Genomic DNA, 243,793 nt, shown 5'->3' with positions numbered 1-243,793 from the left:
AAGGCTTTTAACTTTAATTAGGTCCCATTTGTTTATTTTTGCTTTTATTTCCATGACTCTAGGGGACAGATCCCCAAAGATATTGCTGCAATGTATGTTGAAGCGTTTTCTGCCTACGCTTTCCTTTAGGAGTTCTGTGGTCTCTGGGCTTGCATTTGGAGTTTATTTTTGTGTATGATATTGGAGAGTGTTCTAATTTCACTCTTTCACACGTAGCCGTCCAGTTTCCAGCACCACTTATTGAAGAGACTGTCTTTTTCTCCCTTGCGTATTCTTGCCTCCTTTGTCTGAGATTAATTGACCGTAGGCGTGTGTGCTGATTTCTGGTCTGTCCTGTTCAGTTGATCTGTTTCTGTTTTTGTGCCAGTACCATACTGTTTTGATGACTATAGCTTTTTAAAAAGGGTCTAACTGGAGCTGCAGCTGCCGGCCCACGCCACAGCCACGGCCACGCCAGATCCAAGCCTCATCTGCGACCTACACCACCGCTCATGGTTAAGGATCCTTAACCCACTGAGTGAGGCCAGGGATCAAACCCGCATCCTCATGGATGCTACTCGGGTTCTTAACCTGCTGAGCCACAACGGGAACTCCTTGATAACTAGGTTCGTGGTATAGCCTGAGGTCAGGGAGCCTGATTCCTCCAGCTCTGCATTTCTTTCTCAAGATTGTTTTGGCTATTTGAGTTCTTTTGTGTTTCCATATAAATTCGAAAATTATGTGTTCTAGTTCTGCGAAAAATGCCATTTAATAGGGATTGCATTGAATCTGTAAATTGTCTCGGATAGCGCGGTCATCTTTAAATATTGATTCTTTCCATCCAAGAGCACGGCGAATCTTTCCATCTGTTTGTCCTCTTAGATTTCTTTCGTCAGCTTCTTAGAAGTTTTTGGAGCACAGGTAGGTCTTTTGCCTCCTTAGGTAGGTTTATTCCTGGGTATCTTCTTCTTTTCCATGCGATGGTAAATGGGATTGTTTCCCGAATTTCTCTGATATTTCACTGGTAGTGCATAGAAATGCAACAGATTTCTCGCTGTTAACTGGGTAGCCTGCAGCTTTACCCGATTCCGTGATGAGCCCTCGTAGTTTTGTTGGGGGCATCGTCAGGATTTCCCGTGTGTAGTATCGTGTCATCTGCACGCCGTGACATGTGTGCTTCTTGCTTTCCGACTTTGATTCCTTTCTTTTCTTTTTCCTCTCTAATTACTGTGGCCAGGACTTCCAGTGCCGTGCGGAATAGAACTGGTGGGAGCAGGCATCCTTGTCTTGTTCCTGTTCTTGGAGGAAATGCTTTCAGCTCTTCACCGTTGAGTGTGATGTTGGCTGTGAGTCTGTCACGTAGGCCTTTATTGTGTTGAGGTAGGTTCCCTCTCTGCCCACAAACACACTACTCCTGGCTTATGGGGCACACGACCAGCAGGGACCTTGGACGTGGTGACGCTTTGGGCCACGGGTAAAGCTGAATCCTCAAACAAAACGGAAATGCGTACGAGCCACTTGTGTGGAGTAACTGAATCATCTCCAGGTTATTTTTCTTCTGTTAAAGTGAGGAGGTCTGGCTCTGTTATTGTAGCCTAAGCCCACTTCAGCCCGTCTCTGTCACTGTTACAACTGAAACTCAAGTTCGTCTGTTTGTTGTTTTAAAAGCAGCTCCTAAGGCGTTCCCATCGTGGCTCAGTGGTTAACGAACTAGCATCCATGAGGTTGCAGGTTTGATCCCTGGCCTTGCTCAGTGGGTTAAGGATCCAGCCTTGCCGTGAGCTGTGGTGTAGGTCACAGACACAGCTCAGATCCTGCATTGCTGTGGCCGTGGTGTAGGCCGGCAGCTGTAGCTGCAAGTGGACCCCTAGCCTGGGAGCCTCCATATGCTGCTAGTGCATCCCTAAAAAGACCAAAAAAAAAAAAGAGAAAAGTAGCTCCTAAGGACTCTGCAAAGTGAACCGAAGCAGGTGGGTGTGGACGTGAGCCTAGACTTGCTGCTGTGACCCTCGTGGGGAGGCGTTCCCATTCTCGTTCCTCTTTGCCCTGAGTGGCCTCCACTGCAGGACCACACAGCAACACCAAACCAAAACGCTGGCAGAAGTCTTCTTTCTGGCAAGAAGACGGGCAGTATGGGCAGTGCAGGGGCCTAGAGTGCAGCCAGCTGGAGAAAGCACCCTGAACCCCGCCAAAGACGCAGCTCCGTCCTGGGCCCACCTCCGAGTTCCACGTTTGCAGGACAGACCCGAGCAGCACAGAAAGCCTTGACAGCTGAACTTGGACTGGAACCACCGGCCACGGGAGGCACGCGGGGCTAGTGGTCTGACCGAAACGGGTAGCTGGGCTGCTGAGACGGAAGGGCACGCTCCACAGGACTGTGACCCCCAGAGTCCACACGGCACAGCCCTCAAAAGGTTGAATTTACAACCCCACGTCATGCAGGGAGAGAGGCAACCAAGAGATGCCAGGTCGGAGATGACTGGGGCGGTGGAAAACACAGCATCCTGGAAGCAGCTCTTGTAACCGCGTCCCGTAAGGTCCAGCGCACCTGTAACAGGTGGAAAGCCGGAGCATCTCGGCTGGGGAGTAGGAACTGTCAACGAACCAGATGGAAACTTGAGAACCGGAAAAATAAAACGCCGCAATCGAAAAAAGGACCGAACAGGTCCAAGAGCAGAAAGGAGAGGAGTGAGGAATGACGCGGTGGCCGAGAAGACAGAGCAACGCAAAGGACCCACTTGGGAGCAGAGAGAGGAAACAGCGGCGGGGCTGAGCCTCAGGCGCTGGTGCCATGCTAGCAAAGTACTCGGGTGTCCCTAAAATCCTGGGAAAAGAAGAGAAGGAGATGACAGCAGAAAGAAAGCTTTTGCAGGAATATTGGGCGAAAACTTCCCTCCTTGGTGCAGAACCTCAATTTACAGATTCAGAAAGCTCGGCAGTCCTCACAGGGTAAACTCCAAGAAGGAACCTGCCTGGACACATCATCACTAAACGGCTGAAAATCAAAGGCGGAGCGGCCCACTGTAGCCGGCGGACGGTCCCGGGCCAGGGATCAGACCCTCGCTACAGCAGCCGCCTCTGCCACCGCTTTAGGGTCCTGAACCTACTGTGCGGCAGGGGAAAGCCACGAGGAAGAACCCTTGAAAGCTGCCAGATAAAAAAGAAACATTAGGGAGGTCCCGTCGTGGCGCAGTGGTTCACGAATCCGACTAGGAACCATGGGGCTGCGGGTTCGATCCCTGGCCTTGCTCAGCGGGTTAAGGATCCGGTGTTGCCGTGAGCTGTGGTGTAGGTCGCAGACGTGGCTCGGATCTGGCGTGGCTGTGACTGTGGCTGTGGCGTAGGCTGGCGGCTGCAGCTCCGATTTGACTCCTGGCCTGGGAACTTCCATATGCTGTGGGAGGGGCCCTAGAAATGGCAAAAAGACAAAAAAAAAAAAAAAAAAAAAAAAAAGAAAGAAAGAAACATGACCTGCAGAGGGACAACAATGGTAGTGACCACAGGTTTCTAGCTGGAAGCTGAGGAGCTTAGAAGATAGTGAAGCAGTGTCTTTAAAGTGGGAAAAATGGAACCGTTGACCCAGAGTTCAGTATGTGGCAAAAATATGCTTCCAGATTGAGGGGGAAATACATTCCTAGCTGAAGAAGAACTAAGAGAATTCACTGTGCAGACCTGTTTTAAAAGAAAGAATAAAAGAAAGTTTTCAGGAGTTCCCAAGGCAGTTCATTGGTAATGAAGCCAACTAGCATCCATGAGGATGTGGGTTCGACCCCTGGCCTCGCTCAGTGGGTTAAGGATCTGGCGTTGCTGTGAGCTGTGGTGTAGGTCGCAGACGTGGCTCAGAACTGGCGGTGTGGCTGTGGTGGAGGCCGGCGGCTACAGCTCTGCTTCGACCCCTAGCCTGGGAACCTCCATATGCCGCAGGAGCGGCCCTAAAATTAAAAAGATAGGAAGACTTAATAGCAATTCTGCACCAGCTCTTAGAGAGAGATGAGAAGGGACCCCTTCTCTACTTGTTCTGTGAGGCCAGCGTTATTACCCTGATGCCCAAATCACAAGAAGCTGGAGACCAGCTTCCTTCACGAACGTAGAGGCAGACTCCTCAACAAAGTATTAGCCAGTTGAATCCAGCAATACATAAAAAGAGGTCTTTGGGGCTCCTGCTGTGGCATAATGGGATTGGTGGCTTCTCTGCAGCCCTGGGACACAGGTTCGATCCCTGGCCCAGAAATTCCATATGCCACAGGGTGGCCAAAAAAAGTTGGGGGGAGTTCCCATCGTGGTGCAGTGGTTAATGAACTCAACTAGGAACCATGAAGTTGTGGGTTCGATCCCTGGCCTTGCTCAGTGGGTGAAGGATCCAGTGTTGCCATGAGCTGTGGTGTAGGTCACAGATGCGGCTGGGATCCCGCATTGCTGTGGCTGTGGTGTAGGCCGGTGGCTACAGCTCCGATTAAACCCCTAGCCTGGGAACCTCCATATGGCGCGGGAGCAGCCCTAGAAAAGGCAAAAAAAGACAAAAGGGGGGGGCTTTATCCCAGCATAAATCACATGGGGTTATCCTGGAAATGCAACCTTGGCCCAACCTTCATGTATTAGTCAATACATTTCACCATAGCAACAGACTAAAGAAAAAAACCTATGATATCAATAAATGCAGGAAAAGCATTTTTAAAACTCTTAGCAAACTAGGAATAAGAAGGAACTTCTCTAACTTTACAAAAGGCATTTACAAAGACCATGTGGCTAACACCACACTTCATGGTGAAAGGCTGAGTGCTTTTCCCCATAAGATTGGGAACAAGGGAGCTCCCCAGTGGCCTAGCAGGTTAAGGATACAGCATTGTCACTACTGCGATGCAGGTCTGATCCCTGGCCTGGGAACTTCCATATGCTGTGGGTGTGGCCAAAAAAAAAAAGATTGGAAGGAAGGACGAGGATTCCTGCCACTTCTCGGCAACATCACCCTGCCGTCCTAGTCAGTGTAATAAGCAAGAAAAAGAAACAGGAGTTCCCACCGTGGCTCAGTGGTTAACGAGTCTGACGAGCATCCATGAGGACGCAGGTTCCATCCCTGGCCTCGCTCAGTGGGGTTAAGGATCCAGCATTGCCGTGAGCTGTGGTGTAGGTCACAGACGGGGCTCGGATCCCCCATTGCTGTGGCTGTGGCGCAGGCCGGCGGCCACAGCTCGGATTTGACCCCTTGCCTGGGAACCTCCATATGCCGCGGGAGCAGCTCTAAAAAGCAAAAAAGGAAAAGGAAAGAAAATGCACACGTGTTGCTGAGGAAGAAACAAAACTCGCTTGTGAATGACAAGGCTACGTGTGCACAAAATCTCAAATGAATCCATTAGAAATCTGGGACTAGTCAGCGTATTTAGCAAGGTCACAGAATACTAGGTCATTGTAAAAATTCAGCATGTAATTCTGTTTACTAGCAATGAAGAACTGAAAACAAGTTAAAATTTTACTACTTTCAGGAGTTCCCATTGTGGCTCAGCAGTAACAAATCCAACTAGTATCCATGAGGATAAGGGTTCGATCCCTGACCTTGCTCAGTGTGTTAAGGATCTGGTGTTGCTGTGAGCTGTGGTGTAGGTCACCAATGAGGCTCGGATCTGGTATGGCTGTGGCTGTGTGTAGGCAGGCAGCTGAGCTCCGATTCAACCCCTAGCCTGGGAACCTCCATATGCCACAGATGCAGCCCTAAAAAGACAAAAAAAAAAAAAAATACTGCTTTTTTTTTTTTTTGGCCATTCCTGCAGCATGGGCAGTTCCCAGGCCAGGGATCAAACCCCAGCCACAGCAGTGACAACACCAGATCCCTACCCCGCTGAGCCACAAGGGAACTCCTGCAATTAAAATGTTCAACACGGGAAACAGACTCGCACCCCAAGCAGGTTGGAGTGGCGTGTGGCAGACAGGTGCTTCAGCCAAGAACTAGAGAAGCTGGAAAAACATAGAAGTCATCTCTTTAAAGGTACCAGAGTCCTGCAGAAGCACTGAAAACGAATGGGTTTAAGATCCCACAGGGCGCAGAAAGGTGAGCTGACTGTCTGCAGGCGGTGCCTGCCAAGCGTTGGGTTCTTGCTGAGTTTAGCGGCAAAACTGGAGATTTGAGGGCGTCTAATCATGATGAGAAGAGCGACTTGAGGGCAGATCTTTCCCTCAAGACTCTGACCAAGCACGGCGTGTGGATGCTGGTTAAAGAGCTGGGGTGGGGACCTCTGGAGGGTGGGAGTGTCCACTGTCCTTCGATGCTGAGGTCACAGGGACTCAGCAAGGGGGCTCCAGTGTTCGCCCCCGGTTTTCTGGTCTATATCCCGGAGGATCAGCTGCTGGAAAGAGAAGATGGACTTAAAAAACCTCAAGCCACCCCAAGTTCAGCTCCATCTGGTTGGGTTACGGTGGTCAGTCTCCTTACCATCTTCTGGAGGAGAAGGCACCAAACTTTTCCTTAAAGAGCCAGGTAGTAAATGCCTCCGGGGGTGTGGTCTCTGACTACTGACTCTGCTGCTGTAGGATGCCGTCTCCATGGAGATGCTATGTGGACAAACGGGCTTGGGTGCGTTACAATAAAACTTTATTTACAAAAAACACTTATCTGGCCCTCGGGTGTAGTGAACTGACCCCTGATCTGGCTCCCACCGTCTTTGGTACAGGACAGCAGCATACAATGAGAAGCCCAGATGACTGAAAACCAAGAGGAAAAACCCATCAGTGGCAACAGGTCCACAGATGCTCTGGGCATTGGGGTAGCAGGCAAGAACTCTGAAAGATTTATAACCAGGACATTTTTCTAAATATAGGAAACAGGAGTTCCCGTCGAGGCACAGCGGAAACAAATCTGACTAGGAACCATGAGGATGCAGGTTTGATCCCTGGCCCTGCTGAGTGGGTTAAGGATCCGGCACTGCCATGAGCTGTGGTGTAGGTGGCAGATGCGGCTCGGATCGCAAGTTGCTATGGCTGTGGTGTAGGCTGGCAGCGACAGCTCCAATTCGACCCCCAGCCTGGGAACCTCCATGTGCCACGGGTGTGGCCCTACAAAGACTAAATAAATATAGGAAACAGCAGAGAAGGGGGATTGAAAGATGGAGAATTGGAAGCTATGTAAACAAACATTTAAGAATCGGCAAAGCCAAGCTTCCCCCGCAGACAGGTCTGAGCACAGTCACCTGGTCCTGGGTGAGTTGGGCTGCGTCTCGATAGTCCAGCTAACAAGTGAAGCTGCTTTTCTGGCCACAAGTGACCAGGGGACATGGTGCAGGAGTGACGGAGGCCCTGGAACTTGCAGGGGGTGGGGCAGCCTGTTGGGGCTGAGCCTGCCCTGCACAGGTCCCAGGCCCCTTCCTCGCCCCCTCCTGTGTGCTTGCTTGGCGGGTGATCTTGCGAGCAGTCTGGCGTGTGGGGGTCAAGGACAGGACCCCGCAGGTGTCCAGAATCACCCTCGTGGCCCTGAGGGAAGGGGGGCGCAAGGGTCTGGCCTTGGACGGGTTGGGTGGCACTGCAGCACCACAGGGGCCAGGTTGGGGCTGAGAGCCTCGTAGGGGCTGCAGTGTAGGGACCAGTTTGTGGGCCAGAGGGACATGGGGGTCAGGGGAGGGACTGTTGCTGGGGTCTGGGGGGAGGGGCAGGGAGAAGTGGAGAGACTGGAGAATTAGGAGCATAAGGCTGAAGGGGGAGGGAGGGGGCACAGGTGAAGGTGAGAAACTCACCCCAGGCCCTGATAGTGCAGGCAGAGAAGCCATGGGACGGGCCCTGGGACTGGGTCCCAAAGGGAGCCTGGAGGGGGGACCCTGGGTAGGAGCTTGGGTCCAAGGAGGGGGTCAGGGCAGGAGACACAAACTGGGGCTCCTGAGATTGGGGGGCTGAGCTGGGCAGGAGACACGAACTGACGACCCCTGAGATTAGGGGGGCTGAGCCAGGGGTGAACGATGGGTGGGCCTGCAGGCTCTGTGGTCCCGGGGAGGGGGGAGCAGGGGAGGCCAGCCTCTAGCCCCAGCCCCCCAGCCCTTCCAGAGTCTTGGTCGCCCCTTCCCCCTGGGAAATTCCCTCTGGGGCCTCAGTTTCCAAATCAGCAAGCCCAGGTCCCAGTCTAATCAGCCTGTGAGCCGCGGAGAGCCACCCAGCGGGCACCTGTTCCTGCTGCTCTGGGGCCCTCTGCTGGGCCTCTCCTTGTGCTGTTTTGAAACTTTCACCGGCCGCTCGGGCCTTTCGTGGTTGGCCGCACTCCGTGGGCAAGTCAGACTCCAGCCCCTCAGATGAGCCGCCTGAGGCGGACCAGGGCTTTCCAGAGTTTCAAACGTCAGCCTGGAGGCCCAAGTGTGACCTGGGCCTTACGGTGCAGAGTCAGAGGGCAGAGGAGGGAGGTGTCGGGAGCCAGTAATTAGCGAGGGGTTGTTCAGATCCCCTTCCGCGGCCGGGGCACCTCAGTCAGGGGGGCTTTGCGAGACCACCAGAGAGTGGGAGGGGCTGGTGGGAAGACGTGGTGGTGACAGTAGCAGCCCGGGGGCAGGGTGGCAGGGCCGGGGGGCTCCGTTTGATGGACCAGGTGGTCCTCGGGCCAGGCCTGGCTCAGGTGGCTCTGCAGGTTTCCAATACCCGCCTGCCTTTCAACAGAGCCCACCTCTGCTGGGGTCTCTCCCGAGCGCAGGGACCGGCCCGCCCGTGGGGCGTGGCCCCGGGAAGCCCCGCCCAGCCACGTGCTCGGCGCGAGGAGGCTGCGGTCCCGGCCCCTGGGCGGGTGGTCAGAGGCCTCGGGAGGTCGCCGAGCCGGCTCCTGGGCTCCGGGCCGCCAGCTGGCTGCACAGTCCCGCCGGGACCACGCAGGGTCTGGGCTCCCGCCCAAGACGTCTGCACGCAGCGGGTCGGGACTTCCGCTCCCTCGCACGGCCAAGGGTGTGGCCGCGGGGCCTTCCCAGATCCCGGCTTCATCTTAAGGGCACAGGACTCGCTCAACTCCTAGGAGTAGTTTTGCGTTCTCGCAGCTTCCGGAACCCCGCCCGGCTGGAAGGGGCGGCTGAACGGGGTCCAGGGAGCCCCTCGTTCCTCTCGGAGCCGAGTTTTGGTCAGAAGCCTCTGAGCCCCAGGTGCCAGCGGTTAGGCCTCCACCGAGTCTCCCGTGCTCTCTGCCCCAGTGGAGTTCGGAGCCAAAGGTGTGGAACTCCACGGAAGTCTGGGTGCTTCTAAAAAGGGTGCTGTGTCTGTGAAAAGAGATTCAGTTAGGCTTTGGGGAATCCAAATGGAAACTGCAATGAGATGCCACATTGTACCCACTAAGGTACATCTTTTTTTTTTTTTTTTTTTTTTTTCAACTTAAACAACTGGAATTTACTGTCTCAATTCTGGAGGCTGAGTCCATAGTCAGGGGCCAGCATGGTCTGGCTCTGGCAAGGGCCATCTTCCTAGCCTGCAGACGGCTGTCTTCTTGCTGTGTGCTCACTCGGCCTCTCCTTGGTGTGTCTTTGCAGAAAGAGAAAATTTTCTTTTATGGCCGCACCTGCAGCACGTGAAAGTTCCCTGGGCCACACCTGTGGCAACATCAGATCCTTTAACCCACTGCACTGGGCCTGGGATCAAACCCGACCTTCCACTGCAACCCCAGCCACTGCAGTCCGATCCTTAACCCACGGCACCACGATAGGAACTCTTAGTGGGTCTTTTTTTGTTTTTGTCTTTGTTTTGCTTTTTAGGGCCGCACCTGCAGCGTATGGAGGTTCCCAGGCTGCAAATCGGAGCTACAGCTGCCGGCCTCCACCACAGCCACAGCAACGTGGGATCTGAGCTGCATCTGCGAGCTACACCACAGCTCACGGTCATGCTGGATCCCTGACCCACTGAGTGGGGCCAGGGATCGAACCTGTGTCCTCACAGATACTAGTCGGGTTCGTTTCTACTGCGCCGCAACGGGAACGCCTAGAAATTTTTTTAAGGTAGCAGATAATAAGGATGTGGAGGAGTGGGAACCATCGTGTGCTGCAGGCAGAAATCGAAATGAAGGAGCTGCTAGGAAAGACAGCTTGGTGGCTCCTCGAAAACACAACCTAAAACTGCCACGCGACCCCAGATTCTACTCCTGGGGTGAAGTGAAGAGGGGTGTGCAGACCCCAGCCTGTACCTGAGTGTTCCCAGCAGCACCACGCACAGTCACCAGGTAGCACCACTGGGAACACGTGAACAAAACCTGGGCATCCTGACGCTGGAAGGGGGCTCGGCCCTGAGAAGGATGAAAGCACCGGCCCCGACCACCCTGCAGACGCACTTCAGATGCTGCGCGAAGGGCGCTGGGCACAGAAGGTCACGCTCACGTGAGACGGCCACGGGGACAGAAAGCAGGTGGGTAGTTGCCAGGGGCTGGGGAGGGGGTGGGGCCCGTGTCCCTTCCGGTAGGGAGAGTTTCACAACTGGACTCAGTGGTCACGCAACTTGCGAGCATCCAGGTGCCCCTAAGGTGGACTGGGTTGGGCACTTGAAAATGGTTTGATGTGGGGGAGTTACTGTTGTGGCTCAGAAGGTTAAGAACCCAAGGAGTGGAGTTCCCACTGTGGCGCAGTGGGGTTGGCGGTGTCTCTGCAGCCCCGAGACACAGGTTCAATCCCCATCCAGGACAGTGGGTTAAAGGATCTGGAGTTGCCGCAGCTGTGGCGTAGGTCACAGATGCGGCTCACGTCCTGCGTGGCTGCGGCTGTGGTGGAGGCTGGCGGCTGCAGGTCCCTAGCCTGGGAACCTCCATATGCTGCAGGTGTGGCCCTAAAAAGAGAAAAAGCTGACTTTTGTTATGTGAATTTTATCTCGAGTCTTTAAAAAAAGATGGCATGTGTCCTTTGAAAATACACAAGGAGCAGTTTTCTCCTAGTGACCCCGGGGTGGAGGGAGGGTGGCCTCACGGCCCTGTCCGCGTCCCCGAAGGCTGACAATGGCTCTCGCTTTTCTTCCTCACTGCGCCCTGGCTGGCTGGGGTGCTGCTCTTCCTGTGTCTCTGAGAGCTCTGGTCCCCCAGAGCAGGTGCCCCAGAGCCTGCTGATGGTCCAGACTCAGGGGCAGGCACAAGACTTCCACCCTAGCCGGGGAAGCCTGGCCCTATCACCACCCGCTCTGTTCCTGCAGCCCAGTCCCGCGGCCTGTCCACCCTGCCCCCTCCCAGACCCTCTGCACGTGCCAAGTAGCCCACCTTCTCTGCGCCCAGGCCGCCCCTCTGCGCCTGCCACACGGCCCCGGCGCCTTCCTGGGCTGTCCACCAGGTGGCAGTGGAGGTCCCCCGATGTGGCGTCCCTGCCCACCCGCCCGCCGGCGCCCCGCGTCCTCCTTCTCCGCAGCCCAGGGGCCGGGATGCTGGGTCACTTGTCCGGGGCAGGGCCCCTGGTCAGCCCGGGCCGGCTGCATCCTCCGTCCTCTCCGCCCACTGGGATGCTGGGCTGGGAGCCCGAGGCTGGAGTCTGACAGCAAAGCACTGGGGGCCGTGGTCCTGCAGCCGCCGCCCCTTAGACCTGCCGCCCAAAGCCACCTCCTGGGCTTCCTGGGGCTGCAGGGCAGGGCCACCGGCTTCCCGGCAGGCGCCTGTGCCCAGCAGGCAGCTGGGCTCTGACTTTCCTGCAAGGCCTCCGGGGTTCTCCTGGTGGGAAACCTATAAGCCAAGGAATGAAGGAAGATCACAACGGAATCCAACACCACCCGCCCCGCCTGGGGCTCTGAAAACCGAGGCCTGAGTTGGCACCGCTGTTGGCGCCCACGGCGGCAGAGAAAGTCTGAAATTGGGGTGAGAATCAACAGCAGATTTCAGGGCCTGAGCTGCCAGATCCCGCAGGGGCCTCGTTTCTGCTGGCGACAGAGCACCGCTGCAAAGGTCACTTGGAGCCCGCGTCTGGCTGGGCTGGGGTTAAAGGTCACCTCCGGCCAGTTAAGTTGTGTTCCCTGGCGGAGGGAATCTCCTTTTTGTTTCGACAGCTGGGTAATAGCTACAGTTTTCCATAAGCTGCATCTCTACAAGGATGTCTCTTTCTTCAACTTTTGAGGGAAAAAACAAGAGCCTGTCGGGGGAGTGACATTCTCAAGCTTGACCTAAATTAATATCTCTCAAAATCCTATTACTTTCTGACGGGACGTGCCAGTGAAGAAACTTCCGACGGCTCCACACTGCCTGAGGACGGGAAGGCCCAGGCTGCAGTTTTCAATACCATCCAGACAACTGCCTGGTTCTGGACATGCTTGGTTCCCACCCCTGGCCTGCATCCCTGCAGCCGCCGTCAGTCCAGCCCAGTCTTCGCTGGGCCACTGCGGGGCCTCCTGGGGGGCCGGCCCAGCTGTCTAGGCGGTTCTGTGCTGGCTCAGGGGCTGCGTTCACTACAGACCTGGACGTGAGGCACCGCGTTCTCCAAAGACCCCAGCCCCTCTGCTCACAGGCTTCCTGCCACGTGCTGCAGGAGCTCGCGGGTGGGGACAGCTGGGGGACATGGCGTGGCCCCTCGGCCGGCTTGCCTTCTCACTGTCCAGGGACCTCACCGTTCTCCGGCATGGCCTGCGGTGAGCCGCAGGGGCAGGTGGGGGCTTGTTACGTGCGCTCAGAGGGCCAGGACTCACGTCTCCAGAGCGCCCGCCGCCACTCGGTGGGGTCCGTGGGTCACACTGTCTGTGGGACAGAGCCCCCTGCTGTCCAGCATCGGCCATCTGAAGGTGGCTGTCCCGCAGTGGCCTGGTGCCTGTCACCTAGTACACAGAGAGCCCCTCCGGGTGTCCTCGTTCCAAATACAAGAGAAACAGGAAGCCCTGAGGGTCAGGAAGCACAGAGGCGGGAGAGGAACCCCACTTGCCAGGTGAGAACTGTCTGTCCGGCCTCTTCCCCGGCCCTGGGCACATGTCTGGGCCCCCCTCTCCTGTGGACACCTGGCATGCTGGGCGGGGGATGCTCTCCTCTCCCTCCGAGAGCCGTGTGCCACCTCTCAGCCTTTGGGAGCCGAGAACACACAGGGGCTCTCCGGGTTCTGACCGTGTGGTCACTACACGACACTGCTCTGACTGAAAACCTCTGCCCGGCATCCAAATGTCACCGTGCCAGGCAGGGCTCTGTCCCATTGGCAAGGTGACCCACAAACCCACCCGAGTTGGCTTCAGAGCTCCCCCTTTGGAGACCAGGGGATCCTAGGTGGGGCTTTAGGATCTGCAGCAAGAAGACAAAGTCAAGATTTCAGGCCTGAAGACAAGATTTTAAAATCCGGCTTTAAATAAACACGGAATAAAAAAAGCGAGCGTGGAGCCTCCAGCAGCCGAAATTAGAAGCCGGCAGCCTGGGCAGGGGAGCCATCTGCACGCGCGGCAGGCGTCGGGGGCGCCTGGCACCAGCAGGCACCGCACGGAGGGGCTGCCCGCCTCCCGCCCCCCGGGAAGGACCTGCAAGGACACACCCAGGCTTGGGTTCCGAGGGTCCTCCAGGTGCAGCTTCCAGACAACGGGCTCCCTCCTCTCTGCTCCCGACACACGTTTCCGGTGACTTCCAGGGCCCCTGGCGCCACTGAAGAGGCAGAGTGAGGGGTAGACAGAGTCAAGGTTTCGGGGGTAAATGAAGAACCCTGTCTCCTCGGGGGCGAGTGACCACGGGCGCTGGCCTGGGGCAGCGCGGGGCCCGCTGCGCGTCGCCCATCCCTGGCCTCCACACCGAAGCGCCGACTTCTTTTGACAGAGGGCTGGCAGGAGGGCCGGCCCTGGCTTCCTTAACTTCCCCCTCCTGCACGAGAGCCCCTGCGGCGGCCCCTGAGACGGCGACGGTGCCCCAGACAGGTGGGTGGCTGGGTGCCCGCCGCTGGCCTTCGGCCCCTCCCGCCCCCGCCTGGCCCGGACCTGCCTCTGAGCTCGGGCCCCAGCCTAGGCCGCCCCTTCCGACCCGGACCCCGCGCCTCACCTGGGCGGGTGCCGGGGGGCCTCATCACCTGCCCGAGTTATTTAAATCTGCATTTCCAGTTAATGTATTCCAACCAGCAAGTGGGTGACCGAGCTGGCAGACGCAAGATGACGCTGAGATGTAAGGAGAGGGAGAGACACCCGCATGCAGCTTGGAGACTCTTCTCGCCCCTGCGCTCCCCCCACGCTGCCTCCCACCGGCACCTGGAGTCACGCCGATGCCGCCTTATGTAAGAGGCCGGTTGCCGGGGAACCTCGCCCCGCCCAGCCCAGCCCCTCCACACCCCCTGGAAGCCCCTCCGGCCCCTCCCGGCCCGGCCGGCAGGGAAGCTTCAGGACCATCCTAGGCAGCCTCGCTAAGAGGGTTGAGCTGGACCAGGAAGGGCCCGTGGGAGGACACCCCTGCCCACACTCCACCGCCTCCTAGGACGGGGCCCCTCTCCAGCAGACCGCTCCTGCAGACAGACAGACGGATGGACAGAAGTCCCTTCCTCCAGGGGAGGGCCTGGGTCAGAGGTCCCTCTGAGGGCAGAGCGGTGCAGGGTGCAACCTGGCCGGTCTGAGGCTAATGTCTTCGTTGGGAGGAGAAAGCCCTTGAACCCTTGTTTGAGAGAAGAGCAAGTCTGAGTCTGGGGAAGAGAGAGGAGCGAGCCACACCCGGGCGGTGGGAGCATGGCCCGCGGCCAGGCCCACGCCCCCCACACCCCCACGCCCGCCTCCTGCATGGGAGCCATGTGGCAGGTGGCAGAGGGGTCAGGACAGTCTGTGGGGACAGGGCAACTGCCCCACCTGCCGAACCCAGCGACCCCAGACCCCGGGGCGAGGCACAGGTCATCGGAAAGGCTTGTGCCAAGGTCAGGAGTGCCCCCCCTTGACAGACTTAAATTTTAGGACTATTTATTTACTTAAAATGTTTTTTCGGCCACACTCATGGCATATGGAGGCTCCAGGACCAGGGATCAAATCCAAGCCAGAGCGGCGACCTACGCCACAGCTGCAGCGCCGCCAGGTCCTTTACCCTCTGTGCCACAGCAGGAGCTCCACGGGACTGTTTGGATTTGCAGTTAGTGCAGCGTCAGGCTGCACCCAGCCCCCATCACTGATGCGCTCGCTGCAAGCGGCCCACCGGGGCGGACCCTCTGGTTGACTGAGTCCACACTTGATCCAGGCCTCCTTAGTCTTCACCTAGTGTCCCTGGACTGCCCCAGGACCCGCCCCAGACCCAAGTGGCATTGAGTCGGCACGTGTCCTCGGGCTCCTCTTGGCTGGAACGCCGACGTCCCCGGTCTGGGTGACCCTGACGGTGTCCCCGTGTGCCGGGCAGGGAAGTGCAGCCTGTCCCTCTGCTGGGATTCCTGACCTTTCTCCCACGATAAGCCCGGGGCGATGGGCACAGCATGGGGGCTACATACGGTCACCACAGCTCGCCTTGCTGAGGTGTGCCTGTCAGTGTGTCGCCTTTCCCCGTCACCTGTGGTCTCTGCCAGTCGCCGTGTGCAGCCCCCACAGCGAAGGACAGCTTCCCACAAGCTTCTCCGGGGGCGCCGGGCGTGCGCCAGACGGTCCCTTCTGGCCTCGGCACACAGACCCCAGGGCTCGCCACACGCCGTACGGGTTTTGGTGCTTTTCCCACCGTTTACACCTCGGCCTCCCATGACACCTGCACAGGTGACCTGCCCTGGGCCCACGGCTGCGCTGCTGGTGTCCCAGCGACGGGCCCCTGCGAGCGGCTCCCTGTGTGCCCACTCCCCTGGCAGCAGCAGGGCAGATGCAGGTCCGGACGGCCACCTCCCCTGCCTGCCGCGCCCCAGGCTTCCGGCCCAGGCACCCCCACGCGTTGCTGCTGACAAGGCTGACGGCGTGAAGCATGTGGGCTGAAGGCCCAAGCCCAGTACCCTGGGCAATCTGAATAGTTCTGCCCAGTGACGCTGCCCGGGCCGGTGGCCCAGAGCACCTGGCCTGGAGGGAGGAGACAGGGAGGGCCAGAGAGGGTGGGGAAGATGAGACGGCATCCCCGCCTCCGCGCTCCCCTGCTCTGGAACTTTCTGGTGACCGATTCCAAGAGCTTTAATCCAGGAAGGAGGAAAGAGAGGCAGTTCTGATTGGGCGGTTCCTCAGCGAGACGGGGAGGCTGCGGGGCGGGGGGGGGGGGGGAGACGGCGCCCGTGAGGGCACAGAATTTCCCTGTGATCTGACACACACGGCCACCGCCCCCAGGCCAGGCCCAGCAGACCCCAGGGGGCGCTGGTCAGAGAGAGAGAGGGTGACCGTCCCGCGAAGGTGTGCGGTCACCTCAGAAGGGGCTCCTCCCGTTAGCAAAGATTCACAAATCCTTGTGGCTGCCTTGCCAGGAGAACAGCTTGCTTGAAAGCAGAGGCTGTCATCCTGTAATTAAATCTGAGACCCCCCCTCCCTACGTGACGTTGAGATGAAGCCACTTACATAACGCGACTAAAAATAAGCTGATGAAGAGATGCTCGATTCTCTGTGCTTCCAGCCTTTTCCTCCGGCCCCCAGGCGGGGGGTCAGCGTCAGCAGCACCGCGCGGTCAGATGCTCGGCTCCGACCCCGCACGCGACAGGCCCCGTCGCTGGTGCGCGGGGCAGAGGGGCCTCGGCCTCAGAGCTGGGGCGCTGGGAGCACCACGGCTACACGCCACCCTGGTCGCTCCGTCCGTGGAGGTGAGGACGGGCAGTCAGAGGTGACTCCAGGCCTCTGCTTTTTCTGTGACGCCTGACAGCTGCACCCCGCCACCCAAGTAATGCAGGAGGAATGCCCTGGTCTGGGCGAGGGCAGCGGGCCTGGGGTGCTGAGGACTGAGGGTCCTGGCCGGTGCCAGTCCTCCTGCTCGTCCCTGCAGAGGAGCGGGGAAGAGCCACTGCTCAAGGGGACTGTGGCTTCTCTCGCTGGTTTTGGAGGAGGCGCCCAACCCAAGTCCAGGCGACAGTTTCCCAGCTGAACTGACGGCCAGCCTCCAGGAAGATCACTCGACTCCGAGGCCCCGGGCAGACTCTCGGAGCCCAGGGGAGGAGGAAGGCGCTGGTGCTGGTAATGGTGCCGGGACAGGTGGGCCTCCTGACCCCGGGAGCGGGCGCCAGGGCCACCTCGGCATCCGGTCCGCCTGGCCCTGGGCGCTGCTCAGGTCCTAGGTCCTCGCTCGTGGGATTCGGCCCTGCCCAAACGCTGCTGCCATCCGAAGGGGCCCCCACCTAAGTAGGAAAGGCCTCAGAGGAGCCGGTGGCCGGCCCACGGTTCAGACCGCATCCTGGAAGCTGAAGGGCTGAGCATTTGGGCAGGCGGGCGGGCGGCTGAGGGGGGCCACGGGGCAGGGCTGGGACTTCCTCGCTGCAGGTCTCCAGGCCCAGGCGGTCTCTTCGCCAATCCCGCTCTGTACCTGCCATCAGCGCCGTGCGTTTTTCCAGGCTACTTGGCTCCATGAGCTCATTTTCACCTGCCACAGGTGCCCTGCGGAGGCTCTTCTGACCGCTGGCTTCCCCCCAGCTGTTCCCCTCCGGCCTAGCTGCCAGCTGGAGGGCACAGGCCGAGATGAGGCCGCAGAGCGATCAGCCCACCTGGATGGCGGTCTGGGCTGTGAGGTGTCTCCCGCCTCAGCGGCTACCAAACGTGAGCATCCCACTGGGCAGGAGGGGCGGTCACGGGCAGGATCTTGCGGGGCGGGGGCTCAGGGCCCCGCAGCTCTCATGGAGAGGCCCCTCCCCTCTCTGCTGTGTCCCGGCCGAGGCAGCGGACAGCCCAGCCCCGAGACCGCTGACTCCCCCACAGTGACGACGCCCACGTCGCCAGCCTCCACCTCCCTCTGGTAAGCAGCAGCTCTTCCCTGGTCCCACCCAGCTCCACGCTGGCCCCTGACCCCATTCAGGCCAGTGGACCTCAGTCCCAGGGCTGGAGGGACGAAGCGTGTGCTGCCGCTGGCTGGCCTGAAAAAGGCGCTGAAGAAGGAAGACTGGTCTGACTTCCGTCATGTGAGCCAACCACGCCCTCGTTGTAAGAGCCAGTTTGAGCTGACTCTCCATCCCTTGCAACCAAAAGAATCTCGGAAATTACATACCCTGGGATCTACCTTAAAACACCGACAGCAACAGGGTGGAGGAAGCCGGGCTGACGGTGGAAAGAAAGTTAAAATGAGAGCGTCTGTAGAAACAAAAGCTCGAGGTTAAGGGAGACAACCGCTTCTAGAACACTGCTTCCATTTTTTTCGAATCCTTGTGAGGTAGCGTGTGGCCGGTTCAGGTCGACAGCCCTGCGGAGCAAACTGTCAGCCCCCAACTATCTGTGGGGTCCTCCGGCCGTGTTGGGTGTCCGAAGCTGAAGGCATGACGGTCCAGGGATGGGATGCTGGTGATGCTGGCGAAGAAGGTCAGATTCAACGAAAAGGAAACACTTAGAATGGATGGTTCACAATGTAAAGGAAAGAATCCCTCTAAATTAGTCTAATTCACGTAAATATTCCTCCAAGGGAGTTGTGCTGGGAACCCTGTGTGCCAACTTGGTCAGCTTCCTCAACAGAACCCTCCATGACTCGCCTCCAAAAACCTGGTACCTCTGATTTCTTCATCCATCTAGAGCGGCTCTCTCCCCCCCAGATTTTCCCACGCCACGGGGTCCTCCCTCTCCACGGAAACTCCCCCCAATGAGGGTCTTCTGCCCCCACGAGGGCCCTCTCTTTGCTTAACTGTCGGCCCTCAAACCTCTCCTCCTCATCCCCTCCCCTCCTCATCCGCCCCCTCCAGAATCTGCCCCCCCCACCTCCCCAGAGTCCTCTTCCGCAACCCAGGTCCCTCCCCTTCCCTCTCCAGCTCCAACCCCTCCCCAAGATGCACCCCTCCAGGGTCGTCCCCCCAGGGTCCACCCCTCTTCTGGGTTCGCCCCAGGATCCTTCCTTCTCCGGAGCCCGTCCTCCTCCCTCCTCAGAAGGGCTGGCCTGGGGGTCGCCGCTGCCCGGTGAACTTACCTCCAAAAGTGCCGGGACCCCGCCGGGTCCCCCGGGCAGCGCGCCGGCCTCTCACCATCCTTCGCCAAGCCCGCGCAGCAGGCGGCCAAACACCCAGGGACCCTACTCTCCTCAGCGCGAGCCCCCGACCCCTGCGCCTTCGGCCGCCTTCGGGGCAGCGACGCCCAAGAGCCCGCCGCGGGCACTCGGCACTTTGCGAAGTGCAGCCCCCACTCGCGTTTGCCATCGGCGTCCCCCCACCCAACGCCTTCTGCTGCCTTCTTCCTGCGCTACCCCGCCCCCGCCTCCCCGCCCCCAGCCCGGCTGTCGCCGGGGCCCCCCAGGCTGTTCCCAGGGCCCCAGCCCGCGGTGCGCCTCCGCCTCCTCCCCCGCGATCGACGGCGCCACGAGCCAATTACTGCCTGGCTCCGGCCCACAAGCTCCGCCCTTGTGTCCGCCCCCTTCCCCCGTCTCCGGAACGCACCAATGGAAAAAGCGTCGCGGGGGCGGGGCCTGCAGGTTGCCTAGCAGCAGCGGCTGGGCGGGGGCGGGTGGCCGGGGGCGGTGATCCGGGTGCGGCGGGGGCGGGCGCACGGGGGCGGGGCCTATAGGGGGCGGGGCCTGGACGGCTATAAAAGTAGCCGCCGGCGAGCAGCCGCGCTCTTGGTCCGGCTCCGCGCGTCTTTTACCCGCAGTCTTTGCTGCGTCCGCAGTCGCCGCCGCTCACGCTCCCGTTCCGGTCTGTGGTGCAGCCGGACCAGCACCATGTCGCTGTCTCGCTCGGAGGAGATGCACCGGCTCACGGAAAATGTCTACAAGGTGAGCCCCGCGCCCGCCCGGGGCGGACCCTGGGCCCACGGGGGTCTTCCCCGCACAGCCGCCGGGACCCGCCGCCGTTCCGGCATAGGATGGCGCGGGCGTCCTCGCCCCGAGAGCCCCGCGCGCCCCTCCGTGCGTTCTTCGCGCGCCCGGGGCCGGAGCCCTCGGACCTGAGTGGGGTGGGGGCGCAGGCGCCCGGCTGCGGCGTCCAGAGGCTCCTGGGGTCCCGGGCCGCGCGGCTGCTGGTCGCCTGGCGCGGTGGTGGCCCTGCCCGGCGCGGTTACGCAAGCCTTGGGCACTTTTTTTCTCAACAGGCTTTGCTTTTTCCCAACTCCTTTTCGGAGTCAGTGGACGTGGCCGGGTGGGAGGTCGCGCGCGGGCAGGTTGGATGGGTGGACAGATAATCCGTCATCTTATGTAACCGCGGAGGGAGAAGACTAATTGTGTAGGAGGCTGGCGCGCCTGCCTCTGCTACTGATGTGCGAGGAGTCGGCTCGCATCCCCTGGTGCGGAACGCGCGGGTGTGGGTCTGAGCTCCGCGCAGCCCGCAGGACCCCTCGCCGCCCCCGCCCGGCCGGTTTTGCGCCTTGGGGGCACGTTGGCAGGCACGCGGGCTGCCGTTTTTAGCATCCATTTTCTCGGTTTGGACCCCCGCCCCCACCCGCGCAGACCCAGGCTCTGGTGGCTCCGGGCTGTTCTGGGCGGCTTTTTCTTGCGGGAGATGCGTGCCCTGGCGGCCCACGCGGTCCCCTTACCGAGCTGTGCTCGATGCCAAAACTGTCTGGGGGTGAAGTGGCGGGCCCGGAGGCTCCGAGGTGGTGTTTACGCGGCGGCGTTGCTGGTTCATGGCGGCGGACTGGGGTTGCAGCGCGCTGGCCGAGCAACAGTTTCTAATTGTGTTAAACAACTACGGCTGTGCCGCCTTAGCCCGCGGCCTGCCAAGCCCTCTTGGCTTGCGCGGAGGGAGGCCTCTGGGGGGCCCATAGCTTTCAGCTGGAGTCCGGGGCGGCTGCAGTCAATCGCGGCTTCTAAGAAAGGTTTTAAAGTTGTTGCCGGGTCACCTGGAAGGCTCCTGAAGCCGGGTCGGGGTTGACCAAGTCAGTTCCGAAGCCGTGTTAGAGCTGCTGGTAAAGGGAGTGGAGACTGGCGAGGAAGCGGCGCCTGTAAGAGGAACAGCCTTTGGGGTTTTCATGTTTGTGTCACGTCGAGGTGGAGGCATGCGTTTTTGCTCGTGTTGCTCTGTAAGTGCTGTCAGGGGAGGGCGGTTTATTAAATTATTAGTCATTAGTTCCATTACCACTTGCTCATTTGTGCAGGGGGTGGAAGAGAAGTGCTGGTCTTGGTGTTTTTTCCCGTTTTTCCTGCTTCTGCACTGAAACCATTAAACAGGAACTTTTGTGGGGAGAATGAGGAGGGGGTGCGTGGCACGCTTTGCGGTGGGGAACCCCATGACTGGCCCTAATAAAACGCTCCTGAACGGGGCAGTCCGGCGCGCCGTTCCAGCTGAGCGGCTTCTGGATGGAGCCGGGATTTGTTTGCAGGCCTGAAGTTGAAATCTTGGCAGGGCGGTGGCAGCAACCTGATGGGATCTGCGTGCCTGGGGCCTTTCAGCCCCTCTGGAAGCAGAACAGAGGCTTCGGGCGTGCATTCAACAGGCTGGTCTGCGGTCTGTGCTGGCAGGTCAGCTGATGCCTGAGCTCCCATGGGAAGGCGTGGCACACACCGAGGACTTTCGGGTTGGACGTGTCGGGAAGTAGGTGCTGGGCGCCTGCACAGACCAGGCAGCTGGGGGTTGTGGGCGGTGCTCTTCTGCCTGATGTGGCCTGACGGAGGGCCTTCGGGCGCAGCGCTATACCTACCGTGGCTGGTCACTGGGGAGCTCAGGGTCCCCAGCAGGAAAAGAGCTGGTACTGGTTGGGGGACTTTGGCACAGCGATTGGGCAGGGACCAGCTGACAGCAGGCGCCGCAGGACACAGCTGAAGCCTCTGTGTGTAGACCCAGGCTAGTCTGGCCAGTCCTCTGTTCTGTCCAGGGGTGTTGCTGCCTCTGTGTCCAGATTGGTGACTTGTGGGAGAGTGGCTGGGATCTAGCCCTGCTCGGTGTCATTCTGAGCTGCAGCTCAGCTGTTTGCTTTGGCCCTGTGTCGCCTCAACTGCAGTCCTGAGTGGTGTTTGCCTTGGCAGAGAAGGCAGAGGCGGGGATGCTCGTCCTTGGCCTTGCTGATTAAAAACGCGAGAATAAAATGTCCAGTTTGAGTCCCTTCCCTGGAAGACTCTCCAGTGTAGGATTTAATTTCTCTTCCTGTGGCCTGGTTCCCATGGGAGCTGTGTCCTCGGGGAATTTTGTGGAAGACGAAGGGCCGAGAAATAGAATGGCTTTGAAACAGCCACTGAGAGGTCACCCTCGGACCCTGGGCAGGGGGATAGCAACCAACGCCCTCTGGGGGTGGCAGTGTGGGCAGCGTGGCCTGGAGGCCCTGAACCGTGGGCAGCCCTGGATAGTTGCTTGAGGCGAGGGACACAGTTGTGGGGGGAGGGTTCTGCTGCTCGAAATTAAACCCAAGTTGCAGCTCTCTTGGGGGTGGACGCCCAGTGTCCCCGTGTGCCGGGGAGGGGTTTTTCGCAGCTGACCTTAGCTCCCAGCTGCTGGGGAGGTGGGTGCTTTTCTCACAGTCGTGTATCCCAAGAGAAGCCCTGGCTTCAGGCCGCCCCATGACCTTGGAGGGTGGTGGCTCTGGCTCCTTTCTTAGGAACCGTGCCACAGGCCTCCATCCTGCCCCGAGGGTGCAGGAGAGGGGGGACAGCCTGAGGAGGAAGATGTCCTTAGGAAGACGGCAGGCACGGCTGCTCGGGGCGTTGTGGGCCCTGGGCCTTGGTCGGCACAGCCGGGCTCGTCACCAGAGGCCATCTGGCCGTCCTCACTCTGTGGCTGTCGGGAAGCTGGCCTGGCCATGCCGCAGCCACCCTGCGAAGGTGGCTGGTGTCAGCGGGTTTCTGCACTTGGGGTCTGTCAAGGTTGCCACGGCTGGTGTGAGGTGGTGGGCACCTGGGGAGGCCTTGCCTGCCCCCCCACCGCAGGTAGGTGTTGGGAGGAGCAGAGGGAAGCAAGAGGCCCCAAGTCCTCTGCCGCTGACCCCAGACCCCCTTCGCCCTCATCCTCTGCTGGGCAGTCCCACCAAACTCTTGGCCGCCTGAAGCCTGGCGCGTGGAGTGGACCGAGCTCCTCGGCTCCCAGCTGGGGCCGGGGAAGTGGGTGTTCTGCGGGGGCTTCCTGGGCAGGAGCTGCTTGCTGGGGGGCTCCCGGTGCTCTGCGTGTGTGTGTGTGTGTGTGCGTGCACTTATGCATGTGGGAGCATGAATGTGCACACGTGTGAGCGTGTGCAGGAGCCTGCTTGTGTGGACATGCGTGTGCGTGCTGGCGGTGCTTCATTCTGCCTGAGAGGTAATCTCGGGGTGCCCTGTTGGGGTAGCATCTGGGGATAAAGCATGGGGGCCGCTGTCTCCGCGGGGATTCGGAGTTTCCTGCCCCAGCTCGCGCTGCCTGAGGCTGTCCCTCCACCCCCGTGTGCCAGTGCTGCGTCTCCCCTGCCCTGGAGTAGCCAGGGCAGCCAGGGGAGGTTTTTGTCATGCTGATCTCTGAAGGACGGTCTCTGGTGCCCAGGTCACATCCCAGAGGTTGTGGGCTCCTCCGCCTGGGATTCCTGCTGCCGGCGGTGGCTTGGGGCCTCGGGGGTTCTGCAGAGTTCCTTGCTGGGCCGGGAGTGGTTTGCCTGCACTGCTGTCCCCGTGGGGCCAGCCTTGAGAATGTGTCCTTTGTTGGGGAGGCTGCTGGGCTCGTGGGCAGACTGTGTACTCGGGCCTCCAGGTGCTGGCATCAGGGCAAAGGGCTTGGGGGCAGCCTCCGGAGCCCGGCTCTTGTCGCCGCTTCATCTTTCACCCGAAGCTCCCAAGGGCCAGCGGGTCTGTCTCCCCTCGCACAGGTGATTCCTGCTGCTGGAGGTGGCGGGGGCTTCGGGGGAGGCCTGGCCACTGACCCCGTCCCCTCCTGAGCGTAGGCAGGTGGGCAGGGAGTCTGAGGCACGGCCAGCATTCCCCTCAGTTTACAGGTCTAGGTCCTGCTCAGGGGAGACCCACATAAGACCCGGGGTCGGGGGGGGTTCTCTCCCTGCTCAGCCTTGTGCGGCCCCCTTGGATAGGCGCTGTCAGGGCTGCTTTCCGCAGGCAGGCTCCTCTGCGCAGTGATTCTGTGGGGGTGTCCTGGACCGCTGGCACCCAGCCCCTTTCCCTGGCCCTCCGGTGCACGGGGCCAGGGCCCAGCCCACAAGGCACCCCTGGCCACTGCATCCCGGGGGTTGCCCATGAGGTCTCAGGTTGGGGAGGCTGTTTTCATTACAGTGTGGGCCTGTGCCCTCTGGACACAGGGCACAGGGATGGGGGGTGCCGTGGTGCTGCCTGCGGCTGTGGTAATTATAGGTGGTGTGGGCTGGGGGCCCCCTCTCCCCCGCAGCTCTGATTCATCCCCTGTCTGTGCGCGCTGCACAGCTGCGAGATAACCTGCGGGGTGCCACGCGAGGAGTGCACGCGTGTCCCTACCACATACCCAGCGGCTCCCATCAGTGGGTTTGGGAGAAGGTTGAGACCCAGGCTCCTTATTGGAGAACACTCTTCTGTCCCCACCTGACGTCCTTTGTCACCAGGGGTGGTGATTTGGGTCCCACGTGGCCCCCGAGGTGGGGACCCCAGCCTGGCACTGTCGCGGGCACGAGGGTGCCTGTGCTCAGGAGTGGATGGGCCTCGCTTCTGGTTCTCGGGCTCCGGAGTGTGCACTGCCACGGCCGTCTCTGCCCTGGGTCTGGTCTCTTCGCTGTCGGCTCCACAAGCAGAGGCCCAGGACCCCCACGGTTCCGACGGCGGTGGCAGCCTCGTGTCCCCACGCAGAGTTCCTGGGCCAGGGTGTTAGCCCGAAGCCCCTGGTGCTGCCCTGTCCTGGGGGCCCAGGGGACGGCTGGTGGTGCGGGGGCAGGACGGAAGGGAGACCGCCCCGTCCCAAAGAGGTGGCTTTGGAAACTTCGTGGGCAGACGGGGACCCGCCCAGTGTGTGAGCGTCCGGTGGGCAGGCAGCGGCATCAGCAGGACGCCTTTCTGTCTGGGGGGGTGGGGGGCGTAGTCGCTGCTGGGCCCTGCGCTGCCCGGGCAGTCCTGTCTGGTCCTCCGCTTCAGGGGCACCATCTCGCTGTTTCTCCCCAGCCGTGGCCGTGCGGAGCCTTGCGCCCGTGCATGGCCAGGACCGATGGCCAGGACCAAGGGATGGCCCGGGCTCCCTGTAGGCTCCCCTTGTGGCTCTGGTGCCTATCTGGACCTGGCGGCCGGTCTCGGTGTCCTGGCTGTGACGTGAGCGTCCCCAGGGCCCTTCTGCAGCCCCTGGAGCCCCGAGCGTGATCTCGCGCCCTGAGCGCAGGCGCCAGGGAGGCTGTGGACGATGAGGTGATCGGCCCCCGGTCGGAACAGAGCTGATCTTTCGCAATTGGGGTGTTTTCTAGGCACGGGAACAGTTCTCTTAGAATTATTTGAACAGGTGTTTTAAAAGTCGTGTATCAAGGGAGTTGCCTTCGTGGCTCAGTGGTTAACGAACCCGGCTAGGACTCACGAGGGTGTGGGTCCGATCCCCGGCCTCGCTCACTGGGCGGGGGATCTGCCCCTGCCGTGAGCTGTGGTGTAGGTTGCAGTTGAGGCCCGGATCGGGAGTGGCTGTGGTGTAGGCCGGCGGCTACAGCTCTGGTTCACCCCCTAGCCTGGGAACCTCCATGTGCCGTGGGTGCGGTCCTGAAAAGCGAAAAAAAAGACATTCATCCGTAGAGTTCTCCTGAAACCTTTTTGGGATCAGAGTTCGGCTCTTTGGAGCTTTGCTGCAGAGGCAGTCGTTGGGACTGGGCCGTCCCCGGCCCCACCTCTGGCTGTCCTGAGTATGGCTGTGGGTTTCCTTCCACACAGCCGGGGTCCCTGGTTTTTCTTAGTCACTCTGTGGTCTGTGGATGTGATGTGCCTGCTTGCTCCTGCCCAGCTGTGCCAGGGACAGTCACCAGGCAGGCCCGTGCCAGGTGGCAAGACACATCCTGGCTTCGGAAAGGGGCTGGGGATTTGCAGGTGTCTGTGCTCTGAAACAAACTGACGTCCTGAGGTGGAACGTTGGGTGCCGGGTCGGGGAGGGGCGTGTGCCCCCCCCCCCCCAACCGGGAGCTAGAATCCCATCCGCTCCTTCCTTCCGGGGCCAGGCGTGTGCAGCGCTGACCTGCTGAGACGGAGCGGCCTTGCTGCTTCCACAGAGGTTGCTAGAAGGAGGGGGTGTGGTGAGGGCAGACCAGGGTTCCCTCTGCACCCACGGCCCCTGTGGGCCACCATCGGGCCAGTGGAGCCCCTCTGCTCTAGCTGACACCCTGGCAGCGGTGCTCTGCTGTCCACCCCTCCATTCACCCCTTCCCGCCCCCTCCCACAGAAGGCTTGTTCTTCGCAGCCCAGAGACCTTTGGCGTTCAGGCCACAGCCCGTCCTCGGGGATCCCGGACCCTGCTGGCCACAGGCCGGGGGGTGGCTGGGGTGACAGGTCACCAGGCAAGGAGGCCTGATTCTGGGGCGGGGGTCCTGAAGTCGGGGGCCAGAGCCCGGATGGTCTCAGATGCCTTCATTCCGGCTCTGCTCGGGCGAGGTGCGTGGCCACCTGGGCTTTGCAGGTGGCTAGTGGTGCGACTCGTGCGGAGCCTTCGACGACGTGCTCGGTCCAGGCCCCGCGCTGAGGGTGATGCGCGTGACTTCGCTGATCACTCAACCTGCTTCACGAGGGGCCTTGGGTGTCCCATTGTGGTGGGGGAGCTTCCGAGATAGGGAGCAGCCTGGCCGCCCCGTCATGGCTCCCGCGGAACCGGGCCCGCCTGAGCCCAGCCCATAGCTTCAAACCCGCTCTTCTGTTTGTCCATGCGGGAGTCCTGCGGGCAGCGGAGCCTTCTTAGCTTCTCTGCCCCTGTTTTGTCGTCGCTATTAGCTGGGACCGCACAGCTCCTCCTGGCCACAGGAGCACTGGGTAGGTGGTGGCCATGGGTGTTGCTATCAGGATGGAGAGTTCTTTGGGGAGCAGGCGGTGCGGGAAGCAGGAGGTGCGTGGCCAGGGCGAGGAGGCCCAGCGAGGCCCTGTTGCTGCCGTCCGATTCCCGGGCGCCGAGTGGCCCTGCTCCCGCCAGCGTGCCAGTCTCTTGGGCCGGCTTGTGCCGCCTGATGGAGGGCCGCGGGAGGAGGCCACTGCAGAGAGTCCGTGGCCAGGTCCCTGCTTGCTCGTCGTGGTTTCTTGTCCAATGGGGAGCCCAGCCCTGTGAAAGGCGGGTCAGGACTCTCCCGGGGACGAGGACTGGTCAGCGGCCTGGGCACATTCTAGCCAGCCAGCGTCTCTAGACCATGAAGGAGCTGACGGCTGGGCCTTCACCGGCCACCCGGGGATTGGCCCAGTGACTGGGTCCGCTCGGCTGCCAGACAGCGCCCCAGGCCAGGGGCTTGAAAAACGGCCCTGCTGGGGGGCGGGCTCGGCGTCTGGGGTGGTTCCTGGAGGGTTCCCCTGGTGTGTCCTCACGGGGTTGTCCCAGTCTCAGAAGGACAGCGTCCCGTGGGCTTAGGTCCCGCCCGTGTGACGTCCCCCTTGCTTGTCACTGTGAAGGCCTCTCCCCGTAGCCACCTCTGTGGCGCCGCGGTTCCCTTTGGCACGGGAAGGTTTGGGGGCGAACTCAGGCCCCACCCCAAGGTGCGGTGGCCCAGAACGTGGGGGGTGGGGTTCCTGGGCGCAGCCGTCCGAGTTGCAGGAGCCCATGTGTTTCCAGGCCTGCGAGGGTTTCCTGGGAGCGCCGGGGTTCCACCGCGAGAGCTGCCCGGGGTGCCGGGCACCGGCCTGGGCTGACCCCAGACAGAAGGCAGCTGGCACGCACATGCCCTGGCAGGGCTGAGCCGTCGGGCGGGCCTGGCCGGGCCTGGCCCCTGAAGCGCCCGCTGCAGTGGGGATGGCCGGATGTGCCTCTGGAAAGGAAGGAAGTGGCCAGGCCGGTGGGGCCTGTGTCTGGCCCCTGCTGTCGCTCCTGGCGGAGCGGTTCATCCGGTTCCTGCAGGGGCGGCTCTCCCAGCAGGATAGACCTTGCCCCAGCCTGAACCCACTTGGGGCTGCCTGCCCCCAGACCCACTCGGGAGAGGTCAGTGGGGCTCGGGGCGCTAGAAGACTCGGGTCCCGGGGTAGAGCTGGGGTGGGAGGCGGGCGCCCAGTGCCCAAGGAATCGGAGGCATGGGGGGTCCTGGGAGCTTGGCTGCTCCTTCCCCACTGTGCGTGGTTTGTGTCCGAGCCTTGCGGTCCCAGGAGGCCCCCACTCATGGACCAGGGCTGGGAGCGTTGGCCAGAATTTGGACCTGCTGCTGGTGTCACCCAGCCTGTGGCTCAGAGCCCGCAGGGGTGATGGCAAGGGGCACCCCCCCCCCGAGTCCCTCCTCCTGGAGGCCACTGTGCTCGGGTGTCACTCTGGGCGCTGTGCCAAAGACATGAGTTGTCACTTTATTTGAACCTGGACGGCTTCTTGGCCCTTCCCACCAGCTGGAACCCCCACTGGCTGCCCTCCAGGTCTCCTGGCTCCCAGAAGAGCCAATAGTACCCTTGCTGCCCACCCCACTCGGGGGCAGGGGCTCCTGGAGCAGCATGGGTGCCTTGGCTCCTGGTATTTGGTTTTGCTGTGCGTGCCCTCAGGCCAGCCTGGCCTCCCCAGGCCCTGCCAGGGTCCTGACCCTCTGTCCCCTGAAGGCTGTGGGGCTGAGAAGGGCACGCCTGGGGGCGGGGGCCCCCTGGGGGACATGGGGAGGGGAGCTGACTGCCGTGCTGAGCTCTGCCTTTCCTGCAGCCCCTGCCGGCCTTCATTCTCCCAGTCTCACCTCTCAGGCCATTTCGTTCCGGAAGCTCTTGCGGCCACTTTCTCAAGTGTGAGCCCACTGTCGTCTCTGTGGCTCCAACCGGGAGAGCTCCATCCAGCTCAGGATCATCCGTCCCGGAAGCCCCCCCAGCCTGGACTCCCGGAGTTGGTTTTCTTCCTTTGAGAGTGGTCCCGGGACGGACGTCCCAGTCATTTTAGGGGGCAGAGGCGGGAGTCGTGTAAAGCTGCTCTGAGAAGCCGGACTTCCTGGCTCGGGAGTGTGGTCCCTCCTACCCTCCCTCTGCCCTGTCCCTCTTGTGGTGGGAGCGGGGCCCTCTGCCCGGGGCCGTGAGTAGGCTGTGCTCCTTGGAGGACCTGCCACCTTCCCCTGGCGGTGCCTGGACGTGGCGCCACGTTGGATGTGGGCTGCTGGCCCTGGAGCTGGTGCCTGCTCACCCTGTGCAGAGGTGGGCGTGTGGGCAGTTGGATGGGGGCCCTGGGGAGGCGGGAGGCTGTGTGTCTGGGGAGAGCGGATGAGGCAGGCGCCGGGCCATCCCTCCAATGGGTGGCTACCCTGACCTTGGCACTCACTGTTGCTCTGATGGAGTGTGGCCCCTGAGTTGCCCTGTGGCACTGGGACCTGTCCTGCCGGCCTTGACAGCCCATCCAGACAGAGGGACAAGCTGTGCTCTGCATTCGGAGCCGAGACTGGCTCCACCTGGACCCAGAGGGCAGCTCTCAGCTTCCCAGAGCCTCTCTTTGTCCATCTGTAAAGTGGACAGTGACGCGCACTCTCTGTCTGGTGGGGAGTTGGGGTGGTGTGGGGTGGGGGTGCAAGCACCCCTCCCAGGATGGCAGGTAGAGCCCGTGTGGGTGTCTTCCGAGTTTGTTCTTCTGGGGTTGAGTGTGTACAGAGGATGCAGGCTGGCCTGGCTATGCGTGCACGCGCACACACACACACACACACACACACGTGTGCACAGACACCCCACCCCGCCTTCGCTGGCGTGCATGAGGGTGTTGGAGGGGCAGGAGAAGGCACGTCACTTCCCTGTGCCAGCTCTGTTTGTGGCACCCTTGCCAGGAAAGTGCCGGAGGGGGGCTGTCGCCAGGAGCCAGGGCCCAGGGAGCGGCAGGGGTCCCAGGCGGGGCACAGCCAAGGCAGCCCCTTGGCAGAGCTTCTCCCAGAAACGTGTTGGTCTCTCGCCTCGTGACCCAAGTGGAAATGTCCTCTGTCCTCACCAGCCAGACAGGGTCTCGCCACGCAGGCTGCCGGGGTGCCCCAAGCCCGCCGGGCAGGAAGACTGTGGAAAATGCAGGACACGGGGCCAGGGCAGAGGTTTGGCTTGAGGCCTGGATTCCTGGGACTGCAGGGGTGGCAGGGACGTCCAGCTTTGTGACATCTGGGCAAGAGGGCCACCGAGAACCGTGCCTGCCAGCATCTCTGGCAGAGACCCTTCCTGTCCCCGAGCCTCCTGGGCACGGGCGTGGGGGGAGCCCTCGCGGGCCCCTTGCTCCCCCAGCACCTCTTAAATCCTGAGCAGACCGAGGAACGAGTGAGCGCACGAGCTGGTGCTCGTGTGGGCCTTGGCCCGGGGCTCCTGCAGGGGGGCAGACACTGTCGCTGGGGGCACCAGCTGCCGCGTTCGGAGGGATTTGGGTGTCGTCTGCATAGCACAGGGGTTGACGTTTGGAAGAGGTGCTGGCTGTCGTCGGCGTCTGGTCTGTGTTCTGGCCGCAGGAAAGTGGTCTCGGGGTGCGGGGCTCCTCTGGGGCCCCTGAGTTTCAAGGCAGGTGTGAGGATGTCGCCGGGGTGCCAGTAGCACAGAGGGGTGCCAGCAGGAGGCCTCCCTCCCGGCCTTCGGCCTTCGCTGCTCGCCCTCCCATCAGGCTGGAAACGCGCTCCCTTCCCCTTGCAGAGTAAACGGGCCGCCTTCTTCTGTCCCCGCGTGTGCCGCAGGGGGACATCTGGGGGTTTGCCTCTAGGCTCCCTCCCAAGAACCCCATGGAAGTCGCCCCATCACGACTGTAACATACCGCGGGGCAGGTAGCGGCGTGCTGCCGACACGGTCGTCTTGGACATGGCTGGTCTCTGGGGGCCGTGTTCTGGGAGATCAGTGACCTACAGGTGTGTGGGGGACAGGAGCCCAGAGCTGGAGGGAAGGGCCCCCGGGACACCAGCCCCGCACCCAGCTTTTGCGCTTCTGCGCCACCTCAGGCAGGCCAGGCAGCACCTGGGTGACCGGGCCACGCCCTGCGCAGGTGGCCCGCCAGCACCCCAGCACCCTGCCCCCTCACTCCCACATTCCTCGCATGTGAGCTCAGCCGCTGCACTGAGGAAGCGAAACCTGGCGTCTGTCCCCGTGTGTCCTTGGGCGGGTGTGGGCGGGCTGCCGCCGTGACCCGCCCCCCATTGGCCTGGGTGGCTGTCTGCCTGTTTCCTGCTGTCACTCAGGATGTTCGGGGCTGGAGGGAGGGAGCCGGGGAGCCTCCTCTTCTGCCGGGTGGGGGGCAGTCCTCAAGCTCGGCCCCCCAGTTCTGCTGTCACCGCCCCCTCCCCCCGCCAGGCCCTGACTCAGCCCTGTGCCCACGCTGCCGCGAGAGGCACACGGTAGACAGAAATCCTGTGCACACCGCGAGCGCACGCGCGCACACGCCTGGAGCGCCAGAGTCGGCCGAACCCGCCCTTCCTCCGTCTGCACCCGGCTTCGGTTCCCTTCCTTTGCACAGACACACGCACCCTCCGGTGGACGCCGGTCTGGGTGGCGTAGAGCCGCGCGGCTGAGAGCCCCCCTGCGCAGCCAGCCCCATGCTGGGTCTCCCCTGCGGCCCCCTCCCAACACCAGCCCCCCGCCTGCTGCCTGTAGTGACACCGGCAGCCTGATTCCTGGGCGCTGCTCGGGTTGCATCCAGAGCTGGGTTCCTGGACCGCTGACCTCTGCCCGCTCGGTCCAGCGTCGCAGTGGGGCCCTCGGCTCTGCCTTCACCTCTTCGGTTTCCCACCTTGGGCTCCTTGGGGCCTCCGGAGCAGCCAGGGGGATGTTCCTTTTGAAACCCAGTCGGGCTGCCCTCGGCGTCCTGTCCTCCTGTCCTTGGCTCCTGGCTCCTGCCCCTGATGGCGGCGGGCCCTGGCCTCGGGCCTCCGCACGCTGCTGCCTACAGCCCTCCGCTCTCGACGACAGGCCTCTCTTCCCCGTGTCCCCGTGTGCTGTCAGCTCCCCCGCCCTGAGGGAGCGGCGTCCTGCTGTCTTGTTCTCTGGGCGATGTGGGGCTGCCTTTCCTCTCAGGGCGGGACTTGGTCCCTCGGGGTCACTGCTGCGTCCCCGTGGGCCGCGGCCCTGGCGCAGCACGAGGCAGAGGAGCTCAGACACAGGTCACGGCAGCGGGCCCGGGGACGGATTTCCTTAGTGGTTCCCCGGTTCCCGCCACCGGCCGGGGTTGGCAGCCGCCCGTCGGGCCACGTTACCCGGTCGAGCTCATATTTGGCTCTTGCGTGTGTGCCTGTTGTATGCCTTGTAATTAAAACATTGATCTGGCCTTCGCAGCGAAAATCTAATTTCTTCAGTCTAAGAACTGGTGCTGTTGGCACCGAGGCTCGAGTCCGTCGGACGAGCAGTTCCAGGCTGCTGGCTTATCCGTCGCGTGGTGTGTGCAGTCAGGCTGTGCGCGGCTCTCATCGGAGCTGCTGCTTGGTAATGGATGTGAGTGCGGATCGAGGTGGGGGGGCTCCAGGCGTGTTGAGCCTTTTGTGTGTAGCAGCGGGAGGGCCCCCTCGCCGACTCAGCCCCGCCAGCCGGTGGCGGTCGTCTGAGCGAGTGTGCCCAGCCGCCCCTGTTCTGCGCGTGCTCACTCGTTTGCTCTGCGAGGCTCCCGGGCAGCAGGTTCTGCTCTTAGCCCCATTGTGCAGATGCGAACGTTGCGGCTCAGGAAGGTTCTTCCTCGGGGACGGAGCTGGGGTTTGGACCCGGGGCCTGACCGTGGCGCCGTGGCCTGGACCCCGTGGGACGCCCGCGTGGTCTCCCCTCGCCGCCACACCTCACGCTGTGCTCTGCTCTCTCGCAGACCATCATGGAGCAGTTCAACCCCAGCCTGCGGAACTTCATTGCCATGGGGAAGAACTACGAGAAGGCGCTGGCAGGTGAGGCTGGCGGTCCTGGCCGCGGGCACTGAGGGTGTCGGGGGGGGCCCTGCTGGGGGGTCTCCAGAAGCCCAGCCTTGGCAGTGAGGGTACGGCTGCCGCAGCCCGAGGCCCGTGTCGCTGGGCGCGTCCCATCCCCTGGGCCGGGGTGGGGCTGCGCAGCTCAGCCCTGGTGGTCCCTTCCCTGAAGCATCGTCCTGGCCGCGGGCTTTCCCTGGGTGATGTAGTTTCTTTCCCAGCTGTGCATCCGTCAGGGCCCGGGCCTTGGACAGGAGGCTTAGATTTCCTTTCACCACCCTCCGCCCCCACCTGGACTCCCCAGGTTCTAGGGGCACCGAGGAGCCTGGGGTGTCTTGGCTCAACCCACAGGAGACATCACGCTGTCCCCAGGGTGCCCTTGGGCTCCCCAAGGCCAGACCCACGCCCACTGGGCTTTGCGTTCCTCTGCCTCGGGTTGGGGGCGGGGGGCCACCCGGCCCAGCGGCAGGTGCACACCAGCTGCTGGCCTCGGAGCACGTGGGTGCCTGATTGAAAACTACCTAAATAAAATTTGATAACGAGCCCAGTTTTAAGCCCCTAACTGGGTTCTGGAAAGAAACGGATGAGAAATTGTAATCCCGCCTCTGGCAGGCACTCTGGCGGCCCTGCCCGAGACACACTTGTTCCCCCCCCAGGCAGGGGAGGCGGCGCGTGTGCTGGGTGTGCGTGATGGCTGCGGGGGGCTGCGGGCCTTGCTGTCTCCTGGTGGGAGGTGTAACCCCCTTGCTCTCCTGCCCCAGGTGTGACGTATGCGGCCAAAGGCTATTTCGACGCCCTCGTGAAGATGGGCGAGCTGGCGAGCGAGAGCCAGGGCTCCAAAGAACTGGGTAAGGCCCCAGCGCAGCAGAGGGCCCCAAGGTCCTGGGGGTGTCACTGTCCCCAGGCAGATCTGGGACCCCCGTCCTGCGTCTCGTCCTTCTTTGGGGTCCAGTTTTCTCCGTCCAGGAAGGAGAGACTCCCCCAGATGAGTTGCCCTCAGGGCCGGGGGGGCTGTGGGGTGCACGGGTGCTGAAGCGGGGTGCGCCGCGTCCCCGGAGGAGTGCCGTCAGGGGTGAGGAGACCGGCGGGCCCACGATCACAGGCGTTGGTGGCAAAGCTTGAACGGCTGGCACGGGGGCGTGTCCCTGCTGTGGGCACCCGTGGGACAGGATGGGAACCCAGAGCTCGTGCGACCCGGTGCTGAGAGTGCGCTGGGGGCACACTTATCGCACGAGAGGGGGAGCCCCCAGGAGGGAGCGGGGGAGCTCCTGGGATGGGTGACCTGATGCGTTTTCTGTGTCTCGAGCGTCTCCAGTAGGAGCTCCCGTTATTTGTATAGTCGGCGCTCTCGGTGCGAAGGTGGGGAGGGCGGCCCAGGTTGTCGGCAGGTTTGGGGGCCTTCAGTTTCTCTGCCAGTTCTGGCTCCCAGAGGGCCCGTCTCAGTCGCTGCCTGTCCATCACGGGGCTTGTTTGGGGACACAGGGGCCCAGCTGGCCCTGCTGCCCTGGTCCCGGTCCCTGCCAGGGGTGTGCTGTGTTGGGACTGCTGCCCTGGCAGAGCAGTGGGGATGTTGCCGTGAGACCCATGTTAAAACGCGGCTGCCGTGCTGCCAGGTTCTGGAAGCTTCCTGGGCTGGGAGGGGAGCAGGGGCCAGCCTCCTCCCACAGCCTGCGTTCCACCCGCCTGGACCAGGCCTTTCCTCTGTGGCTCTGGAAGGAGCCCTCTGTCCTCTTGGACGCCGAGCTGACTGGTTCTGGGCAGCCTGTGAGGACGGGGAGGCTGGGTGCCCAGTGGTCAGGCCTGCAGGCTCAACCTGGCTGGAGACGTGTGGGCGGATGGAGCCTGGACTCTGTGATCAGCAGTGGCCGTGGCCCCGATGGCTCTGAGCTCAGAGGCCGTGCGTGTGGTCCTGGTCAGGGACAGTGGCCATTGTGTGACCCTGCGTATCTGCCCACAGCCCCTGTCTGGGAAAGGGGCACTTTCTTACTGTGGCGGCCGTGGGGGGATGTGTGCCTTCTCCCTGGGGTCACGCACACGTGTGGAAGGGGAGAGTCTGCCCACGGGAGATGGGGTCCCGTGCGGCCCCTCGTGCGTGTGCAACTCCGCGGTGGGATTCCAGAACTTCCCGGAGGTCGTGGCTCCTAGAAAGGCCATGGGTGCACAGGGCGCCGTGGGAGAGACACCTGCCCCTGCTGGGCGCTGTCAGGGCATGGCCTGAATCCGGGAGCCCCTGGCTTACTGGCGCGTCTTGAGGTCTCTCCAGGAGCTCCTGCCCACGGGCTCCGTCCCCCACTGGGAGCTCCTGCCCCGCGGGGTCTGTCCCCACTAGGGGCTCCTGCCGCGCGGGCCTGCGGAGGGAGCCCCTGTCTCCTGCGCTCACAGCGGGTCTGACCGTGGACCTGGCTTCTGCAGCCCAGCCCGCCTGCCCGTTTCTGAGGCCCCCAGCCGGGCCTTCTACAGTTCGGTCACCCTGACACTGCCCACCAGGGTCAGTGCGGCCCATGAGGTCCCCGGTTCCCCTCACTCTGTCCTCCTTGGCTGCAACTGGGTCTTCCACCGCTCGGACCAGCGATGTGCTGCAGCGGCCATCGGAACTCAGGACGCTGCCTCCGGTTCCCCGGTTTACCCGGGTGTAGGGAAGGACGCTGGGGGCCTGCCGGAGGAAGGGGTGTGCGCACGGGCGACGTCTGGGCGCGTGCGGGTGCTGGAGCTTCCATCCACCGGCCAGAAGCTCCCCCAACCCCGTGGTTCAGGGATTCCCGGGATTGACCAGCTCTTAACTCCCCCCAGCCCCCTCCCCTCCCTGGAGGATGGGGTGGGCCAAGGCCTTCACCTCTGACCCCACCTGTCTGTCTGGTGACCAGCCCCCCCAGAACAAAGGCTGCTTCCGTCACCGGGCGATAACGAGGGGCTTAGGAGCTCTGGCCAGGACCTGGGGACACAGTCCGGTGTGCCTTTGTCACGTCGTCATCACAGGAGCCCCGCTCTGGAGTCGAGCTGTCTCTCTTGGTGACAGCTTTATTGAGACGCACAGGTCACCACTGAGAGTGCATAGTTCAGGGCTCCTCGTGCCTCCAGAGTCGTGCAGTCGTCCCCCCTGCCTGCTTCCCAGCGCCTGAGAGGAGACCCTGTGCCCCTCCCAGCGCCGGGAGGCCCCTGTCTGTTCTGTGTCCGAGTTGGGTTCAGAGGCTGGTTCGTGTCTGGCTTCAGTTGGCGTCGAGTGTCGGAGGTGCATCCAGGGGTGGCGGGTAGCGTGCGTCGGCTCCGTCCTCTTGGTGGCTGCGCGCTGTTCCGTGGTGCGGATTCGGCCCCCAGCTGATGAGCGTGCGGGTTGCGGCCCCACTTCGACTGGTTTCTGTGGTTTGCCTTGGAGGGGAACCAGGGGGGACTGCCAGGGCACACGGCCTGAGTCACATTTGTATCGAAGCAGCAGAGGCCTGATTTAAAAATAAGTCCCCCTGCCGCCACCCCCGTGCCCACCCCCGTGCCCAAGGCCACTTGTCAGCCCTGCAGTGTCTGCCTGTGTTTGCTTCCATACGTTTAAGCAGGTGGGTTTGTGCTGTTTCTTCTTCTTCGTCTTTTTTTAAGTGGCTGTGCCTGTGGCTCGTGGAAGTTCCAGGGCCAGGGATTGAATCTGAGCTGCGGCTGCAGCAACGCCAGATCCTTTAACTCACTGTGCGGGGCCGGGGGTTGAATCCACGCCTGCCCAGCAACCCGAGCTCCAGGGGTTGGATTCTTAACTCACTGTGCCACAGCGGAAACTCCTGTTTCTTCTTTTTGAAGTTATTTAATGCATCTTATTCTCAAAGATCTGGATTTAGCATTTTTATTATGGCCCCTTGTCACACCTAGTAGGATGGTGACAACTTCTGCTTAAGTCGGCGTCGGGGATGTGCGCGTGCGGTGCTGGCGGGAGTCCTCAGCCCTGGGAGCCGTCTGGCCGAAGTGCGGCGGCCTGCACATCTGGCGGGGAAGCGTGACGGGGTGGCTGAGGGCACACCTGCCCAGGTAGCACGCAGCCCCGGGGCCCCTGCCTCTCTCTCCCTCTGGGCCCCCACGTCAGGCAGCCCCTGCCACAGCCTCCGCCTCGAGGGAGGCCCCGTGCCTTCGCCGGAGCTGGCGTAGCACCCTGGGCTGCGCCCTCTCCGCTCCGGTCCCTCTCATCTGGCGGTTGTGCTGAAAGTCATCCCCGCAGCTCCAGCCGCCTGCTTTCGTGCTGAGCGGGTTCTGCTGTGTGGACACTGAGCAGGTTCTGCTGTGTGGACACTGAGCGGGTTCTGCTGTGTGGACACTGAGCGGGTTCTGCTGTGTGGACACGGCCCCGTCTGGACCCTCTTCCGTGGAGGGACTCCGGTTCCTTCCCGTTTGGGGCCTGTCCAGATCCGGGTTTCCCTGAGAGACGAGCGGCGTCGAGCGTTTTGGTGTGCTGGTTGCTGTTTGTCTTCTTCTGGCGAAGCGTCTCTTTGGTCTTCGCTGCCTTCGCGGTTTCTCCGTAACGCCCGGGCCGCGAGAGGCCTCTGCACCCTCGGTAGACGTGCTCGGTCAGGTACATACGTTGCCCAGGTTTCTCCTGGTCTGGTTTGCCTCATATTTTTTAAGTTTTTAAAACAAACATTTGATTTAATTTTATTTATTTTGGCCACACTCTTGGCACACGGAGGTTCTCGGGCCGGGGGTCAAACCCGCACCACCGCGGAGACTGCTGGGTCTTTAACCCACTGCACGGCAGTGGGAACGCCTGTTGAACTTGTTTTTTTGCTGCCTCTCAGCACATGGAGCTCCTGGGCCGGGGATCTGATCTGAAGCTACAGCCACCTACACTGCGGCTGCGGCTGCGGCTTCGCCGGGTCCTTAACCCGCTGTGCCAGTGATCAGCGCTGATCAGAGGCGGTGCCACACTGGTGCCTCCTGTTCAATTATAGTGAAATCAAGTTGATTGACTTTTTTTCTTGAACTGTAGTCCATGGGGTTTTGTGACTGTCCTGACAACTTTGTGTTCCCGAGTCGGTGACGGCCTCACCGCATCACGTGCCTGGTGTTGGTGTGTGTCATCAACTCAGCCCCAAACCTGAGCCTCGTCCAGGACCCCTCCCTGCCCACAGCCGGCCCCTTAATCTGGCGGCTTCTCCCGCTCTTGGAACTCGCCCCCTGCAGCCCCGCCCTGCCCGACCCCCGACCCCTGACCCCACCCCGGGCCGTGCACAGGACCCCTGTTCTCTGGCCTGGGGCCGTGTTTTCAGGGTCCAGGGTCCCATTTCACCCCCTTAGTTGGGGGGGCGTCTTTCCTTGTGGCGGTTCCTCAGCAGATCTCTGAGCCTGCGTCTGTCTGTCTGTCTGTCTGTCCGTCCGTGTGTGTCTCCTCCGTGGACTGGCGGCTTAGGCGGAGAGCCATCTTCCCTCGGGGCTGTAGGCATCACCCTTGTTCTCTGACCCCTGGCCTTGCCTCTTCAGTGCTGTTTGGGCTGATTTTTAAAAAATTTTATGGCCACACATGCAGCACATGGAAGGTTCCAGGCCAGAGATTGAATCTGAGCTACAGCTGCAACAACTCCAGATGCTTTAAACCTCTGCGCAGGGCTGGGGATCGAACCCATGCCTCCGCAGTGACTGGAGCCGCTGCAGTCGGATTCTTAACCCATTGCACCTTAGGAATGTCTGCTGATGGGGTTTTTTCTTAAATGGGTTTTTTTTCCCCCCTCCTCCTCCTCCTGGAAGCTTTCGAGAGCTTTGTCCTTGAGTGGATGTTGTGAAAGAAATTTCCAGACGTGGCTCCTGGGGGTGTGTGGGGGAGGGTCCGAGGAGGCCTGGAGAACAGAGCATCCTGGGTGAGCGTGGGGGGGCCTCCAGGGCCACTGAAGGGGTTAAATGTGACCCAATCCCGATGAGGACTGTGAGGGCACCGGGAGGGGCAGAGGGCAAGGGCCAGGGCCATCCAGAGTGCAAGGTGGACAGAAAGGGGCGGGGGCAGGGCAGGAGTGGGGTTCCAGCGGGGAGGGGGTGGGGGAGGAGGTCGGAGTGGGGTTCCAGGGGGGAGGCCGCAGGGGAGCTGCCTGCTTGTTGAACCTGCACGGCGTTGCCTGTGTCCCCGGGGCTGGGTGCTGCCCTTCTCTGCTGTTGAACTTCGCCCACACGTGAGGAGCACGGGGCATCTCTGTCTGGTTCTCTCGTCCAGCTCTTCGGTTGTTCCCGGGGGCGGGGGTGCGTCCGCGGGGCCTTCCACGGGATGGGCCTCCACTCGGTTCTGGGGCGTTTCCGAGGCTGCCGCCCAGGGGCAGGAGTGGGCGAGTGGGCCCTGGCCCGGCTCCGAGGACTGAGTGAGGCTGGGCACGCCCCCCCCCCTTCCTCTGCGCCCACTCTTGCTCTGTGCCAGGCCGCGTGATCCCCCAGGTGCCCAGGCAGCTGCTCTGGCCCACTTGGCTCTTGGAGGGAGGGAAACCAGAACCAGGACCGCATCTCAGACCCCTGCCGGCCGATTCCGCTTTGTCATCTCCTGGGGTGTCCTGGGTGCCCGCGCCCGAGGGGCGATGCGGTCTGGGGCTCGCTCCCCTCAGTTCGCCTGCCGGGACCTGCTCAGCAAGCCGGGGTCTTCCTTCTGGGTCCTTCTGGGGGGCTGCTCCTGCTCCCAGCTATGAGGCTCTGGGAGAAATGGCAGAAATTGCAGGTTTGGAGCCTTGCTCTTGGCTGGTGAGTAGAGGGTTTGGGGTTTGGTGTTTGGTGGTGCATTTTGGCCACTGTCCTCATGAAACGGTGTCACCGGGTCCCTTTCTAAGGAAACATTTTCTTCTGGGTCCCTCAGTTCCTTGGTCCCTGTAACTCTGCCTGTGGCCCCGGACACCCCCTGATCTTCTCTCCGGGGGCCAGTGGGACCCTGGGCGGGGGGGAGCCTGTGCTGATTCTGACCACTTCTGGGTCTCGTTCACAGACAGGCCGTCGGGTCTGGTCTGCGGCCTGTGATTCTAGGTGTGCTGTGTTTGGAGGACAACGTTCCTTGGCCCCGGCTGCAGGGTTTCCACCCGTGTTCGGGTCCTCAGCAGCCTCACCTCCTTATCACTAAGCGAGCGTGAAGGCCGTCCGTCTCTCTGGGTGGGTCTTGCTTTAGTGTTTCTGGCTGTGCGGCTGAGCAGGTAGACTGCAAGCTACGTGCGGTCGTGTTTTCCTGATGAGCTGAGCTCCAGGAGGGGCCCTTCTCTGTCCCCAGGATCCTGTGTTCAGTCTGTTGTGTTTCATGGAGTTTGGCTTTCTCTGCCCTTCCTGTCTGCAGCCCTGCCGAGTGTTTCGTGGCTGACCGGTTTCTCCAGGGCAGAGAGTGCCCCCAGGGTGGGAGGGAAGAGGTGAGAGGTCCCTGCCGTCCTGGGGCAGACGGGAGGTGGCCCGCAGGGAGCTCAGCTCACACGGGCGGAGTCCTGGGCCCAGGGCCGGGCTCCAGACCAGCCCTCATCCCCAGGCCCTGCACAGAGGGGCTTCCTGCCTGGGCGGGCCCTGTGACTCGGGGTCGGGGTTGTGGGACAGGCAGTGGCAGAGCTGCTGGCCGCTTCCTGTGTGATCCCTGCCTCATTAGGGCTCTTCCTGCCCTTTCTCCCCCACAGAGGGCGGGTGGCTCCTGCTCTGCTCCCTGGGCCGCGGCCTAGAGGACAAGACAGGATTCGGGCCCCCGCCCTCACCTGATTGACTTGTCTGATCGCCGGCGGGGGTGGGTGGGTGGGGGTGTGTGTGTGTGTCCCGTCTCCCTGCCCCCCACATCCGACCTGGAGTGGGGGTCTTGGCAGCCCCCGCCCCCCACGTCGGCCGCACGCTCAGAGCTGGGCCCTAGGTCCCAGAACAGAGGCGTGCGCACCGTCTCCCGTCGGGAGCGCTGCAGCCGTTGCCCCTTTGTCCCCTCCCTGTGGAGAGCAGCGGCTGCTCTGCCTTTGGTCCTGCGGCGGGGAGGCGGCGGCTCCAGACCTCACAGAGGAGACGGGCTCTGATCCTCACTCGGCGTGGCCGCAGGTTGCTTTTGATGGGCGGGCTGCGTGGTCGGGGTGCGGGGCCGCCTGCCTTCCCCGTCTCCTCGCCGCCCTCTCGTCCTGCCAGCAGCCACCCACACTTGTGGGCAACTTGTCTCCCGCCGGCCACCCTCCTGGCTCTGTTGGGCACGCTGGCGCCACCCTAGCAGATGGTCCCAGAGGGCGTCCTGTCTCTCTGATCTGCGTCCTTGGGGCAGCTGCTGGCTTCGCTCAGGGCCCTCTGTGCGTGCAGACCGGTGCCTTCCTGCAGTTAGAGGGTCGAGGTCATGTGCTCCAAGGCCGTGGGCCGGTCCGGGGAGGGGAGGGGGCTTTGCTTCTCGGGCTCCCCCACTTCCTGGCTCAGCCGGAGGCCGAGCGGCGAGTGCCACGCGAGCAGGCAGGGGGCCCCTTTGCTGCCGGCTGGGGCCCATGTGCCCACCGAACGCCGCCCGAGATGCTGCGTGACGGGCACACGGCGGCGCGTGTTTATGCCATGCTCCAGCGCTGGCGCCAGGTCAGGCGCCCTCGTCCTGAGGTGGGGGCACAGTCCAGTCCTGGACACGGTCAGCGGTGCCATGTCATCCCCATCCCCCTCCCATTTCTCCCGCCGCCTTAGGCTTTAAGCCCGCGTCAGGGCAGGGCAGAAGGAGCAGGTGGAGGCTGCTGGTGCCCCGTCACTGCTCCCCGGCTGTCCCCGAGGGCCCCTCCCCTCTACCCCCCCCCAGCCTCCGAGTGCTCAGTGGGCCTGCCCGGCCTTGGCTGTGGGGTGGCATGCATGCTGTCTGGCCAGTGGACAGGCTGGCTGTGGGGTGGCATGCATGCCGTCTGGCCAGTGGACAGGCTGGCTGCTGGGTCCTCCGTTGCGCCGTCACAGCCCCTGGAGAATGGGTCTGGCGCAGGGTCAGCCTGTGTTGTCCTGCTTGCGGATTTTCCCCCAGTGTTGGCTCCTGCGGGGGCCACCCCACACACGGCTCTGGTCTTTGTGCGAGGAGGCCGCGGTCCCGCCCCTCCTCTGAGGGCCGTGCTGCCGTCCGCGGCAGCCCCTGGGGAGCGGCCACCTGAGCCCGTCCTGCGGCTGCAGCCCAGTGCACAGGTACACGGTGCAGACGTGGGCAGGCGACTCAGGCAGTCTGTGCCGGAATCGCTCATGCGTGGTCCTGCCTGCTGCCCTTTGGCTGCGCAGGGGGCTAAGGGCACGTATGCTGTGGGGGCGCCCTAGACCTCCAGACGGCGGCGCTGTCTGACGTGAGGCCGACGTGGCAGGGGTACAAGCCTGCCCTGAGCCCTCTGCTTCCTCCCTGAGTGGCTGCATTTCTCCCTGGGCTTGTCCCCCGGGGCCTCTGGCCAGAGCCTCGCCCTGGCCGTTTTGTCCACTGGCTGCTTTGTTCGGCCCTTGCTGTCCCCTGAGGCCTCTGTTGTGCTCCCCACCTTTGAAGAGCCTGCTTGTTTGTGATCCGGGCGTGTGTGTGCTTGCAGGCGCCCTGGGCCTGTGCTTGGCCACCACCTGCCTGCACCCGCATGCATACCTGCCTGGGCCCTTGGGAGGCAGGAGGCCTGTGCTGGGCGCTGGCTCAGGCGGAGGTGGCCTCCCTGCACCTGAAACTGGCCCGGGCTCGGCTGCTGAGTCACCGGATTTAGGTGTGGCCTGGACACTCTTCTGCCGTTTGGCCGCCATCTGTGCCCGGCTGCCCAGTGGAGAGCAGAGGTGGGCAGTCCCACGGTGCCCATTTGGCTGCTGCAGGCTTTCCCACGTCGGCTTGTGCTCATAGGCACAGGGTGGCATGTCCCCGTGTGCAGCTCACTGAAGTGCAGGCCGTGTGCCCTCAGAGCCTTGGAGACCATTGGGTGGTTCTGAGATGGCACCACGGGCTGCCCCCCAGATTGGGGGCTGCCCATCTGGTTGGGGCTGCCCGCTTGGCTGGCTCCTGTGCTGTCTGTGAGGCCAGGAGGTTGTGGGCTGCATCACGGCCCTTCCTGCGGCAGGCAGAGCTGTCCCCATCTGGCCGGTGAGCCCGAGTGTGACAACAGCCGTCCCTGAAGGGGGGGGACCGTCTGTCTCACGCGCCGCCTGCTGTCAGACCCTGCGAGCAGGACCGGCCTTTCACTGCTAAGCCCGCCTGACAGACAGCGCTTGGCAGCCCTGATTAGACCCACACAGCGGGGGCCGCGTCGACGTCATGCCTCCCAGGGTCCTGACTCTGCCTCCACGTCGCCGACACCGCGGTTCCGTGATGACCACCGGCTTCCACGGCAGCCGGCCCCCCAGGCTGGCCCGGCGCAGGCTCCTTGTCTGCCTCCTGGCTTCCCCTCCCTCCCCAGCTGGTGACCCAGGCCCCCAGTGACAGCACATGGAGCGCAGGCAGGGCCGGGGTCCCGGGGACAGGGCCCACACTCTGCCGGCCCCTTCAGGCCACGTCCACCTTGACAGCGGACGGGTTTTGCAGTCTCTGCTCTCGTGTCCTGCTTTATGTGGACACCAGCAGGCCAAAGCCTTGGGGCTGCACACAGGAGGGCAGGTGTGGGGGTCCCTTCGCAAGCCCCCTGGACTCGCAGGCCTATGTGAAGGGCTGGGGGCTCCGCCGTGTCCACTTCGGCCGCCCTGATGAGAGCTTTACGGGGCTGGCTCGAGCCTCTGTCGGGAGGGATTAAGAAGCACGTTAATTGGATCCGCCCGCTCTGGGGGCTCTGGCAATGGCAGGAGAGACGCCCAGTGTGTCTTCATGCTTCCTCAGCTTCTGAGGGCCACTCGGGGTGGGAACATCCCTGGGGAACGGTGGTGCGTGGCTGGCTCTCACCCGAGGATGGGCAGTGACCCCGAGAGGAGGGGAGGGGCCCGGGTTGTGGTCCCTGAGGCCTGGCTCCTGGCAGCACCTGGCCCAGGAGCGTTCCCGCAGAGAGGGTGTGTGTGGCCTGTCCCAGCACTGCAGCGGGAGGCTCACTGAGGTCTTTTTTTTTTTTTTGCTTTTTAGGGTCACACCCGCAGCACATGGAAGTTCCCAGGCTAGGGTAGGGGTTGAATTTGGAGTTATAGCTGCCGGCCTGCACCACAGGCACAGCCACACGGGATCTGAGCCGTGTGTGTCACCTACACCACAGCTCACAGCAGTGCTGGATCCTTAATTCACTGAGGGAGGCCAGGAATGGAACCCGCATCCTCATGGATCCTGGTCAGGTTCGTTTCTGCTGCGCCGCGACAGGAAGGCCTTACTGAGGCCTTTTAAACCTCGTCCTGCGATGTCTGGCCGGTGAAAGCTCTCCCACTTCGGCCCGTCTGGCCTGGGAGCCTGGACAGCCCGAGGGCCCTGGGTCCAGTCCCATGAGCCCACTGTGTCTCCCCCAAATTCAGGCACCACCGGGAACGTGCTGTGTCCCCCGCCCGCCCAAGTGAGAGGGACACTTCGGGGCCCCTTCGTTTACCGTCCAGCCGGGAGCCGGTGGCCCGGGAGCGTCCCTCACATCATGGGCGTCTGGGGTGGGCACAGATCTCTGCCCGTCCTCAGCACTGGCAGGAGGACAGGTCGTCAGAGCCCCTCTGGACGCTCTGTCCGCAGAGACCTCGTTGTCTGCTGACTGGTCCCTTCCCAACAGCCTGTTCTGTTTGTGTCTCACGACTCAGAGCAAATTGATGCCCGAGAAACGGTCCCCAGAAGAGCCAGTGTCCAGTTGGGGGCACGAATGGGCAGGTTAACAGGGAGCCGCCCCTGTTCTGGGGCTCCCTGTGCCAGGTGAGGACCCGGGCGTGGCCTCATGGGGCTGCCGTGTCCGCCCCCCGCTGCCCAGGCTCAGCCCACGCTCGCCTCGTCCTCCTGTCAGCAAGCTCTCCCGAAGCAGCCCCGAGCCCCCGAGAATGTGTGGCTCGGCCGGCCGCGTCCAGACGCAGGCTTGGCTCCAGGAGGCCCAGGACAGCCTGAGCATCCGAGAGCCCAGCAGGCACGGGAAGGGGCACGGCCCGACTGGCACAGGGCGGGAAGGGGCTCAGGACAGGAAGGAGGCCAGCCTGGGTGGTCGGGCTGGGGGCTGGGGACCTCCTCCTCCTTGTCCCACGACCGGGTGCCCAAGCATCCTGCTGTGGACACTGAGGGGCCATCTGGCCTCACTCTGCTTCAGAGCAGCAGTCAGGGAGGGCGCTGGCCACTGTCACCATGGCAACGGCCATCGGTTTTTCTCCTGATTGCCCCTCTGGCTGCCTGCCATTTTTGCCTTTTTTGTAGGCGGGAGAAGAACCCTGCTTCTCCCCGGGGGAGCTGGCGGCTTCAAGGCCAGCAGGGAGGACGGTGGGCTTGGCTGATCTGGAGGGGTCCCTCGGCGCTGAGCTGCACGTCCTGTCCTGGTGGCTCTCTCAGCATGACGCCCCAGCCCTCGGCTGTCTCTCTTCCTGGATCGAGAGCTCTCAGAGGCGCCTTTCCGCTCTGGAAGCCACCAGAACATCTGAGCAGTGTGGACATTTGCTCCAGGAGGCGACGGGCACTCCTAGCCGAGTTTGAGCAGCTGAGCCCTTGGTCACCAGCAGGAAACGGGGCCTCTGGCTCCTCCTGAAATGACAGATCCTCGAGAAACAACTGTTTGGTGCCTTTGGTGGCTGCTGGTGACCAAGAAGAGACGCTGAGACCCCTGGGCAGAGAGAGTGTGTCCTGCTTGCCAGGTTCAGGTCTGGCTCTGGGAAGACAGCGCTGGAGGCCTGGTCTCCATAGAAGGTCGGATGCCTCTGTGTCCCGAGCACTGTCTGGGGCTGCTGAGGAGTGTCCCGGTGGCGCTGCCTGGAGGAGGAGGAGAAAGGCGACAACTCCTGCCCACCCTGCCCAGCCCTTGCGCCACAGAGAGACACAGGCGTGCGGGTGGACGTGCTGAGGAAGAGACTGGGCCTCGGGGCCCTGCCCGGGCCTGGCTTCGGTTTTTTGTTTTTGCTTTTTGTCTTTTTAGGGCTGCACTTGCGGCATATGGAGGTTCCCAGGCTTAGAGTCAATTCGGAGCTGCAGCCACCAGCCTACGCCAGAGCCACAGCAACTCAGGATCGGAGCTGCGTCTGCGACCTACACCACAGCTCACGGCAATGCTGGATCCTTAACCCACTGAGAGAGGCCAGGGATGGAACCTGTGTCCTCATGGGTACGAGTCAGATCTGTTTCCGCTGCACCAAGACAGGGACTCCCCAGGCCTGACTTTGGATGAAAGGGCGCCAGTGGTGCCCAGCCCTGGATCACAGTGGCTGGCGCCTCCTCAGCCGGGGCCCGGCCCCGCAGGACGACACGTGTGCGCAGGCCGGGGCTTTTCTTGTCTCGTGGGCCGGTTCCCGCAGCCCTCCGCCCGCTATCCTCCTGCGGTCAGGGTGGAGCTGCGCCCTGGTTCCTGGCTGGTACTGTCCCTGTGCTCTTTCTCTGGGGCGGGGACTGTTCTGTGTGCCTCACCAGCCCAGCCCCTAGTCAGGAGACATGTGGTCTTGGCGGTTTAATTCTGGTCTGAGACGCAAACATGAGGTGGTGAGGTTCGCCCAGGCCTGGAGCCCTCACTGTGGGTGCCTGGAAGGTTGGCACCTGTCACCCCCCAGGTGGCCCCCTGTGACGCCTTCCCCCGGCCGGTGGACTGGCGCCAGGGTGAGGGCTGGTCCCCGCCCTGGGCTTGGTCCCTGCTCTGCGACAGTGGGCTCCCCACCCCCGCACTTCCCACCCCTCCCGCAGCAGGGTGCCGCCACCAGTGCGCTCCCGAGCTTGAAACCGCCTTCCGTGCCCTCCCGCGCCCTGGGTCCCCAGCTTCCTCCCGTTTGAGTTAACGGAGTCTTAGAAGCTCCACGGAGTTGCGCTCTGGACGCTTGGTCTCGGAAGCCACGCTTGCTCCTGGGGGTCACGGCGCCCTGGGGGCCGGCCAGCCCTGCGGTCGGGCGTCTGGCCCCTTGCCCCTTCCTCCTGCCGTCGCTCTCCTCCGCTGGGGGTCAGCTCAGGCCGCTGGCCGTCTTCCTGGGAGCCGTGGCCAAGCCGGTCTCCGCGGGCCTGTGTTGCTTTGGCAGAGCTGTGTTCTTTTTTAAGCCTAAGTGAGTGTTAAGTCAAATCCTCCTGAAATGCTTGTCCGCACTCCTTTGGGGTCGGGAGTTCCACGTCTGGCTCAGGAGGGGCCGTCAGGCGGAGGCCGGGCCACCCTCGCCTCCCAGGCCAGGGTTGGGGGGCTGCCCAAATCTGCCAGGTGGGCCAGACCCTGGGGCCGCGTCCCCCGCTGGCCCCGTCCGGTCCCCGGCCCACAGACCCTCTCCGTGCTTGTCGTTTCCAGATTTGTAAGACCATGTGTTTTTTCTGGAAGGATAAAGGAAAGCCAAACAGCACCCCAGATCTTAAAAGTGTCAGCGTCGCGAAAGACGCGGCGCGAGCGAGCCCTTCTGGATTGGAGACCGTAGGCTCCGGCGCCGCGGAGGGGAGAGAACTCTGGTGCCGCTGAACGTTGCTGCCTCGTGACCCAGACTAAGCCTGTTTGTGACGCGCGTTCCAGAGGCTCAGAGAGCGGTTCCCAGGAGCAGAACGCGGACTGCCCAGCGGGAGGGAGGCCTGAGGTCCAGGGCGGGGGAGCTCCCGGACGGCGTGGCAGGACCTCCCAGGGCTGGTGGCTGCTTGTCCGGGTCGGGGTGGCCGGGGGCCGGCGCCCACGAGGCCAAGCTCTCCGGGGCAGATGCCAACATGCTGGCCACGCCGCGACGCCCGCTCCTGTCTCGGTGGCTCAGCTGGAAGGCGTGTGCACGGCACGCGCACGTGTGTCAGCGCTGGGGAGCGTGTGGGTGTTGGCGGCTCTTGTGCAGCTTTCCGGAGGTTTGGGGGGCTGGGCGGGGAGGAGGGTGTTCTGTCTCCCCAGCCTCAGAGAGCAGCCATCAGGGCCCTGTGACCTCGGGGCCCTGTGTTGCTGGACCCCTCCAGCCACTCTAGGTGCCCTGGGGTCTGCTTGGCGCCTCGTTGAGCTCAGGTGGGGGCAGGGCGGCGCCTGTGCTGCAGGGCGGGCCTTCCTGCCGGACGCCTCCCCGGGGTCTCTGTGCCGCTGGCATCCTCTCGTCCCCCTCCTGCCTCTTCACCCGCCGTGGTCTTTCTGCCTGTCCCGGGAGAGCGTTTGGGCGCCACGGTCTCTTGGACCGGCACCTGCGCGGTGCGGGGATGAGGGTGAGCGCGCCCCGGGCTGTGAGCAGGTCGCCTTTATCTCTGTGACAGCTCAGCTCCTGGAGTCTGGGCCTTTTAAAGACCGGTCGCTGCCGTTTTCTCAGTCGTCTGGAATCCTTTATCTCTTCCCAGAGGCCCCAGTTTAGGGAAACGCTTGAGCGTCTTCCTTCTTCTCAGGCCTGGGTCCTGCGTCCCCAAACGTGTGTGCGAAGCGGCCGGAGGGCCGCCGTCTCCTGCTCGTGCCGGCGGCTCTGTTCTGTCCACACAGGATCTTATCCTTCTCCGCGTCTGCTTAGGAGACGTGCCGTCACGGCGGGTGACCCGGCCTTGCCTGGAGCGCTGAGCGAGCCTGGGGGACCTCCGTGGGCCTGGTCCCCGCGTGGGCCCTCCCGACGGTCGAGCGCGTCGCCTCGCTCCCTCTGCCGGCGGCCCCGCGTCTGCCCTTTCCTCCCGTCGGCGGTGCCTTCGGTCCCCCGGTGCTGGTCGGCCCTGGCCCTTGGACGGAGGGTGTCCTGGGGTGGTGCACGTTGCTGACGGTCTGTCGGGAGCGTCTTTGTGTCCGTGGTGAGGCGAAATGCTCGGAGAAGAGAAGCAGGCCCACGGAGCCCTGTCTCTGGCTCACGACCCAAAGCTTTGGCAGAAGCCAGCTCCTGCTGGTGCTCCCTGAGGGGGCCCCCACCCTCCCGGCTCAGCTTGGAGGCGAGAGGGACACTGAGTCACCCAGACGTGCGGGCGAGGCGGCCCTCGTGGGATCCGTTCCCACGGGTGTCTGCGGCCTTGTCTTCCCGAGGATTCAGACGAGCCTGGAGCAGGGCCGGGCCCCTCGGGGGTGGTGCAGGCGCCTGGGGGGGCGCTGACCCGGTCCCCCCCAGCCCCGGGTCTGCTGGCCTGTGGACACCCGGGGATGCCCCGGAAATCACGCTGGGGAGGCGAAAAGCAGAGCAAACAGTTCAGATCTGTCTTCGAATAAGCCTGTCGTCGGGGAGAGCCGGTGGGCCTGGCGCCGCTGTAAGCGCCCGAAGCAGAAACGCCCAATGTCCACTGAGAGATGTCCGTGGACAACCGAAGAGGTCTGTTCCCCGGCCGTCATCCAGCCGTCCAGGGGCCGAAGCGCTGACACACGGCCAGGCCTGGAGCCTCAGACGTGCTTGGCGGGGAAGCCGGACACAGAGGGCCTGTGTCGTGTTAAGGGCCCCGCTGCTATGGAACGCCCCGGACAGGGAGACCCGTGGAGACAGGACGTGGATTCGCGGCCGCCTGGGCTGGAGGGAGAGGGGAGCGACCGCTGATGGGGACGCTTCTCCTGGAATTCAAGGTGGTGGTTGCTTGACCTTGAGAGTGTCCTTGGGGACGGAGTGGCCTCTCGGGGGCACTCACAGGCCTGGGCTCCAGCCCTCCCTGTCCAGCCGCCCAACTCCAGCATTGTCTTGCCACCAGAAGGCGGGGCCAGCTCCTTCTGCCTGTTCCGAAGGCGAGGCCACCGCCCTAGGGGACAGTTCTCTCGAGCCTGGCTCTGGAGGCCCCCTGGCCTCTCCGCGGGGACGCGTGGCCCGTATCCTGGCAGAAGTACAGGGTGTGTGTGTGTGTGAGCAAGCGTGCCGGCCGCCCCAGCCCCTGCCTTCTGCTGGGGGAGGGAGTCGCCAATGGCACTCCCCCCCCCCCCCCCCGTCTTAACCCCAGAGGCGCGGCATCCCCGTCCGAGAGCACCGGGCGTTGAAGGTCCTGAGCTGGGGGTGTGTGGCTGCCCCGTGGGGTGAGGAGGGGGTCGCCTCTTCTCGGCCGCACAGTCCCAGGTGCGCCCGGTCTCCTCCCCTGTCCCTGCCCCCACGGTCTGCCCCCTCCCCGGGGCCCGTGTGGCTGGGCAGCCCTCTCACCTGCTGCCCCTCTGTTGACACTCCTCGCGGGCGGTCCTTGCGGGGGGTGGTCTCTAGCGACTTACCCCACCCGTCTGCTGTTTGCTCTGGCGGGGCTGCTATTTTAAACCTGTGCTGTGGCCCAGCCTAGGCTTCCAGTGAGGCCTCCTCTTCCACGGGTGGGGGTTGGGGGTGGGAAGGTGTCCTGGGGAGGGTGGGGGCCATGGGGGCCTAGGGCAGTGTCGCTACGTCATGCTGTCCTTTGAGCCCAGAGCAGGAGGGAGGCCCAGGGGACCCACAAACCAGAACCTTCTGGAACCCGCCCTGGGGGATCTGGAGGGGCTGAGATAAAGGGACAAGGGAGTGTCGGCCCTGGTGCCTGGTTCTGGGCACAGCCTCGTCCTCTGCAGCTGGCCCAGTGTGCCCCACAGCACCGCTGGGTCCAGTGCCTGGTGGTGGCACACTTACTCGCACCTCTGCTGTGCAGGTGTCATGCGTTGTGGCCTCCTGCACCTGCTTGTAAAATGCAGTTTGAAATCCCCCCCATGCAGCCCAGCTCCCTTGGCCACTGGCTTGCTGCTCAGAGCCCTGCGCCAGCTCCCTGCCATGCATGCCCAGGAGGGGGCACAGATGAGGCTTGAGGCCGGGGCTCCAGCGAGCAGAGCTGGGGTGGGGTCAGTGACCAGAACCCCTCAGAAGCCTCACGCAGTCTTCTTGGCAACAGGACTTCCGTTTCTAAAAGATCTGCTGTGTGCTGTCAGTGTTTTTCAAACATTCTTGAACTAGTTGTCCGAGGCCTTTTGAGGAAGTCCGTCCTTTCAGCTTCGTCTGGGTGTTAACATAATTCTGGGGCCTCGGGCGTGACCAGCAGCGTGAGCTCCTCTGCCGGCATTTGCTCTGAGTCTCATTCACGGACTCGGAGTTCTTGAGGGAACCCTTGGGGCCAGAGGGTGACGTGTGGGTCTGGATTTCCCGCGCACTGTGCCTGACGCGCAAGGCGGGGTGCCCGCCGTGCAGATCAGGTGGGAGCAGTGAGGGGCCGTGGCGGTGTCAGCCTCACCCCGAGTGGGAGTGGGGGCTGCGCCGGGCAGGCTGCTGGCAGCCTGGCCTTGTCGCCTGGGCTGCCTGCTTGTATCTGTCCTGGTGGGTCCCTTTCAGCCGAGGACAGGGACCAGGCTCCTTCATGCCCTGTTCTGTCCCCGTTGTCCTTGGCCGGTTCCCTGACTCAGTGACCCCCCCGCAGTCGGGATGGGTGGGAGTAGGGTCAAGGCCGGCAGAGGATGAGGCAGACCTGTCTTGCTGGGGCTGGTCAGCCTCCGCTCCCTCCTCCGCCACGGCCCCTCCCTGCCCCGCCGTGCCTGGCAGCACCTTCAGGTCCTGAGGTCGGGCTGCTGCTTGGAGCCGGAGTGGATGTGACTCCCAGGGCCTCCGGGCCCCCGATAGACGTGCCCCTCTGCCAGGCCCTGCCCTCGTCCGCAGCCCTTGTAGGCGTCATCACGTTGAACTGGGGGTTGAGCCCAGGAGCTCCGGGGGCTGCTTGTGCGCCTGCCCGTCCTCTCCCTGCAGCTCCTGGGCGGGCGTGGTCCTGGAGGCAGGCCCTGTGTGGCTGGCCCTGGTCCTTGTGGGCTACCTGGTCACAGCCGCGTGTCCACGGGGCACAGCAGCGCCCAGGGCCGCTGGGAGCGGGGGCGACTCGGGCTCACACGCGTCATCACGTGTGTACTCAGCACACCCACACACAGCACGGCCGCACACGCTCACACCCACGCCCTGTGCATCCACGCACCTGCTGCCCCCACCCACCTGCACAGACACTGCACTAGCGCCCACATGTTCACCCACACGCTCCCGCTTGCTCTCTGGCTCAGGCCCTGCTCCCTGCATCTGCCGGGGCCTCAGGCCGGGCCGGGGTGACTTCCCTTCTCCGCTGCGGCTGTGAGCAGCGTGGTGCTTTGGTGCAGGGCTGGGCCGTTTCTTCCCCTCAGCGGGGGTGAGGGCGGGGGGGGGGTGTCTGTGCGCCTCACACAGAGCCTGGGAAGGGTCTTGGCACCATTGGCACGGGGCGGGCTGGACAAAGCCTGGCTACGTGTGTCTGACCCCAAGCCCCAGTGGTCCTGCCAGTGTGCCCCCATCTCCCGATGTGGTGGCGCATCCCAGGTGACCCCCCCCACCCCGCCCCGAAGCACTCTTGTGGTTTCCTCCTCTCTCAACTGAAATCCGCGTGTCTGGACGGGGGCAGGCCTTCGGGAACCCAGCCCAGCAGCGCCCAGAGTGGGAACTCAGAACTCAGGCTGTGGGCGGGGGCGCCCCGTGGCTGGAGAGGCCACCCTCGCCGGGCCCTGCAGGGTGGAGACCAGCCCTGCGGCCGCTTAACAGCCCGCTGACCTTGGCCTGCCCCGAGGATTGGCGATTCCGTCCGTGAGGCACGGGGTCGCCGTCAGTGGTCGTCCCGCCCTGTGGTCATCGGAGGCAGCTGCGCTTCTGGAAGGGAGTGCGACCCTGGGGCCTTGGAGGGCAGGTAGCATCGTCCTCTGAGGCGGGGTCCTTGAGATTGTTCTGCTCTCCAGCTGGTTTCGAGGGGAACAGGGGTGCCTCTCCAAAGGATCCCTGGTCACGTGACCCCCGCGTGGCCTGGACGGGAGCAGAGGAGGCCATCGAGGTGTAGACAGTGCCCTGGGGACAGGGTCCGTCAGCAGGTGGCCGCCCCCGGGGACGGGGATGGGCCCTTCTCTGTGCCCACAGTGTGGGGTCAGCGCCCGCCTCTGGCAACGGCCGCTTAGCAAATATCTGCCTGTGGGACGAATGCAGCCTGGACTGCCCTTTCCAGACCCACCCTCTGCAGAGAAGGAAAATAGCCGTTTGTCTGCAGGGGTCTTTCATGGGCCTTGCGGGTGTGGGCGGCCGCCCTGAGGGTCTTTGGAAGCGGGCACCCTTGAAGGGGGTTCCTTTGCTCTGGCGTCATCTGGGTCTGGGGCGGGTGGGCTGGTGGAGCCTGGCAGCATGAGAGAGGGGAGCGCCTGTGTTCACGGGGGTCACCCGCAGCGAGCCCCCACCGCCACCACGAGCCTGTGCACTTGAGGTCTGGCATCCCCGCCGTTCTGGAATTTTCCATCTTCTCTTGGCCATGTCACCTGGAGGTGCGCCCTTCCCCCTCCACCCGTGCCCCCCTGGCGCCCCCAGCTTGCTGGCCCCCGGACCAGGGTGCCCGTCCGGCCAAGGAGGGGGGTCGGGACAGTGGTTCCGCGCAGCTCACTCCCGCTGCTTTCTCTGCTGCCATCCGCCTCCAGGGGACGTGCTCTTCCAGATGGCCGAGGTCCACAGGCAGATTCAGAACCAGCTGGAGGAAATGGTGAGTGACGGGCCCAGGGCGGTCCCTGGAGGGATGGCAGTGCAGGTGGGCAGCCCCCTCAGAGGACGGGAGGAGCTGGGCGCGGGCTTCGGCCCTGCGTCCTCCGGTCAGACGCAGCAAGGCCGGGCCGTGCCCAGGACAGAGGTCACACACCGGGAAGGTGACCACTGTGGGGGCCGGGGATGTACTGACGGACCCAGGAGGAGAGGGCACGGCCAGATGGGGTCTCGTGGCCTAGCTGGCCAGGGTCTAGGCAGGGACACTGGGGGTGCGGGCCTGGGAAAGCACAGGCATATGCCCCACTTGTAGACCCTCCAGCCCCCCACCCGGCAGGTCAGAGGCTCAGGTCAGCTCGTGTCTGAAGTCACTGTGGTCCATGGGGAGGCAGAGCCTCCGTGCCTGTCGAGGGTCCAGCTTCAGTTTAGCACGTGGTCCTGGGGCTGCCTGGCTCCGTGGGGCCCACTGTCCTGCACGGTCGTGGATCGGAGGGCTTCTCTCTCACGTTGGGGTGCCCAGTGCCAGGTGCCACAGTCATGGTGGCTGCCTGCCTCCCCCGGCGGCCCCCACCCTGGGCCGCAGGTCAGAGCTCACCGCTGCTTTCTCTCCGTGTCCAGCTGAAGTCTTTTCACAACGAGCTGCTCACGCAGCTGGAGCAGAAGGTGGAGCTGGACTCCAGGTACCTGAGCGTAAGTAGCCCCGCCCCCGCCCTCTGGGTTACCTTGGGGGGTTGGGGGCCTGCTGCTGTGCTTGAACCCTCCCTCGGCCCGAAGGGTTTCCGGTTCCTGGGAGCTCCCCGTCCCGAGGGGTCCCTGCTGGCCCTCTCATGCACACGCCTGTGTGCGGCTAAGCGTCGTCAGCGGGCGGACCCTCAGTCTGGTGTCCCGTGACCCTGGTTCCACTGCCCTGGGCTTTCAGCCGCTTTCGATAAAGAGGACGGTGTGAGCGGCCCCCCAGGAGCCTGCCTGACCTCCTCTGACCTGTGCCGTTTCCCTGCCCTGTCGTCTCTGCACCATCCACCACGCGGGATGGGCACGGGGAGGCTGGGCTGGCTTTCCCAGCCTGGTCTTCATCCCTGGGGGGCGGGGCTGAGGTCCTTGGGGTGCCCCCATGGGGTTTGCAGCTGGGTGATTCCTGCTACCCTCCGGGCGAGAGGGATGTGCTGATCCACCCCAACTGCGTTTTGTCGTCTGATTTGCAGGCTGCGCTGAAGAAGTACCAGACGGAGCAAAGGAGCAAAGGGGATGCGCTGGACAAGTGCCAGGCCGAGCTGAAGAAGCTCCGCAAGAAGAGCCAGGGCAGCAAGAACCCGCAGAAGTACTCGGACAAGGAGCTGCAGGTGGGGCTCGGCCGCACCGCCGCGTACAGGACAGGGGTTCTTGCTGGAGGGGCCCGAGGGGGCTGGCAGCTCTGGTCTGGGTGTGGGACAGGAGCCTGCTTGTCTGTCCCCCTGGGCTCAGCGCGCTCAGATTCTCAGCCATTGAAAGCGCACAGTTGAGTGGCTTGAGTGCCACCCCTTCCGATGGCAGTGGGCAGGGCCAGGCTCCGCTCCGCCGTGGGGTGCACTGGGGCGGCAGCCTGCAGCCTGGGCGGGGGCGGAGGCTCTGCCAGAGGAGCAGAAACACGGAGGGGCTCTTCCCGCCTGTCCCCGGGGTCCCCGCCCTAGAGACCCCAGACTGTTGCCCTGACTCCAGGGTGGTTGTCGCTCCAGAGCTGCTGGCAGGCAGACGCTGACTGGCTCAGCACACAGCAGCCCCGTGGTGTGTGGCAGCTGGCGTCGCAGGGTGCGGGAGGCAGCCCTGGTGGCCTGCGTTCTATGCGGAGGGGCGGGCAGGCATTTAGGACAGCGTGGCCCGTGATGGGCACGGCCCCGATGCCCCGATTCCCCAGAACCCTGCAGCCGGTTGACACAGATCAGGCCCGCAGACGCTGCCCTCCAGCCCCACGTCTCAGATACGGAGGGGAAACAGGACGGCCCCCTGGCTGCAGGTGCAGTGGTGCCCTCTAGCTGAGGCCCTGCCTTTCCTGCCAGCTGTCAGGGCGGTGAGCCTGGGGCACCCCACGCCTCCACAACCCGCCACCTGGACGCCGCTGCCCGTGAGCCTCTCTGGAGCATGTGCCCGTGTGCACGCAGTGTAGCCAGGCAGGCCCCCTGCTCCCCGGCCTCTGTGCCCCTGTGTACGCGGGGCTCCTCGCTCAGACGTGGGCCTTAGAGTCACGGCGACGGCTCCTGCCTGACCCGCCCCTCCCCGTGTGGGGTGCGTCTCCTAGGACGCCCATGACCGGCCAGTGCTGCTGCGGGAGCCCCCTGTGTCCTCCTGGGGGCGGGGGCGGGGCTGTGAGGCGGCGGCGGCTGGAAACGCGCCCCCACCTGAGCCCGCGCGTGTCCGCTTTCCTGGTCTGTGGCCTTTGCTCTGAACGCCTTGCTCCCTGCCTGGGAGGGCGGTGGTCTCCGCAGCGGCCCGAGGGAAGCCCAGGGCTGGTTTGCGGCCTGGTGACAGGGACAAGGGGGGGCCGGCTCAGCCAGGGGTTCAGCCTCTTGTTCAGAGTGCTTTTTTTTTTTTTTTTTTGGTAATAGCTTCGCCGAGAGAGAATTCACATGCTATTCAATTCAGCTGTTGAAAGCGCCCAGCTCAGGGGCTTTGAGAGCCTCTGCAGGCTCGTGTGGTTGTCACCACAGTCCGTTCCCAGGGTTTTCACCACCCGCAAAGGAAGCCGGTGCTGTAAGCAGGCCCTCCCGCCGTCACCCCGGCTGCGCGCCTGGGCTCGGGCCACAGGAAAGGCCTTTGGCGGCGGCTGCTTGCGCTCAGTGTGGTGTTTTCGAGGTTCAGCTCCCGTGAGATGCGTGTCGGTGCCTCACTCTGGGTTGTTGGTGCCTGTGTCTTGTCCCCCTTCTCGGCCACGTACTCAGAGGCCCCGTCCTGGGCTGCGGCCTCTGCCGGGACGAGCTGGCCCCGCACCGCCGCTGGTGCTCCTGCGACTGGGAGGCTGGGAGGTGACAGGCCGGCGCGTCGCTGCGTGTAGGTGGCTGTCGACGCCCACGCGGCACGGAGCCACACGGCCTGAGTCATCGTGACTCTGCTGCCTCGGGTTCCCGCCCCCCTCGCCTGCCACCCCCTCCACCCACTGCAGAACTCTCTCCTGGAGGGGGGGGGCCCTGCCCGCTCAACGCCAGCCTGGGCAGGGCCCAGAGGGTGGGCTCGGCGCCCCCTGCCGTGCAGGCCCCGTCTCTCCGGACGGGCGGGTGGGGGCCCTGGCGGTGGGTCCCCCACGCGGTGAGGCCACCACATCCTCCTTGGTGCCCCGGGGCCTTGGAGACAGCGGTGCTGACTTTCCTGCCCAGGGCAAGGGTCAGCCCCCGCCCGAGGCTCCCCTCTGCCCCGTGTCCTCAGCGCGGCCCGGCTGCCCTGGCGGGGCTCCTGGTGGCCTCCTGTTTACCCCACGCGGCCCTGGCTGTCGGGTCGGGTTTGGTCATGGGAGCTCCACATCCGCTCCAAGCCCTGTTTCCCTGTTGGCGAGGCGGGTCCCCGCCTTCCCTGAGCAGGGACAGCACCAGGTCACCACCCCCCCGCCCTCTGTATCCTCTCGGTCCCCGCTTTGCGTCCACAGGCCCACTGTCCTCCTCCCCCATCCTTAGACGCCTGGGAGCTGCGCTGCCGGGCTTGGCCCAGGGCGGCCCGGGGGCTGGGGCTGTGCTCCTCAGTGTCCCTCTCGGTGCCTGGCACAGGCTGGTCCCATGGTGACAGGCGGCACGGGCCGTTACACTGATTATCTTTCCAAGGTGGGAGGCAGAGGGACGGTCCTTGTGTTTCTCGTTCCTGAGGGGCAGGACCCGAGAGGCCAGGCCAGAGCGCCGTGGGCCCTCGCCCCATGTCTGTGCTGGGAGGTGGGTGCCCACTGTGTGCTGAGTCGGCGGAAGGCGCGCCAGCCGCCCCCAGAGGCCGTCTCTGGCCTGCCCGGCTGCCCTGTTGAGGTGTCCTGTGCTTGGGCTGCTTCTGGGTTTTGGCCCCTTTGCAGACCTGGCCGGGAGTCAGGGTCTGACACCTGCTCTGAGGCATGGCTGCTGGGGGCCCTTTGGTGTGGGCCCCCCCCCGCCCCCCAGCAGCAGGCAGGTGAGCTGAGCTGGCCCCGCCCCCTCTGGAGGGGGTTCTGGCTTGGGGCGGGAAGCTCTGGCCGAGGATGCGGCTGGTTTGAGACACTCTTTCCTGAGGAAGAGCAGGACCGATTGTTAGAGCCGCTGACCCCCCAGCCCTCGCACGGGCCACCCAGGTAGCGAACTAGCCGCAGGGGCAGCTCCGTCCTTCCAGCCTCACCTGGACCGGTAGGACGTCTCTGCTGTTGGACCTGCTTGCTCCCAGCAGATGTGCTGCATGCGCAGTCAGCGGGTGGGGTGGGAACCCAGCTCGTTGGGGCCCCGGGGGAGGGGGGCAGTGACCCCAGGAGGCGGCTGAGACCTGAGCCATGAGCTCCGCGCTCTGATGCCCCCCCACTCCCTTGGAGCCTCTCGGAGTCCCCAGGGTCCCTTGCATCCCAGGGGTCTTCACAGGCAGCCAGCCCAGTGGGTAGCACAGCAGGTGGAGGTGGCACTGGGGCTGACAGGGAGCCGCAGCTCCTCTGGGGGTGGTGGGACACAGATGGCTGCCGCCCTGCAGCTCTGGTCTCCAGTGGGTTCAGGTGTGGGTGAGCTCAGAGCTCCCGTGCTGGGCGACCCTGGGGCGGTCAGTGCGCCTTCTGGAGTCCCTGGCCCGCCTGCTCCCCTCCCCAACCTGAGCACGTGTAGGACCCTCGCCTGGGACAGTGGGTTGGGTGCTAGGCAAGGGCGACCCTTGGAGCAGCTGCACGCTTCCCCAAGGCCCCTCTGCTGCTGGCACGGCAGAGGCGCGTCCCCTCGCGCCAGCAGCCAGGCCAGCGGCTCAAGCTGCCGGGAGGATGGGCTGTGCCTGGCGGTCACTGTCCCGGGGTGGTGAGGGGCTCGGGTGGGCAGTGGAGCTGCTCCACCCTGCCCTCGGGAGGAGAGCCAGCATGCCTGTCTGTCCGCCAGTCTGTCGGCGGCCGGCCCCCGAGTGGGACTGGGTCAGAGCCGGCCGTTTTCAGGACCTGCTGATAATTGCGGCTGCTCTGGGATCTCCACCAAGAAAACTGGTTTTGATTATAGGTCAGGAACAGGCACTGAGAGGCCTTTGGGGCGCAAACTAGGACAGAGGGTTCTTTCTAGAAGCAGGGAGTGCGGCAAGTGCCAACCGCAGAGCCAAGGGCGCTCCCCACTCCTCTGGTCATGTTGCCAGGCCAGGTGCTGCCCGCTGTGCCCCTGGGTGCGGAGGGCACTGCAGGGAACAGTCGGTGGGGGGCGTGCCGTAGCCCAGCAGGGTGTGGCCCTAGGCCTCCTCCAGCAACCTGGCTCTTTGGCCCGGGGGCACGCGGCAGTGGCTGCCCCGCAGCCCACCATCAGGGTTCTCAGCAGCGCTCAGGGGGATGGTGCTGGCCGCTGGCCCCCAGGGCTGGGTGTGGCCAGCGCGAGAGCGTCCCGGGTGGGGCTGGGCAGGCTCTGGGAGCCTGACCCCCGCAGACCCTGAGGGACTCTGGCGAGGACGTCTCCCACGCTGCTGGCCTGGGCCCCACCTGCATGCAGCGCAGCTCTGGTAAGGAGATGAGCAGACAGGAGCCCTCGTCCTCCGAGGGTCACGGAGGACACGGGAGGACCCAGCAGCTGCTTGCGCCTTTGGGATGCACAGGGTGTGCGGGAGGCAGGGCGTCCTTCCTGCCCCCGGTGTGGTTCTGAGCGCTGAGGGAGGGCCGCCAGGGCTGAGGCAGAGGTGAGAGCCGAGGAGGAGGAGGAGGCTGGAGGCCAGAGGCCGGTGGCTGGGCCTCGGCAGGGCCGGGGTCACCCACCAGGTGGGCCAAACCTGCTGCCCGGGCGCGGAGGACCAGGGCCCTGGAACATCCCTGCTGCCCAGCGCCTGGAGCTGCCGGGCCGGGCGGGCTCCTCATTGGAGGTCAAAGGCCTGAGGCCCCAGCACCCCCTGCCCAGGGCTGCGGTGACGAGGGGCTCAGAGCAGGGGAGCCCCAGATCTGCCCTGACCCCTTCCCGGGCCCTCTGCGACGCGGTGCGGGCGTCGCCGGGGCCTGGCGCCGACCGAAGGAGGCGGTGCTGGGGCTTGTGCCCCTCACCGGGTCCCCTTGTTCCCGGAGGCGCATCCAGATCACGGTCTGAGGAAGGGGAGAGATGGCTTCTATTTAAAGGGTGTGTAATTAACAAGGCGAAAACCAAATAACGGTAATTTAGACCTTCAGCGAGGCTGACGGCAGAGGCTGGTGCCGTTACTGCCGGAGTTGACGGCCGTGGTTTAAGCCCTTGTGCGGCTGCTGTTCTCATTTTAAGACACTCTGGAGTGAAAGGCCCCTGTGGACACGGCGCCACTGCCTCCTGGCAGTGAGGGGCCTCCTGGAAACACCCGGGAGACGCCGGAGGCCGCTGATCCTCCTAGGGGCTCCATGTCCGGAGACGGTGTGGGGATGCCGGGTCCTCTGGGGGGCGCTCCCCGCTCCGGCCCCTCCCCCAGACAAAGCCGTGGGGCCCGGGCCATCTCCCTGGACAGCACCGTGGGAAGCCGGGGTATCGCCGTCAGGGCTGGGAGGGGAGGGCTTTCAAGGGCACCTCCAGGCACACCGAGAGGTAGCCACGTACAGACGCAGAAAGAAGCAGGCGAAGATGGTTTCAGTGGGTTTCGTTTGGCCCTGGAGTGATTTCACGACGTTGCTAGTGAGAGGCTTTGCCGAGTCTTTGAAAGTGGGAGTGGAGCTCCCGTCGTGGCGCAGTGGTAACGAGCCTGACTGGCATCCATGAAGACAAGGGGTTGATCCTTGGCCTTGCTCAGTGGGTTAAGGGTCCAGGGTTACCGTGAACTGTGGTGTAGGTTGCAGACGCAGCTCGGATCTGGCGTTGCTGTGGCTGTGCTGTAGGCTGGCAGCTACAGCTCCGATTCAACCCCTGGCTGGGAAGAACCTCCATATGCTGCAGATGCGGCCCTAAAACACACAGAAAAAGGAAATGGGATGGGAATCCTGCATTGTAAGAACTGTCGGGGTCCCGGGAGGCAGGCGCTTCTGCGTCGGGTGGCTCTGAGCTGGCTCAACCCCGGCTTCTAGACACGGAGACTGAGAGCAGGGGGTCGAGTTGGCAGGGGTCATCTAGCAAGGTGGGCACGGGCATCCAAGCTCCAACCCCTCCAGGGCCTGGCCAGCAGAGGGGACCACAGATCCGGATGGCACACTCCCTGGTGGCCCCCTGAGGCCTTGGCTCCGTGTGTTCCTGGGTTGGTCTGTGGGCCTCAAGCTTTTGTCAGCACGTCCAGTGGTCTGCTGAACCACGGCCACTGCCCCACTGCCCGTCACCTGTGGACCCCAGGCCAGCCTTCTTGTTCGTGGCCAGGCGGCTGGTCCACCAGACCAGGGAGAGGACACGGGGTGGGTCGGCAGGCTCCAGGGAAGCCCCTCTGCTGCCAGCAGTGCCTGGTGCCTGAATGCGGCTGTGGGCATCTGATTCTGGCCGTTCCTTCCTGGACAACCCAGCGAGTCAGGCCCCCTGCTCGTCTCCTTGGGGTCGTGATTACAGCCAAGGGCCAAGGATTCCACTGTCATTCGCGAGCTGCAGCGGTCTGGGGCGGCGTCGGGGTTTCGTTGGGGTTTTGAGAAACGTGGGAAAGCCACGCCGAGGAGCTGGTGCTTTCTGGAACGCCCCTCCCCCGCTCTGAGTCAGCGGCTCGCTCCCAGGGGAGGGGAGATGTGTGTTCTGATCACTTTTGTCTTCTCGGATTACAGGGCTGTGGAGCCCAGGGTGACTAAGTGGGAGCGCTCTGCGGGTCCTGCGCGCTTTCAGCCGGGTGTTTCTATAGCGCCCGCGTCGCCATGGCAGCGGGAACGGGAGGGGCAGGTGCCTGCCCGCCGCGGGACTGGCTGGGGCCACTTTCTGGGGCCTGTTGCCAGGTCCTCGTGGGGTCAGGCCCTTCCCGGGGAGCACGGACGTGCCTGCACTTTCGGGGGTGTCCCTGCCGCAGGCGGGGCGTGGGGGGCCCAGGCCCGCCCCGCGAAGGGGCGGCCTCTCTCCACAGGGAGGTGGCGTCCCTGGACGGGAGGGAGGTCAGGAGGGCCGGCGGATGCCCAGCGAGGGGCCGTGGAGGGGCATTGGCTTGCCCGGTCCGCCCGGGCCACGTGGTGTCCCTCCTGCCCGCTGCCCCGCCGTGCGCTCCCTGGGAGGTTCCCCACCTGGGACCCAAGTCGCTCCCGTCTGGGGGCCCCTCTGAGTAAATGGGAATCTTAAAATAAAGCTCCACGCTCTCTCCCTGGCCCCGAGGCCGCCAGGCAGCTAATGAGGCCAGCGCCCCGCGCCAGCCCGGCCCGGCTGCCCTGCCTCCCCCGCGGGAGCGGGAGCCTGGAAACCCAGAAAGCGCCTGCAGGACGGCGGGGACCCCGGGGGCCCGCGTCCCGGTTTGTGCCGCTGTCCTGGGGTAACCGCTCACGGAGCCGCCTTTCCTCCTTCGGGTCCCGTGTAGGCAACAGTGCCGACCTCTCCTGGGTCCTCCTTCACGAGCGTCTGTGCAGGAGGGGCTCTCAGCCCCTTAGCTCCTCTCACCCGGCGTGGGGTCTCCAGCAGCCTCCAAGGAGGGCTGGATGCGGTGACACCAGGGCAGAGCTTTTCTGGGAACTTGCAGTGGCTTCTCCTGATGCTGCCCCTTAAGGGGCCCCCTAGGGCCCCAGCTGAGCCCCGGGGTGGGCTCTGTGCCCAGGGGTGGGCCGAGGGAGCAGTCTCTGTCCAGGCTTTGTCGAGGGCCGGCTGAAGCCTGGAGGGGTAGGACCCCCAAGAGCAGAGCAGGCACGGGGCCCTGGCGGTCAGTCTGGATCTGGGTGCTCAGGGGCAGGCGAGGCTGCAGGAAGGTGCATGGCGCGCTCTTCCCAAATGGGATTCTCCAGGTTCTGCCCTGAGGGGGTTCTTGCCCCCAGGCCACCTGTCCTGGGCTTCCGGGTGTGAGCCGGCCCTTCAGCAGGTGACCCAGTGGCGTGGAGGCATCTGAGGGGGCCGTCCCCCCAACGGCATGGCGTCCCCCACTGTGCCCTCCACTGGCCCCCAGAGGCACCCCAAATCTGCAGGCTCGCTCCCCCGCTTCCTGGAGGAGCCACGACGCAGGGAAGGTTCTGCAGGGGCAGGAGGCGCTGGAGGCGCACGCGTTTCATAACCTGAAGAAGCGCGTTTGGTGCTGCTCGTGCCTGGGGGAGCAGAGGAGAGCCTGCCCGGGGCCACCCTGCTCTGGGTTGGGGGGCGGCGGCGGCGGCGGTGAGGCCTGCTGTTTTAGGGCTGGGGTGGAGGGGTGGCCAGGGCGAGGCCCGTGTGGCTGTTCCCCCCGGCCCAGGGATAGGAGATGGGGGTTCGGTGTTGCAGGCACATGGTTCTCAGGGGAAATCGGGCCCAGTCCTGGTGAGGGCGCTGGGCAGACCTGCCGGTGGCGTGCTCCTTCCTGCTGGCAGAGCCAGTGCACTGGTGACAGCGCTGGGGACCGGCCCACACCCGGCAGGCGGGCTGAGCTGCTGTGCGGGAGGCGGCAGGAACAGCCTGCACTGCGCCCACCCCCTCCGCGCCGCCCACCCACGCTGAGTCAGAGCTGGCGGGGGAGGCGGCCCCCTCGCGGCCGGGGCCTGCCCTTGCCCGAGGCCCCGGGCAGCAGAGCGTGGGGGAAGGAACCGCGCACGGATGTGGAGGGGGCGCTGCAGTGCGGTGACCGCCACGGCTGCCCACGGTCTCGCAGGCACTTCTGCTAAGTCAGACTTTCTAAGCTGCTAAGTCAGAGCACGGACCTCAGCACCGAGTGGGGTCTCCTGAGCTCGCCTCCTCAGCACCCCCCCCCGCCCCGGATGAGTCCTGCTGGAGCACATGGTGCCAGCTGAGCTGTCCTGGGCCACTCATGGTTAGGGTGGCTTTAGGTGGTCGGAGTCCTGCTTGCAGGAGGTGTCACGCCCCCGCCAGCCTCCCCAAGCAGTCTGCCAGCATGGTCCCCGTTGGTGGAGGCCAGGGGCCCTGGCACAGCGGGGCAGCCCTGTGGCCAGAGTCACAGGGCCAAGCCCCCTACCCGAGGGGGGCCTGGGGGCGCCTGCCCCTCCCCTGGGCTGCCAGGAGCTGGAGGTGACCTGGCGGTTCGCGGGCGCTGGCTCACCTGCCGCCCCCCCCCTCCCCCGCAGTACATTGATGCCATCAGCAACAAGCAGGGCGAGCTGGAGAGCTACGTGTCCGACGGCTACAAGACAGCTCTCACGGAGGAGAGGAGGAGGTTCTGCTTCCTGGTGGAGAAGCAGTGCGCCGTGGCCAAGAACTCCGCCGCCTACCACTCCAAGGTGGGTGCTGGCTCCGCGTGAGGCCGCGCCCTCGCTTCCCAGGGGCCCCGGGGCGTGTCCAGCCTGGAGCTGCAGGGCAGAACTGCCATGTGCCTGGAACGCCATGCGGTTCCGCTTCCCCAGGGGAGAGCTCTGGTAGCACGGTTACCGGGTCAAGGCTGCAGATGTTTGAAGAGTCCTGGTAGAAACTCCCAGGGGCTCTTGTGAGAGCACTTGCACAGACAGCTCACCTGAGGGCCTTCTCCAGGGCGAGCTCCTTGGGAGGGGGCTGCAGTGCCAAAGAGCCTCTGCAGAGGCCAGCTCAGCTTCTGGGGCCAGTGAGACCCAGAGGACAGGGCCCCCCTGCAGGGACCCCAGCTTCAGTGGGGCTTCAGTTCCCCACGGTCCACAGGCGGGAGCTGGGCGGGGTCCCATCTGTTTACTAGAACATTCCAGAGTCCTGAGAGCTCTGGTGTGGTTAGGCAGCTGAGCCGACCAGGGAGGCCCTGGTTTGCGTTCCTTTTCTGGGAAGGGTTCTTCGGGTCAGCAGGGTACAAGCACCTGGCACACGTCTGATCTGACTCCGCTTCTGGTCCCCAGGCCTGGGCTCCCAAGAGGCAGTTGCCTGCCGCCCGTGGGGAGGTGCCTGCCTGCCCAGACGTGCCCAAGGCCTACTGCCAGAGGTGCACACAGGGACAGGGATGAGACTTGAGTCCTCGGCGGGGGCGGGGCCACCTGGCCCAGTGTGGCTTTGCATGCAGGTCCTGAGCCAGGAGGGCTCATTGGCCAGAGCGCGGGCGCCCTCCACCTGCAGGCAGGCCATGCCTGCTGCAGCCGCTGTGTTCCAGCTGCACCGCCCACACGGCTCCGGCAGCCCTGCAGCGGACGTGGGCGCCCTCTGGCGGCGGCTGGCCCCGTGCCGGCCAAGGAGAGCACAGGCCTGTCTGTGCTGCAGGCTGCCGGAGAGTGGGAAAGCCCTCCTGCCCCAGGACCCAGCACCTCAGTCCCCTGGGGGGCTGATCGTGCTCTGCGAGACGGGACAGAGGACTTCTCAGGAAGCTGGGTGGACCCCAGCCCCCAGTAGGTTTTAAGAGACACGGGGCCTGGGCACCAAGGCGTGACGGCAGGACCCCCAGCTTGTCCCTAGCGCCAGGGCTGCCCCTGTGGGCCCAGGGTCCTGCTGCTCTGCTTCCTCTCCACCAGCCCAGGGCCGTCAGCAGCTCACTCAGCCAGGGCCCGGGCAGTAAACATTTTCGGTTTTGGCCATCGCACAGGGAAGCAGCCACAGGAGTGTGAACCAACAGACGTGGCTGTGTTCCAGCCAAGTCTCATTTACAGATGGGCAGCCTGCCCGCAGGTGGTGGTTTGCTGGCCCGGTCTAATCCAGCAGCAGGGGTGGGGGCCGAGGCCTGCTCCGAAGGGTCGTTTGTCTAGCACCCTTCAGTCTTCACGGGCAGGCGCCCCTCCCTGCCCCAGACCCAGGCCAGAAGGAGCGGGAAGAGACAGTGGGGGCTGGAGAGCCCTCTCCGAGGTCCTGGAGCGTGGTTGCCCCAGCTGGGGCCTGGGGTCTCTAATGGGACGTGAGGTTCCCACCTGCTGCAGGTAGGACAGCCCATTTGTGCCAGAGGGCCAGAAGGGAGCAGAGCACAGCTGCCTCCAGGCCCCAGATGTGCCCCTGCCATGGGCGCAGAGCCCCCAAGTCGGCTGCAGGGCACCTCAGGCTGGTGTCTCGCTTCTGGCTGCACCCCTGTCCTGGGATCCTCATCAGTCCTGTGGCTTCCTGGTCCCCCGCCAGGCCCTGGCGCTCTTCCAGCCAGCTGTGTCCTGGCCAGGCCCTGGTGCACACTGGAGGGACGGCTGGGTGGGGGCTGACGGTAGCTGGGCTGTGGGAGTGCTGTCTCTTCTGCACTGCCCCCTCTCCCTCCCGGCGAGGTTCCTGGCTCTCAGGTCTGCTGGGACAGTGCTTTCCCTACTGTCTCAGGTTTGTCCACAAGGAGCCTGCTGTCCTGAGGCTGACCATGTGGGCACCTGTCCATTTTGGCTCCCCGGGCCCCTGGGGAGGCCCCGCCGCAGTCAGGCTTTAGCTTGATCTGGTTGCTGGTCGTCCTTGGACGGCTGGGCTGGCTGCACTGCACCAGCTCGTCTAGGCCAGGGTCAGGGGCTTACAGGTAGCCTGTCGGGCTCTGCGAAGAGCAGCCCCAGCCAGGTGCGACCCCCGGGGTGGGCCTCCCAGTGCCAGGTGGGACCCAGGGGCTGCATCAATGAGGTTCAGCGGAGGCCCCAGCCTCATCCCGCCCCGTTCTGCTTCCTCCCCTTCAGGGCAAGGAGCTGTTGGCGCAGAAGCTGCCGCTGTGGCAGCAGGCCTGTGCGGACCCCAACAAGATTCCAGACCGCGCCGTGCAGCTGGTGCAGCAGGTGGCCAGCAGCAATGGCTCCATCCTCCCCAGCGGCCTGTCGGCCTCCAAGTCCAACCTGGTCATCTCAGACCCCATCCCGGGGGCCAAGCCCCTGCCAGTGCCCCCCGAGCTGGCCCCGTTTGTGGGGGTAAGTCCTCGCTCTGGAAAGCTTCGTGGAAATGCAGGGGGGGCCCCTTTGGCACCTGGTGGCTGGCAGGCGGGCGCCCCTGCTGGGGCGAGGGGTCCTCCACTGGCCATGCCCGTCTAGGCCCTCCCGCCGCCCCGCGCCCACGCCGCCTCTTCCCGACAGCGGCTGTCTGCCCAGGACAGTGCGCCCGTCCTGAACGGTGCGTCGGGCCCGGACAGCGAGGACTACAGCCCCTGGGCCGAGCGCAAGGCCGCCCAGCCCAAGTCCGCGTCTCCTCCGCAGTCGCAGAGCAAGCTGAGCGACTCCTACTCCAACACGCTTCCCGTGCGCAAGAGCGTGGCCCCCAAGAACAGCTACGCCGCCAGTAAGAGCCGCCCCCACCCGCGGTGCTGACGTCGGCCTGGGAGCGAGGGTCGGGAGGCGCGCGCCCCGCGGGCCCCATGCGCTCTCGTCCTGGCCTGGGGGCTGTGCCCTGTTAAGTGGACATGGTTGGGCCAGGGGTGCAGGGTGATAGGAGCAGGTGGACGGCACTGGGGGAGTGGGGATGGGGGCTTCGCTGGCCAGGGGCCCTTCTCCGCCCCCAGCTCCAGCCTGTCTTCCGTGGATGGCGGTTTGCCTCCCGCTGCCCCGCTGGAGGCCTCGGCCAGGAGGGTGTGCGATGAGCAGATGGGAAAGCTGAGGCTCTGGCCCAGGGAGTTGCCCCAGCCGACAGGGGTCCTGCCAGGGCTCAGGCCACGCGGCCCCGGAGGCCCGGCGATGGTCCAGCAGCCCGCCCGGGGCCGCCGAGCGCCTGGCCATGGGCCGGCCGAGCGGACGGGAGGCCGACCTTGCCCTCGCCGTCTCGGGGCAGGGGCAGCGGTCCCCTGACCCCTGCCCCTGCCCTGTCATCCCCACAGCCGAGAACAAGACCCTGCCCCGCTCGAGCTCCATGGCGGCCGGCCTGGAGCGCAACGGCCGCATGCGGGTGAAGGCCATCTTCTCGCACGCGGCCGGGGACAACAGCACGCTGCTGAGCTTCAAGGAGGGCGACCTCATCACCCTGCTGGTGCCCGAGGCCCGTGACGGCTGGCACTACGGCGAGAGCGAGAAGACCAAGATGTGAGCAGCGGGGCGGCGGGCGCAGGGCCTCCCCGCCTGGTCCCCGGCACCCTGGCCCCCAGGCCATGACCCGCCGCGCGTCTCTCACTCCCACGTCCCTTGCCCTGGCCCTGCTGCTGGGCACGTGGCCTCCCCGTCAGCAGAGGCCGGTCTCCCACCTGAAGCCCGCTGCTCCCGCTCTCTGCGTGGTGTTCAGCCCTCGTGTCGGGCCTGGAAGCCGCGTGGCATCAGATGGGCTGTGCCCTGACCTCGTAACTTACTCCCTGTTGCCAAGAGACGGTGCCAGTGTCTGGCTCCTGCCCTGTCTGGGGGCTGCCACCCCCACCCACCACCACCACCACCACCACCTTGGTTTGCATCTGTTTGTCGGGAGGGAGAGACCCCCCCAGCTGTGGGTAGAGTTGTTGCCACGTGTCTGCTTTCGCCAGGAGGGGAGGCTGGGCTGAGCCTTGCTCTGGTGTCCTGGCAGCTATCACGCTGGGGCGCCAGCGGGACACCCGAGTTCCCTGCCACCCCACACCTACCTCCCTCTGGACAGCGTCTCGCATTGGTGCCGTGGCTCTGTGTGGCTGCGTGGGACCGAGGCCCTGCCCAGCTGGGCCAGGTGGCAGGAAACCAGTCCTGCTGGTGGAGGAAGTGGGAGCCGTCCCCAGGGTCCTGGCACCTGCCCCCACGCCCAGCCTCACTCCTGTCCAGGGCGGGATAGCCAGACCTGGATGTTTGTCCCAAGGGGGCCACCGTGCCCACTTGTGTCCCCTCCACGGATGGGCACAACCAGATCAGGGAACAGGTGGGACTTGGGACCAGATGGCGGTTGGCTGCCAGGCTGTAAGGCAGAGGGCTTGGGGCACCTGACTCTGGGGTCTGTCCTTCCAGGCGGGGCTGGTTTCCCTTCTCCTACACCCGGGTCCTGGACAGCGACGGCAGCGACAGGTTGCACATGAGGTGAGCATGCGGGAGAGGCCGGTGGCCAGAGGTCCTGGGGTGCAGGCGTGAGGAGCTGCTTTGAGGGAGCATCCGAGAGCCGGGGTGGGGGGCGGGGGTGTCACGGCAAGCTGTGGGGCGGGACGTGGCCTTGCGGCCATCTCCTGCAGGTGAGGTGCAGGGGGGACCCATGGGACCCCTCTCCCGGCGAAGCTTCACGGCCCCCTGGGTCCACACGGCCATGCCTGGGCCGCCGAGGGCAGCCTCTCGTTCGGCCCCCTGGTGCAGCCCAGGCTCACCCGCTGCATCGGTGCCCGCAGCCTGCAGCAGGGGAAGAGCAGCAGCACTGGCAACCTCCTGGACAAGGAGGACCTGGCCCTCCCGCCCCCCGACTACGGCTCGGCCTCCCGGGCCTTCCCTGCCCAGACGGCTGGCACCTTCAAGCAGAGGCCCTACAGTGTGGCGGTGCCCGCCTTCTCCCAGGTGAGCGCGGGCCACGGCGGGGCGGTCAGGGTGGGTGTGGGCGCCTGCACAGGGGGTCACCGGAGGGCACAGCCCCGCGTCCTCTGGTCTCAGGGCTCCAGAGAAGGCACCGTGGCCCTCTGTCCGCCCTCCCTCAGCCGGGGTGGCACTGGCCTCTGGACGCCGCCTCTCGGGAGGAGCCCTTTCCCAGAAAGCCGTGGGCTTCCACAGTCACGGGACCGAGTGCACGTGCCCGAGTGCCTTTGGTGCCAGATGGTCAGAGCAGAAGGTCGAGGCGTGGGTCCTTGGTGTGGGTTCCCCGTGGCCCCCTGGCGTGCACGGGAGCCTTGAGGTCAGGGCAGGGCTGGGCAGGGGTTGTGGATGGCGCTGCACAGCTCTGCGTGGAAAGCTCGTGGGGTTGGAGGGCCAGGCTTCTGGGACACTGGTCTGCTGTGGCCGTGTGCTGGGCAGGGCCTGGGGCTGGGGACAGGGCCCCAAGCAGGGGCGAGAGGGAGAGAACGCGTGGAAGAGAGCTCAGGTTTCTTGAGGACTCAGGCACTTGGGAGGGCGCCCGCGTTGGCAGCACGATGTCAGAGGTGAGCGAGGCAGGGCAGGGCAGGGCTCTGGGTGCGCGGTGGCCGATGCGCTCTGTCTGGCCGGCCCTGCCCAGCTGTGCCGAGCGGCCTCACCCACCCCTTCCCGCGCTGTGCCAGGTGCCGTGGGCTGAGGTGAGTGAGCACAGGGTGGGAGGCGCTGTCAGTGAGGGCCAAGGCCGGGCGGCGTGGCCGGGCCTTCGGCTGGAAGCTTGTGGCGAAGAAGAGCTGGAGCTGACAGCCAAGCCAGGCCTTCGGAACGTCGGCCGCAGGGAGGCGCGGGGGTCCCTGCTGAGCAGAGACCTGCGCCCGTTCCTCTGGATGCTGGGCTTTGGGTTTGGTTTTGATGTTGAGAGATTCAAGGGGGTGTCCCCAACACCCGTCGACGGCTCTGGGGCACTGGCTGCTTCAAGGCCAGGAAGCGACAGCTGGGACATAGGGGCTCGGGGGACACTTGGCCTAGGGGCTGGGCCAGGCTTGGTTGAGGCAGGCCTGTGGGTAACCGTGTACTGCAGCTGCCCTCCCCATGCCAGCCTGGGCTCCGCCCACCGGACCATCACCTGCCCCAACCCCCCGACCCTCGCTGGTCTCGGGCCCTGGGTTCCCCGGGAATCCCTGCCTGGCCATGCGACCTGCAGGGTCTAAAGACCGCAGGCATGCGTGTGGGCGGGGTCGTCGCGCTCTGTCTTGCGTGTGCCCAGCCGTGTGAGCTCACGTGATCCACAGTCCGCCCCTGGCTGGACAAGGAGAGTCTCGTGGATTTGGGAGGTCACCCCAAGTGGAGGGGGCTCCTCTTGTCCTTGCTGCGGGCAGCACCCCCCCCCGCCCCTGCGCTGCAGCCCCTGCCTCACCCCTGGGCCCCCACCTGACCTGTTTCTGCCTTTTCTCCCCAGGGTCTGGATGACTACGGGGCGCGGGCCGTGAGCAGGTAAGGGTGTGTCAGGCACGACCTGGGAGCTGTGTGGGCGGTGGGCAGCTGTCCCACAGGAGACTGGAGTGGGGTGCTCCGTGGGCGCCCGGCTGGAGACCGTGGGGCCTCCGCCCCGAGTCAGCGTGAGCAGGGCCCAGGGTGCCTGCTCGCTGTCTCTCCCCCGCCACGCATTTCCCTCAGTCCCCCTGGGCGTTTCCTCAGGGCAGGGACCCTGTCCCCAGGCAACAGCCCAGGTCCCCAGGTATCGCCGAGTGGGAGCGGCCTCTCCAGAGCCGCCTCCGTGCTCCCCGTGGGGGGTGGTGGCCGAGCCTGTGCCCGAGCCTGAGCCGGGGACCCACCGCAGCCACTGCCCCGCTCCCATCCTTTTCTGGTGGGGCCCCCTGGGCGGCCCACAGCCGTGGCAGGGACCCCCCCCCTCGCCCGGTCGTCTCAGGGCCCTGCTCTTTCTTCCTGGGGTCCAGACCGGTCCAGGCCTCGCAGGTGGTCAGGGCTGCTGCCTCCTGTGCCTGTGCCCTGGGCTCGGCTCCGGGGGCGACCCCCCACCCCCAGGGCCGGGCGGCTGCGGCAGGCGTGCGGCCAGCAGCTGTCCTGTCTTTGTTTCGCAGCGGCAGCGGCACGCTGGTGTCCACTGTGTGAGGACCCTGCTCCACGCCGCTGCTCCCGGGCGCTCCCGCCGCCCGCCCCGTCTGTCTCCATCCGTCTCCTCTGCTCGTTGGTCTCCTCCCGGGCCATGTGCTCTCCTCCTGCCCGCTCCCGCCTTTGGGTTGGTGACCCCAGACTCTGCGATCCCCCAGGGTCCATGGTGCTGCCCCCCCGCCTCCCCCCCCCCGTGTTTACATGCCCCCCACCCCTGTGTCCCGCCAGTGGGACCTGCCGCCGGGCAGTGCGGGCCGGGCATCCTCGCCGCTGCTCCCCGCCTGCCGTACTCATGACGCGCTGTCCCTTTGAAGGCTCGTCGCGAGCCAGGTCTACCGTTTGAAGAAAAAGAAAAATCTTAAAAAAACAAACAAAAAACACAAAAAGATGAAAAACAGGAAAAGGACTTTTTTTTTCCTGAAAAACAAAAACAGATCTGCATGGACTCCGGTGTACGTACTGTTATCTCTGCATCTGACCCCCCGCGCTCGCGGGCACCTGCGGGGGCGCCGAGAGGCTCGCGGCCGGGGCCGCGCCCGGGGCCTCCCGAGGAAGCTGGCGGCTCCTGTGAGGGAGGCCGGGCTCCTGGGGCTTCCTTGTCCGCCGGCGCCGTTGGGGGATGTCCAGACCAGGGCGCAGAGGGCACCGTGACCGTGACCGCTCGGCGCACAGGCGGGGCGGGGCCCAGCCGCCCTCGGACCTTCCAAAGACTCCAGAGCCCGCGCCCCGCGTTCTGGAGACTTTCCCCGGGCGGCCTGAGAGGGCGTCGTGGCCGGTCGGGGAAGGCGGCTCCGGCGCTCGGTCCCACGCCGGCCCTGCCCAGGCGCCCTCGTCGCTGTGTGTGTCTTGGTGACCTTCAGAAACAGACCCTCTGGACCGAGGGGCCACTGGTGTGGCCTTTTCACGCCCCGAGCCTGGGACGTGAGCGAGGGCCCTTCCCGCCGAGGAAGCCCGGAGGCTGTGGACGCGCCTTTCTCGGATGTGATTTAGCAAAACCTGCCACCCCTCCCGCGGACCAGGACGGGGCCAGTCGCGTGTGTGGGAGACGCGGCCGGCCCGGGTCTTACAGTCCAGGAAACGACGAAGCCAGAACATGGACCCGTGTAAAAGGACCTTCCGTGTTGTGCTCTGATTTCGCGAAAAGCTCTCAAATCCAGGGGATTCCGTGCTCAGCGGATGGAGGTTGACCCGGAACCGCAGACCTTGTATGAAGACGTGAAGTGCTGACACTACTTTTCCTGTTTCCTTTCCCTTTTTTTTTTTTTAATCTGAATTGTGCCCTGTACTGCAGTTGTTTGAATAAAAGTTTTATTTATTGCATCGAGTCGGGTGTGGTGTCTCCTTTCCGTCCCCTGCGGGCGTCCAGGCCGTGTGCAGAGCCTGGCCACCGAGCTCTGGTCGGGACGGCGCCAGCCCACACGGCTCTCCCTGGGGGCCCCGGGGCAGGCCCCCGCCCCGGGCAAGAGCCGTGTGGGCTGGATCTGGGGACACCCTGCCCGAGCCGACGTGGTCCTTGGCGCCTCCTCCTCGCAGCTGCTATCCTGGGGGCTCCTGGCAGCGTCCCCCGCTCCGTCCGGCCTCTGTGCCGCCAGACCTCACTCCCACCCCCTCTGCCTGCATCAACCAAGCCTTGTGTTTCCTTGCAGCGCCGATGTGGAAGTGGCCAGATTTTGAGCGGCCCTGACTAGAGTTAGTAAGTGACCCTGGTGGTGTTGTGTTGGTCCGTCTGTGCTCCCAGCAGCTCCAGAGACCCTCTGGCCTCGCCGGAGCCGGGTCCAGGGGTCTGCTGCGCCTGCCTCTGCTCTCAGCTCTGGGCCTCTGCTTCTCTGGACCGCTCTTCTGGCTCTGGGATTTCCTGTCTGGAAGCTGGCGGGGCTGGCCCGGCTCTCGGTCTGGGTTCCCTCCTGGCTCTGCCGGGTGCCGCGGCCACGATCGGGTGGAGCTTGGTGAGCTGCTGCGAGGCCGCTTCGGGCTCCTCTGGGTGAGGGCCCTGCAGACCTGTCCCGGGTGGGGCGTGGGTCTGAGCCCGGCCGGCTCCTGGGCTGGTGAGTATCACAGCCCCTCGGGGGCCGGGGAAGCCAGGGTGGGTCTGGGGACAGCACCACAGGCATGCCTCTGCCCTGACGTGGCTCCAAGGGGCTATGGGAGGCTTTTCCCGTCAGGCCCTGGTGACTGTCCCACCCCTACCCCCACCTGGTGATGGTCCCGTCCCTCCGCCCTCAGAAAGCAAGTGCCACCAGCCGGGGGACTGCCACCCCCTGCCCCGCTCCCAGCCTTGCTCGCAGAGACGTCTGCTGTGTGAAGCTGGCACACGGGCGCTTCACAAGGCGTGGGCAGCCGGCCGCTCCAGCAGGTGCTGGCGCCTCCCTCCCGCTGCCTCCCTCGCTCTCGAGCTGTAGAATGTTCTGGAAACTGGAGACTAGTGCTCCTGAAGTTGGGCGACAGGGAGGTGACTGGACCCGGGCTCCGTAGGCCTGGCCTGGGCCCCCCTCCCCCCCGCCACTGGCTCTCTGGAGAGACTGGCACCGCCCCCACCCTGCTGTCCTTGTGGTCCCCTCAGAGCTGGAGGGGCCTGGCGTCCTCACCCCGGGAGGGCCTGAACGGCAGTGCTCAGGCAGGTGAGGGCAGAGCCCCGGGGCACAGTGGGCAGGGTCCGCTCAGCCTGGGGGCCTCCAGGCCGCCACAGGGTCTCGCTGTTCTGATGCCTCTGTGCAGGGGGAGGGTGTCTGGGTGGTGGAGAGGCGCCACTCAGGTTTGAGCTCACAGCCCTGAGACGGGGGCGAGAACACAGGGGACGAGAACACGTCAAGTCCCGAAGGGCTCTGGTCTGAAGCTGTGCGGGACTCAGAAGAGGAGCGTGTTGGGAGAGCTGGAGGCTGGCCGCGCCCCGCTGCTGCTCGGCCCTGCTCCCTGCCGGCCTCGTCCTCAGGACGATTCAGAAGAGGACCGGAGGCGATCCTCCCAGAAGCGTGGGGACAGACGTGTCCTGAGCCTGGACCAGAAGGCGGCTCGGCCGCGGGGTCCCCCTCCCGGGGGTCTGCAGAGGACCGGCGGTGGGACGGCCCTTCTGGCGAGAGGCCCAGCCGGCACCTGCCTTCGCCACGCCAGGGAGTCAGGCCGGCCCCACCCGCGGGGGTGAAGCTGTCCCGAGAGCCACCGCTGGAGTCGCGCAGCAGCGAGGGGACAGAACCCGGTCCTGCCTTCCTCTGCCAGCGTGCCCGCACACCGATGTCTCCAGTCTGGGCCAAGTCAGCTCGTTCTGTGCCGGGGTGGTTCTGTGTGGACGGCCCGGCGTGACCCCTGGGGACGGGACAAACAGCCGTGGTCTCAGGCCGAGCCTCGTCCTGTCGGTCGTTCCAGCGTGGACCTCAGCCCTCCGCCCAGGTAGCTCCTGAGCCTGATCTCGCACCCAGCACTCCTGAGGCGGTGGGCACTTGAGGGGCTGCGCCCTTCCTCTGGTGCCGAGGGGTGGGCGTGCCCCACCCAGGGGGTCTCCGCCGGGCCTGCGGGGGCAGGAGGCAGGGGGGAGGTGGCTCCAGCTTCCTCAGAGCCCGTGGTGTGATGGCATCGGCTTCCCTGGTCACACTGCTTTCCGGGGACAGACGAAGGTGGGGGTCAGGGGTCAGGCACCCCCCGGGGAGAGGCTTCGGTCCAGGCGACAGCAGGGCTTTGCCACCGACCCTGACGGACAAAGCTGCCAGGTTTCTGGCCCCTAAGACCCTCGGCCCTGCGCGTGGCTGACGACAGCCGGGCCAAGGAGTCCGCCTCCAGAGCCGGAGTCCACTCGTGGCCGCCCCACACCCGTGTCCCAGGCGGACAGCGCGGAACCTCAGCTTCAGAAGCTCCCGGAGGCCCTGCCTGCGGCCAGCAGGGCCGAAGCGCATCTGGACAGACTGGAGCCACGAGGCCGAGCGAGGGCCTGAGGCCCCGCCGCCGCCAGGACTTTTGATGGGGCGGCGACGCCCGCGCAGCGGTGGACCGTGTGGGGCCTTGTCCTGGAGGCGCCGGGTTTATCCTGAAGGAAACAGTCCAAAGCCACGTGGCGCCTCCGAGACACCAAGTCCCCAGGCTCCCCCGGGGGCGCCGCCCCTGCTCTCCCCAGGACCTGGAAGGAGCGCCCACCCCCCTGCCCGGTTCTGGGGTCGCCCGGCTGTGCCCAGGTAACAGCTCCAGAGCCAAGCGCTGCACAGGAGCGCCACCCTGTCCGTCGAGCCCTCGTGTCCACATGCCATCTGTGCTGTCACCCAGGGCTGCCCGGCGTCCCCCGGCCTGCTCGCCTTTGCCGTCCGGCCCAGGTGGGGGTCGGGGGGTGGGGGAGGCCAGTGCCGGCCCCCTGCTGTGCTCGTCCTGTTCCATCTCAGCCCCTTGTCTGGCACGTCTTCCTGTCGTCCACTGCAGCGTGTAGGGCGGACAAGGCTCCTCTCCGGGAGCCGGTCGGTCCCCCTCCGGGGGCGGCGTCCACCCCTGCCAGCCTGGTGCTGCCCGCGCGCCTGTGCCTCGTGTCTGTTGTGTCAGCGTGGGGCGGGCCGAGGCCCCTGTGTGCTCCCGGCCACCGTCGGGGCCCCGGGCTGCATGGGCCGGGCTTGTGTGCTCTGCTGAGGGGGCGGTGTGTGTGTGTGTGTTGACAGCCGTGGCCTTGCAGACGCACAGCTGCTGCTCTTGGCAGATGGCGGGCACTTGCTCTCGTGGGCAGCCCGCTGATGTGGAGGGGGCTGTTCGGGGCTGCTTCAGGGCCAAGAGAACCGGCCTCCGAGCAGACATGCAGGCGCGGAGGGCCCCGCAGACGGCGCCCCTCCCCGGCTGTCCCCAGCAGCCTCCGCTGCCCACCGTGCTGAGCTTGGGGGCCGGGTGGGCACCACCTGCAGCCGTGGGCCGGCCTCACAGCGCCTGTTGCTAAAACCACTGAAACCGCCTTCTGTTTTCTCCTCAGAAATCCTTTCGCCAACATCCAACTGAAGCCGACGGTGACCAACGACAGGTCTGCCCCCCTCCTCAGCTGACGGCCACCTCTGCACCTGCTGCCCGTGGGCCCTCCCCCCCCCCCGACTGTACCCTGTTTCGTTACCACCTGCCTGGTCCCGTCTAGGGAATTCTCTCTTTCCAGAGCCTCTGCCCCACAGCGGTCTGGCCTGGGCTGGCCCCCAGCTGCTCCCACAGGGTCAGGAGGTGGCACCCAGGTCGTGGCCGAGGAGAGGGAGGGGGCTGGCCCCCAAGCCCAGCCTTTCCGATAAGGCCCATCAGATTGTGTGGGCCGGGGAGCCCCTGGGTGCAGGAAGGCCAGCCCGTTGGCTTGTAGCTGGAAGGGGAGCCCCCTTCGGGTCAATAAAGAGGCCGTCTGTGCCCAGGTCTGTCGGTCTGCAGGCAGGACACGGGCACAGGGAGGCAGGGCCTGTCCCCTCCTTTGGAGGGTGGGTTTATTACCAACACCTCCGGGCAGACCCTTGACCAGGGCTGCGGGGCCTCCGCCTCCTGCTAGCAGTCCGGGCTGACCCCCGCCCAGGCCCTGCCTCTCCCTAGGACAGCGCTCCTCCCTGTCCCCAGGGAGGCTCTTTGGAACTGTGGCCTCAGTCCCCGAGCTGGGTGCCACGGAGGGGGTTTTGTGCCAGGATTCCTGCCCTTGAAGTTTCCACATTTCAGCTTAAATACAAGATCTTATAAATCCGTGCTGTTTGATATTTGTGGTGGCCATGGTGGTGGCAGCAGCGTCCTTACCCAGCAAGAAGTCCCAGGCAGCACACGCTCCTCCCAGACCCTCCAGGAAGGGGCTCTAGAGCCTGAGCCACCTGCGCGCAGCCCAGGACCCGAAGCAGAGGGGCCGAGGCCCTGGAAGCAGGTCAGGTGGGGAGAGGCGGGGTCGTAGGTTACATTTGGGGTGGGGATGCACAGAAGCCCGAACGCCTCAAAACCCTCCTTGCCCCCCGCTCCCCTAAGCCTGGTGCTGAGGGGCCGGGGCAGCCGCTGGAGATACCTGTGGGTCCCCTGCCCCATCCTTACCTCATCCCTAGGCAGGGCCAACTTCCGGGCCAGCAGAGAGGGGTGCAGGCCTCAGGCCCCCACCCGGGCACACTGGCGGCCCGGATCCCTGTCTCCCTCTGCCGAGGGGAGCCACAGCGGCTGGGGGAGGCGTGGCCTCCCTCCCGCACCCTCCCCTGTGGTCCGAAGGGACCGCTGGGACCCCTACCCCGGGCTTTAGCTGCAGACTCCAAAAGAAAACACACTTATTAGCATGAAGGCTTCTTTTTTTTCCTTAGCTTCGATTTCTCTTAAAAAACAAACAAAAAAGGAACAAGAAACTCATTGCACCAGCATCATAAGCCTCAAACTACTAAACAACAACAAAAAAAACCACCCCAAACAAGTCCCCACCCACACCCCCAAAGCAACAATAAACGTTTACATCTCTTTGGCAACACTAACTTAAAAGCAGCCCGCATCCATTTGCTCCACGATAGCGGTTACAAAAATACCCCTGTGCTGCCCCCCCACCCTTCCCCCTGTCCCCATCCCTGCGCTAGGAAGCCCCTGACACTGACCGTGGGCTACAGCACCCACTTTCCTTGGGCAGCGGGGCCAGGCCGGGCGGTACCCTGCAGAGGACAGCTGCCTGCACCAGCCACCCGCGGGGAACCTCTGGACCAGGGCCGTGGCGGCAGGACTGCAGCCTGAAAGGCCCCCATCTCTGGCCTGCCCACGTTGGCTATTCGCAGGGTTCCAGCGGGACCCAGGCAGGAGCAGGCCCCAACCCCATGGGGAGAGAGAGCTTACAGGTCTAGCTGATTCAGTGAAGGAAAAGCAGCCTCAGACTTGGAGCTGGGGCCCGAGAGCCCAGGTCCTCTTCGTACTCTGAGAAAATCTTGAACTGGCAGAGAGGGGGACGGGGCCAGGGAGAGGCCGTGGCAATGGGCTTGTGCCTGCTCTCATGGGGGAGGACACAGCGGCCAGCAGTACACCTCAGGGACCAGCGGACAGGGCACGTGAGGTCTCCTGGCTTCAGAGGCCCAGCAGTCCGACAGCGGAGGCCAGGGCAGAGGGGCAGCTGCAGGGCGGGCGTGGCCCGGGTCTGGGCCAGAGGGCATCTTGTGGCTAGCAGCAAACCCGAGTGTCCGCAGCGATCCTGCCCCCAGCCCAGCGCTGTGCTGGTGGGCACAGCTGCTCCACCGTCCAGGCCAGCGGCGGGCCACTCTCTCCACCCTGCTCCTCCAGGGTGCTGTGGGGGGCACCGAAGTGCTGGAAGCTGCTGCTGACCGCTGCCAGGCCAAGGTCCCCGCCACTCTCGGTCAGTCCCGCTGCTGCTGGGAACCGGACCGGCAGGGGCTCCGAGTAGGTGCCGCCAGGGCCTCAAGCCTCTTTACAGCTGCCCCCAGCATCTGCTTCTGGGCCTGTCAAACAGGAGGTGCCACATGAGTGGGGAGACGCTGGGGACCCAGGGACTCCTGAGAGGGCCTCCCCCAGGACTCCAGCCTGGCCTCGATCCCTGGCTTAGAGCCCCTGAGCAGCTAGGCCTGCAGCTGGCCTGCCTGCCTGTGGAGGTAGCAGCTGGACCATCAGCCTTGCCACCTATCACCAGGGCTGGGCCCAGGCCCAACGCCCAGCACGCACCCTCTGGGTGCTCCTCTCACCGGGAGAGAGACAGATCTGAGAGGACTGGCTGGCCAGTCACACACGGGTCTCCTGGTGACCTGCTTGTTCAGACACCTGCTGTGAGCACACTGTGACAGGGCGGCAGGCCCTTCCCTGGAGGCCACAGCCACAGGCTGAGGGCACAGGGGCGGGGCTGGGGCCAGAGGATGAGGTGGGCTTTCAGGGAAGCCCCCAGATTGGGGGTGGGCAGCTGGGCAGGGCTGTGTCCTCCTAGTCTGAGGCTGACAGGAGTGGAGGGAGGAGGAGGTGCCCGTCGGGGCCCTGAGCCACCACCCCCTGCTCCTCTGGACAGGAGCCATCAGAGCTGAGAGGTGCTGGGGCAGGGGGCCCGGTCACTGGATGAGACAGACCTGCAGGGGCTGGGAAGGTTCTGGCAGGAGAGGTGGGTGGGGCACTCTGGCCAGCCTGGTGCCTTCTGAGGAGGGAGAAAAGCATGGGACAGGAGAACCAGACTGTCCAGTCTCAGCCCTGGGGCACTGCCTCTCCCCAGGGAGCTGAGGCCACACACCAAGGTGGCTACGACAGACGGGCCTGGCAGGACCTGATGTCTCCAAGCCTTTTTCCCCTTCTGAAAACTGAGTCTGTCCAGAAAACAAGAAATGAGTGCTGAGCCTCGCACCCAGTAGGTGCCCCCTCTGGCTGCCCTTGCCCCCGACGCAGTTCAGGGTCCCCTCCCACCAGCCCCACCGCAGCCTCACCTCCCACGGGCCGGGCGTCCGAGTCTGAGACGTGTGTGATGGAGAAGCGGGACGCAGGCGCTGGTGAGACGGTGAAGCGCGAGAAGGGCCCGGGCGCGGCCGGCGCCGGGGGGGCCGCGGGGACCGGCGGGGTGGGCTCCTGGGCCTGCGTCAGCGGGAGGCCGTGGTCCCACTCGAACCCTCCGCCTGCAAACGCCCGCGGTCAGTGGTCAGTCGCAGCCGCGGCCCCGCCCGGGGCGCGTGGCCCCGCCTCCATCAGGCCCGCCCCCCACCCTGTGGCCCCGCCCCCCGCTCACCTTGCGTGTCGGTGCCCTCGGGAGAGCGGTCTGCCCGCCGTGGCCGGCAGGGGGCGCTGGGGGAGCCCGGGCCGCCCGCCAGGAAGGCGGGGGGCGACTCCTTCGCACCGGGGAACGGCTCCCCGAGCTCCCGGGTAGGGCTTTCCTGGAGGGTCAGAGCAGCACGTGTCTCCCGCGGCTTCCCATCCCGCCGCGGACCCCCGTCCCCCGACGCAGAGCACACGGCGGCAGCCCACCTGGTCGAAGAGGTAGACGGTGACGTCGTCAAAGAAGGACACGGCTTTCTTCTTGCGCTCCAGGTCCTCGCAGAAGGCCTCAGACAGCAGGCTGGGCATCTTCAGCAGGCTGCGCAGGTTGCGCGCGCTCTGGCTTTCCGCCACCACCACTGGCACGGGCGTCGCCTCCTCCTCGCTCTCCTCGCTCGGCTCCTGGATGCTGTAGCAGCGCAGCTCCTCGTCCGACTCGTCGCTGTCCTCGCTCTCCTCCTCTTCCTCCTCCGGCCGGCGCTCCGGAGCCGAGGGGAGTTCCGGCAGGGCCAGGCAGAGTGGGGTTCTGGAGGCACCTGGGCCCCCGGTCCGTTCCTGCAGCCCTGGCCCCGACAGCAGTCCCAGGGCCTCCTGGGGCTCCGGGCCGTGGCTCTCCGAGTTGAGTGAGACCAGAGCCTGCAGGAAAATCTTAGAACGCCCAGGACCGGGCACTGGTGGCACCTGGGCTGGCTCTTGGGGCCAGGGAGGCTCCAGCCTGGGGCCTGTGGGGCAGGCGCTGGGCTCTGGAGACGCGTCCTCAGGCAGTGGCAGTGGCAGTGGGGGCGCCTCCCCGGGGCTGGCACCCTGTGCCCCCTGGGGCACCCCAGACTCAGGGGAGGGCTGCACAGGCTGCAGCCTGGGGCTTTTCGGGTCCTCCAGGTCAGGCCCTGGCCTGCGAGCTGGGCTACTTCCTGGCTTCTCCTCAGGGCCCAGGGTGGGCTCTGGCTCGGGGTCCAGGTCTGAGAAGTAGGCAGAGTCTCGGTAGGGGTTCTTCTCGCTGAGGCCGCCCAGGGAGGCCGGGAGCCGAGTCTCAGGCCCCGGGCTCTCCCCCTCCGAGGCCGGCTCCCCAAAGGCCTCAGGCTCGTGCGCCTCCTTGAGTACAAACTCGGGGGACTCGTAGTTCTCTGTGTCATAACCACTGTCCAGGGCTCGGGGCTGCCCGCCAGGGGTGCCAGCCGCTGACGGGCTGAAGCCCTCGCAGCCGCCATCGCTGGCTGAGGACGGGATGTCCAGGGAGTCCAAGGAGTCCGGGGTTCCCCCCTGCTTCTGCAGGGGGCGGAAGGCTGCTGTCACGTCTGGCTTCTCAGCCTGGGGGCCGTCGCTGGACAAGTCCGTGCAGACACCAGAAGTGGCCTCTGTCGTGTCCTCCTCTTCACTGCCCGGTGCCTCCAGCTCAGGAGAGCCGCTGCCGCTGCCGCTGCCCAGGGTCTGGGCCGGTTCGGGGGCAGGCGCGTGGCTGCCTGTGGGCGTGGGTGAGGCGGGCAGGGTGGGCGGGGTGCTGGCCTCCTCGGCAGGAAGCAGGGCCCCCTCCTGGGATGGGGATGGGAGGGAGGGAAGGGGCAGCTGGACTCTGGCAGGGCCCTCGGCCTCCTCGGCAAGCCTGGGTTCTGCCTGGGGGCTGTCCCCCCACTTACAGCCGCCTCCGTCCAGGGGGGTGTGACCAGGCAGGGGGCAGGTGACAAGCCCTCGGCAGGGTACAGATGGGGAGGCCAAGGCAGCCGCCCAGCTCCTGCCCAGGGGAGGCCCCCTTGGGCCCAGGGAGAGGCTTTCTGGGGTCCTCTGGGGTCAGGGGAGGGCCCAGCTCAGGGACGGCCCGTAGGGTCTGCTTCACGCCAGGGCAGCAGTCCAAGTAGCCGCCTGTGTGGTCCAGGTCCCAGGATTCCGGTGCTCGTCTGCCACTGTTGTTGTTGGCTGACACGTTGGAGCTCCAGTGTCTGTGCTGGGCGGCCCTGGGCACCTCGGCCTCCCCCAGCTCCTCCCCGCCTGGGGACGGTCGGGCCCCAGAGCTCCCCGACGGGGATGTGCCCAGCGGGTCCTCGAAGAAGGGTGGGCAGAAGGCCCCCACGCCCCAGGCGATATCCTCTGCTCCCGGCTCCTCCAGCATCAAGGTCTCCGGCGAGGGTGAGCGCGAGGCGCGGGCCAGGTCGCGGGCATGGCTCCTGCACGGATAGTAGTCACAGTGGCTCCAGGGGCCGTCGGCAGGTGGCACGTGGCCCAGCAGAGGCTCCATGGCCAGCGAGGCGCCTGCGCTGCCATCAGAGTCGTCGTCGTGGTCGCTGCCATCTGGGCGCAGGGCCGCTGCTCGGGTGCTGGGGGCACAGCCGGCGCAGTCGGGGTCGTGGCCCGAGGCAGGTGCTGGGTCTTCCAAGCGGATGAAGTACTCGCTGCCCACAGAGGGGCTGTGAGCGCTGAGCACGGGCACCACGCCGGGGGGCGCGCCTTCCAGGGCGCAGAGCTCCTGCAGGCGCCCGTCGCAGCCGGGACTCAGCGCACCCCCCGGTGGCGGGAAGGCCTCGGCCCCGCGGCCCGCTTCCCACTTGTACTCAAAGTTGAGGCCTCGGCTGGTCTCTGTCACTGTCAGCACGTCGTCGCCCTCCGAGTGGAAGCTCTCCCCGGCGAACTGCTCCAACAGTGGGAAAGAGGAGGCGGCGGCCAGCTCGCCCGGGCCCCCCAGTGCCAGGCCTGCCACCCCCAGCCCCGGGCCTGTGCCGCTCCCGCCGGGCCGCAGCGAGCGCCAGCGCCGCTCGAACTCCTCCTCTGCCTCGGTGGCACCCTTGGCGCACAGGTAGGACAGCAGCAGGTGCACCTCCTCGGCCGTGGGCCGCTGCTCCGGCTGCAGCCAGCAGAACTGCATCACCTCGTACCTGCGGGGACGCGTGCCCTGGGGCTCAGTCCCAGCCCCACAGGTGGTGCCGCCCGCCAGGACCACAGCCCCCCAAGGAGTGAGCCAGGCCGCCCTCTGCTAGCTGAGGGGCTGAGACTCCCCCTCCTCCTCACGCTCGAAATCCCCCGGGGCAGCCGAGGGGCTCCCCGGAGGCGGGCTTGGGTTTGGGAGCCGCCACTGAGCTGGCACCTCTTCCCTACGTCGTCCTTGCCCGGCCAGCAGGTGGGTCTGTGTTTTGAGTGAAGAGGCCATTCCACTGTGGGCACGGGTGGGGCCCAGAGGTCACTGCTGGCCGGGGGGCACCAGGAGGAGCCGCGTATGCTCTGGGGACTCAGAGCAACCCCCCTCCACTTCGGCCTTCCCGCCCGCAGGGTCCTCACCAGCGGTCAGAGAGGGTCAGCTGCAGCTGGGGCTTGGGCAGCTTGAGCTGCTGCTCCCGGACGGCGTAGGCCAGCACCTGCCGGTCAGAGTGGTGGGGGTAGGGCTGCGCTCCCAGCTCAAAGAGCTCCCAGATGGTCACTCCCAGGGACCTGTAGGGGTGACAGCCATCAGAGGGCCGGTGTGGCCAGCCACGGCACAGCGCATGTGGTCTCGCAGCCGTGGGTGCCAAGGGGCAGCTCCCGTGATCACACCAGTGTCCGGGGACAACCCTGCCAAGGACAGCGCCTTCCTCCAGGAAACAGGCAGGACGTGCCACCTGGCCAGGCCCAAGCCTGTGCCCAGGCCGCCTAGACAAATAAAAGCCAGACTGGCCTCCCATGAAGCGAGTCCATGCGTGTGTTCATTCATTCCTCGCCGTGCCAAAGCCCAGACATGGCCAGGTGCAGGAGCTCCTGGTCCTGCCAGGCACCTGCAGAGGCTGCAGGGAAGGATGCGCCAGGGCTGAGGGAGGGGCGATGCTGGGGCGGGGGGGTAAAACTGGGGAGGGCTGAGGCTTGGGGAGGGGGAGGCTGGAGAGGGAGGGCACACTGGAGGGAAGGGGGAGGCTGGGGCTGGGGCAGGGAGGGGGCACCCAGCCAGCATGAATGAACTGGGGGAACAGGCTGGGCGGCCCGTGCACGCGGGACTGGGAGAAGGCAACAGGGTGGTGGCTTCACGAGCTCCTGGGTCCCCAGGCTGTCCTGGGGGACTGGGGGCAGAAGGACCAGAGTCGATTTGGCAACAGAGAAGTCACAGTGGCCTTTCAGAGCCACCTAGGGCAGCCAGCGTGCAGCAGGGTGCATCGGTCAGGTGGGGGGATGAGGGTGGGGAACTGGGGTGTCTGCCACGGGGCACGGTTACCAGCTCTGGAGGCCCCGTGGGCCCTCGGCAGGGGGCTGGGCCATGGAGCCAGGCCTGAGGCGTCATCAGGGGCCGGGGAAGACTGAAGGGGAGCAGGCTCAAGGCCAGGGACAGGGGACCCTCACGGCCAAGCCTCTAGAGGCTGCAGTCACAGAGACCTCTGGCCCCCACAGCCCTGTCATGGGGACGGGTGTCACTTCGAGGCCCCGTGTCCCATCAGCTTGCCCGTGTGCTCTGAGCCTGACGTCCTCAACCGTCGGCCAGTCGGGTCCTAGGAGGCCACGGGCCGCACCTGCCAGTGCAGCTGCCCTGAGCGGTGGCACCAGGCAGTGACAGGTGGCCCCAGAAGCGCCTCATGAGGGGCCGTGTCTGGCCACCTCCTGCTGAGCGACTGGAGCTGGACAGACAAGCATGTGCTCACACGTGTGGCCTTGCTTTGAGTGGCCAGCCCGCATCCCTCCAACACAAGGGAGCCAGCGGGCGGGCCCCGGGCCCTGCGTCCTCAGTGGACACTCCCTCGGGCACCGGCAGGGCGGCCGTGAGGTCTGACGGGCACGGCGGGTTTCTGGGGGCTCACCATACGTTGCTGGCCTTGGTCTGGTCCACCACCAGCAGGTTGCAGTGCACCTCGTCCACCAGCTCGGGCGCGATCCAGCGCAGCGGCACCCACAGCTGGTCAGCGGTCACAAAGTAGTCCTCCTGTCGCAGGCGGGACAGGGTCACCCTGCGGCCCGCGCGGCCGGCCCCGCCCCGCCCCGCCCCGCCCCCTCACCCTGTATTTGCCGTGAGACAGGCCGTAGTCACCAATCTTCACCGTCAGGTCGGCCGTGAGCAGGCAGTTCCTCAGGGCCAGGTCACTGGGGGCGGGAGGGCAGGGTCAGTGGCCGCGCCGGGCAGGGGCGTCTGGGGAAGGGGGGCTGGGCCACCGGTCGCCGCCGAGCGCATCCTGGGCTCGGCCTGGTGGAGGGTGGGTGGAAAGGGGCATCCGAGTGGCTGGCCGCCCTCCCGTGCCCAGAGCCCCGGCCCCGCCCGGCATCAGGCACTTTGAGGGCCCGAGTGGCTGCAAACGTTACAGCCCGAGGCCCGGAGCCAGCTAGAAAGGCCCTGGGAGGAGGAGGCCGGGCTCACAGAAACGCCAGCCACTCCCCTGCATCTCCTCGGACTCGGACACCACTGACCCGTCCCTCAAGGGCAAGGCAGCCCGGGACACCGCAGTGTCTCCTCGCCCACCCCACTGCCACCCCCGGCTCCCCGGGGTCCTGCCCCACCCTGCCCACGCAGGGCCCCCGGCAGGACGGGGCTGTGGAGTGCCTGCCTGCAGCACAGCTGGTCACCCCCCTCCACTGCCTTGGCTGCCGGTTCCCCCTCTGCCTCCCTGGTGGCCCCCAGGGTGTCTGGGGCTCGGGGGTCGGCACGGCCCGGCCACATGCTGCTGCGCCGGGGGCCACAGACGGGCGCTTGGGGCTGGGTGGGCGCGGCAGGCAGGTCGGGCGGCTGGCAGCTGCCCTCTTCAACAAAATCACTGATGCTGGAGTTGCGTGTGTCATCACTCAGCACCAGGATATTGTTGGGGAGGACGGCCCGTGCGCTGTCCGGGGCTGGCGGGGCCACATCCATCACCACCTCTTCCGGCGCGTCCCCCACGCTGGGCCCCAGCCCGGCCTTCTGACTCCAGGGGCCAGGGCGGGAAGCAGGGCAGAGCCCCCCACCCCCCGCCACCCCCGGGGCCTGAGGGAGACAGAAAAGAGCAGGGGCTGGCATAGGGCCACCAGGCAGCACCGACTGCCTTGGGGACTGTGTGCCGCCCACGCCAGCTGGACTGTGGGCGAGGCCTGGCTTGACCATCCTGCAGAAGCAGGCTTCCAACTCCCGTCGGCCTGGTGTCTTTTATTTGACTGACTCCCTTCGTGCAGAGATCCCCAGAGGCTGAATTAGGACTAACCCGGTTAAGTGAGGACCCACCTCCTGCGGCCCCGAAGCAGGTGTAGGCCGTGCAGAGAGCGGGTGGGCCGCCCGCGCGCCCTCACCTGTGCACGTAGTTGTGGCGATGCAGGTGCAGAACGCCGCAGGCCACCTCGCAGGCCATGCGCTGCAGGGTCAGGGGGTCAGGCGCCATGGACTCTGCCACCCGACAGCTCCGCAGGTAGCCCTTGAGGTCCCCCTGCCAAGAAGGGCAGCATGGTCACCTGTCAGCCCACGGTGGGCCCACCAGCAAGGGCAGGTCCCAGCCCCTCGGTCCCCGGCAGAGCCCGCAGAGGTCAGCTCTCAGCGACAGGACCCCACCGGCAGCCCTTCAGGGCCGTGTCCCGAGAGCCCGGCCGCTCACAGCTGATGCGTGGCAGACAGGCCACCCAAGCACGGACGCCAGAGCCCATGACCAGAGGGTCTGTGGCAGCTCCCTGACCTGTGACACTGCTCGGCTCCAGGGAGGGCTCAGCTCACTGGGGACACCCCAGGAGGTCGTGGCGGCCGCCAGGAGCCCGGAAATTTCACAGCGGGGACGCCAAGTCTGCGCCAGGGGCCCCTGTCGGCAAGCGACTCGTTGCTGGAGTTGGGGGGGGTGAAGGACCAAGGGCAGGCAGGTGAGGCCGTGGACACAGACCGGGGGTGGGGGGTGGGCATGAGCCTCCCACGGGGGCCTGGCTGCCTCTCAGGAGAACCGCCACCACGCCGGGCAGCACAGGCCAATGGGGAAGCAGCCGGGCCTCCCCAGGGTGCGGTGGAGCCCAGCACTCTGCCCCCCAGGCCGCCTCTGGGAGGTAGTGGCGCAGGGCCCCCCCAGACCCGGCTCTTTGTGAGGCCCATGCGCTGGGGGGAGGGGGCGGAGTCCCCAGCTCAGCAACAGCCCCTCGTCGGGGAGGCTGGGCCCACCTTGGAGAAGCCCAGGGCAGGGCTGGAGGGCCAGGGCGCGGGCCACTCACCATGGGGCAGAATTCCATCACCAACAGGTAGGGCGTCACCTCGGCGCACTGGGCCAGGCACTGGAGCAGGTTGCTGTGCTGCAGGGCCCTGCGGGAGCAGCAGAAGCCCCTGACTCTCCCCGGGCAGGAGGCCCAGGCGGGCCGGCGGGCGGCGCAGAGGCGCCTGGTGACCTGGGCCCCGTGGCCCAACCTCCCGCCGGCTGCCTGCCCCGCCCTCCGGGAGCCACCCACCTGTAGGGCTGCGCCTCCTCCAGGAACTGCACCTGCTCCTGCACGCTGGCGCTCGCTTTCAGCTCCTTCACCACCACCTGGGTGCTGCTGATCCCCGAGTTCACCTCCCCGAGGAACACCTGCGGGGCGGGTGTGGCCAGTGGGCGGCCTCCGCCTCCCCGCGCTCCACCCCGGCCTCGCTTTCCCCCACCAAAGCCCTTCTCTTTCTGTGCCTCCCTTGCTCATCTGCAAAATGGGTTCTGGACCCTCCCGGGGTGAGACTCTGCCTTGTCTGCCCCTCAGGTGTTCTTAGTCAGTGAGGAAGGTGGTCCTGCTGTCCCACCCAGGCTGCTGGCCCGAGAGAGGCCAGGACCAAGAGGCCGCGGCCCTCCCCTGCCCTCCCCCTCCAGCCCAATCAGAAGCGCCTCCCAGCAGGACCCCCGCATCTGCAGAGAAGGGACTCCAGGACCTGAGGTCCCCAGGGAGGGGCTCGGCAGGTGGGGCCTGGAGAGGGGACCCCAGGGCTGGGGAGGCTCCTAGGAGAAGGGCTCCACCTGCTAGGTGAGAGAGGGGACCATGGTGCCCGCTTCCACCCCACCCCCACCGCCAGCCACTCACCTTCCCGAACCAGCCGTGGCCAATCTCCTCCAGGTACAAGAGGCTGTGCCGGCCCAGGTCCGTGGACTTGAGCAGCTGCACTGTAAGGGCGGAGGGGGGGGGCACTCAGAGACGCCCGCTCAGGCTGCCTCTTTGCCCCCGGCTCCCTCCCCCGGCCCCTTGAGGGGCTGCCTGCCTAGCCCATTCTGGGCGGCCGCCCTGAGCCCCCTGCCCCCTCTCAGCAGGGGCTGCCATCAGGAGCAGGCCTGCTGCCCAGGGGATGTTGCTCAGCGGGCCTGGGAAGCCTGTGCCCCAGGCGACAGGGACAAGCCAGGCAGGAGAAAGCAGAGCCTGGAGCTGGGACTGGCACACAGGCACTGCTGGGCGGGTGGCGTGGCTGGGGCGGAGGCCATGGGGAGGAGGGCAGCGGAGTGGCCCGTCCCCTCACCCCTGCCGCGGGCTGGCATTCCAGCACCAGGCGTGCCAAAGGCCCCTTTGTTGGGGGCTGCTTGGCACAGCCCCGTACGGCACACACTGAGCCCATTCTCCTGCAGGCCGGGCTGGGTGAGGTCAGCGGGGAGGAAGGGCCAGGGCTGCTGAGCCCACTCCCACCCCGTCGGTGCCCCAAGGGATTCCCCGAATTCTGCTCCCACGCCAACTGCCCAGAGGGCTCGGGGGCAGGCTGAGCCTGGCAGCCAGCAGACCCTGAGGGTAAGAGGCTGCTCCCAGGGCCGGAAGCCTGAGTAGAATTTAGGGTAAGGTCTCCCCACGCAGGCTCAGTGGTCCTGACAGTGAACCTGGGGCAGCGATGGAGGTGGAGCACGCAGACGGCCAGCCAAGGGGGAAATCTCCTGGAAGCTGCTGGAGGCCTGGTGGGCCAGCGCCAGGGGTCCTGGGGTCTGTGCCCACGAAGCCAGGCTGCAGGGCCCCAGCCTGGGCCTGGCTGGGCCATCTTCCCCCAGGCTTAGAAGGGTGGCACTTAGCCGCCTTAAGCGCTGGACCTGCTTGCCCAGGTTTTTAATCCTTGACTCCCCCCAGGTGGGCTGCCCTCCGAGCATCACCCCAAATCTCTCCCCCTCCCCTACAGAAGCAGAGTAGCCTACAGAGGACAGACCAGCACTAAAAAATAGAAAAAACGGGCAATCGTGGCTCTGTCCTGGGTCCCCAGCCCCCTTGTCCTCAGGGACAGTCCCTTCAGGGGTGTGGGAAGCTGGGTGGCAAAGATTCTTTGGGGTCCCAGATGCACGCACTGCTGGGACCTGCCTCCTAGGGTCCAGCAGCATCAGCACAGGCTCAGAGACTCCCATGGTCACCTTGGAAAGCCGGGGGGCCGCTTACAGAAGAGACCCCATCTCTTTTGCGGGGTGTTCCTTTGGGCCAGTCAATGGAGGGGCCCTGGGCCCTGCAATTCTTGCCTAACTGGTGAGGTCTCCTCCAGGAGACACTGGCGGACGAAGGCCCCCAAACCGTGACTCCTGGGAAGGCGGCATCCTGGCCAGAGCCCAGCAGAGCCCAGAGGACAAGCAGAGCCCGAACAGGCTCTGACACCGCCCTGGTGCTCCTGGAGGAGGCCCGAGGCCAGGGACCCCCCACCAGCCTCCAGACACAGCAGGGAGTTCTCTCAGGGCTGGCATCAGGCAGACCTGGGTTCAAAGCCCAGCTTGGCCATTGAGCTGTAACCTCCGGAGTTTAGGCCCCGGATCTGCCGCGTGGGTGGTCAGCCTGGTGGAGGCACCCCGGGACGGGGCAAATGGGAGATACGGAAAGGAAGCCACGGGAAGAGGCCCCACCTGTCCCCACCCCGGGGTCCTGGTCCTGAGTGAAAGGCCCATTCACAGCCCCGCCCACGCAGGGAGCCCCTCCCTGGCACGGGGAGGGGCCGCGCCTGGGTCCAGCATCCCGAGGGCAACAGAGAAGCCCCTCCTCCCAGCACATAGATGCCCATCCCAGGACCGGGGCAGCAACCCGTGCCAGCCCAGCAGCAGGCAGGCTCCCAGAGCCCCAGGTCCCTGCAGAAGGGGGCGCACGCCAGCCCCTTGCCTCCCGCCCCGGGAGCACTGACCCCGGGCTGCACCTGCGCCCCCCGGGGGCTCACTCACCTGAGCGCCCAGGCTGCTTGGCCATGGGCAGGGAGACCTCGGTGAGCGGGAGGACATACACGTCAGGCCCGTTGGGAGCCGCTGCCGCCGGGGAGCCCTGTGCCGAGAAGTCGGCCGCAAACTCTTCCCCCTCGGCATTCTCAAACTCCTGGGCCAAGCAGGGGACACGGTGAGCTCCAGGGCTCCCGAGACGGGGAGGGGCGGGGACGAGGGGTGCAGGCTGGCTCTGAAAGGCCCCTTTCTTCCCAGGGCCCAGCTCCCACCAGCACCCCTGCCAGCTGCCCCCTCCACCCGCCTCCTCACTCCTCAGGGCCGAAAACAGACCCCACGCCAAGCCACCCGCCTCCCCAGGGCCACCAGCTGCCCCAGGAAGGCGGGTTTTCCTCCCACAGGCAGAGCCTCAAGGGCGGAGGCCGTGAGCCCCAGAGCAGCTGCGTCTCCCCCACCTCTGCCCACTCGCACCCACGCCCACCAGGCTCAGGTCTGGATGGGCAGCACAGGCCTCAGGTTGGCAGCGGATGCGGTGGGACTGGAAGCCAGCTGCCCCTGCCCATTGAGCCACCCCCCACCAGCAGCCTTCGGCCTGGGGGCCGCCCAGGCTCATCTGCCTGGGGATCATGGCTGGGGTTCCAGGACAGCAGCTTCCTCACAGCACCCCCTCCTGCCTCAGCAGTCAAGCCACTGAGTGCCCACCCCCTGCCCCACCGGGTAAAGCATTCCTGAGCGCCCACCCCGCCTTCAGCCCCAGGCCTGCAGGTCCCCTGGACCTTGACCCAGGTAGCCGGCAGCCGGCCACTCTCTGGGCTCCGTAGAGCTGGCTCAGTTGGTATTTTGAAGGGCGCTGCCACCCTGCCTGTCTCAGGAGGCCCCCTCCCCGATCGAGCACCTCCTGAGCGGAGGGCCAAGTCTCCCAGGAGTCCTGAGCCAGAGGCGGAGCCGCGGTAACCGTGCAGCGGGCCGGCCTGACCCCAACAGCCCACTGCCCAGGGCTCAGCTTCCACGGAGCTGCGGGCGGGCCGCCCCCGTGGGCAGGCAGCTGGAGCGGGAGCCAGGAGGCCTGGGTTCCTCCCCCTGCTGCTGTGATCAGCGGGCCCTGCTTTCTCGGAGCTCAGTTTCTTCAGCTGCAGTCGGGATGCCCCTGAGGGCCGGTCCTGGTCTGTACCCAGAGGGCACAGGGCCACTGGGGACAAGGCCTGCCGCGAGTCCCCTCCGCAGGGCCCAGGAGACCACCCTTGGGCCCCGGGACTGTCAGGACCACCCCCAGCCTGAATGCCAACCCCGCCTTGGGGTCTGCCCTGCCCCAGCCCGTTACCTGACGGTGCCACCCAGAGGCCCGCGGGACGGAGCCAGCAGAGCGGGCGATCAGGTAGGACAGCGTGAGCATTGCGGCCCAGCCCCTGCCCCCCCGACGGCCCCCGGCAGCAGCGGAGCCCAGCACCGGCCCGCCAGAGCCCAGGCGGGAGCCCGCTGTGCAGGCCGCCCTCCCACCCAGGCGAGCTGGTGCTGGAATGTTCCGGGCACCATGTTCCCAGGAGGTGAAGGGGGCAGGGGTAGGAGGGGCCGCGCTGGCCCTTGTGTGGGGCCTTGTTCTCCCACCCCCCGCGGAGGGGCTACTTATACCAGAGCCCAGGGCCCCACCCGGGCTCCCGCCCCCACTGCGCCGCTCCGGCCCCTGGATGCTCCAGGAAGACGCCAGCAGGTCGGGGAGACGGGCCCGGCGCAAGGACACCCAAGCAGGGGCTCGGCGTGGACCCCAGGCTCTCAGCTCCCGGGCCCCCGAGAGGATGGCCCGGCCATGAAAGGCGGCAAAGTCACCTTTGCAAAGACATGCGACAGATGCGCCGGGCAGGAGGGAGGGCACCGCTGCCCTAGAATAGGGTGAGGGCTGGGCTGTGGGTCGCTTGGCATGGCGACAAGGCCCAGGGCTCTGTGCCGGGCGGCCCCTCCCCTCCTGACCCTGCCGGCCCAGGAATCTGACCTCCGGCCCCGAGTGGGCAGCGGACGGCCACGGGCCCCGCTATGTGCTAGGTTGGCAGAACTGCCACGGGGCGGGCGGGGGTGGGGGGGGCTGCGGCTGGGTCCTCAGCTCCAGCTCCTTCTCCGGGTCCTCCATGCTCGGAGCTGCAGCTGAAGGTGGGGGGCAGCCGAGAGCGCTGCCGGCCTGGGGAACGACCCTGGGAGCGGAGCCCCCGAGGCGGGTGGCCTCCATCGTTTCCCCAGGGGGCAGAAGACACCAAAGGGAGGCGACCCCAGCCAGAGAGGATCTCCGATGCCAGGAAGCATATCTGAGCAACCTTGGTTTCCCTTTGCTGATTCCGACGGGCGAGGGTTCGAGGACGCCGTGCGCATGGAGCCCGGGAGCCCCCCGCGTGGGCTCCGGACCCCTGTGGCCCCCTCGAGGCCCCTCCTCACCAGCATGGGGTGCTGGGCCCACAGAGGCCCGACGCCGAGCGTGACAGCGTGAGGCCAGGCCCCCACAGGGGACCCCAAATGGGGGAGGCACTGGCTGGGAGGCCAGTGGGGACCCAGACCCGGGTCTCTGCGGTCCCCAGGGGGCCCGGCCTCTGGGATCGCATCCATAGCCCCCGAGGCCCCCAGCCCTCACCTTGAAGCCGATGCCGCCCTTCTTGCAGCACAGGCAGGCCAGCATGAGGGCAATGACGGTGAAGAGCCCGGAGAAGGACACGGCCACCACGGACAGGGAGGACGACCAGGAGAGCTCGCTGAGCGGGGCGCCGTCTGCAAGGGAGACAGCGCTCAGGGGCAGCCGGGCCGAACCCCGGGCTCCACAGCCCCCAGACTCATGGAGGGCTGAGCCTCTGCACCCTGAGCCTTGCTCTAAGCACCCCCCACCCTGGGAGGCAGCGCTGTTGGCCCAAGCCAGGTGGACACCCAGGGCGGCCACGGGGGCCCAAGCCTGCCATCCACGGCCAGCCCCTGGGTGCTGCACTGACCTCACCAGGGGGCACGGGGCTGGCAGAGCAGCCGATGCCCACTCGGCTCCCACTTCTGGGGGCTCATGGACATCCCTCCGTGAGGTCAGGGTCTCAGGGCTGCGGGGACCCCCTCCCCCATCTCTCTCAGACTGGCTCGCCCCCCTCACCCCTCTGGAGCGTGCCCCAGGGCTGTCATTGTCGCCAAGGCGATGGATGACACCAGTCAAGGCTGTGAGACCCCAGGGGGCTGGGATTGAGGGCTGGCGGCTGTCCCCTGGCCACATGCCAGGCTCCGGGCAGCAGGGGGCCAGGGCCAGGAGATAGAACACCCTCCAGCCTGAGGCTTGGGGACCCTGGCCCGAGAAAGCCAGCAGCAGAGGTCTCCAGCAGCCTGGTGTTCTCCAGTCGCTCTCTTGCAGAATGCCCACTGAGGCCCCCGGCGCTGCTTTTGTCCTGAGGACAGCAGCGCACCTTCCGCAGCACCTGTGGCCCCTGGACGTCTGTCACCCGAACCCTCGCCAGGTGGGGAACCCGTGATGTGAGGGCAGCACGAGGTGGCCCCTCGATGGGTAACATGGCCCCCAAATTAGGGCCCCGAGCTGCCCCACTCCCTGCCTGAGCCAGGGCTTGGGGGAGGCTGGGCCCAGCTGGTGGCTGCAGGATGCTGTGGTGGGGCCAGCCGGGTGTCCCCTACATGGAGGACAAGCTCAGCAGGCTGGCAACCCCACCCGGCCTGCCCTCCTGCCCCACCACTGCTCAGCACACACCCCCTCCCCAAGGACTTTCTGTCTCATTCCTGACACCCCCGCACAGGGTGGAGAGGCTGGCACCCGGCAGCTCAGTCACCCCAGAGGAGACCTCAGAACCTCGGCTGTGTCCCTGGGTCCCATGGGGCTGCGAGCAGCTGCCTCACAGGCCAGATTTCAGGCGTGTGCTTGTGGGCGTGCCTGTGCACACACCCCCACCCACGCGTAAGCCCCCACTGGGCTCTCCCACCCCAACCGCACACAGGCCCTTGGCCCCGGCATGTACTCGGCGGAGGGTGCCGAGCAGGCCTGGCTGCCGCAGCCCCCTGAAGCCAAAGCGCCCTCAAGGATGTGCCGTTGCCATGGTGACCCGTGGGCACTCAGCAGGCGCCCCTCCCGCCAGCCACCTCCCCAAGCAAGTGCTCCCCCAACTCCGTCTCCTGGCCAGTCCCGAAGCTGAAAGAAGGCCAGTCCTCGGGGCTGCACGGGCTGTTTGGGGGCAGGAAACCTCAGGAGGCCCAGCCTCAGCCCCCACCCTGGTCCCGGGGTGTGGCCGTCCCTGGGTCCCCTCCAGGTCCCCCGGCAGGTCCCGGTCAATCAGCATCACGTGCTCCTCTCAGCAGCAGAGGAAGCGGGGCACTGAGTGGGCCTCCCCCACCCCCGACGCCCATGAGGGTGGCTCTGTGGGGGTGGGGAGATGACCAGACAGGTGGGTGGAGCCAGAAAGGGCCTCCCAGAGGCTGCAGACCTGACGTTTCAAACCTCCAAACCCCTCCCATTTCTGGAGCCTCCCCAAGGCTGCAAGTCGAAACCACAGCAGTGCCCCTGAGACTGGAGCAGGTGACAGGACTGTCACCGCAGGAGCTTTGCAGGTGAGGACCCAGGCCCGTGGGAGCCAGGAGGTGCTGTCGGCCACCAGGGGGACCGCGCCCCACCCTCCAGGCCTGGGGAGGGTCCTCCAGCATCGCCCCCAGAGCCCTGAGGCCGCCCAGGGGGCCCGCGCCCCCCACTGCCCACACGTAGGCTTCACTCCTCAGGTCCTGCACCCCGGCCACCCCCAGAGCTGCTGCAGCTCTTCTTGTTTTGTGACCACCTCAGCGAGAGGAGTGACCGCCCAGGACACTCTCTGGGTCGAGGCCCAGGGGACACCCAGAGCCCCACGGAGCCCGTAAGCAACATGCTGGAGCCGGAACACAGTTGGGGAGCAGCAAGGCAGAGGGGTCCCTGGGGGTGGCGGTGCCCCAGGTTGTCCTCAGCACCACCCCGCTGCCCATTGCTCCCACGCCTCCACACAGGGTGGACCTCAGGCTGTGTGCCAAGGCCAGCTGGCCAGGGGTGCCTGACGCCACGTGCCCAGTTTGGCAGGGCCCCCCCTCCCCCGCTCCAGGACTGAGCAAGGCCAGGCCCGGCCACATGCCACCAGCCACCTCACCTCGCGCACCCGGACAGGTGAGCCCCAGGTTGCCCCAGCCTGCCCACTGCACGGGCCCCAGCCACCCCGTCCGCCCGTCCGTCCCCTGGCAGCGCACAGGTGAGCACAGGTAGGCCGGAAACGCGTCTATTGCCACATCTATCCCTGCTCCGTCCACTCAGAGGCCCGGCAGCAGTGACCCCCGAAACCATGCCCGCGGTGCCAGGCCGCTTCCAGAACACTCCCAGGCCCGCTCCAGCACAGCGTCGCGTGTGCCCGGAAGACAAGGTCGCAGACGGCTCTGCTGTTTGTTTCAGAAACTCACTGGAAAACCCACTTAGACAAACCTCACGCCACGCAGCTCTTCATCACGGAGCGCCCAGCCACAGCTCTGCCCCCCGGCCTCGCCACCCACCTTCGCGTGACTATGGGGCCGAAGCGAGCCCAGCACGGAGGCCCCCTTCCAACCAGACCCTGAGCCCAGACACATCCGCCTGGCCCTCGGCCTGGGGTTCGCCCACACCGGCCCTCGGGAGGGCAGGCCGGCTGGGTCTGGGCTCCAGGGAGCCCACTGAGCTGTAACCAGGGCGTCACAAGCGCCGCTCGGCAGTGATGCACCGGTTGGTGGGTCCGCGCTGCCCACCAGGTGGCGCTCTCTGGCCGGCTCCTGTGCGAGGGCTCAGCCGGGAGAGCCTTCGCGAACACACCCGCAGGTGAGCAGAGGAGCAGAAAGGCCCAGCGCACACATCACCCCGCTAGCCCCCTCTGTGACCGCGAGGGGCTCCGGGACTGGGGCCTGGGCGCTGCAGGGTGAGGACCCAGGCACGAGGCTCCCTCCAGGTGGCCATGGAAGACCCTGGATGTGGGGGAGAGACACCCCGCTTATGGGGTGATGGCTGGCTCAGAGGGGCGCATGCAGCTCAGGAGACCGAGCGTGGGGCTGCTGTATCCTACCCCACGGCCTCGGCTGACACCCTGTGTGGCAGGAGGGTCCCCCGAGGGGCTGCCCCGCTGGCTGGCTGTGCCTGGCCCAGGACCCACCCCATGACACGGTCCCGAGACCCCATCCCTGCCCCAGACCCTGCCTGCAAAACAGAAGGGAGCGCGTGCAACCGAGCAGAGCCCTGTGGGGCTCCTGGGCACACAAGCCTCCCTGTGTCCCCCATTTCTTGTTCCTGGAAGTGGGCCTCATCCAGCCTCCAGGGCCATCCCTGCATTCCAAGGGGCAGGCGCAGACAGGTGCTGCTCAGGGAAGGGAGGGGGCAGAGACCCGGGAGGGGCCGTCAAGCAGCAACAGTGCGGCCGTGGGGTGGGATCCTGGTTCCCTCTCAAGGGACACGCGTAATGACACAGGCACCTCACCCAGCTAAGGGAAAAGGTGTAGCCCTCATGCTCCTCTTAGAAACGAAAACTTTAAAAGCGAGCAGCTCAGAGTCCTCCCTGTCCTTCCCCCTGGCTCCATCGCCCTAAACACAATCACCCACAAGCTGACGATCAGGCACCCCAGCACACCTGCCTGGGAGCCAGAGGTGACAAGCTCCTGAAGTCTTGCAGGAACATTCCCGGCCTGTTCTCACCTCTGCCTGATTTGCCCTTTTCTCCAGTCCTGTGACTCGGGGCAGGGACCCAGAAGACCCCTCACCATCAGGCCGAGACCGCCCGACGCCAGCTTTGAGGACTAAGACGCCCCCGAGCAAAGAAGGAGGCACGTCCGCCCTGTGCTGATTCCTGTGTGAAAACTGCCTTCTCCCTTTCCCGTCAGACTCGCTGTAACTCTTCCCAGTGCAGGCACGGTCTTGGAGGCATTAGCTTGCTGAGGCCTCCTCTGCCCGGCAAAGCCGTAAGAGCCAGCTTTTTCTGCCTCCATAACTCGGGCTCCTGGTCTCTATTCGGTACCAGTGGACAGAGGCCAAATTCTGGCAACACACCCACCGCACAAAGCACAGGGGCCGCCTTGGAAGGTCCTGGCAGGGGCAGCGGCTCCCAAGGCAGCGCAGGGTCAAGGTCGCTCCAGGAAGGAGGGTGCCAGGGACAGAGGGGAGGGAGGCTGCTAAGAGAAGAGAGATGCCCCCCTCCACCAAGGAGCCCCCTTGCAGGGCCACTCGCTGCTGAGACCTGGGCCTGCGGTCCTGCCCACAGGAGAGGGGCAACCTCGTGCCAGTATCAGGGGACTCCTGGTCGTGGTGGGAAGAGACCGCCTGCTCACCCTCCTCCCCAGGCTGGGCAGGGCAGGCGGCAGGGGGGCGCACCAGGCCGCCTGGGCTGGAAGCTCTGCCCCTCACCAGCTGTGGGACTCCGAGCCTCAGCTTCCCATTTGAAAATGGGGACACCTCACCCCGAGCATGCAAGAGGGGAACAGCACCCCGAGACGTCAGCCAGGCCTGGCATACACCTCAGGTCCCCCACCGGGCCCCACCCCTGCCCTCCCCCACTTCAGCCCAGCCCTGGGCAGGGGGGAGGGTGGGCTGAGAGGCGCCCCAGGCCTCCCACCGGCTGAGCTGATGGCGGGAGCGGGGGGCGGGGGAGGTACCAGAACAGGGTAGAGGCTGGTCCCCCCACGAGGCCACAGGGTGGCCACTCGCCACCGGCTCCACCCAGAGGAGCAGACACCACGACCATTTCCCGAGTGACTTGGGAGTGGCCGAGGGGGGCCCTGCAGCCCGAGCCCATGGCTGTATCCTGTCAGTGAGCCCCCCGCTCCTGCAACCTGCCTGCGTCGGGGCAGCACGTGGCCCCTAGGGCCCCCGGACCCCAGAGCCCCTTCAGGCCCCACTTGCCCAGTCGCCCTACTCACCCCAGCTGGGATGGGAGGAGGCCTCAGGGCCAGCGGGACCCCGAGTGCTGGAACGCTCTCCCTGAGGATCCACTTCACATCCGGGCGGCCCTGGGCCGTGTGGACCTCGTTGGTCTGCGTCCAAGCCTCCGGCCTGGGCACTCGTGGGGGGCGGCCCTCATGGGGAGAAGCGAGGCCCCCACTCCTTCAGCTCGTGCCCGCCTCCTCCTGAACTGGGGGCCCCGACTTCCAGGGCCTCCAGGGTCTGCTCACGCCTCGTGTGCCCCTGGCGGGGTGAGCGGCTCAGTGCCTAGGGGCTCCAGGCCTCCCCAACCCCCAGCATCCTGCCGCCGCAGGACCGGAGCTGCTCAAGCTTCATCCAAGCCACCATGGCAGGGCCAGGCGGCCCCCATCTGAGCCGCCTTAAGCAGGGGCAGGTGGCCCTTAACTGGGCCGCCTTAAGCAGGGCCAGGCGGCCCTTAACTGGGCCGCCTTAAGCAGGGGCAGGTGGCCCTTAAATGGGCCGCCTTAAGCAGGGGCAGGTGGCCAGAGTGGCCCTTCCCTGGGAGGGGGTGGGTAGCACCTCCAATCTCGGGGCCACTCCAACCCCGCTCGGCCCCATGGGCCAGGTTCCTGCAAAGCAGCCACGGGTTACTTCACGCACCCCCTCCGCCCCCGCTGGGCTTGCTCCCTGCAAGGCACCCCTCTCCCCTTAGCTGGGCACCCACGGCCAGGGTCACCCTGCAGGCACACCACCTGCCTGTCTTCACCCACAGAAGCTCGGCTGAGGAAGCCGCAGACGGGGGCCTAGCGTCCCTGTCCCGAAACCCTCCCTGCCCTCCCCGTGGGCACAGCTGGGGCAGGGAGCCAGGACCCTGGGGACAGGTGGCACCGGCACAGGAAGAAGCAGGGCCTGTGGGTGGCCGAGAGCACAGGGTGACCCTGGGGCCAAACTGGGGGAGCAGGACCAGGCTCCCCGAGAGCAGCGGCCAGCCCACCTCGGACCAGCAGGGGTTGCGGTTCTGGAGGAGAGTCCTTCTGTCCTGCTTAGGCTTCTACCTGCATCAGGTGAATTCACACGGGAGGGGCCTGAGAGCTGGGCTCCCTGTTGGGAAAACAAGTTGGAAAAGCGAATGTGTCCATACAATGAAAACGCCACTACGGTAACAAGGCAGCGTGTGCGGAGCCCAGGGGCAAGGGCCCCATCTTCCCGCCCTGGGTTCAGTGACCCAGCAGGTGACAACCGCCCTCCAGTCCCGCAACACCCCCAACCATCCCAGCAGCAGGGGGACCAGAACCGCCTCCTCCCGCAGAGCGCCCGCCTCTGCAGTGCCCTCCTGTGGGGACCATGAGCAGTGCACCCGTTTTACTCAGACTTTTTTTTTTTGTCTTTTTGTCCTTTTGCCATTTCTTGGGCTGCGCCCATGGCACATGGAGGTTCCCAGGCTAGGGGTCTAATTGGAGCTATAGCCGCCGGCCTACACCACAGCCACAGCAACGCAGGATCCGAGCCCCATCTGTGACCCATACCACAGCAACGCCAGAACCTTAACCCCCTGAGCAAGGCCAGGGATCGAACCCGCAAGGTCGTGGTTCCTAGTCGGATTCGTTAACCCCTGAGCCGCAACGGGAACTCCTACTCAGACTTTTGAGAATAATAATTCCATCCACTGCAGAAGCAACACAGCAAGCGAGACAGGCAAGCTCCCCAAGGAGCCAGCAGGCCCACAGCCTCTGCTGGCTCAATCCTGCAGCCCAAAGGGGGCGTCCTCCTTGCCAGCGCTGTGGCTTGGGCACCCTTAGCATGGCCCAGCCGTCTCCAGGACTCAGCATCCTGTAAGCTGCACGGCCACACTTAGGAAGAGTAACTCGGGCTTCTCGGGCACCCGCCGTGTCCCCAGGGTCTCCTGTGGGTGCTTTCCCTGCCCGGAGGAGCAAGCGGGCCTCAGAGACGCCCCCCGCCAGCCGGGCCTTGCAGCTCAGCTCTTGCCCCCACAGCCAGCTTCCCCCCTGGAAACACCCTTCCCTCCCCACCCCACCTCCTCCGGCCAGGTACGCGTGGGGACAGGGGTCAGACTGCAGGGTGTTTCATGGTGACGGCCCCGCGAGACGCAGCCAGACACTGTCTCCCAGGACAGGGGCAGCAGGTCCGCCAGCGGCCCCCAGCCGTGCACCCTTCCTGTCGTCCTGCTTTGTTTCTGGGTCCCACACGCCCTTTCAGCTCCCCCTCCCGACCTTCTCCACCCCCCACCCCCAGACCACCTCAGGGAACTGCACCCTGGGGTAGGGGCCTCGGGGGAGACAGGTGGGCCTGGGGCCCTCTTTCCAGACCCGCAGGGCTACAGCTGCATGTCCCCAGCCCCTCCATGCCTCCTGGACATCCCCAGCCCCCACAAAACCTGCCAGGTGCTGGCTCTGGGACACTGTGCATGACTGTGCTGCCTGCCATGTGACAGGCCCTCTCCAGTCCTCCAGGACCAGCCCGACCCCGCTGGGGGAGGGGGGTGAGCAGGGTGGGTGGGGTCCCCGGTGGGCAGGGTCCCTCAGCAGGTGGAAGGCTGGGGCAGGAGGCTGCAGGGCCAGCACCTGCTGTCCTTGGGGCGGGGGGACACCGAGCAGAAGGCAGGGCCCCCGAGGCCCACCCTGGAGGCCTCAGGCCCTTCCTCAAGGGGCTCCTGTTGGGGGCCCTGGCCCTGCAGGTGACACAGATTCTGCTCTCCTCAAAGGGATGGGCTTCAGAAGCCACCAGAATCTTCGGCAAACTGCCCTCAATGCTGGTGCTCTGGTCCTGGCCTCGCCCGCCTCCAGAGAGCTCCGAGGGGCTGGAGGGAGGAGGGAACGGAGCAATTGGGGGTGCTGGGGGGGCGTGGCTCCGGACAGAACCAGGTGCCGAGCCCGGCTTCTCGTAAAAGGAATGTGACTTATTCTGCCAGTGGGTGGGGGTGAGGTCAGGTGGGGGTGGCCACGTGACCCCAGTGGCCCCCCAACTCCCCCACCCCCTCCCAGCCACCTGTCAACAAGACCTGTGACCTTAGAGTGGACAAAGCTCTAAACAAGAGAGAAACTTTAAAAAGGGCAGGAAGGAGTTCCCACTGTGACGCAACAGGATCAGCAGCATCTCTGCAGCCTCAGGACGCAGGTTCCAGCCTGATCCCCGGCGTAGTGGCTTAAGGATCCGGGGTTCGGGATTGCTGTGAGCTGTGGTGTAGGTCGCAGACGCAGCTCGGATCCTGCATGGCTGTGGCTGCGGTGGAGGCCGGCGGCTGCAGCTCCGATTCAACCCCTAGCCTGGGAGCCCCATAAGCCACAGGGCAGCCAAAAAAAAGGCGGGCGGCGGGCAGAGGTAGGGTCTTGTCTGCGTAGCTCGTCCTACGATCCCTAAAACCACACGGTGCTGCGGCAGAGATGGGCCAGCAGGCGAGGCGCGGAATGACGGCCCGGATCAGCCTTGGGCTCCGCGGAGGCCCCCACAGAAGCCCCGGGCTGAGGGGGGGGGCGGGGGAGTCGGCTGTCTCCATAAGAGCCCCACGGGGACGGCAAACAGCACACCCCAGAGAGCGTGAGCCGTGATGCTATTACTTTGGGGCCCCGATCAGCAAACAGGTAAAAAGCACTTTGAGACTCAGACAGAAACAAGCACCCGGAACACGGTCAGGCCGCAAACCAGGAAACGCAATTTCTCTAACACACAGGAAGACGCGCAGCCTGCTCCTCATAAACGAAATGAAGTCGCACCCGACGTCGGCGTCTGAGAAGCGGGCGTCCGGCCGAGGCCGGGGCACCGGGACGAGCCGCCCAAGGCGCTCGGGGTGGAATCGCTTCTGGAAAGCGATGCGGAGACAGGCATGCAGGGTCCGGGAGCCCAGCCAGCGCCCTGGCCAAGTCGTTCCCGGTCTGGGAATTTAAACTGCGAACACCCGACGGCACACGGTCCAGAACGAAAACGAGGAGAGGTGAACGTTAGCACCGCAGCCCGGCACCCTTCCACGGAGATGCTGCGTGCAGGGAGGCTTAGGAGGATGAGAAACAGCCCAAACAGTAGCTATAAAAGGACGCAGTAAAAACAACGGCGGATCTGCGAAAGAAGCCATAGAGAGCGAATTTCAGAAGATGTTTTATTTATTTATTTGTCTTTTCAGAGTCGCACCCACGGCACAGGGAGGTTCCCAGGCTAGGGGTCCAATCGGAGCTACGGTCGCCCGCCTACACCACAGCCACAGCCACGCGGGATCCAGGCTGAGTCTTCGACCCACGTGACAGCTCACGGCAGTGGCGGATCCTTAACCCATTGAGTCGGGCCAGGGATTGAACCCGTGTCTTCATGGATACTGAGCTACAGTGGGAACTCCCAGAAGACGTTTTGAGGAAACAAGGAAATATCAACATGATGCCAGTTCTGGGCGCACAAGGAGATGGCTGGGCTCAAGGCAAATGCCTGTTATCTGACCTTGGGCTCAAGGGTTCGTGAGGGCTCTCAAATGTAAATGTTTCATGACCTGGGACGTATCTGTGTGCCCAAAGCCACCAAATCGCACACTTCAGACAGGCACCGTTTAGGAGTTCCCGCTGTGGCGCAACAGGACTGACAGCGCCCCTGCAGCACCAAGACTCGGGTTTGATCCCCGACCCAGCACAGTGGGTTGGGGATCTGGCGTTGCCACAGCTGTGGTGTGGGTCACAACTGCGGCTTAGATCTGATCCTTGGCTTGGGAACTCCATATGCCTCGGAGCGGCCACAAAAGAAAAAAAAAAAAGGCAGTTTAGTCTATTTCTGCTGCACCTGTGGCACATGGAGGTTCCCAGGCTCGGGGTCCAATCGGAGCTACAGCCGCCGGCCTACACCACAGCCACAGCCACGCCAGATCCGAGCCACGTCTTCAACCTACACCACGCTCATGGCAATGCTGGATCCTTAACCCACGGAGCAAGGCCAGGGATCGAACCCGAAACCTCATGATTCCCAGTCGGATTCGTTTCCACTGCGCCACGCCGGGAACCCCCAGTTTAGTCTGTTTCTATTATACCTTAGTAAGGTGGAAAACAAGGGGCAGGACGTAAAACTGTTTATAAATCCGAATCACAACCATGTCCCCAAAACCCCAACCTGGAAGAAACGACCTCAAAACGCGGAAGCGGTTGTCGCGGGTGGGAGAATCCTGGGCGGGTCATACCTTCCCGTTGTCTGCGGTTTCCCTCTTCCTACAGCTAAGTGTGCCCTCCGTCTAGAACCAGACGTGTACAGTTCTATTTAATTATCACCCACACCTAATCCTGGGACTCCCATCTTTTTTTTTTTTTTTTTTTTTTTTTTGTCTTTTTGCCATTTTCTTGGGCCGCTCCCGCGGCATATGGAGGTTCCCAGGCTCGGGGTTGAATCGGAGCTGTAGCCGCCGGCCTACACCACAGCCACAGCAGTGCAGGATTCTTAACCCACTGAGCGAGGCCAGGGATTGAACCCACAACCTCATGGTTCCCAGTCAGATTCGTTCACCACGGAGCCACGACAGGAACGCCGGGACTCCCATCTTTAAAAGACCCCCATGGCTTCACTGTGCACAGAATAGAGCCCAGACCCGGCCCTGGCGTCCCCGGTTCTGGCCTCCCTCTCTGCCGCACCCCCGCCCCCCCCAGCTCAAACCCTCTCCCCACCTCCAGCCCTGCCCAGGCCACTGGGCTCCATCCCACAGTCCGGACCCTGCCCCATCTCCTCGGGGTCTGTGGCTTCCAGCGGGTTCCTCGACAGGCCTGAAGCCATCTTCTAAAAGCACCACCCACAAGCGCCCTCCCAGCCTGCCCCCTGCCCTCCTGCCACCTGCTGGCCCTTCTCCCACCGAGCCTTTCTCCTCACCGTCCCCTCAGCCTGGCCAGGTCCCAAGGTCCCCAGGGATGAGACACAGGGCGCTCAGGAAGGGCTTCCAAGCAGCTCTCCAGCCTGAGTGTGGCCGTACAGCCCGGCCAATGTGCCCGACACCCCTGAACCCTACACCTAAAGTGGTTACTTTCATTCTGTGAGATTTCCACCTCGATTTTTGTTTTATTTATTTAGTTTTAGGGCCGCACCCGTGGCATATGGAGGTTCCCAGGCTGAGGGTCACATCGGAGCTACGGCTGCCTGCCTACAGCACAGCCACAGCAACGCAGGGTCCGAGCCCCGCCTGCGACCTACACCACAGCTCACGGCGAGGCCGGGTCCTTAACCCACTGAGCAAGGGCAGGAATCGAACCCGCAACCTCATGGTTCCCAGTCGGATTCGTTAACCACTGAGCCACGACGGGAACTCCCCACCTCAATTTTTAAAACATGAAGTGAGGGCGGGGGTCGAGACTGAGTCGGGTGTGCCAACGCTGCCTGGCCCCCACGGGTGGCCACCCCCAGTGTCCCCCTGGCTGGCTTGCTGCTTTCCCCCCCAGAGCCCCTTTTCTGCACCAGATGCACAGCCTGGCCCCTCACCCACCCCCTCGGGGAGTTGCCCACACCCCTGGGACAGAGGCCCCATCCACAACAGCCAGGACGCCCACATCACAGCCGGACACCACAGGGAGCTCACTCCTCCACCGGCATCCCCGCCAGGGGCCGTGGGCCCTGGACACCACCCCAGCCGCCATCACACCGGAGAGCCAGGCCGGTCCCGACGGGGGCCCAGCCACGCCCGGTCTGGCACTGGAAACTCACTGGACATCGGAGGTGGAGAGGCTCCATCCCTGCTGCTCAGGACAACACACAGGCCGGGACCCCGCGCACTCAGCACCCGTGCCCACCAGCCGCCAGAGCCACCCCCATCCTGGCCCCTGACTCGGCTCCCTGCCCCTGCAGGAAGGAGGCCTCGGATCCCCGGATGGGGTCATCCGCTCCCAGCACAGCTGAGCCCGCAGTCCTGGGTGTCCAGCCCCCACCCGTCTGCCCCACCTAGTAAGGCTCCGAGCCCAGCGGGCCCTCAGGGGCTGCTCCTGGGCTTCACACGAGCCCACGCGCCGCGGACCACAGAGGACACTGAACCCCCCTGCAGCCCCACTGGCCAGCGGCTCCACTGAGACCCCCAGGTGCCCCGGCCCCCCTGCCCGGTGCCCGCAGAGCCCACGGGGGCTCAGACTTGGGCTCATCAGCAGGCCTGGGGCGGGGCTGTGGCCGGGCATCTGAGGACAGACATCCTGGCTGCCCCCGAGCTCGCCCGGTGATGCAAACTGGATCTTGAGCAGGAGGGAGCTGTGTGAGCCGGGGGAGGGCGCCTCTGAGCGACACGGCCAGCAGGCAGGGGAGGGTCCATGTGCCCAGGCCGCCAGGGGCCTGTCGTCTGTACCTGACACCCCACCTTCCAGCCCCCCGCTGAAGTAAGTAGCCGTCCGAGGGCAGGTCCAGAGCTGAGGGGCCCGTGGGCATTTTCTTGGCAGAGGTTTGCCCAAGGGCTCCTGCGGGGGTGGCAGCCCTCTGGCCAGCGGAGGAGGGGAAGCCTCCCAGACGGAGGGAGGCCCCGCGCATCTGTCTGCTCACTCGTCCCCAGATGCAAGGACCCCCGGCGACTGAAATCTGGCCTCGCTGCTCAGACGCCGCCCCCCCACCTCCCCTGGGAGGGCGAAGGTCACATCTGTGGGACGCCCCACCCCACGAGCTGGCCCTGCATGAGGCAGTCACGGATGGCCCCCAGTCTCTGCTGACCCCCCACCAGGCTCGCCTCTGGCCCTGACCACAGCCAAGCAGGAAACTGAGGCCCACCCTCCCCCCAGAAAGCGGCTCTGGGCAGGGGTGCGGCCAGACCCCAGCTCCGCAGCTGCCCAGGCTCCACCCCCCGCGGGTGAGAGGGGCCCGAGGGGCATCTGGGTTCCAAAGCTCCCCCGCCCCCCGAAGACTGGAGGTCCCAACACAGAGACACGTGCGGCGCCACCTGCCGCGCGGAGGGCGTGGGGGGTGGGGCCAGCAGGGCATCGGGACAGCGCACCCCAAGGACTGAGGGGCTGGAAGGGGAAGGGGGCTGCCTCCTCCGCGGGAGAGAAGTTCAAGTGCCCGACGCTCGGGGGCTGCAGCCATTCTGCGCACTTAAGCGTCAACCCGAAGTGACAGACCAGACCAGGCGGAGTGTCCGCCAGGCGTTCGAACAAGCAGCCGGGAGGTACCAGCCCCACGGCCCCCGGAGCGTCAGGAACTGCAGGTCATCCAGAGCCGAAGAGGGCAGCCCACAGGCAGACGGGGGCCGGGGCCCGGGCACCCCCTGACCCCCGCCAAGGGCAGGGAGGGAGCACGCTCCCCCCACCACAGCCTCACACGGGCTGCCCCTCCCGCACAGGCACCCCTCCTCCCTCCACACCTGCACTCAGACCCCTGCACCCGCACTCACACACGCAGACACAACCACTCTCGCCACACCCACTCACGTGCCCCTCTCTCACCAGGAGACGTGCTGTCTGTCACATGCGCCCCGAAGCCCACGCTGGCAGTTTGGGGCATGGACCCCCAGCCCAGTCCCCCTCGTCCCAGGGCCAGCGCTGGATGTAAACACACCCGCCGAGCAGCACAGCAATAAAAGGAAGTGCCATGGAGGCGTTCCCGCGTGGCGCAGTGGGACCGAATCTGACTCGCATCCATGAGGACACCGGTTCGATCCCTGGCCTCGCTCAGTGGGTTATGGATCCGGTGTTGCCGCGAGCTGTGGTGTAGGCCGGCAGCTGCAGCTCCGATTCGACCCCCAGCCTGGGAACTTCCCCATGCCACAGTGCGGCCCTAAAAAGACCAAAAAAGAAAAGAAAGTGCCACAGCCTCGGCACCAACAAGTGACGTTCCCTCCACTGGCAGGTGACAAGGCCAGCCTGGTCACCACCACCACCAGTGGCTCCTTGACTCTCTCCTGAGCACCCCGGGACCCACCCCCATGGCAGTCCTGGTGCAGGGCAGGGTGGGCACCCAAGTTGTCCTCAGCCCCGACTCCAGCACCAGCTGCTAAGGTGGGAGGGTGGCTCAAGCCCAGAACTTCCTGCCACCGTGGCCTCCCCATGTCTGCCTGGACCCCACTGGGGGGAGAGCCGGGAGGTGAGGTGAGCTGGGCAGTGGGGCAGCAGGGCAGGCCTGGGCCGGGAACAGCTTCTGCCGTGGGCAGGCATGTGTAAGCCCTGGCCCTGCCCATCCCAAGCAGGCCCCACCCGGGGGCTCCTCCAGGGCTGGGTGGCCCCAAGAGGGCGTGGGGCCGGCCCTGTGGGTCATCCATCCCCAGGGGCCAGAAACTGCCCCTTGGGGCTGCCTGCCTCATGCCAAAAGGATCCCAGGCGGCCTCCCGGGAGCAGCGAGAGGCCCTACCCCCCCGCGTGCTGGCGAGTGCTTGCCAACTGGCTCTGGAAAAAGCAAAGGAGGGGTTTCCACGTGGAGCCTTTCCCAGCTCCGGGGGGCAACGTCTCCCACCGCATCCACCTCCAGCTACCAGCCCGACGCCACCGAGCATGAGGGCAGGAAAGACTCACCCCAGCGGCGCCCACACACCCTGAACAGTGAGCCCCAAGCACGCCTCTGACCAAGGGTGGCCCCTGCTGACACGTTCCACTGCTCCAGAACGAATGCGTGTCACGCGCGGCAGGCCAGGGCCTGGCACCCAGGGACGACCCCAGAAGACGGCTCCAAGAGGCCAACCAGCCCCAGACAGGTACCCGCCGTCCCAGGCCCATCAGGCTGCCCCGCGGCGCTCCCAGGACGGCTACCGGGAGCCGGGTAGGATGCTGAGTGCTGGGCACGGCCGCGGCCTCCACGAAAGCAGCCCCAACCCAGGCCCATTCGCGGTGTGCCCACGGCGGAAACCCGACGGCCCTGCAGACAGAGGTAGGGGACCTCTGCAGATGGGATGCAGACAAGGGCTGCCGGCGGGGGGGCTTTCACAGAGAGATCGGAAGTGTTCTGGAATAGACTGGCGACGCTTCCGCGCGGGCACTAAAGCCACTGATTGTGCCTGAAGGTGGATGGGTCATGTGGCCCATGAATCACATCTCAATAGAGCCGTTAGGACGAGTGGGAGAGGTGGTGTCCAAACGCCCGGGGCAGAAGGCCGGGCCGTCGAGCCCACGGGGCGAGGTGGAACGTGTCAGCAGGAGCCACCTCGGACGGACGCAGGCGAGACCAGCCTGACGCGAGTCCTGCGTGTGTGCAGGGCCCCGTGTGTGTGCAGAGCCCCGTAAAAGCGCGACTCCTTCTTCCCAGGGAGGCGTGAGTCCAGGGCGGGCCTCACAGCCCGCGGACCCCAGGCTGCTCCACACAGACGGGAGCCAGTCACCGCATCCTTCTACACGTGACCGCCCCCCTGGCGCCCTCCCAGCCGGACCCAAGGCTGGACGCGCAGCCCCAGGGAGACCAGCGGCAGAGTCTGCGGGGCCCAGGGCAAAGTGGAAGCGTGAGGCCCTGGTCAAAGCATTAAGAACCTTAAGTCGGTGGGACCCTCCTCGAGCCCACGCCCTCCCCAGGAGGACCCCCATGTCACCAGCACCACCCTGCTGTCCAGCCCCGGGCACCTCGGCACGGGGGTGACCTCAGGCTGCGGACGGACAGGCTGTGTGCCAAGACCATCTGGTCAGGGCTGCCTGATGCCACGTGCCCAGGCCAGTGGGTGGGTGGGAGCTGCAGTGACCTCCCTCAGGGGGGCACGGGAACACACCAGGGCCCCACCTCCCCTGCCAGGACTGAGCGAGGCCAGGCCCAGCCACATGCCACCAGCTGCCTCACCTCACACCCCCAGGCTGACAGACAGGTGAGCCCCAGGTTGCCCCAGCCCACTGGCGGCATGGGGCCCGCCCATCCTGTGCCCCACATCCCCTGGCAGAGCCAGAGCAGGGGCCTCACCAGGGAAAGACCTTGGCCACCCACCCCCAGCCCCAGGGCTGGCAGAGGGAGCCCCCGTCCTCCCAGAAACCCCTGCATACCCAGCTCTGAATGCCGTTCCCGCGTGGCCCCGACTGCGGGTCTAACCCCAGAGTCACGCTTAGCAGACCTCTGACCCTGGGGCACCCAAGCCTGGCAGAGGAAGGCAAGGGCCCGGCGTGGACACCTCCCTCCTGCGTCGGCCCAGACAGGCCGCCCGGGAGCTGGCTCCTGCCCGGCGTCGGCTGCCCTCATTTCCTCGGCCCGCTTCCTCTGCGGGGGCGGGAGGCCGCGGGCCTCGGGCCTGCTGGTGCAGGTTCCTCCGTGGGCGCCGGGGAGCGAGGCCCGGGAGCCTCCCTCACTGCGTCCAGTGCGCTCGCGTGTCCCCAGGTGTCTGCACATGTGCTGCTCGCTCTCCTCCGGGCGCACCTCCGGGGGGGCAGGGGTGCCCGTTTGCACAGCAGAGATGGGAGGCTCTTGTGAGGGCAGAGGCAGGCTCGGCCCCAGACAAGTCCCCTGCGGGGCTCGGAGCCACCCTGCAGGAGCGTCCCGAGGCTGCCACAGACTGGGGGCTTAACGCACGGGGGTGTCCGACGTCCTGGGGGGCCTCGCTCCCTCCGGTCCACGACCCTTCTTGCCTCTCCCAGCTTTGAGAGGCCCCAGGCCCTCCTCAGCTTGTGGCCCCATCACCCCAGCTCGGCCCCCATCATCACGTCCAGGGGAACCCCTCCTCTCTCCCGAATCTCCCCTGCTCCCCCGAGGACCTGAGCCGTGCAATGAGGCGGCCCTAAGCCAGGATGACTTCATCTGGTCTCAGCGCCAAACACCTGCCTCCGGACAAGGTCCCGTCCTGAGGCTCCAGGCAGGCACCCGTCTGGGGGATGCGACTCCACCCGGGAGCCCTGGAGCTGGGGAGGGGGCGCGGGGTGCCCATCTCCCGATGGAGAATGGGCGGACAAGCTCAGGGCAGTGACTGCGGGTGGAGGGGCCAGGAGCAGCCCACCCTTGGGAAAAGGTGGCCGGGTGACAGTGGGGCAGGCTTTCAGGGCCAGCTTCCAGGAGGGACGGCTCCAGGCTCCCCAGGCCTCAGGGCACCGTGACTCCATGACTCAGCCCCCCCACTGAAATGAGGTCGGGGCGAGGCCGAAGGTCACGCGGAGGTGGGGGACGCCAGCCAGGAGATCACAGCACCTTCGGCCCAGCCCAGGCTGCTGTGCACATCGTTACACACCGGTGAGGGCGTCTTTGAGCATGCGTGCTTGTGTGTGTGTTCACGTGTGTGGGAGCCTGTGTGCGTGTGTGTGTAAAGCTGCACAGGTGTGTGTGGGAGAAACAGCTCGTCTGAGAGAAGGGCACAGCCTAACTTCCTGGAGAATGTGCCAGAATGCAAAGAAATCGGCCAGGACGGGCAGTGACCTTCCTCCTGCCTGAGCTGGCCCGTGCCCTCCAGACCCGCCCGAGCCCAGCAGCTTCCCCCGGGGCTAGTCTCCCTTGGGCAAAGGCTGGGGAGGGGACACTGGGCAGAAGGCTGGCTCTTGAGCCCCTGGAGCCTGAGCCAGTCTGGGAGGGCCTGGTCCAAGAGCTTGGGGAGCATCTGTCTTCAGCCAGGCCCTGTGGGCAGCAGACCAGGCGGGGCGGGCACCACTGCCAGGGCACATCCATCAGCCAGGGTGCGGGACCCCAGGGCCACACGAGCCCATTCCTGGGTCCCTCCAGCCCTCAGGTGCCTGAATGCACCCATCCACGCAGCCCAGACCATGCCCGGCCAGACGCCCTCCTGTGCTCTGTCCCTACCACAACCTGCGACCTTCAACCCACGGTCCTGGTGTGCCCGGCCCCGAGCCAGTGCCAGTGTGCCCGCTCACAGCCGGGGCCAGACACAGGGCCAGGACGTGCCTGAGAGGCTGGGGCCCTGGTGGGGGCCGCCTTGTCTCCCGCAAGCCTACCCAGCTTCCAGGTCCCTCCAGCTGGTCTGCAGTGACCCCACCCCCGAGTCAGCCTCAACGGCACTGCCTGGGGACCAGCTGCAGCCAGCGCTCCAGTAACCTGCCTGTGACCCTCAGGGTGGGCCCACAGTGATTCCCGCCTACAGACCGAGAAACTGAGTCCCAGAGAGGGTCACGGGACTGAGGGGGTGCTGGCCCACTCTGCCCCAGGCGTCCTCACCAGCTCCCTGCCCCCGGGCTCCGACTGAGGCCTGCGCCTGTTGGCACCGGCTGAGGTCCTGGGCCACAGCTGGCCGCCCGAAGCTGGAGAGGGTGAGAAATAAGAGCGGCCCCCAGCCTCAGAGCACTGCCCTTGAGGCCACACCTCCCCCCTCCCCTGCCCGGCCAGCTGCTCCTGATTCCCACGTGGCATATGCACTGTCCCCCACCCACCACCGTCACTCCTCAGTTACTGGCTTCCATGCCCGGCCCCCCGTCTCTCGTCTCTCCAGAGCGAAGTTTCACCTGCAAAGGGCTGAGTCTCAGAGAGGCTGAGTGACTGGCCCAAGGCCACACAGCGCTGAGGTCACAGGGCTGTGACTGCCCAGAAATCCCCCACGGTCTCCCCCATCCCAGGGAAGAGCTGGAGCCCCGAGGAGGCGGCCCTTCCAAATGCCAGCAGACATCAGCTGTGGCGACCACAGCGCACACTCAGGCCTGGCCCTTGCCAGTGGCCTGCCCTGCCCGTATCTTATGGGTGGTAGGTGACCCAAGCAGCCAGCACTGGGTTTAAACGAGGCCCCCCGGCTGCAACCACGCCCAGAGCAGGCCCGTCTGTCCGCCTGTCGGTGCTGAATGACCACAGAAACGAACTCCCAGTGAGCCAAGAACACAAGCGCATCCTCCTCTGAGTTTGGGGGACCCCAAGCGGGGTCCCTCCCAGATAGACGCAAACCTCAAAAAGAACCGTCTCTCCCCATTTGGGGAGGTAGGAGTCACTACCCCATTTTACGGATGAGAAAACTGAGGATCTGGGAGGCAAGGTTGGACAAGGGGTCTCCAAGGGGTGGGAGCCGGGCTCGGGAGGCTGTGCATTTAGCAGAAGGGCAGAGGACCCCAACTCTCCTCCTCCACCGCAATGCCCACGCGGGGGCCGACAGCCCAACCGGCCCAGGAGGGCCCCTCCCACACGGGGCACACCTCTCCCCTTCACTCCGCCTGCAAAGGGGAGACCCCCCCCGCCCCACCCCACCCCCTCCCCTGATGTCTTCCGCCCTCATGAGTCCTTAAACGGACGCGTTATAATCACACGGATCGCAGCTGTTTACCAAACGCTGGCAAGAGGCGCAGATCCCAGCTGCTCCTCTGAGACAGGGGAAGGGTCTCGGTCGGGCAGGGGCACAGGGGGGTGTGAGGGTACATGAACCCACACAGCATGACTCTGGGCCACGGCGAGTGCAGGAGGGAGGGCATGGGGGAGGGCGTCCCCGGTCCCTGGGTCTGTCCTGGCACACACTCCATCATGCCAGCAGTGCCAAGGCTGGACCCTGGCCCCCCAGCAGCCATGAGGCCTGGAAAACCAGCCCAAAGCTACGTGGACACCCAGCGCTAAAGATTATCCAGGCCTGGGACTGCTCAGCAGGGAACCTCCACCCACCCCACCTGCAACCACCACCCTCAGGGCCCAGCCAGGGTTGTTCACTGCCAGATTCCGGGCCGTCCACTGGTGACACCATGTTCTCCAAGCCCTGGGAGTCGCCTTGGGAAGTCATTTCCGAATGAGTGACACCCATACCCCAAGCCCAGCAGACACACCTGCTGTCAGCTCCCCTCCCCCAGGAGCAAATGCCTTCAGATGGGGCCGTGCCCGGGGGACCTGTGCATCACTGCACGAGCCGGGCCCTGCTCCAGGGAGGGGACCCAGGAGAGCCCGTCACGTGCTCGCTCGGCTTTGTTGTGGCTGCACTGCCCTGTGCCAGAGGCCAGTGACATGTGGGTGGGACTCTGGGAACTCTGGGCCCTACGGTGGCTCCAGCAGGGGTGTCTCTCCCATTCAGGCCCAGGAGGGGGCGGTAGGGGGCTGGTGAAGGCAGAGGGAGGAAAGCCTACCACCTCCAGGGGACAGATGCAGGCTCCAGCTGCCCCAGGCCCCTCCTGCCCACCCCGCTGCCCACTACTGCCAGGAGATCAGGCAGCCTTGGGAAGCAGACTGCCAGGGCCACCAGCTTGGCAGGGTAAGAGGCCTGCCCCCAGGTCCCCTGCAGCCAGCTTGATAGCGCCACCTTGGCATCCCCTGCCGTCCAGGGGGGGCCTGGGAACCCACCCAGACCTATCCCTTCTGAGTCTCTGCTCAGTAGGCTCTGTCTGTGGGCCGACCACTGCTCCCACCACCCCAAGCAGGAGGCTGGGTGGCCTGGCAGGGCTCCCCAGAGCCAGCTCCCAGCCTGGGAAGGAGCCTCCCAGGCTAAGACAGTGGCCCAGCAAGGGGCCATGGTGGCCTGGGCCTGGGGCGGGGGACACTCCCACACCTCCCTGGGGCCCTTAGTCTTGGCCACCTCCTCCCTGGGGCCAGCGCAGGTCCTCCTGCTCCAGTTACCTGAGCCAGAAGCTTCCACAGAGGCACCGGCAGCGCCTCCACTGCCCACCCCCGCTGCTGGAGGCCTCAGCGTGCAGGTGCCAGCCCCAAGGCCTGCCCACCTCCACGGATCTGGGCCTCTAGGGGGTCCTGCTGGAAAGCCGTTCCTTCTGCGGCTCCGTTCAGAGGGGGGAAAGGGTTAATTTTCATGCAAAATGGGAAAGCGGCGCCTGGGGAAGCATCGTGTCCGCAGTCGGGCAGGTTAGGGGCAGCCGCAGCGGGCAGAGGGCTGGCAAGGGGCGCGGCCAGGGGACTCACCCGGGTCGAAGTGCGAGCTGAAGGCGAAGCTGGGGTTGAAGAAGGACGACGACATGGCCAGGGCCAGCAGCGCGGCTTGGCATCCCCGGCAGGCGCTGCGCTCAGGACGCCCGCGGCCCCGGCCCGCGCCGCGCCATCACCCGAGCGGCCGCCGCAGGTGCGAACGCGCCTTGGCCGCCGCGCCCGCCGAGCGCCCACAGCTGCAGCCGCGGGGCCGGCGGGGTGCGGGTGCGGGTGCGGGTGCGGGCGGCGGCGACGGGCGAGGCGCCTCCCCCGGCCGGCCGCGGCGCCGCGGGGCTCCCGGGCTGGTGCAGTCCGAAAACACCGGCGGGAGCGCGCGCGGGGGGGGTGCTCTCTGCCCAGCTTGGGGGGGGGCACGGAGACGCGCGGAGGGGGGACCTGCAGGCTGGGGCGACTCGGAGACGTGGGGGGCACGGAGGCAAGGGGGGACACAGACGCAGGATGGGAGATCCAGAGACGCGGGGGTGGCAGGGAAGGGGGGCACGGAGACTGGGGGGGCGCTGGGAGGCGGAAGGTGCTGGGAGACGCAGGGAGGGGGATACTGAGGCGCGGGTGGGGGCAAAGGGACGCAGGACGGGGGAGCAGAGGGCTGGGAGCACGGAGGATGGGGGAGGGGAGCTCGGAGGCGAAAGGTGCACGGGGCGGGGGCACGGAGACTTGGCGAAGGGGCACCTGGAGGCGCGGGGGTGGGCAGAGAGGCGTGGGGGGAGGAGCGGGAAGGCGGGGGCACGGGCGGCGCGCGCGGGGTGGGCACGGTGGCACGCAGGAGCAATACGAAAGCGCGGGCGGGGTGGCCGGGAAGCTCGGGCCCTGGCGCACTGGGGTCGGGCCCGGCACGCGGCCTGCACACGCCGGCTTCCGAGGCAGCTTGGGTCCAGCCCCGCGCCCTCTGGGCGGCGCCGGCGCAGCCTGGGGTGGGGGGGTGCTATTTTTGCACAAACCGCCCGCGCCTGTGCCACGCTGCGACAACCGTGGAGAAGGAGCGGCCGCCCCCGCCCGGGAGGGAACAGCGCTGGGCGTTTAGGGCGGGCGCGGCGGCGCCGGGCACCGAGGGACCGTCCCCTCCCCGCCGGCCGTGCGCCCTGCCGCGCCATCTTGCACGGACACCGCGGCTGCAGGAGGGCAGGAGGGCAGGCATCGGCCAGGGTGCTGGGGTCCGGGGACCCGCCCCTTCGCACCCCCTGGGAGCCGAGAGAGCGCCACCGTGTAGCCTGGATTTGAGTTTTATGTAACTTGGGTCGCTCACTCTACATGCATCCATTCATTCTCCAGCCAGATGAGCAAAGCGGCTTGGCTGACCCAGCTGGAGGGCAGAGGGTTGTGGAGGCAGAAGGAGAGGCCGGAAAGACTTAGGGGGGAGCAAGGGTCACCTGCAGAGGGCGAGAGATCCCGTGCGGCCCAGCGGGCTAAGAATCCCACTGCAGCGTCTTGGGTCGCTCCCGAGGTTTGCTTAGATCCCCAGCCGTGCGCGGTGGATGAAAAGATCCCGCCTTGCGGCAGCTGCCCTATAGGACACAGCTGTGGCTCAGATGCAGTCCTTGGCTGGGGAACTTCCCCATGCCCTGGATGCGGCCATAAACTTAAAAAAGAAAAAGAAATGTAGAGGGGTGGGCAGAGACAGAAAGTCTGGTGAGGCCCCAGGGGAGGGTGCCAGGACACAGCTTTCTTTTTTTGTTGTTTTTCTTTGTTTGTGTTTTGCTTTTGAGGGCCTCACCTGCGGCATATGGAGGTTCCCAGGCTAGGGGTTGAATCAGAGCTGCAGCTGCCGGCCTACACCACAGCCACAGCAACGCCAGATCCAAACCACATCTGTGACCTACGCCACAGCCACAGCAACGCCGGATCCTTAACCCACTGAGCGAGGCCAGGGATCGAACCCCCAACCTCATGGTTCCTAGTCGGATTTGTTTCTGCTGCGCCACAATGGGTACCCCATGGACACATCTTTCTTTCTTTTTTTTCTTTTCTTTTTTTTCCTTTTCTAGGGCGGCTCCCGCGGCATATGGAGGTTCCTGGGCTAGGGGTCTAATTGGAGCCGTAGCCACCAGCCTATGCCAGAGCCACAGCAACGCGGGATCCGAGCCGAATCTGCAACCTACACCACAGCTCACGGCAACGCCAGATCCTCAACCCACTGAGCGAGGCCAGGGATTGAACCCGCAACCTCATGGTTCCCAGTCGGATTCGTTAACCACTGCGCCACAACGGGAACTCCGTGGACACACCTTTCTTAATCTAGGGTCACCCTCTGTGTAGAAAGTCCCCCAAGGGCAAAGGAAGGGGCCTCTTCCCTGTCAGACCTTCGAGGTCCCCTGCTGTGGGCAGCCCCAACCACCTCAGGCCTGTGCAGGAGCAGGCGGCATCCAGAACCTTCCTACTGGCTCTGATGGTGTGGCCTCTAAGCAGCTTTGCCCCACAGGGGGGGCGTGGCCAGCAGAGGGCCTGGCCTGTGGGAGGGGCTTGGATTCCGGAGCCTAGGGGGCAGCGGCAGACACCAGCTGCAAGCGTGGCACCCGCATGAGGGGGCTGGATCCACAGTGGAGGCTCTCCTCCCCACGGAGGAGGAGAGCCCAGCCTCGCTGCCCCCGCACCGTGGGGCCTGCCCACCAAGAAGGTGTCCAGACACCTGGACAGGGATGCAGCGGGGGACCTCCCTGGGGACAAGGGGGCGGAAATGACCCGTGGCCCAGAGTTGTCCCCGTCCAGACTCTGCACCACCATGGCTGGCCTCAGGGATCAGATCAGAAGGCCCAGAGGGAAGACCTTTGTGACACGAGTTTGCCTAGGGACACACAGGTGTGTGCACACACTAGCACCCAGCAGGCCAGGCCTCGGGGCCATTAGGGTGGCAGCTCTTACCCACGGCCCAGGTGGGCAGGAGGAGCCCACCCAGGCCTCCACATCCAGCACTGTCACTCCACGTGACCTTGGGGATGCCCTGGAGTGGAGCGCTGCCGTCCCCGCAGGGTGACCCTTGAACTGGAGAGGCCCGAGCCCCCCATTCGTCCGTCCCTCTGGCCGGCGCTTCCCAGCTCTCATGGCCGTGGGGCGGGGGCAGTGGGGGGCAGGAGGGCGGCGCTGGGGTCGAGGGGGCCTGTCTGCACACTTCCCCTGAGTCCAAGACCTCCAGGCCAACCGAATGGACCAGACAGAGTGCTGGGCCCTGGGAAGGGCAGAGCTGAGAGGCTCCGTGTCTGGGACCCTCGCCTCAGCCTCAGGACCACACACACACACACACACACCCCCCTTCTGCAAAAAGACAGGGAAGGTAGAAAGCTGAGCCGGGCAAAGCCTCAACCGCGTGACTCGTCCGCGCCTGGGCTGTGTGCAGGGGTGAAGGTAGGCACGGGGGACCAGTGCGCAGCCTGCCCCATGCTTCCTGGGGGGGCTACTGCCCATCCCAGACTAGCAAGAGGCCCCTAGAGATATGCCCCCTGCAGGGCAGCCTGGGGGCAGGCAGGATGCCCAGAGCCCTCCACAGGCCATGCTGGGGCCAGGCCTGACGGTGGCAGGGGCTGAGGCACCCCACCTCGAGTGACCACTGCCCCGGGTGCACCTCTGCCCTCAGAGGCCAGGCCCGCGGGGCTGCCGCTCCGCTGCTTCTCTGCTGTGACAGGGAACGCGCCCCCGGGTGATGGAGCCCGAGGCCGCGGGCAGGAGCCTCCAGTGGCCGGAGGGTCCAGGAGAGCCGAGCCGGAGCAGTAGGGGTGGGCACCTCCCCTAGAAGCAGCTGACCCCCGAGGGGGCCGGGCCTAGAGGGAGAGGGTGGGGGCCAGACCAGGGCTCCTGTGAGGTGAGGGAGGCACCACGGGGCACCAGACACGGAGCAGTGACACCCGCCGACACGACGGGGGGTCCACAAAGTGGGCTGTGAAGCACTGACTCGCCCCGCATGGTGGGTGACCTCGGGACCAGCGCTCGGAGAGAAGCTGAGGGGCGAGCCAGAGGGGGCCACTTACCAGGACGCAGACTGTTCAAATCCACGGGCGCAGAAGGTAGCTTGGCCGCTGTCAGAGGCCCGAGGAGGGCAAAGGGGACACAGAGCCTCTTTAGGGGATGACGAAAATGTTCTGGAATTTTATAGAGGTGACGGTTGCCCAACCCCGTGAAGAGACTGTGCACACGCCGAAGTGAGCTTCGCAGCCTATGGGCTGCATCTGAATGAAGCTGTCAAGGAGCTCCCTCACGGTGCACTGGGGTTAAGGATCCGCCTTTGTCACTGCTGCGGCTCTGGTTACTGCTGTGGCCAGGGTTTGACCCCTGGCCCAGGAATTTCCGCAGGCCTCAGGCAAGACCAAAAAAACCCAAACCCAAACCAAAAAAACCCCCTGTCAGGGTTCCCGTCCTGGTGCAGTGGTTAACGAATCCAACTGGGAACCATGAGGCTGCAGGTTCGATCCCTGGCCTCGCTCAGTGGGTTAAGGATCCGCGTTGCCGTGAGCTGTGGTGTAGGTCGCAGAGAGGCTCAGATCCTGCATTGCTGTGGTTCCGGTGGAGGCCAGCAGCTGTAGCTCCAATTCGACCCCTAGCCCAGGAACCTCCATATGCCGCGGGTGTGGCCCTAAAAAAGAAAACAACAGGAAAAACAAAAACAAAAAAAAAAAACCAACCCTGTTGAATAATAACTTTGGTGATCAAAGTAACTATTTTAATGCCATGTCCTAAAGCATCAAAACTAACGAGCAAAATGCGTGGTCAGCAACAGACGATTTTGAATCAAGGCAGGAGCAGAAACAGTGCTGAGCCCCCCGAGCCTGAGGCCGTGGGAGCTCAGGGCTGCTCACCCCTTAAATCCCCAGCCCAGGGGGCCCCTGGCCCACCTGGAGGGCGCAGCCCCTGGGAGCCCCTCCAGGAACTTCCAGGCCCCCAGGGAGTGAGGCGGGAAGCCGCGGACGTGAGAGTGTCCTGGGGCGGCCATGACAAATGACCGCAAAAACGGGGCTTCAAGCAGAAACAGGTTCTCCCCAGTCTGGAGCCGGCCGTCCCAGCTGAAGGCCACGGGGCCAGGCGCCTCCAAAGGTCAGAGGAGCCCCTTCCTACCCCCTCTGGCTCCTGGAGGCCCAGGTGCTCCTTGGCCCCTGGCGGCATCACCCGGCCTCTGCCTCTGTCCCTCCGCCTCCTGTGGCCTTTCTCTTGTCTCTGTCCCTCTTATCAGGAGCCAGTCACTGGTTAGGGCCTGTCCCGAGCTGGGGGGGCCTGGTCTTCAGGGTCACGTCGGTGACGATGCTCTTCCCATCAAGGTACCGGGACCAGGACCTTTTGTGGTTAAAGGACACAGGGGCAGGGCCAGGGCGACGGCCAGCTCCTAGAGTCCCTCCTCTGAGAAGAACCCGCGTCAGCAGGTCTGCCCGAAAGGCCGCCCTGGATTCGGCCCACAGACCCAGTGTTGGGGACCCCAGAGCCCTGGCCCCAGGGACACCCCGCCTGCTGGGACCTCACCCCCAGTGGCTTCCCCCGCCCACCTCTTCCTGCTGCAGAGGGGATGGTCCCGGCCTGGGGGGAAGGGGAACAGGCGCCCCTTGTGATTGCTTTACCCCCCCGACGGGGGGCGTGGGAGGGGGCCGTCGCCAAGGCGAAAGGCCGGCCCCACCCGCACTTGCCCAGAGACAGCCCCCCACCCCAGGGGAACCTCTCTCCTGCAGGCCGCCCGCGTGGCTGTGCTCTGCGAGGCGGGGGTGGGTGCGAGGGGTCCCGGCCTTTGCCCAGGGACCTGGGGAGGCAAGTGCGGCTGCGCTGGTACCTGGCCCCCTGGAGATGCCGCCTGGTCCGGTCAGGGGGACACACCAGCGTCTGAGGAGGCTGCGGCTTGAGGAGCTTGGTCCTCGTAAAACGGCTCCCTGGCAAAGGAGGCCGGCTCCTCTTCTGTGTTCAGGACGCGCATGGGGCAGGGCTGGCTTCCAGCAGGAGGGGCTGGGAGCAGCCCCCGTGCCCCCTGCCGAAGCTGTTCCAGGCGGGTGGGGGAGGGGAGGCAGTGCCTGTCCCACCAGGGCCCGGGAGACCCAAGGGGCAGCGCCTGCCGGGCCTGGGCACAGGGCTGTGAGCTGATCCCCCTGGCTCCGTGAGGCCTGCTCAGCCCAGAGCGGGGCGGGTAAGCCGGGTCAGGGCTTCAGGAGAGGAGGGGCAGCCGGACAGAAACGAAGCGGGAGGGGCTGCCCGGGGGACTGGCCATCTGTCAGCTCCGGGCAGGTGCCAGCCCAGGGACCCGCCCACCCGCTCCTCATCGTCGTCTCACGTCCTGGGCAGGGTGGGCACGGACAGAGCCTTCCGGAAGACGGCGGCAGCACCCCACCGGAGGCCGGGCGGAGGGGGTGCTCAGATAACGTAAGAGAAACCATTTTCCGTGAACAATTCAGCAGCGCTTGGTGCATTCACCATGGAGCGCAACCATCACCTTTATCTGGTTCCAGAACGCTCTAAAGGCAAACCCCGCGCTCACTGGGAACCCCCCATTGCCCCCAGCCCCCACCCATCTGCTTTCTGTCTCCACGGACTGGACTCGGCTGGACATTTTCTGCAAATGGCATCACAGACCCTGCGGTCGGCTGTGACCGGCTCTTTTCACGCCGCGCGGGGCTGTCAGGGCTCATCTGCGCTGTAGCGACCCGGCGCCTCCTTCCTTTCACGCGGATCGCATCCGCTGGGTGGACAGCCCTGGGGGCCGATGTCCGTGCTGCCCGCTGGGGGCCGTGGGGCACCTGGCGGGAGGCGTTAGGGTAACTCTCTCGGAGGAGAACGTGGCAGGACCGGGGACCCCCCCCCCGTCCCCGTCCTCCCACTCGGGTCTCCCACAACGTCTCTCGTGACAAAAGCACAGCTCCGGGTTCAGCAGCAGGTGGCCAGTCAAGGAAGTTACTAGAACAACCTCGGCTCACGGGCCTCACACCGAGCTGTTTAACGTCACAGCCGTGCAGGGTCTCGGCAACATGTGACAAGACTTCTCGCAGGGAAAGCAGCTGTCCGGGCCACACGAGCGTCACATGAAGTGACAGGGGCAGAAACCCCGGGGGACGGTGCTGGTGGAGGGCTGGGAAGGGGCCGAACCTCTGCACATGAAACACGGAGGCTTGGAAAGCAATGGACGGTGGCGGGGCCGCGGCCGGGAGAGGCTCTCGGAGATGTGTCCCTCCCTGGTCCCCACTGTCACCCTGGTGACTGCCTCGTGAGGGCCCTACCCAGGGAGAGAGGCCAGCCCTGCCCAGGGTCCCTGTCCCCCGACCCGCAGGAGCCACCCTGCCTGACAGAGGCCTCCCTCTCCTCCCCTCGCACTGAAGGCCCGTCCCCAGGTGGCTCCCGGCCCCCCGCAGCGGCCCAGGGACAGAGGCCAGCTGCCCAGCCTGGCTGCTCACCCAAGGAGGCCCAATCATCCAGAGTCTTCTGTTGCTGCCTCGGACACACGGGCCGTCTCGGGTTGGGGGATGGCCACCCCATCTCAGCCCCGTGAAGTCAGCAGGCAGGGTGGGACCTCCTGTGACAGAGAGAAGGTCCACTCACTCCCCATGCCATCACGCTCCCCACCCCCACCCCGGGCCCAGGCGGCCAGGCGCTGCTGATGGTCACTCTGCCCGGCTCAGTGTGGACACGCCAAGAGCCATCGAGCCCCTGGGGGTGGCCAGTGCCAGGCTGGAGTGGCCAGGAGGGACAGGGGGACAGCGCACAGCTGCAGCCCCAAGCTGTAAACAGGCTGAGCGGCTGCAGGTATAAAAGCTGGAGTCCCGGCAGGCTCTCAGTGCCGCCAGCCTGACTGCCTCCCCAGAGCCCTCGAGGGGAGCCAGGAGGTGAGCCCTGCTAGGGAGGGTGGTGTGGGTGCCCAGCTGGGCTGGAGCAGCCAGAGCGGCATGGTCGGAGTTTGGGGCCCCGTCTTCCAGGGGGTGAGGGGTGGCCCTGGGTGCAGGCGACCCCTGGGAGGTCTGGGGGAGGCAGAAAAGGAGCAAAGGAGAGGGGCCCCCCCAGCGGCTGGTCTGCACATGGGCCCGTGGGCATGAGGGGCCTGCGTGGCCCTCAGCACAGCTGTGAGCTGGGGTCGGAGAGGGACTGAGACCCACTCCTGACCCCAGGACTCCCGGAGCGGAGGGGGCGCAGGGTGGGCGGGCCTGGCAGAACAGAAGCCCCAGGACCCTCAGATCCCCGAACCTGACAGGCGCGCCCAGGTCTGGCCCCGCTCCCGACGGGCCCCCTCCCCATGGCCTCATCGCCCCTTCCCACCTCCCTCCAGCCACGAAGCCTCTGAATTGAAGACCCCCCCGGCAGGTGCTAGAAGCAGACCACAGCCCCCAGGAGGGCCGCGCGGGCAGTCCAGAGTGGTCTGGGGTCCAGGAAGTTCCCAGCACTGCTGAGGATATGCGGGGGGGGGTCCTCGCCAGCTCTGGCTGTGGAGGCCAGCAAGGTGGGAGGGGCGAGGGCCTTTTCAGGGAAGGACCGAGGGGACAGGGCCCTCCCAGGTGCTGGGAGCACCTGGCCTGGGCCGGGGGCTCTGTGCGGTGCCTTGCAGCCCCTTCCCCACCAGCCTCCCCGGTTCCCACCCAGGCCCTGGATCAGGCGCTATAAATACAGCCACTGTGGCGGCGGGAGGCCGGGACCCTGACTCCCCGCTGTCTCCTCTGGTCTCCGGATCCCCTGCCTTGGTTGGGGTGTGGGGGCCCCCCAAGAGCAGCGGAGCGGGAGAAGAACAGCCCAGCCCACACCGCCCGCAGCGCTCTGCAGTCAGCACGTCAACCCCAGGCTGGGCCAGAACCTCCTCCATAAAAGGGGTGACTCCGGCCCCCGCAGGGCCCTGCGTGGCAGGCGAGGCCTCCCTTCCCTCCGGAGCAGAGCCTGAGATTCCAGGTGGGGAGGTGAACCAGGGTCTCAGCTCAGGACGCGGGGTTGGGGGTGGTCTGCGCTCTGGGCCTCTGAGGCCTTTGGTCCCAGCAGACCCCCCCACCCCACCTCCCGGGCTGGCTGCAGGAGCCGCCTTCACGGCGACACCAGGAGGACCCAGCTCCAGGCCCACACAGGCTCCAAGGACCCTTCCCCACCTTCTCCTTCCGTCTGGGCTCCTTGCATAAGCCTTCTGGGACAGGGGGGCAAGGGGCAGACGTGCCCCCCCTTCCCCCAGCAGATCCACCCCCTCCACACGCCCCACCCCCACAGGCTGGAGTTGCACCTTTGATCCGAGGCGTCTCTCCTGGGAGGAAAGCAGAGGCTTCCTCCAGCCGCTGCCAGGCCGGCTGGCGCCCTGTAGGCCAATGGGCTGCCTCTCCTGGCGACGGGAGCAGGTTCCAGAAGGCTCTGCCACCACGTGAACTTCGGAGAGGGCCAAGGAGCCTCTGAAATAGCTGCTCTGCCACCAGCCCCAGAACCCAACCTGCCCTGGGGACGGCAACCCGAGAGCTCTGGGGTCACAAGGGGCTGCCCTGGGGCACAGGACAGCCCGGCCCCGCCCTGGCCCCTCGGCCTGCGCCCCGACCTCACCTGCCCAGCAGAAATTTACTCTTTCAGGGCCTGTCTCTGCTGGGAAGTGGGTAACCCCTCAAGGGGGCAGGCCACCAAGAGACGGGGCTCAGACGCCTCTTGGGATCTGGCGCTGCGCAGCGTCCAGGCAGGGTGCCATCTCCCGCCCAGCATCCTGCCGATGGCTCCCCGTGCCCACAGGGCCAGGATGGACGACAATTTCTCCTCCCAGATGAAGGAGATGGTGTTGGCCACGGGCGCGTCCCTGTCGGACGAGGACACAGACCTCTGCCCGCCGATGCGAGGCACCATGGTACCGCCGGGCCGCCCACTGTGGACGAGACCTGTGCACACACGAGCCCCCGGGCTGGGGGAGGGCACAGGGCCCGGCAGCCCCCGCCCTGTGACAGGAGTCTCCCTCTGGGCCCAGGCCCCGCCGGCCAGGCCGCCCGGCCCGAGCACGGAGGCCTGGGTGACACGGCCAGTCCCCCCCAGTTTCCCTCCGCTGCGTCAAGTTCTTGTAGTACATGCAGAAGTTCCGGGCCTCGGGGCAGCTGGAGAGCGTCATCCGGAAGGCGTTCCAGACGCTGGACAAGGACAAGAGCGGCTTCAACGAGTGGAACGAGATCAAGTAACGGCAGCAGCCGGGGAGGGGGGTCCTGGGCCCTGGGCATCCCCACCAGCCTCCCATGGGCCAGGCCGGAAAGGGGGCCGCGCCCGGCTCCGTTTCCCCAACTGTCACGTGGGGAGCAAGCACCTCGTAAGCGGTCGGGTGCCGGCCAGGTGCTCCCCCAGCTCTGACCCGAGCCCACCCCCGGCCCCAGGTACACCCTGTCTGCCATCCCCAGTGCCGGGTCCATAGCCCCCCTGACGGACGAGGAGGCTGAGGCCGTCACCCAGGTGGCCGACACGGATGGGGACGGGAGAATCGACTTCGAAGGTGGGGCAGCCCTGATGCGAGGGGCCGGGGGCCCCTCCGGACCTTCCTGCCCCTCCCTGTCCCTCGTCCTCAGGCAGTTTGCACCCCGGCCAGCGCCTGTCTCAGGGTGGGGCTGACCAGGCTCCCCACAGCCAGGCGTGGACCCCCTCCCCCTAAACTCACAGCCCCCTCTGGTTGCCATCATCCCACCCCCCCATGAGGAGGCGGAGCCTCAGGGATGCTGAGCGGGGTGGGGTGTTTCACTGGACCTAGGGAGCTGCTGGAGGTTTCTGAGCAGAGGAGACTCCCAAGCCAGCTTTGGGGGAGCACATTAGATGGGGGGGTTCCAAAACGGGGCCAGAGGGAGGTTTGAGGCAGGGACCAGGGCCTGAGGAGCTGCAGAGAGGGACCAGAAGGAAGGAGTTGGGGTGGGCGGAGAGATGCGACCCTGGGGAACGGGTGTGAGTTGAGCAGGGGGCAGGGGCAGGGCAGGCGTTGCCCAGGAGGGGTTGCCCTGCATTTGCAGGGTGGTAGCCCCTCCCTGAGGCTCCCCACGGCTGCCTGATCATCATCCTGCTGCCCAGCCACCCCAGCTGCTGACCCCAAGCCTGGAGGGTGGCCCTAGGAACAGGAGAGCAGGGCTCAGAGCCCCAGACCAACTGGCCTGCTGACACCCCTGCCAGCTGGGGGCCGTCCTCACCCTCTACTTCCTGCCTGCAAATACCAGGAAAGCTTGCCTTGCAGGTGGACTCAAGACTTCCCACGGGGGCAGCTGGGCCAGGGAGACCATTAGGACGCAGCCTCTCAGCGCCTCAGTTTCCCCACTGGAGGTGGGGCGATCACAGGAGAACCAGCTCCGAGACTCTGAGGGGAGCCCCTGGGGGTTCATCGTGAGACCCACAGGCGCAGGCGCAGGCACAGGACAGTTCGAGCAGCCAAGCTCTGGTGTTTCCTGCCGCCCTGCCTGCAGCGCTCAGGAGGGCGGAATGCAGGGCCCCCGGTACCATGGGGTCTCCCATTGTAAGGGAGGCTCCCCTGCAAGGCTGCGGGCCAAAGGCCAGGGGGGTTACTTACTAGAAATCTGTCTCCTGCTCTAGAATTTTCCGAATTGATCAAAAAGGAGAAAATTCCAAAGAAGAAGTAGCACCACACTCAGCCCCAGCCAATGAGCGTCCCCAAGAGGCGCCACGGGATACACGCATGCCCCGTGGAGAAGGCCGTGGGGTGGACGCAGCTTGTGCCAGGAAAATGGAAGGAAAACAGCATTAAATGACCTGCAGCCCAAGTGTCTGTCAGGGTGTGCCGCCTCAGCCGGGATGGGGGCAGGGTTGTGGGTGTCTGGGGGACAGCTGGGGGGCAGGGCAACATGGGGGCGGCGGGGGGGGAATGGGTGGGGGGTGCTGGGTACATCCAGCCTCTGCCCGTCCCGTTCCTCCCTTGCTGGGGGCCCCCTCGGAGGGCAGTCCCTCTCCAGTCCTGCCCTCCCAGCCCGGAGCTCTCTGGGCCCAGACCACCCCCCTCCCCAGCCTCCCGTGGGCTCTGCCCCAAGCTCCTTGCCGGCCGGGTCTGAGGCTCCTCGCCAGGCTGGGTCCAAGGCCACCGGAGTCCAGGGCAGCTGTGCAGGCACAGCACAGGGTCAGCTGTGGCTCCCGGGTGCCGCCCGGTGGGGAGTGGCCTGGTCGGGCCCTGCGCCCTGCACTCCGCTGCTGACCGCCTCCTCCTCTCTCTGAAGCCCCTCCCCTTCTTCCCAGGCTCTTCCTGCGATGCCCTCCCACCCCACCCGGCCCGCAGCCTCTGCTCCACCTGCACTGGCCCACCTGGTGGGTTCCCTTCACACAGTTTCAGCACCTGCTCCCAGCCGGACCTCTCTCCCCCACTCCAGAACCCTAAACCCCAGGCCCTGTTTCACGGGACAGTCTTCCCCCTCCGGACCTCCCATCCCTTAGAGCGGCGTTGTTCCTGCTGCTCTGGTGGGAGCCCTGCGCTTACCATTGGGGGGGTGGGTGTGCTCCCCCCTCGGGACTCGTTGCCGGGTGAGCACCGGCCCCATCCCCGCCCATGAACCCACGTGGGCAGGAAGGTTCCCTCCTGCAGCTGCCCTGGGACTGCAGGCCCCGGGGGAGGGAGGGGCCAAAGGGGGACAGATCACCCCAGGGTGAAGGCAGCGCCCCCAGGAGCCCCGCCCTGGGCCATGGCAGGAGTTGGAGTGAACTGCTATAGCGTCTGCTTGTAGCAGCAGCTCAGGGGAGCCCAGCTCACAGGTCCCCTCGGCCTCTCCCTTTCACAGCCACCTGCAAGGTAGTGCATCCAGGGCCCACTTCCCTCGCCGTCCAGGCCACCACCAGCCCTTGCCTCGTGACCGCCTCGGTTCCCAGACGGGCCTCCCTGCCTGTACCTCCAACAGTGGGCTCTCGGCAGAGCAGCCAGAGAAAGAGCCCCTTTTAAAACAGAGGTCAGAGGGAGTTCCCACGGTGGCCTGGGGGGTTAAGAACTTGACTAGTATCCACAAGCGTGCGGGTTCAATCCCTGGTCTCGCTCAGTGGGTTAAGGATCTGGTGCTGCCCCAGTGTTGCCGCAAGCTGAGGCAGATGCGGCTTGGATTCCGCGTGGCTGTGGCTGTGGTGCAGTCTGGTGGCTGCAGCTCTGATTCAACCCCTACATCGGGAACCTCCATAGGCTGCAGGTATGGCCCTAAAAAAGAAAAAAGAAACCAAATTTTAAAATAATAGTAAAATAAAATAAAATAGAAGGCAGACCCATCACCTCACTTGGAAGTTTCCGGAAGCTCCCCTCTTGGGCAAAGTCGAGACAAGGCCTTGGGGCAGCCACACGCTCTCTGACCTCAGACCCTGGAGCTACAGTCGCCTCCCTACTGCTCCCCAGCGGGGAGCCCCCTGCCCCAGGGCCTTTGCACGGCTGTCCCTGGGCCTGGTAAGCTGTCTACCCGCACGACTGACTCCCTCATGCATTCTGTTTTCCTCAAATGTTACATCCCAAGAGCCCAACCCTTGCCCTGTGCCCCATCCCGCTCTGCCTCGCCCAGCGGTCTGCGTTCTTCTTGGGCTCCCTCTTCTCCAGAGCACACGCCGACACTATTTATTATGTCTGTATGAGTGAGCAAACACCAAGCTTCTGAGGTCCTGGAAAGGAAAGCGCCAGGGTGAGCCTGAAGTTGGCACAGGGCCTATGCTAGGGTTTGCAACTGGTGGCAAGAGGCTGAGCGACTGAGAGGCCACCTGGCAGGCTCCTGGGTGTTCGGTACCTGCCAGAGAGGCGGGTCTTTGCTTGTGGGTCCTACGGGCTGAGAGTGTGGACAGGAGTCCAGAGACCAGAGCCCGGCCTTAGTCAGCCCAGCTCCTGCCCCAACTGCCGCCGCCAGAGTAAAAGCAATCCCGCTGGACGAGGAGCCAAATTCAGCTCAATGCAGACCACGGCTGGCCATGCCCATTCATCTGCATATGGTCTGCGGCTGGTTTCGTGCTTTGCAACTAGAAGGCCACAGAAAGACTGAAAATCAAAGAGTCACAAAGATACACCACGCCAACGCTACGCAGAGAAAGCTGGCATGGCTGCTACAGTGGATGAAGGAGGCTTTAAGGCAAGAAGCAAAGCTGGAGTTCCCGTCATGACGCAGCAGAAACAAACCCAACTAGAAATCATGAGGTTACGGGATCTATTCCTGGCCTTGCTCAGTGGGTTAAGTATCCAGTATTACCGTGAGCTGTGGTGTAGGTCGCAGATGCAGCTTGGATCCTGCATTGCTGTGACTGCAGGCCGGCAGCTGTAGCTCTGATTAGACCCCTAGCCTGGGAACCTCCATGTACCTCTGGTGCGGCCTTAAAAAAAGCCAAAAAAAAAAGAGGAAGGAATGATAGGCAAAGAGGACAGTTTGTAAAAATAATAGGTCGACTCACCAGGAAAACACACAGCTCTAAATGTGTCTGTACCCACCGACACAGCCTTAGAATCCATGAAGCAAAAGCAAGCCACTAAAATGAAAAAGAGATGGTGGGAGGCTGTAACATTCCTCTCTTGGAACTGACAGAGTGAGCAGGAAAGAAATCAGTAAGGAAATAGAAGAATTAAAAAAAAATGATGAATTAGCCAGAGGGGCCAGAAGGCTGGGGAGACCTTCCTTGGGAGGCTGGGGCCTAACAGAGCCCCACCGCCACCAAAGGGCACAGTGCTGCCCGGCCCACTCTCCCCACCCTGGGGAATGAGAATGGCGTCTCGGTCCCCCTTCTTTGGGGCACAGATGTGCAGGTGGGACAGCCTGGTGGGGCAGGTCCCCACCCCACCTCCACACTTCTAGCCTCTCAGCAACACATTTTCACCAGCTGGGACATGTGAGATGTCACCACAAGGCCTATGGGCAGGTGATGGGCAGGACAGAGACCCAGGATGACACAAGCCCCAAAGCACTTAGTGTCAGGAACAAATTATTACCTGTGACAAGAAAAGCTTGAGTGAAAGTAAAGCAAAGAGCTCAGATTCTAGCAGAGGTGGGGAGTGTGGAGCATACAGAGACGGCACAGAGAGGGCACCCGACCTGTCCTCGTGAACACACGACAGATGGACAGATGGACAGATGGATGATGGAAGGATGGATGATGGCAAGATGGATGGAAGGATGGATGGAAGGATGGATGGATGGATGGATGATGGAAAGATGGATGGATGATGGATGGATGGATGGAAAGATGAAAGGATGGAAGGATGGATGGACGATGGAAGGATGGATGGATGATGGATGGATGGAAGGATGGACAAATGAACAGATGAATGGAAAGCTGCAAATCAGGAGCCATCTCCCTGACTGAAAAGTCACCACTGTCCATTTTTCTGCTGCTTCTCTGTCAAGAGCCATCTGCACCCCCTTTCATCTCACTCTGAGAGTCCCCCCAAGTGTCTGTCTTCCCATCTGCTAAAACCTTAGCTGCAAAAATACCATGGTTTAGTCATTTACAGCCATTTCCCCCCAGCAACTCCTAGCAACAGCTCAAATGAAACTGCACTGGGGTGGGGGGGAGAGTCAGGGAGTCCAAAGGCCCCGACAGCCTGCTCCTCCCCCATTTTGTCCCTGCCCGGTGTCTGGAGCCCTGGCCTGATCTGCAGCAGCTCAGGAAGGGTGAGGCAGGCCCAGCGTCCGACACCCACTGAGCTGCTGACCCACTGCCCCTCCCCTGGCAGAGCCCACTCTATGTCCTTATTCCTGGGGCCCAGCCCTTCTGCCCCTCTTTTCTGGGACTTGGGAGGAAGGGCTCAAGTGGCAGCCTGGCTCTTTGAAAAGCAGCAGCGGGCTGGGGGAAGGGCTTCGGGCAGAGCCGTCCTAAGGAGGTGGGGGCAGGAATGCTGTGGGTGACTGAGCCAGCCCCCTCCTCACCCTAAGCCCCGTCAGAGCCAGAGGGGCTTCAAGGTCTAGTCTCTGCCCTGTCATCTCAAGGGAGGGACGCGGACTGGGGACCAGGCCGGGCACTCCACCCAGGAGCGGTCGGGCCCAGGGCGCCCCTGCTCGCACCACAGCCCGTCCAGCTCTCCAGAAGGAAGGAAGCGGCCATCCTGTGCAGATGCGGAAACTCAGGCCCCGGGGCGCCATGCCAGGGAACAGGGCATCGGGAGAGCCCGAAGGTCAGGGATCCCGTGAGCTGCTTCAGGCCCATGCGGGCCCTCCCCTGCCCTTGCCGTTGCTGGCACTGAGAGGGGCCGCGGGCGGGGTTCGCAGCAGTCAGAGTCCAAGTCCAAGTCCAAGTCCCGCCTCTGGAGGGCACAGGAGGGGCTCCCCCTCCATTGGGCCAGCCCTGGGCATCCCCACAGCAGGGTGGCACCCGGGCCAGCGGCCACTCCCCCAGTGGCCTCCCAGCATCTGGGCCAGGGCAGCAGCAGTGAAAGAATGCCAGCAGGAGGGCGAAGGAGCCATGTCCCCCCACTGCCCTCTCGCCCCCCAACCTTGGAGGATGGGCCTCCACCCTCCTCGTGGGCACAGCCTGTCCAGTACCCTTTTCTCAAGGGTTCCAGGCTGTCACCTCTCCAGAGGGTGTCCTGAGAGGGCCTCAGGGAGGCTGGCCGGTTCTCTAGCCAGGGAGGGGACACCCAGCAGCCTGGGCAGGCAGCAGGGGCTGTGGCGGTGGGTGAGGTGGAGGGGGCGGCGGGCACAAGTGTCACGGGGCTCATCCAGGCCCAGGATGGAAAGAGGGCTGTTCTTTCTGCTTGGGGGCTGGACCTGAGCTGGGGAACCACAGGGACAGGCCAGAACATGGGGATTGGCCAAGAGCAGAGCTGGGTCCAGACACACCACCCCCTGGGGAGGGGGCCCCCCGAGCAGCCTCCACCCCTGCCACCCCCGACCCAGCCCAGTAGAGACCAGGCAGCATCACGCCACGTAGTAAAAGACACGCTTTACTGCTAGGACGCAGCCTCAGTGCTCCACCTGCGGCGGGGAGTCCTTCACGCCAGGCGCCCTCAGCCCGCTGCTGTCGGTCTGTCCGTTGCCCACAGGCAGGAGGTCACTTGGTGCTTGGGGACGGCCGCCTGCGCTGCCCCAGCAGCTCCTCCAGGTGGTCGGCCCGCTTCAGCGCGGCCTGCAACACGCCGTCCGTCCTGGTCAGGCCCGAGCCGCCCCCGCCCCCCAGGCTGGCCAGCCCCAGGGAGACCCACCTCGTGCTGTTTCCGAAGGCTGCTCACAGCCTCCTCCTTCTTTGCCAGGGCCGTCTTCACCCTGCAGGGGAGCGCAAGGCCAGCCTGCAACTCTGTGTGTGGCAGGGAAGCGAGTGGGGGACCCCCCATCCCCCCGAAAGGCAGCAGGGCTGCTGTCTTGCCCACCCTGTCCCAGCCCTGCTGACCGTGGGCCCTGGGCCGCCTGGAGGAGCTGATGACAGGACCTGTGACCCCACAGCTGACCCCATGTGAATCCACACCCCTCAGGAAGGGGCCCACTGAGAGGAGGGCGAGACCCCACCGTGCACCTGCCTCGCAGAGCACCCGCCAAGGGCAGGCAGGCAGGGACCTGGGAGAGACTAAGGGGCCCCCGGGGGATGGGCTGTTCACTGTTCACCTCGGGGGCCTCCATCTTTCTGCACAGCACATGCGCCACCCAGGCCCAGGGAGCCTCTCGACACCCACACGGAAGCACCAGCCCTGGCTCGGGATGGCTGGGCTTCTTCCTGGGCCCTGGGCCAAGCACCAAACTTGGGAACAGCTGATCCTCAAACATCGAGCCCACAGCAAATGGGCCCGGTTCTGCATCAGCAGAAAGGAAGAAGCTGGAAGGAGGGCATTCGGCCAGCTCCCTCCTCGGCCCAGCGTCCGGCCCACTGGCCGGCTCTGGGCGCCCCAAGGGCCCAATCAACCCTGCAGCCCACCTCCCGTGCACCTCCTCCAGCTCCGCCTGCTTCTCCTGCGTGAGCTGCTCCAGCTCCAGCCGCTGGCGGGCCCGCAGCTCGGCCAGCTCAGCCTTGACCTGCCGATTCTCCTCCTCCGAGGCCGCCAGCCGGTCAGCGAACTCCTGGCGAAGGACCTGGGCCAGGCTGCTGCGCTCGCCAGCCAGCTGCTCGTTCACCTGGGGACGCAGGGACGACAGGGACCGTGTGAGCGGCAGCGGGGGCTGGGGGCTGGGGCCGGCCCCCTGTCCCGCAGGCTCACCGCCTTCATGTCGGCCAGCTCCTTCTCCTTCTGCCGCACCAGGGCCTGCAGACGCACGTTCTCCCCCTCGGCTTCCCCGAGGCGCCCCTTCAGCTCCGTGCACCGTTCCTGGAGCTTCCGCTCCGACTGCTCCAGCTCTGAGAGTTCCGCCTCGTACTTGTCCCGGACGCGCTTGACCCTGGCGGCCAGAGGGACAGGGTCAGGGGCAGCCCCGGGGCCAGCCTCCGCCGGGCTCTGGGGACTCAGGCCTCACCGGCTCTCGGCGGCCCTCTCGCTCTCCTCCCTGGCCAGGGTCATGTCAGCCTCCAGCCGGTGGATGACCAGCTCAATCTCCTTGTCCCGGCCTCTCCGAATCTCTTCCTTCAGCTCCCGTTCGCGGTTCAGCAGCCACGCTTCCTGGAGGGGAAGCGTGGGGGGCTCGGTGGGGCTGGCTGAGGGATGCCGCTGGCCAGGACGGCCACGTGGGCTCCCAGACGCCCCGACAGCGGAGAGGGAAGGGCCTCGCCCTGCCCCAGGCCCCACCTGTCCTCAGGACCCAGCATGGGGCACAGCAGGGGCCGGAGAGGGATCTGGGAGCCCAGCCTGGGGCTTCTCCCACACTCAGGACCCAGGACCCAGAGCAGGAGAGGCTGAATCTGCGGCCAGACAGACCCTGATAAAAGGGACCTCATCCCTTGCAGAGGGTGGGGCCGGCGCCCCTGCCTCGGGGGAGAGCAGCCTGGGAGGTAAACCGGGAGACGTCCATCAGGCTTGACACGCCCGCCCTCGGCCACCTGGGGACGTACTTATCCCGCGGGCACAGCGACCCCGCCCTGCGAAGCCAGCTTTGAAGGAGGGAGGGCGGGAGGGAAGAAAGCCCCCCACACACCGGTGGCCCCGGCGGCGTCCCACCTCCTTCTTGGCGGAGTTGGCCTCCCACATCTGACGCTCCACCTCCAGCTGGTCCTTCAGGGCCTTCAGCTCCATCTAGTGGGAGGTGAGGGTGGGGGCGGGCCTCGCAAGCCGCTCCCCGGATGCGGCCCGCGGTCAAGGTGAGGGTCTGCGGGGAGCGCGGCGGAGCCCAGCTGTGTGGGAACCCGGACTCCGCCCAGCGCTCCTAGCGGCTGCCACCCTGGCAGGAGGGCGCTGGTCCGGGTGGGGGCCCCCCTCGCCCCCGGTGGGCGCTCCCCGGCTGGGCTGGGGGTGGGCGGGGCCGGGGGCGGGGCTGACCTGGTGCCGGCGTTCCAGCTCCTCCCTCCCCTTCTCAAACTCCGCCCTCAGGGCCCGGCCCCCCGCCGAGCTGCTCTCCTCCAGCTGCAGCCTCAGCTCCTCCAGCTCCGCCCGCTGCCTGCAGGTAAGCAGGGGTCAGTCCTGCAGGGCTGGGCAGGGCAGGGCGGGCAGGGCGGCGGGCCGGGCCCCTCCCCGCGGCACCTGGCGGCCTGCTGGCCCAGCCGCTCCTTCTCCTCGGCCACCTCGTTGTAGAGCCGCCGCCGCTGCTGCTGCAGGGCCCGCTGCTCCTGCTCCAGGTGCTGCTCGAAGCTGCGGACGGAGACCCGCTCAGGGGCAGCCCGAGTGGAGAGGACGTCATGCCCGCCGCAGGGGCGCGGGGCAGGCGCCGGCAGGACAGCCACCAGCAGCCCCCGCCCCGTCCATCCCAGCCACCGCGGGGTGGTCCCTCCCGGCCCTCTGTGCCCCCCAGCCCGGGAGGCCGCGCTGGGCGGGTGCTGTTCACCCTGGGGGTCTGGGCACGCCCCGGGCCTCGCCCCCACCCCCGCGTACGGGGGAGGCCCACCAGGGCTGGGACCCCCACCGCTGCTGGGCGCGCTCCCACTCCTGGCGGCCCAGCGCCTCCTTCTCCCGCTCCAAATGCTCCCGCAGCTCCTCCGCCTGGCGTGAGTAGCGCTGGGCCGCGTGCTCCTCTGCCTGCAGCAGCTCCGTCGCGTGCAGGCTCTTGAGCTTCTTCACCTCCTGCTTGTGCTTGGCGATCAGCTTCTGGATCTCGGGCTCCAGCCCTGGGGGCGGTGCGGGGCATCGGGCTGCAGGGACGCTCGGCCGCCTCTGCAGGAGCCCTGCCCCTCGGCCCCCTGTGCTGTGGGGGACCCCTGACCTCTGGCCACCATGACACGGGGGCTCCGGCCAGAAGCACAGCTGGGTCCACCAGGGCCCCAGCGCCCCTCCCTGCCCACCGCACTATGGCTCCCGCTTGGGGCTCTGGCCGGAGGGTCTCCCCCTGGAGGAGGGGGCCACAGTAGAGGGGAGGGTGTCCTGGGGCAGGAGGGCCAGGCGTGGGCAGACACAGCCGGGGCTGCCCCATCAGCCCTCAGAGCCCCCACCCCCCAGCAGGAAGCCTCTCCATCACCCACGCATCTGGACCTCCTGATGCGCCCCTGCCCCGTGGCAGCCCCACCTTTGACCGTGATCTCCTTGATCTTCCGGGTTTTCTCGTTGATCCACTTCTCCCGGCGGACTTTTTCGGTGGCGCTCATTAGTTCTTTGAGTTTCTTAATCTCCTACCAGCAAGGAAATAGGAGTCCCCAGAGGAGCCGATGCAAAAGGGAAGATGCAGATGCCACCCCTCTTCCTGGCCACCCCTGGGTTCTAGGAGGCAGCCTTTCGACAGCGCCCGCGGGCAAAGCAGGAGGGGTCCCTCTGCCCAGGAAGCAGAGCTAGGTCTGGTCCTCTCCTCTGAGCCCCACCTCCTCGTCTGTGACGGTGAGGGGTCACAGGAGCCCCTCAGCTCCCACCCCAGGGTCTGGCACCCACTAGGCTCCTGGAGAGGAGGCTCCAGGCATGGGGTGTGAGCCCAGGCTTCTCCACGCAGGCTCCACGGTGGGTCCAGGGATCTTTGCTCCTGAGCCTTGTGGCTGTGAAGCCCTGAGGCCCGCCTGTTCTGGGGTCCCCTCGACAGGGCCGGTGGGCACACCAGGTCTGAGGTCAGGTGGTGGGAGGGTGATGGCTCACCAGCTCATGCTGCTCCTGCATCTGGGCCTCCCTGTCCTTGCGCCTCTGGTCCCCCTGCTTCAGCTCAGCCACCAGGGCCTCACACTTCTCGCCCAGAACCTTCTTATCTTCGATCAGCTGCAACCAGGGCCAGAGAGGTGAGGCCGCTACCCTTTGAGGCCAGGAGACCCCCCTCCCCTTGCACCAGGCCAGGGCACCAAATCCTGAGGCCCCCTCCTTCCCTGGTCTGTGGGGGACCCAGGGTGTGGAGGACACGCACGTGTGGACAGGGGGCTGCAGCTGCCCCTGGCCCTCACCCCCCAGGGGGGCCCAGGTGGTGTCAGCCGAGCCCAGGGGCGCTTGGCAGCTTGGCTTCGAGGCCTCACTACGGCCACGTCAGGAGCCTCCTGAGATGTGGGCCATTGTACCCACCCTGGCCTGCAGAAAAGGGCCTGCCCATCACCTGCCAAGGGGTCTCTGTGAAGCCCCAGGACTGCTCCCAGCCTCACCGAAGGCTCCAGGCAGACCCCTGGTTGGGACACACCTATGACTGCCAAGCAAAGTGTCGCTAACGGTCACTTGAAGCCACCGGGTTACTCTGGACTTCTTCTCTTCACAGACCCCCCATCTAGAGTTTTCCTCAGAAAAGGACCTGACGGGGACTCGGCTGACCACAGTGTGGGCTTGAAGCTTCTGCTGCCCCCTGTCAAGGGAGCTCTGGCTGCCCCACCAGCCCCAGCAGAGGGGGGGCCCCCCAGGATACGGGCAGTCCCGGGACACATGGGAAAGTTCCGGGTGTGTGTCTGCAGAACGCCGCCCCCTGGCCCCCGAGGACCACTGGGTCCTGAGTGACCCCACACGGCCCAACCACCATGGGTGTGCTGTTTCTCCCATGCCCCCAGCATGCTGGGCCAGGAGCACCCCCGTGGGTTGGGGGAGGGCTATGGTCGTGGGGGAGCATCTCTGAGGGCTGGGTGGGCAGCACCCCCTGGGGCTGGTGTGTGTCGGACGTGAAGGGGTCGACACCAGGTCCCCACAAGGGAAGACGCCGCCCGCCTCTGCAAAGGAGGAGGAGGCCTTGCATCCGGCCGTCTCAGGAAGGCCTGTGCTGCTGCCCTCGCGCCTTGCTTCCAGCGCAGCGCCACCTGGTCAATGAAGGACAGGTGTCGCTGTATGGTGGCCTCGTAGTGCTCCCTCTGCTGCCGCAGCTGCCGGCCCAGCTCCTTCTCCGTCTCCTTGACCCGCCGGACGGTGAGGTCTCGCTGCTGCGCCTGCGGGGTTTCAGGAGGACCGCGGGAGAGGAGGTCGGGCCAGGGGCGGGCCGAGGGTGGGCCTAGGACTGGGGGCGGGGTGGGGCGGGCCCAGGCGTCCTGGGGGCGGGTCCAGCTGGGATGGGGCGGGTCCAGCTGGGATGGGGCGGGTCCAGACGGGCTGGGGGCGGGTCCGCTGGGATCGGGGCGGGCCGGGGGTGGGCGGGGAGGAGGAGCGCACTCCCGCCGGAATGAGGACCGAGGACCTAAGAGGCTGGACCCGGACGGTGCTGGGCGGGAATAGGGGGCTGGCTGGGGGCGAGCCGGGGGCAGTGCTCTGCCCGGGTGGGGCAGAGGGGCGGCGGTGGCGTTACCAGCGCCCTCTGCAGCAGCACCATGGCCTGTTTCTTCTCCTCCACCTCCAGCCGCAGCCGCATCACCGACGTGCTGGCCTCGGCCGCGGGCTCCAGGCGCCCCTGCCCCTCCGCCGGCACAGGCCCCTGGGGACGCAGCCGCTCAGGCAGGCCCCGGACGCCGGGTGATGACCTGCCAGCCGTCCCTCCCTGGAGACCCCGCCACACCTGGGGGGCCGAGGCCGGCCGGCCCTGCTCGGACCTCTCCATCTCATCCAGGAAGCTCATGATGCTCTGCAGCTTGGCCTCCGACAGCAGGGTCCCGTCTTCAGGGGGGCTGGCGGCTGCGCTGAGCTTCCCAAATTTCTCCAGGTTGTCCGCTGTCAGGGAGCTGGCATCGTCCTCCTGTGGGAGGGGGCGCAGTTTTGGGGATTCTGGGCCGGCCTCCCAGGAGCTGCTTAGGGGCCGCGGGGCAGGGGTGGGCTGGTCTGGAGGGAGGACCAAAGGCTGCCCAGACCCTGGCAGAGAGGCAGTGCCCACCCCCACTCTCACCCCGGGTTATTTGTTTTTTTCTTTTTACAGCCGCACGTGCAGCATGTGGAAGTTCTTGGGCTAGGGTTCGAATTGGAGCTGCAGCTGCCGGTCTATGCCACAGCCACACTGGATCCTTAACCCACTGAGGGAGGCCAGGGATCAAACCCGCATCCTCACAGACATTATGTTGGGTTCTTAGCCTGCTGAGCCACCACGGGAACTCCCCCCTAGGTTCCTCTGCAGGTGTTAAACTTCAGTGGCCCTGGTTAGGGTCCTGACGGGTCAGGGTCTTGACTAGAGCCGGGAGGAGCCCAGTGGGCTTCCTTTTTGGCTCTGCAGCCCCATGACGTGAGTGGACATGGCTGGGGCCCACGGTCACCTCGTCTATCCAGGCGTATTTGTCCTTGTGGTAGGCCCGGGGGCGGGGCAGGGGCTCAGGCTCCTGCTCCAGCAGCTTCAACGTGTCCAGCAGTTCATCCAGGGTGGCCCTGGACTTGGCCTTGCCTCGGGCGGGGTCCAGCGCCTCCAGGCCTTTGCCGGCTGTGTCCTGGGAGCTGGCATCCTGCAGTGGGCAGGCCGTTAGAGGAGGAGACCACCAGAGCAGGGCGGGCTTGAGGCCGAGGCTCGGCTTCCTCCACACAGGCCCCTGCCCGCTCAGCCAGGGAAATGACCCCCCTCCAGGAAAATGAAAAGGGGTGCAATGGGTCTGGGCCCGGCCTCCTCACCCCTCAGGCTGGAGACCTTGGCCCAACCTGACCTCTGAGCTTCTAGCCCTCTTCCGTGGGCCCTCATGGGCCCTACCCCGGCTTCCGTGAAAACCCACGGGATTCCAGAGCAGCTGGGAGACCCCAGCCCTCCAGTGGAGTGGCAAGACCCATCCTGGGTGGCCTTTCCTGGCGTGAGTGACCCCACGGCAGTGGAGGGGCAGGGAGGGCCGTGCCAGGACCTGAGGGTGTTCTCTGCAAGCTGCCGGGGTTCCGGGGACAAGGTGCAGGCAGGCGGGCACGGGTCCTCCGGGCCTGTGGTGTGGATGCTGGCCCCTGCACAACAGAACGAGTGCGGGGAGCCCTTAGGAAGAGGCCAGGCACAGAGCAGGAGGGCTGGGACAGCATGTGCAAAGGAGACCCCACAGGGCAGCGGGGGTGCTGGGGCCCTGACCCTCTGGGTCCTTCTGCTCTGTAGGCTCCCACTCCAGAGTAAGCAGGCAGGAGGGGAAGGGAAGGGCCTGGGGTCTGCTAAGAGCCAGCCTCCCAGCCCCACAGGTAGAAGCCACCAACCGAGCACCGGCACTGGGGGCCAGGGGACATCGGCAGAGGTCACACCTCCTTCTCAGCCAAGGGCCTCCCTGGCAGGGGCGGTGGGGGGTCTTGGCACCAGGGTGTCCGCCCTCAGGGATGGCTGCACCCGGGGTCACCATAGCCGGGCTGTCTGTGCACAGAGCGGAGGCAGAGGGGGTCGGGTGGGAGGGTGGCCGGGGGCCCTCAGCCGTGCTCACCAGCATTATTGGCCTTGTGGGTCTGCGGGGCAGCGCTCCCCGGCCTCAGGGGCGGCTCCTGGGTGGGCCGGGGCTTCCCTGTCTTCTGGGTCCCCTTTGGCCGCCCAAGGTCAGCATCGACTGACTTCTGGGCTCGCTTCTGCTGCAGTTCCTGGCATCAGGGGACACCTGTGAGCAGTGCGCCCGCCGGGGAGGGGGGTCCCACGTCCAGAGGCTCAAGGAAGGGGGCGAATGGAGCTCCCAGCACACAGGGTCCTGCCTGGGCACCGAGCCCCCCATGTGGCGCAGGTTGCCCCTCACCTGAATAGCTGCCCTCCGGGCCTGGCGCGCCCTCTCCTCCCGGGCCTTCTCCTGGCCGCCTCCTTCTGTTGGTGCTGGTCCAGGAGGGTCCCCTCTCCCAGCCGCTGCCGCTGCCCCTGCAAAGCCGAGCCGTGGTAATTTGGACTGCAAGGCGGGGGTGACCCACGAGGCTCCCCACTTCTCCCCCCACCATTTCTCGGTCCCACAGAGGTCCAGCCCCATCTCAGGCGTCCTGTGGCTCCTACAGGTGGGAGATGGCATCTCATCACAGCCAGAAACCTGCCCGGCCTTTTAGCAGGTGCCACCCAGCACCTGGGCCCTACCAGCCAAGCGACTCTCGGGAGGAAGCTGGGCCCCCAGATGGGGGCCCCCCAGGGCAACTCTAGGCTCAGTCCCCTGGGGCCCAGAAACCCTGGGATTCTCACCTGTCCCTCAGGGTGTGGCTCACACCCACACTGACCTCTCGCTTGGATGCCAGCAGGTGCTCCAGGTGGGCAGCTCCCACTTGGTGCTGCTGCACCTGGTGTCGGTACCAGCGCTGGATGGTGACAGCGGCCTGGCTCACCTGGTGGATAAACCTGTCGGAGAGCAGTCGGGGCTCAGGACGGAGGCGGCAGAGTAGGGCCCCTGTCCTGGGTCCCCCAAAGGCCCGGCTGGGCGAAGGAGCCGGAGCACGGGCACACAGCACTTCTTAGGAGCCAGTGCCACAGGGAAATGGAAACACATCTGCACAGATGCTACGTGGTGGCCAGAAACTGGAAGTAACTCAAGGCCCCCCAGCACCTCTCCCCCGCACAGAGGGCCACAGGCCAGGGACTCGTTGGGGCCTGCAGGGGACAGGCCGCTGTGGCCGGGGTCTCGGCCAGGAGGGGTGGGTGAAAGGCGGGCAAGGGGATCCAGAGTGGGGGTGGGATGGGTGAGGACATTCTGTCTGCAGACACGACTGCACATGCGTCAAGTTCAGAGCCCCGGGCCCTGAAGGGGGCGGGTCTTGTACGTCAGTTACAGGCAGCAGGAGGTTAATCCCAAAGCCTTGGCCTTGGCTCTCAGGACCCCTTGTCGATTCATCTGGCAAAGGTGCTAAGGGACCGTCCAGGATGTGACCAGTCACCAGCTGTGGGACATGGACACAGAGGGACGGCCCGGCTCGCCCCACCTGCCCACTTCCAGGGCCGGGTCCTGAGCTCTCTGGGGACAGCAGTGGTGACCGCCCAGCCAGGCAAGGCTCTCGAAGCCCAGCCTCTGACGGCGAAGTGGCTCCTGACCAGGGCCGACGTCACAGGCCTGGGGCCGCCCTGGAAAGCCCACCCTTCTCGCTCCCCTGGGCCAAGACGCTAGGGGCAGCCCCATTAGTTGTTTCTGAGTTTTTCAGCATTGTGTCTCTTATACTTAATGTGTTTTGATTTAGGGTTTTTTTGTCTTTTAGGGCCGCACCAGTGGCATATGGAGGTTCCCAGGCTAGGGGTCTAATATCAGAGCTGCAGCCACCGGCCTACGCACAGTCACAGCAACTCAGGATCCGAGCCAAGTCTTCGACCTACACCACAGCTCACGGCAACGCCGGATCCTTAACCCACTGAGCAGGCCTGGGATCGAACCCGTGTCCTCATGGATACTAGTCGGGTTTCTAACTGCTGAGCCACAAGGGAAACTCCCTTAATTTTAATTTTAATTAACAGTTTTACTAAGGTATGCTTTACATATTAGTAAAATTCACCCATTTTGAGTACGAGTCAATGATTTTTTTTTTTTTTTTTTGCTTTTTAAAATAAAATTTTTTTTAACTTTGTTTTAATTTGGGGTGTACGTTTTTTAAGGGTTCTTGCTATATTTACTATTATACTGCTTTCTTTTTTTTTTTTTTTTTTGTCTTTCTAGGGCCACACCCAAGGCATACGGAGGTTCCCAGGCTAGGGGTACAATCTGAGCTAGCGTTACTGGCCTACGCCACGGCCACAACAAAGCCAGATCCGAGCCACGTCTGCGACCTACACCACAGCTCACGGCAACGCTGGATCCTTAACCCACTGAGCGAGGCCAGGGATCGAACCTGCATCCTCATGGATGCTAGTCAGATTCATTTCTGCTGAGCCACAATGGGAACACCTCAAAATTTTTAAAATTAAAAAAAAATTTATTTTATTTTTTAGCTTTTGAGGGTCACACCTATGGCATATGGAGGTTCCCAGGCTAGGGGTTGAATTGGAGCTACAGCTGCCAGCCTACACCACAGTCACAGCATCTTCAGATCTGAGCCGCGTCTGCAACCTACACCACAGCTCATGACAAAGCAGGATCCTTAACCCACTGAGCGAGGCCAGGGATCGAACCCGCGTCCTCATGGATGCTAGTCGGGTTTGCTAACTGCTGAGCCACACGGGAACTCCCGATTCAATGATTTTAGTCAGTCTAGGGAGTTGTATGACCACCAGCATGATCTGGTTTTAGAATGTTTCTAAAAGACCCCTTCTGCACTCCCCTGACCCCAGGCGGCCATCTCTCTTTCTGACTGTAGATTTGCCTTTTTTTCTTTTTTTTTGGCCGCCCTGTAGCAAATGGAGTTCCTGGGCCAGGGGTCAGATCTGAGCTGCATCTGAGACCTAAGCCACAGCTGTGGCAATGCAGGATCCTTAACCCCCTGTGCTGGGCCAGGGATCAAACCCCTGTCCCAGCTCTCCAGAGACACCGCTGATCCCACTGCACCCCAGCAGGAACTCCACCGATTTGCCTTTCCTGACGTTTTGGATAAACAGAGTCATACTGGAGTTCCCATCGTGGCTCAGTGGCTAATGAATCTGACTAGGAACCATGAGGTTGTGGTTCGATCCCTGGCCTCGCTCAGTGGGCTAAGGATCCGGCATTGCCGTGAGCTGTGGTGTAGGTCACCGACGTGGCTCAAAGCCCATGTTGCTCTGGTGTAGGCCGGCAGCTGTAGTTCCAATTAGACGCCTAGCCTGGGAAACTCCATATGCCGCAGGTACGGCCCTAGAAAAAGACAAAAAGACAAAAAAAAATTTTTTAATTAAAAAAAAACTATTCTTGGAGTTCTTTGTGAGGTACTGGGTTAAGGATCCAGTGTTATCACTGAAAGCAGCCTGGGTTGCTGTCCTGGTGCAGGTTTGATCCCTGACCTAGGAATTTCCACATGCTGTGTGCATGGCCAAAAAAACCCAGCAATTCTTCAATGGACACCCCCCCCGGCCCCGCCAGTCACCTCTCAGCCTCCTCCTCGGTCACCTCCTTCCATCTGAGCAGACCTGCGGCGCTGCCCGAGTTGTTCTGGACGGCGTGGTTGCTGCGGGCCACGTTCTTCTGTGGCTTCCCGAGGTGGCTGCTCTCACCCTCGTCTGTGGCTGCCTTGAGGATGTTGCTGACAGAAGGGCAGAGACAGGCTGTCGGCCCCCTGCCCTCTCCGGCCCCTGGGGACGGCTCTGTCCGGGCCGTGGGCCTGGGGGAGGCACCTGCAGCACACCAGGAACAGGCGCGGTCCTGCTCCCTGTCTGACTTGCGGGTCGTCCCTGGGGCCACCTACTCCCCCCAGGGCCCGTCTGGTGGCACCCAGGGCTCATGGGCTCTGCATTTGAAACAGCAAAGTGGCCTCCAACGTCCCAGGACCCCAGAGCTGGACGGTGACTCAAGACACCCCTGGGCCACCCTGACCTGATCGCCGCGTAGTGACACCAGGGGCCGCTCTGCTCAGCTAAGCCCCGCTCGAGACACCCTCCCTCTGGCTTTGGACTCAGCCGGGGACCCAAGACGCGGGCTGGCTGCAGCTTCCTCAGCGGGATCCCAGTTCAGGGCGAGCCCAGCTGACCGAGCCAGAGCCTTACTTGAGGGGGGGCGCCGTGTGGTTGGAGCTCTTGGGGGGCGGCGTCCTCTCCGAGGGGGTATAGTGGTTGTGCACCATGCCCGTGACGCAGTTGCCCACGGCGCCCTTGTTGCTCCTGCCGAGAGAGAGGGCGGCGGCGTCAGGCTTTGGGAAGGACCCCCGACCACGCCCTCGGTGTCACTGGTCCCTGGGGCATTGTCCCAGTGTCCCTGCGGGGTCTCCTCCAGGTCCCTTCTCTGGACCTGGGAAGCTCCACCCAGGGCGCTGGGCCAGCAGGACGTGAGGCGTGAGGGTGAAGATCGCGTCCCCGGACTCGGGACATGCCTGTGCGGGGGGGACAGTCACAGTGAAGAGAGAAAGGACCTGTCCCACCAGTTCCACGTGACGGAGGCGGGGGTGCACACCGTTCCCCCTCTTCCCCCTCAAACCCGCAGGGAGGAACAAAAAGAGTAAAGACACACAAGCATACGAAGGGGAGACGGCGGCAAAGAGATGTTCCCCAAGTTTTAGAGGGTGACAAGCAGGAGGCGGGGGGTGACTGATGCGCAAAGTGAGCGAGGGGAAACCTGGGTGCCCTGGGGGCTGCGAGGTGCTGGTCTGCACCCCACCATCCAGAGAGGTACAGGAAGCAAAGGCACCCCGCTCTTCCAAAGCAGGTGCACCCAGACCCCCTTCCCCACCCCCCAGCCTCAGGCACCACGCCCACCCCACCCCGCAGAAGACGAGAGGCTGGGTCTCCAGGTGACGCCGAGTCTGAGTCCTGGACCAGGACACCCCCATCCCCGTCCAGCCCCCCGTAGCACGGGTGCCAGGAAGCTACCCTAGGGTGGAGACGGGAGACTCTCTCCCTGGAGAGACCGAGCCGCCCCAGAGAAAAGTCCCGAACACCGATGGCTGCGGACTCCCGGCACAGCAGCCTGGTCCCTGCACCATCTCCCCAAAGTGAGGTTTCCAGGCAACTTTCAAAGCCTCCCTCTTAAATTCCAACAGAGTCAATATTCCAGACATTTGGGGAAAGACCCACAGGTGAAAGGTTAACCGAGTACGATGGAAATGAGGCCAAGTGGAGCACAAGATGTTTCAACAAGGCTGTGCTGAGAAATCTTTAAGTGCCAGGTCTCTAGAAGGAAACGCTTTGATCTGCAGCGTCCGCCCATCTCAGTGCTAAGAGTCCCAGCGGGCATCCCCAGACACCCCAGAATGCAGAGCTGGGCCGGGGAGGGTTCTGGCTTCAGGGGCTGGCAACGGCGGCTCCAGCTGCCCTGCGTGGGATCCCCAAAGAACTGAACCAAGAACAGGATGCTACGAGATGGGAAGCATGGAGAGACTTTCGGGAGCAAGAGGAGCTTTTGGAACCGAGAGCTAAGGGAGGAGAATGGACAGGAGAGGAAGGTCGAACGATACATTGCAGTGCTTCCATCGGAAAGCAGCTCCCAAAGCTGGAGAAGAAGGAAAGAGAAAACGCCAACTCTGAAGAATCAATCCAGGAGGCAGTCCTAGAAAGAACGGGAAAACGACAGGGAAGAAATGACAGGAGGGAATCCCCTAAGACCCCAACCAGTATCCATGAGGAAGTGGGTTCGATCCCTGGCCTCCTCAGGGGGTTAAGGATCCGGCGTTGCTGAAGCCGTGGTGGGCGTAGGTCACAGAGGCCACCAGGACCCGGCACGGCTGTGACTGCAGCTCCGATTGGACCTCTAGCCAGGAACTTTCACATGCCACTGGTGCAGCCCTGAAAAGACGAAAAAAAAAAAAAGAAGAAGACAGGAGAGCAGAGCAAGGAAGGCCGGTGTGGAAGCCTGGCCCCAGGACCTTCCGCCGCAGGGAAATGCAGAGATGACGCAAACTGCTTCTGCGGGAGGAAAACTGCCCCGTGAAAGGCCCGGGCATCAGGAGGCGGAGGATTCTCGCGGCTCTCCACGGAAACCGGGCGGTGGCCTCAAGACGTCGGGACGCTTTCCAACCCAGAACTCCGGTGGCCAGGCTCAGCCGTGTGCGGTCAGGGCGGGAGCGGGCGCACACACTCTCAGACGCTCCCCCCCGCCCCGCACGCCCTCCTGAGAAACCTACAGGCCGAGGACCGCGCCCCCCAGGAAACAGAGGGCCCACCCGGAGGGAGGGGGCCACCCACGGATGAGGATGGGAGAGAGGCTGCTCGGCCCGGGTGCGAGAAGAGAGGCTCCACCTCCCTGGGAGGTGGGCGGGCAGGGCTCCCGCTGGGCTGACTGTACAGAGGGGTGTTTGGAGTCGGCTTTCAAGTCCGTGAGGACTGACTGTGTGCAGACAACCAGCCGAGCACGGAGAGAAAAGAGACCGTTTTTAACTCAGGGAGACGGAAGTGTGTCCCAAACACCGGCGTCTCCTGAGCAGGTTCTGCTCCTCAAGGTCATTATCTTGACCCTGTCATGCTCTCGACTCTCCGGGGTGATCCCAGCCACTGTCCCCTTTGGTGGAACGAGGATCCTGGGCCCGGGGGCGGCGGGGGGGTGGTGGTCAAGCAACCTGCCCCACATCCCACAGAAGGCAGAATCAGGACTTGCCGTCGTGGCACAGCGGAAACAAATCCGACTAGGAACCATGAGGTTGTGGGTTCGATCCCTGGCCTCGCTCAGTGGGTTAAGGATCTGGTGTTGCCGTGAGCTGTGGTGCAGGTCACAGACGCGGCTTGGATCTGACATTGCTGTGGCTCTGGCGTGGGCCGGTAACTGTAGCTCCGATTCGACCCCTAGCCTGGGAACCTCCATGTGCCACAGGTATGGCCCTAAAAAGACCAAAAAAAAAAAAAGAAGGCAGAAACAGAATCAGATGCGGGCAGAGCTGGTGTGGCTCCGACAGGCGCTGGTCTGACTGCCTCGCTCAGGCGCGCTGGAGCGGGGACACGGCTGCGGCGCTGGGGCGGGGTGGGCGACAGCCAACCCCACCTTCCGGCTAGATTATGTCCCAGACTGAAAACCAGACAACAGTGAGAGGCTCCACAGCATCGGCACAAATGTTTTCTAGAAAATGCGAGAAGAGATAGCCTGCATGTGGCTTCTTCCAGGGCAGGAGCGGGGGCAGAGGGTTGGCTGTTTTTCATGTCAGGTTAGTGCTACCGTTTGACTTTTTAGCTGTGTGCACAGATCACCCTGATAGAAATAAAAATTCAGGGAGTTCCCGTCGTGGCGCAGTGGCGAACGAATCCGACTAGGAACCATGAGGTTGCAGGTTTGATCCCTGCCCTTGCTCAGTGGGTTAACGATCCGGCGTTGCCGTGAGCTGTGGTGTAGGTTGCAGATGTGGCTCGGATCCCGCGTTGCTGTGGCTCTGGCGTAGGCCGGTGGCTCCAGCTCCGATTCGACCCCTAGCCTGGGAACCTCCATATGCCGCGGGAGCGGCCCAAGAAATGGCAAAAAGACAAAAAAAAAAAAAAAAAATTAAAGTTCAGTTTTAATTTAAACTCTTGCGTTAAAAGCAAGACTCCTTCCTGTCCCGATTCTGGTGAAGACTCACCTCAAAGCTGTTCCTTTGGGAGTTCCTGCCATGGCTCAGCGGTTACGAATAAGACTAGTATCCGTGAGGATGTGGGTTCGATCCCTGGCTTCGCTCAGGGGGCTAAGGATCCGGCGTTGCCATGAGCTGCAGTGTAGGTTGCACATGCACCTCAGGTCTGGCATTGATGTGGCTGTGGCTGTGACGCTGGTGTAGCCTCAACCACTAGCCTGAGAACTTCCATGTGCCACGGTTGGGGGCCTAAAGCTCCGATTCGACCCTAGCCTGGGAACCCATGTGCCACAGGTATGGCCCTAAAAAGACCAAAAAAAAAAAGAAGGCAGAAACAGAATCAGATGCGGGCAGAGCTGGTGTGGCTCCGACAGGCGCTGGTCTGACTGCCTCGCTCAGGCGCGCTGGAGCGGGGACACGGCTGCGGCGCTGGGCGGGGTGGGCGACAGCCAACCCCACCTTCTGGCTAGATTATGTCCCAGACTGAAAACCAGACAACAGTGAGAGGCTCCACAGCATCGGCACAAATGTTTTCTAGAAAATGCGAGAAGAGATAGCCTGCATGTGGCTTCTTCCGGGGCAGGAGCGGGGGGCAGAGGGTTGGCTGTTTTTCATGTCAGGTTAGTGCTACCGTTTGACTTTTTAGCTGTGTGCACAGATCACCCTGATAGAAATAAAAATTCAGGGAGTTCCCGTCGTGGCGCAGTGGTGAACGAATCCGACTAGGAACCATGAGGTTGCGGGTTCGGTCCCTGCCCTTGCTCAGTGGGTTAACGATCCGGCGTTGCCGTGAGCTGTGGTGTAGGTTGCAGATGTGGCTCGGATCCCGCGTTGCTGTGGCTCTGGCGTAGGCCGGTGGCTCCAGCTCCGATTCGACCCCTAGCCTGGGAACCTCCATATGCTGCGGGTGCGGCCCAAGAAATGGCAAAAAGACAAAAAAAAAAAAAAAAATTAAAGTTCAGTTTTTAATTTAAACTCTTGTGTTAAAAGCAAGACTCCTTCCTGTCCCGATTCTGGTGAAGACTCACCTCAAAGCTGTTCCTTTGGGAGTTCCTGCCATGGCTCAGCGGTTATGAATAAGACTAGTATCCGTGAGGATGTGGGTTCGATCCCTGGCTTCGCTCAGGGGGCTAAGGATCCGGCGTTGCCATGAGCTGCAGTGTAGGTTGCACACGCACCTCGGGTCTGGCATTGATGTGGCTGTGGCTGTGACGCTGGTGTAGCCTCAACCACTAGCCTGAGAACTTCCAATGTCCATGTGGGCCAAAGAAAAATAAAAACTGTCCTTCGATAAACGTTCAAACCTTAGGAAGTCCTCCTCGTGCCGAAGCACAGTCTCTGCCCCTCTGCCCACGGTCCCCACGGAGCCCGAAAGCAGATGGCAGCTTCCCGTGGTGACGCCACCCCGAGCCCTTCTCCCCAGCGCCCCATCTGACAATCACTGCCACCGCCCTGAGGGCCAGAGGCGAGCCACAGCCGCCCCGGCCCGGCAGCCCCGCCGTCCAGCTGCTTTTTCCAACGCTAGGCGGCAGGCCTGATAATGACCACGCGCCCGGCCGGACCTGCTCTCCAGACATCGCTGTTCCCCAGAGAACAGCGCTCTGATGGCCGAGCCTAATTGCCCCGCCCCGAGTAAGCCTTGCCCGGGCCTGACCTCTTTAAGAGCGAAGCTGGGCATCTCAGGCCCTCGGGGCAAGCTGCCCCATGAGTGGGCACTGCAGCAAGCGCCCCCATCGAGCCCCTGTGTGCAAGAACCCACGCTGCAGCCTCCCCACCAGGCCTCCACTCGTTCACGCCTCACGCCTTCACTCATTCAAACACAGACGACAGAGCAGCCCTGCATCTCACAGGGGCAGCCGTGCGCCCCTCAGCTGCTTACCTTTGTGCCGTGAAGTTGGGCCAGGGGCACCGTCACTCCTCTCCTCCGCGGGACACTGCACTCAGGTCCGGGACTCTGGTGTCGCACGGCAAGTGAGGCCTGGGCCGGCACCTGTGTCACACACACCTCTGCTCGGACCCCGCTGCTCAGCCCCGCACACGGGGGCCGTGCGGGCTCTCTCCTCCTCACCCGCGAAGCTCTAACCAGCCTATGCCCACCCCCCACCCCAGGGCACGAGAACCAAGTGAACCACAGACACGAGCTGCCTGCCGTCCTGTCGGCTCGCGCAGCCACTGGCCTCACCAGGACGTTCCACGTGGCTCCCTTCTCGCTGGAAAGCTTTTGCTCAGACTGGCCGGCCTCTTCCTCCCAGCGGGGCTGCCCTCACAGAGCGTCCGACGTCGGGGGCTCTGCTGGTCTGTGGCAGAGAGGGGTGGCAGGCAGGGACAGACCCTGGGCCTCGGGAGCCCACTCCAGGGACCCAGACGAGAGAGCAGGGCAGCCAGGTCACCACCGGCTTCTGCCCCCGAGCCTGCACCCTGATCCGACAGCCCACCCTGGACGAGGCGTGCACACCCTGGCCCAGGGCCCCTGTGATGCCCACAGGGAAAGCACAGTGAGACAGAGGACAGGAGCAGGCAAGGGACGTCGGCCCTGAGGCCTGCTTCTCTGCGCACAGAGACGATGGGTCCAGGCCTGTCCCACCTGCCCGCCACCGCCCCGCCAGTGCTCGCCCGCCGGCGGTGGGAAAGCGGCTGAGCGAGGGCCCGAGCCAAGCAGTCCGCGGTTACCTGAGGGGCCCGGCCCACGCCTGCTGGCCTGTGGCTGGTTGACCTGAAGTGGTGCTGCTGATCTGCGAAGGTTGTTGATGGCCGGGGAGCCTCCTGGCCCTGGGGCCTCCTGCCAGAAACGAGACAACCGACCCCACGGGCAGTTGCAGAACCCTGCCAGGCCGCTCCAGCGCCGGGCCTGGAGACGGGTGAGAGGGAGGCTCTCTGCAGTCACACGTGGGTCTCCAAGGCCACGCGTGGCCGGGGGGAGCCGCGTGGGGTCTCGGACATGCCTGCTGGGCTGGGCAGGTCCTGCCCTGGACACCCCGAACCTGATGCCCCAGCTCGAACACTCACCAGAGTCTTTCTTCTTGCTCGCTGCCGCGTGACCATGGAGATGGAGCGGGCGATGGGCTTGGCAGCAGAGGCGCTGTTGGGCGCCGGGACACGGGTGGAGGAAGGCCCGTCAGGCTCAGGTCCACGCCTTCTGGCTGCCTCGGCGGGCCGGAGGGGCCGCTGACGGCCTTGGAGCCTCTCATGGTGGACGGAAGGCCCTGAGCAGGAAGAAGAGATGCGAGGAGGCGAGGCACGGTTCTGCAACATCACCTCCAGCCGGGCTCAGGGGCCAGGGCACCCGGGTCCGCCCGCACCTGCCTCGCAGAGCGCGTGGCCAGAGCAGACCCTGAGCACCAACGGGCCAAGGTTGTGGGCGTGAGCCCCCACTTGCGACAGGTGCTGCACCAGCCTGAGCCCCGCCATCCTCACCTACACAGCGGGGCACCTTCCGCGGGCCCCTCACGGGGGTCACGAGGCTCAGACAGGCGGCTGTGAGGCTGGCGGAGTCTTCTCACCAGGACTCGTTAGGGCTCCCCGGACTCATGTTGCCACGGAAGCCCTCCGTTTCCTCTGAACCACCAGGACATCCGCCGGCTTCTGGGCTGGCAGCATCTGCCCGGACGTCTGCGGTCCCCTCCCCCGCCTCCTAAGCCCTCCACAGCATCCCTTGCCGCCTCCTCTCGACCTTAGCCCGGTCTGCGCCCCACCTGGTCCGCCTCTGCCCCTGCCTTTAACACTCCCCGGCTGATGATTCCCAGGGTACACCTCTGCCCCCCCATTTGCAATCCCGACTTGCTGAGTCTGGGTACCAGCACCTTGGACCCAAACAGACTCCTGACTGCACCTCCAGCAGGTTCCTCCCCAGCGGGCATTTTCTGCAACCAGCTCAGGCCGAAGACCCAGGTCTCATCCTGACATCTGCGCCCTCTCATCACTCCCTTCGCCCCACAACTCTCTTCCTTGCCTCCAACCTCCAACCTGAACAAGCACAGCAGCCCCTCCTCCAGCCCTGGCAGGCCCAGCCTCCCGCTTCTGAACCAAGTCTCAGAACAGGCTGGGACCCGCCCCTAAAAGCCTCCAGCTCTCAGGCAAGGAGATGGAAGTCCACTCACCTGAAGGCCTCAGAGCTGACCGCAAACTCCATGCCCCCCCACCCCCGCTTGAGACCCTTCCGGGGTGTTCCGAGGCCCCCTTCGCTCAGAGGCTGCCCGTCCCTGTCACTCTCCACCCCCTCATCTGGCTTCCCTTTTCTCCACCTGCTCACCTGCCCACCCAGGGTGTCTCCGCGCCACTCAGGGCAGGACCGTGCTGCCCTGGCACCTGGCACTGGCAAGTGCTCAGGGATAAGCTGGCACCAGGAGTGACCGGAGAGGAAGAGGTTTGAGGCCAGCCCTCTGGGCCACCAAGGCACACACCACTGTCACCCCAAGTTCAGCATCACAGCCTCTTTCAGCCCCAAAGCCCCCAGCAGAGCCCTTGGCCGCTCCTCTCCAGAGCGAGGGCGAGGCTGTCCCTGCCACTCACCAGGCCACTGTCCTGGGTCATGCCTTTCCGGTTCTGTGGGTGAAATTTAACACCCTCCTCCCCTGGACACTGGCTGGACGAGGCTGGCCCATGCGAGGCACGTGCGGGGCTCTCAGATGGTGAAAGAGCCTCTCCACGGAAACCTCCAGCCAGACCTCACCTTGCACACAGGACCTGAAGACTGCTGTCCAGAGCCTCTGCCTGGACCTCTCAGGATGGGCTCACCCAGACCCCAGGCAGCTCCTCCGCCAGGCAGCTCTCCATCTGCCTGGGCTTTGCTCCAGGTGGTGACCCAGCAATACACTGCTGACTGGACCCCTGCAGCATGCTCCTGGGAAAGCAGGGGCTCACCCGCCCCCGGGGGCAGGAGCCCTTCCCCTCCTGTGCGGCGGTGGAGGAGCCCTCTCCTGCACCTTCCCTCTCATCAGCTGGGACCCCCTCACCTGCATAGACCTGGTCACCTGCACGAGGCCCCACCCGCTTGCACGTTCCACCTCACCTGCGCAGCCCGGGCCTCCCCCTCTGCGCGGGCCAGGACCCCCCTCCCAGGCGCAGGCCACCCATCTGCACCGGCCCGGGGCCTCCCTCACTTGCGGGGCCACCCCACCTGCGCAGAGACACCCTCACCTGCGTGAGCGGGCCTGGACTCGGGCCTGCGGGACGGATAGCGAGGTGCGCAGGCCTTCCAAGGTGGGACGCGTGGGGCCCAGGCTTCAGGTCGAAGTTCTCGTGCCTGCGGCCAGGGCCCTGACTCCGAGGCCCGGTGACAATGAAGCGGCTGGGTGGCCGGCGAGCGGCGGCAGCTAGCAACCAGCAAACAGCCTGGCACCTCCTCCCCGTCTGTCATGGAGGCCCGCCTTTCCTGCCCGCGCCGCTTCTGGATTGGCCCTCCGGCCACCCGCTCCGACATCCCGGAGTTCATTGGGCCACTCGGCTGTCCTTCGAAGTCCAAGCGTGGGCGGGGCGGCGGAGAGCTGGAGGCCGTGGCGGCCACTGGCTGCCGATTGGACGTGGCTGCAGAAGGCGGGTCTCAGCTAAAATGGGCGTCCTGGGCGGAGCCTCTGGAGGAGGGATGGGGAGGAGAAAGGGGCGGGGCGCGAGCGGGGGTTTGGCGCTTTTCCTCCCCCGCCCCCGGCCTAGGGTTGGGCACCCACGCGGTCTCCCGGCTCCCGCGCCATCCCCAGCTCTACTCCTTGCCAAGACCCATCTGGACACTTGGGTCCCGCCACCCCCTGAGAGCTCCGTTTTGGAGGCTCGCCCTGGGGAAGACGCCAAGCTGTCAATGGCATTGGCGGTGGGGCTTCCTAGGAGACCCCACACCCAGTGTCCGCAACCCTCCTCACACCCAAGACCCCGCGGGGTGGCTCTGTCCTTTTTTTTTTTTCCTCTTTCTATCTTGACAATGCTTTTTTTTTTCTTCTCCTTTTCCAAAGTTTTAACCCCCCCCCTACCCTGAGCGCCACGCCTGGAGGTCGTTGTCTACTGTACCCCCTGTCCAGACCACAGGCCCCACTGACGTCCTTGGCGTCCCCCGTGCCCCACGACCAGCTGCACGTCCTTCCAGCGCGCAGGCGGATCTGGCGCGCCGGGCGCCGCGCTCCCCAGCCGATTCCGCGGTCTCTGTTGCCTTCATGGAAAGTCCTGCTCCTCCAGAAAGGCTCTGGTCTCTCCAAAGTTTTTTTGTTGTTTTTTTGGGGTTTTTTTTGTTGTTTGTTTGTTTGTTTGTTAAGGGCGCCACCCACGGCATATGGAGGTCCCCAGCCAGGTGTCGAATCCGAGCTGTAGCCGCTGGCCTACACCACAGCCACAGCAACACCAGATCCGAGCCGCGTCTGTGAACTACACCACAGTTCACGGCAACACCGAATCCTTAACCCACTGAGCAAGGCCAGGACTGAACCCACAACCTCGTGGTTCCTAGTCAGATTCGTTTCCACTTCTCCAGGACAGGAACTCCCCAAGTCATCTTTCCCTTCAAAATAACAGCACATTGCTGGTCTTGCCCTACTTTTAAAAATAAAATACTTTTTTAATTAAAAATTTAGTTTAAAAAAAAAGGGGGGGGGAGTTCCCATCATAGCTTAGTGGTTAATGAATCTGACTGGGAACCATGAGGTTTCAGGTTCGATCCCTGGCCTCTCTCAGTGGGTTAAGGATCCGGCATTGCCATGAGCGTGGTGTAGGCCACAACGCGGCTTGGATCTGGTGTTGCTATAGCTCTGGCGTAGGCCAGAGGCTACAGCTCTGATTAGACCCCTAGCCTGGGAACCTCCATATGCTGCAGGTGCACCCTAGAAAGAAAAAAACAATAGGGACTGCCGAATCACATGTGAGAACATGCTTAACTTTCCGAGAGATGGCCACCATTTCCAAAGGAGTTCACCTTCTCACCTTCCCACCCAGTAGTGTCGCCCTGACACCTGGTATCATGGGGTTTTTAAATTGTGACTTTTCAGTAATTCTAGCAGGCGTGAGCCGGGTGTCCCGCGTGGTCTTCAGTGGCATTTCCCCAGTGATGCTGAGACTGTCCGTGGGCTCTGTCCCACTCATACGCCTCCTTCCTTCAGTAAATCCGTCCAAAATTTGTGCCCACTTGTACACGGGTTTTGTTCTCTTGTTGAGTCTTGAATGTGCCTTGCACGTTCTCCATCCGAGTCCTCCCGGAGAGCTGTGATTGGCAAGCATCTCCCAGTCTGTGGCTTGTCTTTCTGTTCTCTTCACTGCGTCATTCAAAGGGAAGTTCCTAAATTTTGAGGATGCCTGTGTTTCTTGCACTACGGTTTTGCGCCTCTTTTATCTCATAGAAGGAGCCATTGCCTAATCCAAGGACAGACTATTTTCTGGTGGTTTCTTCTGTAAATTTTATACCTAGGTCTATGTCTCACTTTAAATTTCTGTAAGATGGGAGGTAGGAGCCAAGGCTTATTCCTTTTTTTTTTTTTTTTTTTTTGCTTTTGCTTTTAGGGCTGCACCCTCGGCATATGGAGGTTCCTAGGCTAGGGGTCGAATCAGAGCTGTAGCTGCTGGCCACAGCCACAGCAATGCAAGATCCGAGCTGTGTCTGCAACCTACGCCACAGCTCACGGCAGTGCCGGATCCTTAACCCACTGAGCCAGGCCAGGGATGGAACCTGCGTCCTCGTGGATGCTAGTCAGATGCATTAACCACTGAGCCACGATGGGAACTCCCAGACCCATTTTCCTCCAGTTGTTTCAGCAGTGACTGTTGAAAGTCTGTCCTTTCTCCGCTGAATTATCTTGACGCCCGTGGAAAACCAACTGACCACATCTGTGTGGACCTGCTTCTGAACTTGTGCTGTCCACTGCCCTGTCTGACTTTATACCCATCCACACTGCACTGACGAGTGCTGCCGGGATGTCTTTGAATTAGGTACTGGGAGCCCTCAGTGTTCTTTTTCTTAAAAAATTGTTTTGGGGGGACCACACCTGTGGCATATGGAGGTTCGCAGGCTAGGGGTTGAATTGGAGCTACAGTTGCCAGCCTACACCACAGCCACAGCCACACGGGATCCAAGCCATGTCTGCAACCCACACCACAGCTCATGGCAACACCAGATCCTTCACCCACTGAGCGAGGCCGGGATGAACCCACATCCTCATGGATCCTAGCCAGGTTCACTGACCGCTGAGCCACGACGGGAGCTTCTCAGTCTTCTTATTCAAGATCACATTATTCTAATTCCTTTGTGTTTTGCTGTAGCTTTTAGGACCCAGTTCACACCCACCCACCCACACCCAGCTGGGATTTTGGAGATTTTCTTCAATCTGTAGACCAGCTTGAGAATTAGCATCTTAACAATAGCATTTTCTGATCCAAGAACACAGAGCACCTCTCCATTTGTTCAGGTCTCCAGTGATTTTTTTCATCAGTCTTTTGTATTTCTCAGCATACAGACCCTACTTTTTTTTTTTTTTAGATTTATACCTAAATTATTTCATTTTGAGGGCACTCTAATAACGGTAGAGGTTTTTTTGTTTTGTCTTTTTAGGGCCTCGACTGCAGCATGTGGAGGTTCCAGGCTAGGGGTCCAACTGGAGCTGTTGCTGCTGGCTACACCACAGCCACAGCAAGGCCAGATCTGAGCCACATCTGTGACCTACACCACAGCTCACACCAATGCCAGATCCTTAACCCACTGAGCGAGGCCAGGGTTGAACCTGCCTTTTCATGGATTCTAATTGGTTCATTAACCCCTGAGCCATGACGGGAACACCCAATAATGGCAATTTTTAATTATTTTGTTATTACTGCTTTTTAGAGCCACAAGTGCAACATATGGAAGTTCCCGGGCTAGGGGTCGAATCGGAGCTACAGCTGCTGGCCTACACCACAGCCCCAGCAATGCAGGCTCCTTAACCCACTGAGCAAGACCAGGGATCGAACCCGCATCCTTGTGGACACTATGTCAGGTTCTTAACCCGCTGAATTGCAATGGGAACTCCTCAATTTCCAATTGTTGGTTGCCAGTATACAAAAATACAACTCAGAATGCCATTTACGTTAGAGCCCACGTCTTTGCTAAACTCACTTATTAGTCTCAGAATACTTATGTAGATTATCTGGGATTTCACACAGACTAGCATGCCATCTGCAAATAGTAACCGTTTAATTTCCTCCTTTCCCATTTTTTTTCCTTTGTATCTTTTTTTTTTTTGTCTTTTTGTCTTTTGTTGTTGCTATTTCTTGGGCCGCTCCCGTGGCACATGGAGGTTCCCATGCTAGGGGTTGAATCGGAGCTGTAGCCACAGGCCTACGCCAGAGCCACAGCAACGCGGGATCCGAGCCGCGTCTGCGACCTACACCACAGCTCACGGCAACGCCGGATCGTTAACCCACTGAGCAAGGGCAGGGACTGAACCCGCAACCTCATGGTTCCTAGTCGGATTCGTTAACCACTGCGCCACGACGGGAACTCCTGTATCTTTTCTTGATTTATGGAAGTGGCTCGGCATCCAGGACAATGCCAACCAGAAGTAGTGAGCGTGGACCTTCCGGCCTTGTTCCCGATCTGGGGGGGGCCAGTCAGTCCATCGCATGAAGTGGGGTGTGAGCTGGGGGACTTACCACTTACCAGGCGAAGGAAAGTGTTCTATTTCTGGTTTGCCGAGTTTCTGTAAAAATCGTGAATGAGGAGTTCCGACTGCGACACTGGAGCTGGGACATGGGTTCCATCCCCAGCTCAGCGCAGTGGGCTAAGGATCCAGCAATTGGGCAGCTGCGGCTCAGGTCACAGCCGCAGCTCACAGCTCGCATCTGATCCCTGGCCTGGGAACGCCACGTCACGGAGCAGCCAAAACACTCACATAAAAAATCGTACGTTTTTTCTGTATGCAATGATAATGCGATTCTTCTGTGGTGTGTTAATGTAGTGAATGCACTGATTTTCAGATGTCCAACACGCCTTCCCTCTGGAAAAACGCCACTTACTGTGGTGTATTACCCTTTTTGTATACTGCTGGATTTGTTTTGCTAATATGTACATATATTTTTTCCCTTTTTGGCTGCCCTGCGGCACTTGGAGATCCTGGGCCAAGGATCAGATCCGAGCCGCAGCTGCAGCAATGCTGCACCCTTACCCGCTGTGCTGGGCCAGGGATCGAACCTGCACCCCAGCAGCTGCCAAGACGCCGCAGACCCCTTTGCACCACAGCGGAGCTCCTGCTTTACCATCTCTTGTTGAGGATAGTTTTCCCATCTGTGTTCATGAGGGGATTGGTCTCTAGTTCTCTAGGCCAAGTGCACGCTGAACATGGACCGTGACAGACTGTATGCTGGGCCGTAAAATTAACGTCGCCAAGTCTGAAATCTTTAACAACTGAAGTCATACCAAATGTATCAGAATTAAAGTAATAATAACAGAAAAACACATTATTATTATTTTTTGTCTTTTTGCCTTTTCCAGGGCCAAACCTGCGGCATATGGAGGTTCCCAGGCTAGGGGTCCAATCGGAGCTGTAGCTGCCGGCCTGCACCACAGCCACAGCAACGCGGGATCCGAGCCACGTCTGTGACCTACACGACAGCTCACGCCAATGCTGGATCCTTAACCCACTGAGCAAGGCCAGAGATCGAACCCGCAACCTCATAGTTCCTAGTCAGATTCGTTAACCACTGAGCCACAAGGGGAACTCCAGAAAAACACATTTAAAAATAACCCATCAAGAAGCACTGAGATGCTGCTGTATAACCCAGGGATATCTAATCACTTGTGATGGAACATGATGGAAGATAATGTTGAGAAAAAGTGTATATGTGTGTATACACACACACACACACACACACACACACACACACACACACGGATGAGGATGACTGGGTCACTTTACTGTTAAGCAGATATTGACAGAACAGTGTAAGTCAACTATAATAGAAAAATAAAAATCCTACAAAAAATGAAAATCCATCAAATAAAAAGTCTTCAAGGAAATTAGAAAATATTTTGCAATGAAAATAAAAATAGGGAGTTCCCTTAATGGCTCAGCAATTAGTCAACTCAATTGAGGATGCGGGTTTGACCCCTGGCTTCACTCCGTGTTTGCGGATCCAGTGTTGCCGTGCGCTGTGGTGTAGGTTGTAGACCTGGCTTGGATCCTGCGTTACTGTGGCTGTGGTGTGGGCTGGCTGCTGTAGCTCTGATGCGACCCCTAGACTGGGAACCTCCATATGCCACAGGTGTGGCCCTAAAGAGCAAAATAAATATTTTTTTTTAAAGAAAAAATATATAAAAGTTCATGGGAGGCAGCTAAAGCAGTGTTTGAAAGAAAATGTATCGCATTGAAATTGTTTACAACAGAAAAGAATCAAGGTCTCACATCAATAATCTAAACTTCCACCTTTAAAAAACTAGGAAACCCAAAGCAGAAGGAATGAAATAAAAAAGCACAGAAATCAACAAGAAAACATAAAACCAGTAGAAAAAATAAACGAATACATCTCTGAAAAGCTCAATAATATTAATAAACTTCTGTCAGACTAACCAGGAACGGGGACGAATGCTCCGTAGCAGCAGCGACAGCTGCGACTCTCAGACATGAGACACTAATAGAGGTCGGCTCGGAAGACTCGATGGCCCAAGTGCAACGGGCCAATTCCAACACGAATCACTCGAACAGTTATGAAGAAACAGACACCACAAATCATCCCAAATCTACTGAAGACATTGAATTTATAGTTAAAAACCGTGCCATTAAGAACATCTGGAGTTCCCTGGTGGCCTAGTGGGTTAAGGATCTGGGTTACAGCTGTGGCACAGGTTCCATCCCCAGTCGTGGTGGGCACAGCCGAGACAAAAAGAAAAAAAGGAACGAAGGACACTAGAGGACGGGATGGGTCCACTGGGGAGTCCCGCCACACACTTAAGCCGCGGTGGCTGCCCTGATTTAGGAGTTCTCTTAGTGCCGTTCCCACTAAAACACACACAAGAGAAAGCAAACGGTGCAACTTGGTGTGAACAGCAGTGTTTATGCAGGTGTGAGCCCAGGCCGCCCCCGTTCTTCCAAGAGGGACCCCAGCCCTTACTCCAAGGTGGCCGTGCAGTCTGCAGGCGGTGGTCACGGCAGGAGGAGCGGACACGGGCGTCCCACAGGGACCCGATGCTGGGAGGAGCCCCATCCTGAGCAGCAGCCAGGATGCCAGGACCCCCCCTGCCCCCAGAGGGAACTGAGCTCAAAACCACAGACAGACCCAAGCAGTGGTTCTAAACCCACCCCAAAACCTTGTTTCTGCGGGAAGGCGGGCAGGGGTTTTCTCGGGGTCCCGTGCCCACTGCTGTAGGAATTCAGGTCCACACAGCCTGCCTCTGGCCAAGGGGCGGGGGACAATGACTGAGGTGGCGCCGTCTCCCCGGTGCCCTCCTCTGTGTGCCCGTGAGGACCCTGGGGACTGGGGACAGTGTCGGGCCCCCCGCCTGGCTCCCATGCCCTCCAGGCAGGCTGTGCCGCCCTCTGCCACAGTGCCCTCCCTCGTGAGCCCTCCAGCAAGCGGGAAAAACGCTTGTCCTGCCACAGCAGATGGCCTTGAGGCGGGGGACACGGCAGCCAAGGGCCACTCCTCGTCCTGCCCCCTCTGCCATCCCGCAGGCTGCTGGGGGCTGCTCCCGGGCCATCAGACCCACAGGGCGGGCCGCGGGGTCCCGTCCTCCCTGAAGAAACACGGGGAACCCACCCGGGGCAAGGCTGGGGGGCGGCCCCCGTGGGCAGGGACCACCGCTCCCCATGGTGCCAGCCTGGTTCTGGCTGGTTCGCCGACTCCTGAGGCATCGCCTGGGTTCTACCGGTGGCCCTCCTCGTCACTGGCTGGGCAGGGCCACACCACGGCCTCAGTGGGAGACGGCAAGAGGCCAGGCTGACTGCAGACACCTGACGGGGCCCACGCTTTGGTGGGACATGGGGTACAACACGGAGTCATGGGGTCCTAGGAGTCATGGGCTGGCGACACGAGGCTACACGTGGCCCAGGCGACGAGGTCACACGTTCAAGAACGCGAAAGCCGATGGCTCAGAGCCAGAAGGCTCTTGGGCTGCCGGCCTCTGTGATGCCGTCCAAGGGGCCGGGAGGGGCTCCTCTTCAGCAGCTCCAGCCCCCACCAGGCGGGGACATGCTACCAGCTCCATGCCAGCAAACAAGGAGTCGTGGCCGAGCCTGGGGCCTGGGCCAAGCCCTGGCGCTCCCGTCGGGGTGTCCAGGCCTGACGGGTCCCACTCAGACCCGGACCCCTGTTCTCTGGAGGCAGCCAACCTGGCCTCGGCCTCCCTGGCATCCCCAGGGGCTGGTGGGGAGCAGCCGTCCAGGGCCGTGGCGGGCACAGCAGTGCCCCGGGAGGAGAACAGAGCTGAACTCAGGGGCTGCAGGAAGGCCTGGCCCCCGGCCAGAGGCAGGGCATCGGTCAGCAGGTCTGACGGGCCCCCACGAGCGGCTGCAGGGCCAGGCTCGGCCAGGGGCCTCCGGGCAGGGGGCCATTGTCGGCAGGAAGCTTCAAAGTGTCTCAGGATCTGGACACAGGAAGAAGGGGTGTCGGTGAGGGTTCCTGTGCTCCTCCAGGGTCCCCGGCGCACTCGGCCGTCCTCAAAGCTGCTGCCCCCACCCACTGTCACTCAAACGGACACTTTCCCATCGCTGAGCTGCCACCAGACCCGCCAGCTGGGAGAGGCACCCCTGGTCAGGGGCCGCGGGAGACCCTCCTCGCACGCAGAGGGGATGGCGTGTCTAACCCTGCGTCCTCCCCGGGTTTTAGAAGCACCACCGTGACAGGCCCACGACGCATTTCCTGCGTGGCAGGGTCACGCGTCCCCTGATGAAGGAGGGTTGTGGGACAAGGGACTAAGGATCTGAATTTTCAGCTGCCACAAAAGTTGCAGGAAGCCAGGGGACGCCAAGAGCTCTCAGAGGTATTGCCCAGAGGCCCCCCGAAAAGATTCCAGGGGTCTCCCCACAGTGGTCAGGGAAGAGAACTGAGATGAACGGAACTCCCTCAGCTCTGGGAGAGCTGAGGTCTGGGAGCAGAGCTCACGCCCGTGAGCTGTGACACACAGTGAAGAAGAGACAGACCCACTTGAGCAATCCGGGAGGGCTTCCCGCAAGAAGCCGAGTGAGATGAGCCATGAGGGAGAGGGAGTCACCCAAAGGCTAGAGCTGCCAGGTGGGAAAGCGTGGCGGGTCCCAGTGATGGCCAGAGGCCAGGCCGCCCGACTACTGCTCTAAGGGCGCCACCGGTCCCCACAGCTGGGTGGCAGGAGGAGCTGGTCTGGGTCTAGGCAAGGCGGCGGGGGGTGGGACTGCCCGCGAGTCCTGTGCCCGCTCCTCTGGGCGGCGCCCACCTTGGTGGCCTTGTTGGTCACAGGTCCGGGGCTGCCCGCGCTGAGCTCCTGCAGCCGCGGCCGAGCAAGAAGCAGGACGCGCTCCTGGGCCAGCAGGTCAGTGCATCCGAGGGAGGCGATGGCACCCAGGGCTCTCTGCGAACGGGCAGGGGTCAGCAGGGTCCACCCCCAGGCCTGGCTCCCATTCCCCACCCGCGGAGGCGGGGGCACCCTCACCATCTGCACCCGCTCGCTGGTCCCGCCCAGGTGGCGGAGGAGCAGCTCCAGCACAGCTTCGCAGTTGAGGACTCCACACCTGCACGAGGGGGCTGGGCGTTGGGGTGAGGGGCGAGGGGCGGGGCCAGGGGCGTGGGGCGGGGCCGGCGGGGCGAGGGGCGGGGCCGGCGGGGCGAGGGGGCGGGAGGGCACCGGGCTCACTCTTTGACAAAGTGCTGCACCTCCTCTCGGCTCAAGAAGGTCTGTAGCCCCCGGGTCACGGCCTGGACCAGGCTCAGCTCCTGCTGACAGTCACTCAGGGTCACGGCCTCGACCCTGTGGGGGACACTGGTCAGGACAGAGGGTGGGCTCTGCTCTCCCAGGTCAGGCCCCCCTTTGGGGTGGGACCCTGGAGCAGGGCAGGGAGGGCACCGGCTCACCTTTCGGCCAGGTCGCTGGGCGCCCTGCTGGCCCCCGAGGGGCTGTCGCTGCCTGACTGGCTGCCCGAGTCCGAGGCCTTGCCCAGGTCACTGCTCTCCTGGGAAGAGTTCTGGGAGCTGGGGCTGCTGTCCGGCTCGTCCCAGCCGCCTCCGGCCTGCCCGGGCTGGTGTCTCACTGCTGGAGGAACAGTGACCCTTGGGGGCCTCAGACTAACCTCTGTCCACTTCCCTGGAGCCCCAGACAGGGAGACTCAGGGAAGGGGCTGGGTCCCGAGAGAGAGACAGGGCTACTGCCTGGGCTCCAGCTCAGGCAACAGCAGGGGAAGGAGATGGGGCAGGACGGGGCACACCCTGCACCCAGGGAAGCTCCTGGCCTGGAAAATGCAGGAGGCAGTGCCAGGCGGCAGAGTCCAGGTGGGAGGCAGGACCCGCCTTCCTTTCCCACAGCGCGCTTCCAGGACGCACATGCGGCGGAGCCTGGCCCCTGCTTCCCTGACCGGCTGCCCGGCCGCACCAACATGCCCCACCAACAGCCAGGGACTGGGCTCCTCCCCCAGCTCCAGTCCTGCTTCTACATCGGAGCAGCTGGGACCCTGAGCGGACCCCACCCCTCGAACAGAGAGACTGGCAGGACAGGGTCGGTCTGTGTGCAGCCACCGCCGGGAACTCGAGTCTCGTGGGTGGCTGGCGCTGCAGGTTTCCCACGTGGCCAAGGGAGTGAGGGTGTGGGCTCCGAGAGGTGGCTCATACCCCCACCCACGGGTGTGCTTTCTTCCTCCCATCACCTGCGCCGGCCGGGCCCCAGCAGGTGCCTGGAAGCCTGGGGCCCGGCAGCGCGGGGGAGCCAGATCCCCAGGGAAGGGCCGTGCTGGGTACCTCGGGCAGCTGGTCCGGCTGTGGGGAGCGGGTCCCCAGGGTGGGGGGCCGAGGCCGGCGGAAGGTGTCATGGCTGGCTGGTAGGCGTCACCCTGCGGCAGGGGCCTCTGGGTGCCGGGGCTCTCAGGCCCAGGACGCACAGCGCTGGCCACGACCTCTGCGGCCTTCTGGATGGTGGACAGGAAGGCTTCGCCCGCAGAGCCTGCCCAGGGGGAGGGGAGAACACAGCCCCTCAGTCCCGGCCCTGCGCGTGCCAGGTCTTGGAGGTGGGAGCAGGCTGCAGTCTGAGCAGAGGCCACATGGAGGAACCAGGGCCTTCCGGAAGCTTCTGCAGTGAATTCACTTCAGCACTTTGGGGCCGTGGTGCCTGGACGCTCAGCAGCTCACAGCACAGCTGTGCCCCTGGGCCCCTTGGCTCCCACCTCTGGGCTTGTCCTGAGAATCCGCGGCCACGTAAGGCACAGCCACGGCCAAGCGCAGGGCCGGGGGCCCTCCTATGTGGGCACCCCACAGAGGGCCAGCCAGTTGTCACCCCCAAACCAACAGGCTGGAGCCACCAAGGCAGACCCACTTTAGGACTCAGAGCGTCAGAAGGGCCACGGGGCCAAGGCCTCAATGGAGACAGTCAGCACACAGCCGACACGGCCCAGAGCCCACGGGACGGTCCCGGGCCCCTGCTGCGGGCCTTGGGTACTCTCAGCAAACAGGACCACCCCCACGCCCCCTCTAAGTCACCTCTGCCGCAGCCAGGACCGCCCCTGTCTCTGGCCCCTTGAAGGAGCCAGGGCTGGGGGCCCACGTGCAGGGCTGACCCGCAGCCAGGGCCTCTGACCTGTCGGTTAAGCAGAACCAGCGGCTCCCTGGACAGAGAGAGACGCAGCCTCAGAGGCAGCCCCCGCCCCCGCCCCCGCAGTGCTCACCTGTGTGGCGCTGATCTTTGCTGTAGCCGAAGCCCTGCAGAGCGCTCTGGGGCCGGGACTGGGAGCCCATGCCTGCGGGGAGGCCCGCGTGAGTGGGGACCCCCGCTCTCAGCGCCCCCTCCAGATACCGGGCAGGGGGATCGAGGCGGGGAGGCTGTGAGCCCAGCCCACCCAGAGTAGAATCCAGCGATGGTGACGGGGCGGGGTCACGTACCTGCTGGAGGTGGGGCCCTGGGAGGCTGGGAGGGAGGCGGGGGTGACAAGGCATCTGAGAACAAGGCGGCCCCCAGGTCCTAGATGGAGATGGAGGGCTCTGAGCATGGCCCCCTGCCCGCCTGCCCGCCGCACCCCCTCCTCTGAGGGCCACGCATGGGCTCCGGTCCCGCCGCAGGAGCAGAGCCGGGGTCCAGGCAGGGAGAGTGGGGAGCAGTCCGGTCCTGGGCTCACCTGGGCAGCCGCCCGCACCTTCTGGTACAAGCTGTTCCCGTGCAGAGGGTCCGGGGGCCCCGCGAAAACTGCAGGACGGAGGCAGGGCTGAGCCGGGCAGGGCGGACTCCCCGGCCCCGAGGAGCCCAGCCTCCCCACGGCACCCCACGGCCCGGGCTTCTGCAGCCTCACTGCCGCCCCTCGACCCCCTCCCCACCCAGAAGCCGCAGAGGGGTCTCGTCCAGTTCACGGCCCCGCAGTTTCCCAGCAGCTCCGCGACGGAACCAGTTCCTTATCACAGCCTCGGGGCCTCCCCCTGGTCCGGCCTCGGCTGCGGCAGACCTGGTCTGCCTCCTGGAGCCACAGCGCCCTGCCCGTGCTGGAGGCCTCCCCATCGCCCATGCACCTCATGCCCTCGCCCTCTGGGGGCTCAGAGCAAGAACGCCCCCCCCCCCCCGTTTCCTCCGTCCAGACGCATCCCACTTTTCACCCCGTGGGGGGCAGCTCAACCCCGCTGTTCCTGGCCTCCCACCGGGGCAGGGGTGGTGGTGGTGGGAAGGACTGTCCTCTCCGTGTGCCCCTCCTCCCCGGCCCTGGGGCAGCGCTCGGAGCTGGACTTGGGTGCCAACAGAGAGCCACAGTGTGCGGCCCCTGCTCCTGCTTCACCTGCCCTCTTCCAGGACCGGGACACAGCGGCCCAGCCATAGCCATGCGGGCTGCCCCCTAGGATGGGCCTGGTCTGACCCACCGCTGGAGAGAACGAGCCAGCCTCTCGCTGTGCTGCCTCTGGGCACAAGTTCTGGGGGCTGGGCGGGGATGAGCGTGTCCCCAGCCCCCTGCACACCTGGGGTAACGGTAGGCCTGCTGCAAGGCCGCTCTGTCTCCCAGACTCGGGCACGGGGGCCCAGGGCCCCCACAGTAAGGGGAGAACAGCGGACTCGGGGTGGGGGTGAGTCCCGGCACCGGGCAGGCAGGACACTGCCGAACATCTCCTGCAAGCAGGAGGGACCAGCAGACTCGGCCCTCCCTGTGGCACTGCCCTCCAGGGACAGCATGGCGGGGTGGCTTCTCGCCTGAAGGCCAAGGCTTCCCGTTCAGTTCGTCCACCCTCAGGCCGCACCCCCACGAGTCCATGAGCCACAGGGACCCCTCCGGCCTGGGGGGCCGGCGAGGGACGGGGCTCCTCCCCAGACCCACCTGTCGTCTGATCACGACAGGCCAGAGCCCCACCTCTCCCCATGGCCTCACCGGTCCCGCCCGCCCCCAGCCCTGCTGGGAGTGAAGGCCCAGGGAGGAGCGCGCGGTCCCGCCCGTGCAGAGAGGCTCCGACCTGGCCGGGGGTGGGGCAGGAGGACGGCGGGGACGGCCGGGGTGGGCGGCGGGGTGGAGGCCCGGCAAGGGGATCTGGGACCTGCCCCGGCCGCCCCCTCCCTGGGCCTCCTGCGGGCCCTACCTGCAGCCTCCTGGATGAAGGCGGGGTTGCGCCTGAGGATGAGCAGGGAGGCCGAGGAGCCGTGGCCGCACAGGTGGAGCAGGATCTTCAGCACCTGGGGACAGGCACACGGGCAGCGCGGGCCCAGGGCAGCGCGGGCCCAGGGGCAGTGCCCCCCCCCAGCCCACCGGGAGGGGAGGGCCTGGGCGGGGGGGTGGCGCAGGGACTCACCTTGAGCTTCACGCGGCCAGAGCCGCTGTGCAGACGGCTCAGCAGGTACTCCAGGAGGCACTGGCTGCTGCCCAGGGACTCGTGGGAGATCTCTGGGAGGCACTCGTTAGGGAACGGGCCGCACGGGCCGCCATCGGCTGGGCAGGGTGCCCCCCGGCAGGCACCCACCCCACACCCTGCTTTCAGGAGCCCGCCCGCAGGCAGCTGGTTCCCACCGTAAAGGGGCCGCGGCCGTCAGGGCAGAGGCGCAGGAGCCTGCTGGGGCCCCGCGCGTGGCCGCAAAGGATACTGGCGATCTCCTCGAACAGGAAGCCCGGACACGGGGTGTCGTCATCCGACGTGCCCTTCAGGAGAAGCGGGAGCTGGAAGGGAGAGGGCGCCCGCCCCGGTCAGTGCCACGTCCACAGGGCCCGCGGCCCCGAGGGCTCCCGGAAACCGGTTTCCACACAGCTCCTTGTTGGCAGGCCAGCCGGTGAGGAGACCAGAGAGGCCAGCTACGGTCCCACTGCCCCGGGAGCCCGCAGGAGGCTCCCTCCCGGGGGCCGGGACCAAGGCCCGGGAAAGGGAGATGGGCGGTCTCTCAGGGGCCGGGCCCTCTGCCCAGCCCGTCTCCAGCGGGGCGCTCGGGCCCCTCTGCGGACAGCCGCACAGCAACGTCGAGGCGCCTTGGACACACCTACTGACTCCCGGGCAGAAAGAAAAAGCCAAGGGCTCACCCCCTTCCCACACGGGGCACCGCGAGTTTCCATTTTTCGGGAGCACAGATCAGCAACGTGACACAAGCATTCAGCCTGACGGCCCACAGCTCCCCTTCCGGGAGGGACCCCAGGGAAAGAACCCAGGGCAAGAACGGCCGGCTCGGAGTTCCCATCATGCCTCCATGGTTAAGGAATCCGCCTAGGAACCGTGAGGTTGCAGGTTCGATCCCTGGCCTTGCTCAGCGGGTTAAGGATCCGGCGTTGCCGTGAGCTGTGGTGTAGGTCGCAGACACAGCTTGGATCCCGTGTGGCTGTGGCTCCCATTAGACCGAGCCTGGGAACCTCCATGTGCCACGGGTGTGGCCTTAGAAAAAGGCAAAAAAAAAAAAAAAAGAACGGACGGCTGAGGCGTCACATGTATCCGTTAGCACAAACACATCTATGTTAAGAGCTGACTCAGCACAAAACGTTCCATTTACAGAGACAAAAACCAGAAATGGGGTTCCTACACCATTGCCCACCTGGGGGCACAGGCCTCGGTGCACAGAGGCCCGAAAACCTCAAGTGCGCTCTGTGAGGTTCTGGCCACAGTTTACGTGAACCTCGTGTGAAGCTGTGTGCACACACTGTCACGCGATTGGTCCACTAAGACCCGAAGCGGAGCTGGCAACGGCTGCAGACCCGCAGAACTTTCGGCACGTAGGGAAACCTCTGCTCGAAGAGAACGGGGCAGGTTTCCAGCACCAGGAGGGTGAACTCAGGCCCCCCTACCCTGCCACCTGCCTGAGAAAACTCAAGGAGCCAGAATTTACTCTCCGTTCTGGCTCACAGCTGGTGACAGGCCCCAACCTCCCTTTCGTGAAGCATTTCCTAAAAAGGAACTACAACTGTGAACCAAGGGCCTCCTACGACTCCAGGGTGTCTTTCTCAAGGACCTCAAGGCCATTCCTTGAAATGTAACTACCAGAAAATCCCAGTCCCTACAGGACCTAACCTCTAGGACCACCAGCTATCAGACGCGGACGCGGCAACCCATGGACACTGCCCAGCTCCTCGCGATTTCTGACTCGAGCCGCAGCCTTCTGTCCTGAAAATGCCCAGTCCTCGGTGGCTCTAAGGGCTCCCCGCCTCCCCCGTCAGTGACGCAGGCGTCTGACACACCTAAGGGACACACTATGTTCCTTATGTTTCGTTTAGAAACAGCTTAGCAATAAGCAGTTTAAAACCGAAGAGCTTGGAGGCTTTCCTTGTGCGTCTCCCTGGCTTGACTGCACCCTAAACACAATCACCTGTGAACTAAAGATGAGGCGCCCTGAGCACAACCGCCCGGGGATTAAAGATTAGCACCTGCTGTTCTTCAGGAACTTTCCCAATTCGTTCTAACCGCTCATCAGGATACCCCTTTCTCAAGTATTGTTATTCCAGGAAAAGTCAAGATTCATAACCCGGAAAACCACTGAGCTCTCCGGCACCAGCTTAGGTGACTAAGAATCGCTGAAAGAAAGAAGAATGCGTGTTTGCCCCAACCCTGATTCTTATCTGAAACCCTGTTTTTCTCCTTTTAGACCATAAAACTCCCTGCAACTCTTCCCCAAGAAACGGCCCAGTCTTTAGGGCGTTAGCCTGCTGTCACCTCCTTGGCCTGGCAGAGCAATAAAAGCTATTTTTTTCTCCTTCACCCCTATCTGACGCCCGCCACTGAGTGAAACGGTCGTCCTGCTTTCCAGGCTAGTGTCTGGCCCTGTAATTGATCTTCGACAGAGCTCAGGGGTCACTGCGTCTTTTTCTCGAAAGCTCTCAAGTTGGGTAAGAAAGCACTAACTTGGGGCCCCTGGCTCTCTTCCCCAATTTGGACTCGGGTCAAGGCGTCTCACTGTCCCCAGGACCTGACACAGGGCTGGCTGACCTGCCTCCTCCACGCACGTGCGGCGGGGTCCCGCAGCCTCGGAGGGGTCCAGGGTAGGAGGGAGAGGAGGGGAGCCGGGGGTGTCGGAGGCGGGGCTGGGGGGAAGAGGCGAGAGGAGAGGTGGGGGGGCCGCAGAGCTGTGACCCCGCGGGGGCCGAGCGGGGCCACGGAGGCGGCCAACTCGGCCGGGAGGCTGCGCGCGGCGGGGCCGGGCCGCCCGCACTCACCCGGTGCAGGAAGCTCAGCCGGTCCCGCAGCTGCGGCGTGGCCGCCATGGATGCCGGTCACCTTCCGGCCCCGCCCAGCTTCCGCCAAGCCCTGACCCCGTCCAGTCACTCAGCGGGCCTGGCCCCGCTGGCCAATCGTTCGCGTGGGGCGGGCCCTGAGGCCGTCCTCGGTAAACAATTTGCACCTGAACCAATCCAAAGTCTAAGGTCAAAGACGGACGAAACCACGAGCCAATTACAGGGCTCTGCTCCCAGAGCGTAGTTCCGGAGGCGAGGCAGAGGCGTGGCTGAAGCCTGGCCAATTACAAAGCGCAGAACAGGTTGTGGGCGGAAGCGTCGACCAATCAAGCTGTTGGGTGCGGGAAGAGGCCGGACCTAAGATGGCGGCGCCCACGGGTGCCAGGAAGAGCCGCTCATGTCGGGTAGCGGAGCGGTGTGGGGTCGAGTGCGAAGCCGCCTCCGCGCCTTCCCCGAGCGCCTGGCGGCCTGTGGGACTGAGGTGCGGAGCCGTCAGCGAGGCGGGAGGGCTGTACGGGGCGGGGCGGGGCGGGCGGTTACCGGGGAGCGGCGGGGGGGTCTACTGGCTGACCGGCGGGCGCAAGGGCCGCCGCGATCCTCGCCCGTCCCCGTCCTGTCCCCAGGCCGCGGCCTACGGCAGGTGCGTGCAGGCATCCACCGCCCCGGGCGGCCGCCTGACCAAGGACCTTTGCGCGCAAGAGTTCGAAGCCCTGCGGCGCTGCTTCGCCGCCGCGGTAAGTGGGCGCCGGCCCCGCCGGGGCGGGGGGCACCCTGGTTTCGGTGTTGGGCGCCGGCAGGTGCTGCGCACACGGCACACCCGCCCACCAGCCAGCGCGACCCCCGCCCGGCCGTGTCCATCGCGGGGAGGGGAACGGCACCCTCACCGTGTTACTGCGGTGCCTTGGAACCCTACCTGGGCCTGTCGCCGAGGCGGGGTAACGCCAAAAGGGACCCCACGTGTGTGCTGCGCGTGGGCGGTTACAGCCAGGCCCCTGGTCTCCCCCTGCTCGACTGCGCGTTTCTCAGAGGGTGAAGGGACAACCAGCAGGGCCGCAGCGGCTGCGAAGTCCTCCACCAGCCGCGCTGACGGGTGCCAAGGGCGCAGAAGCGGCTGCGCTGACGCGGTCTGTTGGTTCCCTGGCTCTGGGTTCAGATCTGCCTCCAACCACTCAGGAGCGGGTGTCTTCTGTTTCCGAGCTGTGGCATTTTCTGATCCTCACTGATCGAACCCTGTGCTGGAGAAATCCTTACGCACTATGCCCACGTAAAGAACTATGGTGTCCAGTTTGTGTTTTCAAGAAAGACGAGGAAGAAGTAGAATTGGAGGCAACTCTCTGGGCAACTGAGATGGGCGCTCCAGACATCTCAAGGGCAGGCAGCGGAGACTGCACTGAGGCTTCCACACGGGGGTTTGAGCTGGTGCCGAGGTGTCAGGTCTCCGGGGTCTGGGGTGGGCTGTGATGCCAAGGATCAGCTCTGTTCACCAGACGCAGATCCTGAGAACCGGACCCCAGAGGGGGCAGGATGATTCCAGGAATCTGAGGCCATTTTCTGACGTTCCGGGATGGCTCTCCCTCCTTTTCTGGGCCCTCAGACCCTCCTCGCACTCCCCTTGCCATGACCGTGGCTGGGACGCGCAGTCTCAGCCTTGTCACCAACCTCTGATCCGACGCGGACATGTCCTTGGGACTTGCTTCCTGCCTCCTGGCAGATCCCCCGGGAGGGGACAGGCCTCGGTCCCACGGTCACCGGTTGCGAGGTGAAGACCCGCGCTCCCGGCACCAGGCTCTGCTCTGGCACCTGTGGGCGCGTGGTCACCTGCACAGGTGTCTGGTCGTCTGAGACTCTTTATGCTCCTTTGCCTCCATCGTGCTGTCCTGTCCCCAAAAGGCTGGCCCTTGTGCCTTTTTCCGCTGATGGGGACCTAACTGCAGGCCCTGGGCCCTGGGAACTCAGGACGGGAACGAGGACTTTCTTACCTGAGGACATGAGGGGATGACCCCATCTGCCGTCCGCTCCGAGGAGGCGCCGGGAGCCCCGCCCCTGTCCCTGGGAGAGCTGGCTCTGGGGAAGGGGCTCCTGCCACCTGGTGAGGACGACACGCGGCTCAGTGGCCCTGCAGTGTCTGGCACAGGTGGGCGTGGCTGGGAGGTCTCTGTTCAGTGGCCCCGAGCAGGTGAGCTCTGTGGCCTGTGGGGACCAGGCTCTTTGAAGTTATTTGCCAGAAGGTGGTGGTTTTCTGAGTTTGGAGCCACAGCCCATTCACACAAAATACTTTTTCTTCCAGGCCAAGAAGACCTGACAGGAGGCCAGTAGGAGGGGTCCACAGGCTCCACCGCATGCCCCCCCGCCCAGTGATGGCCCCCAAGGGCAAACGTCTAAAGCCTCAAAGGCAGAAAGGACGGGAAACGCATTAGGGAAGGGTCGGCAGCCTCGCGCATGTAAGGATCTGGGGTAGTGACGGCGAAGCCACAATAAAGACCAGTTGGAGCTCAAAGAGCTGTTTTGCTGTCTGGGCGCCAATGTGCGGGCACGTGGCCGGGGACACGCACCTCCCACCTCACTCTTCAAACACTTCTCACCAGAGACACGTCGTCTGCATCTGGGGATGCCTGTAACCAGTGACCAAGTGGCACCGTGGGGGAGGTCCTGCCGTCGGATCCGACCCAGACGGGGGTTTGGGATCCGCAGGGAGAAAGGGGGGGGGGCCTTCCAGGACCGAGAGGTGCGCAGAGGAGGGTCCAGGTGAGGAACCCGGCTGTGGTGAGACCACGAGGCTGCAGGCTCCCCTCTGCGGTGGGCATGCCCACCCACCTCTCCGCAGCCTCTGGAGTCGGAGCCCAGGCCCATCTCACCCAGCGCCTGCCCACTCTGCTCCCAGCCCTGGTCCTGAGAAGAAGCTGGGGCTGCACAGGGGCCTCCCAACCAACAGGCAGGACGCCCAGTGCTGTAGCCCGGAGATCCCAAGGTCCTGAGTGCTGCCTGTTGGGCGCCTGGGAACAGGCTCTGGCACCACTCAGCTGCCCCCATTACCCCACCCCCCACCCTGCCCAGGCTGTTTCCTCTCTCTTTTTTATTATTATTATTTGGGGGGTTTTTTAGGGCCACACCCGCAGCACATGGAAGTTCCCAAGGCTAGGGGTCGAAACGGAGCTGTAGCTCCTGGCCTACGCCACAGCCACCTGCACCACAGCTCACAGCCACGCCGGATCCTTAACCCACTGAGCGAGGCTGAGGATCGAACCTGTGTCCTCATGGATGCTGATCAGATGCATTTCCACTGAGCCACGACAGGAAGCCCAGAGCTGTTTGCTCATCTCCGAGACCTCTGTCCTGTGTGACGTGGTTCCCGGAGGAGCCACACGCTGTTCAAGAGCGTCGGGACACCTCTGGGCAGTGACAGTTCGCAGTAAACACTAGAATGCAGGACCAGAAACGGATGACATAACGCGTCCCCAGGGTGGCTGAAGGAGGAGGGCGAAGGAAGCAGACCTGCCGAGCGCCACCCAGCGCCCCGTCACCCGGCCCGGCTCCCCGCCAGCAGGTGCCTCGGCCCAAGGATGGCCTTCCCTTCCTGACCTGTCGCGCTCTCGGCACCCTGACCTTGGATGGCCCGCTGGCGAGAGCTCCTGGCCCCGTCTCGACCATCCCGCCGGCGCCAGCACCTGCCATCCCTCCAGACTCCAGCGACGTCTCATGCCTGCCCAGGGCTGCAGACTTGGGCCACTGATCAGGCCCAGCCGCTCCCCACACACCAAACGCAGCTCGAGGCCTCCCGGGGTCCCTCCCCACACTTGCTTCAGGACTGCACGTACTGAGGGGAGCTCCGCAAGCCTGTGAAGGGGCGGCAAAGATGGTTTCGGCTGCTTCTGTAGCTGTGTCGCCACGGGTCACCTTGAGCTGCTCGGCACCATCCGCCTGTCTTGGTCTTGGGCCCAGGGCTCAGCCCCACACCGGACCGGGCCGGGCCGGGCCGGGCTGGGCTGGGCGGCCCCGCTCTGGGACAGGGGTACAGGCAGGGTCCTGTTCCAGTCACCCAGGCCCGCCTGGCCCATCTGCCGAGTGCAGCTGCCAGCACAGAGGGTTGCCCACTGACAGCAAAAGTGTGCTGCTCTGGCGGGACCACTGGCACTGCTGCCAGCCGTGGGACCAAGGAGGAGGGCACCTCAGTCAGGGAGGGCCGCCTCCCTGCTCCCCGCAGAGGTCTGCCCAGGCCGCAGGGGAGGGCTGCTGGCTGGGAGGGGAGCAGAGCTGAGCCCCAGGAGGAGGGGACAGGTGTTGACCGGGACAGAGGACTCCGTGCATCTGGGGCTGCGGGGCTGCCGACGACTGCAGAGGCCCCGCACTGGCGCTGGGCTCGGGCTGCTCTGCTGGGGACGTTACCTTGGCGGAAAGAGCAGGAGGGCGTTGGGACGCCAGGTAAGACCTCGGGGAAACAGGGCCGCAAACAAGATCCCCCCAAACCTCGGCGGGTGGAGCTCCAACCTGAGGAACCTGCCCAGTCTGTCTGGGGCTGTTTGGTTTAGAATGGGGGGGGGGGCTGGCCCCAGCCCCGCTCAGCGCCCGGGGTCTGGGGGAGTCAGCTTGGCCTTGGTCTTCAGGAGACAGAAATTAGAATTTAAAAATCTGGATCCCACGTGGCTGTGGCTGGGGTGGAGGCCAGCAGCCGTAGCTCTGATTCCACCCCTAGCCTGGGCACTTCCATGTGCCATGGGTGCAGCCCTAAAAAGCAAAAAAAAAAAACCAAGAATTTAAAAAACCACTTCAGAAGATGTGGAGGGAAGAGTAAGGCTGCTGGGGTCCTTCCACGCCCCCAGGGCAGGGTCTGGAGCATGCCTTCACTCCAGTGGGGAGCGGGCACACAGCACAAAGCGGCTGAAGGCCCCGGGCTCGCAGGGGGACAGCCCCCGGCACCTGCCAGGTCACCTCTCCACCAGCCTCGGGGACCGGGGTGACCGTCAGCCTTTCTGCTCCTTGAAAACAAAATGCAGCACAAAACACCACCACCCCCAAGAGATAAGCAGGTCCCTGGGGAGCAGCCTTGTGCAGAGGCAGACCTGGGGTGCAGACCCTGGGAAGAAGCTGCCCCCCACGGCCCCTCCCCAGGGCTCTAAGTGGCATCACGTGGGGCTTGGCAGTCACGGCTCCCGTGGGACAGGGTCCTGGACCAAAGGCCTCCTCTGTGTGACTCACCAACCAGCCCGGGGGCGAGTTCCGCTCCTGAAGTCTGACCACACCTGACGGGGAGGCCCGAGTGCAGAGACTGGACTCCGGGTGCAAAGCAGCATTTGCAGAGGCAGAGTGAAAGCACAAGTGTTTATTCGGGTTTCGTGGACACTCCGGAGACACAGAGAAAGCGCTGAAGTTTGGAGAAGGACGCCTGCGGCCTCTCAGGGCAGCAGGGCCCTGCGGTCAGCTCCTGGAGCCCTGGCCGCTCCCGCCACCGCCGCCGCCTGGGGGGCCCTGGGCCTCGGCAGGCATGAGGGCCGGAGAGCCCCAGCCTCCACCCTGCGCCTGGCTTCCACGACTCGGCCCCACTAGGTTCAGGTTCACCGGTGGCCCGGCAGCGCTGTGGCCTGAGTCGGGCTCAGGGTTCCTCCAGGGCCCTGGGCAGCTGCTTGATCTGGCGGCCCTGGACCACCCGCAGGGCGCCCCCCGCGGCCTGGTGCAGCTGGCTCTCCAGGGCGCTGCGGAGGTCGCTGACCTGCACGCCGGGCAGCGGGTGGAGGCTGATAATCACCCCCTCCTTTGGGGCCGGAGCCCGCTCTGTGCCAGGAGCCACGTCCCGCCGTCTCCTCCGAAGGTCAGAGCCGGCCTGGACTTTCAGGTCCCGGTTGGGTTTGGCATTGTCCAGCTTCTGAGCCCCGGGCACAGCCGGTTGGTGCCCAAGCTCAGGGTCCGGCCTCTGCTCAGCAGGCTCTGGGCCGGCAGCGTCCTTGCCGGGGACAGGCACGTGGTCTCTGCCACCCTGCTGGCCTGCCCCGCCCCCCGCGGCTGCTCCCCCTGACCTGTTGGACAGGCCTGCAGGTACCCGGTCGCGGCTCACTGGCTGGGGCTTGGCCTGGGGCTCCCCGGCCGCTGCCCCCGCCCCCGGAGCGGCTGCCCCTGCAGCTGGCGCCTCCTTTCCGGACTTATTCCTTTCGAGGGCGCCTCCACCAAAAACGTCCTGGCTCTGCCCAGGGCTGTCCCCAGCACCGTGCTTCTCTGGGCTCCCGGGCACCCGGGCGGGGTCCGGCACAGGGACACGCTCTGGCACGTGGGCACCCTCGGCCTCGGGCACGGCGCCCCGCTGGCCTTCCCTGGGCTCGGCCTGTGCTGCCTGGGGCTCTGGGTCAGCGCCCCCAGCAGGTGCGGCTGGGACTCTGCCTGCGGCCCCCTCGGGCTCCTCCTTGGAGTGCTGACTGTGCCCCTGGGGCAGGGCGGGGGGCTGCCCGGGAGCACCGGGCACAGCTTCCAAAGGCTGCGGAGGGAGACGCTCCACCATCCCTGCGACGTGGGCCTCCTGCTCCTTACCTCTGGGTGCGGCCACCCCCGGCTCGGCCTGCACGTCCGCTGCAAATGAAGCCAGTCCCCAGTTTAGCCACAGAACCCAGCACTAGCTACCAGCAGGGCTTAAAGAACTGAGCTTGAGGAGTTCCCGTCATGGCTCAGTGGGCTAAGAACCCGGCGAGCATCCATGAGGAGGGGGTTTGATCCCTGGCCTTGCTCAGGGGATTAAGGATCCTGCGTTGCTCTGGCTGTGGTGTCGGCCGGCAGCTGCAGCTCCAATTCAACCCCTAGCCTGGGAACCTCCATGTGCCGCTGGTGCGACCCTAACAAGCAAAAAAGAAAAGAAAAAAAGGCGCTTGCCTGCAGTTAAGGAACATGAACCGCGGCCTCAACGGCCAGCAGGACCCTAGGCCACAGAGCAACTGTCCCCCACCCAGCCCCGGCACCCCCGCCCGGACTTGCCATCCTCAGCATCCTGGCCGTCCTGCCTCTGCTGGTGGATCTCCTTATGCTGCTCTTCAATCACCGCGAGCAGCTTCTCCTGCTGGTCCAAGAGGCGCTTCTGCTGCACCTGCTGTTCCTTTATCACCTGCAGCAGCACGGCGTGGTCCAGCATCTCCACCCGGCCAGCTTCTGGGTTCAGAAAACAGGCGGTCAGGGCCCACGGCTGCAAAGGCACTGTGCTGGGCACGGGCGGCACGACGCGCTCAGAGGCGAAGGTGGCCTGGGGACTCTCCCTGTGCCGCCCCCCCCGGTGCTCCTCTCCTCCCACTGGCTCAGCCCACGCCCAGGCCACCAGGGCACAGCCACGGGCTCTCTGGTGACCAGACGCGCTTCCAGCTGGTTTGCTCTCACCCTGGCATGGGGTTATGAGAGCCGAGGGTGAGGCCACATGCCACAACAGCAATGACGGTGATCTGGGCTGGGGGACCTTAGGGTGAACTATTCTAAAAAGGATATTGGACGAGTTCCCGCTGCGGCGGGTCAAGGATCCCGTGCTGCCTCTGCGGTGGCGCGGGTTCGATCCCAGCCTGGCACGGTGGGTGGAGGATCCAGCTGTGACATAGGTCATAGCTGCACCTCAGGTTCGATGCCTGGCCTGGAAATTCCACGTGCCGGGGGTATGGCCAAAAATAAATAAAAATGTAAAGAATACGAGGAACACCGGTGCTCTTGAGAAAGCTTCCTCCAAGACGGGAGTCTTAAAACCAAACAGCCGTTCTCCTGGGCAGGGATCAAAGCCGGGACCTCACGAGACCAAGCCCATCACACTGCTCCCCCGGCCCCCACCTTCCGGGGAGCTGGCGGCTGGTGGCCCAGGCGGAGGGCCAGGCCCGCTGCAGCAGGTGCACGCGCACCAGCAGGCAGCCCCGAGCGCGGACCCCTCGGGTGCAGGAGGTGACACTGCACCGCCAACCATCAGCACTGGGTCAGCTGTGCACAGCCAGCAGTCTGGGTTTCGGTCACTTTCACCACACGGATGTCTTTAAACAGGAAGCTTTGAAAGAGGACCTGACTGGACGGGCTGTCAGGTATAAAAGCTCAAATCGCAAGACAGTTTGTGCGTGGTGCAAGCTAACACCCCGGCGAGGGCCCTGCATGCCTGGCACAAGCAGACGTGCTGGCCTGTTCTCCCCGACAGTGACCTGTGACCTGCCAGCACAGGGCGGGGTCGGCCTTCTCCCAGGGACCGCGAGGGCCAGGCCGCGCGGGCAGGCCCAGGAGGAACACGGGGCCCCTGGGCCAACCCTGCTCCCCCCAGGCCACACATCCAGACACCCTAAGGTGACCGAGATGCCTGCTGAGAGAGCCCATGTCCAGGGGCCGGCTCGGCTCTGAGCACCCTTTTTAGACGAGGGACGTGCAGGGGGCCAGCGCCCTGGCCAAGGCCAGGCTGTCCCCGCGTGGCCGTGGCTCACAACCACGTACTGGTTGATGGTAAGAGGATGACGCCACGTGCTGCCAACACCACCTGCCCCCAGGGAGGGTGCCTGACTCACTGGCCCCTGGGAGGAGCAGCCCCGCGCCGGGGCTGGAGAGGAAGCCCACCACGTCCAGCCAGAAGCCACATGGGACAGACGCGAGCAGAGTGGAGGTGACAACCTGAGCCCCCGGCCGGGCCCCACGTGCAGCTCTGGGCTCCTGCCTGGCCACCAGGCCCCCGGGGACCAGGTGGATGGAGGGAGGCAGCTCAGGGAGGCACGTCCATGCAGTGACACTGACACTAGGCCATGCACGTGGCGCATGTCACATGCAGGCCCCACCCGGCCTGGGCTCGCAGCCTGCACCCGGCTGTCCTCTGCTCCCAGGGGAGCCCCTGAGGGGCTAAGGAGGTCAGGGCATCTGTGCAAGGCAGGCATCCGGAGGCCCGGGGTGGGGGGCTGTGGCCGAGCCGGGGCGGGGCAGAGCACGTGGGCACAGCGGCCGCCCGCCTGTGCTTTAACCCCCGCAAAGGCCTGCGCCGCGACACCCCTCCGGCTCCTACCTGCCACCATCTTTCTGATCTCAGCTGCGCGTCCCATTGAGAGGCGTCGGGAGAGAGGCGGGAGAGGAAAGCGTGAAGGTTCGTTTCAGAAAGGAGAAGTCACACTCAGACAGGCTTAGGTAACAGGCCGTGAGGACCAGTGACACAGAGACTAAAACCAGAGACGGGAGCGTTCGGAATCCCCACGGCAGCTGGGCCGCAGGGGACCCCAGCACCTCGGCCCTGCCCGGCGCCCCCGACCGGCTGTCCCAGGGCTGCTGGACGGGCTGGGAGGCGGCGAGCCTCAAGCGGCCCGCGAGCCCACCCGCCTGCCACGAGCCCACGCACGGACCCCACCTCCCGGAGCACGAGGGACAGGCCCAGGAGCCGCTCCTCGGACCCTGCGGCCCAATCTGATGACAGGGGAATGAGACTGGGTGAGGACCAAAGAGACCAGGACAGACGGTCACGGCTGCAGCGGCGGCTGCCACCTCCAGCACGAGGACGGCACTCGGCCCTGGGCGCCAGGAGCAGGGGGCGGCAAAAGCCGAGAGCTGGGAGCAGCTCAGGGCAGCACGAGGGGCTGGAGAAGGACGTGGGGGAAGCTCTGCTTGCTCGGGGGGAACAGGCGGGACGAGCTTCCACGCCGGGACAGGTGCAGGCTGCTCACTCCAGGGACACCAATGTCCCTGCCAGAGCCAGGACAAGGGGACGGCAGCAAGCGGCCCACCCTCCCGCCCTCCCCGACGCCCTCCCCCCGCCTGCCTGCTGGCAGTGTTAACGCACCTGCTCCGAAACAAAACACAGACGGTAACAGAAAGTCACCCCACACCAGCAGTGGGTTTGTTTTTAAGCAGGAGAAGAGAAAATAGAAAACGTATTCCCGAGGAGGTGACACGGGACGAGAAAGGGCTGCTGGTGGGACGGGTGCTATTTAAGGTTCCTCCCCAGCAGGCAGCTGGCGAGTGCAGAGGCCGCGCCCTGGCGAGGCGGCGCCTGCCAGCCATGGCTCTGGGAGGAGGGGCGGGGAGCTCAGGGTGGGCGCCGGGAGAAAGCAAAGGTCTTACCCTCCAACTTGCTGCCCGCGGGGTCCCCGGCCTGTCCCTCCACATTCCTCTGCTCTCGAGGCGCTGCCCCCGGGGCCGGCTTCTCCTCAGGGAGGGGGGCCTCCCCACCTGCGCACACGGCCAAGACTCAGGGGCTTCGCAGAAAACGCAGGGCGGAGGAGGCGGCCATCCTGAACCCTCCCCGTGCCCGCCCAGCCCAGCCTGCCCTGGACCTGACGGGCACCCCGGAGGGAAAGAACGCCGTAACCGTCTCCCAGGCCGGGGGCCGGGAGCCAGCGGGAGCCGCCCTCCCCACCGACACGCGGGCCTGTCCTCAGCGGCCCCGAGACACACTTGGCCGCGCACCACCTGCCAGGCCCGTGTCACCCCTGGCTGTGCCCAGACGCACAGGAGCAGCGTGGCACCTGACGCTCGGTGGTCTGGCCCACAGCTGGGGGATGGGGTCACAGCAGCCGCCAGGCCCCTGGCAGCGGGGGAAGGGCCGTGCTCGTCTTGCGCGAGGAGGAGGGTCAGCACCTCCAGCCCCCCCGCCAGCCTCCCCGGGGCCCCACACCAAAGGAGCCAGCACCCACCGGCCTCGCTCTCCTGCGCTGCCGGCTTGCCCACGGCCCCCACGGCGTGGCCGGGCAGCAGGGCGCCGTCTGCACGGGCCCCTGCACCTGCCGCCAGGACGTCCTGCCCCTCGGGGGCACCGCCTGGGGCCCTGGATGCACGGCCTGGTCGCCCGGTCCCAGCTCCTCCTTGACGGGCTCAACAGCCAGCGGAGCGTTTTCTTCTGGAACCTTCTGGGGATCTTCAGGAAGACCACCCACTGCCTCCAAAGCCTGGTCCTGCCCGGGTCTCTCTTGTTCGGAATCCAGCAGGGGTGGTGCCACCTGACCCTTGCCCCCCAGCGCCATCTCATCCACGCGTCTGGACGGACGCTCGTTTCCTGCTCCTTCTCTGTCCTGACCCTCGTCCACCACCACCTCGTCGTGAGGAACCGGGGGTTCGTGGCGGTGGGCCTCGCCCAGAGGTACTGCCACGCCTGGAAGGAGACGGACCACGGGGGGAGTGGGCGGGGGTGGGGGCGCGGGGGCCGGTGGCTGGGTCTCCCCTTGGGGCCTGTGCACGGAGCCCTGGGCCGGCCCTGGGGACACTCCCGCCCCTCCCTCCCCGCGAGTGGTCACGGCACCTTGACCTGGGCGATCCAGCTGCGCCACCTCCTGCTTCTCCTTGGCGTCCTCCCTCGGGGGCACGTTCACAGGGCCCTTAATCTGGGCCCGCTCCGCCTCCTCCTTCTCGTCGGGCAGCTTCGGCTCGCCTCGGCCGTCCTCGGCCACGTCCACAATTGGGTTCTGACCTGTAGGCACGGCCCAGAGACCTGAGCGGCATGTCCACACGGCTACACCGCCAGTCAGCACGGCGACTGGGCGGTGTTCCCTGGACTGTGGCCGCATTGCCCAGTCGGGTGGCAGAGCCTAAGCAGTTCCTTTTTTTCCTGTTCGACCACTAACAGCTAAGGAGTACAGAGAACCGTCAGCTTTCAGATGCATCCATGACAAAAATACGGCGAAATGCAATTTACACCCCGCGTGAGCTGGGCTGTCACCACCAGGTGGCAGCACGAACCCACCCTCTGAGGCCTGGGGAGGGCGAGCGCCCAACCCCTCACTGCAGGCGCGGGAGGGGGCGGGAGAGTTGCTGCAGGAAAATGAGGAAACCGCCCGAGGGAGGCGGATTTGCAGCCCTGTCAACTTCTCGCTGCTGCTGAAGGGAGAGTTCCCAGCAAAAGGAAGCTGACAAAGCAGCAGAGCGGGGTCCCCGCCCCCCACACGGCCACCCTCATCCCCCAGCAGGTCACCCACTCGGTCACCCTGGTCCTTGGCGGGGGTGCGCGAAGACGGCCGGCAGAACTGGGCCTAAACGGAGCCTGTTAGGCAACGCGTTAACACAACCTCTTTCTGTGTGTGCTGGGCCAATGCGGCAGAAACCCAAGAATTTCCTGGGGAAGAAACCACTTTTACAGAGTTATTTCAAGGAGTTCCTCCTGTGGCTCGGGGGTAACAAACCCAACGAGGAGCCATAAGGACGCAGGTTCGATCCCTGGCCTCGCTCAGTGGGTTAAGGATCGGGTGTTGCCGTGAGCTGTGGTGGAGCTCACAGAAGTGGCTCAGATCCGCACTGCTGTGGCTGTGCCGGCAGCTGCAGCGCTGATTCAAGCCGTTAACCTGGGAACTTCCATACGGGTGGGTGCGGCCCCAAAAGGGAAAAAAAATTATTTCATCCTAGAGGCCCAAAGCCACTGCTCTCCTCCCCTCAGGGCACAGCTGCCTGTAAGGGGCAGGCAGAATGTGATGCAGTGGCGGCGGGCAAGGCTGGGAGGGAGGGGGGTCCCAGGGGCTCTGGAGGCTTCACCACCGTCCGCTTTGGCTGGGCCTGCCCCTCCGCCCCAGGGGAAGGGACCTGGGCCGACCTGCCGGGCTGGCGGGGCACCTGCAGCAGCTGGACCCCAGACCCGGCTTCGTCACTCGGCTGATTCAAACAAGCACGGCCGTCCGGACCACACCACAGTTAATGCCCCATCCACCCAAAAGTCATGACGCGTCTGTCCAGGGGGTTACAAAGCGAAGCGGGGGACGGAGAGGAAGGACAAACACAGGCAAACAAAGAAAATCTCCCTTCCAATGCAGGATGCAGGACCTCGGCGTTTTCTCAGCAGGGGGCAGAGCGACCTTGGGAGGGGCTCCGAGCGCACAGGGGCCACTGCGCCCGCAGCACCGGCCCTCTGGCACTTCTCAGCTGTCCCCGGGCATCGGAACCGAGCTCCTCGTGGGGACGGCCTGCTTGCCACACCTTCTGGTCGCCGTAAAACTAACGTAAGACCCCAGCACTCCTCCCAGACGGAGGATCCCTCGGGGGTGGAGACAGGACTGCTCGTGGGGTCGCTCCAGCAGGACGAAAGCTGGCGAGGGCAACAGTGCCGACAAGCTGCAGGGCCAGGGGCTGGCGGCAGCGGGTCAGCAGGAAGCGGCCGGCAGAGGGCGCCCAGGCCCCAAAGGTCCTCTCCTGGGGCTCAAGGTCGAGGCCTCCGCTGCCCCACGTCCGCCTCGGCCGCAGGGAGGTGATGCATCCTCGCTCAGCCTCTCCTGACGAGGCCTTGGGCCTGAGCGCGAGAGCCACGCGTGCTGGTGGACAGTCACTCTTCCACTTGGCTTCTGCGTCCAGTGCAGGCACCGGGTGACTTTGACTGCAAAGGTTCTGAAGTCCGGGGGTGCACTGGTTCCACCTTGGAAGACGGGGGGTCCGAGCCAGGGGCTCCTCCTGGGGCCTCCCCTGCAGCCCCTGTCCTGAGTTGGGGGGCGTCTCTGCCTTGTGATGGGTACAGAGGAAAAGCAGCACAGCCCTGTGCACGGGGCCCTGTTGACTGGAGGAGACTCCGAGGATGTACAGAGCACAGGAGCAGAGTGGAAAGGCCAGGCCCTGCCTGCCTCTAATTTCCCGATGGCTGGCAAGGTGCCCACCTGGCTGCCGTGGGAGGAGGTCTGTGGTCAAGGCCACTCCTCTTGGCGTGGGTGGCCGGGGTGCGCCCGCCCACCGTTACACTCGGGTCCCCTGAACATGCGGGAACCCCGGACCCCAGTGTCCGCCGGGTGGGGCCGCTGCAGCACCTGCTCTCCTCGCGGTTCAGCAAGTAAGCAAGTGGCCCTGGGCCCGCGTGGGACAGACGGGGTGGGAGGCTGAGCCCTTCTGAATTTGGCCTCTCAGCACGGGGAAGATGAGCTCACAGCCAGGTCCTGACCCAGGGGCAGGAAAGGCGAACAGAGATCACACAGCCCAGGGGAGCCAACAGCTCCTCCTCTGCGGGGGACCGAGGGAAGGCCGGCGAGGAGCGGGGCCTCCCCACAGGCACGCTGGCATCTGTCGCAGGGGTTCCGACACCGGCCCATGGGTAGCTGGCAGCAGAAGGGATGGCGCCTCAGGCGAGCGACTAGGACGGAGTTCGGGGTAGGGTTGGGGTGGAACTGGCTCCTGCTCGGGCCTGGCGTCACCCTCTGCTACCTGTGTTCCTACACGGATGCACGGCTGCCCAAAGGCCCCTTCCTGGCCTTCCTCTTCTTTCCCATCCGGCAGAAGCAGGGCTGGGTGCCTGCTGGGGAGGGGGGCCCAGGCGGCCCCCAACACAAGAAGGGAAGGGAGGGAGGGGCGCAGCCGAGTTCCAAGAAGGAGCTGTGAGTATCACAGAGCCCAGCGCCCCGCGGACCCTCGAGGGGGAGGGGGACCGTCAGCCTTTCCGACGGGGCTCAGCCACCTCCTCTGTCGACACCAGGTGCGTCCTGGCCTCTGCACCTGCCGAGCACGCCAGGGCGGGGTGGGGGTGGGGGACAGGCCGGCATGTGCCCAGGGGGCATGGCCCCCAGCAGTCCCAGGGCCAGCTCAGGCCCGAAGGAAAGCTGGTACTGGTTTGGCCTCTGCAACATCCAAGAGCGCACGAGGGCTGCCTCACGCGCTGACGGGCCGAAGGCTGCTGGGGCGCACGGCCGGGCCCCATGGGCCCCGCTCACCCCGCCTCCGCAAGGCAGCCTGTCCGGCCAGGGAGGCTGGGGGCGAGCAGAGCGGAGACCGCGTTCGACAAACGGCATGCGGTTCCGAGAGAGGCCGTGTGTTTTGTTACAGACTCGGGGAAGAAATGGAAACCAGATGTGGCTGCGGCGGCTCAGGTGAGCGGGGCCAGCCTCCACCACAGGACACAGCTGCTCGCGCCGGCCGTGGGCCAGAGGCCACATGGCGCCTTGGGGACAGGCGGCCAGGGGCCGACTATGCCAACAAATACCGAGGAGCCCACAGCCAGGCAGGCCCCAGCCGGCTGCGACGGGAAACCGGTGTCCGAGGGCTGTTCTGCTGCAGGTGTCCCCTGGCGGGTGAGGGGTCTGGCGGGGCGGCCGCCCCCGCCCTCTTCCAGTGGGCTTTGTGACCGTCCAGGCCACCGAATCCACACAACAGGCTGTCAGATGCCAGGCAGCTTCTGCCCACTCCGTCCCTGGCTCTGCTGAGCCCCTACTCCCTGTGTCCTCTCGGCAGGTGGAGTCTGCCCTCCGGCCCTCGCTGGCCCAGCGCCCCCCGGCTCGGCGCTCCCTGAAAGAGCCCCGGAGAGGCTGTCCTCAGGCTGAAGGCTGGTGTGGGCGCCAGCACGGGAGGGGCGTCCTGAGACGGGGGTGAGGCCGGCACGCTGGCTCCCTGCACGGCCCTCGGGACGGCTTCTCCTGTCAGTCACAGCAGTGGGAGACCGGGCTCTGGGCGGCTCCTTAGCCATCACCGCCCAAGGGGCCTGGACTCACCCCCAGGCAGGCGGCCAGGGCACTCTCGCAGGGGAGGTGGGCGGACACGCATCCACCACTCATGTGAATACACAAAACCCAGCCACTGTCGGGACCAGAACCCAGAAGGAACATTCCTGTAGACAGCGTTCCCCACCAGTACCTGGGCCTCGGGCCGCTCGGCGCTGCTGGTGGACGGAGGGAGCCCTCCCCGCACCCGCCCGCCCATGCCTGGCGAAGCCACGGGCTCCACGACGTTCTCCTGCCATACCCTGGAGGGCCGCGCTCGGAAACCACCCTGCCCCCGAGGGCACGGCCACAGAGGGGGTGACGGGGCCCCCCACACGGGGGATCTTCAGAGCCGGGCCTGCAACTCACGAGGCACGATGGCTCTGTCAGCAGGTGGGTCGACGAGTAATAAAATCAAACAGGAAACAAAGCCGAGGGACATCGGTGACTTTGTCCAAGAAAACCTGGCTCCAAATGCACATCCTCAAACCTCAACGAGCAAGTGCGAGCGACCCCCGCAAGTCTCCTCACCTGCTGGCACTCTGAACGGGGCATCGCGGCCTCGGCCCCGCTCTCTGCCCTCCACCATCCGTGCCCTGCACGCAAGGGGCTGTGCCCGCCAGCCCCAGAAGCTCCCACCCCTCGTCACCCAAAGAGGACGGAGGCAGCTGGGCAGGGAAGACAGCCCACAAGTGCCACCTTTGTCCCCATGACCCCAGGGCGACGCGGCTGGGATGCCCCCGAGAAAGCTGCGTGCCTGTGTGCGTACCTGGGAGCCGCACCGCCTCTGCCTGGACGGCGCCCTCGGCCTCTCCGAGCTTGCCGCCGGGGGCCTCCTTGGCCAAGTCCACAGGGGTCTCCTTGCTCACGGACAGGGTGCTGTGCGTGCTGATCACCAGGACACCCAGGCCGACCCAGAGCACCACCTGTGGACGAGACAGAGACCCCGAGAGCTGCAGGCCCTCAGCCCCAGCCACACGGCCCGCCAGGTGATGCTCACCAAGCCACCGAGGTAACCGAGCGCGGGCCACACCTGCGGAGCCGCCCCAGCCATGGGGCCGAGAGTTTGAGGGATGCTAGAGGCGGCGTGTGTGACACGGAGGGGCCTGCTGGCTGGAAAGACCCCAGCGCACTGGGCAGGCCTCCTGGAGAGCCCAGCGGCCAGGCCTGTCCACACCTAGGGCTGCAGAGATCAGGCCCCTTGAGGGCTCTGGCCAGATAATCTCAGGCAGCTGCCAAAGTTGGAGCAGCCCATGCTTATCCTCCCCAACCGGGAGCCACATAGAAAACCCAGGCCTCCAGGTGCCTGGCCTCAGACAGCCTGCCCCCACCCTCACCCATTAGGCTGGGCACGCCCGCAGCCGCAGGCACAGACGGAGACACCATGGAGGAGGCACTGCTGCCCGGCTCCCACCTCATCCCTCCTGCGACGGCCCGAGGCCGCTCAGCAACGCCACCCTCAGGGACTCAGGACACAGCCCGATCCCGGGGTGGTCGGCTGAGTCCGGCTCTCGCCGCAGCCCCCGTGGGTATTGGGCCGCTGCCGTCTGTGTCACTTCAGCTGCCACAGCCGCAGACGCCACCCAGCCCGGCCGGCCCGCCGGCCCGGCTCCCTCAGGGTGGGGATGCAGGGCCCCCTGGTTCCGCAGAGAGGCGCCGCAAGGCGGCCTGCCCGGGGAGCCAGAACCCAAACCTTTTCTGGAAAGCGTGCCGACTCTAAAAAACACGGGTTCAAATGACCCAGTGAGACGTTCCCAGACCCAACACGATTAGCGAGGAGAGACCTGCACCGCAGGAAAGGGCCTGTACCCCGCAGGCGGGCGCCAACCCGCAAGAGGCGCCTCGGGGGGTCTGCTCCCACCGAGACACTTCTCGGGGCCTGGCCAGTGCCTGCGCTCCGGGGCCCCTCCGGCCCTGCCCAGCTGCTGGCCTCAGTCAGGGACACGGGGGGGTGCTGCCAGATGGAGCCCCTGGGTCTGAGCCGCGTCAGAAACTGTACGATGCACAGCTTGGCATCCTGAACCCCGCATCCGACCCCTGCCCTCGACCCCAAGCTATTTTCTCCCAGATGTGCGGACAGACGGCTGCAGCCGCGTGCTCAGAGGTCAGCGCACTACGCCTGCTCCAGCAGAGCTTCATGGTGTCCAGAGGTGACCAGAGTGGTTTTACAAAGTTTAAAAAGAAACTTTAGGAGTTCCCATTGTGGCAAAGTGGAAATGAATCCGACTAGGAACCATGAGGCTGTGGGTTCAATCCCTGGCCTTGCTCAGTGGGTTAAGGATCCCGCGTTGCTGTGCCTGTGGTGTAGGTCGCAGACGCAGCTCGGATCTGGCGTGGCTGTGGCTGTGGCGTAGGCCAGTGGCTGCAGCTCCGATTCGACCCCTATCCCGGGAACCTCCATATGCCGCAGGTGCGGCCCTGAAAAAAAAAAGAAAGGAAAAGAAAAGAAATTTTATTCCTCCAGCTGACGGCTGAGAAACAACAGAAAGAACTTCACATCCTGGCTGGGACCCCGCAGCCCCAGACGCGCGAGGACAAGACCGGTGAGCGCCCCGAAACACACCCGTCGGGGAGGGAGCTCAGGCGCCGGCCCAGGAGAGCACCAGCCAGCAAACCCCCTCCCTCCAGCCCTGCGGCGGTTCGGACAGAAGACGACCTCTGGCTGGTCGCTTTCCGGGTCATCTTACAGGGGACGTCGCCGAACGTCCCACGGGAGACCGACAAGCCAAAGGCGGCGCCTCATCCACGCTTCTGAGTGGTTCATTTCAACCCCTGGCTTCCTGGCCTCAAAGAAACACATCACGCACATGATAAATATTAACTCTATTACGGCAGCAAGGTCCCGAAAAAGGCCAAGGACGCGCCAACCTCCGTCAACTCACAACGCAGAGCCCGTGGGGAGCCCGACGTCCTCCTGGCACCGCGCACAACACACCCGCCCCGGCCCGCGGCCCGGCCGTCCACGGCCCACTTGCCCCCCCACCCCCGTCCGTGAAGACCCCCGCCCGTGCCCCCCGCCCCGCAGCAGCCTCCGCCCCTCCCATCCCCAGGACCCTACCTGCCTCCCGACACCCCAGCTTACGAGCACCCCGGGCTCTGCAGGGCCACTGCCAGCTGCCCGCCGTCTGGGTGCAAGCGGCTCATGGACCCAGCCAGGGCCTCTGTGAGCGGCCACACATCCCAAATGGCCCCCCTTTCCTGAGAAGAAAGGGCACAGGCTCAGGAAAACCCCCCAGCAGGGAAGCCAGAGCCACCCCAGCTTGAGGGGAACCAGGCAGGTGTCTGTGAGGACACGGGAGGGCCAGGCCTGTCACTGCGGACCTAGGTCCAGGGTGATGCTGCCACAGTGACCAGGTCACATCCTGCAAGCAGGCAGGTGTTGGGAGGCGAGAGTCCACCAGAGCCAGGGTGGGCACACGGCCCACGGCAGCACCAGCTCCAGGTGGGCCGGGCTTTGGAAAGGGCACGGATATTGGCCAAGTCCCCAGGGCAGCCCGACAAGTCCACACTGACCACCGACCTCCCCCAGCACCAGGACAGCGCTCCAGCAGGGGCCCTTCGCCTCCCGATCGGCTGGGGCCCCCAGCTCCACGCCAGAGAGCAGCACGGGGCCCCCGAGAGGACGCCTCTGCCCACTGCGCACACGGAACACACACGGCCAACAAAGCCCCACCTCGACCCCACACCCAGCCCCGCAGGAGTCTCCACATCACTGTGACCAGGGGTGGCAGGTGCTCCGTGGACCCCAGCCCTGGGCCGGGCGCCACGTTCTGGGAGGGCAGCTCCTTTCACTGCATCCCCAGGGCACCCCCACTGCCTGTTCCAGGGGCACAGGATGCAGGGGAAGCTCGAACTCAGGGCTCCCCGCTGCCCGGGCCTTTGCGGGTGCCAAGCAGTCCCGCGGCCAATTCCGGGTGGCAGTTCCTCCACCCCAGCCAGGAAGAGCCTTGCGGTCTGGGGGTTGAAGGTAAAAGCACAGGCTGCTGCCAGCAGGCAAAGTTTCTTCCCGATGCTCCGAGGGCCAGGTGGGCACTCACGGTTCCTGCTCAGCCCCGGAGGACGGCTCTCGGGACTTTCGTGCCTCCTCCCACACAGACGAGGCCGCCCCCCGCTCCCCGGCTCCTTCCCAGGCCCCAGAACCAGGACCAGGCATCTCTGGGCCGGAGCGCTCGGTGGCTCTGCCTCCCGTGGGAATCACAGTGGGGCACCCGGGCAGGAGGGACGCATGCCAGGCAGGTGCCCCTTGGCATCTTCCCCAAAACACAAAAGCTCCGTGTTCGGAGGTAAAACGGCAGCAGCACGCGCCCAAACGCTCGGCCCGGGTGAGACAGTCGCTCGAGGCCTGTCGCGCAGTGCCCCCTCAGGACACCGGGTCAGAGGAAGCAACGCCTCGGCGGATGGTAAAGTTCCCATTGCGGCGCAGTGGTTAGCGAATCCGATGAGGAACCATGAGGTTGCGGGTTCGATCCCTGCCCTTGCTCAGTGGGTTAAGGATCTGGCATTGGCGTGAGCTGTGGTGTAGGTTGCAGACATGGCTCGGATCCCACGTTGCTGTGACTGTGGTGTAGGCCGGCAGCTACGGCTCCGATTAGACCCCTAGCCTGGGAACCTCCATATGCCGCGGGAGCAGCCCCAGAAAAGGCAAAAAGACAAAAAATAAAATAAAGAAATAAAATAAAAGCCCACAGTAAAACACGCACAAGAGAGGCTTCTTTAGCGAGATCCCACGTGTCCCCGTCTACAGACACGTGGGGACGTACGAGTGCGTGAGTCATTTCTACGCATGAAGCCAAAGCCAGCGCCACACTGGACAGGTGGGCCCTGGAGGCTGGCCCGGCCGAGTCGGGGAGACGGCGCAGAGGAGAGGCACGCAGCTAGAGGGGGCTGAAACGCCCAGGAGACGCTGGCGGTCAGCGGGCAAAAAAACCAGTGTGGGCACCTAGAGCCTCCCCACACGGCCAGGAGAGGCAGAGGGGGGCAAGGGCCTCGCACCACGGCCAAGAGCCGCCAAGGGGCCTGGTCTGCGGGGGAGACGGGAAGGAGCGGTCCTTCAAAGGACAACTTTTTTCTCCCCAAAAAGAGTCTGATGGACTAAACACTGGGACTTGACCAACTGGGAGAAAGCGACACTTGCAACCTGGCAGGCAAGGGGCTAGTCTCCTATTATAACGAGGCCCCCACACTCACCAAAACCCCCCACTGAAGACACTGGTGAGTGACCTCAGCAGTTGCAACCTGAGGGGTGAGACCCCAGAGGACCGACCCAAGCACCAAAGGGCCTCCCGGTCAGCAGTGCCGACACGGACAGCAGAGCAGCGGCCTGGAGCCTGCAGACGCAGAGGCGTCAGGGGTGCGGCCCCCCGGCAGCCAGAACCGGGGGCGCTACGACCCTGGGGAAGAGCAGACCTCAGAGGACGCAGCCACGTTCCCGGCACAGCTCTCCCGCGGGGCACGTGCCAGCCACCAGCTGCGTGGAGACAGGCCGAGAGCAGGTGCCAAGAGGATGAACGCTAAGCAGAGCCTTGAGTGATCCGTGGGCAGTCACATTTCGTGGAGATCCAGGGAGGGCTACCCCCTGGGAGTGAAAGAGACTGGCCGCTCGTGGACACAGGCCTTCTGCCCGCCCTCTGGCTGCTGGACAGGGGACATGTCACCCAGAGCCTTTACAACTGCTCACACCCCCAAGGCACCAAGCAGGCCAGGGGCACAGAGAACCAGAGGGTGCAAAGGGCCACGTCGGCAAACACCACTCAACTGAACCGTGAGAGTGACGTCGTGCGGTGGTTAATGTAGACAAAACTATGGAGCTCCCCTTGTGGCTCAGCGGTAATGAGCCCAACCAGTATCCGTGAGGATGCGGATTCGATCCCTGGCCCTGCTCGGTGGGTTAAGGCTCTGGCGTGGCTGTGGCTGTGGTGTAGGCTGGCAGCTGTAGCTCCAATTCGACCCCCAGCCTGGGAACTTCCATCTGCCACAGGTGTGGCCATAAAAACAATAAATAAATAAATAAAATACACGTAAAATTAAAATACACAAAAGCAACAGCACCAGAGGCCAGAGGGGAGTAAATGAAGTTAAAATATCACTAGATACTTGCCTCATCTGGGACATGGTTAAAAACAAAAGCAAAAAGACTAATTTATAGTCAAGCCTAGGGAGCCAAGGATTCATATCAAACTGTCTTATTTAACCACTAGTAGAACAGAAATGTATAAACCAGCTAAGAATAGACAATGAATACTTAAAGCGCTTGATTTATCCAAAAGGTGGTAAGAAAGAAACAGAAAACAGAAAAAAACGAGACAAATAAAAAACAAAAAGATGGAAGCTTTAATCCCCCAATCAATAATTTCATTACCTGTAAATACTCTGAAACACCCCTGCTAACAGACTAAATCAAAACAAAAGCCAACTCTCTGCTCCTACTTAAGACACACCTTAGGGAGCTCCCCGTCGTGGCGCAGTGGTTAACGAATCTGACTGGGAACCATAAGAACACGAGTTCAATCCCTGGCCTTGCTCCGTGGGTGAAGGATCCAGCGTTGCCGTGAGCTGTGGTGTAGGTTGCAGATGCGGCTCGGATCTGGCGTGGCTGTGGCTGTGGCGGAGGCCGGTGGCTGCAGCTCCAATTAGACCCCTAGCCTGGGAAGCTCCATGTGCCGCGGGAGCGGCCCAAGAAATAGCAAAAAGATGAAAAACAAAAAAACAAAACAAAAAAAAATATATATATATATAAAGACAGAGAGAGCTCGAAAGAGAAAGGATGACAAAAACCCTGTGGGGACACAAACCCCAAACACAGCCAACGCGGCGGGTTAGCGAGACCACGTCAGACACGGCCGACTCTAAGGAGGGAAGCATCGCAAAAGATGGAAGAGACACTTTCACAGGAAGTGAGCATCTTGTTTATTTACTTTTTTACTTATTTATTCTGGCTGCACCTGTGGCATGTGGAAGGTCCTGGGCCAGGTATCGAACCCATGCCACAGCAGGGACCCTCCTCCTTAATCCACTGTGCCAGGAGGGAACTCTGAAGAAGGGTCCTTTTAATCACAGAAAATCGCCTTAGAACTGCATGCTCCTAACAACACAGCTCAAGGACAAAAAGCAAACACTGACAGAACGGAAGGGCAAACGGACAAACCTATAATTACAGTGGGAACTGTCACACCTTTCTCATGACTGATACACAGGAAGATTAAAAAAATCAGTCAAAATGCGGAAAACCCAAAAATCAGGAAGTCCGCTTGTGGCACAGCGGTTAACGATCGGGCACTGCCACGGCTGCAACGTGTGTTAGATCCCTGGCCCAGAACGTCCATGTGCCGTGGTTGTGGCCCAGTGAGATAAAACAGAATATACTCAAATCAGCCAGCAACTCGATCTAACTCGTCTGACAACTGCAGACCAGGCGGCCCACTCGACAGCTGTGGGCACAGGCTGGGCGGCAAAGCCAGTGCCAGGGAGCGTCAGGCTCAAGTCCTTCAGCCCGTTTTGTCCAATCAGTAAAACGCATCACTCGAAAACCCCCCAAGGTTTGGAAATCTAAAGCAGCCGCTGGTGAAAGAAGAGGTAGGAAGGAAATTAGGGGAAAGGCTGCGAATGGAATAAGGCCACGTCTGCGATCTACAGCGGGATGCAGCCCCGGCCGAAGGCCAGCAGCCTGGTCTGGGGGAAGCTGAGAAGCCAGTTCCAAGGCTGAGCTGGAGATGCCAAGAGCCGACAGGCGAGTCCGTCCTGAGGAGACCACGGCGCTGGCCTCGAGACGCACCACCAGGCCTCAGCAACCACACGGGGAAGCCGTGCTGCCGGAGACACCTACAGACCGGGGCAGGGTGCCCAGCCTCGCACATGCGCGGGACACCAACGACCACGGGCCATGGCCACGCTGGGACGAGGAGGGTGCTGCTGAGCTGGAGAGCCACAGGGACACAAACCCTGATCCCTGCCCCACACCAAGCATCCCAGACGGGGCCCAGATCTAAACGAGAGAGTGAAACTAAAGAGGCTTCTACAAAGGGACGGACGAGACTGACTAAAGACCCTCAAGGAGCAACATTTTCTTACATGGTGCATAAAAAGCACACTGCAAAAAAAAGACTCAAAAGCCGAACCACGTTTAAAAAACCACAAACACCTGTTGATCAAAAGGTATTGTTAAGAAAGTGAAAAAGCAGCCAAGAGTGAAAAAAAAACATTTGTACTATATATTTCTGAAAAAAGTCTTTTTCTTTTGGTCTCCGTAGGGCTGCACCTGCAGCATATGGAAGTTCCCAAGCCAGGGGTCGAATCAGAGCTGCGGCTGCCGGCCTCCACCACAGCCACACCCATGCCGGTTCTGAGCCACGTCTTCGACCTACACCACAGCTCACAGCAACGCCAGAGCCTTAACCCACTGAGCGAGGCCAGGGATCGAACCTGTGTCCTCATGGACACTAGTTGGGTTTGTTACCGCTGAGCCACAGTGGGAACTCCTTGAAAAAAGTCTTATACAGTTTTTAAAAAAACCTCAACAAGGAGTCCTCCTGTGGTGCAGGGGCTTAAGGATCCAGGGTTGCTACTGCCGCAGTTTGGGATCCTGCTGTGGTATGGCTTCAATAACTGGCTCGGGAACTTACGCATGCTGCAGGCATGGCAAAAAAACAAAAAAACCCTCCATAAATCGGTAAGACAAAAGCAAATAACACGATGGATTTAAAAAATGGGCGGAGTTCCCGTTGTGGCACCGCAGAAAGGACTCCAACTAGTATCGATGAGGCTGCGGGTTCAACCTCTGGCCTCGCTCAGAGAGTTGAGGATCTGGCGTTGCCGTGGGCTGTGGAACAGGTTGAAGATGCGGCTCGGATCCGATGCTGCTGCAGCTGTGACTGTGGCGTAGGCCGGCAGCTGTAGCTCCGATTTGACCCCTAGCCTGGGCGTCTCCACATGACGCAGGTATGGCCCTAAAAAGCAAAAAAAAAAAAAAAAAAAGGGCAAAAACTGAAAGGTATCTGCAAAGACGACAGCCACGGGGCTACTGAGTGTGTGAAAGCGTGTTCCGCATCGTTAGTCGCGTGGGGGCTGCGGATTAAAACCCAAAGGAGGTTCCGCTGAGCATCCGTCGGAAAGGCCAGAAGCTGAAACCCGGACGAGAGACGCCACAGCCCCCGGCGCTCCGAGATGGAGCCTGAGGACCACTCTGCAAAGCCAGAGAGAGTCTGGCCAAGTGCACTGACACCAGACAGACGTAACCCCCGGGCCACCACGTCCGCACCGAAGTGAACCTCCGACAAAAGTGCAGGCACCCGGTGCAGCGGCAGGCAGCCCGGGCAGCCGCGGGGCTCCGGCGACGGCAGTTCACAGGGCGGGGTGTCCCAGGGCAGGGCCCCCGGCAGCGACAGCGGCAGCGACGCGGGGATCTCGGGCGTGACGCCGAGTAAGGAGGCCAGACGCCCACCCACCCGCCCGCCTGCACTAACCGTGGGCCTCCGTTTATGCCGACGTGAAAGGCAGACAAACTTACTCCAAAACGTCACAAGACACCAAGCAGCAACCCTCGTGGAGGAGAGACGGCGGGGCGCCAGGGCCGGGGGCAGGCGCTGGGATGTTCCAGCCCGGCCCTGGCTCCGCTCACTTCGCAAACACGACGGAGCCGCACGTGCGAGCAACGCGCTTTGCCGTGTGCACCCCAGACTCCTAACCTGTCCCCGGAACCTCAGAAAACGCCCGACAACCGAGAGCACAGCCCGTGCACCGAAGGAGAGACGCCACCACCCGCGGGTGGACGGAGGGGCGAGGCCGAGCTGGGCTGCGGGGCCACGGCGCCAACCTGCCCGCCGGCTCCGGGGAGAAGGCCCCCCGCTTCGACACAGGGACCCCGTCCCCAGATCCTGCAGACACCTTCTCAAACGCGGACGAGCTGCTGGTTTTGCTCTAACGGGGGAGGACGGGAGAGGTGAGGCCCACAAGGCAGCCCCGAGTGAGACGGGGGCGGGGGGCGACCTCGGGAGGATGGAGTCGAGGCCGGGCGGAGACCGGTCGCCGTAAGGACCGCAGGGAGAAGCGCTTCAGGGCTGGACGCGCAGGTGCGGGGCTCGGCGGCCCCGGGCCGCCGGCTGCTCCCCCGGCTCACTCCCACCTCCCCAGCCCCACGGGCCACCTCCTCGGCGCTGAGAGAGAGCGACCACGGCCTCCTCTCCCCGAGGGGCCGAGCGCGGCGCGGACGCACCTGGGAGGGCAGCGCGTTCTTGTGGATCTTCTTGTAGATGAGAGCCGGGCAGATGAAGCAGATGAGGCTTCCCATCGTGGCGCCCGTGAGGCCCAGCACCGTCTCCACTGCGGACCAGAGCGGCGGGGCCGTGAGCTTCCTGCGAGCGGGGCCTGGGGCCGCCGCACCCAGGCACCTCCAGGCCCCCTGGGACAGCCGCGGGGAGCAGGGACCCAGGGGGTCCAAGCGACCGGTGCGACGGAGGACGGCGAGGGGCCAGGAGCCGCCTGGTAAGGCCTCACCCCGCACCGGGCCTGTGTCCCCACCCGAGCCTGCGGCCCTCGAGCCGGCAACTGCTCCCGAGCCTCTCCCGGGGCCTCAAAGGAAAAAGCCCTGGGAGTCTGGAGACGTTTTCAGGCCAGAGAGGATGGCGGCAGCGAGGCTCTGGACGTCCCAGGAGACGGCTGAGACCCGGGCGGGGCCGGGCAGCCGCAGGCCGGGGGCGGGAAAGGGCGGCAGGAGGCCAGGCCGGGGCAGCCCACGTACCGTCTGGAATCAGGACTCCACCGACCGCAGTTCCGAACACAACTGAGAGGGTGAGGGCCTTGAACCGCAGGGGCGGCATGTAGCCCCCAGCAGCGAAGGTTCCGTCTTTTTGCTGCAGGAAGGAAAATAAAAACAAGAGGGCTTGGAGTCCCCATCATGGCGCCGCGGAAACGAAATGAATCCGACCAGGAACCACGAGGACGCTGGTTCGACCTCTGGCCTCGCTCAGTGGGTTAAGGATCCAGTGTTGCCATGAGCTGTGGCGGAGGTCGCAGGTGCAGCTGCACATGCAGCTCGGATCTGGCGTGGCTGTGGCTGTGGTGGAGGCCGGCAGCTGCAGTGCTGCTTCGACCCCTAGCCTGGGAACCTCCCTATGCCACGGGTGCGGCCCTCAAAGCCAAAAAAATAAAAAGGTTCTGAAACGCCCAATTTCCTCTCCACTCTTCTGTGAGGCGAGTCCTTTCCTTAAAGGGCTCCACCAACAGCCAGGCGGGTCCGCCCGGGAGGAGGCGGGTCCGCAGACGTGAACCTGCGACCAGAACTGAGGAAGCCACAGGCCGCGCCCAGAGCAGCCACCAGTGCGAACTGCTGCTTCGCGCTAAGACGTGGCGGCAAGCCCTCCCGCCTTCCTTCTAGACCAACGCCACGAGAGGCTTTTCAAAGTGCCGCAGAGGAGTTCCTGTCGGGGCTCAGCCAAACGACTCTGACTAGGAACCATGAGGACGCAGATTCAGTCCCCGGCCTCGCTCAGTGGGTTAAGGATCCCGCATGGCTGTGGCTGCGATTCAACCCCGAGCCTGGGAACCTCCACAGGTCGCAGGCATGGCTCTAAAAAGACCAGAGAAAAGCAAAAAGCTCGGCCGACTACTGCTTGGGAAGACGGGGAAGCAGCGAAGCCAGAGCAGAGCGCGCCTGAGACCAGGGCGCGTGCCTTACCTGCTGCTCGAAAAGCAGCGTGTTCAAGGCCTGTCTGCAGGGCAGGATCATCATGGGGAAGCCCACGGCCACGGACATCACGAAGCCCACGCGGATCATCTCCGTCACCAGGTTGGACGGGAAGTGCGTGAGCACGTTGCCCTCGGTGGCCTCGGTGAAGCTCACGTAGCCAAAGAAGCCCACCTGCGGGGGGACGGCAGTGGTGGCGGCGGGGGCGGGATGCCCCACGCACCTCGCCAGGGGGCTGGTCCTGATCTGGCTGGAAACCCAACCCGGGGGGCCATGGGTACGCTGTGCTGCCCTCGCGCAGAGGCCCGGCGGCCCAACTGCACCAGCCAACAGAGTGGGGAACAACCAGGTTCAGACGAGCCCGACGTCGCAGCTCTACGTGCGACGTGGGAAAACCACCCACGGAGAATGAGACCGGAGGGGGCACCCCTGTGGGCTGTGGCCCCGGGCCCCTCTCCACCCTCCCGGCGGGTCAGCGCAGGCCCGGGACGCCACCGCCTCCGAACGGTTCGCAGGCCCAGGGGCCACGCGGGGGCTCGGGGAGGAGGAGCCGGGCCGGGGGCGAGGAGGGCACGAAAGGGCTCCTACCGTGACGTAGAAGGTGGTGACCACGTTGAGGGAGGAGGCGAAGATGGAGCTCATGGTTTTCACCGACGGCTCGTCCAGGCTGTCGTAGGTGGGCAGGACCTGGCTGCAGAAGACCCAGCGCCTTCGGGGAGCTGATCCAGAGGACACGCCTCGCCAGGTCCCCGGACACCCGCCTCCCCACCCCACTGGCCACGCAGAGCCGGGCCGAGCCCTGGCCGTGCCAGAGACGGCGCTCGGCGCCCTCCGCCGCGCTCCCTGTGAACGCTTCACAAGTGCCAGCGGATGAAAGGCCGCTTGTTCCACCGCAGCAGGAGTGTACCCGCTCCGGGGGCCGGGCTGGGCTGAAGCAGCCCGTGTTTACAGGGGAGGCAGGAAGCGGTTCAGAGCATGGCTGTCAAAAGAATGAAAGTTAAACAAACAAGCCGGGCCGCCTGCCCATCCCAGCGCCTCAGCAAGGGGCTCAGAACGGGCGTGGACCCAGCTGGGCGTCGGGAGGAGCGGCCTCAGTCCCACGGCCCAGGGCCAGCAGGGCAGTGCTGCTGGGTGTGCAAGGGAGGCGTCCCCCGGCTCTCTGCCAACGGCAGGCAGGCAGGCAGGCACCGGTCACCTGGCAGAGGTGCAGCCCTGAGGGGAGGAAGCAGGGTGACGCTGTGCCAAGGGTGAGGGACAGCCGGAGCCCGGGCCAGTGGTCACGCCACGCGGGAGGCCGGGAGGGGGCGCATCGGGACAGAAATGAACAGCACAAGAGTCGGCAGAGCCAAAGCCCAAAACCACCTTAAAAAGTGAAAGGAGCACAGAGAGGACCCACTAAGGCTGCTCACACTGCGTGACCGGGCTGGCACTGTCCCTGGCCCCACACACGGTGCCAGCAGCCATTCCAGGAGGCAGGAGTCACCACGGACACGGCCTCGGCCTGGTGGAGGGTACCAGGTGGCTGCCGCCAGGTCCCTGCAGCCCAGGAGGAGGCAGAGGACCTGCAGAGGAACCAGCGCCAGCATCCAGGTGCTGACCTGCCCCCAGGCCGGAGCAAGGTCCACTCCAGGAGCCCCAACACCAGATCTCAAGGCAGGGGCACTCTCCTCGGCCCCAGAAGTCCCTGCCGGGAGCTGCTGACACCGTGAGGAGGTGCTGTGCTCAGCGCGTGGGAAAGACAGGCGTGGAAAGCCCTCCTCCAATCCTGCCGGCACCCCAGGGACCCCTGATGGCAGGAGCCAGACCCCACGGTGGTCCACCCCAGCACCGCAGGGCACTGGCAGCCCGCCCACCTGGCTGAGCGGCCCCGTGACTCAGTTTACCTGAGTGCCCCCCGCACAGCCCAGGCTCCACATGCTCAGCGCTCTCGGCGCCTCCCTGGGCCACAGGGCAAGGAGCCCGGCCGTGCCCGCACAGTCCTGGGCAGACACGCAGGTGAAAGAGCCGCTTCTTCCCCTGGAGATGCCCAGCCCTGGACCCCTCGGCACCGCTCCCCAAGGGGGACGCAGGCAGATCTGCAGCCCCCTCGCCCCTGTGAGCAGCGGGATGGGTGCTCGCGACGCTCTAGGAAGCTGTAATCGAGCTGAGAGCCAAACCCAGGGCAAGCGCCTGACTGCAGAGCGGCCACCGCTGAAAAGCCCAAGCAGGGTTGCCTTCCGCAAAAACAAACTCGCGGACACAAAGGACAGCCGGTAACTAGGTACATGGCAAAACGGTGCAACTGTCACCGACTGTAACGCGGACGTTAACAGGAAGAGGGGAGCACGGTCTGGCGGAGACGGAGCTGCCAGGAGAGACGGTGGGGGGACGACGATTTGGATCCTCGCGTGGGTGTAAACACAGCAGTCTGAACAAATTTCATCTGTCACGTAGTTTACGACTGGCACAGCTCATGCCCGCTGGAGCCTCGGGGGCTGCTCCGCCAGCGCCCCGCCCAGGGGCCTTTCCCATCCCCCCTCCACCGGACTGAAGTCTCTTGGGAGGGGTTCCCGTCTAACCGGGCGAGAATCACAGACTCCTGTCCCTTGCGGAAGGTAAGGCTGCTGGAATCATGGAAACAGCCTGGTCAGCATTTAGAGCCTGCGAGCACGCAGCTCATGCACACGCGCGCACGCGCGCACACGGTCCTCCGAGAGCAGCCCAGCAGCCGTCTGGAGTCAGTGTTTGTGCAATTTCCTCCTAACTGTTCTCACGCGAACCGCTGAATTCTGGCAAACCGCTCGGGACTCTGTGATCAGACGGCTGGGGCTGCCCCGCCTCCCCCAGCGCCGCCCGTGGGGGCCTGGCAAGCCGGGCGCTCTCGCCGAGAGAGAGTGCTGGGAACAGAGCGGATTTCTCTCTCGGCGAACATCTAACCCCCGCCCCGAAGCCAGAGCGGGAGAGGCCAAGGGGTCGGTCCAGCACGCGGCCTGGACCGTCCGGCAAAGGAAACGGTGCTCCCTCCCACACCGCAGCCCCCGCCCCCACCCCCGTATAGGTGGCACTTACGACTGGCAGGCAAAGGACATGCCAAAGATGGGGATGCAGCGGAAGACGCCCTCCCAGCGGACGTAGCTGACCCGCCGCAGCCACTGCCCGACGAAGAGGCCGTGCTTGAGGGAGGAGAGCACGATCTGGGGGGGCGGGGGGGCTCAGCATCAGGCAGTGGGCACATCGGGCCAGGCCCTCGCTGCCTGCATGGCTGGGGGTGTGCAACATAGGGCCCCCACGGCACAGCCTGTCACCAGCTGCAGGGGCCAGGGGTCCCACGCGGTCCCAGGTTCGCCAGCCTCTGCGGTGGCACTTGGGGACACCTGCCCATCCAGGGGCCCTCGGCAGTGAGGCCCACCGGCCGTGCCCTCCCAGCTGCCTCAGGGACCAGAGACCCCACGCTGGCAAGTCCTCGGCGGTCTTGCACAGACATGATTTCAAAGACAAACCCACGGACAGCAGGGCTGCCTGGAGAGGAGGGGACGTCGCCCTGTGCATGGCCTCCTAGGGGCAGCCCAGCACGGATGCTCAGGCTCTGCTCCCGCAGGAGTGACCCCGTCTGACCTTCCCTGGGAAGGGGTGCTCGGGAGCAGGGGCGCTCGCGGCCTCAGCTCCACGCCGCAGCCCCCGTCCAGCCGGCGGCAAACACTCACTCGAAAGTAACGGCTCACCCCCGGTGACAACAGGCTGGCGGCGGACTCCCGGCCACAAACCCCCCAGAAGAGGCCTTGCTGTGAAACGGGGAGCTCCCCGTCCCTCTCCCGTGCCTCTCCCGCGGCGCCGCTCACCACGAACATGAACACGGTGTAGAAGATGAGGGCCATGGCGCTGAAGGACTGGACGGAGGCCAGCACGTTCCTCTGCAGGCTGAGCGGGAGCACGACGCACAGGGACACGGCGAAGAGCAGGAGCACGCGGAAGGTGCCTGTCACCTGGAGGGAGGCCAGGCGTCGCCCCTGGGCACAGGCCCGCCCCCACTCCCCCGCTCCCGCCCGAGAGGTGGCCTCGCAGCGGCCACGGGCCGCCCTGCCAGCGGCCACGGGCCTCCGCGGCACCAGCCCCTGTGCACGGTCTTACCTGAAAGCCAAAGAGCCGCGCAAAGAAGTTGGCCCCCAGGTCACCGATCACGACGTAGAAGGCGACGCAGGTCCCCAGCATGAGCCCGATCATGCTGCGAGGAAGCGCGTGGGCGCGTCTGCACGGGGAGCCCATCCCGGGGCCGCCCGGACCCGCCCCAGCCCCGCTGGGTGGCGGCCGACACGCAGCGACCCGCGGAAGGGCTGCGGGGGATGACGCCGCCCAGTTTCCAGGACTCGGGCGTGTTCTGCGGCGTTTGCTATGCTACTCGGGATGCATCTGACCAACTCTGAACTCTCATCTACAAGCTGCTACAGCTTCCTCTCCACGGGAGCACCTCAACGTCCTCTCAGGGCTGCGAAAACGCACGGGGTGTGCGGCACGTTAGAAGAACGATCCGCTGCTTCAGAAAGGGGTTTGGCCCGCTACAATTCCCTAACTTGGCAGCCCAGAAGTGCAATTTCCCAGCCGTTTTTTTTCATCTCATAAAATTTTACCCAAGGCGAGGACAGGATGTTTCCAGTCTAATGCCACCTTTATGCGACAGCGTTCCGGGCAGCGGCGGGGCAGGGGGCTGGCCCACAGGTTTCAGGACCAGAACCCAGGGGTGAAGTACAGCTGGGGGAGCCCCCCACTGTGTCCCAGGGCTTTGCGTTCCTACACTTTTCTTGGTAAGACTTAACCAAGGCCTTCAGCCTTGACACGAGTCATTCTAAGGGCACAACAAACTCAACTTTCGACGACTTAGGAAGTAACGCGTCACGTTATACACCGATCCCCAGCCGAAACGGGGGTCCCTGCCGCCATCCCTGCGCTCCCCTCTGGCCGCGGGCCAGGCACAGGGACCCCGCCGAGCAGAGGCCCATACCTACCTGGTCTCCACCAGCATCTTCCCGGCTTTTCCGTAGGCGTGCAGCGCTGGTGCGAAAGAAAGACAAGGAACGCCCAGTCAGATGGTGCCGCGAAGACGCCACCACGGACAAGAGTTACAAGGCAGGTGACAGAAACGCGGCGGGGTGCGGGTCCACGGGTGTGAGGGACTGTGCTTTTCTCAGATCCACCTTCCACAAGCACAAACCTCAGAAAACAAGGACCCCGCCAGGGAAAAACCAGGTAGTTGGTTTTTCATGCGCACGCACACACACACACACACACACACACACACACACACGAAAGAGGAAAGGAGAGGAGAAGAGAGGAAAGGAAAGGAAAGCCACCGCCGAGCAAAGCAGAGGCTGCCCTCCAGGCCAGCGGGATGCCAGCGCATCCAGGCCTGGCAGCCACACCAACGGGCCCTGGCTACGGGCTTTCATGCTGGCGTCACACGTGGTGCCTGGGAGGGGACGGGGCAGGTGCTCTCGGGCCTGTGCCCTCATCCCCTGCGAACAGAGCCTACCCGGTGGGGAGGCGCCCCTGGGCCCTGCCTTCCTGACAGGGGCTGCTTCTAGCGGAGGACACGTCTACACCCAGCAGCGGCCCAGCACCCCTGCGGCCCACCCCATGGTCCAGCAGGACGAGGCCTCCCCTCCTCCCACAGCGCCAGGGCTGGGCAGGGAGCTGGAGGGCGGGAACATGCTGGCCACCGGACGTGGATAAGTCTGAAAATGCTTCCAAACCACTCAGGAAGCGGCAGGGCACTGCCCAAAGCAGGGACAGCGGCCTGCACGGGGCCACTGTGTGGGGGAGTCCCTCTGGCCCCCTGGTTTGCAAACTACTGAATGCCCCTCGCATTTCAGGGACATCTAAGCCACAAGAGCCAATGGCCGATGTGGCTGCGGCCCAGCCGTCCCCCCTTCCTTCTCCAAAGGCAGCTGAGTGTGGAGGCTGGGGAGCCCCAGGTGCCAGCAAGCCTGGGTTTACGACCCACATTTCTCAAGGCACAGGCGCAGGTCACACAACCGCGGACAGGCAGGCTGGGGCGGGCCCACGAGTGGGCGGCAGGCTGGCCAGGGCCACAGAAACCTGGGCGGGCGGGTGACGGGACCACCAATGCGGAGCTGAAGCAGCCCGCACAATGGAAGCTCTGCGGCGAGGGCCGGCCACACTCTCGGCAGGCAGGGCCCGGGTCACAGTGGCCTGGCCGGCGCCGCGACTTCGAGGGGTAGACGACTCTCTGGCACAGCTGTGCATCTTCTGAAACAGGGGCTGGGAAAGTCACACGAGAGCAGGTCAAGCCGGGCAAGGGAGCAGCAGGTAAAGGGAATCGAATCACACAACCAGCCCCAAAGCAACAAACCAAACACCCTGAAACACACATATGAAGCAACAGCAAAAACTCCACCAGGGCTGGGATTCCCGGAGGAGCACAGTCCATCCTCCAGCGATGCCTACACATGGCCAGGGCAGAGGGCACAGCGCTGTGGCCTCCTCCAGGGACGAACTACACCGAGAAGCTGCCGCAAACACAAACACACGGCTGGGCGGCAGATCAGAGAAAACCGCCACCCTCTCCTCGGAGCACAAGCAGTTTAAAGAGGCTATGTGTTCAAGCTACACCTGCCATGCCAGGAATTTCTGCAGCTCCCCCCGCACCGTCCCCAGGGCTGGACAGAGGCCCTCGGTCCTGCTCCTTGACCCAGCAGACCACGTGTGTTGAGGGCTCGGCTGACAGAGGCCCTGTGCTCTCCTCCTGGGCCCCCTCCCCGGCCGCAGGGCAAGCTCCTGGCCAGGAGAAGACGGAGAAGGGAGAGAGGCCCACGAGCAGGGGGACGTGGCCCAGGAGGAGAGGGAGGGCTGCCCGCGATTCTCCTCTCTTCCTGTCTTGGGCTCCTTTCCAAGCAGTGGGGTCTCTCCAGCTCAGAGATGGTGCCAAGACCGAGCCAGGACGAGGGGCCCGAGGGCTGCTGACTGGGCCTGGGGGACTGTGGGAGTTCCCACAGCTGAGCCATCTCATTTGGTCCCAAAGGCCCAACCAGGGACCACTGGTGGTTTCGGATCTTCTTTGCTTCTGGCAGTGAGAAGCGGGCTGCAGTCACTGCGAGCAGTTCCAGGGAGGCGCCCCAGCCAGCCCTGCAGGAGGGTGGCCATGGGCAGTGCCCCTCAATCTTTCACCCCCAACCAACCAGTGCGCCTTCCAGGGACTTTCCAGGCATAATCAGGCAGACAGCGGTCAAGAGCCCGGCTCTCCAGCCCGGGGTCACTCGTCCTCCTTGAGGACACTGCCGAGCCCTTCGACGTCGGCTGCAGGAACCCCGCTGCACAGAGACGCTCAGCGGGCGAAAGGGTCGCCCTGGAGACGCAGCCCCGCTGCACACGTCACCCAGGCAGAGTCTGGTCTCCCGGGGTGGGCGGCGGGGGGCTGGTACATTTCACCCCCCAAGTGACTCCGACGACAGAGTCTGACAGCACCGTGCTCGTCGGAACAGAGACGGGGAAGCGCCCCTTCGGCCGAGGTCAGAAGCAACGCCAGCGGCTCGGTGCGATGCAGAGCAGGCAGGCTGGAAGGAAAGCGAGGTCGCGCTGCCAAAAGCCCACGCGTGGGGCCCGCAGACGCTTGCGTTTTCTTTGGCCCCTGGAACTAGGCACGCCACTTCCTCATGCCGCCTCCTCGCCACCGTGAGAGCCTCGGGCTGGGGGCCGAGCCAGGCCCTCCGCGAGCGGCCCCAGCAGCCCGGTCCCACCTGAGCTGGGGGGGGCGGGCGGGGCTTCAGCCGGAGGACGGGAACCTTCCCCAGATGCACACAGGGCCCGCGCCCGAGAACATGGTACTGGTATGTCACGACCCACGACACGTGTCCCCAGAACAGAGGGCAGCGCGGGAAGCTCCAAGGCGGTGGAGACAAAGCAGCCTGCACACAGGGCCCGCGGGGCCGGGGCGGGAGGGACCCTGCGCTCAGAGCTGAGCTGCCAGGAACCGCTCCGAACCGAAGGGAAGCAGAGAGCAGCCTGTCTGCCTCAGCTGAGACCAAAGGAGGACAGAAGAACGGAAGGAAACAAAACCGTAGCCGGCAGCCTCGAGACACCAGGACACCGGGGACTCGCCCCCGGCCACCCTAACCCTCCTGCAGACAGAGTGGCTCATGAAGCAAGACCCCCGGACGTGGGAGGGCAGACGAGACCCAGGTCCACAGGGGCGCAGAGGCTGCCGGGGCCGCCTGAACGACGAGGGGGCTCTGGGTGGGCATGTGCTTATTAAGCGGGAGCCGGGAAGACGAGCATCCCTCAATGCTGAAGCCCGTGTTCACATTAATGGTTTTTTGAAAAATTGCATTAAATTTCAAACTACGAAAAGGCATTGCTGTTCAAGGAACCCTTTAAGAATGAAGTGGAAGAAAAGAAAAGAAAGGGATGCGCCCCAGGGCCCCAGGGCCCATCGCAGCCCTTCTTCAGCAGGGCAGAGAAGGGTCCAGCCCCCGGCCCCCGGGAGGCGAGGTCCTCACCCAGGCCGGCGTAGGTCCTCCGTTTGCTCAGGCTGGCGGCTTTCACCAGGAACATGCAGGACTGGTGCGTCATCCAAGAGCAGAAGACCAGGAGCAGGGCGCCCAGGACGATGCCGCACTGGAGGGTTGGAAGAAAAAGAGACGTCATCAGAGAAAAACCGCCGGAGTCCCCACCTGACGCACGGACCGGCAGGTGCGGCCTCAGCTCAGCTCTGGTTCATTCCCGCGCCTACAGCTTCCTGGGCCTGGCAGCTACACGCGCTGTCCAGGGACACCAGGCCTGTGCGTGAGCCAGAGAGAGCACCTGGGACACCGCTTCCTCCCCGGCCCCTCCCAGAGTCTCAGGGAATCGAGGGGCTGCCAGTCTCCCCAGCTCCCTGCAGACCCCCTCCAGCGAACCACCTTCCAGCCACGTGGATCAACAGCTCTGAGCGATAAACACATTCTGGAAGGAAGAGATTAAAAGTGACATTTACGCCTTTCTTGTAAGTTAAGCAGACACTCACCATCTGACCAGCAATTGCACTCCTAGGTGTTTATCCAAAAGAAATGAAAACATGTGTTCCTGCACAAGCCTGTACGCCAATGTTTACAGCAGGTTTATCTGCGATCCAAAAGCTGAAGAGACAACCAACTCTCCTCCTAGCATGTGCCAGAGCGCAAGGCGCACACAGCCCGCGACCCGGCCGCCCGGGCGCAGGTCGGCAGCCTGCGGGACGCCTCCCCAGCGCCAAAGCCTGTGCACAGGCTCCAAACAGGCCGCACCGTCCTGTCCACAAAAGTTAAAGAACAAACACGTGGAGGAGCGCTTGCCAGACCCCGAAGCGCATCTAGGACACAACCTACTCACGGGATGGTCGCACCCGGCAACGCTGACGGTGGCGCTGGAGGTGGCAGGGGGACCTTCAGTGGGGAGGCAGGGTGGGGGGTGCTCGCTGTGTGTGCTCCTTAATCTCGGGGCTGGCTATCTGTTTTCGTTAACTACTTTATGAAAAGTCATCCAGAGTGTACCCAAAGTGCACTCGCTTTTCTGGATGCATGTTACACACGCTTCAGTAAAATGTTAATTCTTTTGGACAAGTACTCAAATTGCTACAACCAACCAAATAAACCAAAAAACAACACAACACGAACCCCAAGTTTTTTTTTTAATGACCTGGCTGCCAGATGAAAAACACACATCCCCAAACTGCCCACTGGCCTCACACCGTGTTCTGGCCGAGGGGCTTCCTGCGGAGAAGATGCTGAGTCCAACTGAGAGCAGCTCCTAATTCGGCCAGGCCCTCAGGGCGAGGCAAACCCCTGCCAGGTCTCCAGCCCCCACCTCTAAGCTCCCCCCCCCCACCCAGCAAGTCAGCCGGGCCCGTGCTTAAACGCTCCGGCAGCGGGCTCAGCAGCAGGCTCGTGCCCAGCCCACGGCAGACACTCAAATCTGAACCCCCAGAGCCCTGCCGCGGTGGCACGTGGCAGACAGGCGTGAAGGATGGCGGTACAGGTACAGGCGCAGGACAAGCCAACTACACATCCCAGGAGGCAGTTCTGTGCCAGGCGCGTCGCAGTGCGCGCTGGGATACGTAGTCCCTCCAGGAACACCCAGAGGGGGCCGGCCCACACTGCGACTCCCATGCCAAGACACAGATGTTGCCTTGGAGGTTCCAGAAGCCGCCAGCATGGCCTTCCACGTCAGCCCGCCGTCTCCATCCCCCCAGCAACACGGTCACCAAGCAAGTCAGAGCAACCGCTCACACGGGAACCGAAACGCATTTTCTTCTGCTTGCTATTTACAGCAAAGCATCCTAAATATGAAAAATGCAAAACCTGAATCTAAGATGAAGCAACTGGAGCCCACGTCAAGGCCAAAATATCATCTTATGCGCATTTTTCCACGTAAGGCTGGTCTTTGAGGGCCTGCTGGCCACCTGTCCTCCCCTGGTGTCCCACTGGTCCTCCTCCAGCCTCAAGAAAGCCGCTCTCCCTCGTGGCCAGCTCCTGCCCCAGGCGGCCGGGGGAGCGGCACCTCCAGTGTGGCACACAGGAAGCGGAGAAGTTCGTTTTTAGTTAAGAAGTTGCCCAATTTGATAACTCTGTCAACCTCCCTCTTCTAAAGGACCAAAAGCCTCTTTATTTGTGGATTAAACAGAAGCCAAATAAACCCACACCTCAAAAAAGGCTGAGTTTCTCTCCTGCAGTATTTAACGTCGGAATGACACCAATTTTTTAATACTTCCGACGTTTTCCGTTAAGGTAAGGTTTGCCCACAGCGAAACACAAAGCTCTGACGTGTCCAATCTGGTGAATTTAGCAACCCCCTCAGAACCCACACCCCAATCTAGTTCCAAGGCCGGGGTTGACCTGTGCGCTCCCGGAAAGGAGTGCGGTGGGATCAGAGTTGCAAGAAACGCCAGGAAAGGACGCGAACACGGAGTCCCGCGGTCACTCTCCAGTTTTCAAGATCGCCTCGCTACACGCTGCACCTCGGTCTGAAGTTACCAACGGTGCGCAAGCTGTTCGCGGGGGGCTTTCCCTCGGCTTCCGCGGCGGCGCCGGGGCGGGTGGGCTGCCGGGTCCCTCCTCCCGCCGCGCCGGCTCCCGTGACGGGCTGAGCCCGGGGCGGCCGGGGCGGCGACCACCGCCCGCTCGACTCACCTGTTTGAAGCAGAAGGGCATGGTGAGGACACTGACCCCTACTATGCTGTTCACTATGTTCGTGATAAGCCCCCAGTTGGAGGCCGCGGCCGCGGTCATGGCGCGAGGCCTGGGGCCCCGGAGCCCCGGGTCCAAGGCGCCGGCAGGACGGTGGGGCGCGAGACCCCGAGGGGGACGCCGCCTGGAGGAGGCGGTCTCGCGGGAAGGCGGCGGGAGCAGTCACCCTCCAGGCCCCGCCAGGCCCCGCGGCCGCCTCATAGCTTCGTCCCCCGCTGGCTCCCGCGGGCCACCGCAGCGTCCCCGAGCCCAGACCGGGAAAAGCCGCGGGGAGCCGGCGAGAAACACTCCGGTGCTGCTCGGCGGCCGCCTGGGCACGCACACTTCCGCCTTCCGCGAGCTCCTCCGCCCGGAAGTGACGACGAGGGGCGGAGCTCGGGGCAGGGCGCTCACCAATGAAAGGCGGACCTCGGCGCCTGCAGGGGCGGGGCTTGGATGGACGCACACGGGGGGGTGGGGACGGGGTCTATGGGGCGCACCTGTCCCTACAGCCAGCTGATCCTCCCTGTGGAGCTGGCGTCCTGCGCCATGTCTTGCAGGGTCTGGAGCACAAGAGCTCGCCCCTTGTGGCCCCCATCCGGAAGAGCAGTGGAGGGCAGGAGGGAAAGGGCCACGTCACGCCTTCTGGAGAGGAGCAGGATTTTAAGCCTTCATTTTCAGCAATTACCCTCGAGACCGATTGGGAGAAGTGTGCTAGATGCGCGGGTCTCCGGGGCTGCACCTTCATGTCAGCGTTGATAACGGATTCCAGGAGTTAGCGCCCACGTTTTAGGAGTGGGACGCTGAGCACAGAGAGGCTGAGTTCCTCAGCAAGAGTACACAGTTCTAAAGAGTGGGCATGGAGGAGTTCGCGTTTTGGCTCATCAGGTTAAGGACCAGTCTCCGTGAAGATGTGTGTTTGACCCCTGGCCTGCCTAAGTGGGTTAAGGATCCAGCGATGCCACAGGCTGCAGCACAGGTCGCAGATGTGGCTCAGATTCGGTGTTGCCATAGTGTAGACCCCTGCTGCAGCTCCCATTCGACCCCTGGCCCAGGAACTTCCATATGCCACGATGCAGCCACAATTTAAAAAAAAAAAAAATTGGAGTTCCTGCTGTGGCACAACAGGTTAAGGATCCAGTATTGCAGCAGCTGTGGTGTAGGTCACACCTGGGTCTGGGATAGGATCCCTGTCCGGGCAACTTCCATATGCCGTGGATGCGGTGGAAAAACATTTTTTTAAATAAGCAATAATAAAATAGCCCGGAATATATATATCCATTCTCCTGCTGAGGGCCACCGAGTTGCTTCCAATTATTTGCCATTATAAACAGTGATTCAGTGAACACCACGGCCCTTGTCTTCTCGGGTGTTGGGGGGGCTCCAGGGTAAACCCGTAGAAGCAGAACTGCCGGTTCACGTGCAGGCACACCTTCATTTTACCAGGTATTGCCCAATCGCTCTTCAAGTAGTTATGAGAGTTCTTGCTAGTTTACATCAGAGGCTGGACAATTTTTTTGTTTGTTGTCTTTTCTAGGGCTGCACCGCGGCATATGGAGGGTCCCAGGCTAGGGGTCTAATCGGAGCTATAGCCACCAGCCTACACAACAGCCACAGCAACATAGGATCCGAGCCCCATCTACAACCTACATCACAGCTCACGGCAATGCCGGATCCTTGACCCACTGAGCAAGGCCAGGGATGGAACCTGCAACCTCATGGTTCCTAGTCGGATTTATTAGCCACCGAGCCACGACGGGAACTCCAGAGGCTGGTCAATTTTTCCTGCGAAGAGCCAGGTAGCAAATATTTTCTGTTTCAAAAGCCACATAGTGGAGTTCCCATTGTGGCTCAGTGGAACCAAGCCTGACTAGCATCCACGAGGACACAGGTTCGAGCCCTGGCCTGGCTCAGTGGGTTAAGGATCTGGCATTGCTGTGGCTGTGGTGTAGGCTGATAGCTCTGATTCAGCCCCTAGCCTGGGAACCTTCATGTGCCATGGGTGTGGCCCTAAAAAGACAAAAAAAAAAAAAAAACCACATAGTCTCTGCCATGACTATTGAAAGCAGCCCTAGACAACACATAAACAAATAAGTGTGACTGTGTTCTAACAAGACTCTATTTACAAAAGCATGGCTGCCCCATTTTGGCCAAGGGGCCATAGATCTTGGGCTCTGGCTGCACCCTGCCACAAACATTCATTTGGTAGTATCCTTTTGGCCAGTTTGGTGAGCAAAATGCAATCTCATTGTAGTCTTTAATCTGTTCTCCCTAATTACAAATGAGGTTAATCATCTACTCATATTTTTATTGTCCATTCATATCTCTTTTTTGTAAGGGCCATACCCACAGCCATATGGAAGTTCCCAGGCTAGGGGTCGAACGGGAGCTGCAGCCGCTGGCCCACACCACAGCCACAGCCACACAAGATGCGAAGTGCAGCTGTGACCTATGCAGCAGTGGGCAGCAATGCCAGATCCTTAATCCACTGAGCGAGGCCCGGGATCAAATCTGAGTCCTCATGGATACTAGCCGGGTTCTTAACCCACTGAGCCACAATGGGAACTCCTGTTTTGTATTTCTTGAAATGCTTGTTCATTTCTGGCCACTTTTCTAACGAGCTATTTGTCTTTGATTTTACAAATTCTGAGTTCGCTCAACGTGCCCGTGTCCCTGAATTGGGGTTTGTCTGTCTCCTCGTTGTGTTGGTTTTCCGTTGTTGTTGTTGTCGTTGTAACAAATCTGCTGACCAACACCATCTGTTCTTACGGTTCTGTGGGTCAGAGGTTCCGAATGGAGCTCCCCAGACTGAAATCAAGGTGTCAGCAGGTCGTCCCCTTCCTGGGAGCTCTCGGGGACCCTCCATTTCCTGCTCATTGGATCGGTGGCAAAATTCAGGTCCCTTGGGTGGTAGGACCACAGCCACCCATTTCCTACCAACTGAAAACTAGGGTCCGTTCCCAGTTTCTAGAGGCCACATTCCCTGGCTTGTGGCCCCCGTTCTCCAACTTCAAAGCCGGTGGCAGGGGAGGGGTCAACTTTGTCTCTCTCCGACCCAGGCAGGAAAAGTTTTCAATTTTAAGGATTCGTGTGATTAAACCCAGCCCATCCGGATAATCCAGGATAATCCCCCGTCTCAAGGTCTGTAACCTCAATCACAGCTGCAAAGTCCCTTTGCCACGTGAGGTAACATACTCACAGGCTCCTGGGATGAAGGGGTGCACGTCTTTGGGGGGAGTCGGTCTTCTGCCTCCCACACGCATGAGGAAATTCCAGTTAGGTCTTTGGCAGCAACATCACGGATGTGCTGCCGTGTTTCCACGGAGTCCCAGCAGGGGATTTGTCCCACGACTAGTGCTGGTCTTTTTGTGTTTTTTGTGTTTTTCTTTTTTTTTTTTTTTTTGGCCGCTGTTTGTTTTTGTTTTTGGGGGGCTACACTCTCAGCATATGGAGGTTCCCAGGCTTGGGGGCAAATCCAAGCTACAGCGGCCAGCCTACACCACAGCCACAGCCACGCCGGATCCCCGACTCACCGATAGAGGCCAGGAATCGAACCCGAGTCCTCAGGGATTCTAGTCAGATTCACTTCCATTGCACACTAACGGGGACTCCCTGGTAATGGTCTCTTTGCTCATTCGATTAAGTACCTGAAAGTTATATCTTTCCCTCGGTGATTCCGGAGTGGTCTGTGGGAGGTCCTTTGAAACCGAATGTTCTGGTCCTTGTCAGACTTCCCCCGTGAACTCCAGGGGGCTGTTGAATTCGGTGGGTTGTCACCCATCTCCAGCACTACTTTCTCTTACGGCTGTGCCCACCTGAAGGTCTCAGGACCGAAGTTTAAAGCAGGGAGGGGCAGCACCGTGGCCATTTCCCGGCCAGCAGCCCTCCTTCTCACCACCCACACGTGAATTCACTTAGCAGAGCCCAAAGGGCACCGCCGTCCCACAGGAGCCGTCTGTGGCTTCTGGAAGACAAAGGCTGTGTGACCCTGGTACACAAATGAACCTCTCTGAGCCTGCGCTGGGCACCCATCCCTGAAGTGGTAGCAGCTTTCCATTAGGCTGATGGAGCCACAGGCACCATCTACGGAAGGAGGGGAAGGGACCAGATGAGGGTCCCGCCTCTGGCTGCTGGCAGTTTAGGTCTTCAAACTGGGGGATGCTGACCCCACCTGGCACGTGAGCCGGGAGGTGAAGGATCCGGTTCTCCCACACTAGGCAGGCTGGGGGGCCTGCTTTACTAAGGGTGAAGCCGCCACCACCCGCTTCTCCCTCCCGTCCGTCTCCCCCACCTCGGTCCTCACCACAGACATGCAGGGACCTGGCCTGGGTTAAATCCACGTGGGAGCAGAGCTGCTTCAGCAAGGGGCACCCGGAGAAGAGGCCCTGGGCCACAGGAGCCAGCGGCGGCGGGCAGACCCTGGGCAGTGGAGCAGGCCGTGCCCTGGCTGCCAGGACCCTGGGTCAACCCTCGGTGTCTTCAGGTGCTAAATGGGGCCGAGGAGCGTGCTCCGGGGTTCTCCCTGGGGTCACAGGTACGAGTCCAGGTGAGGGCTGGTCCCTTCTCTCCTGGAGAGAAGGCAATCCTGGTTTTTCCTCTGCGTCTCCAGCTTCCAAACTAGAGGCGTGATGGGTGGAGGGGGGGGGGCAGCATGGTCCGTAGGAAACGAATCCTGGGGCCCAGGGGGTGGGGGTGGGGTGATGTGGGCATCAGGGAGCCTCGCGGGGGGCGGGGGGCGGTGCTCTGGTCTTTCCTCACCCTGGGCAAGCAGGGGTTAAACGGGCCCAACTGTCCAGACACCCAGTCCCATTCCCCTCTCTGGTGGGGTTCTCCCTCCTTCAGACCGTCTGCGTCAGTCTGGAGGCCGCCCCGAGCCCAGGGAGGTGGCCGAGGGGAGGGGGGAGCCCAGGCCTGGTGGCCCCCGGCCCGGACTCCCCGCACGCCCCTCCCGCTGTTTATATAACCCCAGAGCCATAAAACTGACAACAGGTCCGAGAGCCGCGAACGGATCCCATTGAGCATCCGCTGGGCGGGGCCGTGGGTCACGTGCGGCGGGGACGCCTCCGAGCCCCTCCCACTGCCCGGCCTCCCGTCGGAGGGGGGCAGCGCCGGAAGCCCGGGGCGCGACCCGCTTCCCGCGAGCCTCAGGGCTGCACCCCGCCCCCGCCCGCCCGGCCCTGGCTGCCCCTGGTTTTCCCGGTGGGGGCATCGGTGGGGGCGGTCAGGCCTTAATGCGACGGGAGAGAGGTGGCATGGGCTTTACCGAAGTGCACACCCTCCGTTCATTTCGCAGCCCCTCTGGGGAGGGGGGGGGCCAGTCCCAGGTGGCCTGGAGGGCGATGAGGTCCCCTCCTCTGCTGGGACCCCCCCATTGGAGACGTCTGCAGGGGAGCTTTCCCGGGGCTGATGAGGGGGACCTGGGTAGGCCGCCCTGAGCCGGTGGCTGAAGTGGGCTCAGCTTTGAGAGTCCGCCCTCTGCCCCAGCCTCTCAGGCCGCTGATCAAGGGTGTTTCCCAGAGCTCAGCTGTGGTGACTTTGGGGGCCTGGGATCCTGGAGGAGGGCTGGGGGCCGCGCCTGGGAGAGGACGGCAGGAGAGCAGTGTTTCTGGGCGCCTGGGCTGGGTGGGCCTGGGAGAGCTGGGGTGTCTGGCAGTGTCTTTCAGGGGTCTTGACACTGGGTCCCTCTGCCTCCAGGGGCCTCTCTCTGGAGCAGGGGCAGCCAGGAGACCCTCTGTTGGAAAAACCCCAGATGAACCATCCAGCTCTCCGGCGCCCCTGACCCACACCAGAATCCTAGGAGCCTGGGAAGGCAGTACCTCCCTGTTATGCTTTTTTGGGGGTGGGGTCTTTTCGTCTTTTTAGGGCCGCACTCTCGGCATATGGAGGTTCCCAGGCTAGGGGTTGAATCGGAGCTATAGCGTCTGGCCTCCAGCACAGCCACAGCAACGCGGGATCCAAGCCGCATTTGCGACCTACACCGCAGCTCACGGCTACGCCAGATCCTAAGCCCACTGAGTGAGGCCAGGGATTGAACCTGCATCCTCATGGCTCCTAGTCAGATTCGCTTCTGCTGCACCACGGTGGGAGCTCCATACCCCTCTCCTTTTACAGGTGGGGAAACTGAGGCTCAGAGAGGTGAGGCGATTTCCTCAAGACCACACAGCTCCTAAGTGGGGGGCCCAGACCTACACGCAGGGGTTGTGGCACCACAGTTCCTGCACCTTGGGGCCACTAGCCTGTGCCGCCTGAGCTGACCGGGGGGAGGCAGCGTCCTCTAGCTGCCGCTGGAGTCCAGGGCCGGGCCTGCAGGACGAGCTCCTGGGGATGCTTCAGGCCACGCTGGAGGAAAGGGGACATCGGAAAGAGCACTCCAGCTCTCCAGACCGGCCCCGGGCTCCCCTGCACACAGGCTTCGGGGCCGCCTGTGGCCTCTGTCGATCTGGTCCCCACCGGAGCCTCCCCTTTCACTGGGCTGAGAGGGGAGCCTTGGCCAGGTCCCATCCAGCGACCGGGAACGGGGAGCGTCCCCAGCCCCATCGGGGAAGGCCTTCTGTGACCCAGTGTCAAGACCCCTGTGTGACCTCTGTGATGTCCCTGGGCTCAGACAAAAGCTGCAGATGGTATCCTTGGCCACCAGGAGAAACCCCCTCCCCGAGTCCCATTACTGCCTTGTAGTTAGAGGGGTGGTTGAGAATTCAAGATAGAAAACCTGCTTTCATCTACCTTTTTTTTTTTTTTTTTTTTTTTTTTTTCTTTTCTGAAAATTCCAGACACGAGGAGAGAGCTGCCTGGACACATAGGTGCAGAGTCGCACGTCCAGACACACAAACTGGCGGGCACAGGCCCCAGGCACCCTCCCGGCAGCCCCTGCGAGCACGGGTCCCCCACCGTTTGCAGGTGGCTTCCTGCCCTTCTTGTTGGGGCTGGAGGCAGACCTGGGGGCAGGAAAGGCAGGGCCCTCTCTCGTGACACACCGAGCATGTTGAGAGCTGGCACCTGACCCCAGTGGCACCTGACCCCTCACCAGAGGCCATGTACTCCCCCGACTGCGCCATCTGCCCTGAGCTGGGATGCCAGGCCGTCCCAGGGCCACTTTCCGCTGAGCCTCAGGCTGGCAGATGGGACCCCAACATGCACTCAGCCCGCCCTCCACCCGGCCGCACGGACCAAGCAGGCCCGCCAGGGACCCAGGCTGCGTCTCAAGAGTGAGGACAGACTGGGGGTGTTCTGGCTGCAGATGTGAGCTCCCCAGGCCCCCTGGCCAGTCAGATGCCTCAAGGCTTTGTGAGAGAGCAAGAAACGGCCATTTCACCTTCCAGGAGGGACCGGCCAGCCACGGTGGCCCGAGCGTGGCAGATGTGCCCTGCCAGGGGCGGGGATGGGCCTGGGGGACCTGCCTTCCTTTCTCTTCATCCCCTTCTGCCTCTGGTCCTGACACATCACAGCACCGGGGAGACCACCCCAGCACAGGCCCTCTCCAGGGCAAGTGGCCCCAGGATCAGAGGTGTCTATCACTTGTCTCCCCTAAAAAGTGTGTCCCAAACAAGGCTTGCCGGGTCTCCCAGGGCCCATGGGCCCTGCTGAGGCTCCAGGGAAGGCTGTGACCCGCAGGGCAGGAGACGACACTGCAAAGTCAGATGGTTCCTTTCGTGTGGGGGAGCCTTTCTCTCTCGCGCTCCTGGACACTCAGCTCCTCCAGGCAGCCCCAGCGGCCCAGAAAAATCCATATCTGACTTTGCTGGGTTGGGGGACAGGACTGCAGCAGGTGGTGGAGACACAGCTGGGCGTCCCGGGGCACAGTTGGGCCGCATCCAGGCTCCCCATCCAGCAGCTGCGGCCCCGGGCAGGACAGCGGGCTGAGGGCGGTGTGCAGGAATGCAACATGCCCGGGCGGGTGAGGGGCGCAGCTTCTGAGAGCTCCCCAGCTGCGCAGAGGCCCAGGCAGATGGAGCCTTGGTAATTAGAGCCGGGGACAGCCCAGGGCTGACGAGACAGGGAGCGCAGGTGGGGACCGTGGGAGGCTCTCTCTGGGGACCCAGGCCCCTCCGCTCCCCAGGCAGAGGTTGGGGCGGAGCAGGGGGAAGGCGGCCTTCACTGAGGCAGGGGTCCCCGGCAGGGAAGCCACGGAGGCCCGAGGGCAAGGCCAGGGGCAGTGGGCCTGGCCGCCCTCCGACCCACGCCAGGCTGTGTCTAATCCTCCGGCCCCTCCCGTGGGAGGAAGCAGATTCCCCTCTGACACCTGCTGGAGGACCCCCCTGCCGCACCCCCCCCCCCAGAGGGCAGCCTCAGCTCCATGTCCCCTTCAGAGGGGCTGAGAGGGCTGCGGGCTCTGGGCGAACTTCCGATGTCTCCCCACCTTCTGACCAACAGGCTGGGTTTTCGCACATGGGTTTTCGCCAGCCACACCCCTCCCACAGCCCTGACAGCAAATGAAGTACACAGCAGGTGCCTAATTGGTGAGGAGCCCCCTCCCTCTCCCAGCACGGCCCACCCTTTCTTCCGCAGCTCAGGGCCCCTGTGCCCAGGGAGGGAGAGGCGCTGCTGACCGCACTTACCTGGAGGAGAAGCAGCGGGAATGCATGCAACGGGCCCGTCACTGCCAGCCGGGGTCATGACCGTCGTTTGGGTGTCTGAACACAGACCAAGGTTTTGGATAACCTAGGAGAGCTAATGATAGTCCAGGCTAGTGGGGTGCTGAGCCCCAAGCCAGACACCCCCTGCACGTCCAGGGCCCATCAGGGGCTGGGGCTGATGGCAAGGGCCACCAGACTCGGTCCTCACCCAGGCTCCTCCAGAGGTCCCCACGCCACCTGCGCTGTGGCCGCCTCCCAACCTACTCTCCGGCCTCCTGGAGCCGCCCACCTTTCCTGGCCACTGCCCCGCAGGCCCTCCCCCGGCCCCTCTCGGAGCCCCGCTGGCTCCTCCTGCTGAAAGCCTCCCTGGGCCTCTCCCTGTCCGAACTGGGTTTTACCTGCCCGGCTCATGTGTCCAAATTCCACCAGACAGGGACTAACACAAGGCCTCGTGGGCGGCTGGAGTATTATCCATGCTTTCGCAGGCAGGGGGTTTGCTGGAGGGGGGTGGGGGGAGATAAAGGATGGCTGAGCGGGTGTGTGGACACGTGGCTGGGTGGCTGGGCAGTGCACGGGGCAAATGATTGATGGGGAGTTGGATGGGCCAGTGGATGAAGGGGGAGCTGGTGAATGGGCGGGTGGGTGACAGACACGTGAGTCAGTGATGCTGTATGGATGGGTGGGTGGCTGGGTGGAGGGGTCGATGGATGGAGAAATGGGTGGGCTGGTGGGTGTGGCCTGGACCACAGCCCTCTCCAAGTGGAACCGCAGGTCCCAACCCTGTGAGTTTCATCTTGGTGAGTCTTTTTTTTTTTTTTTTTTTTTTTTTTCCAGGGCCACACTCTCAGCATATGGAGATTCCCAGGCTAGGGTTGAATTGGAGCTGTAGCCGCCGGCCTATGCGCCAGTCAAAGCAATACCAGATTTGAGCTGCGTCTGTGACTTACACCACAGCTCACGGCAACGCGGGATCCTTAACCCACTGAGCAAGGCCAGGGATCGAAACTGCGTCCTCATGGTTACTAATCAGATGCATTTCCACAGAGCCACAATGAGAACGCCCCGTTTTGGTGAGTCTTAAATCAGCCAAATGTGTTCAGTTTGGGGAGACAAAACCCAGCATTGTTCTCACCATCAAACAGGCTAAGCATGGAAGGCTCACGGGATCTCACAGCTGACACAGGTGGCTGAGAAGCTGGGCTGGGAAACAGGGCTCCCGGGGAGGCGGGAAGCAGGAAGAGCATCACCCATCTCTGGGCAGAGCCGCGACAGCTGGTCGGCCACACCAGCGGACTCGCCCATCCCTGCCCCTGGTGACTTGATCCGGGGTCACCCACCGTCCAGAACCAGGGGGAGTCTGCCGGCCAAAGTCTGGGTCACGCACCGAGGTCTGGGTCCCTGGCTGCCAGGGAGGTTGTGCCCAGTGTCTGGCTTCCTATGGGGCAGAGACCACGAGGCAAGGGGGGTCCCTCCCTCAGCAAGAATCAGGTTTGGCCCCGCTAGTCTCAGGACTGGGGTCTTCCGGGGTGAGGCCCCTGCCCAGCCAGCCCCCCAGGATGCCGTGTTGGCATGTCCCAGAGGGTAAGGGCAGGACCCAGAGCCTTCCTGGGGACTCCCGCACAGGCCCTGGGGTGAGGATCTTGAAATCCTTACCTGTCTGACCACCTGTCGAGTGGCCGTCTCGTCCTGGGCCTCTGAGTGCCAGGCGACAGCGTCTTGGGGACAGGCTGCAAGCATTGGTGGAGACGGGCATTGGGGGGCATCCAGACCACTGGCAGTGGTCACCTTGCTTAGCGCCCTGAGTACCTGACAAAACCACAGGGAACCTTGGGTGTGCCCAGGAAGCCCCCACAGCCCCGGGTTCCCAGAATCCTCTCCGGGGGGGCGGGGCCTGGCAGAGGTGGGGGCGGGGCCGGAGCCCTTTGGTGCTGAGCTGTGTCCCCCTGGAGTGTCCGCCAAAGGTTTTCTAAACGTTCCCCTTGCCGCTTTATAGAAGCCTGATGGAGCTCGCCGATTGCACACAAGGGATTTTCATTATTTCAGAAGGCTGCCTCCCCAGAGGAGGCCAGGGGACAGGCCCTTGTCCCCTGGTGTGCTAGGACACCGGGAAGAGCTCTGTTTGAGAAACAAAAGTCGGATTCATGTGCAGAGACCACCACGACCCCAGCCTCCTTCCCTTCCACACTGGGGATCGCTGCCCCCCATCCTTCACCAGAAGCCCCTGGACACGCCCCTCCCACGTGCGGGTGGCAGGAGGATGTGGCTGGCAGCCCCTCTGCCAGGTCACTCAAACCGCCCTGGATCACCCCACTTCCCGAGAAACGCGGCTGGGGGTGTCGGAGGGAGCTCAGGCGTGGCCCGGACAGCCCCGGCCCCTGGAAGGCGCCCAGGTGGGGGTCCCTGGGGAGGAGGCCTGCGGCCGCGGCCTGAGTGATGGGCAGCCCTGCAGAGCGCGGGCCCAGCAGGCTTGTGAACAAAGACCAGGTAAGGACATAAATCAACCTCCGGCTCACAGTTCCTGCTCTGAAAGGCCCTGTAAAACACGGGAGAAAAGTGACCTGTCAGGGGGACAGATGGCAGCTCTAGTGGCCGCCCAACGGGGCCAGGTCCCCCCACCCTCGGGGTCCCACCTGCCCGGGTGTCCCCCTCCCCCCAGGGGCTGGATGCCCGTGGCCTGGGCAGTCCTGGAGCAGAAGCCAGGCAGGGGGAGAGAAGGGGCATCTAGCAGACCTCCCTGGAGCGGGGGGAGTCTGGCTTCTGAGCACCCCCGACACACACGCTCACACATGCGCGCACACACGCACACACCCTGGCAGCGGCGCCCAGCTGCCTGAGCCATCAGGCTGTAAAACGGATGGAGACCAGGGATGGTGTCAGCAGACAGCTGGAGCACCTTTTAAAAAATGTAATCTCTTTTTATTTCCCTCCCGGCCCCTCCTCCCTCCACCCCGTAACCTCCCCGTCACCCCTCTCCCTTCCCTCCGGCGGGCTGGCAGTGACCTTGGTACCCAGACCTTGGCCTGGGGCGGCTGGAAAGCTCAAGGACGCCCTCCTCACCTCCAGCCGCTCGGGGTGGGAGAGCGTGGCTAGCGAGCCAGCGCATGGGGTGGGGGACAGACAGAGCCCCCTCTGCAGACTGTGGCCCACAGCCAGGCTCCAAGGTGCCCTCGGCACCTGACACGCCGCAGCCCTGGGCTGACGCGGGACCTGGCCCCGTGGCTGCCGGCTGGATGAAAAGGGCAGGAGGCGTCTGGGGTCCTGGGCACCACGCGGGGGCACCCTCGCCTGCCACACCCACCCCGTGGCCACTGGTCTCAGGCAGCCCTTCTGTGTCTCCTGGGGACAGTGCTCACCAGCCCTGGGCCACCCGTCTGGCCTGGAGGGGTCATCAGCTTGAGTTGTCTGGGGCGGGAGGGAAGTCGGGAGAAACTAAGGGAGGGGTCTCACCCCGAGGTCCCCTGCAGCTCCCGCAGGGTGGGGAGGCGGGAGAGCCCACCCGTTCTCGTGCAACAGGGGCTGAAAGGGCCAAACATCCATCCTCCAGGGGCGGGGGGTCCAAAGGCACAAAGCTCGGGAGGTTTTCTGGACGGTGCCTGGGTGTGTGGGTCGGGGGCTGGCACTGAGGGCAGGGGGGCAGGTCAGGGCATGGGAGAGGGACAGGCCTGCGTCGGCTGGGCACACAGGCCCCACGGAAGACTGTCACCAAGGACTCGGACCTCTGGGCACTGCCTTCTGTCTGTCCCTCCGGCAGACGGACGAGGCTCCTGGGGGCCGGGCGGGAGGGGCACAGAGGCGGAGAGATACACCGAGACGGGGAGACCGGAGGGCGAGACCCAGAGGCCGAGGCCAAGGCGGGCAGGGGGGGGAGGGCGGAGGCCAGATGTCTGTGTGCAGAGCAGGGCCGGGCAGAGAGCATCCCGCTGGTCCTGGGCTGCCCTGGGCCCCTCAGCCGGACCCGAGGCTCCGGGGACCTGGGCCCTCAACTTGCCGTAGCAGCCAACTCCCTCCGGCTGAGATGGGGAGGAAGGGGCAGAGAAGAGGGGAGGGGACCCTGAATTCAGGCCTCATTCCAAGCACGGTCCCCAGGTCTCCACTGGGTGCCCAGGCACGGCTGGCCCAGACGCTGGGCTCTGACCCTGACAGACTGGCTGACAGCCGACGTGTCCCCTGCGCTCCCCCAGATCCCTCTGGAACAGTGGCTCTTGCAGCCCAGGGGCAGGCCGAGCCGGGGGCCAGGGGGCCTGACGGTGGGCTGGCAGATGACCGAAGGCGCTGGCCTGTCCTGGGGGAGATGGGGTCCCCCCACTCCTTCGGCGCCCGCGGCGTGGTGAGCATGAGGGCAGCTGGGGAGGGTGGGCTCAGCCACCCCCCATCAGGACTTGGGTGCTGAGCAGGTCCCCAAGGGTCAGGAGGGCTGGTGGCCCCAAGGGGCCTGGCACGGGGGCAAAAAGGCACAAGGCGGGGAGCGCTGGGGAGGGCGGGGCCGTGGCTGGGGGCTCCCAATGTCGCCACGCCCTCTTTGCAGGCCCTTCCAGCCATCGCCCCTGCTTGCCTCCCGCCCCGGCCTGTCTCCCCCTCCTGGCACCACGCCCCTTGCTGTGGCCCCAGCCACTGCCCCCACTCTTCGGCCCTGGGAGTCTTTCCTGTTGCTGCTGAAGCCCAAGATCCCACCCTGTCTGAGGATGACGATCCACTTCCAGAAATCCACGCTGTTCACCCTCACGCGCACACTCACACACACTCACTCGCACACACACACACATCCCAGCCTCTGGTGCCCGAGGGCCTGGGGGTGGGCAGTGGGGGTGGGTGTGGATCCCGGGACCCACGAGCACCCATGCGTCCACGCGTGTGCACACGCTGGCGCCCGGGCACAGGGTCCCTGCGCCCCCTCCCTGGCTGTCTCTTGCCACAGGCTCTCCACCCAGAGGCTGAAGGCCCCTCTTGCCGCTGTCCGGGCACCGCAGTTTGGGGCGCTCATGGGGCCCCAAACTGTGAGAGCCTGTGAGAGCCTGAAGTTCCCGCGGGGGCCCCAGGGAACCCTGTGATGGAGGGGGGGCCCTGGCTCATGCCTTCGGGGCATCCCAGCTCCACGACTCAGCCCAAATCTCCCCTGTCCGCTTGCACACCCCGGGCTGGTTTTGCCTTCTCTGGCCAGTGGCCTGCCCCGTGAGGCAGCCCATCTGACCCCCTCGGGCCCCAGCCCTGCCCCCTCCTCTTCCTCGTCTCTGCCTGGAATCTCCCGTAGTAAGCGCTGGGGCCTGGGCGGCCTGGGCACAGGCTTATGTAGGACAGGCCTCAGGTCCCCGGGGGCAGCAGAGGCAGAAAACCAGGTCACAGCCAGCGAGCCTCGATGCCAGTACAGTCCTGAGAACCGTCAGGAAACACGGGTGGGCCCTGCCGGGGCTGCAGGGGCTCCCTGGCTTCTCGGGGCAGCTGAAAGGTGGTGGCTGAGCACACGGTTGCCACCGTCATCTGAGAGCCTTGCATGCAGGGGCTCTGGGTGCAGAGGCCTCCGTGAAGAGCTGGCATCAAACACATCCCAGGGTAGGACCTAAGTTTGCTGGTGTGGTTGCTTCTGAGACGCTCTGTTTTTCTATGTTTTCAAAAAATTAAGGCTTCTGGAGTTCCCACTGTGGCTCAGCGGTTAACGAGGATTCATGAGGATGCGGGTTCGATCCCTGGCCTCGCTCAATGGGTTAGGGATCCTGTGTTGCTGTGGCTGTGGCGGAGGCTGGCAGCTGCAGCTCTGATACGACCCCTGGCCTGAGAACCTCCATATGCCCCAGGTGCGGCCCTAAAAAGCAGGAAAAAAAAAAAAAAAAAAAAAAGCTGCCTAACTCTAAGGAGACAAAGAGAAACCTCATGAAGCCAGCGGTGTTAGGAGCCCACATCTGGATTGGCAAGTTCTTGGCCACCCCCTAGGGGCGTCACAGAGCGGGAGAGCACACAGGATTAAGTAGTTGATAGCACAGGCACCTCCAGGCTGGGGACCCGGGCAGGTCCTGCTACCTGGGTGGGGCCTGGGTTCGTCTTCATTACCTCTCAGGGCTGGAGCCCCCTCCCCAGGACTCGGCTCGCCTACCGGGGTCCCTGCTGCCTGCTCGCGCCTGACCCCAAGCCCCCAAGGGGAGCCGGACAGGACCACGGCTCCCCCCGCCCAAACACACCTCTCTCTCCCACAAAATAATTTAATGCAACTTAATGGCTTGAAGTCGATGTAAAAATTACAGGCGTGGGGGTGGGGGGCGGTGGGGGCCTGGTAAGAAATCCTTTTGAAAATATAATTGAGTTAATGGAGCCGTAACTGTGTCTCATCTTGGGGGGTAATTGGCCCGCTTTTTGTCACCCTGTCCATTTACATGCTCCTGTTTTCGTTTAGCTATTGATTTTTTTCTTTATAAAGTGGGCCACTTTACTGCAATTTTTAAAGCCCCAGTGATGAATAAAAACCTCATCTTCCTACTCATTAAGACACAGGAATTAGCCGGGCTCAGGGCCCCTGCCGTCAATCTGCGTGGCGTTTCTGGGCTGCTGCGTTTTGGGGGAGGCCCAGCGGCTGCTCGCTCATGGCAGCAAGAGGGGCCACGTCTTCCCGGAGGCAGGTCCTGGGCGAGGGGCCCCCTTGGGCGGGTGTCCTAAGGGAGTGGAGGGCTGAAGGGGTCTCCCTGGCCCAGCACCTGCATCTTTGTGGCTCTAACTCAGAGGCCCCACCCACCTGCCTCTGCCCGCAGACCAAGGTCGCAAGTCCTTTAGAATCTTTTTAAATTGTAAAATCTTTACACACACGGAATGAAGTTCAACGGCCGGCGCCTCAACCTGCAATGGCAACGTCTGGGGGCTGCCTGCCCCCCCCAACCTGCCCCATCTCCGGCAACCAGGCTATTGTTTGATCTTACTCACTCTCAGATGCCTTGCAGGTGCCCCTAGACCCACCTGTCTTTTTTTTTTTTGTCTTTTTTTGCCATTTCTAGGGCCGTGCCCGTGGCATATGTTGGTTCCCAGGCTAGGGGTCCAATCGGAGCTGTAGCCACCAGCCTACACCACAGCCACTGCAATGTAGGATCCAAGCCACGTCTGCGACCTACACCACAGCTCATGGCAACGCTGGATCCTTAGCCCACTGAGCAAGGCCAGGGATCGAACCCACAACCTCATGGTTCCTAGTCAGATTCGTTAACCACTGCACCACGACGGGAACTCCCCGCCTGTCTTTTTTAATGACCTTGTAGTACTCCCTTGCCTGTCTCTTCCGTGGTGTGTCTGGGTTTGAGGAGACCTGGGATCCCGGGATGTATCAATGCCAGAAGTATCCCAGGGACACGGGGACAGATGGTCCTGATGGGTGAGCTTCCGTGCGTGCCCTCAGCCAGCGTGCTCCTGTTGGAAGTTTAGGTAGTTGCTAATTTCTCACCCTGACCTCTGGTGGCACAGCCTTTGTGCCTTATACATATGTTTCTGGAAGATAACATTTCTCCTAAGAGAAGCTGCTGGTGAAAGGCGTGCCTATTGCCAATCTTGATTGCTATGGCCAAACTGCTTGGCGAAAGCGTGCCAATACCACCCCTTCTGAGTGCGAGGCTCCCGCTGTCATCTGATAGGGGATAGGGGGTGGCCAGTAGGGTTTTTTAAAATCAGCTTTGGGATATGACTTAGATACAACAGAAGCACCTGTTTGGAGTGTCCAGTTAGACGAGTTTGAACAAAGGAGGGCAGTCACGTAGCCACTGCTCCGCTCAAGAAGCAGAACCCTCGAGGCAGCCCGGGGCCCGTCCCCATGTCCCGCCGGATCCCAGCCCCGGCCACCACGGCCCGCGTTCTGCCCATGCAGAGTAGTTTTGCCTTTTCTAGAATTTCACGTACATGGAACCATGCAAAATGCGTTGGCTGCTTTGCTCAGCAAACGACTTGTTCAGTCATCCGGCCTCGGCCGTGTGCCATCCCTTCACTGCCGGGTAGGGTCCCCGACCCCGTGCCCGGCGGCACCTCCTCTTGAGCTCGGGCACCCGTGCCACCCCAGCTTGGGGCTGTTGATGGACAAGGCTGCCGTGAACATTCGAGTTCTAGGCTGTTATGTGAACATGGGTTTCATCTCCTGGGCAGATCCCCGGCGGCAGAAGGGCTGGGTCGCAGGGCAGGGGGAGAAGAGCGTCTCCCGTTCCCTCCGGCAGGGCGAGGGGCCCAGCTCCATTCCCCGTGTCCTCGCTGGCACCTGTACCATCTCAGGGGAGGTGCACCGCGGTGGCTCTTTGTGGCTGTAACTGGCATTTCCCGCGTCAGCCTGCTGTCTTTGGCATTTGTTAATAACGACGTCTGTATTGTGCAGAAATTTCAATTTGTGTAATAAATTTCTCTTTCAACAGAGAAATTGTGGTTTGGGGGTTTCATCACAGTTTCCTTTTACACCCCAATCGTGATGGGTCCAGTCTCTAGAAATGGCCCCTCAGGGGTTTTCAAAGTGATGGAAACTCACACCCGGGCTCCCTCCCCGGCCATGCGGCCACACGGCCACATGGCCGGTCGTCAGGGCCTTATGGGAAGGCCGTGTAGAGCTCCCTCGGGGCCAGCGCCCACGGGCCCCGGCCTGGCCACCCAGCTACACAGCTTTCCCTGTTTCTCCTCGGATCACGGGGCTCACCCCCGGGTGACAGACACACCTGCAGGCACCCACGGGATCAGCCCCATGTGGGCGGCTGGGGCCCAGAGAGGCGGAGCTGGGTGCGGGGGCCGAGGCTGTCCAGCGGGAGACGGGGTGAGGCCCATCAGGGAGCCCCAACTGCCTGTTCCACCAGCCTCAGGGAGCCCCAAGTTCTGACACCCAGTGCATTTCCTCGCGTCCCAAGTGGCCCCACTCGACACAAGTCTCCTTGTGGACAAGGGCTGTGAGGCCAAGTGACTGGAGGAGGGACCCCCAAGGGAGGTGGAGCCCACCCAGGATGGCTATTTGAGTGGCCGTTGGGGCCACGCCCTTGGGCTGGGTCAGCGGTCTGGAATCCACTCTTGGGCTGCCCCCCCTTCCCTGGGGACTCCCCTGTTCCCAGACCCTCCCTCCGCCCCTCCTCTGAAAGGGGACTTGCTTTTCTTTCCTTTTCTTCCTTTTTTTTTTGGTCTTTTAGGGCCACACCCATGGCATATGGAGGTTCCCAGGCTAGGGGTCCAATCAGACCTGCAGCGGCCAGCCTCCACCACAGCCACAGTAACGCCAGATCTTTAACCCACTGAGTGAGGCCAGGAATCGAACCTGCGTCCTCATGGATACTAGTCAGGTTCGTCTCCACTGAGCCATGACGGGGACTCTGGAACTTGCTTTTCTTTTCTTTTCTTTTCTTTTCTTTTCTTTTTTTTTTTCTGTGTCTTTTTGCTATTTCTTGGGCCGCTCCCACGGCATATGGAGGTTCCCAGTCTAGGGGTCGAATCAGAGCTGCAGCCACTGGCCCACGCCAGAGCCACAGCAATGCAGGATCAGAGCCGCATCTGCAACCTACACCACAGCTCACGGCAATGCCAGATCGTCAACCCACTGAGCAAGGGCAGGGACCGAACCTGCAACCTCATGGTTCCTAGTCGGATTCGTTAACCACTGTGCCACAACGGGAACTCCAGGAACTTGCTTTTCTGAGCCCTTCCTCAAGCTCAGGTCAGACATGGGGACGCAGTGCAGTGGGTGGAGTGCTGGGCCCCCCAGAGCCTCGGATTGTCACCTTCTTTGGATCGAGGGGCTTTTGCAGATATAATTAAGAGAAGGGTCCTGAGAGGAGGGAAGCGATGCCGGAGTCCTTACGCCTGGAAGGAAGAAGCCAGGGCACGCGGCACAGGGAAAGGCCATGGGAAGCAGAGCCAGGGATCCGAGTGTCGCAGCCACGAGCCAAGAGGAGCCCCGAGGAGGCGGGGGAGGGCTCTCCTTCCGCCCTCACAGGCAGCCAGCCCTGCTGACACCTGGGCTTTTTTTCTTTTTTCTTTCTTTTTTTTTATTCTTCTTCCTTTTTTTTGCTATTTCTTGGGCTGCTCTGGCAGCATATGGAGGTTCCCAGGCGAGGGGTCCAATCAGAGCTGCAGCCACCAGCCTACGCCAGAGCCACAGCCATGTGGGATCTGAGCCACGTCTGCGACCTACACCACAGCTCACGGATCCTTAATCCACTGAGCGAGGCCCGGGATTGAACCCGCAACCTCGTGGTTCCTAGTCGGATTCATTAACCACTGAGCCATGACGGGAACTCTGACACCTGGGCTTTGACTCTGGCCTCCAGACCGTGACACCGTCAATGTCTGGGTGTGTGGCCTTGACCACGACAGCCCAGGACGCCAGCACTTTGCCCAAGGAATGCCTCCGCAGCCCCTAAAGCAGGTCTGAGTTAGAGCCACCGTCCCCGGGAGGCAGCCCTGGGCCCAGGCCTGAGCCTGGAAGGCCACAGAGGCCAACCCCGACGTGCATACAAGGGGTGGGTGCCTGGGGCTTTGATGCCCCAGCCACGAGCCTCAGAAATGCCCCTTGGCACCCGGGGCTGGGGACACCCAGGACACATGTTTGCAGGGCGTCCTGCCAGCCCCCAGCCCAGAGCAGAGATGAGCGCTCAAGAAGGTCCCTCAAGGTCTGCCGGGCTCCCCCGTGCCTGCCCGTGGACAGGGAGGGCCGACAGGCAAGGGCATCCTCTGCCTGTCCAGGAGCCCGGCTCCCACGCTGTGCCCCCAGCGAGCCTGAGGCTGCGCGCGGCACCAGCAGGGCAGGTCCTGACAGGCTCTGTGGGAATCATCCGGCAGGTGCTGCTCCCCGAGGGGCCCCATGTGTCCACCAGGACCGTCCAGGTCAGACCTGTTGGGGGGGCTCCTGCCCCTCCCAGGGTCCTCAGGGCCTCTCCCCATGGCCTGTCTCCCAGGCACTCCCTTAGCTCTCGGCCCTCATAGCGGGGGCCGGGGGGCGGCCCCACATTCTCATGGCCCCTGAGGACACTGTGCCCTCGTGGGCGTGGTTGGGGGCAGGGGGTCCTCTGTGAAACCTCAGCTCACGGGAAGGGCTGGTCTGGCCTCAAGCCCGGCTGATACGCAGAGTCCGGAGGCCGCTTGACCTGGCGATTTTGCTGTGAACGCTCGAGTCCCCCCGCTTCTGTGACTTTCCCAAGAGCCATCAAAATGTCTGCAGCTCCCGCGTGGAGGTGGTGGCCGCTCTGGGGAAGCCGAGGCTTCGTGGGCTGTCCCACTTCTCCCCTACCTGGGATGGGGTGGGGTCGGGGGTTGAATGTGAGGGGCCTAGACGGCACCGCAGGGTCACCCACTGCCTCCCCGGCTTCCCACGCCGCTTGTGCACAACCCAGGTCCCGTCTTCCCTATGCCCAGAGCAGCCCCAAACGGCCCTGTGCTCCCTGTCATAAGGCGAGAGCCACTGGGACACACAAAGTGGCTGGAGTGGAGGCCGGGCAGAGAGACGGGGTCTGGGGACAGAACAGAGTGGGCTGACGTGGGCCAGGGAGCAGAAGTCCAGGAAAATCCCATCTGGAAAAATTTCCCTCAAGTGCTCAGGAAACGTTAGAAACAAGGCAGCCCCAGGAGCGTGACTAGAATTAAACTGGAGGAGTTCCCATTATGGCTCAGTGGTTAACGAATCCGACTAGGAACCATGAGGTTGCCGGTTCGATCCCTGGCCTTGCTCAGTGGGTTAAGGATCCGGCATTGCCGTGAGCTGTGGTGTAGGTTGCAGACACGGCTCGGATCCCACGTTGCTGTGGCTCTGGCGTAGGCCGGTGGCTACAGCTCCGATTCGACCCCTAGCCTGGGAACCTCCATGTGCCGTGGGAGCAGCCCAAGAAAAGGCAAAAAGGCCAAAAAAAAAAAAAAAAGAATTAAACTGGAAACCCAAGAGCACGGCGGTCCTGCTGCAGAAAGCAAGGCCTCCCCTTAATTCGGTTCACTGCTGTGGGGGCGCCCGCGCCCCCTCTCAGCTCAGGCAGGTCAGGGAGGGGTGCCCCGGGACCCCAGGCAGGCCTCCGGCAGCTGGAACACCCCATCTGCAGGATCACCCTTGTCTGAAGGAGGCTGAGAGGTGGGGCCCCGGGGCCACCTGCCCTGTACCCCCACCCCCACCCCAGGGCTGTCCCAGAATGCTCTGGGCCAGGGCTGTGGCTTTTCTAGAAGGCAGGGAGGCACCGCATGTGGGGTCCGCACCCTCCCCCCGGTCCCACAAGCCCCAGACTCAACGCCTCCTCTGCAGACCCCTGCCCCGCGAGGCGCCCTGCCCAGGCTGCTGCTGACTAGTGCAGTGGGGGCGGGACTCAGGTCTCACTCTGCCACCTGTGCTCGGGCCTTGTCACCTACCCCCTTCCAGAGCCTGGGCCTGGCCCCAGGGCTCCCTTGCAGCCCCTCCCTCCTCTCGAAGGATGGACGCTGGACCCTGGGCCTTTCCCAAGGGGACGGGTCCGGGGCGAAGCCCCTCCAAGCGTGGGCCAGGCCTCTTTGCCCATGGCGTGGTGCTGGGGGGGTGGGTAGGACACCAAACCCCAGCCAGTAGGTGGGCTGACCTGCCCTTCGCTGTCCCCTCCCACCCGAGGGTCCCTGGCTTGGGCTCTGCTCCTGGAGCATGCCGTCTGGGGTCATGGCAGCTGGAGTCGGGGCGAAGATGCTTCCTGGTCTCCCCTGCGGGGTAGGAACAGACATACGGTGTGAAGATACCACTGGGGGAGGGGGGCCTTCCAGCCTAAAGTCCTCCTCTGGGCCCCCCAGGCCCCTTCCCCGCCTGCCTCGAGAAGTCACCCAAAAGCTGTTTTCTAGAACAACCAGAGGCGGTGGTCAGCAGAGGCCGGGGGGACAGCCCTCTGGGGTGAGGCTGGGAGGCCTGCCCCCTCCCCCCAGCAGGAGGGCCCCCTCCCCCTTGCCCTGTGCCCTGGGGCCCCAGGAAGGCTGGGGTGGCCCGGCCAGCCCGGGAGCTGCAAAGGGCACTGAGAGTGCAGCGCTGGGGCGAGCCGCCAGCAGGGCCAAGACAATGTGGTTTCAATCTAATTGTCCCAAAATATTGTTACAACACAAACCACGTGCCATCCACTCACCTGCAACTAATCAGCGGCAAAGCTACCGAATAAATCGGTTCCACACCCGTGGGGCCGGGCAGCCCGGCGCGCGAACCCGGGTGCCCAGGCCAAGGCCACGGCGGCCAGGGCCTGTTTCCTGTGAGGGGAAAGACTCCTCAGGGCGAGTGGGGGGCACCGCCAGGGCTCCTCCTCCCTCTGACCCCCACTTCACTCTGGAGGACAGAGCTGGAAGGGCCAGCCCTTCATATCACACCTGTCCAGGCCCCGGTGGGTCGCCAAGGAGCTGGGGCCAAACTGGGGCGACAGCCAGGTCAGCCAAGGGCTTCCTGGGGTCTGGGGGCCAGAGAGTCCCCAGTGTCCTCCCTCCGCCCTGACCCTCCCATTCCAAGACTGCGGCCCTGGGCACTGCACCCCTTTGGGAAACACCTGCATGCCCGTATGCGCTATTGACAAGCTGCCTTTGAAAGCACGGAGGCCTTCTGGTTAGTAGGATGGAGAGAGTCTGCCAGCAGCCAAGTGCGCTAAGGGGGATCCCTCGTTGAGCCAGCGAGGAGACTGATGCTCAACAGAGGACCCCAGCTTCGCCAGCGCCCATTGCGGGTGGGCCGGGCCGGCCAGCCTCGGTCCCTCCCGAGGTGCGTGCTGCCCCGAATGCACCTGGCGCACTGCCAGCCAGCTGGGCCGCACACAGGCCCGCTGGGAAGGGCCTGCACCCCGAGCTCCAGGGGAGCAGACGAAGCAGAACCCGGGTGCTGGAGAAGCAGGATGCTCTGACCCCTTGCCGCGAGCCCGGGAAGCCTGGAGGTCCTTGGGCTCAGCCTTGAGGGCGAACGGGGGGTGCGTGGGTAGGAAAGATGGCTCCAGAGTGAGACCCACAAACCCGCCTTTGCGGGGTGTTTGGAGGGAGGCGTAGCAAAGACTTTCTTTCCAAATAAGGTCATAGTCCTGGGCTCCAGGTGGACACGTCTCTTTTCTGGGGGTGGGGGGGTACCATTCAGCCCACAACTCGGCGACAGCCTAGCCCGCCACTACCCTGGAGATCGCCCTCTGTATCAGGTGCCACGCAAACCAGCCCTTTGCCCCAGCAGCGGTCATTTCTGGGATGCAGACCTTATTATGCTCCTTTGTAGCGAAGAAAAATGAGGCTCAGAGATGTTAAGGCGCTTCCCCAAAGCGGCACAGCTTGGAAGCGGCCTCCGCATATTCCGTCAGTGTCTTGGAACAGGCGGCCTGGAAAGGTTGCAGGTGTTCCCAACACAGCTGGCAGCAGCAGGGAGGCCAAGGTCAGCCCACAGCCAACAGGCAGTGGTGGGGGATGGGGGGCGGACAAGAGCCAGAACCGGGCCGGAGGGTGGTGGCCGCAAGGTCGCCTCCGAGCAGCCACTCTTGCAAGGGGTGCGTGAAGGCGCGGACGTGAGAACCCCCCAACCTTATCTGTGCCCACGGTGTCAACTTGTTCCCCGTGTCCGTCTTTGAATAAGGAGCAAAGTGGACCAAATCGCTTTTTATCTCCTGTTGAGCAGGGCCTGCCTGGCAGGGAGGCAGCCACAGAGGTGGACGGAGCCCCTCCCAGGGAGGACAGGACAGGGACGAGGAGAGCCCAGGCCCCCGCCCCCAACGCCTCTCCCTGGGCCCCTTCTTTGAAAAAATCTTTTTATTGTGAAAAATTCATGTCACATAAAATTAGCCATTTTAAGTAATTTTTTAAGTGTGCAATTCAGTGCCTTTCACTCCATTCACTAAGTTGTGCAACCATCACCTCTATCAATTTCCAAAATTTGCATCATCTGAAACAGAAACGTTACCCATTGAGCAATAACTCCCCCCACCCCACCCCCCGCCCCTGGTAACCTCTCATCCGCTTCTGTCTCTAGGAATAGAATTTGCCCATTCGAAGGACCCGTGTGAGCGGAATCAAACCATATCTGTCCTCTTTGTCTGACTTCTTTCACAGAGCATATGATGTCTTCAAGTTCATCCATGTGTGTCAGAATTTCCTTGGTTTTTTTTTTGCTTAATTTTTAGGGCTGCACGGGCGCCATATGGAGGTTCCCAGGCTAGGGGTCGAATCGGAGCTGTAGCCACTGGCCTACGCCACAACCACAGCATTGTGGGATCCCAGCCGCTGTGCTGTAGATCTGCGACCTGCCACACAGCTCCCGGCACCACCGGATCCTTAACCCAGTGAGCGAGGCCAGGGATCGAACCCGCACCCTCATGGTTCCTCGTCGGAGTCGTTAACCACTGCGCCACAACGGGAACTCCCAGAGTGTCCTCCTTTTTAAGGCCAAATCGAATCCCAGCGGGTGGGCAGAGCACCTTCTGCTTATCCTCCATCTGACAGTGGACAGTGGGCCGTGCCCACCTTCTGGCTGCTGTGAACACGGGGAGCCGCTGCCCCCAGCTCGCTGGAAAAAATACCCACACGTGACATGGCTGGGTTCCGTGCCGATTCTATGTTGAAGGGACCACGGGCACCCAGGCCTTTTTCAACCCAGATTTTGGTCTTTTACAGAAAGAAATTTTGTCTCCATTCTCTTCCCTGGGCCTGGGGTGGGGGGGGGATGCTGTGGGGGTGAGGAAGGCCTGGGGCGCTGCTGGAAGCGGGGAGGCCCCAGCGCCCACCCTGGAAGGCTGTCTCTTGGAGTCAGCTCCGTGCCTCCAGGGCAGCAGGGTCCGGGCGGTGTCCCTGTCGCTTGCGGCCTGGATTTCCTGCCTGTCGAGGGCAGACACAGCAAGCACCCACGTCTTCGGGGGCTCTGGGCTCAGAGGAGGGAGGTACAGCACAGAGACCGGCCCTGGTATGTCATGAGGGCTCCGTGAGGTCCCTCCCAAGGCCCCGGGCAGCGGCTGAGCTCACAGCCCCCAGGGAAAAAGACCCCCGGAGAGCAGAGAGGGCTCGGGCCTCCGACAGTGTCCCCTGCCTGCACCAGGGTCAAGGGCCAGGTCTGCCCGCTGTGCAGGTTCTCTCCAGTAGGGGGCGCCCTGCAGCTTCCTTCTTGCTCTTCCTGAGGGGCGGCAGTGACCCTTTCTGGATCCAGTGATGGACAGCCTCCGTGGTGGGGGCAGTTCAAGGCTGGTCGCCCGGCCACATGGGGCTCTGCCCGCTGCAGGGTTCTCAGGGCCCCAGGCCTCACCTGCAGGGGAGGGGGCCCCTGGACCACAGGGCTTAGAGAGGAGGGGCACGGCCCAGGGAGGCGGGGGGCTGGTGTGCGGTTGACCAGGAGCCTGCTTGGGGTGTACTGGCCTCGTGCGCTGTCCCCAGGGCAGAGGGCACCCCAGGTTGCCTGGAGAAGCTGCTTCCGGGGTCCAGGCCTGCCTGAAGGTGGGACCGGGGTCTCTGGACTGGACTCAAGGCCACGGCCCCCAGGAAGAGCCCTCCCTGGTCCTCTCGGCAGTAGCCGCAGCCCCTCCTGGCTCTGTGTTTCCAGAGCTGGCCTTCCTGGAGGCGACTGCCTGGCGTGATCCACACAGGGTCCCCACAAACTTCATTTCTTATTTATTTACCTACGTATTTTTTTTGCCACATCAGCTTCATGCAAAAGCTCCTGGGCGAGGGATCGAACCCGCACCATTGCACTGCCAACGCCAGATCCTGAACCCACCAGGCCACCTGGGACCTGCCCCCCACAAACTTTTTAACACGAGTGGTTTCTCCCAGCGTCTGTGAGAAAAAACAAAACCAACCGATCAAGCCTGCGATTTCACAGATCTTAACGCCGGGGACAAGATCAGGGGAAAGGGAGCCGTGAAATTTCAGAACCCGGTTGAGTAAGAAACGGCGCAGGGTCCGCGGAAGGTCAGGCCAGGGCGGGAGGGAGGTGCCGGGCTGGGCGGGAGCCCGGGCCCTGCCTGCAGGGTCTCCCGTCTGGCAGCGGCCCTGGCAGGCAGGCTGGCAGGCTGGGTGGTGACGGTGACTCACAGCCGGCAGGGCCCTTTGCCCAGCGCCCTGCCTCGGGTGAAGTGAGAAACCTGACCAGGCTCCAGCGGATGGGAGACCCCACCCCGGCCCGGGCGGGACAGGTGTGGCTGGGCTGCGGCTCCATCCCACGCCCACACAGGCCTGGGGCCAGGGCGTCTGAGCCCAGTTTGTCACTGAGGCAGCAGCTGCCTCTCCCAGGCCGGAACCCAGGCTGTGGGCCATCCCCCCAGGCATGCAGCTCCGGGCTCTGCCCTGGGCGGGAAGCACGGCTTGGTTGGCAGGCAGGGCTGAGGAATGGCCCCCACACCTCCCCAGTTAGCTGTGAGGCCTCCAGCAAGTTGCTTCCGCTCTTTGGGCCTCTGTGTGTGTCTCTGGTTGGGTCACCTCCTCAGCAAAGCCTTTGCAGGTGTCCTCAAGGCTCCAGAGACCCCGCTCCCCGGCCCCGATCTGTCACTCTCACCTGGATTTCAGAGGCTGGGAGGGGCCGGGGGGGTGGATCGGGGTGGTCAGAGTCACAGCTGCCCCACATCCTCCCTGGTGGAGGGGCCAGGACCACTCTGGAGTTCCTGAGGCGCTCCCGTCGTGGCTCAGTGGTTATCGAACCATGAAGACATGGGTTCAATCCCTGGCCTCGCTCCATGGGTTAAGGATCCGGCGTTGCCGTGAGCTGTGGTGTAGGTCACAGACGCGGCTCGGATCTCGAGCTGCTGTGGCTGTGGTGTCGGCTGGTGGCTACAGTTCCCATCAGACCCCCAGCCTGGGAACCTCCATACACCTCGGGTGCGGCCCTAAAAAGACAAAAAAAAAAAAAAAAAAAAAGAGCTCCTGGAGTGTTCTGCTCACTTGCCCACGGAGACCCTCCTTCGGGAGCTGCCTTGAGAGCCCCGAGCCCCTCCTTCCCGCCTGTCCTCTTTGCTCTCGGGTACCAAGCTGCCTCTGGGGCTCTGCGGGGAGGGGGAGGCTGGGGCAGCAGCAAAGGAGGCCCAGGGCCTCTGTGGGGCCCGCTGAGGCCTCACAAGGAGGCACTACTGGGGGACACGGAACGGACTCCGGGCAGAGCAAAGAGCAAAGGATCCCAGGCAGGACCATGCCGGTGCGGGCGCAACTGAGAACTGGGGCGTGGGGGCCGGTGTCGGGAACGGGTGGGGGACCGCCAGCAGCCGCTGGTGCCAAGCCCCCCGCCTGCCTCCTTCCCCAGCTGGGGGCCCCACTCCGGTTCTCTGGGCTGCTGGGAGGTGACCCAGTGTCAGCGGTCTCGAAGGGGAGGGAGACGGGACCCAGAAGTCGGGGGAAGGCTGCGTGTCCCCACGCCCCGGACCAAATGCTACAAAAGCCCTGACTCAGGGGTCCCACCTGGCAGGTGCAGCAAGTGTCCCGGGCCCCAGGCCCACCCATCGCCTTCAGAGAACTGGGCTTCTCACCTTGAGCCCCCTGACCGCCACGGACACACAGATGCAGGGGCGCCTGCAGGCTCAGGGGGTGCCTGGGAGTGGACGTCAGGCGGGGGAGGAGAAGAGGGTGGTCCTGCCCAGGAAGGGGCCAAGGGGGCGGTCAGTGGGGTCAGCCACAGCCACGTGCTCAGGTGGGCCTGGGGCAGCAGCAGCCTAGAGCGGGCCAGGGGCTGGGGTGTCTCCGTGCAGCCCTGGGGCGGCTGAGGGGCTCTGCAGGCTGACTGGGAGCCCAAGGCGCAGAGGGGAGGCCCCAGGCTCCGACGAGCAAAGGCCACAGCTGGCTCACTGCTCCGTCCGCACGGGGAGTTTCCCAGATCCATCAGCCAACAAGCCTGGCTGTGCTCTGTGCTCTGCCAGTGTGGGATGCCCTGTGCACATGACAGTGACACACTTGACCTCGGCAGGGCTGACAGCAAGCCCCCCAAGAGCAGGCCCCTCCGGCTCCTCCTGCGGGAGTTCGCACCCCTGCTCAGGGCTGGGCCTGTGGGCATCGACCCGTGGGCACCTTCCAGTGGGAGGCAGGAGCCTTTCTGTGTCTCAGGACACAAAGACGGGTGCCTGGGGAGACACGAGTACTCCTTCCGGGTGCATCTGAGCAACCAGACCCTGCCCCCAGCCACCCCACCATGGGCACCACGGGCAGTGCCAACACCAGCTGAAACACTGAGCTGCATGTGGCTCATGGCTCTGCAGAATGTCCTTCGATTTGAGTTTCCTTTATTCTTCCCTTGTGGCTAGACTCAGCTTAAGCGTCCTGGATGAGAGCATCGCATAGGTGACACTGCGAGCCCCCTGGGGGAAACAAAGGCTCAGAGAGAGGGAGTGACACGGTCACCACTGCTGGGCCTGGCTCCCACCCGCGGCTGCGGGGGCTCCGGTGGGTGGGTGCTGTCCGCCACCCGCAGGCCTGGGTGGCAGGGCTCCCACAGGGGGTTCCAGCCAGCCACTCATCGCTCTGTCCCTTTCGTGGACTCGGGGCTCCTTGAAGTGTCAGCTTTTGCTTCGTCTGTGCGCTGGCTCGGGAGCCAGCAGGGAGCAGAGGGCCTGGGCAGCTGGCAGGACAGAATGGGGCGCCCACGGAGCTCGTCAAGCTGCTCCCGAGGCCCTTGGTCCTCAGACAAAGTGGGGCTCAGGCCCGAGCTCCCGGAAGGGCTGGGGGTGGAGCAGCCAGAGTCCAGGCTGGAATCTGCACATCCTTTTCCTGGGAAGTGTCTCCAGATGGATGCAAGGGGTCCGGGCCGAGGCCCCCCGGGTGTCCTCAAGGTGGAGCCTCCCACCTCCCCCACCTCCACGGCCCTGGCTGCCTCCAGGCCCCAGCGCTGTGTGGTGAGGCGTGAGCCCCTTGCCCTCAGAAGCTGCCTAGCCCGGGAAGCTGGGTCAGCTGTCTGGCTTGGGGCCATGGGCACAGTCTCAGGCAAGGGGGTGGGTGGGGGGACCATCAGGTGTCCTGCTGGGATGACGACTTTAATTAATGTGCAATATGTCCTGTCTTGGACAAAGACGACCCAGCCAGACAGGTCTGGTTCACAGTCTGCTGTGTGGCCTTGGGCAAGAGAGTGAACCTCTCTGTGCCTCTCGTCTTCATCTTTAACGTTCTAAGGCTATAAGGGAGCGGAGGGTGAGGAACCAGCTTCTTTCTCTTCCTTCTCCTCTCCCTCCTTCCCCATGTCCTGTGTCCTTGGGACCCAGGAGTCTGGCTGTCCCCATAGGGCGCCAGGCCTGGCCTGAGGGCCAGCGGAAGCCCACTAAGCCCAAGGAGGGGTCTTTCCCAGCCAGGTGGGCGGGGAGGCCCCATTCGGCTGGGGCAGCGGGCCACAAGCGGGTTCCATGGCGACAGTGAGGCCTGTCCCTGTCCTCCTCTCCCGCCCCTCCCCCAAGCACATCCCAGCTCCTCCGGCTTCATTCTGGCCTCGGTTCACCAGCACTGAGATGCTGGGGTGGGTGGTAGGTGGGGGGTGGACTGCACTCCAGGGCCCCTCTATGCCCCTGCCTTTGTCAAGGAGGGGGGCGTCTTTCCTGTGTCCCTTGTGCGCTTGGTCACTGCAAGGAACAGGCCAGCGAGGCCACCCCCACCTCCCCCAACCCCGTCCGTCTGCCTGGGGGTTTGCTCTGCTCTCTGATTCTCCAAAGAAAATTGCAGGTGGAGCCAGCAAGGTCAGCTCTGCCACCAACAGGTGTGTGGACCCTAAAAGGGCCACGGACATCTTCTTTGTGCCCAGCGAGAGATCACCATCCGTCCGTCTGTCCAGGATTCAGTCAACGAAACGTTTCGCGCGTGAAGCGTGCAGCTCAGCTTTGCTCCCATCACTGACCCTGCAGCCTGTCCAGGTCCCCGGGGCCATCGCCGGACTGTGGGAGTCAGACCACCTGGGTACTTGCTGGTCATCTCCAGCGCGGGGTGTCCACAGGGGCTCCTGGGGACACCCACGCTGTGCTGAGGTGCTGCCGGGGACCTGGCCATCAGGCGCTTCAGCCTCGCCGCTCCTGGGGATGCAGGGGCTGTTTGCCTGAGGGTCCGCCCAGCCCCAACACGACAAGGCCGGAGCTCTAGATCCGTGGGCACAGTGCCCCTTCATGGGGGGGGCGCGTCCCGGGAGCAAAGTCCCCAAGCGCGAGGCACCCTCTGCCTTGGGTATCCTGGCCCATTGTCTCCTAAGAAGAGCTTCCAAGCAGGGGAGGGGGTCCTGGTCCCCCACCGGCCCCCATGGCCGCCCTCCTCTGCCTCTCCTTCCAAGGCCCCCAAGGGCCACTTCCCGCCACAGGTCTCCAAGCATGCGGCCAGGGCACCCCTTCCCTCACCCCTATTGTGTAAGGGACCCCAGCTAGAGGCGCCCCAGAGGATGCCGTGGGACCCAGCCACACCCCAAGAGACCCAGGTGGAGGGTGCAGGGGTGCTTCAGACCCTCCCAAAGCACCCCCCACCTGCCGTCTCTGCACCCAGCAGTGGGGTGCCAAACCCTTCAATTGTGTGAGGGACCCACAGCCCCGGCAGATATGTTCATGCTAATGGTTTTCAGACCCCCCCTGCACCCAGGCCCCCTCTTCCCAGCTGGCAGGCATAGCCGTCATGTGCATGGCCGAGAAAATTATTAATTCCATCCGTCAAGTTCACTTCTGGGAAAGTTTGCCAATTAACTTGCAAGGTGCAAGAATGAAAGGGGGAGGTGCCCAGAGGGAAAGGCAGAGGGAGGCAGGGGCCTGGGACAGTCCTTGCGGGGGTGGGGGGGCATCGGGTGTGGAGTCCATGCTCCTCAGGAGTTTGGGGGGCGAGGAGGAGCCAGGGCTGCTCCCCAAACCCCACGTGCCTGTGGCAGCGAGAAGAGGGAGGGGCAAAGCTGCAGGATGCATGCGTGCGTGTGTGTGCGTGTGTTGGGGGGGCAGGCTGGGCAGGGAGCCGTGTGTGTGTGTGTGTGTGTGTGTGTGTGTGTGTGTGTTATGGGGGGCAGGGGGCAGGCTGGGCAGGCAGCCCTGGCTCGGACAGTGTCCACTAGTGGCCGACAAAGCTGGCGGTCTGGCGCTGAGTCTGAAAAGCAGGAGCGGGTGGCCAGGGCTACTGTGCCCGCCAGGCTTTCAGGTGCTCCAGTCCCAGCTCTGCTCCTTCAGGCACGTCCTTCCCCCTTTTCGGGGTGAAACCAGCCCCTCCACCTTCGAGGCTGGATTCCAAACTCTCCCGCAGGCGTGCCCACCCCTCCAGCGGCTGCGGCTGGGCTGGGGATGTGGCTGCCACCCTCAGGGCTCTCCAGGTGCCCGAGGTCTGCCTGTGGGCTGGGGGAGGGAGCGGGAGGAAACCAGAGAGACGCACCTGCGGGGGCTGTCTGGGCCCTCAGGCCTCGGCGGTGCATATGGTGCCCTGGCTTCGCACAGGGCGCGCTGGGACGGGACAGCTGGACCGTCCAGAGGCTGCAGAACCGACATCTGATCCCCACACGAGGTTGGGAGGAGGCGGAGGGCGCCGCGGCCGGGCGCCTGATTCCAGGGAGTCTCCAAAGGCCACGGGCTGGATGCTGCTGGACCCGAGGAACCTGCCCAGCTGCACGCGAGGCGGCCTGGGGGCAGCGGCTGTGCCCAAGGTCCCAGGCTCCCAGGAGACAGTCCTGCCCGGCAGGCTTCCGGACGGATGGACGGCTCGGGAATGCTCTGGTCCCCTCTGCAGCCGCCGGGGACAGAAGGGCAAGGCCTCAGACTGACTTTTCACCGCTTTTTAAAAGGCAGCCAGCGCGTTCATCTCCTCCCAGCCTAGGCCACGGCCCACCCCCTCAGGTTTCTCTGCATGTCCTGCTGCTCAGGTCCCATTTCATCTCCGCCACTCCCCGCCCTCCCCATGGAGGAGCTGTGGCTCTAGCCCCGCTCCATGGTGCCCTGGCCGCCCCCCATCAAACCCCAGAAGTACTTAGAAACGTAAATTAAAATAAATTGCATTTTTAAATGGCAAAATAAGGGCCGTTGGATCGTTTTTATTGCATAACCACCATTAATGAAGTACAGTCCCTGCCATCTTAATTGCCTGGAGACTAGAGTTCAAGTCTTGGTGTCCACGCAGGGCAGGCGGGGACCCATGGTCACAGCCACACGCCTGGCGTGACACAAGTGTAAATAAATTTCCCGCAGGATGAGGGGTTCGGGGAAGGTCTTGCAGGCTCCGTGGTGGAGCCCCGGCCTCCTGAGCAAGGGGCCTGCCGGACAGGAATGGGCCTCTTGGGCCGCCCCCTCCCCTTCCCAACCAAGGAGAGAGCACAGAGGGAGAAGGACAGGGAGCAGGCACACACCGGTGACAGAGAACGACGGCCCGACGAGGCCAATCTGGGGAGGCCCAGACCAGCCTCACACTGGGAGACCAGCTGGCCAGCCTGGCTTTCCCCGGCCCCTCCTGTGTACGGCCATGGCCACTTCTCTGGGCTTCCTGCACCCCTGGGGAAGGGGACCAGGAGGGCCAGGGTCCCCTCCTCTTTCCAGGCTGTGCAGCAGAATCGCCAGGATGAAGCTGGAAGCTGATCATGTGTGCAGTTAGCAACCAGAGTCCCCTGACCCCTGCAGGCCGCGCCCCCACCAGACAGGTGGGCCCACAACTGCTGCCCGCTTGAAGCCACTGTTTGGCCCCATGTTCGGGGTCGGGCCGAGCAGCTTTAGGGACCAGCCCTGGGTGCCCAACAGAGAGTGCAGAGCCCCCGCAGGGCCTGACTGCCCAGGGAGGGGCCAGGCTCCCTCGCTGCTCCCTCACCCCGTTCCCCAGAGCCCAGGCCCATTAATCTTTAACGGCCTCTGGTCTAGACCTGACCCCCAAAGCAAACAAGGGTAGGATTCCAGGGGAAAGGACACGCCACCCCCGCTGATGCTGGAGGAGACGGCTCCCAGGGGTGATGGGGGCAGGGACAGGACCCCGCATGGGGGTGGATGTGGGAGCCAGACTGAGGGGCCAGAGCCAGAGCAGGGGAGGTGGTCCCCACTTTCCTAAGAGGTCCCTGCAGCAGCCCAGGGGCGGAGGCGTCCCTGGAGAACGCAGGGGAGGGGAGCTTCCTCCAGAAATCTGCGGGCTATTGTTAGGCGCTTTCCGAGACCAGGAGGTTGTGACAACCAAAAGTAATAATACTGCCGCCCCTCCCCCAGCAGCAGGAATTCTGGAAAAAACAGCTGCTGCTGCTCTCAGGCCGAGGAAAAAACAAGGTCAGGCGCTGCAAAGATTCAATTTAAGGCGCGCACCCGCAGCCCGCCAGCCACGCACCAGAACGCAGGCCGGGCTCCCGGCACGGGTGCCAGGCTCGCGGCGCCACGTGGAGCCCGTGGCGGTCCCTCCGGCCCTGGAGGATCCGGGCTCGGGCCTGGCTCCCCGGTCACAGGCCGGGTCTCCGGCGGGACACCGATCTGGGAGAGGGTGACCACCGCCGGCCTCCCCATCCTTGGGGAGGGCCTGGGGCTAAATCTGGCCTCCACCCACCCCCCACTAAGCGGGGGAGGGAGGAGAGGGCAGGAGGAGGACTTCGCCGTCTGGAGACCAGAGCCCGACCTTAATCAGAAGTGACAGTAGAACGGGCCAGGCCGGCAAGGGCCACAAAGCCCCCATCCCCCCTCGGTCCTCTGCTGGCCCGGCGGCCGCGCCTGTCTCCGCCGCTGGGCGCAGGGAGGGTGGCCTCCCGGGGGCCTCTCGGAGCCGCGGGGGGGCGGGGGGGGCTGGCCCTGGACGGTTCTGCACGTGATGCCCACCTTCCCCCCCCCCACCGCCGCGCGCGCCATGGGTGCGGGCTGGGGGACAGGGCGGGTCCAGGAGCCAGTCCTCATGGTCCAGGCGGGAGCGGAGTTGTTTTGCACAAAGTAGCGCGAGGAGCCCGCTCCGTTCCCAGGGTCCCGCCGAGGCCGCGCCAGGGGAGCGCGCGCCGGGCTTTCCCGGGAGCAGGCCGGGGCCGCTGTCCTGCGCGGGGCGGGCAGAGGCCGCGGCCCCCATGGGTGCTCCGAGGCCCGTGAGACTCCAGAGCCCGGCTCGGCATTTGGCCTTTAACAAGGACCGCAAGGATCGGGGTCCCAAGCCTTCCCCGGGAAACGGCACCCCAGGCGCGCCGCCGCCGGCAAGGGGAAGGCTGCGGCCGAAACCCGCTGGAGCTTGGGGACGAGCCTGGAAGACGAGGCTCGCGGCTCCGCGCAGCCCTCCGACCGGCCGGCCCGACTCGCGGCCGGCTCTTCCCCGACCACCCCCTCCCGGGGCGTGGGTCCCTGTCTCTCCCCAAGAAATCCACCAGCCAATAATTCTCCGGATCTCCCAAACTGGGGAACCGGAGGAAGGAGGGAGCCAGGAGGGGACAGGGTCGAACTGGTTGGGTTTTTTACTTTAAAAATTATATATTTTGTGTCACAATCGCTTTTCCTGAAGACCACAAACATCCAATTTGGCTTGGCGTAATAAAATCAGCCGGAGCTCCCTTAAACGGAGCCATTCCGGTGAATTAAGTTGTGAAATCTAATCTATTATATCCATAAAGAAGAATGCTTTCACTGTAAATTCAGGTTATAAAGAAACTATACCTGGGCCGCCAGCCCCCCTTTCGGGTTTGCTACTTGAAGCCTTATCAAATTACTTCAAAATGCTGCGCTACCCTCTCCACATCTCATGGCAACAGAAATGAAACGTGGCAACATTTAACAGGTCAGCAACAACTGCCACAAGGGGGTCTAATTTTTAAAAGAGCCCCCCCCCAAAACATACCTCTTCTCTGTGTTGGGAAGTGTCCTTATTTTCCCAATTAGGTTGAGTTTTTAAACCAACCTCACCGGGCCCAGACTCCGTCCACATTCCCTCCAGCTTGGGCTGGTCTGGGGCGATGGCACCAGAAGCTCCCGGGTGGACCGCACGTGGGCCCCAAGCCCTGGGACCCAGGGGAGCAGCCCGAGAAGAGCCGGTGGCTGAACAGAACCTCCCCACCCGCAGCCAGCCTGCACACCTGAGCCAGAGAGGGGGTCCTCAGATGCCTGGCTGGCTCTGGGCTTCGGTGCCCAGCCCTCAGGCCCGGCCCTTGGTCCCAGCAGTGGCCAGGCAGACAAAGGAGTCGCCAGTGAGGGGTTAATCCACCCCCCCACACACACACCAGCCTAAGGCAGCTTGGACAGGCAAAGGCAGCACCCTGCTAATATTGATTGAGTTAGCAAACTGGGTGCAGGCATTTGCTGCCTTCTTCAGATGGGGGTCCTGGGCCTCCGTCACTCACTGGCCGGACCACCCCCTCCTCCAGGACACCTTTGTCCATTTCTGAACACTAAGTGACACCGGGCTTGGGCTGGGAGCCTCGGCCAGAAATCGAGGCCCCCAAGGCTCTGCGCTCTCGCTCCGGAAGAGGTGTGCAGAGCTGGGAGGCGGCGATCGCTAAGTCCCCAAATTCCCAGGTAACCCGGGACGCAGCTTTTGTCAGGCCCGCGAGGATTTATGAGGCGCCGGCAGAGTGTCAGCCAGGCCTTGCCGAGGCCGCCAGCGCACCCCGTCTAATCTTTGATTTCCATCTAATTATTTCTTTCCTGCCACTTTCATCTCAGTGTCCAGAGAGGCGAACAAAGGGAGGAAGATGGGGGATGGGCCGCCAGGCAGGGAGGAGGGGCTGGTCCGTGGGCCCCCACAGGACAGTGGCGGTCCCTCAGCGCCCCAAGCTCGTGCCCTGCGTAGGCCCCCAGGAAGGCGAGGGTGCCAGACGCGCTGGGAGCGTGGGGGAACTCGCTCTCCAGCTGGGCTCACCGCCTGCTCCCAGGGTGGGAGCCGGTGCCCCAGAGGGGGGTTCTGAGCAGTCCCTGCGGCATCGAGCGCACCCCTGGGCTGGGCGGTGCTCCTAGGGAAGAATCCTTCTTAAAGCCCTTGGGCAGTGGGAGCAAGAAAAAAAACACTTGCCCTAAAGGGGGCTGTGGAGCAGAAGGGTGGACGAGTCTGCGGTGCCCAGCGGAGGAGGCACAGAGGCAGAGGGAGGCTGGAATTTCCTCCCACGGAAAAAGGCCCGCCCATGCGGGTAAGAAGGAGCGAAGCTTGCATTTCTCATGTTAAAAAAAATTTCCAAAATGGAAAATGATTTTCGTGGTCACCATCCGTAAGTCAACTAAAAACAGGGATAATTAGAGTGTGGGGAATTTGAGGGGTCATAAATCTTCGGCGTCTTTTCCACTGGAATCGGGAGCCTGTTACGGCTTGTTGAGTTTTATTTTGAGACGTCAGGTTGGGGGTTTGGTGGATGCGGGTCTCTGCCAGGAGCGCCACCGCCCCGGGAGTGCAGCCAGGACACCGCAACCTCTTGGAAATGGAAACTGTGCCTTTCCCGCCCTCAGGGGCCTCACTTCCCAGCCGGGTACCCAGGACTCCTGGGTCCTGCTACAGACCCGACTCTGGGGGGGCTGACTCCTTTTCTTTCCAACCCAAACTCCAATGAGAAATTGAGGTGTGAGCAGGCCTGGGAGGCGAAGTGGATTTTTTTTGTTTTTTGTTTTTGTTTTAACCGCGTGCCCCATTTGAACCCCCAACCCATTCGGTCCCTTTGCACCTTGGCCCCTTCCTGCGGACTTTTATGGGCGGCGTGGGGGCAGGGCGCACGGGGGGGGGGGCACAGAAAATGACACAAAATCCCCCCTCCCCTTTAACCATCAGATCGCTAATTTTCTGTCCGCCTCAAAAATGGCAGGGAAGCGATTTCACTCCATGGGGGATTTCTGCCCACCGGGTGGAGACCGACCTGCCAGTTTCCCGCCCATCTAGGCCGCTTCCTTTCCTGAGTCTGTCTCCAAAGAAAAACACCCCAGATCCAAAGGCCGTCCAGAGCCCCATTCATCGGGTAAGAAAACGGGGGAGGAAGTGAATGTCTCCCTAAAAGCGCGCCCTTTCCCTCCACTCCCTCCAACCTTCCCCTTTGTTGGAAAAAACGATCCCAACCTCAAAACTGGGGCGGGCGCGGGAACCACAGGTTCACATTCGGCAGAGGTCTCCCCGGGAAACGATTCTCCGGGGACTTCTTTTGTTTGACGTGGGCTTGGGGGAGGGGAAGAGTCCGCCCCAGGCCGGCGACCGGGCCTCCCGAAACCACCCCCCAAAACAAAGCCCACCGGCCTCCCCTAACTGGGAGGGCCGGGGGTCGTGGGGCTGACTACGAGAGATGGGGCGCTGCCCGCCCGCCCGTCTAGCGGGGAACCAAGGTCAGGTCTCCCTCTCCCGAGTTTGCTCGGATCCTCCCTCAGAACTGGGCATCCCGGCGCGGAAACCGCCGGGGTTCCAGGGGGTAGGGCTGGAGAGCCTGCACGAACAAAGAAAGCCCCACCGCCCCGGCTCCGGGGCCGAGGAAGGGCGCACGGTCTCCCTGGCGAATGCAACGGATCCTGGAGAAAAGGGCCAAGGTTTTCCAAAGGGACGGTCGCTCCGAGCCTCGAGGTGGAGTGGAGAACGGTGCTCCGGCCGAGGCCGCCGGCACCTCCTGGGCCAAGGTGCAGCCCGCGTTTAGCGGCCCTCCCTGAGCCCGCAGAAAGACACGTTTGCAGCGAAAGGCTCTTACACACCAGCCGGGTTTTTATTCGTTCCCTACCCGGAGCGCGTTCTGGGCGCGCGCGAAAAAAGGAAAAAAACACGTACCTGGCGGCGCTCCGAGGGCAGCCTCGGGGGCCCGCTGCTGGCGAGGGGGCCCCCAGAAGCCACTTCCCGCCCGGCCGATCGCCCCACGGCCCGTCCCTCCCTCCCCGGCGACGCACCCCGCCGAGCCAACTCTCCAGGAAGCGCGAGGAGCTTCCTGTCCGGGCGCCGCGTACGTCTTCCTGCTCCAGGGCCCGCGTCTCCACCCCGTGCAGAGGACGCGCAGAGGATCCCCGGGGCCCGGCAGACCCGGAGAGGGGCTCCGAAGCCGAGAAAGCACGCGTCCCGTCGCTGGGCTGCGACTCCGGCTGCAGGTCCAGACCTGGGCCTGGGCGCGTCCTTCTCGGCCCAGGCTCCCGCCTTCCCACGTCCCCGACCGAGCTGCGGAGACGGACGCGGAACCCTCGGGGAAGACGAGGAGGAGGCGGCGGCGGCCGCGGTCCGGGCTGGAGCCCCGGGGCGGGAGGGGTGCTGGGCGGAGGGGCGGGCGGAGGGGCGGGCGGGCTCCGGGCGCCCCACGGCCACCGCCCTCCGGGGGCGCCCGGCCCCGCCCCGCGGAGGCGCCCCGCCCCGCCCCCGCGCCGAAGTCCGCCCCCTCGAACACCCCCGCTTTCCCCCTCCCCGCCTTAAACGCCTCGCCTCCCCCGCCACCTCGAGCCCCGCTGTCCTCCCCCGGCCGCGCGGCTCCGCGCTCCCTTCCCCTCCCTGGTCGTTCTCCCCTCCCGTTCTCCTCCACCCCTCCCCCACTCGCTCTCCTCCCGCCCCCCCCAAGCTCTGTCCGGCCCCCACTCCGCGCCCCTCGCCCCCGCCCTGACGCCCCCTCCTGTGCGGGTGTTTCCCTCTTCCTCCCCCAGTCCCAGCTCTCCCCTCCCAACTCGCCCCCTCCCTTGCCTTCCCCCCCAACCCAACCCAACCCAACCCAACCCATCCGGAGCCCTGGCCAATCGCCGCCCGCCGCCGCCGCTCCCTTTGTCTGGGCTGCGAGCGCGGGCCAATGGGTCTCGCGGAGATGCGAGAGGCGCGGGTCCGGGCCAATGGGCGGGCTGGGCGGGTCGAAAGGGGAGGTGCCGCGGTCCGGCGTCGTGCGCTGCGGGGCGGTGTCGGGCCGGCTTGCGCCCGCGGCCCGGACAGAGCCTCAGAAGTGGGTGACTCGCCACCCCAGGCCCCGCGCTTGCTCCCCTTTCCGAATCCACCCTCCGCTCTCCGGAAAAGCGCCCCGGACTGCGGAGTGAGCGCCCGAGAGGGTGGGGATGACACCCCGGGGCGACTGCGGAGCAGCACCCGGCCCCTCCAAGGGCCCAGGGGATCAGGATAAGGCCCGCATGTCGCGTCTAGTGTCCGGGGTCGCCCCGCGCATCTCTCCAGGGACTTTCATAGAAATACAGTACTCTGGAAGAGACAGAAGGTGCTGGGAGCTTCCCGGAGCCCCGGATCGAGACGCTGCTCAGGGGTGTGTTCGCTCCCGCACTGTCCCTGGAGTGGGATTGGGGCCCAGGAGCCAGTCGTGGCTGCACTCTTTGCCTGGCTCCTGTCTCAGGGTGACCCCGGATGAGGAGTGTCCCCCTGTCCCCCTGTGCTCATACCGAGGGGGAAAAGCCGGCGCCCAGGGCTTCTGCGATCCGGAGCCTCCCCGGCCAGAGCGGCCAGAGCTGCACGCCTGCTGCTCTTTGTACCCTCCCCAGAGGTGGGGTTCCTCCCTGACTCGGGCCGGACTTCGTGGGAGGCGGGGCTCTCCACCCCGCTTCCTCCCAAATTCCCTAGCGAGGGGGTGTGGCCCTGAGACCAGCCCCTCCCAGTGGAGCGTCAGTGAGTGTGACAGACACCGCTCCTGCGCCCTCCAAAACCTCTGTCCATGCTCTTCCTGTGGGCCTCGATGGTGACAACCCCAGTGACAGGGGCAGGAACGTGTGGAGGACATGGGTCAAAGCTGCTGGAGCTGAGGCCCCTGGCAAACCCGAGCCCTTTCT

At 64.1% G+C, this 243,793-nt stretch overlaps 8 protein-coding genes, 3 long non-coding RNA genes and 1 other non-coding gene across 32 annotated transcripts; 5 read left to right on the top strand and 7 right to left on the bottom strand.

The window, feature by feature from the left end:
• On the top strand, window positions 13,981-19,351 carry LOC110256155 (atherin-like). The gene is made up of 9 exons (XM_021068069.1): window positions 13,981-14,102; window positions 15,360-15,480; window positions 15,541-15,741; window positions 16,390-16,553; window positions 16,733-16,938; window positions 17,374-17,496; window positions 17,614-17,692; window positions 17,753-17,855; window positions 18,854-19,351. Exons 1-9 carry the CDS (start codon window positions 13,981-13,983, stop codon window positions 19,349-19,351), a joined length of 1,617 nt encoding a protein of 538 aa, XP_020923728.1.
• On the top strand, window positions 19,454-76,999 carry BAIAP2 (BAI1 associated protein 2). 18 transcript variants are annotated; one of them, XR_002336934.1, is made up of 15 exons: window positions 19,471-19,642; window positions 32,628-32,703; window positions 33,483-33,569; window positions 52,971-53,032; window positions 53,647-53,718; window positions 54,231-54,368; window positions 63,257-63,409; window positions 65,708-65,932; window positions 66,215-66,296; window positions 66,829-67,030; window positions 67,907-67,975; window positions 68,275-68,437; window positions 69,903-69,937; window positions 72,223-74,736; window positions 75,507-76,237. XR_002336934.1 is itself a non-coding variant. In XM_021066491.1 (15 exons), the coding sequence occupies exons 1-14, from the start codon at window positions 19,589-19,591 to the stop codon at window positions 72,248-72,250; spliced, it is 1,446 nt and encodes a 481-aa protein (XP_020922150.1). In that variant the 5' UTR covers window positions 19,471-19,588; the 3' UTR covers window positions 72,251-72,269; window positions 75,507-76,237. The 18 variants fall into 18 exon arrangements, 14 of the variants coding, with proteins under 14 accessions (XP_020922146.1, XP_020922150.1, XP_020922147.1 ...); XR_002336933.1 differs by having other exon boundaries at window positions 66,095-66,296; XM_021066491.1 differs by having other exon boundaries at window positions 72,223-72,269.
• Window positions 76,798-112,865, bottom strand: AATK (apoptosis associated tyrosine kinase). Its single transcript, XM_021066479.1, is given in 15 exon segments — window positions 76,798-79,101; window positions 79,212-79,356; window positions 79,448-80,865; window positions 80,868-80,945; window positions 80,948-82,101; window positions 82,502-82,651; window positions 83,980-84,101; window positions 84,175-84,259; window positions 85,430-85,563; window positions 86,324-86,411; window positions 86,555-86,673; window positions 87,152-87,231; window positions 89,230-89,377; window positions 91,835-91,968; window positions 112,739-112,865. Coding segments are annotated over 15 exon segments (4,278 nt in total). The 5' UTR covers window positions 112,794-112,865; the 3' UTR covers window positions 76,798-78,733.
• MIR338 (microRNA 338) lies at window positions 84,904-84,982 on the bottom strand. The gene has a single exon (NR_049172.1). It is a non-coding gene; the product is annotated as a microRNA 338 (primary transcript).
• Window positions 92,463-97,026, top strand: LOC102158172. Of its 3 annotated transcripts, none has more exons than XR_002336937.1 (4): window positions 92,463-92,687; window positions 92,979-93,783; window positions 93,949-95,035; window positions 95,927-97,026. It is a non-coding gene; the product is annotated as an uncharacterized LOC102158172 (long non-coding RNA). The 3 variants fall into 3 exon arrangements; XR_002336936.1 differs by having other exon boundaries at window positions 92,463-93,783; window positions 93,949-94,360; window positions 94,505-95,035; XR_002336935.1 differs by having other exon boundaries at window positions 92,463-93,783.
• LOC106505374 lies at window positions 117,306-124,652 on the bottom strand. Of its 2 annotated transcripts, XR_001299729.2 has the most exons (4): window positions 124,182-124,279; window positions 121,902-122,775; window positions 120,106-120,224; window positions 117,306-119,454 (listed from the first exon to the last, which is right to left on the bottom strand). It is a non-coding gene; the product is annotated as an uncharacterized LOC106505374 (long non-coding RNA). The 2 variants fall into 2 exon arrangements; XR_002336930.1 differs by lacking the exon at window positions 121,902-122,775 and having other exon boundaries at window positions 124,182-124,652.
• LOC102157965 (parvalbumin beta-like) lies at window positions 122,667-124,349 on the top strand. The gene is made up of 2 exons (XM_005668576.3): window positions 122,667-122,819; window positions 123,013-124,349. The coding sequence occupies exons 1-2, from the start codon at window positions 122,716-122,718 to the stop codon at window positions 123,242-123,244; spliced, it is 336 nt and encodes a 111-aa protein (XP_005668633.2). The 5' UTR covers window positions 122,667-122,715; the 3' UTR covers window positions 123,245-124,349.
• On the bottom strand, window positions 129,488-148,519 carry CEP131 (centrosomal protein 131). The gene is given in 28 exon segments (XM_021068068.1): window positions 129,488-129,685; window positions 129,762-129,822; window positions 130,466-130,662; window positions 130,746-130,923; window positions 130,999-131,141; window positions 131,637-131,711; window positions 131,955-132,072; window positions 132,156-132,263; window positions 132,535-132,736; window positions 133,132-133,234; window positions 133,686-133,802; window positions 134,810-134,935; window positions 135,289-135,414; window positions 135,496-135,672; window positions 136,181-136,521; window positions 136,737-136,841; window positions 137,297-137,447; window positions 137,597-137,646; window positions 137,649-137,712; window positions 138,057-138,174; window positions 140,811-140,966; window positions 141,427-141,595; window positions 141,668-141,749; window positions 147,088-147,120; window positions 147,123-147,192; window positions 147,596-147,684; window positions 147,912-147,988; window positions 147,991-148,519. Coding segments are annotated over 28 exon segments (3,414 nt in total). The 5' UTR covers window positions 148,094-148,519; the 3' UTR covers window positions 129,488-129,610.
• On the bottom strand, window positions 156,877-166,659 carry TEPSIN (TEPSIN, adaptor related protein complex 4 accessory protein). Its single transcript, NM_001244108.1, is given in 14 exon segments — window positions 156,877-158,424; window positions 159,250-159,384; window positions 159,466-159,544; window positions 159,667-159,780; window positions 159,885-160,062; window positions 160,761-160,800; window positions 160,802-160,962; window positions 161,681-161,752; window positions 161,895-161,973; window positions 162,128-162,195; window positions 163,560-163,653; window positions 163,770-163,861; window positions 164,059-164,131; window positions 166,601-166,659. Coding segments are annotated over 14 exon segments (1,758 nt in total). The 5' UTR covers window positions 166,649-166,659; the 3' UTR covers window positions 156,877-157,899.
• NDUFAF8 (NADH:ubiquinone oxidoreductase complex assembly factor 8) lies at window positions 166,941-169,115 on the top strand. The gene is made up of 3 exons (XM_021066478.1): window positions 166,941-167,099; window positions 167,242-168,707; window positions 168,906-169,115. The coding sequence occupies exons 1-2, from the start codon at window positions 167,016-167,018 to the stop codon at window positions 167,839-167,841; spliced, it is 684 nt and encodes a 227-aa protein (XP_020922137.1). The 5' UTR covers window positions 166,941-167,015; the 3' UTR covers window positions 167,842-168,707; window positions 168,906-169,115.
• Window positions 171,920-205,174, bottom strand: SLC38A10 (solute carrier family 38 member 10). The gene is given in 18 exon segments (XM_005668573.2): window positions 171,920-173,170; window positions 173,570-173,740; window positions 175,593-175,616; window positions 176,639-176,746; window positions 177,211-177,327; window positions 177,330-177,665; window positions 177,813-177,980; window positions 182,714-182,870; window positions 192,152-192,258; window positions 192,677-192,788; window positions 193,613-193,795; window positions 194,210-194,312; window positions 196,670-196,794; window positions 197,440-197,583; window positions 197,729-197,822; window positions 198,601-198,646; window positions 202,108-202,225; window positions 204,754-205,174. Coding segments are annotated over 18 exon segments (3,177 nt in total). The 5' UTR covers window positions 204,853-205,174; the 3' UTR covers window positions 171,920-172,205.
• On the bottom strand, window positions 233,338-236,500 carry LOC110255945. Its single transcript, XR_002336929.1, has 2 exons — window positions 235,557-236,500; window positions 233,338-234,238 (listed from the first exon to the last, which is right to left on the bottom strand). It is a non-coding gene; the product is annotated as an uncharacterized LOC110255945 (long non-coding RNA).

Source organism: Sus scrofa, chromosome 12, assembly GCF_000003025.6.
Source record: "Sus scrofa isolate TJ Tabasco breed Duroc chromosome 12, Sscrofa11.1, whole genome shotgun sequence".
Lineage (NCBI taxonomy): Eukaryota > Metazoa > Chordata > Mammalia > Artiodactyla > Suidae > Sus > Sus scrofa.
This window is presented reverse-complemented; position numbering and strand designations above follow the sequence as displayed.

Bases quoted from the DNA above. Each gene is read 5' to 3' on its own strand.
- LOC110256155 (XM_021068069.1), top strand. From the start codon at position 13,981: ATGACGCTGAGATGTAAGGAGAGGGAGAGACACCCGCATGCAGCTTGG. The intron at 15,481-15,540 runs GTACGGGTTTTG...ACACCTGCACAG, and splicing joins CCCAGGGCTCGCCACACGCC to GTGACCTGCCCTGGGCCCAC. The intron at 17,693-17,752 runs GTAAGCAGCAGC...GACCCCATTCAG, and splicing joins CCAGCCTCCACCTCCCTCTG to GCCAGTGGACCTCAGTCCCA.
- BAIAP2 (XM_013980718.2), top strand. From the start codon at position 27,678: ATGGCCGGATGTGCCTCTGGAAAGGAAGGAAGTGGCCAGGCCGGTGGG. The intron at 53,719-54,230 runs GTAAGTAGCCCC...TCTGATTTGCAG, and splicing joins TGGACTCCAGGTACCTGAGC to GCTGCGCTGAAGAAGTACCA. The intron at 65,933-66,094 runs GTAAGTCCTCGC...TCTTCCCGACAG, and splicing joins AGCTGGCCCCGTTTGTGGGG to CGGCTGTCTGCCCAGGACAG.
- LOC102157965 (XM_005668576.3), top strand. From the start codon at position 122,716: ATGCAGAAGTTCCGGGCCTCGGGGCAGCTGGAGAGCGTCATCCGGAAG. The intron at 122,820-123,012 runs GTAACGGCAGCA...CCCCGGCCCCAG, and splicing joins AACGAGTGGAACGAGATCAA to GTACACCCTGTCTGCCATCC.
- NDUFAF8 (XM_021066478.1), top strand. From the start codon at position 167,016: ATGTCGGGTAGCGGAGCGGTGTGGGGTCGAGTGCGAAGCCGCCTCCGC. The intron at 167,100-167,241 runs GTGCGGAGCCGT...TCCTGTCCCCAG, and splicing joins TGGCGGCCTGTGGGACTGAG to GCCGCGGCCTACGGCAGGTG.